The following is a 275,310-nucleotide window of genomic DNA, read 5'->3' as shown; positions in this document are numbered from 1 at the left end:
TCTGAAAGTGATGCAAGAAGATAAATACCTCAAACCAGAAAAATAAAGAAGAACTCATTCATCGTTAGAGGGGCTATGTTGTTTGCTGGAAAGCCTCTTATGGATGCCTGGAGACTTCTTCTGAGCTGGATATACTAAGCACCAGCTACCACCAGTCAAAGTGGCTGCAGTTCACTCACTGGAGGGGAGACATTCAGGCACCTGGATACCTCTGGGGGTCACAGTTCATAATAAAATATTCATTATGTAGTAGTAACATTCATATGCTGCAGTTGGGTATGAATTCCACATTAAACACGGTTTGGTGAATTAACCATCTCATTTAGTGCAATAGGTTTTCATTTATCAAAAACTAAGTGCAGCCATCACCTCGGTCCTTCAGCATAAGATAGTACAATTATACAATAATCATTTCTTAAGGATAGTCCAACTGAGCTTGTATTGACATCTACGAGGTATGCTGCCTTGAAAGAGGTACAAATACATTCAGAGGTGGCATTCTGTATGTGCTGTCAAAATAAAAGTGATACATATTTTGTCTGGACGAACAGCTGCAGTTTTGTACATGCCTTAAGGAGACTGATGTTCCATTCCTAAGGACCCCCTAGAAAAGCGAATTCCTAAATAAAAACCTCATGCACTGAGATCTTTCTGCTATCTGCCACCCAAGACAAAATCTGTGCTCTCATCTCCAGGTCATCAGCCCATATGAACATTCATTCTAGTTAGAAAGTATGCTGTGCTGCTTCAGTGAGACTTTTAAAGGTCATCTTTCATCCCCTGCAATCCTGTGTAAACTGTCACTTCTTCAGAGCCTTGCAAAGTGTGAATTCAAGCATGCAAACCACTAACAGTATAGCAGGAACTTGCACCATCATAATGCAGTCACTCCTTTAAGGTCAGGCAAGTAGTTCACTGCCATACTGTCAGAGATACCAGTCGCTAGCACACTCCCAAATAACGTGTTCATTTCGGCAGAAAATGAAAGAACAATAAAAGAAAAGTCACTTCAATTGTAGGAGTCACCACGTGACTCTTTTGTAAAATTTACATAAATCCAATACCATCAAAGTAGTAAAACACAATAACGCATTTTGAAAATGAGACAGGTAGGGGTCTTTACTCTGTAAGCTGATTATGTGCTGAGGTCAACAGCACATGGTGAAGCCCATAGCACACAGCAGAAGAGAAGCCTTTCCCTCCTTGCACCTCCCTGACACATAATCGCATTCCCCCCATTCCTAGCCACCCGCACCCACACCTGCCAGCTCTGAGCTACCCTTTGTGCAGAGAAATTCCCTGCAGGTTTGGAAAGGGCTGTGGGGAGCTCAGTCAGTAGACAGAGATGCCTCTCTTTGCTGCTGGGGCAAAGGCTGGGTGGGAAACGCCACCCAGCTCTGTGGGAAAAATTAGGGGGCCAAGAAGCCCCGAGGAGGGGGCACAAGACAAGTGTTGCGTACAGTGTAATGGTAGTCACAGTAGTTAATTTTGCTATAGCTTGGTAACAGACACATTTAAATGGTAACAATGCCCTAATACAGTTCTCTATTACCCCTCTCCAAATCTTTAGTTATGATAAGGATTTATTTATTCTCTGCTTGAAAATGTTTACTCAACAAGCAATAATGATTCTGTGCTGCCAACCCTCCGTGTCATTTGTGACACTTCCACAGGAACCATAATTTCCTTTCATGAAAAGGAAGAATGCTGGCAGCAACGCTCAGCAAATGAGATCATCTTTTCTGCAAGGCAAACTGCCTGGGAAAGAAGATTCCCAGCTCATAAATATATTTGAGATTATTTTCTTTCTGAGAAACACCTAAAGTTTTCAATGAAAAGAAATTAACGCAATCAAAGATAAATTTCTACTACAATGTTGCTATATATATGAGCTTTGTGTTAGCAGTATATAGAAGGATATAATCATATATATATATATATATATATATATATATATATATATTATATATTCAGGACTATAGTGTGTATAGTCCTGAAAAAGAAACTCTGGATACTAACTTTACTCTTCCCCCCATAATGATTTTACAGCTCAGTGTTTGAAACCTTCAGAAAGGGCAAAGGAGAGCCAAGTTCAACTCCTTATTCCAAAGTGTATTTGAATTATTTTCATAAACTAAAATAGCTTCAACAGCAGAAGTAAAAAAAAAATCTAACAACAACAAAGAAGTACTCTTGGTCTTCACGGCAACTTTCATGGCCCTTTGCAAACTGCATCAGACTATGGTCAGGCAAGGCAGGGTTCTGGGGAGCTGGAGCCCATCCCTGCTGCCTTACTGGGGCAGGGGTAAGTGGCACTGGGCTGACATGGTGGTCCTGGGCATGTCAGGGAGCCTCAGCAGTGGACAGGGACAGGCCATTAGTAACCTCAAGCCATTAATGTGCTCAGGCCACTGATACACATTTCAAATCTTTTCTGGTTTGGCCATAGGTAAGCATGATTAATAAATGCAGATTGCTCACTGTCTTTACTACCTGGAGACTTTGATGAAGAATTATATATTTTTTTAAATTTTAATGATTTCATTGAAACATCTAGATTGCCAGTAATTGCATTAAGGCCTCATATTAAGATGATCATGCACTCACAGAACAAAACGTACTGAAAAGAACCTCTGAAAATCACCATGTGCCATCTCCTACCCAAAGTAGAGCCAACTTTAAGTTAAATAGGTTGCTTCAAAAAGCCCCCTGGCATGGAGTTTCCTAAGCCTCCTCAGATAGCAGTTGGACTTGCTGACTTTTACCCTTATTCAGGCAAAAACAATCAGTTTATCTGCCTATCAGGTTTTCTTGCGTATCGTATGTTCACGCTTTGTCAGTCAATATCTTGCTGGTACCAAGGAACCTGAAGCTAGGAAAGGTATTTCAAATGTGGTCTCAAACATGAAATGTGAATAATCACTATCTTCAGCTTGATTGATATACTTTTAATAGTGTAGTCCAATAGATGGTTGGTCTTCATCACCACAAGGGTATAAAGCTGCCTTGTGTTCAACTTGCCTGTAGCATGCCTTCCTGCAGAGCTGTTATCCCTATGGATGCATGAGATCACTCCATCACAGGTGCAGGACTTTGTTTATATTCATGATGTCTCTACCAGCCCCATTTCTCTAGCTGTTGAAGTTCCTCCAAGTGACAGCCCAGCCCTCCAGGGTATTAACTGCTCGCTCCAGTCATTTATGAAAGCAAAATCCTACCCCATCAGCTAGATTGTTGAGGAAGATGTTAAAAAACATTATCTCTAGCATCAGCGCTTGAAGGATGCATCTTCAACTTTTAAACTTCTTCAACCATTTAAACTTTTAAGTACCGACCTCTACACTTCAAACCAAACAATCCAGTCAGAATATAATCCTAGCTTCTTAATCTAACCATCCAGTTTACACCTCTTTTGTTTGTCTATCAGAATTTCTAACAAACTAGAACAAAAATCTAGCTAGAATCAAGGTAATCTACAGGCTCTACTCTTATCCATAGAGCCAATCGTCTCACCGCAGAAAGTAATCAGGCTTGTCAGGCACAATAAATCCACACCAGCACTTTCCGTTTACCTTTCTTCTCTTTACGTGACTGGAAAAGTTTTACAAAAACCATTTGGATGTGGTGCTCAGGGACATGATTTAGCAGAGGGTTGTTAGAGTTAGGGTAATATGGTCAGGTTGTGGTTGGACTTGATCTTTAACATCTCTTCCAACCTGAGCAATTCTATGATTCTATGATTCTAACAGGTTGAGGTAAGGCTCACCACCCTTCGGTTTCAGAATCTTTTCTCCTACCACATTTGAAGATGAGCATGACATTTCTCTTTGTCAGCTCATCAAATTGTGTTCACCATGACCTTTGGATGATAAAAGATACCTGGTAATGACATCTGCCAACATCCTCAGCACCTTCAAATGCATTAATCCCATCCAGGCCTATCAATTTCAGCACCTCCATTTAAGTAGTGTCTAACTTGATAGTTCTTTACCATTTGTAATACCTCTTTCTCTCAAGCTTTGCTACTGGACAAAAGGAGCCTGATAAATTTTACCTTGCTAGTAAAAACCAAAGTAAGGAAGATACTGAACCTTTTTGTATCCTTTGGTACAAGACTGCCTATCCCATTCGAGGTCCTCACTGTATACCGAGCTGATACTTCCATATTTGTTTTGGTAGCTTGACACTGCTTCCAGCTTCTAGCCTCTATCCATTTCTTTTCTACGCTTAACCTATCTTTTTTCTTTCTTTCATTCTTCTGATTTAAACAGAATATCCTTGATGTCTAGCCAAGGATATTTGGTGTATATTTGCCCTTCAACCTCTGCATATATTTGCCCTTCAACTTCTCATGAGATTCTTCCTGCTAAAACCCTGAAAAAGCCCATAAAGTCCTAAGTTGTCAGACTACTATTCCCTTTCCTTAATTCCTTCAACATCATTCTATGGTCACTTATAGCCAAGTCTGCTGTCAAGCTTTCTCATTCTGTACCAGCTCTTACATATTCAGAAGGTCAGGTCAGTGGAGCCCTTTCAGTCAGTCTATCTACCTACCTGAACCACAAACTTGTCCCCCATGTACTCCAGAAACCTCATAAATTTCCTGTTCCCTGATGTGATGTCCATCCAGCAGATGTCAGAATGGTTCAGGACTCCATTTGAGAAGCAGGGCCTATGAGACTTCTTCCAATTCTTTAAGGAAGGCTATGCTCACCTTCTCTTCTTGTCTGCGCAATCAGTAGCAGAATCCTATCACTATGTCTGCTTCATGGCTTCCCTTCTGATCCCATAAACTGCTGACAGATTTGTCCTTTCCACAGCAAAGCTCCTTGCATCTGAGCAGCTTTGTTATATAGAGCACAACTCATCATAGCACTCCAGTCAGGGGAACCATCCTACAACACTGTGACTGAAGAAGCAATTTTAATGCATTGTTGCAAACTACCCAAATTATTGACTGCTCAAGTGGTTTTCCTATGAATTTCATCTGCTTTCTAGCTCTGACTCAGTCTCTGATCAGTCTGGTAAACGGGTTTGATAGAACCATGCATGGAGATGGCACTTCTGTGCTTCCCTCTACTTACACTGCTGTTAGGTCACTTTTTAGATTAGCATCTCCTCCTCTAGTTCAGGAAATGGGAGATGTTCTTATGAAGACTGGAATAAATTTTCTTGTTCTATAGCTAATGGAAACCTAACTTCTCTCAGTTGCTCTAAGGTTGTGAAGTAGCATTCAAAAAGATCATCTTAATCCACTATTTGGCAGTGCAAGCTACACACATGGACCAGCCTCCTGCTTATCCTCTTCTTTCACAGACATTCTCTTTCATTCTCATTTCATATTAAATTTCTGGCTGAAGATAAAGCTGAATATTTGGTTCAAGCAGCAGAGCCACCTGATATCTATTTGCAGAAAACAAAACCAATCTATTGACAAATCAAGGACTAGATTTTTTATGTATTCATTTAACACAGTTATTCAAAAGAGTATTTCATAACGTTTTATAAGAATAATACCACACTAATCTGAGAAAATCTCTCATGGCTTTGTCCTAAACAGACTGCTAACTATCACTGCTATTGTATTCTAAACACTTTTAAGAACTATTACATAACCCTTTCCTTCCTCATATCCTACCAATAATAACATTCTGTATCATTCACAGAACATAAATCTAATTTTTTATCTTATATGATATTGCACCTATACTGCCAGTGGGCATCTGCATACAATCTACAGCTTTCAAGTGGCTCCCTCAGTCTAAGTACAAAGGCATATATACATGCCACAGAAAAAAAAAAAGACCTTGTGAATGTTTGTTCCTAGTTGCTAAAGAATACATCATAAATACATATATAATGTAAGGGAAAATGATCTGAAATTCATTATAAGTTAATATATTCAATATATGGAAGAACAGGAAACTGGAACTTAAATTGACACGACTCTGACAATGCTCTGACAAATGCTGTTGCATTTCCCTGCACAGCAAATCCTTCAACTATAAAGTTGAGAATACACTCAGAAAGACTCTTCGAGAGCCTTTTTTTTTTTTGTAAGGCTCAAAGGTAACATGAGTACCAACCCGAGAGGATGAGTTGGGTAGCTGCCATAGTTTAATAAATTAAATAGCTATCGCCACCTACTGGCTATTTTGCAATATAAATATTTTAAAATTTGATTTCGAGCATAGGAAATCAAATACACGTTTTATCCATACAAAAATTATGTACACTACTAACAGAATAATTCACTGGTTTAATCTTTTTCAGTAAGGACATTATACTTGCAGTTTTCACCACTTGACAAGACATGTCAATAAAGCAGTGTCGTATATTCACAAATTCCATATTTGGATAAAATTTAACTATTAATAAATGTAATTATTGTCCCAGTCTGTCTGTACCTGCTTCCTTTTACACATATACAGGATGTCAGATGTAGGAACCTATTTCTGACGTAAAGCACAATGGCTCCTGATCACTGCATGGGTGTAGGTGTTAGAAGTATTACCATATTTAAGCAAGGCTATGGCCATGAACTAAGTGAAGAATACAATAAATATATTGTATCATTTGCATTGTTAACAATCAATGGAATTAACTGCACTCAATGCCTTTCTAATTCTCCAACATCTAAGCAGCATTGAAGAATGACATCATATTCTGAAGAAAATAATTCCATTTTAGGAGCACAGTTAACCACAATTTGCAATAGAATTTTTCAAGATAACCCAAAGCAAAATGAACAAGATGTGTCTCAAGGAATTTTGGTAAATGATAAGGAGAGGATGGTGTTAATTCTGGTCCAGACCACGCTGTGCTAGTGAAAACAAAAGAACAATGGAGAATGAAGAAAATCACATTCATTCACAGCAGCACAAAATTTTTATCTCCTGCTTTGTCAGCTGATTGTTCTACAAAATCTAATGCACATTATTCTACCAATTCAGACAGTAAAGCACTTCTTCTAAGCAAATTATGTAACTTAGTTATTAAAAATTATTAATGCAGTTTGCCTGAATTTGTACTGAAACAGGTCAGAGTTCCTAGGTAACTGGCTGTATAGGTAGAGACAGCAGCCTTTGTCTTCTAAATGATGATGGTTTGCTTTGGGAAACAGGTTTCTTAGCTCAATTTAACCAGAATCACAAGAAGATGTTTGCAAACACCCTCAATTAGAGTCAGTTACACAGCATGGATGTTCTCATTCAGTTGTGAAGTAATTTTGCCTTTTGGCTTACTATGCAATAAAATGAAATCACTCTACTCCAGAAAGAAATTATCCACAGGAGAGTTCAAGATTGAGTAATTTAGGTGTATTGACTTTATGTGTTCAGCCAATTTCCTTACGTTTATGGATTGTTCCTGTGCAGACCAACCCTCTTAAGTTTCACATATGGATATGTCAGGCACAGTGTAGTCAAGAAAATTTACGCATTCAGCAGAAACTCATATTAGATAAATGTCCTGTAAAACTTGGCAGCAACACTCAGCATTTCAAGTGAGACACATACCAGTAAGTAATCTCAAACAAACAGCTATTTCCCTTTCAGAAACAGAAAGCTATTCTGCCCTTCCCTCCCATCACCAAGATTTATTTTGAGGATTCCTACTGAAAACAGAAAGTGTTGTATTAAGAGTGCACTAATGCCATTCTGCAGAGAATGCTTGGAAAAAAAACAGGTGATGTTAGCTTATTTTAGAAATCATCTATAAAAATGTAAAAGCTATCATGACTCCCTAAACAACATTAGGTATTCAACCCTCCCCTGTGAGAAACTACAGAATAGTGAAATACTGCAATACAAAATTACTGTAGCATCACATTTTGTCTCTTTACCGAATAAAGATTACTTTCAGGAACTCATTTGGCCATAGCTCTGCTATAGCATTTAGCTTGGTAAACAAATGTAGCAGCATCCAAAATGTTATTTCTCTGATACCAATATAACTATACTACAGGTTCACGATAGTCTGGCTATAAAATCTTTTTGTTTTATTCTTTTCCTGTGCCCTCCTGCCCTCTGATAACTATGAAAGTTACATGCCATAAGCATTCTGGCAGCTTGAAGAGGTTTAACTCTATGCACAGCATGACAAAACACAGCATAGAATATATGAAGGATGTGGTCTTTTGTTTCAATACAACCACACTGCTAAGAAAGGTGGGCGGAGGGTAACAGTCATTTATCTCTCTGAGAACAAATCTGAGAGCAACCATGGGATGGCGGTCTCGATTCACACAAGTACAGCTTAAACACCAACCTGCAGGAAGACTCGCAGAGACACAAAATAAGCACATCCAGCCACATGGTCTTCATCCAAACGCACAGTTCATTTCTTCAAACGTATATTCACATTCTCTGTGCTCTTCAAATTCTAATTTGTATATTATTTTCTATTTTCATTTGCTAAGTTCTCTCTTGGGCATCAACTTAAAATACAGGATAGAAAAGATACAGTCATATGTATCTTATCAGATAGAGAAACTGAGCTGTAACATTAGCAATGGCAGCAGGCTAAAGGAAGAAAACACTTAGAATCTTGGTGATATCATTGCGATTGCCTTATAGTTCCCAGTACATAAATCCAGTTGTGATGAGTTTAATAAATCATGAGCCAAACAGTCTTCAAGTGTGTCACAGACAACCCGGAGTCTCTAGGCAAAACATGAATCACATCAGCAAGATCATGAACAAACAGCAAACAAATAAAGCACAGTTAAAATATTCCAAATTTCAGGTCTACATTCTAAAATCTTACCAAGTTTCTCAGATTTTTTTTTTTTTTTCCATTAAAGTCCATTCTGTGAAAGAACAGCAGGCATTAGAACACTAAAATTAAATATCTGCAACTGTGTGGGGACAGGCCATCAGTCTTTACAGCATTACAGTAGGTCATACAAACTAAGAAAAAAACTTCATGATACGCTGCCAAATCATTGACCTGAAGGAACATATCTCAGACTTGCTTGATCAGTCCCTGTATCCTAGGGGATATGAAAATGTTTACACTGAGACACATAAAATTAGTTAAGGCTCTAGCAGATTTAAAGTCCAAAGACTTTGGTTATTCTGTATCTTTTCAGTCATTTGGAATTTCCCTCAGCTTTCTCTGAAGATTAATGCAAGTTAAAACAAACACTTTTATTAACTTCTGAGACTGTACTCAGCCTCAGAATTTCCCCAAAGGGGGATTTCCAACACACAGCTCCAGCGTAAAAGCTCAATAAGTTGCAGAACATACTTCTCTAATGGCCACTGGATGCTCTAAGCTGCTAACATTGCATTCAGATTTTCAGAACTGCACCTATGAGAAGAATTCCTACAGAGCAGATGCAGCTAATCTTATCAAAGAACTGGTTTTACTTGTAGCATCCTACAGTTAGAGAATAAAAAACATCAGAAAGGCTGATTTTCCCAGTCATTCCTGCATGCTTCATTTTTACTAAGCCTCCAGTTTCTTCAACAAGCACTTTTTTTTTTTTTTTTTTTTTTTTTTTCCTTATTCACACAAGAAAGTTAAAATACAGGTAAGGAAGTGTGTGAACTTGCAGCTTGTTATCTACCGTATGCTAGAAGTAGCTGTCTGTGTTTTCTACGGTAACGTACATGAGATAGTGCTCTGTAAGAGTTCAAGCAGAGAGATGGTGTAGTGCCTGCTTGCCTGTTAACAACTCAATCTACTGTGCCCTGATATCCGCATGTGAGAAAGTGCTAAAACTTGAGCAAAATCAAGAGAAGTTGGATATGCCTGAGGATAGGAAGGCTCTGTAAAGGAATTGGGATAAGCTAGATCAATGGGCCATATCCAGTTGTATAGCATTCAAGAAGGTGAAATGCCAGGTCTGCACTTGCGCATAGAAGAGCAACAAATGGTGAAGGGGCTAGAAAACAAAACTTACAAGGAGCAACTGAGGGAAAACTGCCTGGCAGAAAAGGGCCTGGGAGTGCTGGTCAACAGCTGGCTGAACATGAGCCAGCAGCGTGCCCAGATAGCTAGTGACATCCTGATTTGTACCAAAAACAATGTGGCCAGCAGTGGGAAGTGACTGTCCTTCTGTACTCTGCACTGGTCAGACCACACCTCCAATCCTGTGTTCAGTTTTTAGTCACTCACTACAGGAAAGACATCAAGCGTGCGCAGAGAAGAGCAACAAGTGGTGAAGGGGCTAGAAAACAAAACTTACAAGGAGCAACTGAGGGAACAGTGTTTGTTTAGTCTAGAGAAGAGGAGGCTTAGGAAAGACCTCATAGCTCTCTGCAATTACCAGACTGCTACAAGGTGGGTGTCAGCCTCCTTTCTCAGGTGACAAGTGATGGGATGCAAAGAAATGGCCTTAGGTTGTGCCAGAGAAGGCTTAGATTGGATACCAGCAAGAATTTCTTCATGGAAAGAGTTAAGCATTGTATCTGTTTAAGAATTATTTTTCTTTATTTTCAATAGCTGTCTTGTACTGAAGGAGTAAAATATAGCTCTGAGTTCTGTAAGAACTTCTTGCCATAGTGACAGCTTTTCTATACCTCTTTACTCTTACTCCAACACTGTATATAATAATTTTAGCATCAAATTTTCATTTGAATCAGTCACCAGTAGCTGCTACCTTTTCACCTGTGAAAAGCACATGCCCAACATCTCAAAGAGTTACTTGTTTTGTAAAGTTGAAGCAGAGAAGAGGCAATGTACCAATACAACATTAGTCACTATTTTGTGTGTAAAACATTTCATGGCTTAACATTTGGTCTCCTCTTTTGGAGGCTCATATCTAAGCCTGAAGTTTGTTCTCCAGACAGTCATGTCGTAGGTTAACTGTGTGCAATATGTACATTGCAATAGATACACATCCCTCACCTTTTTTCAAAGAGCTTTGAAAATGTATGTAGGTCTATTAGACCTAACATAATACAGAAAGACTCTTCCTTTCTCTGTTTTTTAAGATGCTGAATAAGCAACAGAGGAATGTATGCATTATATAGCACTATTTATGTTGCTGTGCTGCTTGTAGAATGATTCCTTGCTTCTCTTCCATCAGAATTGTTTTCCTTTCTGAAGATCTTGGCTTTTAACTTGTAAATCCTGTTAAAGCTTCCATAATTAAAGACAATACATGTTCATATTCTGCTCCAGTATACTTAAGCAAACAGTAGCACAGACCACTATCTGACACTCCATCTCCATGTTAATTGCTACGAGTGAAATGCTTTAACATTTCAAAATCATTATGTAGAAACTTGGAAAAACATAGTTCTTCCAAAAAAATAAGCATTTGCAAAATTTATGGAAGCATATGAAAAATATTCTATTGCAATTCTGACCAAAAGTATAACCTTCAGTAATCATCTTTGCCATTTAAGGCAAATAGTTATACCTCAGTTCAGGTATTATTGTAATAGGTCATTAAACCCTGAAGATGAAAAATTATGAATGTGAAATATGATTAGTGCTTTTCCAGCTACAGTTATTTCTTGCTTTTTTATTAGCACCTTATCAAATAGCAGGGAGACTAGAGAAGATACTAATTTTGCATGTTTTTATTAGACATTCCTTGACCTCTGCATCCTAAGCAGATTGAGAGTCACTCTAGATCAGTCAGTCATCATGTATAGATTTTGTCTTCTCATATTCTTAGCAAGCAAAGAGAGGTAAAGATGAAATCTTTTATTGCTGAGAGTGGAGGTCATCACTTCAATTCTTGATGTCCTATGGCTAATGCTTAAAAAATCTCAGAAAATAAGCAAATGAGTAGACAACAAAGTATTCGTTGGATTCATCAGCCCACAGCAAAACTTCAAGATGAAGGACAAACATTGTGGCACAAAACTCTTTTTCCTGTAGGACACTGAAGACTTAATCAAAAGTTATCTGTTACACTGAGATCTTTAGAAGGAATATTGTGGCCAAAAGCTTCTCAACTTTTCCAACTAGACCAAGTAATCTTAAATTAAAAAAAAAAAAAAAAAAAGACATTACTACAGCAAAATAAAACAACAATCTATGTCATTTGGCAACCATTATAATCAAATGCTACAAAATCGCTGTTAAGTAGGGCCAACACATCAGCCTTGGCAGTACCTTCATTTCAGAAACAAAAAAGCAACATCACAGTCTTTTCTGGCAATGCTCAGCACAACTGCTGAATCCCTGCTCCACTTCCTAATTTATCCCTAGTGAAAGGGAGTGCTGTGTATCCTACTGCCTTTTTAAAATTCATTTTTCATGTGACAGTGGGAGGCTGCTGCCCAGACCTTCGCAGTTCAATACCATAACGAAATGGAAGAAGATTCCCTGATATGATTCCTTGAAGCTTTCTAAAATACAAATGATCACAAGCAAATCGAAGGCTCCTTCTTTATCAAGGAAATAGAAGAGAAAGGAAAGGAGTAAATGAGAAAGTTACAAATAACTTGAGGGAGGGAAAGTTGTCCTGACTTTCAGTGCTACGCAGCCTTGCCAGATGATACAGAGACATACATACTGCTGCGTTCCTGAATGCCTCTTGTATGCATGGGGAATGGGAATAGTTCTGGAAATATTCAGGGAGGCTCAGAACAGCCTAGGCAGGTTCCTGCCTTCTTTCCAGTTATGACAGAGGCTTTCAAAATATGGTCTGTGGAGCACTTATACTGCGTTTGCAAACATAGCTGAGAAGAGTGAGACTAATGTTGGGTGTCTACAGCTGACACTAAGAAACTTCCACTAGTGAAACAAACGGACTCTACAAGCTAATAAAAGACAGGAAGACTGCTCTCTGACAGGGCAACAGAGTTCTTTGGATACAAGATGAAAAAACATCAACAGACCATGGGCTAGGTTTGAAGCATTTTTATTATAAATACACACAGTGATCACCATTATAAGTAAGCCTGAGCAGAATATGAGCAATTCAGCATAAGCTGTTGATTAAGAAAAATCCGACTCGCTTAACTGCAGAAAGAAACTGAAGAGACCATTCTCCCTGTGCTAAAGCTAATATTTGTGAACATGGATTTGGTAGAGGTGAATGAGGCACCTCAATGTCTGGCTGTTGAAAAAGCGTTGGGCCTGGATCCTGAAAAAAACAACGTCAGTGGAGGTGCCATTGCTGTGGGTCATCCTTTGGGTGCTTCAGGATTGCAGATCACAGCTCATCTGGTTCATGAATAAAGGTACATTCATGACATATATCTGCTGGTAGTGAATGCTGTATGTACACTTGCAAAGGAGTTTAAACACTGATACTGTGTGGTTAAAAAATCTTCCAGTCCACTGACTTTGTCATCACCTTTCTCCTTTAGACCATTTTCACAAATTTTGATTGTTTGGGCTCGTTTGGTGTGCTTAGCGCAATTCTGGTCTGAATTTTCCTTTTTTTTTTTTTTTTTTTCCCCTTTCCCCCTTCCATTATCTTCAGGGCAGAGATTCCTGAATGGGATCTCTAGGCAGCCTGGCCTAGTGGTTGGTAGCCCTGCACATGGCAGGGAGGTTGAAGCTAGATGATCATTGTGGTCCTTTTCAACATAGACCATTCTATGATTCTGTGATATCCATTATAGCACTTAACATTTAAGTTTTTCTTTATTCGTCTGCCTCGTAGGAGGAATAATTGTAAGCAAATCTGAATGTAATGGTGCAGATCTATAAATGATCAAGCCTCATTGCTGTACTATTTCCCTACATTATTTCTTATTATCAAATCAGCAGTGTTTCTTTCTTTTCTTTAGTTATTGTTATGGAAGATATATGTATCTGAATAGGACTGTTTTCATTACCAGATGCATAATACCACTCCAAATTCATCATACTATCATAAAAAAAAATCATAATATATAATCAAAAGATATTCTTTGTAAGGGCTTTAGTTCACTATCAAGCAGGAGGAAGAAATATCTCAGTGACTCAATGCAGTCAAAACAGATGAGGACAGAGGGAAAAAAAATATATGGGAGCACAGTTCCTGACTGCAGAAAAAAAGCAGAATATAACTCCTTTTACATTAAATCACAAAGGATCACAGTTTACTACCAAGGAAACTACTAATAAAAGAATACATACTGAATTTAGGTGATAGAAATCTGTATCAGAGCAGTGTACTCACTGACTTACCCACTCTCCAAACAAGGCAATCCTTACAAAGACAAGCAACTTTGTATTTGCTATGGGGTCAGCAAGCACACAGGCAGTAGCCTGTGCTGTATAGAGAACAGGTCTCTTACCCATTCACACTCCAACTCTCTCTGTGCTCACCTCTGCCTCTTACAGCTTTATCTACAAATACAGTTATACCATTGTAACAAAAGAGTACAGTTCAACAACTGCTCTGTGTAAGGCAAAAAGCTTCCGAAGAGGCTGCTCTGTGTTAATGGCTAAAAGGACCCATAGTATGCACAAAGACTTAAAACACAGCTTCAAAAACCTGCTTGATAATGAAAGAAAAACTGAAAATCTGGATACATGATTGGCCTAATTGCACATCAGTTTCATTTTGCCTTATCAGATTATCTTGCACCTGGATGTTTGATGCTGTCAACAATGATTTAAATTGAAGTAGCGCAGCTTCTCTGTTAACATAAACCCTCACATTCCCTGAGATTCTTCATATCAAAGATCGTATCTTTGACTTCTGATCCACAAAGAGACATCAAAAAACATGAACATTATCTTCATAAATAATAAAGTAGTATATGAATCAAACAAATTTTGAGTAAATAAGGAAAACTTCTATATATTCAAGCACAGGATAATAAAAGCAAATACAAATACAATCATTCCTTTTTTATTCCATGAGTCCAACCCAAACCATGAAGATAATTTTCAACTAAGCTGATGCCATGTTCATGCCACAGAAAAAAAAGTTTCATAGTGAGATAATAAAAGGTGCAATTTCCAGTCATTAGATTAAAAACCTGACTAAATTCCATTAATCCACAATGAAAGTTTTCAGTTGCTATGAAAAAAAAATTAAAGCCTCTGCTCTAATCTGGTAACCTAATTATGAAATACTCTGCTTTAATATGCCTAAATTATGTTGCCTCTGGAGACTAGAAAATAAATGTTATAACTGCTCTAAATATGAATTGCTCTTTTCTACTTGCCATGTTTCAATTCTAAAAGCTTGATCTTCACATTAAAAGACCCAGTCAAGGCATCAAAAAATCCTGTCCCTGAGGCTAAAAAGCCATGCAAGAATCCAGGGAGTACAGTACAAATGATAGCATATATATAGTAGGTTTTAATGCTTTATCAGATGGCTATAGCAGATGCCATAAAAAGCGAAGTCAGATACATACAGTAGTATTCAAACAGGACACAGTTGTGATTTGTAGAAAATCCATAGTAGCCTGCTTTAAAATAGATGAATCATGCTAATACTCCAGATTTCAGAGTTCTCAAACAGCTTGATTCAAAGCCTACTGTATACTCACATCATTATTTTACATTGTTTATAATAACAAGTTCTCAGCAGCATAGTCAGAAACTGTGATATTTGACCCACACAAGGACGTGTAAGTACTGCTGACGCTCCTCTTCAAGCAAAGAATTCAAGCAGTGAAGTATCAGATCCATCTTGATTCTCAAAAATGCTATTGGTGTCCTATGACGGATTTTCATTTAAAAAACAAAACAAAACAAAACAAAAAAAAAACCTGATGTGAAGTAGGATATTGATACACCAGCAGAAATGCTTCCTGCTTTTTCATGCATTATCTTTATTAGGGAATTTTGTAAGAAAGATAAAGACCTAAGTGTACACAAGAATACATCATACAATCAATTTTAAAAGATTATTTTGTAATACTATTTTATAAGTGGTTTTAAGGACATCCTCCTTAAGAATACTATCCATAAATACATTCCAAAGCATATTTAATTAGTGAGCAGGTTCAAAGTGCATGGAGTGAAAGAGTTTTTCTATGCTTATGAGTCAAAAATTCCTCATGGGTACTCAAATTGATTCAGGAATTGAGAGCAGAAGATGAACAAAGACCACCCAATAGCTCCTGCCAGCTTCTCCAGTTACTTGTTTGCAGGTCTTTTAATTTGAGTATAGTTACTTCTTTAGGAAAGGCCACAGAAAAAACATGGAAGTCACTAGTGTCTTGATGGCGCATATTAAGCAGGGACTCTGCTCTTTGGCCACCTGACAAGATGAGGGCTAAGGGCACCAGACAAGTCATGAGAGAGGACATCATGCATTTGCAAGAAGACCTCAGAAGTTTGCACTGAAGCTCCCACAGTTTAGGGAGGAGTGCAGCACCAAGTTTGGCTCAGAATCATAGAATCATTAAGGTTGGAAAAAAACCTCTAAAGGTAATCAAGTACAATCATCAACCCATCATACTATGCCCACTATGTCCCTCAGTGCCACATCAATTTGGTTCTCGAACACCTCCAGGGATGGTGACTCCACCACCTCTGGAGCTTGTAACAATTATTCTGAACACAACAGGATTTTGATGTTTTGCTCTCACTGCCTATGATTCTTGTGATAAAATTTCCACAAGGCATTGATGAATTTCAGAATCTGAAGCAATAGTAGTCTCTTAGCCAGGATTGTATTAATCTGGGAGAAAAATGAAATGGATTTCCCACATCCATAGCACAAAGCTCTTTCTACAGTTACCTAGAACTGCTTCCTAAAACACCTGGTACAAAACAAGACCCTTGCACCTTTGCAGAGGCAAAGGGCAAGCAGTGTAAGCTACTCCAGCCACTGAGCTGGAAACATGGAGATCAAGAGAGCCTGAGCAACAGGAGTTTGTACAGTGAAGGCATGCATGGAGCAGGATCTTAGTGAGCCAAGGAGCATAAATATATCTTGTTCAGTGTCAGAGAAAGAGGATAGTTGTTGTTGAAGTCATGTTGCCATGGAAGCACAGGAAAAACCAGAACAAATATCTCTTCCCCTCTTGTATGAGATTGGTTATTCTTTACATGAAGGTATTGGTCAACACAATGCTGTTGTGCTGTATTCATGCAGCAGCACAGTTGTTGGCAGTTCATTTCAGAAATATTCAGAACTAGATGAGGATCTCCTGAGGTCCCTTTCAGCCCATTTTTCTTTGATTTTGTGTTGGAGAATATGTGCTTTCTGATCCCATTCTTTTTTAACTGACACCCAGGAATTTACTTATCCACTTACCGTGCCTACTCAAGGCAACTGTGGGCTAGTGAGCTCAATGGACCTTAAGAACTCCTGAGAACACTCACATTTGCAAAGCCACATACAGAGCTCTTCACTGGTGGAAAGTCACACGTTCACAAAGACACGAAGGAGTTAATAGTTTCTTTCCATCATATATAATGAGAGCACAGAGAGTTGATATAATGAAACTCTATTAACAGCATAGCAGAATGAAGGCTGGGAATTGTTTCAGTGTACTGCAGTGTGAAGACTGCAAGTTTTGCTATAGTGAAATCCAAGAGAGTAAGTTTAGTCTGTGCTTTGTGAGCTGAGGAATGGAAAGCAAAGCAGGGGAGTCCTTACTCTGCTTACTTCTTCAGCTAATACATTTTTGAGTACTTTGAGGTGTATTAGTTTATTCTCCTCTTGGCTGAATTTTTATCCAAGTCTTCTCTGTCCTGCAACATTTTAGACACAGCAATTTTCTACACTGCTTTTGAGGGCAATCCTTTTGTTACAGCCATTTAAAGACTGACAAACAAACCAGCAAAGCCTCTAAGCCCATTTCCATTTGTGCCATGCCTTTCTCTTTCATACATGAGTGCATCCCAAAACTGAGGGAGAAATACATACTGTGTCCCATAATTAGTTTTCTTGATATGGAAAATGTATCCACTACCATATCTAAAAGGTACATTATGCGTATCTTTTTTTTTTTAAATAGCAGAAAGACAGACAGAAAGAAGTTATTGGTATAATGGCTAATAATGGAGTTTAACTATGTACTTCTTTATTCATGACCACAATATACTTGATAAATAGCTACAAATATTAAGTGTATATCCATCTGTAATATCACCATATCATCCAATGCCACACGATTCCCAGCTCAGGCAGAGCCAGAAGTAAGCATTTCTGTGCTAAGCACAGAGACTGGGAAAGAACAGACAGAAAGTTCAACTTCATTAACTCATTTTCCATATTTTTAAAGCCACTATTACACTCAATAGTGTCAATTTTCAGCAAATGACCATTTCATTTAAACTGGAAACAGCTGTATGAAGAGCAGAAAGAGAAAGTGCTTTTTTGAAAGCTGAATTTCACATCACTGTAGATGACAGTAGTTGCTAACACTCATAATTTTCTTCTCTTCAACTGCCCATTATTCTGGATTCTTGCACAAACTTCCTGTCACAATTGTCTCTGAAATGAGCTCACTGTCCAACTGCTGTTCTCGTTTATCTTCTGACTACATGGAAGTGGGCTACAGAATGACAGCACCAGGGGACTCCGCAAGAAGTGACAGAACAAGGACACAGAAGACACAAATCTGAATTTTCCTGTGTTAGTTTTTCCACTTCTCATCATTTTCATGATATTGCTCCACAATCATGTTTGTGAGTGTTAGAGATTCTTGTCAATGACATGACCATTTCAGAACATTACTGGCACATGGAGCACAGAGAATCATACATTTGACCCTCTCAGACTGCCTACTTGGGATCCAAACCACTTCCTACTAATTAAAGAATAGAACCATTAGAGATATCAGTGGGATCAGAGCCAGAGTTAATAGCTGAATAGCAGGAGCACAAAAAGAACCTTTCACGTGATTCTGAAAATATGGAGATCTGTCATTTTAGCATTTCAGTGTTTGAGGTAACAATGACAGCAAGCATGAACAAAAAAGGTAATTATAAACAAGCTACTTACTATCCTACACACATACTTTTCTCTTTCTTCACTTCCAAAACCTTTCATATTTCCTTTTCTTCTTCCAAATTTTCTTCGCAACCTGTTTCTGCTGTTAAAGCAGACTGAAAGAAGGTTGAAGGGAGAAGAGGCTTTATTCTCTCTGTTTCATATTAATTTCAATTTCTTTTAAATAACATTTTTATGGGACGTTTGCCCCACTTATGCCCCCTAGGTGGCAAGTGTCACAAACACGAGAAAAGGGGAAATATGTGAAGTTAAAGATTTTTGAGATTTTGCTTCCAGATCAGGCCACTGCTCTGATACAAATATTAAAATAAATTCTTAATCTAATGAACTACCTAAAAGGGGAAAAAAAAAAAAGTAAATTAAGCAAGCAATGGAATGGAAGTATTCTTTCACAAAGCACCAAGACAAACGGATGTAGAAGAAATTAAACTGACAAAAGATAAGAGGCTTTTCTTTGGGGCCCTAAGGGAGTCTAATTAACTGATTTTCCTGAAATGGGATTGAAGCATCACTCTGATTTTACTGTCACATATTTGGCTAGAAATCAAGAGTTTCAAAAGACTTTAATGGGGAAAAATGTAACATCTGATGATGAAGCAGGCAGACTCACATAAACCATAGGTTCCTTAATTTAAGAAATCCTGAGAACATATTGAGAGTAGACAAGTGATGGACTGCAAAATAGAGTCTGAAGTAAGTACTCATGAAATGCACCAAAAAGAGATTATCAGAAAAACAGCAATTTCCTTTCCATGTTCTAAGAGCTACTATCAATCTGAAAAATGAGCAATAAAGCTCAGAAAATAGGTTACTGGGTTTGCTCTGACCTGCCATGTCTGCTATAGGATTCAGACCATCAGCTTATCAGCATTCTATGTAAGTGCATGAAATCATTACCAGCACATAGGTACTCTAGTCATTTTCTTTTATTGCTTTTCAGCCAAGGTCAAAGAAGAATTTCTGATGAAGGTGCAGTATTCCACATGATGTTATAATTCAGAAAGCAGGCCATAGGCATTCCTTCAGTTATTTGATATTACTTTCTCACTAAAGTTCTTTTCAAAGTTGAATTTTGGTGTGTTACCTTCGATAATATTCTACTTTTTATTACTTGTCATCAAAGCCACCTTCTACACTCAAAAAAGTCCTTCATCTTAATAAATTTACCATATTTACCCCAAAACATGAAGTATTGTCAAATGTACTTTTTTCTAAAAACATGTCAGAAATGGAACTATATGCATTTCTCCTGTTATAATAAGCTTTCTATGGGAATGAGATTTATAAATATTGTACTGTAATTTATAGATCTGGTTAAGTACAAACTCTTTCCAAACCTAAATGAAATGTAAATTTATACATTGAAGTTTTCTAAGAACATTAGGCTTGTGGTGATTAATTCAAAAAACAAGGTATTTCAGAACTATGATGGAGCTACTCTGGTTTTAAGCAACACATCTCAAAGAAGTACGGAAATTAATTTTTCTGTTACGTATCAGAATTTCAACTAGATCTATAAACAAGAAATGATTCTCCTAATTATAATATTTATGAATTGTCATCAGTTTGACTTTAGATGATCATTTTCATCCATTTCCATTCAACATGTTTATGAGGCATTTCTGCTCTCTCAAAGTACACGCTGCATTGGACGCACAAGACAACTACAAAAACAGAAAGCCCCCAACAGCAAAACTTCTTCTGAAAGAATTAAGATTGGATCTGTTAGTATAAGAGCCATATCAGGTAGTTCCCTGCTCCCTTGATTCTCTCTTACATTTCACTTTCCTGTACAGATGTTGTCACACCCTCCAATGTGTGAAACTCTAACTCTGCCATTTCCATAGTCATAATGTAACAGAGGTGGTAAAACCGAGAGAGACAACAATAGGAACTGGATTTAATTTTATTTAATTAGGTGTGGGGTTTTTTCCCCAAGTCAGTGATAAGCATTGCTCACAAGAACTAGCGAATATTCCTTCTTCCAATAAACATAACTCATTCTAACATACAATTTTCAAATAGCTCTATTATTACCACCACAGCTGATAGAATTCCAGCCCTCTATTTGTAACCAAATGTTCATGCTGCTTAAAATTTCTAGTTCTCGGAGCAATAGATCATAGAAATTACATAAAAGAAGATCCCTGGAGACCTACAAAGTCAGAATAACACTCAAGGGCAGAAGTAAGTGCATTTCATACTATTGTCTGTATTCAGCAAAGTAATCACTCTAAGAGAAGAATAAAGAAGAAATATTTTCAGACAGAACTAATACATATTTAGTTTTTGTTTCAGAAAACCAGAGTAGGTTATAGAAATAACTACTCCTATTGGCGTCCTAAAAAAGGAGAAAAAAAAGGAAATCCAGCTCGCTCTTACATCACAGGTCATTCCACAGCAACAACTTCTAAGATAAGGAGGATGCACAATTTACTTAAGAAAAAGAAACAAGCCATTGACTCAGCAGGAGTAAATCAGCAAAGCAGCTCTGACATAGATGGGTGTTATAACACATGGTTTCTTTCAGGCTGATTCTTTTACACACCTGTAGTAATTTTGGTAAACTGTGAAAACTGCACAAAAGCTGAGGAATAAGCTGTGAGTGGTTCTGCTCATAACTATTCTAGATTTTGAAAATTTTGAGTTACCGTCCATCACTGAGTGATATGGTAGAAATCACTGAATGGCTTCACTTCTCATCCTCACATTGTACTCAGGAGACAGTTCCTGGTAACTCGCCCAGAGTTACACCATGTCTTTTTGCAGAGTAGAAACCAAAGACAACTTCTTGCCAATGATCCCCTTAAATAACGGTCAGTTCTTCATTTCCAAGACAATAAAACTGCAGTTTCAAAACCACTTAGCCTTGAGCATTCCTGGACACACTCCTCTGCACCTGGAGCTGGAAGGATGTTTGTTGTTAAAAAAAATACATTCTTTCCAGGCTTTAAATTTCAGGATGATGTGAATAGTGATAAAAGATATGATCGTGTCTGTGAGCAACTGACAACTGCTAACCTTGCATCTGCAAGAGTCGTACTTACAAACATGGATGTGAAGCTGAAACGTGTGCTACACATTCTCACATGTGAAATATTCGATGCTCCATTTGCCCCTCCTCTCTCAAGAATCCAGCCATGGTTAGGCACAATGCAAAGGAAAGAATGGCATGATCACAGATCGCTGCATGAAATTGAATTGACTTTTTTTTCTAGTTTAACTAGTAAAGATCTTTCTAGTCACAGGCAGATTTGCCAGGTCCATTTTTATCTTTGTCTTCTCTGCTTTACAGCATCAGTTCTTCTCAGAATATTGACAATCAAGTGTCATCAGCATCTCAGGATGCCACTGGTGTCCACATTTGTGAACGTGACTCTGAACGGATGGACTGCCAAGGTAGCTGACAAAAACAACTAGAGAAGCAGGAAGCACAAAAGTTAGGGTTTGATAGTTCCTAAATAATAATTTCTGTACCTGCAAGCCCCATGATCTATGAGCTATTCCAAAAGTGCCTAAAGACAAAAAAGAGCAATGTGGAACAGGCTGGGAGAAGACATGCAATACAGTAAAAATGCATGCAGCTTTCAACTTAGAGCATGAATATCAAAGCTATAGTGTCACCATAAACGTATGCCAAAATCAACTAAAATTTACATAGGAGTCATTCCCTTGACTTTAGTGAACTTTGGTTAGGAACAGGCTGCCCAGAGAAGTTGTGGAGTCTCCTCCTTGAAGATCTGCAAGAGTTGCATGGACATGGGCCTGGGCCCCCCTGCTCTGGGTGTCCATGATGGGGCAGGATTTGGACAATACGAACTCAGAGGTCCCTGCCAACCTCAGCCATGCCATCATTCTGTGAACAATCCTTTAAAAAGCATGTAATTCAGCTCTTCAGGTCTGGTGACAATCTGCTGATGCAAAATTAAACATATATATATATATTTTCAGCTTTGTTTTCACACGGAACAGAGTCCCAAACATGGTTGATCTGTAGGACCACCATAATAAGGATTAATAGTAAAATCTTACTCATCTCAACTATTTTGTGCTGTTACTTAAAACTTATTATTAAACTTTATGATGAGATTTCTTTCCATAAATGTATTAACTTTCCTAATCCTGACCTTAAAAACCAACACTAAAATGGAGGTGCATGATAGAAAAATTAATACAGCAACATACTGGCTCTTATGACTAGAACTGCAGCAAAATTTGTCTCCTTACAGTTTCACATAAAGTGGTATATGTTGTAAAGTGCAATCCTTTCTAACAGTTGGTCAGATAACAAATCTCACACCAGTAAGGGACCTTCAAAACTAAGATCTGTTGTTCAGATGAGTAATTTAAAAATATAACCAGCTATTTCCTAAACTATGCAAAAGATTTTATCAAAGTTTGCTAGCTTTATTTTTCCTGGTTATTTTTGGTTGATTTTTTTAAATGCTGAGCTGAATCAAAGAAGCATTTCGCATATTGGCATGGTTTGTAGCTGAAGCATGCTGGCAAGTACAGTGCTGAAAACACATTCTCCATTTTTTAGAGGTACATTTTATGCTGATGGGGACAACAATAGCCAGACTTTTTCCAATAGATTCTAAATGTCATATTTTCCTTTCTAAAAGTGTTGGGTATTACTGACATCTCTAAGAATTTGATTTGAAATTCAAAGACGCTGTTTTTGTACGTAATTTTACACTCTCAGTAGAAATTTATCTTCCGCACTGACTAAGCCTCCAAGCAAACATGGTATTGACTTAATCCCTCATCTTTCCTGGGTGCTAAGCCACAGCTAAATGCCTTAAGTTAACACAAATCTAATAGACCCAAACCTGCATCCGACAACATGTGGAGCCACTCCCAAGTAAAACCAAGTAAAAGGTAGCAAATCTTAGTCATTTATCTCCAGAAAAGCTACTATGAACCACCAGTCTGCTGGCACAATAGAGTAGTACTGGGCTGCCTCTGTACAAGTTCTTCCATTCAGTGTAACTGCTGTGCATCATGTATATAAACTCAATACTTTAAATAAAGAAGGACCTGTTATGTTTCTTTTAACAGTGCATTGAGTATGCAAGTCTCACTAACATTTCAGGTGTACCAAACTAAGACACACATGGAAAGTTACCAAAAATTTCCAATAATTATAAAAAATATTATTTTATTTTTTCAGAACAGAAGAGAAGAAACCTAGATAGAATGGAGACAAAAAAGCATTGGAAGAGGGGAAGAAATGTCTAAAACCCTGTAACAAAGTTAGAGAACAGATTATTGCACAGATGAGGAGAGAGAAACATGTTTTGTTTTCCAATAATAGTCCCATAACAGGAACAATATAGTTTATAAGTTCATGTCAGGAGGACAGTCACAGAGCCAGGTCTGAAAACCTTGCTGCAAGGCCAAATTATTCCCTTGCGCACACACATCTATTTCCCCCTGAGAAGGCAAACAGCAATGTATCAGACTAGGATGTGATCCTTCTCTGTTCTCCAGTCTCGTGATAGTTATTATTGGGTCAACTACAACCAGAACACCCTTTGCTATTTTGTCATTTTTCTACTTACATTTCAGACTAGTGCTGAATTCATACTTTACAATGATAATGTTTCATTTCCCCTAATTTAAAAGGCTGATGTAAATTAACCCCAATTTGGTGAAGCAAGCACAAAGAAATACAAATGCAGAGACACCCTTCACCAGCATAATAATAAAATATTACAAGAAGCATTGCACAAATGCACTGAATTAATCTTTATGCATTTCTATATTCCCAACTCAGTAATACTATGAACACACTCCTTCCTGTCCTTGTGCTTAAGAGGCCAAATGTTACCTTGAGACCTGTATTTTACCGCAGAGACACAGAATTACAGACATTTGCTATTTTAAACCTAGGCTAATGTGTTTGTAATTACCTTGAAACACCGTTTCCTTATAGCTGAGGAATATAGCATTCTCCTGTCCCCTCTGTTTAAAGACTATGTTCACAAGATTTATTAAGAACTCTGGCAAAACCTGATTGCGACAGTTACTCTTCAACAGGAGAGAGAGAACAGGAAAGGAAAGAACATAGCCATATGTCCTATTTCATGTATAGCACGGCACTTTACTTCACATTGGCATTCTCCTCAGACAACTCAGTACGTATAAAATGATTCTGACAACTAACAACTATAACAACTTGGCTCAGATTTGGCTTGAAATGTGTCACTCAACTGATAATACACAGGCACTATGGTCAAACATCCACAATCTGTCCCAACAAAGAGGAGAATATAGGATCCTTATTTTATCATCTGCAGTAATTTCAGCCATACTTTGGACATGCTGCTGCCATGTATCCTAAAGGAAAGGATCAAATCTGAAATACCAACTTATTTGGTTTTGACTGGGGAATATGATTTGAAGATGACTAACAGCTTTGCAGTCTTCATAACTATTATGTTCAACACATCATTTCATTGGCAAATATTAAAATAATCTAGAAAATCTCTCTTCTCATTCATACAGGAAAAGGAATCTCAAGTTTTGATGTAACCTCAGTTTTTGAAATTTATGGACACAATTCACCATTCACTAACTTTAGTACATACTTACTATAAAATACTTTGGATGTTAAAAAGGACAACATTTCTATTCATAAAATCATTGTATTTTTTTTTAATTATAATTTACATCCATAAAGCTAGTTTTTGTTGAAAGCTATCCTCTCAGGCTGTTTTGGAGATACTGTAAGACCAAGTCTTACAACAAATTCTCCCTGCCTTTTTTGAATTGGAACCATTATTTTAGCTCTGTGAAGGGAATGAGAAGAGAGTAAACATTAGTCTACATAGAGTTTAGACAATTAAATAGTTTTTATGTAACCATGTAATCATCAACTCTTGAACCAAAAAACAGACCGTTCATTTCTTAAATTAAGAACTTCTCCACGTGTACTATTTCTGACTTAAGTATAACACAAACACTATCCTTATATTTCTTTTTCCCCCACACAGAAATTTCTGTTTCCTCCACATAGGGAGTAATTTCCTCATGTGGTTTTACCAGCATCATAACAGAAACAATTGGCAGAGCCTGGTTCTAAAACCACAAGAATTCTGAGATTCTGTCCAAGAGCTTTAACAAACCCTTTTTCTAAAATATACATGAGTCTGAATACCCTTTCATTCAGAGCATATACAAGATCCATTTTCACGATCTTAGGATTTTGATTTGTGAACATAACACAATAGCATATGATCAGCTCTGCTGTGGTAGGTAACCCTAGTTTGTAGAAAAGGCTAAAAGGTCTCTGTACCTTGGGGATAGTCTGTTGACATATAAAATACAACAGTTTCCACCCTTTGTTTACTCGGTACAGCCCTGTAACTCTTTCTCAGAGATAATCCACACAGAGATAAGCAATAACATAAGAGCAGGTTTACACCAATTCTGCTAAAAGGTGGAGCACATATTCAATATGTAATGTCCTGATCTAATGGAAAGATCATCTCATTTTGACAATTTTAATGTTATAACTTTGCTGTTATGAAACGTCTCCAATTTTACTAAAGCAACGTTTACTATATAAACTCAATTTGAAAGTGATTGCTTTGTAGTTGTAATAATCCTCTTGGCAGATTTAATGGTAATTTTCAACACTGCTTATTCCTTTTACTGTTAACTTGAGCAGAACATTTAAAAAAAAAAAAGTATGCTTTCAGCTTAGTATCTCTCAAATTTCAAGAGAATTTAGTTACAGATCGTACTTTAACAAAAACCTTAAAAAATGCATTTTGAGAGTGATGTGGAAGGAATTAGACAATAATTCCCCCTTTAGCAATAAAAGGAAAATAGCCTTCCATCTCTTCTCATTCTCACTCACATCTTAGTGACAGTCACTCCAGTGTCTCTCCAAAGTGAAATTAATGAGAAAGACATATCTACTTAAAGTCTATCAAAAACACAAAAGCAAAGTTGGTAAATAGACATCCACCATTTTGCTAGATAAACAGTATGACAAAAATAAAGCTGTAGTGCTAGTTAATTAAGACCTTATGTTTTTCTATACTGTAAGAATCTTCCATGCTGTTATTAGGGAAACAATTTAAGTGTAAAACACAGTTTTCCTTGCACTTCTGGTAGTTTTCCCTGCATCTTTTAGTAACGAAGCTGAAAGTCTCAATTCAAAATAAACAAATGCAGATGTTTCTTTGGCTGGCTGCTTTAATATAAACGCCTTCAAGAAGGAAACTTGAAAATAAATCTCTATGAAGTTGAGACCTGAATCTCTATACAGATCAACATGGATGGGGGATATTCACAAAACAACTATAATGGCCCAATAGAGTGACTCCGTGGACAAGAATTAGCAGGTGAAGATAGAAAATGATTAATGCAAAACTTCTGACAGAGAAACATATGTGAAATCACTCTTCAAAAGTGCATCAAAAAATAGAAGCCTCCCACAAGCCTCAAGAGACTATGGCTAGTATTTAGGACATTTTGAAATCTTGCACCATGAATGCAATCAAATTGGAAAGAGAATATGATTTACCTTCCCCGTTTCTCTGATTTAATGAACATCTAACTCTAAACTCTGGATTTCTTTATGGCCTAGGAGTGAACAGTGCCAAAGTCCCCTCTTTCTCTGAAGACTACAAATACATCCCTGTACTGGGCACATCACACACCAGCAGGCATTCCTGTAAGTCCACTTACACTTGTGAGATCATGTTTGGAGTGGTGCATCCACCTCTGCACACCTCAGTATGAGAAAGACTCTAATACATTGGAACAAGATCAGCTGATCAGGCAGCTGGAGCACATCACACATGTGAAAAGACAGAACTAAGGTTTTTCAGCCTTCATAGGAGGAAATAAAATGAAAGCCTTCTTCATGACGTACAATTATCTGACTGGAAGATGCAGAGAAAGAGTCTTTTTTCCTCAGAGGTACACTGGAATACGGCAAGAGGCAACAGACAGCTTGGATCATGGGAAATTCCAATAAGATCTAAGGAATACATGTATATTTTTCAGTAACGGTTAAATACTGGAACGTGTCCACAGAAGTAGAGGGATATTTATCCTTGGAGAGGTTCAAGAACTGGCAGGGAACTGCACTCAATAACCTTATCAAATTAAAGATGGTTTGAGCAGGGGAGTGGAACAGATAACCTACAGAGATCCCTTCCAAACTAGGATATTTTTATTCAGTCCATGTACCTGTCTAAATACTAATAACATGTGCGCACACACATTTTACAGTAAGAAGTAGTAGTATTCTTCCAGAATAATAGCTGAGGAACATTAACATTATTGCAAATAGCAAGTCTCTGAAGATACACAAAAGTGATATTCAGTTGCTCCCTAGAATCCCCTTTTTATGTATCTTTTCCTTCCTTCCCTCAAAAGAGGTTACTGCAATTGAAAATAATCATTTACTGTCCACATAACTAATCAGTAGGGTGTTACAGGAGGACACGTCATTGATATCTGTTGACTTGCCTCTCATAAAAGGATGAGGCAGGAAAAATAATAACCCAGACCTTCCACACCAGTGGAAAAGACTTCAGTATCTATTGATTTTGAATTCTTCCTTTACTGTGCGTTTAAGACTCCACACCTGGCTGAACGGTATGGTTTGACTATGTGACTTGGCCTATCAGTTACTGATAGAACTTTTCCTCTTCAGTCTATTTGAACTGACACTCTTCTAAGCTGTGGGGTAACCAAAAGATGAGCAATTCCTTTGTTCCAAGTTATTCATTCACATTGATTTTTACATGAATTTTGCTTAAAGCATTTATGCATTGTTCTGTATACTACGTCCTCTTTGAGAGAAATAAATTCAAAAATTAAATCAACTGCTTTTATGTCCTGTGGAGGCTTTACCTAAATTACCAGAAAAAAAGTTTTTCTGCTGCTCAAGTCACTAATGCATCACTGCTGCAGCAAGACCAGACCAAAAGCCTTTGCAAATCATGCTGAGAAATTTCCGCTATGACAGATTAGAGAAAGAAGACAAAAGGCACAGTAACATTAAGACATCAAATGAATGCCAACTTCCAAACTAATCGCTTCATTTTAAAGAATACCACTAGTCAGTGTGAAACAGAGACAGAGATTGGTATCGTCAAGACCAGAAAGTTTGGGTGAAGTTATCCACTGAATGCAACAGACAGCTCCCCAGCTGTCCTTGAGGGGGGTATAAGCAGAACCTGCTAGTGAAAGTCAACACATTATCTCATAAGCAACTTAACACAGAACACAGAGTAGTAGATTATGCTGCCATTCCTACACAGAATATCTACAAATTTCTACCAGGGAGAATCATCCCCAGGGCAGATCTGCATGCAAGCTATGTATCATCACAAAGAGCTGTGTGTTTCCAAAACTATGCCTTCATCTATTTCTTATTTTCCTGTAAAAAGACTCACCTTTGCTTGGTGCTGCCAGTTTCACATCAAATTCTAAGATTATGCAAGAAACAAAATGCTATGGCTGAGTAATTTGTTGAATTTAGAATTCAACGGTAGAATTTATGTTGCTGGCCCGACTATAGAAGCCTTCACATGCTGCAATTGCACCAGAAAATGATAACTTCAAGTTGACTTCATTCCTTTCTGCTAGCTAGTTCCCACACTGATCACCTGCATCTACGTTACACTCAGCACAGCTGACACTCCTTAGTTATCAAACTTCTAAACTGAGCTCTTACAATAAGAGCTTATCATCAGTTTAATTCAGTAGGTTTTGGTTTAATTCTAAACAAATAAAGTACATACAGTTATCAAACAAGAAAAACGGACAAAAGAACATAGGCTTTGTGGTGGGATGGCTGGGATTTCTCCACTTTCTGTTTCCTGTCATTTTTTTCCTCACATGGGACTATTTTATTAATTAGCAGCACACCTGTAAAATAAGTTTCAATTAAATAAGTAGAACCAGCACAAACACACACACTAAAATCCTTACAGATGCTGGCATTTATTCAGTATTATAATCCCCTTTCAGAAAAATGAATGGGACACAAAGTTATACAGTTCATTTTTGAGAGATTTTTCCAAGACCACTCTTGTTCAAGACAGGAGATATAACTTAACTCTCCTAAACAGCTTTCTGGGGAGAAACAGGGCTCTGTACAATGGTTTCTGCTTCCATAAGCACAGTATTAATTCTCTGTACATTATTAACTGCTCAGACTTATACTGTAAAAAAAATACTAATCTTAAGAACAGAAAACTCCATAGACAGAACCAAAATACTTGCAACACTCTAAAGCTCTTGCTTATTCCTTCTCTCCTTGGAGCAAGACGCCAAGCCTATCCTGGACAGCCAGAAGTTCTGTAACTATTCATTTTTCCCCTTCAATTCCTTTCTTGCACTTTCTGCTTACAAAGCCCACAGGATCTGTGCAACATGCCTTGTCACAGGAGCTCCCTGTTATGCCACTGAACAATTCACTGAATGCCTCCCATAAGCCAGATTTTCCTTATAAATAAGCTGCATATAATATTATTTATCATTTAGTTTAACAACACATACTTTTTACTAACAATAGCATTGGAAATAGATGACTGCTGTAAAACATAGGACAGTTTCTGAAGCCTCAGAAGTATACAGACAAGGAAAGGTTCACCAGCTTCTAGTCCAATTTCCACCACCATATCCAGCAAAAAATAATATCAGTTTTTGCAGTTTGCTGATTTATATTAATGATAGAGAACTTAAATTCCAATTTATCAAGCAAACAAGATGACTGATAGGGCTTTCTGGAAACAAGTGGCTTTCCCTTTCAATCTCCTGTCACAAGCCTATCATCAAAATGCTATCTGTGGATTTGTAACTAGTCAGTGTTTCCCAGGGAGTAGTACTAGGCCTTGTTCTGCTCAACACCCTCATTAGTGGCTTAAATGAAGATAAAAGAATGCATTCCCAGCAGCCTAGCTGCAGATACAAATCAGCTAGACTGCCAAGGCTCCCACTATTTATGGCACAGGTAATCAACTAGACTCAGCTGCTGAACCAGGTGTTTTCTATCAGTTCTTTCAGCATCTTGTTTAGACAGTTGTGTTGCTATAAGTTAGCCTTAATTAGAGGTTCTTTTATAAAGGCTGTTGGTTGTTTTGAGGAAGGTTGGGTTGAAGGAGAAAAGGGGGGGGGTGAAGTTTGCTTTTTTTATGTTTTGCTTTTCTATTTTGATATTTTCTATAAGAAAGAAGGAGAGCATGTTTTCAAAATGCATGTTTATTCAGTAATGTAAAAGGAAGCACTGGGTGGTGCTGTAATCTCTTACAGCTAATAGAGTTTTCCTGTCATTGTTCTTTTCAGATGCTCTTAGCTGTGGGATCAGACAAGTAAGCAAAAAAAAGTCTATCTTACACAACTAATATGCTATGCAACTCAATACGTGACAGCAGTATTCTTTTGTGAACCAAGACAGAAAACAAATGTTTCTACGCTGATTATGGCTAAATGTAGATCAAGTCACTAAAAATCCAAAGATATATTCAATTTTTAAGGTTTGATTTTGTGACTGAGTTTACTATTAAGTTTGTTTCACTTCAAACCATTTTTCTCAAACTTTTTCCTTGCCCAGTTTCATTTTGTAGGCAAATACTAGAATTTCTTCACTTTTTCATTTCAAAGTGGAATAAAAAGTTACAATTTCTTGATGTGACAATCATCAAGAAACAATACTGTAGTGCTTATATGTTAGTAAAACAAACTACTACCCATTTCATAAGATATATATAGTATAGTAGAAATTAATAAGTCATTTCAGTTTGCTGCTGCAGAACTGTACTTCTCCTGATCCTATTCCACATCTGTACTGACAAGGCCTGTCAAAGCTATACAATGGAACACTATGTTCTGCAGCTTGCTTCTCTCATGTGCTACCAGCATACAGCAAGATTTTCTCTCTACTTGCCCCTCAATTATGTTTCCTATACCATACCTTTAAATATCATCCACTCTTGTAGTTGAATAATTTTCCTGGTATAAGATTTATTGGTATTCTTTTACTGTATCTATGAAACATTGTACACTATCATAATAATTTCTGCAAACAAATGAATCACTATTTCCTCCAGCAAACACATAAGGCCTACCTACTAAATAAAAAACTCTTTGTTTCTGTATTAGTTCTATATTAGCCTTCTCTGAAAAGTCAAGAGGTCCTGACACCTATGCTATTTTGAATAAACAAAGGGTTTACATGTTTCTCAAATGCTGTATTTGGAAATTCTATCCTAAACATCTATAGGGTCCTTCTACTTGCAAAAGTTTTCTGATTAATGGAATAGCATAAAGCCACAAATAAGATTGTTTTAATTTTCCTCCATATAGTCAGACTGCTTAGCCAGAAAGTGCAATACTGGTGTGTAATGCTATAATGCAATGGAAAGCACAGCAGTGATAGTGGAATAACCAAGTCCTAGATAGCAAGTGAGGATACGCTTAATGGAACAGCTGTGAACACAGAAACAAAGAAATAAATCTGCTTACTCTTGAAAGGCCTCAGATAGGCAGAGATCTCCAGTGAGATAGCTTTCTCTAAACTGCCAGCTCTGGAAAGGTCTGGGAAGGGGTAGAACCAGGATGCACCTGGTCACTCAGTCACATTGCTCTCCTGAGCTGGCCCTGCCCTCCCAACAGGTGCTCAATCACTGGTTCAAGCCATGGCTCAGCATTTCTTCTACATGGTGTATGGCCACAGCACTGAAAAGAGCAAAAAGAACAATTTCATATGTAGAATAAATGGTATGTGTGTGTGTAGATACACAGAACTAAGTACAAATATTTACTTTACAAGTTGCATCGATGCCCTTAACAAATACTTCCATTCCCTGCATAATCTCAAACAATCCTGGAGGTTATAGCAATAATGCTAAACAATATTTAGATTACCCCAATGCTACAATCATCATAATATTAAAAATAAAATCATATTTTTACATTTTTGAAACTCCTGTATGCAGTATTAAACTCTACAATTGTACTTAATCTTATTAATTATTTATTTAAGGATTAAAAATTAAGACATAAGTTTTTTAATTCTTAAAGACAAAAATCTTATTAAAAAAAAAAAAAAAAGTATCTGTTATATCAGTGTAAGCAGTAAGAAGCTTCCATATAGTTAAAATGGCAAAACTTCTAATACATATTTACGTTAGAAAATTAACTGTTTGTTTTATAACAGATGAAAAAGTAGCTTTGCTTGACTTCATTTGACTAAAAGAAACCCACTCTGGTAAGTCACAGAACTCAAAGCAGATCTATGGAAAGGACAGAAGAACGTTGTGCATGTTAAAGAATGAGAGGAATTGTTTTGCAAGCATTGTTTCTGCAGATTTTCTTGCACTTTATACTCTACTACTTCAATAAAATGAAGATTCCATGGCCTACATTTAAATAAAGATTTGAAAATCACGATGCAATACATAAAATACCCCTTAGTATATCATTTAATTTTTTCAATGTTAAAATTGTGCAGCATGTGACATTTGAATGTGCTAAAGGCAGATTCCCCAAATGCATGTGATCACTACTGCCTACAGTAGAATACATTTTTACTCAGAATGATGAGGAGCCAAAATATAACATATGCCCGCAGCTGTATAGCTATGCTTATTTTAGCATTGCCCCAACATACATTTATAAATTATGCAGTTTCACTGCAACTGTGGGTTGAACAAACGTCTCTGGACTGTGTAAACTGGACATAAAGGTTCATATACATTTCTCTTCTCTTGGTAGAGAAATGCAATTTAACCCTAACAAGACGGCTTTGTGTGAGCAGAGTGAAAGCATGCTGTGGTATGGAGTGACCTTCACTGAAGTCAATGAGCATTAAGTAGTGAAAAAGCTTCTGGGATTGGGTACACAACTTTTATCCCAGGGTGATGACTCCATCCATTTGCCAAGGCTCAAATGCTTTGCTGGAAAAGGATTTCAACATAACTGTAAAGGTAACCTAGAAAGTATCTTACCAGATACGACAATAATCAAGAATTAAGTTAAATGATTCTGATAATTCTTTTTTTCTTTTTTTTTTTTTTTGTATAAAGTGAGTAATAGTTTTATTGTAATCCTTTCAACTATTAAACATGCAGCAATGCAGTTTTAGGATTTCTCTCCATGCTCTGGTTCATGTCTTGTAATGTAGTCTATGAAAAATGGCGAGTATTCAGGAGATTGGTTATAATTGAAGTAGGAGTTAAAAATTAATCCCTCAGGAGTGTTATTTAACTACATTTTTCTACAAAATAGATTGAAACCTAGGGTATGGATTTTCCTTGCAAGAAATACTGGTGCTGCTCCAAAAGTAAATCTGAAATTTACTGTGCCTAGTCAAGAATGGTGATGCTTGAAAAGCATGGTGCCCCATAACACCCCACTGTGGCACTGGTTGTAACTGCTGATACAAGGGCTGTGAGTCTGGTTTTGTTGACAGCACTGCTCAGCCCTGCTGACAGCATCATGCAGATTGCTTCTATATCTAGCACCCATTCTGTCTGCATGTATACTTATCCACCTTCACCTGGCTGCTCAGACAAATCAGCCATGGGTGGGAGAGGAAAGCCAAACAGTGTATAAATCCATTTGCATTGGATTACAGAAGGGCTGGATATTAAATGCCTTGCTATGGAGAAGCACTTTCGATTTCAAAATGGAACGATTCCTTCTCAAGAAGAGGGAAATCCATGGCAAGAACAGAAAAATCGAACACATAGTTGAGAACAGCAGATACCAGTGAGGGACAGCATCATAAAACAAAGCATACAGCTGTCTGTTCATTCTTATTATCAGCTAGGATTGTCTACTGTTAATCTGCAATGTTTGCCTTCTTCCAGCTTTTGGAATGGGATCTCCATTTCCTCAAACACAATGGTGTCACAATCCCAATGTTTCTTGTCAAGGGATAAAAATGAAACCAGAGGGGAAGCATCTCAACAGATGAATGGTAAGGCCTGGTAAGGCCTCATCTGGAGTACTGTGTCCATTTCTGGGCTCCCCAGTACAAAAAAGACAGGGATCTCTTGGAAAGAGTCCAGCGGAGGGCCACAAAGATGGTGAAGGGCCTGGAGCATCTCCCCTGTGAAGAAAGGCTAAGTGAACTGGGTCTGTTTAGCCTTGAGAAAAGAAGACTGAGAGGGACTTGATCCAGGTTTATAAATATCTGAGGTGTGGCAGCCATAGCGGTGAGGCCAGTCTCTTTTCAGTGGTACGTGGAGACAGGACAAGGGGAAACGGACATAAGCTGCAGCATAGGAAGTTTCGCACGAATGTGCATAAGAACTTCTTCATGGTGAGGGTGACGGAGCACTGGAACAGGCTGCCCAGGGAGGTTGTGGAGTCTCCTTCTCTGGAGATATTCAAGTCTCGCCTGGACGCCTACCTGTGCGACCTGGTGTAGGGAACCTGCTTTGGCAGGGGGGTTGGTCTCGATGATCTCTAGAGGTCCCTTCCAACCCCTACAATTCTGTGATTCTGTGAATAAATAAAATTTTTTCCTCCACTGAATAAAAACTCTAAAGCAGGCTAGTGCTGGAAATGTTTTTGTTTTGTTTTCATTGTGTTCAGGGATAATTATATCATTCTTTTTCAGCTCAAAAGAAAGATAATCCTCAAGCTCAAAGTCAAAACTTTTCTTTGTCCTAGAATTATCAATCATGATCTGGTAGTATTTTAATGAGACAAATGACCTCTCCTTGTTAAATTTTGTGTTCACACTACTATATTTTTTCACATATCAATAAGTAGAAGTGGGTTTGGGTTCACTTCTGCTTTCCCACAAGCTTTAGAGTTATGCAGCTCTCTGAGATGAAGAGTTTGCCACAATGTATTCTCAGAACAAACCATATACAATTCTTAACCGCTAATGCTATGGGGAGGAGCACCAGTTACTCAAAATGCTTGAGCCTTGCACAGCTGTAATTCCACAAGAATCACAAGAATCACTGTGCTTCTGTGAAATTACTACTCATCAATATAATCTTATTAACTTCCTTTTCCACTGAGGATTTTTTCCTATAACATATATTCCTCAACAGTTCTTGGCCAATGACAAGGAACAGAGCTTTTCCATCTTCCTGAACTTAAACCACACAAAATTGTAGATTAAATGAAAGAACAGCTATGAAACAGGCAGAATGACTGATCACTTACAAACTTCACTTAGAATGATACTATCCATTCATAGGAATGAACTGCTTGGTGCTGGTGCGAACAACAAAAGCCTGAACCCTTGTAAATTAAAACAACAGCTATTCTTCTAACTGAAGCACCCAATGTGACTTGAAGCCTGAAGAGTATGTGAATGAGATATTTCAGAATATTGAGCTTCCAGACAAGCAAATAAGTATCATGGAAAAGCTGCTGAAAGCTTTTTTGAGAGTTTATGGTGAGAAAATAACAATGCTATTCACAAAAAGGCTGGGAGGTCCTCTTTCTCTGACAGTTGCCATGCAAAGATTAAGCATGGAAACTTCTTAATGAGCACTGTAATTGTTTTCTGTTTAATAGAGTAATCAAAAGCAGATGTTTCCAAACCTCCACCTTGAATGAAAAGAGAGGAAGGATGGGTGAGAAATTCTGTAGGACATAAAAGCTGTGGCTTCAGAATCCACTTGTATTTACATTAAGAAAAAGAGAAGCCACAAAATACACCAAAAATATTTTGTAGGAGAGAATTAAGGTATATACTTAGCTTTATATTCTGTATATTAGCAACAGATAGATGTTAAACAGATGTTTGTTGTAAAAATATCCATATTATATTCCCAGATATATATTTAAGAAATAATTGGCTCACATACATAATTTAAAGTAGAGGGAAGTCAGAGGAAAAAGTTCCAAGATAGACTGGTTAAGACCAAGGACATAGATGTCTACATATTACAACAGTGTGAAGCAATGAAAGGTCTCTATCTTACCAATAGAAATAAATAGTTCTCAATTTCAAAAGCCTGGCATTTCTAGCACTGTTGAAAAAAGAAAAGAAAAGAAAAGAAAAGAAAAGAAAAGAAAAAAAAAGAAAAGAAAAGAAAAGAAAAGAAAAGAAAAGAAAAGAAAAGAAAAGAAAAGAAAAGAAAAGAAAAGAAAAGAAAAGAAAAGAAAAGAAAAGAAAAGAAAAGGGGAGGGGAGGGGAGGGGAGGGGAGGGGTAAAGGGCACTGACACATAGTGAGGGAATTCAGAAAATTCATGTGAATAGTAAGAGCATCTCCTCCAGAACTCTTATTTAACATTTCAGTATCTTATCCTACTAGACTCTAGAGTCCTCAATGATTTCTGCATGGTAATCAGTGCAGTAAGAGCAATAAAATTCATGTAAGGTTCTTCCTTTCCAAGTACAATTTTCATCAGGAAATGTTTGCATGTTTTTTATTTTTTTCTATCTCATAATTGATAGACAATGCAGGAAATGTTGGTTATATTACAGTCAGCTTGAAAAGCATCAGCAAATGGCAAAAGAAAGATCCCATAGTATGTTGTAATTGAAATATTACAGTTGCAGTACTCAGGGGCTGAGAAACATCTTTGCAGAAGCCCCTAGAAGCCCAGAAAATTAAGAGGTATAATTTCTTTTGTCTTGCTTAGTCTTATCAAAAGGAGAAAGCATGCAAAGTACCAGTCTGAGAAATGCAGCAAAATAATCTCATAGTCATCTTTTGACCAGATGTTTGGGATGGCCTCAGTGGTATCAGCAAGGAAAAAAAAAAAAAAAAAAAAACAGGAACAAATTACAAGAATTTGATTGTGGAAGTGGGATATTAATATTGTAAGTATAGTGATCAGAAATATAAAATATGTTGATTGATCATTAACAGTGAAAGCTATATCAAGGTTACGTAGACTGATAAGAGAAGCAACCAAAGCAAGATACCAAGTTACTTGTCACCCAGAAAAATTCACAGTGTACTCTTTATTTTCTGAAAGACAGAGTAGAAGTAGACTAAAGGGTTCACTTACAGGCTAACTAGAACTAAAATACAATTTCTACACATGTGGAAATTCACAATATGGTTCATTTAGGAAAAGAGATCAGTAAGGAGTTCTGGGATTTGGGTTTTGTTTTTTTGTTTTGTTTTGTTTTTGTTTTTTTGTTTGTTTGTTTGTTTGTTTCTGTTTTTCAGAAATACAATGATAGATAACTTTCTGAGCACAGAAAAATGAAAGTCTAGAGAACAGGAAGTAGTTTAAGATAGGAGTCACAAAAAGATAAGGGTAGAGAGCCAGGTTAAAAAAACAACTGAGGAGATCCACTGGAAAGATGTTCTTCAAAAAGCAAGTTATTTATTATATATATCAGTACTGTTCATAATGCATAATGCAAAGGCAGTGTGTCGGTCTGCATTTTCTTTTAAAGCAAAACTGCACTTTTAAAGTAAATCTCCTGATTGAGTGTAATTAGAATACTTGGGTTCACACAAGCCTTGTGAAATAGACTCCATGGGTTTTAGCTGAAATGTTAACATGCATCCCAAAAGCACACCTAATGCAACCAAACCAGTGAATAACTTTTGTACCAGAGGAAAGAAAACACTGACTAGACATTTCCATGCACATTTTTATTTTTACTGTCTTCCTTTACTTATCTTACAAAATATTTCTCAGCTTTGACTGAATTCTTCTTCGGATTCTCTTGCATAAGCCATCAAATATGCATATATATATATATATACCCTCCAGTTCAGTCACTACTGCCAAATACCTTTCTAACCCCACTTGGAAATCCTTACTGTGGTATGTACATCTAACATGTGAAATCTCTTACTTAAATGTTTAGAAAAGTATACTACTACCCAATTATGTCATTTCAACAGTACATTGTTATTGTTGTACCAGGCCACCCACCATCTTGAATGCATGATCTTTATTATTATATTATATTTATTATGTTATATTTGAATAACAAAATGCAAAGCACTTCTTCAACACTAAGCTTTTATGTCATCCACTATTTTGACCAGAAATAAAGATTCCCTCATAGAAACCAGAATTAACTAAATGCACTGATCCCTTCTTAGGGTTATCTGAGATTAATGGTGACTGTGCCAATAGATTCATATCCTCTGCTTCACAAAAGTCAGCAGGTGTTGCCCCACTGTGTTGAATTTAACTATCATACAATCACAAGAAATGTTATCAAATTTCAGAATAGCACAAACAGTCCACTATTGAGGATATTTTATAATTTCACCCAGAAAAGAAGGTTGAAGTAGTTCCAACTAAATATTACTAGTGGCAGAGATTTGTTTATACTTGTGCTCTACCTATCTATCAGCTTTTCCTCAAACACACAGTGTCAGTGAAGCAGTATTACCAGGTCTCATAAATCTCTGGAGTTTTTACTGTTTTCCTAAAGCCTCAGATCTTAGTTAAACGATTACAAGAATTTCAGCATTCACGTATTAATTTTTATAATCCAGATAGCCTTCAGCAATACTAAATTAATTATTTCTGAGACTTCAAAGGCAAAACAAAAAATGATTCACAAATTATTTCATAACCATGATTCTAACCCAATTCAGAAATTCCATTCATGACTTTCGTGTTTCTAAAGACACGTGAACAAGAAATGAATGGTTTGCTCTTGTTCTTGTCCATTCAGTTTATTCATTATACTGCACAAGAACTCTGCAATGATTTGATCTCAAGTTACTTGAGAAAACAAACGGAAACAGCAGTAATCTATAAAAATACATAATCAGAATGGCTATTATAGTTTATATATATATATGTATACATATATGACTTCTGTAGCAAGCTCTGGATCTTCAGCTGAGCAGAAGCTGAATGTGGAGGCTGTGGCAGGAGCAAGTGCAAGTGTAGTTAGAGACTTGACGTCTTCTGTGGCAAAGATGCTTATAAATTTTTTAATTATTAAGGCAAAAAGAATTAAAGTGTGAATAGTATTCATAGCCTATTTCATTCTGTTCCCTCTTTTCAGGAATGGATCATGACCTATGATGAGGACTTTTCATACAGCAAAATGCCATGTGACAGTGGATCTTATGAAAGCTCAGAATCTTGCAGACTGCAAAAGCTAAAGAATGCAGACATAGAATCATAAAATCATTGAATCATTAAATGCCTCTAAGTTCATGTAGTCCAATCACCAACCCATCACATGCCTAATAACCATGTCCATTGGGGCCACATCTACACATTTCTTGAACATCTGCAGGGACAGTGACTCCACCACCTCCCTGGGCAGATAGAACAATACATTGTTCTATTTTCTTCTGCAATTATTATTCTAAACATCGTTCCAGTTCATCATTTTATTATCTATCCAAAGTCACTCTTTGTGAAAAAGAAAGATGTTAAGGAGATAATTATAGCTCTCAACAGAATACAGCTAATAACATTCATAACTGAATTTTCTTCTGAGCAATAAAACTTGTCTTGAGTACCAACAGTTCTTGAATGGCAAGTCCAGCATCAAACAATACATTCATATCCATCTGTCGGAATAAATGCGCATAATGAAAACCATGTGTCTTTGAATACAGACATAAGTATTTGGAATGCTGATTTAACTAAAATACAGGAAGGCAAATCTAATGAAGAGAAGTCTGAAGGCACTACAGTGTTTCAGAAAGTCAGCAGAATAGCTGCAAACTGGATTTTCTGCCCAGCAGCCAGAGAAAAAAAATGACTGGGCCATCTTTTACAGAATATAATCAGCATAGCACATATTATTGTTTGGTTGTTGGGTTTAGTGTTTTCTTGTTTGATTGTTTGTTTTTTAATTACAAACATTTTGAATCCTGGGACTAAATTTCCTATCTTTTAGTAGTTCCAGCTTTCTACTGCTCCACTATCTAAGATGATCTAAATTCATTTATGGAGGATATGTGTACTTTCAGGAGCCTGAAGAAATCAGTAGTAGATGACAGTCTGACATACACTCAAAACCAATAGTGGATGGGCAACATGGGAAAATATCATTTTGGATCATTCAGGCACTGAAACAAGTTGCCTAGAGGTTGATGCCTTGTCTCTGGAAACTTTCAAAGAAAGGCTGGATCAAGCCCTGTGCAGCCTAGCTGTGGTGTCCCTGTTCATTGCAGGGGAACTGGACTAAATGATGACCTTTGAAGATCCCTTTCAAGTCCAAGGATTCTATGATTCCATGATTTTAGATGGCAAAGAGTTGTTATCCCAACTTTCTTGATAACCCCATGGTAATGATAATAGAAGAAAAAGGTGGCCAAAGACTTGTGCTTAAAAAACTAAATTCAACATGCTAGCCTACAAATCATGGAGTTATTAAAGTCGGAAAAGACCACTAAGATAATCTAGTCCAACCATCCACCCATCACCACCATGCCCTCTAAAACAAGTCCCTTGGCACCACATCTACCCTTTAATACTCTCCATCAGCATTCCAGGTAATCCCTGGGACAGAAGACAGCTGGCAGCATTGACTGCGTCAACCATCCCAGCTTCACCTGCGGAGGAGTGCTTGTTGACACCCTCAGAACTGAATAGGATAACCCACAGAATGTGACTAGGCTAGAGGAGCTGTTTTGTTTCCCTGCATTTGTCACAATTTCTGGGTGATCCCGGATAAGTCACTCCTTCCACAGCTTTACCTCTGCTGAGGTGTTGCTTTCAGAAGAAACAATTATCCAAACCTCAGGATTTGGAAAATTGTTTTTAGTACTTTTGGAAATTGAGACTGGCATCAATACTTTAGAATCATAGAATCATTAAGTTGGGAAAGATCTCTAATATTATCTAGTCCAACCACCAACCCATTACACCATGCCCACTAATCATGTCCCTCAGTGCCACATCTACTCATTTCTTGAAAACCCCATGGATGGTGACACTACCACCTCCCTGGGCAGCTTGTGCCTCACCACTCTTTCAGAGAATAAAGTTTTCCTACTATCCAAATTGAATGTCCCTTGGGGTAACTTGAGGCCATTCCCTCATCCTATCCCTATTACCTGGGAGAAAAGGCCGACCCCCAGCTCACCACAGCCTCCTTTCATGGAGCCTTAGGGAGTGATAAAGGCTCCCCTGAGCCTCCTGTTATCCAGACTGAACAATCCCATATAGACTGAACAATCCCAATAAGACTTGTGCTGCGGACCCCTCACAGCTTTGTTGCCCTTCTGTAGACACACTCCAGGTCCTCAATGACATAATATTTTGACACAGTATTCTTGACCGTCAGAAAGTTTTTAGCAAGTAGATTAGTGTGAACGTTGCTATCAAAAAAGACATCTCCTCCTGCTGAGTGCTTTTATAGTACAAGGAAAGCATCGAGGGATACTATTAATATGGGGGAAAAAAAATAAAAATAAGTTCTATCTCATCTGAAACCCAGCACCCTGCAAATGCAAGCATTATCCTAAGGAATACACGGGTTGGGAGGTTTTAACCGAGGGCACACGCCCGCAGCTTCGCGCCAGTCCCGGAGCTGATCCCCAACCTCCTCCTTCCCCCGGCTCCGCTCGCCCCGCCCGGGGGTCGCCGCCCGCCCCGTCCTGGACCGTGTGGGCCGCGCCAAAGCGGAGGCGGGCCCGCCCCTCCACGCCAGGTTGATCGGCTCCGGCTCGCCGCCCGCCGCCTTACCGCTAGCAGAGCCTTTGCCCGCCGCGTCTGCCGCCTCACCGGCCGCGGCCGGGCCATGGTGCCGGCGCCCGGGGGAGCCCTGCTCGCCGCCTTCCTCGCCGTCGCGCTGGCCGCCGCGGGCAGGTGAGCAGGGACGGGCGATCGGCCGGTGCGGGGACGGGAGGGGCTCGGCGAGGGTTGCCGGGAGCTGGCGGCCCCGCGGAGGTCGGATCGGGGGCACCGGGCGCAGTGAAGGCACGGTGACACCAAAGCCGTGTCTCTTCCTTCGGGAGAAGTGATAGTTTCAAGACACTCTTGAGGATACTGCTAATTATACCAAGTGTAGAAAGGTGTGAGCTGTTCAAGTCTTTGCTGTGCTTGTGTAAGTAGGTACTTAACAAGGCTGACAGGGCAGGTGTTTGTTGTATTCCGCGGTGACAGGTACGTGCCAGAAATAGAATGGCATTTCGGAGCTGTGTCGGGAGGAGCAGCTGGGGATCAGGGAAAGAGTCTGCACCACAGGGCGGTGGGCATGGAACGGGCTGCCCAGGGCAGTGGGCACGGCCCTGAGTGCAGGAGTTCAACGCTCTCAGACACAGGGTTTGATTTTGGGTGGTGCTGTGTGGAGCCACGGGTTGGATTCAGGGGTCCTTGTGGGTCCCTTCCAACTCGGGATTTGCTATGGTTCTGTGGTTCAGTGAGAAAGGATAAATAAAACTCTACTCCTCATGAAGCCGTTCCAAACTTTCACCTTGCAGTGTAGATAAACCAAATAAAAACCCACAAATACAACAGCGAATGAGCAGCCAGTAAGAGGAGGATTGACAGAAACTACAGCAGCAGTCTTCAAGATGCTGTGTGGCTTCTTTGCTTAGCGTCACGGTTTATAATCAAGCGGAAATGTGCTGTTCTAGCATCTTTGAGGCCAGCAAGTTGTCCACTCTTCAGGAATTCCAAACCTTCTTCTGTAGAAAGTACATTTACTCCATACAGTTCGCATGTTCACATTGATTATTTCTTGAGATGTTGTGTATTTGCATTTCAAACACACTGGAAGATGTAAAACTGCAAAACAAATGCTGTGTCTTCTGTTGTAAGAAAACATAACCTTTTCACACTAAGTTGGAAAATCCTACAGGAAGCCCTGTGTAAGTTTGCTCCATGGCCTGTTTTAGACACGATGGTGCTGTGTGATCACAGAATCACAAAACTGAAGGAGTTGGAAGGGACTTCTGCAGATCATCGAGTCCTGCTAAAGGTTGTTCCTTACAGTAGATCACAAAGGAAAAAGCATCAGATCTTGAGTATCTCCAGAACAGGAAACTTTGCAACCTCTCTGGGCAGATACCTGCATCTTCTACTAAGACTATAATTCCCCTTTTTGTACTGGGAAGAAGGGGAAAGAGAGAGCATTTGAAACATCTTGTTAGAAGTCTTGGATGACAGAAGATTCTAATATAAGAGAACAAAGAAATTACATTCACTCTGAATAGCTAGGAAAAAAGAACAGGAAATAGTAGAAATTAGAATCTGTTTGGAAAAAAAATGAATTATGCTTATTTCTGTTTCTTAGAAGAGTGCCTTTCACATCTGGAGTATTCACTTTCCTGCTTTGAGCATTCCTTTAAGGAATGTGGTGATCACATCAAGACTTATAGGAACTTCTGTGAGCCCAAGCTGAGCTTTTTTTTTTATACTTTGGGAGGGACTCCCAATAAAGCAGAAATGTCATGTGGAGTGCCTGAAACTGACCAAAGGGATTTCAAAGGTAACCATTAAAAGATAATAGGGTGCATTTTAGTTTTACTTAAAAAAAGAAACCGTAGGCAAACTTTTTATTCTAGAAGGAAGTCACCCTGCAAAGAAACTTATAAAAACAAACAAAACAAGCAAACAAAATGTTCTGTCATCTGGCAGAATGTATGATGTGAACTCATAAGAGAGTTTTTAAGAATTTTTTACAAATTCCTAAGTTGTAGGAGAACATCTTTTGGTCCTGAATAAACTTACTGATCAAAATGTTAGGTTTGGTGCTAATTGTTCACTAGCAGCAATATTCGGAATCTCTTAGAAGCAAAATTAAAGAAATGGGTAATATCCTGTCTTTAAAGTTAACTGGAAGCTGCTAATAATATAATAGACTTTTTTCCCCTCAACAGTGGGCAACTATTGTGTGTGCAAGAGCTGGAAAAAAGTATCCTGTAGAGATCTTATGGAAATAGTGCACTAAATCTATTCAGCAGATGTCTTGAAGAAAAAAAAAAAAAGTAAAAGCTCATAAATGTTCCTCTCCACAGAAAATGTTAGTAAAAGACAGAAGATTAATAATGGCTGAAAACAAACAACTCTATTTTAGATCAAACCACAACTGACTGTTATATCAGTCTTTTAAAGACTTGCTCTCTTTTCATCTGCAACTGTTGCTGCCATATAATTTTGTTCAGACAGGGAATAGATCACTCATGAATGCTGGTCAGGAAAATACGACAAGAAACTTCTTCCATTTTTGAGATTTTTACTTCCATCTACTTTAATTGTTATTATTATAATAGCTGCTAATGAGAATTAGAGTCCAACTCAGCTATTAGCCCACTTACTATCATAGAATCATATAATGTTTTGGGTGGGAAGGGACCTTTAAGATCACCTAGTTCCAACCTCCTGCTATAGGCGGGGACACCTCCCACTAGACCAGGTTCCTCAAAACCCCATCCAGCCTGGACTTGAATGCTTCCAGGAAGGGGGCATTCACAACCTCTCTGGGCAACCTGTTCCAGTGTCTCACCACAATATTCAGGATATTAGTCCTACTGTGTCAACTAATCCAGATCAACTGACGTTAGAATCACAGAGTCATGGAATGGCTGGTGTTAGAAGGGACCGCCAAAGGTCATCTGGTCCAACTCCCTGCAGTGAAGAAGGAGCTAGCTCTCTCCAGAGCTGGATCAGGGTGCTCAGAGCCCCATCCAGCCTGACCTTGAATGTCTCCAGGGACCACACATCCACCACCTCTCTGGGAAACCTGTTTCTTCACAACCCTGTTTGCAAGTGAAGACTGAGGCAAAAAAGTTACTGAATACCTCAGCCTTTTCCTTGTCCACTATTACTAGATCAAAGTTGCTGTTAGCCTCTTGATCCGTGGAGCAAGTAAACTTTCTGAACATAGAATCATAGGTTGGAAAAGACTTCCAAGATCATCAAGTCCAACCCAACTCAGACTCACTAACCATGTTCCTCAGTGCCACATCTATGTGTTTCTTGAACACCTCCAGGGACACAATGCTCAATGCTTTGAAGGAAGCTGTCAGATCCTGCCTAAGCTTTTGGAATGTTCAACTGAAGCCAAGCTCTTCTTATCTCCTCTGAAGTTTTCATTTTTGTAGCTTTTATCACCATGCACACCATATGTAATTCACATTTCTTGGACATGAATGTAAAGAATTATACATAATATAACCTGATAAAGCAGCAGTTAAACTTTTCTATCGCTACTGGAATGTCAACTGATAATACCTAAGATTCCCATCTATCTTCTTATAGCTGTGCTCACAGTGATATTCTGCTAGACAAAATGCCTAGCTCCTTTTTTGTCACCTCAACTAACGAGGCCCTAACTGTAAAAGTTCTTATAATCCATCTTCTTATAATCCATCTTGAATGTACTTTGCTAGATGCCGTCTTACTAGAGTCAGCAAAGTCACAGTCACATAATACCAGTTTGCTGCAGTTTTGGCCTTCTGTATGGCTCAGTTTGTCGCTTGCTACCTATTGTCCCAGTGCTGTATGTTACTGAGTTTGAGGACAGAGTACTTCAGCAGAGATGTGGAGACTGATCTTGCCAGATGATCTGCACAATTTGTCTTCATTCACGTATTTTAGCTGCAAGTTATTCAAGCCAGGCATTGTTCTCACACCAAGTGGACAGTGCCAAGCACAGCTATCTCATTTAGACCTCTCAGTGCTCCTTATGAAATCATACAGAAATATCATTTTGGAATGGATCAGATGTCTCTGGTTTGTATTACTTCTCCCAGTGATGTCTGGAAAAGTCTAAGTGACTTTCTCACTACCAGGATCTATTTCTTTCATTTGTACAAAATGCTGAACTCCTGACAGCAATAGCTGAACTGATGAGTGATGTTTTTTTATGGATGGACTAACTTGGCAAAACTGTTTTTGCTCACAGATTTTTGAGGTCTAGGTGATTCAATTTATCTTTCCCACTGCCAAAGGCTGGTTTTAACTTGGTGCTTCTTGCGGAAGTCGGAGCAAGTCAAAGGCCTTGTCCAGGGCAGTATCTAATAAAGTTCAGCTGCGTTCATTTTATTTGCAGTATTATGGAAGATTTCCCAGTTTTAACAAAAGTTTGTACTGAAGTTCTGTGGATATTATATACTTTGTAAAGGCATTTTTATTTATCCAATTCTGAACTGAATTATTAAATAAAAAGTTCCTGAGTGAGTCTGTCTTCCTGTGGAAATGAGCATCTTCTGGAAAGTAATAAGATCCAATTTCCTCCAAGCTTCAGGGATTCAGAGTAAAAGCACTATCCACTTGAATTCAGAGGTGGCTTGGGAATGAAAGCAGAACACTTTTACTATTACAGATAAAGTTCAGGGGAGCTTTCTAGCAGAACATAGTAGTTAACTTGCATACTCACAAGTGATGTAAGCCAGCAGCATTTGGATGAATACAAGGAGAAAGGATTCTTTTCCTGTCAGTATATCTAGAGGCAGAGTGCTGATTTCTAATAGACACCTGTACAGGAGTTGTAGCTCTTCCATACACCTTTTCTCCTGCCTCAAAATGGGGTATATGTAGCCATGTAACCATGGGGATGATCGTAAAGGCTGTGTGGCTTGAAGTGTGTGTATATATTCACTATTTTTAATAGTTTGCATTAATGATGTTTGCAGTAACTCTCCCAGTAAGAGTGCAACCCTTACAGAGAAGCGCAGGGGAATGTGTGTGAAGTTCTACTATCAGGTATTATCACCAGCAATATCATCACTGTGCATTAGACTAAAAAAAATGCAAAAATTCCTGGCTTGTTGCTTTTTTGTTTACTGTGGGCCATGCTGTTGCTATATATTGCCCTCTCAGCACCCCCAAATCACTTGATACAAAACCCTCGCAGAGAAGATATTTACTGTGTCAGAAACAGCACTTTGGACTCTCTGAAGAAAGTACATTCTGAGTTGCTGCCTGGAAAAAGCAACAGAGATAGAGGATTTGGGTTAAAGAAGAGAATTTTATAAGGGGGACATGCGTGTGGTATAGACAAGTTAAGCATCAGCAACTGGGGAGATAAGAAAACTGGGGTCACCGCACCCCTTGCAGCATAGACTAAACCTAGAAGACTTAGGCTGCTGCAAATTTCCATTAGACTTATAATTTTGACAGCTAACATTGCAGCACTTGATCTGCAGAGTAATTTTGAGCAACATTGAAGTACTGAATGACTAAAATGGCTGTATGGCCAGGGAGTTTTGTGTAGCCAGAGCACACAGTACTCTCTGTGCTTCTGTAATCAAGAAGCACATATGCACTGGCAGTGAGCCTGCAGGGCACTGAATTTATGGGGCTGACTGGATGTTTAGGAAAGTGCTTTGCTGTAGAATCAGTAGTTTGTCATCTGGAGCAAAACATCATCATTGATCCTTCTGATGCAAACTGGAATAGCCCTGCTGACTTGACTGAGATTAAAAAGACTCATTCTAGCAGGGGACCTGGGTCTATTTTTTTGCCTTTGCCATGTTTCTCATTAGAAGAGATTTATGTTGTGCAGCTGATTTATTGCAAGTGAGATGCTCCCTTTGCCCCTTTCTCCAACTGAGTGCAATTTCACAGTCTTGTCAAGAAACACTATTAAGTGCTCCAAGGTTTGATGAGAAGAAAATGCCTGACAGTGGATAAAACATTAGAGAAATGCACGAAGAACTATAGGGCAGAATGAACTAAAGTGTATTTGCCTGCTGGAGCTCGTCTTTGTCCTTCCTCATGCAGTTCAAGAGCTCGTGGGCAGCTGGTGACTGTGAGCCAGCCGGGAGTGTGTCGCTACGGTTCTAGGCTGGATTGCTGTTATGGCTGGAAAAAGAACAACAAGGGCCACTGTGAAGGTAATATGAACACTTTATGCTTGTTTCTTCTCCATGGCTGTGTACTTGGTACTAATAAAGGGGATTCACGTAGGGCTCCCAGAAGTCAGAGAAGGAAAGCTTGTGTGGGATTGAAATATAGTAATTATTTGGGAGAGTGAAAAAAATGTGTTTGAGATTTTATCTCCTTAAAAAAGCAGAGCTTTAGGTAAATGGCACCAGGCAGTAAAATATAGATTCAAAAATTCTTAAGTCCAGAAGGGACCATCTGTTCTAACCTTCCGCATGCTCAGACTGAGATATTGGAAACATTCAGTGCCTCTGCTATTACAGCTGTCAAATGAATGCTAAACATGCAACATCTTCTGGTGCTACATATGGACGCGTGAAATCAATTGATGCCCTTTATCTTCAGAAGTATACAGCCTCTGAGAACCAGGAGGTTTAACTTTCTGGAAATATAAATGTAACCTAAGCAGTAGGTGCACCTGACTTGATCTTGGGTAGCAACCAGTGTTCTGATCTGTGGATTGTTGGCTTAATGGAGAGGCAGTGAGTAGACTTTTCTAACCTGTTACAAGTCCCAAGAGGAAGTTGATGTGGACTCTCCTAGCTCTACTTGAGCAAAACACAAAAAAATCATAAAATACGTGTTGGAGGAATCTTTGAACCAGTTTGATGTTATATATCTAGTGATTTTGAACATAGGCTTAAAATTAGTCACTGCTAAAAATCAACGTACTGATATTTTAAAGGGAAAGGTATCCCAAAGTCTCTGCTCTGTATAGCATGTCAGTTGATAAAAAAGTGACAAGTGCACTTATTAATATTACTATATTGTTTAATAGCAGCTTAGATTTGGTGCAAATGAATCAATGGAGGGACAACTGGCAAATGTAACTTTGAGGAGCCAGTGGAGTAAGCTGTTCTGTTTTAAAGCAATAGGTTACTTTCATACTAGAATCCAGATTTCATAAGTTTTTAAGGTGATTCTTTGTCAGATTTCTTTAAAAAACAACAGTGTACTCCTGCATTGCAAATCAAAACATAATGTTGTTCTCTGATTCAGAGTTAAATATTCAGCTGATCTCACATTTGCTTTTCAGGGACAATATCGAAATATGTCTATCCTTCAGAGATAGTGCTTCACTACTTGTGAATGAACCTTTAAATGTAGAGAAGGTGCTTGAATTAAGCAAGATGAATTTTAATTATGGGTTTGAATTACGAATTGTGAATTTTATCTATACAGTAATTTTCATTGTGATTTTACTGTTTCCTATATTTCAGCTTGCAGAGTAATTACAGAAAGTGTCTGGATGCACAACCTGGCGCATACTTGTTTGCTGATTTTTGCTAGAGCTAGTGCTGATTTAAATACATTTGGATTACTTTTCCTGAAGAACACTCATTTTGATCATCATACTGACTTTAGGAAGTCTAGCCTTAAGCCTTACAAAATCCAGCATTTAATTTCTGGCAGATGATGAGAGTTAGAAAATTTTTGCTCTTTAACACATCCAGAGTAAACCCAGCCCTCTCTTATAAACTTGATGAAATTGTAAATATTGGCGTGTGTGGTAAGGACAGGTGTTTGATCATTTGACAGATATGCTCTGGATATTCCACTGTGGGATGGACATGTTCTCAGATATAAGTGAGGAGATCCAAGAGCCACTATGGGGTCCTCTGACTGATTTTCTGACTGCAGGAGACTGCTCCTGCCTCTTGCCTGCTCCAGCAGCCAAATGTAGCAAATGGAACTGCTGGCTAGCAGCTTTCCACAGGTGGCTTCCCAAAATAGGAAATGAGCTGAGTATGTGCAGAGTATGTAAATATGCATCAGAAGTATGGAAGAAAGGAGCACTGGGGAGGGTGCTAAAAGGAGCCCCTTCTTTTCCAGGTGTTTACGAACTGGGAAAATTATTCACTCATGCAAGCTGTGCCAGAATCCCTGTTCTCCAACTGAAATAAAGCACTGATCAGTAGCTATGATGTCCAAACTAGAGGGAGAGGTCTGGAGGATGCTGAATTTCCATAATAAATGTTTGGACAATTAAGCAGAGGAGGAGTTCTCAAATAGAATATTTCTAATTTCTCCTTTTTCTCTCCTTTCTCTGCCTGATCCCCTCAGCTATCTGTGGACATGGCTGCAAGTATGGCGAATGCATGGGACCAAACAAATGCAAATGTTTCCCTGGATTTACAGGAAAAACCTGTAATCAAGGTTTGTGCACATGCGGATATTATTCCAGAAAACACTGGTGATTTTCTGTCCCCCTTTTTTTTTTTTAATAGGGATTGTCACTTTCCAAACTTTTAAAATGAGACCTTTTCTTATTTACATGGCGGGGTTTAGACTACTTTGAGGCTCTTACCTCATGAGGGGTGCTGGAAATGCAAGTTCTAAGCCTCCTTCAGCAAACAGGAGTTTGAACTCATTTCATTTATTTCCTTCAGGCTGGTGACAAGGGCAAACTGTCTCATAGTCAGAGGATTAAGGCATCGAGAGATGATACAGAAAACAAGAAGAAGTGAAAGTCAAATCCAGAAGCCATGCTATTTTCTTAACTAACTTCCTCAGAAAGACGTGCAATTATATGCTAGATGTGTAATTTCTCAATCAAATTTCAGATGATGCATTGGTGACAACTCTGCTTTTTTGTTGTTGTTGAAATATTTGAGACCCGTATATGTGGTCAGATGAAAGGAGTGAATCATTGTGGATGGAGAAGCCAGTCTACTGCACTACTGATGAATGAACATGGAATAAGGACCACAGAAGCAGATGGGGTCTATGCATGCTACCTTCCTAAGCCCTGCAGGCTTTGCAGGTTTTTTATTGATAAATTCTTTCTAAAAACTAACCTAAATTTCCCTCTTTTAATTTTAAACTATCCCCCTTGTCCTGTCACTATCAGAACATGGAAAAAGTCAGCCCCTTCCTGTTTATAAGCTCTTCTCAAGTACTGGAAGGCCACAGTGAGGTCTCCCCGTAGCCTTCTCTTCTCCGGGCTGAACAAACCCATCTCACTCAACCTTTCTTCATAGGAGAGGTGCTCCAGCCTTCTGAGCATCTTCATGGCCCTCTTCTGGACTTGTTCCAAAAGCTTTTCATTCTTCCTGTTTTGGGGGCTCCAAATCTGGACAGAGTACTGCAGATGGGTCCTCACAACGGCGGAGCAGAGGAGTACAATCCTCTTCTGCTCCCTGCTGCCACCTCTCTTTTGTTGCAGTCCAGGACAGTGTTGGCCTTCCAGGCTACAAGAGCACACTAATGGCTCGTGTCCTGCTTTTCACCTATCAGGACCCGACAAGTCCTTCTCTGCAAGGCTACTCTCACTGAGTTCTTGTCCCAGTCTGTATTCCTATTGGGGATTGCCTCAACCCAGCTACAACATCTTGCACTTGGTCATCTTAAACTTCATTAGATTATTGTGTGCATACTTCTCAAGCATGTCCAGGTCCCTCTGGATGGCGTCCCCTCTCTTCTATTGCATCAACTGCACTTGAAGTACTACTGCACTTGCAGTAGGTTTGGAGTCTGAAGCTTTGTGGAAGTAATGTATAGACCTACATGTGCAAATTGCCTGTTATTTCCCTGGGTTGTCCTCCCTTCATGGCCAGGAAATTTTTAGGAAGGTGGAGGCTAGAAATGCCTCGGAGCTGTTTCAGTTGTTGCAGCCTAAAAGGTGTTCGTGTCCCAGTAGCCAGGAATACTCAGAGACACTTAATGTACAGGCAAACATAGCCTTGGTCTGTCCTTACAGCGCAGTGTCTCACTGAGTAAGTTCATCATGAACTTACTAAAATAACAGAGATAGGGACCTCTGTTAGTCTGCCTCTGAGTCTGAGCTAAAATTACCTTATCTCAGTTTCTCTTTTAGAGCCCTGCACACTACCTCTGCTTTACTGTGCATTGTGCAACACAAGTGCAGCTAAGCACTTCCGAAAATGTGTGGTTGAAGTGGAATAACTTCTGTTCCCTTCTGGTTTCTTTGTTACGAGGTCTTGGTTTATTAGCTACCCTAAAGTAGCATAAGAAATCCAATGTTATTTCCAAGCTGATAGGTTGTTATGTTTAAAAAACAATACACTGCTCTTTTTCTTCCTTGATCTAAGCTGTAACAAGTAGTTCTGTGCATATGTAGGTATAACAAAGTTTACGAGCGGTCTGGAGTTCATTTTCTCTGACCTGCAGAGTGCATAGATGTGAGGACAGCTGCTTCTCCTATTAGAACTGGAGCTGCGCAATCTCAGTGCTTGGAGAGTAGCATCTCTATTGAAGTTACACTGTTGGTCATTTGTGCTGTTAAATGCCTGCTGAATGAGCTGTATATGCTGATGTATTCTGCCAGTAAGTTCTGTCTGGTTGCAAACCATGTGTCAAAATATTAGAGACAAAGGTGTCAGTTCACAGAAGTCACAAGCACAGATGTTGTTCCTTTGCTCTAGGACCAGTAGCACTGACAGCACGTAAATTGAAGTTGGTGGGATTCTGGTTTTCTCCCTGTGAAATACAACAAAGGGAGTTTGAAACCAACTTAGCTTCTTGCATAGTCTTTTAAATTGCAGATTGTGAAAAGGTCAGGATGCTTTTATTCTCTGGATTTTGAGAAACTGAGATTTCTTGTACTTGTATTCTTAACATCATGTGATTCTTTTTATGTACTGAGTTTCATCTTGACTTTACATCCCTGCCCTGAAAACCTTGGTGCCAACATGTGCACTCAGGAAAAAAAAAAGGAAATCTTTGTGTCTTTGTTTCACTTTATCTGAAGCCAAGTTACAGTTCTTAATCTAATGTTTTAGCTCTTCTAGTACAGAGGTCATCTGGAGAGCTAAAATCTCCAGTTAGAATCAGAGAAGCCTGAAAGAATAACTCCCAGAAAATACAGCAACTGCATTCTCTCCTGACCCTTTCACCTCTTTCTAATGAGCTGCCAGATGTGGCCAGAGTTTGCATTAGTTTTTCAGGTGTAGAAGTCTATGTGCAGAAGTCTATATGTGATAGTTTTCCAAGCATTCTTCCAGACAGATGGTTTGCTACATTCTCATTTTGCAAGGGGCTGGCTCATTCTCAATCTAGGCTCTTTTACTGTGGGGAATTAAAGGCATTAAGCAATATTATAAGCCTATACACATTAATATATACATATATATATTCAACACTCACTTCATTTCAATGATTTCTGCAGATCTGAATGAATGTGGACTGAAACCACGTCCCTGTGAACACAGATGCATGAATACATATGGCAGCTACAAGTGCTATTGTCTGAACGGGTACATGCTCATGCCAGATGGCACATGTGCAAGTAAGTAATAGAGCTGACAGGGTAGGCACACCAAGATCACCTAATCACATTTGACCCCAGCAAAATTTCATTTTGTGATAAAAGGATTTAGATCATTTAGGATGGGATTTTTGCCTCAGCAATTTTGGTAATGTAAGCAGCTGACAGAGGCTTTCAGTTTGACCAAGTAAATTAGGTTATAACTGTATTTCTGGGATCCAGAGGAATTTTTGTCCTTTTAGAAGTAAAAATATTTGATAGTGCTAGCTCAAATGAAAGACATTACATAAGCTTGGTGCACAGCCTTGCTGTTTCATCTATTGAATGAATGAATGAAGCTATTCCAAGCAGTGCATCAATACTGAGTATAGTTTACTGTGCTGAACTTCATGCCGTTACTCTTCGTTTTAAATTTCTACACGCCCTGAATAATTTATTTTCTGTGAGTGTTGATATGCTTCCCACAGTTGCTGCTGGCTTCTTGCTAACATTTGTCTGCTGTGCTAAGTCTTATCTGAACTGTATTTCTGCCTGTTTTCTTTGTGGCTGAACAAGTATTCTGCATTCTCAGCTAGCCTGATTTTCAGACTTCTTATTTTTCAGTGATACCGTTTTGTTTCTGAAAAATACTTTCTTCTTTCCCCTTAGCAAAACCACTTCATACAGGTAGTTTTGCTTTGAATTTCACTAAACTCAAGGTAGCGCGGGGGCCTTTTTGGAGTCTGCTGGACTGAAGCAGATACATTAGTGAGACAAGAAAGCAAGTTGATCTCAGCAATTGAATAACCTGTTTGAGAGATCTGTCCTCAACCAATGAATCTGGCTGCATCAGGTGTTGCACAGTCGTTCCTGTGGATAAGAGAGACAACCCTAAACTCTGAAAAGATTTGATCTCCAAACTTTGTAGACAGCTATTTACCAGAGTGTCCATCTGGTGAGTTTTTGTCAATCTTGAGATAATTAAAAAAATATGCAGCCTTGGCGAAAGCAGAACTGTAGGGTCCTGCAGGTCTGGGGCAGACAGAAAAGCAAAATCTCCTCATTTCTGTCCTTGTTACGGCAGGAAGACTGAAACTGCAGCAGAAGGTGTCTGGGGCCAGAGCTTTTGGAGGCTTCCCCTTCCCTGCAGTGAATGGTGCATCTTACCAGCAGACAACAGCTGTGGATTCTTTGAGATCTCTAAGAAATGGATATATATTCCTTCTGTTTCTTCCACGATAATTTGTATATCTGCTGACATCATAAACTGAGCTGTTTTCAGCAAGGCCACTGTATTATGGAAAGCTGAACTTCAGAAGCCAGAGGTACTGTCAAAAGCAACCTATCCTTTTAGCCCACTTCCCTTTGAACCCAGAGAGTACTTGATCCTTTTTTATGCCATCCATTCCTCAGGTTCACTACTCTGAGCATGAATGCTCTGTACAGCAACTAGATCCAGATTGTAACTAGCCATTTTTGCTGAATTAGTTTTAAGTCTTAGTTCTGGATGGGTTTCCTGATTTAGGAAACTGTGTTTGTACCGAATTTGTACAGAAATTAAGCCAGTACAAAACACTGAATTTCTCAGCAACGATGGCCAGTTCAGAGTATATATGAAAAAAACTGCCTGAACAGCTGTGAGCCCAGAAGCTTGTATCTCATTTTGGCACATAAACATTATTTTCCAAATAAGAACACTGGAACCCTGACAAATACTGATACAGAATGAAACTAAATTTCAGGGGAAAAAAGTGATTTTTCAATGGACAAGAAGTCTTCATGACTTCAGGAGACAAATATAATTGAGGAGAAAAAGACCTGTGTGTTTATCCATCCTGAGCTTCTTTAATTTAATCTGTCACCTTCCACTTCCAAAGAGATTTTGTATTTTTTTAAAGCAGGCACTATGAGTATGAAATGAAATAATAAACTGTTTATTCAAGTAGAAGTTATTCTTTCTTAACTCTACTTGACTCCCATCTCACTTGATGTTAACTTAAGATTGTACTCTTATGAAATGCTGGTTTAACTCTTTACACAACTAGCTTATTTACTTTTTATTATATTATTATTATTAATTTTTAATTATAATTTTATTTATTATAATTTTATTCAGGCAAACGTTTTGAGCAAATGTTGCTCCTTTTAAATAAAATTCTCCGTGATGTTAATCTCCTTAACAAGAAGAAGTACACCTAGTCTGAGCATTCAGGCTGATCAGGGGAACCATCCCAAGTACTGTGGAACCTGATGTAGAATGGTATTAGAAGTGTTTGGGTTTTGACCACAGGGAACCACTTCCTCATTAGTGCCTAACACAAAGTCATCTGAATTCTGCAGGAATTACTATGCTAAATCATAGCAGTAGTTTGTCTAAGCTAATATTCTGTCTTAACTTGGCAAACAATAGGAGCTTCAAGCAAAAGAGGAAGAAATCAGAATGACCAATTAAAGAAGAATACTTACTAAGTTTCTTTATTGTCACTTAGGAGGTAGGTAACTGTGACAAAAGTATGTCCATGTTTTTTAGTCTTACCTGCTGCTACTATGCACATCTCCATCAATACTAAAATAAAACCCTATTTCAAATATAGTCAATTTTATCACTTATTCACAGAGCCTAAGCAAACCAGCTTAATGAACAAGTTGTATTTTAAAATAAAATTAGTATCTTTTTTCCACTTAAGTGATGTGCCAGTCTGGCAGTTGGTTTTGTCTCAGATTACTTGACTACTCCAGACATCCCAGTTAGAAAGAACCTATATAAAGCTGTGTTTCACTGAATGCAGTAAAAGTGATGTAGTGGAAAAAAATATCTTGGCATACCTCTCCAACTCTTCTAGTAAACACTTCCAAATGCTGCTTCTCTCCCTGGCATCATAGTACTAATGCATGCAGGATATTTTCAGGATTTTAGACTTAATCTCCTTATATACTTACTACATTTGGTCTGCTTTTCTAGCCTCTCATAACACTGTCTCAGACAAGATCTAAACACATTTTTCTGTTTCAAGGCTGATCATTTCCAGTAACTCACACTCCTAGCCAATCTTGGACAAACAAGACTTGTGTACTGACTAGTGCCTCTTTAGATTCAAGTATCTGTTCTGTAAAGGATCAAAATAAACTGCACTTTCAAAGTCCATCAGGCTAAGTAATTTTTAGGTAATTTTAGGAATCAAGGTCTGTACTAAAAGCATGTTAAATGTTAAGAAATAAAAACATTACTGTACTGCATGATAAAAAGCTGAAGTGATGGAAAATGTAAAAAGCCTTTTTTCTAGTTTGAGCAGTTCTGTCTGTATCTAAAAGATAATAGGAAGTCAGAACAGATAATGGAGAAAAAATGAGGAATAAGAGCAGACAGGGAAAGAACAAAATGAAGGGAAGGGGGAATAAAAGATCTATCTCATGAATTGTTAACATGTTAATATATAGACAGCTTGACTAATGATGAATGAGATTTTGTTGTTCTAATTATTTTTCTACACTTGGTCAGATCTAAATTAATAATGAAGTGTGTGTTACCAGCCTAGATTTTTGCTCTTTTTGTTATTTTAAAAACTGTTTTCAGGCTCTAGGACCTGTGCCATTGCGAATTGCCAGTACGGTTGTGAGGAAGTCAAAGAGGAGGTACAGTGTCTTTGTCCATCAACTGGCCTCCATTTGGGACCAAATGGAAGGACATGCATTGGTACGGTTAGAGAGCTCACTCTCAGCTTCTTTTCTTTAGGATCCCCAAAAACTCAAGAGTTTGGGGAAAGAGTAATAAGTATTTATCCGTCCTCACTAGATTTACTAATGCTTCTTGTTACTTACCGTGTGATGCAAAATTTGCATGCTTTTTTAATAATAATTCTTATAATACAATTCTTTGGGCTAGTTCCTTCCACAATAAAGAATTAAATGTTTTGACATATACTGTAGTCATTAAGAGATTCTCTGATTCTCTGGAATTGCTAGGTGCAACGTAGGACATGTATGTACCGGTGACATAATGCGTTACAGGATTTGGGAGTTATGTTTGGATGTTTTTTCCTGTATTGTGATGACCCACAATAGGAACTTCTATATTTTTCTACAGAAAACTCAACATCATTTTACGTAGGAATTTCCTGTGGTAAGGTAGCATTGCTTCGTAGCACTTGGTGCTGTTTAGTGACAACAGTTTTACACTGCTATCTGAAAAGGCAGGACTACAGTATTGCAATCTGGTGCTGAAATGGTAGCCATTTTAATATTGAAACTAAGCGAACGTCAAACCATCAGTGGACATGAAATGAACCCTCCAAAGCACGGATCAGCTCAAGATGGAGAAGAAGAGGCAGTGAAGTGCATGTCAAGGAGCAGCAGTAGCAGGCTTGTTCACTGAAGGGGATAAGCTGAGAGCCCATCAGTAGTGACCCCACCACTAGCAGTGCTATGTCTCCACTGACCAGTTCCTCTCCCACAGCATCTGATCACACTGGCTGACCAGAGCTTATAACAGGGCAAGTGACAAGGTCAGGTGATAAATCAAGTCCAGTGTCTGTCCAAGGAGTCTGGTCAACAGGTGGAATACAAAATGGGAGATAAAGCTGCAACGTACATCCAAGGAGTCCATCCAGGAGATGGATCTGCAGTAAAACTACCAACAGAATAGTCCTGAGGTCCATGCAGGGACAGGACTGGAAATGGGTGTGATTGCAGCACATTTTGGACAGGAGCTCAAGGCCCAGGAGCTGAAATGGGACTCCTCAGACCATGGTTGGGTGGAGATGAGGTTGGTTCAAGTGTGCAAGACCTCTCAGTATGTGCAGAAGCAGGAGCAGCAGACACATTTCCAAAGCTGGAATATTGCTGTTGTTGGTCATCACAAACAAACCTGAAAGGCTATGGAAGCATTTATTTTTCAGATTGGATGCTCTCTGCTAAATTGTTTTAAATTTAGTAGAGGATTGAAAATTGCAGCTGGGAAATGTTTCATTTTCTAGAGTTGCCCAAAATATAAACAAGTTTTTGCAATGAGTTCTATTTAGTACAATGTCTTTAACAACATACCTGATTTCACATTGCAGTATGATATTTCTCTAACAATTATAGAAGTTCTCCACATTATGAATGGGGGCTTGGACAGGAGGAATGACTGTAGCAGCCCCATGTCTGATGCTGCTTACCAATATTTACTGTATTGGTAATCTCCAATGGTATCTCCATGCTAAAAAATGTTTTAAATGTTGAGGAGTTTGATGTGTCAGATATAGAAATGAATTTCAGCTCTAATGGCCAAAACAGTATTATGCTTAACTTTTCAAAAAACAAATTAATGCATCATCCAAGAGGCAGTACTGCATACAAGGACAGTTACTATATGAATTATTCTCCTTAATGTATAGCTATAGTATCAAGTCAAGTATGAATGTCATATAGCATGAGGCTATTTTTTCATTTTTAGGAATTATAGAGTAAGCTCATATGGATATTTTGCTTAATTTCTAAACTGTAAACACTCCAACATGAGAACATTATTTCTCTCTTTCAAGTGAAATGAATTTGTAATTGGAAATATTCAGCTTTGAAGAGTCAGCAAGGCTCTCTGACTACCAGCAAGCAAGTTAATTTTTGTTTGAATTGCTTAAGACCTACTTGAAGGTGAACACTGTTGACATATGTTATTAAATAGAATCAAGAAGATAAGTGGTTCTCTTCCTGAATTATTCAGGCAGTTATTTTTATTCTCTTGTATTGAGTCTATTTGCATTTACCTTGGTTGCCCAAATGGATTTGGAGGAATGCTGGTACATATTGATAGAAGGTAAAACACACAAAAAGGTATATCCTGTGGTTAGAAATAGCATACCCCTTCTTGCTGTACAACTTGTGTTAGGTCACTCTTTTCTATCATGTGTTCTCCGTCTCTAAAATCAGAGAGCAACTTCCTGCTGTATAGCATACTGTATGCAGAAAAGATTTTGAGATACTCTTAATACTTGAGTATTAGTTACAGAAATGTTATAAACAGATAAACGTTTGAAGATCCATGGCTATTTGTCTTAGCTTAATCCTCCTAAGAAGCTGCATTATTCATGAATTAAATTGATAACATTTAATTACAGTGACTATTTAATAACATTCATTTCCTCCCATCCCAAGCTGCCTTATTAGTCCAAAATATCTGCCACTGTTACCTCTTGCTGGGCAGAGCACTTGCAGTCTGCAGTCTCTGCCTTGATTTGGCCCAGCAAGGGGCGGTGCAGAGATTCAGCAGAAAGAGCTGCTGCCCCCACTCCTTGCTGCTCTGTTTCCTGTTTCTGAGGCTCTCAAACTATTCTTTGATGTTTCCTTTCTCAGAGAAATCATGGAATTTCAGGAGTCCCTCCCTCTCCTATTTTGTGACCTTATGCGAAATCATTGACCTCAGTGGAAAGCCCTTACAGTCAGTATTGCTTTTGCCTTGTCAGGTCTCAAATCTTCCATTAAGTTAGTGGACATTTTGCTGTTTCATTCATATTTAGACACGCAAAAGCCATTCTCAAGTGTATTCATTATAGGACTTATTTATTGGACGCTGTGTGATGGCCAAGACCAAACTAGTTCCTGCTTGACCATTTTAATTTCTTTTGGATCTGACCAGCATCCCTGTTCCTGCTCTAGATATTGATGAATGCTCCACTGGCAGAGCTGTCTGCTCTTTCAATCGCAGATGTGTCAACACATTTGGAAGCTACTACTGCAAGTGCCAGCTTGGTTATGAACTGAAATACATCAGTGGTCATTATGACTGTGTAGGTAAGACTTAACCCATGTAATTTATTTCTCCATTTTTATTTTTTTTCATTCCCACATAATGCAACTTTCCCGTCATTGTCTGAAGTATATTGGCCTAGTCTAGAGATGCTACCTTAGAAATGTCACTAAGAATATTTTTTATGACTCTTGGAGCTTTTGTCTCAGTTTTCTCTGTGGCTTTATTAAAAACTTGATCACTGGTACTTGCAAATTACATTGCCTCCTTGTACCAAGTCATCTTTAAGCTCTTGCAAATGATGTATAAAAGGGTGTTGTATGTTAACAACAGTTGACTAACTCCAAGAAAGTGCTAGTTTTGGTACAACTGTAGTTAAAGAGCCCATTTTGTCTTTTTGATTTTCAACTTTTGATGACTAAACAGTCTCACAATCTTTTTCTATTTTATTTTACTTGTGTGTAGTTAATGAGCAATGTGAATCATGACAGTTTACAACAGCAGAAATAGTTGTTTGGATGGATAGTACAGAACCTAAAAAAAAAATAATGTATGAAAATAGTAGGTCTTAATTACTTTTCAGATCTTTTTTGCATGTCTGCATTTCTCACAAACAGAAACAGAGGAAAAATTGTTATCTTGATCTACCCAGCAGTTAAACAAACATCAGAACACTTTTATTTCTGTTTCAGACCATTAGCTAATGGTGAAAGAATGGCAAAGGGTAAGGTTCTGCAGTGGGCCCTGCAGCTGTAATGTTCAAGCAGTTCACTAACTGAGAGCCAGCAAGGGTTAGAACAACAACACATCCAAAAGCAAATTCAAGTTTCTTTTTTTTTTTTTTTTTTTTTTTTTGCTTGAGATTGGTACTTAAAGGTGGAAGGGAGATCTCAAAGTAAGTTTTGGATGCTGGGTACTGGAATTAGAGCTTCGTATTGTAAGTAGCTCCAGTTTTAAAGAGGAAAAAATGCTTACTTTTTTATATAGTATGTATGTATGGGGGAAAGATTGAGAGGTCTCAGTTGTCAGGATTTTATTACTTTATCTGGAAATATGAATCCTGCTCTCAGAAATTCTGTTTTTTTGAGTCAATCTTCCTGCTACTTGTGTCCTACTTGACCTACCTGGAACCTATCAGCTGCTAAAAATGAAGCAATCTGGATAAAATGCTAATGGTTCAAATATTTGTACAATCACTTGACTCCCTCATGTGGGAGAAGTCAGAAACGTGTTTGTGATGTAGCAGTAGTGATAGTGATAAAGGAGAATGAAATCTGTTACTCTTTGAGTTTGTACCTTTTGTTGTCAGCTAAACTTATTTTCTACTGTAAGTATTTTCTACTGAAAGTCTAATTGTACTTTTTTCATGCAGCATCATATGTATGCCTCGAACATTAGAGGCAGAGAGGTGATCTCAAGATCTTGGCCTGTCCACTGTTAGTTTCAGTTTCATTTCTAGAGTGAATGAAAGAGTGGGGAAGACTTGGTGAATTATTTTCATTGACATTACACATTTTGCGATGCATTTTGTTAACAGAATACAGTGCACAACATCCAGTTTGAATCCTGTTTTCATCCAAAAGACAGCAGCATTCTCTTTGCCTCTACTGGGATGCTTTACGTAAGCCTATAGCTGTATGGCTAAAGCTGAAACTAAGCATATTCTCTTAATGTTAATTCTTCTGCCTCTGGACCATCTTAGCACTAGTAACTCTAGTGCTTACAGTACAGCTACAAGCAGGCTATCGTGAAGCTTGATTATCAGCAGAGTTTTCACTAAGGCATTTCTGTCTTTCCCTAGATGTAAATGAATGTGTGACAGCTGCACACAGGTGTAACCTCCATGCAGAGTGCCTCAACACAGAGGGATCCTTCAAATGCAAATGCAATCAGGGCTACCGAGGAAATGGATTTGATTGTGCTGGTGAGTACCATTGGATGCCAGGAACAGTACTATCTTCCTTTTCTGCAATAATTTTTGGTTACAAGGACTTTTCTAGGAAAGACCATGCTGAAAAGTACTATAATATTCACCAAAGCAAACCTCCCCACATAATCATTTATTTATTATATATCATTGTGTAGTTAGTACAAGTATTATTAGCTCAAATGAACTTTGCCTTCCCCATAGTATCACTTGAAATGTCAAATAGAACAGAGAAGAGGATTATTATGAAGAAACATGGAAAATAGCTTTAAACATTTACTATTTTTTTTAATTTTTACAACTAGCCTCTTGGAGGGCAACTAAATTCCTTCCAGAAGAGATTCAAGGTAACTTAGAAAAAAAATGAGAGAAAGGAGAAAAGCCATGACTCCTGTGCTAAATTATTTTCACTTATAATTTCACCTTTGTCTATTGAATATTGAAGACTTTCTTTAAAGATATCATTGTCTGTTTCTAACTGCATGTGACCCTTCAAGAAGAAAGATGGAAAAGGCTGCCCTTTTTGTTGAAATAAATCTTTTTACTTAGTACCTTACTAGAGTTAGCAGAGATTTTACTCACAGAATCATTAGAGGTATTTTCCTCAGGAGATATTCAATATTTCTAAAGCTCTTTTCTATAGAAAATGAAGTCTACATAATATATAAACTTTTTTTTTCCTCTTTTTTTTTCCCCAAGTAATCCATGATCAGATATGTATTATTATTATCCATGAACTCTGATGTCCTGTGAGTCTCTCTATTATTCATGTTCCTACTCTCATCATAATGGTAGTTGAAACCTCCAATATTGCATCAGTGTTGACACTTGCAGCATTTGGAATACGCTTTTTCTGCATGAGAGTTTATTGATCCTAATCCTTTCTGCATTTAATTTTAAATATACTCACTCTGTATTGGCATTGGTTTGAAATCAGTGGTTCCGACTCCAAAGGCATTCATATCCTTTGGCTCTCAGGTTTGACTTATTTTACATTTTTTTTCTATATTTTTATCCTATAAAAATGTATTGGGCATAGATTTCGTTTTTCGATATATTATGAATTTGGCAGTGCTGTGCCAAAACTGTGCATACATACATATGTGTATATATATATATATATATGTATATACTGCATAACTATATGTGTTTATATATGTTTTCTTGTATGGTATACTCCAGGAACTCATTATATTCTTGCAGGTGTAAAAGTTTTAGGTATTTATTCTTCGTGGTTTTGTTACAGTGTCTCTTAGCAGTCATGCCTTGGTGCAACCTTGAAACATAACTTAAGTGTTCCATACTTTTTTTAGAGTTATGCAAATACAATTTTTAAAACCCAAAGTTGGTCTAAGATCTGAGATATCCCAACGAAAAGTAAAATGAACAATAAGCCCAGTGAAGAGGGTTTTATCTGTTACTAGTATCTGAAGTTATTTTAGTACCTATCACTGTAAAATTGGAGCATGTTAACATATGTTAAACACAAAGCAAGCAGTTGCCTTAGCAGGGCTGAAACTGTATTTGGGAAAATAAAAAACCGTGAAGTTTAAGTCCTAAGTTAATTTTCTATTAAGTTTCTACTTCCAGTGAAAAATGTTGACTTTTGATGAGAACTAAATACACAAAAACTTGGCTGGTACTGAAAGGCTTGATTTGGACTCAGCAAAGTTGTTTGGAAGGATTGCCATTCTCAAATTCCAGTTATGTGCCAGTTTGCTTGCTCGACTACATCCCTTGTGATTTACCACTGCAAGTGACTATGAAAGAAAGACACAGCGAGTCTTGAGAGCTGGGTGAAAATCAGGACAAATTGCTAATACACATCTTAACGTGGTTCTGTTAAAACAAAGTACACCATCAATAAATGTTGAGCAAATATATCTCTGGGCAAAAGGGTTTGCATTATTCTGCTTTTTCCTTTTTAATGAGAAGCTGAAATTTTCAAAGGAAAATCTCATTTTACCCTAGTTATTCTTTCCTCAAGCAGAAACAATGCAAGAGGAATGCTTGCTTAAATATGAACAAAGGAAATATTTTGCTTATGGAAAGGCTATCACACAGTTTTTAATGTCTGGCCCTATTAAAAAAATGCTGAAGATGGATAATTTCTTTTTTTCCACTGGCATTTCTACTAAATTGTTCACTCTCTGCACACTTCCTCATGTCCTATTTCTAATTACTGTATTCCATTTGTTGTTTAGAAGAGGAAGAAGCTGTGCATTCGTGAACTTAGAACATGCTAAATAGAAAATAAATGTAATGCAGGAGAGGATAGAGGAATAAGACACAGCAATGAAAAATCAGAGCCATTGGCAGAAGGTCAAAATGCAAGGGACCAACTACAAAGAAGAATACACGTAATAGAGAGAAAAAAGTCAGAGATACACACATGTGAAAAGCAGCAGTGCTAAAAAAAGAGTGGATTCTCAGGTGGTAGTTCCCACACAAACACTGCCTTTCTTTGAGGGAGAAAGTTGATTTTGTATGTTTCAATGGTTGATTTATATTCAAATTGTCAAAAAAAAAAAAAAATTAGCAATGTAGCAGAGGGGAGCAAGATGAGTTTTATTTGGGCAAATATTTATTCAAATAGTGACAGAAACACCAATTAGATATAGCAGTATACACTGAAATGCAAAGTTTTCTCCATGTTATAAGACATTTGTGGAAAATCTTTGGCTTCATTGAAGTCAGAGGAGATTTTGCTGTTGGATTTGATAGACTGAGAACACTGTCCTCACAATGTGGGGGATTGAGGCTGTGGCAGTGACTGCAGCTTCTGCAGCCAATTCCAGCTCCCAGCAGATGTGCCTGGGGTCCTGCTGCAGATAAAAGAAGGGCTTCTCAAATATGCCCTCAGTACTGTATATAATTACTCCCATGGGGTGACAATCCCATTTCCACAAGGAACCATTAATTCTTCATAGCAATTGCCTCAAGTATATAATGATCTGGTTACCATGGCAGCAGCATTAGCGTTTTATAACAAATGAAAAACATTTTAACATATAGCTTAGTTTTCAGACTATAAAATGAGAGGAGCTAAGCACATTGTTTATAATGAAACTTGTATGACAGTATCTCCTCCTGCTACCAAATAACATAAGTGAGGTGATGTAAGATTCATCTTTGTACAGACGGTGGGGGGATTTATGCAATTTATATATCAATATGCCAACTCAGCAGAAAGATGCTGAGACATCAAGCTGCAGTCAGTGCTGCTTGTTTGAATACGACCTGAGGTTGTTCCTTTTATCCATCCAATGTTCAGATAGATGTGAAATGTCGGACATTATTTCTGAACTGTCTCTAGAACACATTTCATTTGAGAATTTATAGAAGTGTAAGTTTTCCAATGCTCCCTAAAAGAGTCCTAGCCATTTCCACATTTGGCCTCTATCTTGCTGCAATCTGTTGCTTTTCTCAGGTTCATATGTTTCCTGATTTCCTATTGTGAATTGAAAAACCACATTTCCCTCACCATATGCTTCAACGTGTGTTCCAGCTTTTATTTAAGAATAGGGTCCCAGAAGGTTCCATAAGCAATTAAGATTCCTGGAGAAACACGAACCTATCTTTAGTTCACTTTACTTATAGGAAGCTGCAAAATAACAGGAAAATGCAAAACTAGCTTAAAGCCTCCATCCTTCAGGCATTGCTCTTAAAATGTTAACAATGGCACTCTTTTTGATGCCCTGCTGCAGACAGAGGTTTCTGTTCTTCATTATGCTTTGCTTTGCTGGATATCTAAATGGCAATACAAAGCCACGACTACTCTCTTTGTCTCTTTTATATTACTCAAGTTCCAGCTTTGCTCACAGGGTAAACTTATATAAGATTTTGTTTTCCTATTAACTTGCCTGTATTGAGAAAAGTTTGGGTTGGCATCATACAATTTCAAAGTTTAAAAAGCCATTTAAAAAGTCATATTACTTGTCAGGTCCTTATGATTCAATTCAGTATAGACTCAAATACTGCTGTCATCCCTTGATGTGTAATACTTAGAAGACCATAATAGTCTAGAATCTCTGTATTAAATTATGTTTTAAAACTTTAAGAGTGTCTTAGGTTTCTCTGAAAGAGATATCTTTCCCTATGAGCTCTAGAACTTTTTAGAGTGAATTCTGAAACTGTTGATTTAATCTGTAATCACATCCACAGACCCTAAATGCTGTAAATGGTTGCCTGTATTGCTCGTCCCCTCTCCCACTTTTATATACAGAAGCTACAGCTACAAAAGAACTTGAAAGGCAGTCTCAAGGCTTATCACTTACTAGGTTTTCAAATCTGTTGATAGGTGCAAGGTGAAAGCAGTGCAGTGTCTGTGCGGGCAAAGTAAGCCATCTCCTGTTGCAGGCCTCCTGCACTCAGAGCCCTGTTCAACATCAATTGCAGTCACAAGGCATGTGTGAGGAAAACAGATTACTGCCTGACCCTCTCCTGTACCATCCCCAGAGCATTTCCCTTCACACAATACAGCACAGAGGCAGGAGGTTGGCATCTGTTCTCCATATTTTTTCCAACTCAGCTTTCACTACTTAGTCATTAGATATACCATTTATCTGTGGTCTTATAGTCCTCCACAGCAATAGATGTTAGAAGATTTATTTCTAGCCCTCAGCCACTATTTGCCTTTTGTTTTCCACCTCTTACTGTAATTCCTTCTGATTCAAAGAAATAAAATACCTTTGGAAGCTATTTTTCATACAGTCTGTATTTATAGACTGTATAGGAACAGGAGGTCTTGGTCTGCATGCTTCCCATCAGAAGGTGCATAAAGAGGAGCTGGGATGAAATGCATTACATTTTTTTTCAGTTTCTAAATTCTCTGTGTAGTCACAGAGATGCATAAATGCGCAAATGTCAGTGAGAAATACCTGTCTATTTATGTAAATGCAGTGGCACAAAGGATCTTGAGATGCTTCTGCCTCAGCTGTGGTATCTCAGCAACCTGCAAGTGCATGGGCTGCAGTGGTTTCTGCAGAACAGACTGAGTTTTAGGTATCCTATCCTTAGTCTGTTTTGTTCTTACTGTAGTTTATGGGTAGACATAAAAAGCCTTAAATCCACACCTCAGGCTATTTAGCTGAATACAGATTAGAAGGATACCCACAATATATCCTGAACTATTCTTGGTGTCTGGTCCCTCATTGTCCAGGGTATAAAATATGAACATGAAGATTTTCTTATTTCCAGCAAACTTGAGCCTGCAAGCATGTGGGGATTATACGCTTTCATCCCTATATTTTGTCACACCTGTCAGTTGATTTTCTACACTGCTTAGTTTTGCACATACAAGAAGATTGGTTTTCTGACATCACAGAGATTATTATGTTAAGCTGGAAGAATTTTTCATTTCGCTGGGAAGACTTCAAAGTAGGAACTAAAAGCAGGTGTTCAGGTTGCCAAGCAGTCAGCCCGGCGTGAAAACTTCCATAGCATGTTTATCAACAGCCTGCAGCTTCTTGTTACTGATTGTCAAGAGGAAATTTGTTTGGAATGAGTTCTTCCTGATAATTTTCATTGCTGCATTCTGAGGTTAGACTCAGAAAACCACAGCAGTTAAACTGCATATAACCTTGAGAATATCATCCTCCAGAGTAAAGGTTCGCTTAGTGGAGTATTATTAGAGTTAACTTGCAAGTGTCTGACAAGCAAGGCTATGAGTTTTATTCAAAGGACAAGAAAAACAAAATTTTCAGGTTTTGTTTATTTCATGTTTTATTGACAATCATTTATTTTATGCCTCCAACTGCAATTTCAGAGAATCTCAGAAAATCTGAACAATCCAGTGAATTAACCAAGAGTCTAATTGTACTGGGATACTAAGTAGAAAATGTAGCTGCATTTCCTTTAAATAAAATCTGACCAATTCACTTTTATTGGGATTATCCAGGAATTAATATAAATTCTAGGATTTTTCCTCTTTTCCTACTAGGCTGCAGCTTTGTTTCATTAAGTGGTGTTTTCTCTTCTGTTCGTCTTTGCTTATGTGAAAAGAAACAAACAGAAAAAAGTATCGGTGAATCATAGAATATCCCAAGCTGGAAGAGATCCACAGTGATCATTGAATTCATCTCCTGGCTCCACATAGGACCACCCGAAAGGAGCCCTTTGCACTGCTTCTGGGTTTCATCACTGCTGGTTCTGGCTCCCTGCATCGATGGAATTATACCTTCAAATGGGTTTTTGTTAAAAATAGTCCCTCATTCAAGCATCCCAACATAGTTTGATGATCGTAGAGAGAATAACTGGATTTGAAAAGAAACAAAACACTTTTGTCTTGATATGCAGTATATTGAGAAGAAAAGCATAATGTGAAAATCATGGCAGCTAAATAAATAAATATCCTCTTATCACCAAGTGTTTTGAAGTTTTCTGTCTGGGTGTAGAGGATATTTGACCTCATTATGCCGTATTGTGGAACAGAAATGGGGAAAACCCACACATTCAGATTTATGTCTTTTATTTTACAGATTTGAACAATCTTTGTTGACTTTTACTCCACTCTAAGTTTTTCAGTTCTCACCTATGTGTTTCTGAACAGGATCAGAAGTTGCAAGATGCTACAAGGCTGGATATTCTTTTAGTATTTGTCAGTCAAGAGGAATAATAAACAGTAAAAATCTTAGGAAATTGTGTATCTACGTTCTAGCCCAACTTGCAGTTTCAAGATAGTAATTCGGAATTCTTGGATGCTTCTCTGAAGTTTTAGTGCTTTATCCTTTCGAACTAAATGAAATGTGATGTATCATCTTGTTATATCTCCCCTCAAAATATGCTTTATTTCAGTGTTTTTCAGCCTGTCGTGAAAGGGTGCTAGGGCAGAGGAGTTCACAGAAGATATCTAAGAAAAATTCTCACTGCTAGTAGGCTGACATTTGTTTTGTAGGGAATCACATCTGTGGACAATTTTTAGTAGTCCACCAAATGATGAGTTTTTTTTTTCCTCCAAGCTCTTGTATATATACAACTATTGAATATAAGGAGCTGTGTGGCCTGTGTTACACAAGAGGCCAAGGATGTTGTAAGAGAGACTTTTGTGTTTTCACTGTAACTCACGGTAAATTCTTTACTATGAGAGCGGTGAGGTGCTAGCGCAGCTGCCCAGGGGAGCTGTGGATGCTCCATCCCTGGAGGCACTCAAGGCCAGGTTGGATGGGGCTATGAGCAACCCAGTCTAATGGATCATGGAAGCTGGAACTAAATGGTCTTTGAAGCTCTTTTCCAGCCCATACCATTTGGTGCTTCTACGATTCTGAATCAGAGAGCTGTCTGTACAACAGAGGTAAATGCATACATAGTACAGTACAGAGGTGAACTTAAATGTCATGGTAGAGAATTCAGCTGTAGGAGTGTCTGGGAATTATCAAGGACTATGTGGTGCCATTTATAAAGGTGTTTGCTGAATGATTCATTAGGTGAATATTTACTACTTTCTTCTGGTTTCTAGCTATCCCTGAAAAATCAGTGAAGGAAATTCCAAGGATCCCTGGAACAGCTAAGGACACAATTAAGAAACTTCTTGCACATAAAAACAGCGTGGCAAAGCATAAAGCAATCAAGAATGTGATCCCAGAAGCAGCCATGATGCCAGCTTCTAAAACTCACTTGCAGTCACTGGACTATGAAGGCGGTTTTGATCTTGGTGGGAGTTACACTGTGGGAGAGAAAAGAACTGAAGTTACCATAGAAGATGAAGTCGATGAGACAGATGAGGAAGACAAGGAAGATTATGAGAATCAGATTGACCATGAGCAAAGCCTTAGAGGAGATGTCTTCTGTAAGTTTCTCAATTTTTATGCTTGTTTTAATTTAAGTATGTATGTGAACAAATAGTCACCAGAAATTATAACTGCTCTATCCTAATTTACTTGTAGAAACTGAAAATCAATCTCATAGACCTACTGTGGGATTGAAGCTAGTGAATCTCCCTTTTAGAGAAAACTGTCTGCAGTCAGTGTTGATAGAAAAGAGTGTGTCATCCTGGTAGGCACTCTTCCAGCTGTTGGAATCATAGAATCACAAGGTTGAAAAGGACCTACACAGCAGCTTACATATAGCTTTTCCCCATTTTCTTCACAGAAGCTCCAACAAAACAGGATATTTTGCTGTTTCATTATGCTTAAGACAAGAACTAGTTTTGATTTGTGATAGACATATTCATCACTCAAATAGTGTGTATTATTCGTAGGAAAAAAACACATTTTGGTGTCTTTGTGTTTCAAATAATATAAAACATACAATAGGTGCCATTGTTTTTTTGTGTCATTCCACTATAAAAATAATGTTGTGAATCACAGAGGATTTTTATCTCTTTTGTTTAGATGTGAGAGTTTATCTGAATGGGCTCTCTCACTCTTAAAACATTTGATGGTATTTGAGCGTGCATCTCACGTATCTCTTAATATCTGACATTAGTCATTTATCAGGAAGATTGACGTATTTTCTCAGTTGGATTTCATATGTTTCCTTTTAATGGCTATCTTGTATAATATTCTCCTTATGATAGAAGGAGAATATTTTGTTACCACAAAGCCAGCCAAAATTTGGTGCAGGAATACAGGTGAAATATGTATCCTTGGAAATACTCATAATTTGATTGATGGGCCTCAGATAATCTGATCAGCAGATCAACCTATATAATTCTACGATTTTTTCTGTTCTTTCAATATAGCATTTCAGTGTAGTACCAAAAATAGTGCTATCTAGTGTGATTAGACCTGCATCCTAATCTCCAGGCTGTATTCAATCTCCATGTTTTGTGAAAGGTTTCTGGCTGATGATGCCATGACTCCAAATCTGATGATCCTATATCCAGGACACCACTCTTGCTCTGGCCAGCCACTCCAGATACAACCTATCTCTTTACCCAGCCTTCCACTCTTGACAAGCTTACACAGCTTTCTGTCCAGCTTCTAAGGATCCCTTCATAAATAATTTCCCTGAAAAAGGTAGCAGGGGCAGAAGATGAAGTCAAGTTGGGGCTGAAGTTTTCACTGGATGGCAATTTACCCTTGAACCAGCCTCATCAACACTGGTACTGCCAAATACATGTGAGAGTCTCAGACAAAAGAATTAGGTGACTTACCTCCATTGTCTCACAAGGAGCAATAAAGCCCGGGTCTTAACTAAATTAACTAAATATGAATAAGTAATATTGCTATAAGTTACTGATACTTTTATTCAGAACTTGGTGCCATAAAGGACTGTGGGCTATTTCATTTCCTCAGGCAACACAGCCTGATGAAAATATCATAAAGTCAGCCCTCGTATCTCTTTCTGCCTTTCTGTGATACATGGATTGGTGGGCGGAGGAAAGTAACTCAGACATAACATGCTTGGAAAGTCCAGGAAAAATTGCCAGATATTGAAAATCTGAATATGGTTTGATATTTTTTTCTAAGTATTTTTGGAATACTCACTGCCACACTGTGTGGAGTGGATTCAATTCCAAGTTGCCAATGTCACCGAAGGCACATCAGGAAAATCCTTTGTCCACAGCAAAATCAAAGTCAAAATAATACGCAAGAGAGTTCTGTCATGATGTTTGGTGAGGTTCCTTCTTGAGGACTTTTTCAACCAAGCCAAGATATTTGAAACAGTTTTTTCTATGAAATAGTCGTTACAATTGACAGCGGTGGCTGTTACTGTGATTGCTCGAAAATATTAAACATTGTGATTTATCTGATTTTGTTCCTCTATTCTCTTCGTTCTAGTCATATTTGGCTGGAATTTGACATTAGAAATATAAGGGATTTTTTTGCTGAACCTGCTGATGAGATCTTGTTATTCTGCCAGGGAGCTCTGGAAGGAGGTCGATGTGCTTCTTCATACAGGGACACTGTTGTGTCCTAGAAGTAGTTTCATTAAGTATATGAACTTTGTTTTACTTACGGCTTTCTGTTTTGATCCCAACTATGTGCATGACTTAACGTGTTGTTCCATTTACATTTTTCTTTCAAGTTGGGCTGTGCTTATTAACTGTTTCCTTCCCTTTTAAATTTCCTTGAGCCTCTTGATCCTCATTACTGCACTAACGGACGATTCATCCACTTAACTGATCGAACATTTGGCTTTAAAATGACTTTCATTGTTAATGTTATTGAATGATCTCTGGAGTATGAGATTATCTCAAATTTACAGCTGGTAATTTTACGCATCCTTTTTTCTTCCTCCTCTGCTGATGTCTATTCAGCAACAATTCCCTTACTACCACATTAAGTTCCTCTGCGTAATCCCCTAAAGTACTCATTCTGTATCTGCCTTTTGTATTATTAATACCTGTATTGTTTGTCTTCCAGGAAAAGGAGTCAATTAGGAAAAATTGATAGATCACATTTTTCAGAGATCCTAATTATTATTTTTAAATGTATGCTCTAATTTATCACAGTACCTTTACTACATCAGAAATATATGGGCAGCCACAGAAAACTGCGGTAGAGAAAAATGGAATTAATATATGAAGATCTAAATTATTAAAATAGGCCACGTAAAATAGGTTGTTTATGAAAACTACTCATCACAGTTTTTTTAAAAAATGCAGTAGTTAAAGATAGCAAAAATAAAGCCCTAACACTGAAGAAATGTCAAAATTATTGTTAGTTGTGAAAGCTTACTTTTTCTTCTTATCTTCTTATACTTCGTGATACATTCTTTAGTGGATTTTAATGAGTGTTTTCCCTGGGGTCTTTGCCTTGTTCAGTGTGAAGGAAGTATCTGTTGCAGTGCGAGGGGTGGTTCAGTATACATAGCTGTTTGTTATTGAGCACAGCAATTGCAGATGCACAGAAAATGAGGCAGGAACTGCAGGGAAGGGGGGAAAAAATTGTCACTTCAGGTTCTGAGTTGTGTTTGTTCCTTTCCTTATTTTTCTGTGTGATATGGGATCCTAAGGTCTGATTTCCAGAAATGATAAACACCCTCAACTACAGCTATTAGCTCAGTAGGAACTGCTTTTATACAGTGATATAAAATGCAATGGGCATTGAAATGTCAAGTCCCAGTTACCATATCCTGGATATGCACACCGTGATGTGTGAACAAAACAACTACTGGACTCACTAAAAGTCACATGAAAATTAGTACATTAATATTTGTAAAGCCCAAACATATAATCTAGCCAGCTGTGTTAACTACCAAGCTCCTTCCTTTGATAGCACCAAGAACAGTAAGGTTTTGGCTTCCTTGTATATTCAGCAATAATATAAGTGGGCTGCTTTCCTGATGCATTCTAGACTCTTAATTCTGAACAAGAGAACTCTCAGTTAATCAAGATGTTTGCTTTTAATATCATTCTTTTCTGATAATTAGACCACTGTGTGAGCAAATACTGCTCAGGCTGCAGCTCAGTCCAAACTACAGATAAAAGACTCCAAAGATGTCAGGCATCTGGCAGATGTAATTCTTTCAGAGGAGGATGGGTAGCAGAAATGTAGCATATTCCTTTCAGTCTGACAGTGATCTAAGATGTATCCAGGAAACCACTCTACATTTTACTATCTCTTATATTCTGATAGATTTCTTTTACAGTGCCCGCTCTAGTTTTGGGGGTGGAATTGGTTTTAGAGTTGTTTTTTTACAGTTTTTGTTTGTTTGTTTACAGTTTTCATTGAGGTCTGCCCATCAGAGAGCAGTGTCAGATTGACAGCAAAAACCTTTTTTTCTGAGAGTTCCTGCATGCTGCAGTTTTAAACACTTTGGGATTGTATGTGTGAGAATTACTGACAGTGAGTCGCTTCTCCCAGATATAGTGCTATTTCTGTATGTAGACAAATTAGACTACTTAGGCAAAAACAAGCATAGGCATTTTCCAGGGATTGGAAAAATCTAGACAGTCATAACAAGGAACAAAAATACACCACAGACCCCACAATTAATGCCTTAAGATGTGTGGGTGCCTGTATTCTGCTATTCATCTGTTCTTCCAATACTGTTGTCTCAGGAAGAGCTCATTCTGATGCCGCTGGTGATTTATAAGAAATACGGATCCACTAACAGGAATACAAAAAGAAATCAAAGCTTTAAGGATAGCACATGATTACTGCAGACAACTAGAAAATAACTTTCAAGCTATAAACCAAATTTTTTCAGACAAAATGCTACTTCCAGGAATAAAATAGTACTCCACAGATCTATTCTACTCATTGGTTTGTGGGTTTTTTGTTTTTGTTTTAACTTTGGGTCCTGTAGTATTGTATCTTTTTCAGATGTGCTCCTGCAGACTTCCTGTTGCGTTTGTGATCTCTTTATCCCTTATTTAACTTATAGACTGACTTGAGAATCTATATAAATGATACTTTGCAGGTGGACCTGTGCTCACTCCAAGCAATCCGAGTGCAAGCCAGCTCCAAACAAGAAGCCGTGTAGTCCAAGTTGGTGAACTGGTAAATTGGTCGTGGTTGGTTACATAGGTACCTCTGAAGACTAGGGTATTAGTTCTCTTTGTCACTAATTTCTACCTATAAGATAAGCACATCTTATCTCATAAGAGTATACTGATGGCACCAGCCCTTAAGAATGTGTAGTACCCTGAAGCAAAGAATTTTATATATAACTGCAGATAATATAACAGCTAGTGCTGCGGATACATAGGTTTGTGGATGCCAATACTGCAGAAATAAGGGGTGAACTCTGCTGTACCAGAAGTGGGCCTTATGTGAGCTTTTGTTGGAGACTGTATTCTTAGGGATGAAGATTTTAAGACTTTCGAGGAAGGCTTGTATTTCTGCAAGCACCAATGGATAGCAAAAGAGATGAAAAGAACAAGCCTGATTCCTGCCTAATACTTAGGAGGAAACAGACTTTGGATTCTGGTTATGTCCAGTGATGGCTCTATGTCAAATGTAGGCACCTTCCAAGAAATAAAGATTCTTGGAAGCCTTTCTGTAAGCTGAAGCATAGAGTTTCTCATAATTCACTAGTGATATCTTCCAGTAAGTGGAGAACCTGGCTGTAATGTCTGACACTGAAAGCAAAAAATAGATTTGGATACAAAATTTGACCTTTTTATGTACATGATGGTTATTCATTGGAAGCATTTGCAGCATAGCTACACCTGCATGTGTATCCCTCAAGTATAATTCAGTAACTCTGTAAATAAATCTTCCTGGCAGCTGCTGTCTTCTATTAAATTTCTCCACACTTTCAAGAACTTTACACATTTTAATAGCTTTCTTCATTTTGGCAAGAGTTTTTGTAGCCTGAGCCTCTTTCACAAAATACGAGGCCAAGTTTATGGCATGATATTAAATGTAACAACTAAACTCTATGTGCCTGTTCCTAGAAGTGTATATGTAGACATAGATTAATTTGGCGAAAGATATATTAGTCCTTGCCTTAAGTAAGAATATTATCTAGGTGATGTAAGCAATGTTCTGGGTGAGGAGGAGAAAGCTGCAAGGGCAACAAGAGGGAACAAGCTCCTGGCAGTTCATCAGAAAGCTTGTAAGATCGCAGGAGTCTCCTTTCTTGGCTCAGATGGCCCCTTTGGAACAGCCTCCAGGGCCTCTTCATTGCTGTGTGTTTTGTCTGTTGTACATAAAGAACAATTTTTTGACAGTTTTGAAGGAGAAGAAAAGTTAAGAAATGGCATATTCTTTATAGTACTAGGAGACTCTGGTTTGCAGCGGGTTGTAAACATGTTCTTAATATTGAGCATGTGCTTACAACTTCAAGCATGTTGGAGCATTCTGATGAGAATCTGTAGGTAAGTGGAACTCGTGGAACAAACTGGATTCTGAACTCTTGTCTGAGAAAAAAACCACAGGCATACATATGAAGTGCATGACTTTTAAAATACTTGGCATCTGCAGCTTCCTGAAGGCATGACTAATATGGCACTGAGTAGGGAAATGTAATTTTGATTTCCGTAGCTCCTATCACCTGGCACTGCTGAGAAAACCTGAGCTTTTCTTGGTGCTGCTGTCCACGTTGTGTGTCTGAAAAGTGCTCTTCCATTTGCTGGGCTTTTGTAAGCACTTTTTGTAAGCAGTAATCCAAAGGATCCTCCCTCTCTCTAAAATGGAGCATTTTAGCTCTTTCTTTTTCATAGGTATATATGTATATATTGAAGGTATCTGCATATGCATTTGCAAAGGATAGAGTCCTCTGCCAGTGAAAGCATGTCTGGCCATCACCTTGTTTGTGATTAGTTAATTACACAGACACCACACAAAGAATTTGAGACCATTGGCTTTTCTAGTGTGCACTTCTCTAGTTGCCACTTAGAATAATACAAAAGAAGCTTCACCACAGAACTTCAAAAGTACTTAGTCCCCCAGCTGACAGTCCATGGAAAATAAGAGTTTGCAAGCTTTGTAGTTTATCAGACCTAAGACGTTTTGCCTTCCTCTCTCAGGCTGTTGCTAAAAAATAGCACTTCTTGCATAAGTACTTCCTTTAGGCCAATACTATAGGGAATGCACCTGACATTTATTACTGCTTCACTAACTCTTCCAGTTTGGCACAGGACAAGTCAACTATTTTTTTTACAAAAGAGCTTTCTACAGTGTTTCTGCCAAGCCTGATGATTGAAACGTCAGGCTGTGTTTGCCAGCTGTGGCAAGGAGGGTGAAGAAGAGCAGAGCGATTGCCGTGCCTTTCCTTCCCAACAGGAAGAGCTGATGAACCCTGCGTGTGCCTGCATGAGCTGATGAGGGCCTGCATATGCCTCAGGAGAAAGTACAGCTTCAGAAAAATAATCTCCTGGAGCTCCCATTACAGCAGCACAGATAGCACAGAGTGGGCCTCTGATTCCCCAGATTTATGGCTTTTACAAAGCCTCCCACATTATCCATTTTTTGAGTTTCCTGTTTGCTGCCAAGCGGTCACATCATTGTCTTCATCATTTCTTGCAGTTCAAGTACTTCAACTGGTAGCTGAAATGTTGTAAGCAAGAGAACAGATCATCACGCTGAAGAAGGAGCACATGCAAAGTTGTTTGACTTTGTGAACCTTGCAGCTGAATTGCCTACATCTTAGAAGGCACAGTGCTGAGGGAATTAGCGATTTGAATGAAGTTTTACTGTTCAGAGTTAGTATCTAGCCAGGGTTAGGAAAGTAAGTTTGATGGAAAATTGAAAAACACATACATTGACTTACTTAAATGAATGATTGTAATTGGTATAGAGGAATAAAGTTCTGCTTTCTGTTCCTGTTATGATTTGGCCCTTGACAAGTTGTTTTCACCAGTTCCCCAGAGTAAAGAAGCAGCAGCCTTTGGCCCTCTCCTGACACAAAGAAAAGTTTCGATGACAAGACAAGAGCATGAAGGTAGATTCTTTTTATTCTGTAATATTTATTTTATCACATACTGTGTGTTTTATTGAGAATCTGTATCAGCCTTAGCTGAACTAGTTGAAGGTCTTTAAAATACAACGAAAGCTTAGTGGGATGGTATATGGCCAAATCATTTTGCCAGTTCCAGTGTGAGAACCTGGTTTTGTGTTCTTTCCAAAACATATGTTAGCTCCTTCCTCACATGGAAATTTAATTTGCAAGTGAAGCTCACATATTTTTTTCAGGAAAAAATGAACTCATATTGGTCATCTATAAAATTAAACCATGTTAGAGAAATGTTGCATAGCACGCAACCATATCCCAGTGCCCTTCAGCCATTTTTATTGGGTCTTGTCCTGATTTCAGTTTCCCTTGAAAATGACTGAATAAATATTTATCCTTTAACAGCCTGTCTATAAATTCATGATAGCTCCCAGTTCATCATTAAGTTCTGTGAATATTAGAGTAAGATGATTGGGTTTTTTTCACATTAAAAACTGTTGTAAAATCAGTTGTCAGCATACAAGGTTCAAAACCAGTCAATTTATGCATACAAGTTAAACTTTGGCCATGATCTAGGAAACCACTTCATACGTTTCCAAACAGAAAACTGCACTGCCTTCTGGTAACTATGACAGATTGCAGTGTGTCTCAGGTCAAAGCAGAGCGTGTGAGCAGATCACTTTCACCCTCTCTCCTGTGGGAAACAGTTTCTCTGTGATGCAACAACTTGATTTTAAGTTGTGCAGCCTTTATTAGATAGGCAAAGATAGCAAGAAGCTAAAAAATGGCTTTGGAGAATCATGAGAGCCAAGGAAAAAAGCAGAATCCAAGAGGGGAAACGTTGACCTAATGCACTTGTAGGACAATAGCATTCTTCCGTGGAGTTAACAGCTAGGTGAGCAGGGCATGAAACGTTGGGATTCACTGTATCTGAGATTCATTTTAGGACAAGGTTGGTTTCAATTGAAAGCAATGGGGAAGTGCTTCCCAGACTTTAAAGAAAAAGCACATATGATGGTTGACATCCAGTGTGAGATAATGTTTTTTCTTCTCCAGTTCAGAGAGCAGTAGGTTTGGAAACAAGACTTGGATTTATATAAAAATGCTCTTTAAATGCTGTTTACCACACTTCTCTGTCTCATGATAAAATCCATGCAAAGAACCAGTAGGAGTTCTTCTTTCTAGGGAAATTCAGGTGGCTGACGTATTAATCTGATCTGTCATGCTAACATTGCATGGTTCTTACTTTTTTGTTTATGCATAATTATATTTGCATGTTCATTTACACAGTCATGCAGGCTGTGGTATGCTCTGGATGACACTTTTTTTTTTGCAGTGTGCTCTAAAGGTCGACATATTTGGGTTGCTCCCAGCTCCATATAGTATGGTATTCAGTGTGAAGCAACAGATTCCTCTCACAGGAAGCCAGCTTCTATTTTTTAATGGCAAGAACTAAAGCTTGAGCATCTCAGCTGATGCAGCTACACTGCACATATGGACAAGAATGGAGCTTGAGAATATGCAGGCCTCAAACTATTCATGATGTTCAAATTAAAAACCAACATCTCAAACTCCACCTGGAAATTAGCAGGCGTGCAGTGTACAGAAGTCATAGCATATAAAATCATGTGCACATGGGAAACTGGCAGTAAAAAGACAATAGGTTTTGCTGTGAGTTAAGGAAAGAATTGCTAAATAAATTCGAATGTTTTGCTTCTTTTGCAAATTAATCTAGGTCAACGCTGTCTGAATTGAAATTGGGGATAATTTTAGAATGATCTATATACACTTACAAGTAGGTGAATAAAGAGCAAATTGTTTGTATCAGTACTTAAGATGTAACGCTTCTCTTATCTGTGTGTCTCTATTGCCAATTTTTTTTCTAGTTGACTGCAGTTTCAGTCGAGGAGTCTGCGACTGGAAACAAGATACTAATGATGACTTTGACTGGAATCCTGCTGATCGAGACAGAGGTATTTATTTAAATATCTATCCCTTATCTCAGCTGTGATGTCTTATTCTCTCCAAAAAAAGGGGAAAGTGGAGTAGAAAATAGAATCAAGAATTAATTAAGGAAGCAGAGAAGGCTGAGAGTGGAAGTTGCTTTTCCAGCGGCAATTGCTACTTAGCAGTATATTTCAGTACAAATGAATCAAAAGATGAGAAGAAGGATTTGAATATAACTGTTAAGAATTGCAAGCTGCAAAACAATTGAAACCTTATTAGTTACACATTGTGTCTCTCCAAGGCTGGTAGGATATTTAATCACATCTACCAATTAGATGGATGCAGGAATGTTGTCACTCACATGGTTTAGACATAGCACTGTGTTAACTGTGCCTGGCCTTCTACAATGGAGTGGTGATGTCATCTACCTGGACTCCTGCTTGGCCTTTGACACAGTCCCTGACAACATTCCTACCAATAAATTGAAGGGATATAAGTTTGATAGATTGGCTGTTAGATGGACAAAGAATTGGCTGGATGCCTGTGTCTGAAGAGTTACAGTCAGCACTTCAGTGTCCAAATGGAAACCTGTAACAAGTTGTTCAGCCTGAAGAAGAGAAGGCTCTGGGGAGACTTCATCGCAGCCCTTCAGTACTTAGAAGGAGGAATGAAAAAAAGATGGGCTTCTTATCAGGGAGTATAGTGATAGGACACAATAGTGATAGGACAAGACACAATGAATTTAAACTAAAATATTTAGATTGGATATGAGAAAGAAATTTTTCATGATGAGTTGGTGAGGCACTGGCACAGGCGGCCCAGAGAAGCTGTGGATGCCCCATCCACAGCTGATCTAGTAAAAGGTATCTTTCCCATGGTATGGAGGTTGGAACTAGGTGATCTTTGATGGTCTCTTCCAACCCAAACCATTCTGTGATTCTAAGATCTTCCCTTGTGTGGAAACATTGCAGATGTTACAGTAGAACCAGTGGATAACGTAGACCACTTGTTCCAGTTCCAGCATACACATTCTCTCTCTCTTCTTTCAGAATCTTTCCATCTCAGTCTTTCTTTGCTAATCCTTCCTCTCCTGCTCCTTATATTTCCTTTTCCCAGTACCTTTCTCTTTCCTGCAGCTTTCAGGAAGCCCTTACCATGTCCTTACTTCATTTTCACAACCAAAGGTCTGCTGATTATGTCTATTTATGGACCCAATTCTTTTATCTCTTTATCCCTTTGTGTGTCATCTCTCATTTTGTTGTTCCTCCAGGGTTTAAGGAATACATTGTTGGTTCGTTTATGAGTTTATCATCACTGCAGAGGAGAGTGCAGAGCATATTGAGCTAGCTCAAGTGCTGGAAATGGTCTGGCCAGAGAGGCACAGCACCATGTTTCAGGCTATTGCATTTGAAAAACTGAGATGATTTTGCCTTTGAAATATACAGAAAATTGCAATGCAAGGAAGAATGACTGTAATTGCCAGTGAAATATGAACTCATCTCCTTTCTAAAGTGATCTGACTTCCAATACTGAAAGCTTATTCCTTGAAAATTAGACTTCCTGCTGCTTTTCTCCAGTCTGATTTTAAATTATTCGAGTAACGGAGCTTCTCCTTATTTTCTTAGCAAAATTGCTTTCAGTTTGCTAATAAATAGTACAGGTCCATTAAAGTTTCATTTTCCATTTTTTGTTACAAGGTGATGGATACTACATGGCTGTTCCAGCCTTTGTAGGTCACAAGAAGGATATGGGCCGCTTAAAACTTCTCCTGACCGACCTCAAACCAAAGAGCACCTACTGCTTGATTTTCAGTTATCGGCTCGCTGGCGAAAGAGTGGGAAAACTTCGAGTGTTCGTGGCCAACAGAAGAACTGCTCCTGTCTGGGAGCAGGACAAGGGAAAAGATGAAAGGTGGCGAACTGGAAAAGTGGAAATATTGCAGGGTACTGAAACAACTAACAGTGTAAGTCTAACGCAATTTGTAACCTAACTACTGTACCAACACAACAGGGTTTTTCCTAGTCCTCAAGTGTTCCACCAGCTCTTTTACAGGCATTGTATGCTTGCAACTGAAAGGCTGTTTTGAAGTGGAGGAGTATAGATTTTAGAAGGCTGAGAAGTTGTATGATTGTAATTTCATAACTGAATTACTCCAGTTCGCTAGGACACCGATGCCAAATAATCCCATCATTTTGTAAGAACTTCATCAGATCTCTAATTATCACAAACTGTCAGAATCTCTGTTTATTATTTCATGCAACAGAAGGCATAAGTATATGCTTGGAAAAATGAAAATTATCTCTGTTTCATAGAAAATGATGCTCTCAAGCCATACTCACATAAATTATTAGTGCAAAAAGAGACATCATTTATGACCAAGGTTGGGCAGTCACTGTAGGTGCAGGGTGTGTTTCGCCAGCAGAGAACACTGTGCCCTGATACTTCTCTGAAAATTGCCTCAATAAAGGCTTCAGCAAGTTTCTTCTTGAAATTCTAAAGCCTGATTTTCATTTATATGACTGAATATTTTCAGTGCAGGGCAAAGGGTTATATGTACAATTGAATACTGGAAGCATAAAGGAAATTGAAGTCCTTTTTGAAGTTTTTTGCACTGACAGAAAGACATGGAGGAAGTCTTACGTAAATAAGAGTCAGTCTATAAAGTAAACCCCAGACACTCTATTGATAAAAATGAATCTACTATGTGTGTGTAGTACTGCAATTATAATTAATAGCCTACTACATATACTGATAGAAATAGATGTATTTACCAGATATATAACCTGATACTAAGGGTCCAAATGGATGGAAAATGAACAATTGTAATGTCTCCAAGAAAAGGAGGGCAATAACATCACATAAAGTAATAATGCCACATTATTATAATGGGATTTCACTCAATTTGCATTTTCTTTGTACAATGAAAATAAGCAATCTTATTAAATGAATCCATTTGGTATTGTAAATCTGTACAGAGGCTTATCAGTCTAGTTCAAATAATATATAAAAATTCTAAAAGCTGCAGGGATTTGAGTCATTAAGTCTTTCCTGAATTATAACTAAACATTCCTCAGATATAGCATTAACACTATTTAACTTTAAGAGTCACTAAATGGTTGGATAAACTACATTTTCACTGTTAATACATCTCTTTTCTTGTGACAGATCACCTTTGAATCAGAACGTGGGAAGGGCAAAACTGGAGAAATTGGAGTGGACAATGTTATACTAGTTCCTGGTCTATGCCCAGAAGACACTTGAGAATGGATATTTTGAGTATTCTGGATTTAGCTCTATTTTCAATACTTACCTTGCTAGTCGTGTATTTTTAATCTTTTCATTGTAAAAAAATGAAAACATAAATTTAAAAACTGTACCTTGAACTTAGTGCAGCAATGCAAACGGGAACTGACATGTGCAAGATGCAGAGCACACTTTTTTATGAGTTAGATCTAATACATGCTTTGAATATAGCACTACTATATTTTAACATTCAAGGTTAGGGCTTCTGAGGCATTAAAATATTTACTAGCTTTTTTACAAATTCTGTACGCTTTCATTTCTTAAAGCTCTTTTCAAGGCTATTCTTAAGTTGACTATTGCATTTCTACTTCACAAGAACACAAAGCAGTATTTAAGAGGATGCTACTACTTCTAGTGATGTAATTTTAATTTCCTACTTAATATGTAGATATTAAATTTATTAAAAAAAATAAGAAGAATGACGAGGTTTTTTTCCTGTCTTCGCGGAGCTAAATTTTAAGTGGAGTCATATCTTTGAGGAATATTTTAATTGCTAATAAAATATGCAAAATATCCTCTTTGTCATTAGTGTCTTTAAGTCACACAAATCACTGTTTAGAAATGATCCACTTTTTTTTTTCATAAGCTTTAATATGCATCACATACAGATGATGTTATCAACTGGTACTGAAAAAAGCAAAGAAACCTCACCCTGTGTACTGACCTTCAAGAGCAGACAAGTTCCTGCTGGGTTACAGACCTTCTTTACTGCACAGAGGCATGAAACAACCGTTTTCATTTTCCAGCAGACAGGATGGTTTAGTGGCCTCACAGTAAGGCTCATTATTACACAATCAAGAAATATATATCTTTTTTGCAAGTCCCTTCATGTTCTTCAGACTTCAGCAACATGGATAGAGGCTGCCCGCCGTCCCCAGGAATGAAGAAGGAAGCAGACTCTTCTTCCACAGAGTAGAAGCTGATATCTTGCCACTCTCTGCCACACATGCCTATGCACATATATACATATATACATATACAGATGTAAGGAGGGTCTGGAATCCAGGTTCCGCTTGTTCTGAAAAGAAGCTGAATGACTGAAGCGTGGACAAAAGACCGTTTTCTCCCTTGTGATCTCTTCTGAGAATACGTGACATCCGTACTTCAAGCATACCAGGATGCCTGAAACTGAGAAGATTAAAGGCCTCTTTTATTAAAATCAAATTCTGTGTCTAGCTGCCTAGGTGAATTAGGCACTAATGCCCCCTTCTTGCACAGGATGCAAGCATATAGCAGTTCCTGAAAACCTCAGTATCTGAAACAATTTTCTTGGAAACTGACAAAGTTAAAATGGCCCATGTGGGATCGCCCAACTGCATGTTGGCATCAAAAGAGCATGGCCAGCATGTCGAGGGAGGTGATCCTCCCCCCTCTACTCTGCACTGGTGAGGCCACATTTACGCTACTGTGCTCAGTTCTGGTCACCCCAATTAAGTTAAAAGACAGGGACCTCCTAGAAGGAGTCCAGCAGAGGACGACCGCAGGGATGACTGGGGGCCTCCCATGTGAGGAAAGGCTGAGTAACCGCGCTCTGTTCAGCCTGGGGAAAAGGACACTGAGAGGGGATCTGGTAAATATTTATAAACATCTAAAGGAAGGTGGGAGGCAAATGGGTGAGGCCAGGCTCTTCTCGATGGTGTGCAGCAATAGCACACACTATAGGAGTAACGGCCTAAAACTTGTACATAGGAAGTTTTGTACTAACATGCAGAAGAACTTGTTTATGGTAAGGGTGATGGAGCACTGGAACAGGTTGCCCGGAGAGGCTGTAGGGTCTCCTTCTCTGGAGACATTATTCAAAATCTGCCTGGAAGTGTTCATGTGTGACCTAATCTAGGAGTTCCTGCTAAGGCAGGGGATTGGACTAGATGAGCTTTAAAGGTTCCTTCCAATCCCTGTCATTCAGTGATTCTGTGATTCTGTTGTTGGTATAGAGAAGAGACAGCAGCTATAAAAATGACTATAAAAAAATACTCTTCACATCTTAGCCAGGATTCTGGCATTTATTTTTTTTTTTAATAAATAATACAATTTCTTTTTAGCTCATTTCTCTCCTCTCCTCTCCTCCCAGTTTAAATTTCTCTTTTTCATTCCCTTTTTCCTTCCATCCCCATTCCCTCCCCTTTCCCTTTTCCCTTCCTTTCCTTTTCCTTTTTCCTTTCTTTCCCTTCCCTTTCCTTTCCTTCCCTTTCCTTCTCTTTTCCTTTTTCCTTCCCCTTGCCTTCCCTCTTAGCCCTTACTCCTTCCCCTTCTCCTTTTTTATCCTTCTCCTCCTTCTCCTCCTCCTTCTCCTTCTCCTCCTTTCCTTCTCCTTCTCCTTCTCCTTCCCTTTTCCTTTTCCTCCTCTCCTCCTTCTCTTCCTCTCCTCCCTTACTCCTTCTCCTTCTCCTTTCTCTTCTCCTTCTCTTCTCTCTTCTCCTTCTCCTCCTTCTCTTTCTCCTCCTTCTCCTTCTCCTTCTCCTTCTCCTTCTCCTTCTCCTTCTCCTTCTCCTTCTCCTCCTTCTCCTTTTCCTCCTTCTCCTTCTTCTCCTTCTCCTTCTCCTTCTCCTTCTCCTCCTCCTCCTTCTCTTTCTCCTCCTTCTCCTTCTCCTTCTCTTTCTTCTCCTTCTCCTTCTCTTTCTTCTCCTTCTCCTCCTTCTCTTTCTCCTCCTTCTCCTTCTCTTTCTCCTCCTTCTCCTTCTCCTTCTCCTCCTTCTCTTTCTCCTCCTTCTCTTTTTCCTCCTTCTCCTTCTCCTTCTCTTTCTTCTCCTTCTCCTCCTTCTCTTTCTCCTCCTTCTCCTTCTCTTTCTTCTCCTTCCCCTTCTTCTCTTTCTCCTCCTTCTCCTTCTCCTTCTCCTTCTCCTTCTCCTTCTCCTTCTCCTTCTCCTTCTCCTTCTCCTTCTCCTTCTCCTTCTCCTCCTTCTCCTTTTCCTCCTTCTCCTTCTTCTCCTTCTCCTTCTCCTCCTTCTCCTTCTCCTTCTCTTTCTCCTCCTTCTCCTTCTCATCTCTTCACTTCTTTCTTCTATCAGCTCCACCGCTGAAGACAAAACTCTCTTATTCTCTTCCACATCTCACTAGAAAAAGGAGAGTCTCAGTTTGTGACTGAGGAAAAAGAAAAGCTGCTTCCTGGATCTCTCTGGCAGAGGCAAGCTACAACTGTGACCTCAGCAACAGCAAAGGCAGGAGTGCCAGTACCTGTCTGTGGGCTCAAGCCGCCGGGAGAAGTTGTCAATCACAAATTCCTTGTGACAGCGGGTGAGGATGGCCACCGCCTGGCACAGGAAGGGCATGAACGTGCTCTGCTGCGGGCACGACGTGCAGCTGCGCAGGATGTAGAGGATCGGTGGCACCTGAAAGAAGAAGGGAAGAAAGAACGACTTGCTGCATCCTGGACTCTGCAGGGCCTAACCATGGCCAGTCAGCGCATGAGCACTGCCTGCTCCCTTGACATGCTGCCAATGCCTAAGCCTAAATTTCAAACCAGCCACCCTGTTCAAGCCCTGACCCTGTGCTCAGGCTGTGCTTCTTTAGCACAAGAGGCAAACGGCACAAGGCACAGTGCAACAGCCAGGAAAAAAAACAAGACAGGTGGAAGAAAGTCTCTTACGTTCCAACAGATGTCCTTCCTGATCATCTGCAGAAAGGTGGTCATCCACTTCCCAGCAGCACGCACGCGCACTCCTGTGGCTGTCCGGATGGTCTCCTTGATGGCCATCATGAAGTCGACGGTGCGTTCCATGGGGAAGTTTCTGCACACGATCTGCAGAGAAATGAGAAGCAGGAGAGATCCCATCACTGCTCTGCGGCAGCTCTTCAAAACAGAAAGCAGTCTTGAGGGCATTCTTAGTTCAGTGGCTTGCTGGTCATCCAGGCGGCAATCACAACGCTCCTGCTGTCTGTACCCTGCTAGTTATATGGAAGGCGGTTGAGCCTTCTCTCAGCTTCTGCATCCATGGTGTTTGCTTACATGCAAAGCCTACCTCCCAGCAGCCACAGTCAGTCTCACACACGCACACACACACACACACACACAAATGCACATCATGGCGTCAGCTCCTTGCACTGGGTGCCTGAAGGCCAGACATAGCTCAGAGCCTCCTGCTACTCGCTGAGAAAAGAGGACTCAGGGTGACAGCTCATTTTGGAAATAGTGTGAAAGACTGGGAGCAGTATAGGGTCGTGCAGAAGCCTACGCACAAAGATCCCACCACCCCTTTTTGGGCCCACTTACTCTTGCCATTTTGGATGTGGTCTGGAGCTGAGAGACGACGCTGCAAGCATACAGTCCCTCACACAGGCTCCCAAGGTCTCTTGTCTCAATGACTCTGTTGGCTGCTTTGTCTGGAAAGAGAACAAGGAGAAAAGGGAAGTCATACTTCTGGAAATGGAACTGCTTTCCACGGGGGAGAGACAGAGGACAAGGTGGGGACAAGAAGAGAGCTGTGCACGGTGCCTCTCCCTCCTGTAAACAGGGCCCAGGCCATGAAGCTCTGGTAGTACTATGGAGGAGGGCAGAGGGCTGGAGCACACCTGCTCTACTCACCTTGGATTCGGAGAAGGGAGTTCAGACAGGTGACAGCCAACTGGCGGGATGCAGGCATGGGGTCGCACGTCAGAGGTGCCAGCAATCCCACCAAGGAGCCAAAGTGCTCGCAGGCATCTCCTCTCTGCAGGGGTGAGAGGCAGGAACAAAGCTGTAGACAGCCCCAACTCTGCCTAGCTTCTTCTGCCTGTGCCTTCCCCATGCCATGACACAGCATGCACAGCTGGGCAGAGCTTGCCTTCCAGCTCAGAGGCACTGGGGAGGGAGCAGGGGGCATGTGGTGGGGCTCTTTACTCACTTGAAGCTCTTCACAAACAGACAGAAGCTGGGAGCAGGTCTGCAGGGCCCTCTTGCGCTCCCACACGTTCTTCGATATCAATGATCTCCGCAGGACCTGGGGTAGAGCATCTGTCTCAATGAGGATGTCTTTTCTTTCCCTTCCTGCCACCCCTCTCCCTGTCCCTCCTTTCCCAGCACTTTCCCTCAAAGTCTGCCCTGCTGCTCCGTGTGGCCTTCCGCCTCCCTGAGCACCGGCACTGCTGCTCCCACTCTCTGCAGTCACTCCTGCCTCCTAACCCAGGAGCTTTTCCTCGGCTGTGGCCTGCCAGGGAGTGGCTCGTGCCTTTCCCCCTACAGGGCCCATTTCTCTGCTCATTTCTAAGCTCACAGTGAGCTGGCACGTCAGCAGGAGATTTCTCCCCCTCTGATTGTCCTCTCAGTCCCCAGATCTCTGCCCCCACTGTTGACAGGCACCATGCTTTCTCCCTTGCCCCACACATACTCACATGGACTATGTTCTGAAAGAAGCTGCCGGTGGGCTCTGTCTCCAGCAGGACTGCCATGAGCCGGCCCAGAGCTTTCAGTGATGTTTGCTGAAGCTGAAAGCAGAAGAGGGGAGTGAGGTATAGCATAGGCCTGCCAGAGCATAGGTTGTGTGTGCTGAGGTAGGGTTTGACCAAGAGGTGGCCGGGAAAGTTACAGCAGGTTACCTGCAGGTACTGAGCTGCTTGCTGTGACTTCCTGATCTTCAGCATCATCTCTGCTGAAGGGTGTGTCACAATGTTTTTGCAGCACAGGACCAACATCTCATCCATGTCCTTGCTTTCGAAAGAGGGCTTCAGCTTGCTGACAGGAGGAAAAAAGCAAGAGAAATCAGAAAGGGCTCTCCAGACTGGTTCAGACAACATGTGAGTTTCTCCTAATCAACAGCTACAAAGCCAATACTCCCAGCTCATGCTGCTGAGCACTGTCTTCAGTTCCAGCAGCGCCCACCTCCTCCCTGGCAGCAGTGAACCACCTCCTGCTCTCCCTTCTCTTCCCTGCCAGGGAACAGGAGCACCAGGCCCTTTCTCCCTGCCCAGAATCTCAGCTTTGCTGGGCACAACAGCCCAGCCGTCTCTCCTGGAGATGCGGCTCCTCATCCCCTCCCTCCTCCAGACCTTCAGGAGCTACCCAAAATGGGGACCACCATCCTGCCTTGCAACCTCAGTCCTTACCTCAACTGCTCCAGGGCCAGAACCACCTTGAGAGGCACTGGGGAGACAGGGATGCCCGAGTAATACTTCTTCAGCAGGTCCTGCAAGTCCCAGAGAGACACTGTCAAGGTGGGCAGGGGGCACACGAGAGCTGTTCCACCCAGCCCTGAGACAGACACAACTGCCACACACTGACCCATCACTCCCATGTTTCCCATGGAAGCACTGCAGGATGCAGCAGCTCCACAGCTGGTGCACCTAGCCTGCTGCCCAGCCGCTGCCTGCCAGTACCCAAGGTTCCCACCAGCTGGAGACGTGTGGCTGATGGAGACCTGTATGGCCCCACGGAAGCAAGCCTCGTGGCACAGCTCAGAACTCCTCTGCAGACAGCCCTCTCTCTAGGCACTCACCATCAGGATCTCCAGAAGCTTTCCCTTCAAGGAGGGGTTAAAGCACGTGGAATCACCCACACCTTGGAAGGCAGAGCTGAAGTCGGTGATGCTCTGCACCAGCGCGAGGTTGTTCTGCAAGTCCTGAGGCCCAAGAGAGAAGAACAGTCTTTGAACTGTGGGAAGGGACAAGGGCTGCAAGGGGGACACGTGGGGGCAACGCTAAGGGAAGGGCTTGAATCTTCATCTGGGTACAAAGCATTCCCTGAGGGACCTTTGGAAAGGGAAGGCCCATCTCAGCATCCCTCCATGTGGAGGGGCTGCAGCTGGGCGCTCAGACACCCTGGCACGCTTTGAGCTCTCACCCGGCAGCTGCAGCTGTAGAGCATCAGGATGTTGCCCACGATGTCTCCCTCCAGGTGGGCGAGCAGCTGTTCCTTGGAGGCACGCAGTGCCAAGCTGCCATGGGCAAGCATGAGAGCGCTGCGTGTGGCATGAGCTCTCGTGCTGTCCAGCTCCATCTGTGTGGGAAGAAATGCCTTGAGACACTCGCGATGCACCTGGGCTCCCAAGGCAGGAGCTGCAGTGAAAATAAGGCAGAAGAATGCCAAGATGGAAACCCGTAACGCTTTACCTTCTTGCGCCTGGAAATCCTTGCATTGCGGCCTTTGCACAGCCTGGACACAAACATGGTGAGCATGGCCAGGACTGTTTGGAAGTTGCTCTCAGCAGCATGGCTGAGAAGAGAGATGATTCCCTGCACAAAAGAACAAGGGGCAGTTGGCACAGGCCTGAACCTACAGGTCCTCTCCTGAGGAAAATGGCAGCAGTGAGGAGATGGAAAGGCCCGGAGCAGGGCCAGGAGAAGCCCTCTGCCCCAGGGACAGAGCGAGGATGCTCGCAGGAGCTGGAGGAGAGGAGAGCTCACCTGGGCCTCACATGGCTCCTCTGCGTTTGTTTCCTCCAGGTGCTGCAGCAGCTTCTCCTGGATGTGGAGGACTCTCTTACAGGCTCCCAGCACTGTCCCCAGAGCCTTGTACAGGAAAGACTGCATGGGAAGGGAAGGGAAGGAAAGGAAGAAGCTGAGATGTGGCAGCAGCCTGACCTGCCAGTGAAGGGTCTGGTGGGAAGGACCCACGCTCCCTGGGAGTCTCTGAGAGCAGCTTCAGTGCTGAGCTTTAGCCATCCCTAAGCAGATTGCAGGGAAAGGCCCTCTGGGGGGCACAGACTGGGGAAGCAGCATCAGCATCCCATGTGGGCAGAGCACCAGCCGCAGCCCAGCCCCAGTTGGGCACCTGCAGCTATACTGCTGGGTAGAGCCGGGGTAACTCACCTTTTCTCCAGAGCTGCAGGCAGAGCTGCTCAGCCACCGGCTCAGCTCGCAGCTCAGGGCCTCGGTCCAGGCCTCATCCTCTGTGGTGTCCACTGACGCCCTCAGGAACTGTTGGAGAACAGGAGAAGACAATGTTCCCTTGCCCTTTGCCTCTTCCCTCACTCCCAAGTTGCTGCAGCCTTCTGGGGAGAGGTGCCTGGAAGAACAGTCCCTCTCCCAGCTCCCCCAGCATTCCCTCCATTAAAGCCTCCTGCCGTTCTTCTCCTAAGACCCCCCTTGGCCTTGGCACAGAGTGGAAGAGGCAGCGCCACAAAGGCGTGCGGCCGCTCCGCAGCAGCGTTTGAGAGGCTGTTCCTGTCCCACAGTGGCTCATATGGGAGCGGGGCTACTTGGGGCAGGCAAGCACTTCTCTGCACCGCGCCTCCCAGCAATGCTGTACCTTTAGCAGACGGCGCTCAAACTCTGCAGAGTCCAGGAAGTTCTCCCCTTTCCCTGCACAGCAATAGGAAGAAAAAGACCCTTACTTGGGGTCAAGCCACAGAAGAAGAACTGGCTTGGCCTGGGCACTTGACATTGCCAAGCTGGGACCCACACCCCCTCCACAATGACCTGTCCCTCCCCACAAACACTGTCCCCGCAGGAACGCAGAACTAACAGCTCATAAATTGCTGTCTGAGGGCACGTGAAGGGCCCATCCGTGTCCTGGAATGGGCAGTTCCCCAGGGAGGAAAGGTCCCCGGGCCTCAGCGCTGTCTCCCTGGAATGGGAACAGCAGCAGAGCAAGCACTGGGCTGCAGGAAATGCTTTCCCTCTGCCACACTGCAGAGATGCATTTTCGCTTCCCCCCTTTCCCTGCCTCTGCCTCTCGCTCCCCACTAGCGCTTTACCTTCAAGACACTGCAGCAGCAGGGGGATCTCAGTAGCCCACATGGCCCCCAGAGCTCTGTGGAACCTGCTGTGCAGGTTTTGCATCAGCAGTAAGGCAGCAGCTTGGAGTTTGCTGCCTGCAACAGGGCTGCCTGCCACCACCTGAAGGAGAGCAAGGAGAAGCAGGGTCACTTCTGCAGCAAGAGCAGCAGCTTCTCCCCAGGATGGAAGCAGCTTGGCTCTGCCCTGGCAGTCAAGGAGCAGCCAACAGCTTTGCCCATGGCCATGCTGCTTCCTCCTCGGGGCTCGTGGCACCGGCCTCTGGAGCATCTACTCACCAATAGGCGCACCAGCAGTGTCTGGGGAGTCAGCAGTGGGCCTGCGAGGAGAAAAAAGTGCTGAGTAAGACTCCAAGACACTCCGTGCCCAGCCACACGCACCTCCGCTGTCCCTTCTGGGTGCTACCACAGATCAGCAGAGCTCACAGGGGGACTTTCTGCTCCTACCTTGAAACATGGAGCTGACAAAGTGGGGATCCAGATCTTCGATCCGCCGTCCTGTCAGATCCTCTCTCTCAGACAGGGCTTGGACACAGCGGGAGACCGGGATCAGCATGCCAGTGTACTGGGCTGGCACCACGAACAACAGCAGCCGCGGCCACAGGAGCTGTAGGGAACGAGGCAGTTGAGCATGTCAGCATTCCTGCCTCTGCTCAGAGATGAAAAGGACTGTGAATTTCCCTGAGTCTTGTGTGCTTCAGAGCACGTTGGTGGAGAGAACTGGGGTGTTGGAATGAGACAAGGAATAGGTGGTGCGAAGGCAAGGAGGAGCAGCAGGGCAGAATGTGACTTACTTTGGACATCCCTCTCACAGAGACATCCAGTGACCCCAGGATGTCCATGCACAGCTCCTGGAGAGCTCCTTCTTCCTGGGCTTCCTGGACGGAAAGGTTTCCAGCTGCCTGCACAATAGTGGTGTGGAAACACTGGTTACGCTCAGTTCTCAGGAGCCTCTCAGGAGGCTCAGGTGTGGCCCCAGCGGTGCTTCTGTGCCACCCTCTGAGCAGCACAGGTCTTCCAAAAGAAGATGCTGCCCACTGTCCTTACCCTTCTTCCTGCGGTGCGGCTGAATTCATTGAAGATGTGCCCCACCACATCCCAAGCTGAGCAGCTCCGGGCGTTAGCATTCAACAGATCATTAATGAAATGCAGAACGGCCCTCCTCACCTGCCAAAGAACAATTGTGAGTGTGATTTTCCTGGTCGGAAGGCAAAGGGAAGCCACCTGCTTGTTGGGGCAGCCTTTTGGGCATGAACAGAGACAAGAGCAGAGGAGAAGCTTTGGCTTCTGAGGGGAGGGCCAGGCCTTAGCACCAGACTGTGCACTTTCCATGCACAGCACAGGGACCTGCCCACTCTACCCTGCCTGCTCTCCCCACAGGAACCAACATGACCGTGTGGTCAATGCCCCAGCACCTTCCTGGTCACCTCAGCCCTGCCTGTGTTGGCAGCAGCATCATCACCCTGACAACGCTTTCCTTTCCCAAACCAGCTCACCCGAATCCTGGAGTCGCTGCACAGATGCTGCACAGCCTCCACAACCTGGGGCAGCTTCTCTGTCATCATGGGCTCTGCAAGAGATGCACAGAAGCATGAGTGGAAGCACAACCGAGATGGCAAAAGGGATCCCTGAAATCCCAACCTGTGGTACTGACCATCAGAGCAAACCAGAGCACCAAGCAGATCCAGGGCTGCCACACATCCAGCCTCCCAGTCATCGCCCAGCTGTGACTGCAGAAACAGGATCATTTCATCTGGGCAGATTCGGGCTGCAGGGAGGAAATCCCACACTGTATTAGCAGGTAACTCAAGCCCATTCCTCAGATTTATGAGAGAGGTTTTGGCCAGGGCACCGCCAAGCATTCCAAAGCTTCTCTCCTTACCCTGCAGCATGATGCAGTGGGTCAGCTGTGCACGATCAGCCTCGCTGTGCTGCTTGCTGTCGTCATAGAGCTGTGGGAACAAGGTCCATTTGAGAAAATCACATCAGTACTGAGGACGGAAAAGACACTGTGCTGCCTGCTCTTGTCTCCCTGGGCACTCTCAGGAAGAAGGCAGACAGACAAAACCCAGCCCACCCTGTAGCATCCCCGGGGGTACACGCACAGCTCTGGAGCAGCCTCAGGCATGCAGGAGCTAAGGCTGAGCTGCCTTAGTCAGGGGCTCAGAGCTTTGCAGTCCTCCTGAGACTTAGCCAAAAGGGAAACTGCTGTGGGCACAAGGATAGGCCCCCTTTACCTGGTAGAATACGGCACTGGTGATGTCCTGAAACTCGTCCTTGGGGATGACAGAATCAATGCCCTCTAAGGCCTCCAGGAAGAGAGTGAGGCTCTGCAAGAGACCAGGAGAGGCAGAAAGGGGTGAAGCCACATCTAGCCACTTGGGAGTGGAGAAACTGTTTCCCAATGGTTTGTCCACTGGGAGAAGCTCCCACACAGGTGTGCTTGTTTGTCTTCCACTTCCCAGCTGCACCAAGAGAATCTCGCTGCTCTCAACCAAGCTCTGTTTGGGCATCGTTTGCAGGCATTTCCCACCCAGCAGCCCTCTTCTCCCCCATCAGATGCAACTGGATGTTGTCCCCCCGTTCTTAACACAGAGCTCCTCAGGCACTCAGCGCCCCATGGTGGTGGTGGTGGTGAAACCTCCTATCCCCAGGAGATGAGCCCCAGTGACTCTTGGCTCCCTCCTGGCTCCTGTCTGGGTCATTTCTTCTTTGACTGAAGAGCTCAGGAAGCCTCAGACCCCCCTTGAATACCTGTTCCTTCTTTCTCCAAGGGCTCCCCACCTCCTCCCTGCATCCCCCTGACCCCTCGTGGCACTTGCATGGGCCCCATGTCCACCCTGAGCCCTGCACAACGTCTCACCTTGGCCACCCTGCAGGTGTCTTGGATCTCCTGACATGGGTGCACGAGCCAGAGGAGCTGCTCCCAGACGTGCTCTCGGTGCAGCTCCTCTTGCAGGAGAACATCCAACATGGCAGCCACGGCTCCGAGGACGGCCTGTTTGTCCTGGAAAGGGATGGCAGAGGCCCAGCATCAAAGACTGAAGGTCTGCCTTTCCTACAGAGAGGGCTTTCTCTTTCCCTTCTCTTTCCGCATACTCCCACACTCAGCAGGAGATGGACTTGCTCTGGAGGGCAGGCAGGTTTTCCCCACACCCTCATCCCCAGCTCTTCCTGCCACAATGCTGTGACACGCAGCTGCTTCCCGGCACAGAGCCAGTTTGGGACCCTTTGCAGAGCCAGCCCACTCCCTCTCATCACCCCTTGGCTCTCAGCCTGCTGGGCACAGACAGAGCTGCCGACATGGGTGCCCCTGCTGCCATCCTGGGCTGGGAATGCAGCAATGCTCACCTCCTCCTCCTGGCAGTCCTGCCAGTTCCTCAGCATAGAGAAGAGCAGCTCGTGAAGATTCTCAATGATTTGCTCTTTCTCCATGGCAGGCCAAGGGCATTGGGTTCCAGAGGACAAGTTAATCTTCACTCTGACCAACCACTGTTTCACAACTGAAAAAAACAAAATAATAAGAAAATAATAATAATTTTTTTTAAAAAAGAGAGTGAGAGAAAAGAGAGCCTGTGAGAGTCTGCAGCAGGGCGAGGTGCAAGGGCTGTCCTGAGGCCCCCTGCTCTGGGGCCGGCACTCACCAGCACAAGCGATCCGCAGGATCTGGCCGCTCCTCACCTGGCCAACCACACTGCGCAGGCCGGCCAGCGTCAGCCACACAAAGGGGATGCACTGTGGAGCTGCAGAGAGGAAGGAAAGGGCCACAGTCAGAGTCCCGGCAGTGAGGGAGGAGAGGCTTCAGCCCTGCATCCCCCAGCTCAACGCAGATCACGCGTGGAGGGGAGAGACCCCTTTCCCGGTTGTTACAGATGTAGGGCACTCTACCATAAGTGCTGAAGAGTTTGCTCAGGGTGATGAGCACATACTCCTTGGACATCTCCCCCACGGCCTTCAGGTGGCTCTGGAGCTCGGCCATCACCAAAGTGAAGTGCGTCCGAGCCAGAGCCACCAGGACATTGCTGGCAGCTGTCCTCACATTGCTGGTCACGCCCTGAAAAAGAGTCTCTGGTGACACGCGGCACAGGAGATTGCCTGAGGCCCTTGGAAGGGCTAAGCCACCACCATCCACCAGCAGAACACCAGCGTGGGCAGGCGGCTCCTTTTGCCTTTGGCAGTGACCCCTCACCTGGGCTGCCGTCAGGTCCTGGGACACCTCTGCCAGCAGCCGGTTCACCACTCCGCACGGCGGGCGGCTGTCATCTTCCCACAGGGCGCTCTCCAGCTCATAGTAGGCCTGCGCTCGGTCACCCTGGGGACAAGGATCAGTCACGCTCGCTTTGCCCTCTGCCACCCATCGCTGTGTGGATGTGCTGCTGGGGCCTGGCACCCACGGGACCGTGGCACTGGGCCAGGAGGGCAAGGATTGATGGTTGGATGTCCCCAACTCACCTCCCGATCTTGCAGGCACTGCAGCAGCAAAATCACGGCGCAGGTAGGGACAGGGCTTGACACCCTGCTTCTCTCCCTGCGACGCGTACGCCTGGGCATGCAGCCCACACAAGCAAAGAGACCTGGAAGGAAAGAGCAGAGCAGCTGCTGCTGGTGTTGCTTGGAGCCAGGGCCGAGCATCTGGCCAGCTCTGGGAGGAACGCTCCTCCAGCCCCACAGCACGGGCCTGCATGTGGTTGGCGGGGACAGGGGAGGGAGCTTTCCCTTTGCTGCGGTACTGGGGAAACCATGGTGGGCAGCTGCACTCAGCAGAGCAAGGACAGTGCTGCTGGCACATCCTAAACAGACACTGGAAGCACACATGTGCTCGGGCAGCGTCACGGTGTCCAGAGAGGTGGAGGGACCTCACCTCGAAGGGCTCTCAGACGCTCCATCACAGCAGGATATCTCCAGACAGACACAACGCTCTCTCTGGGTTCACTTCCTGCGGGTCCCACAAGCGGACTGAGCCACCGCTCCCACCGCTGCCACAAGGGTGTATGAGGTACCACTGTGACATCACACTGCAGTGTCACCTCACAGAGAATGATGCGCCCCGCGCTGGGGACCAGGCAGCATGCAGGGCAACCTTGCAGGCCACAAAAAGCAGCACGTTTTTTTGTGATGCAATCGGCTCTGGGGTTCCAGTTCCATGCTGACGCAGGGAATCACCTCAGCGGGTGAGGGAGAGCCCCTGCCAGGGAGCAGCTGCTGGGCACCGTTGCCCGGCATTGTCTTAGTGACTGGGGACTCCATGCCGGGAGGCACTGAGGCCCCCATCTGCTGCCCAGACAACCTCTCCAGAGAGCTTTGCTGTCTTCTGAGGGCACGTGTCAGAGATGTTAAGGAGACTCCCCTGCATCTGATCAAACAAGAACATCACCATCTGCTTGTTTTCATTCAAGTAGGGTCATGGGAGGCTGCCACGAGGAAATGGCAGAATGTCAAAAAGGGACTTTGCATCCCTTGGAAAGATGCTAAAGGGATGGGAGCACCAGGAGTGTTCTCCTCTGTCCTTCTGACTGGAGGCTGGGACCCAAAAGGAAGGAAGAGAATAGAGGTGATAAATTACTGGCTGATTACTGGGACGGTGTTGGGGTTGAGGTTTTGTGTACCTTGATCTTGGACAGGAGTGTGGGCATGAGATGGAATGCAACTGAGCAGTTGGGGCCGAAGTGTTCTGGGGAGCAAGCTGGCTGGATTGATTAAACCAGATTTGATGGAGGAAGGGGATGCAGTTCCTTGTGAAATGAGGAAAATAAGTTAGGTTAGAAGTGATATGCCTTCATCATCAGGTGCTGAATTGGCAGCTAAGGATCTGGCCTTTCTAAGCCAGGTTTTCGCTGCTGATAACAGATGCTTTTCTACAGACCTAGAGAGTTAGTATGGACAGCAAGTCTTGTTTCTCCAAATAACATTGTTAGCTATCCCATCTCTGGAATGCAAGGCAGCAGGCTGGGCAGTAAACCAGAAATTAACAAAGAAGCAGCGGATTGGTGGATGGAGCTGATGCTGACAAGAGGACCGGCCAGAGCCAGGCAAGCGTCCTCCCACTTGACCCAGGTCAAAGAGTACACAGCTAGGAAGACGACAGCCCTCATCAGAAAGACCATCAGATGACCAGCAAGAAATGCCATGCATGCATAAAAGAACTGAGTCTCAGGGCGGGGAAAAATGTCGATCGTTCTGGGGACTCGCTGTAACAACCTTTTCTTGGACATCCAATGCATATGTGAGCAGCTTGCTCTTTAAGCATGTGCCTTTCTTGACCTCCAGTAAGCAGGCTAGGAGAGAATACCCCCCTGCATCTAGCATAGGAGCGCAGCACTGAGTAAATATGCCTGCTTTATGACTGCTCTGTGGTTATAGTTTCATTCCCCATGTCACTTGTGACAAAGAAGGGCCTGGGAATGCTCTCAGTAAACTATGGAGAGAAAACTCCAGTTGTCCAGTAGGATCTTGTGAGGACTCCTCAGAGAAGACAACATTGCCAAGAGCCTGGCTTAAACCTTCCCACATCCCTCTGGAGAATCCTGCACCCTCTGCTTCCCTACAGTGCCTGTATAGCAATGCACGCCATGTAGGGAATAAACAGGGAGAACTAGGGATCTGTGTGTGCTTACAGGGGTGTGATGTCATTGCAATCACACATGAGACATGGTGGGACCCGAATCTGTTCATTCTGGGGAAAGGAGGGCTGACGTGGGATCACATAAATGTTCATGAATATTCTGGAGGTCCTGGTGGATGAGAATCCGGATATGAGCCAGCAGTGTGCTCTTGCAGCCCAGAAGGCCAACTGTGTTCTGGGCTGCATTAAAAAAGAGGTGGCCAGCAAGGAAAGAGAGGTGATAGTCCTCCTCTAATTAGCTCTTGCGAGGTCCCACCTGCAGTACTGCATCCAGGCCTGGGGCCCTCAGTACAGGAATGATGCAGAGCTCTTGTATCGGGCTCAGAGGAGGGCCATTAAGATGGTCAGAAGGCTGGAACACCTCTCCTATGAGGAAAGGTTGAGGAAATTGGGATTGTATAGCTGGAGAAGAGAAGGCTCTGAGAAGACCTCATTGTGGCCTTCCAGTACTTGAAGGGAGCATATAAACAGGAGGAGGGGGAACAACTTTTTACATGGGTTGATAGTGATAGGACAAGAGGGGGGATGGTTTTCAACTAAGACAAGGGAGATTTAGGTTATATATTAGAAGGAAGTTTTTCACTCAGAGGGTGGTGACACACCAGAACAGGTTGCCCAGAGATGTTGTGGATGCCCCATCCCTGGGAGGCATTCAAGGTCGGGCTGGTTGTGGCTGCTCTGGGCAGCCTGGTCTCTTGGTTGGCGACTCTGGCCAAAGCAGGGGGCTTGAAGCTGTATGATCTTTGAGATCCTTTTCAACCTGGGCCATTCTATGATTGCATGATCTTGAGGGAGGTGGGAGGCCAATGGATGAGGCCAGGCTCTTCTTGATGGTGTTTAGCGATAGCACAAGGAGTATAGGCTTAAAACTTGCTGTACTAACATGCAGAAGAACCTCTTTATGGTAAGGGTGATGGAACACTGTGGAACAGGTTGCCCAGAGAGGTTGTGGAGTCTTCTCCTATGGAGCTAGATGCCTACCTGTGCAACTTATTGTAGAGTACCTGCTTTACCAGGGGGTTGGACATAATGATCTCTTGAGGTCCCTAGGTCCCTTCCAATCCCTGTGGTTCTGTGTAATTGTGTGTTGTGCTATGATCTCTGCTACAGACTGTCATGGTTTCATGATTTTTCGTTATCAGTATTCCACATCATAACATCATGCAATGCACTGGGGGTTTGACTGCTGATGCTCAAGTTCTGGGTGCCTGTCCGGAGGAGAAGAAGAGCTACATTTCTCCAGGGGGCTTTGCGGTCAGCGAGGAGATATAACTCCTGGCAAGGTCACCTGATGCTCTCTTCTTTGCCTGCGCTGCTTTGCTTGCGCTTCTCTGCCTGCGCTTCTCTGCCTGCGCTTCTCTGGCTGCACTTCTCATCTCAGGATTGTGGTGAGGCCGATCCACCTTAAATTTCACACACTCTCTCTCTCTTTCTCCTTATAAAATTAAATTAGTTTGTTTCACCTCAGATTGTTGCCACTGTTTTCAATTATTCCGGGGTCCCCTATTTTCCTTTTCCGGGGGCGCGGATCCGCGGATCCCTCCGCCCTTCTAGTCACGGAACCGGGCCGAACCAGCCCGTAAACTGCTGACACAGACATACTGAAAATGGTCAGTAAAAATGTGAACAGCAAAGTGACAGATTTTACCTTCATTGCTCAAGAAAGTCAAACCTAAAGCTGTCTTCAAAGCAACTTGTGATACTGAGTGCTACAAAGTAGGATGGGAAAATAAATTGTGGGTGACTGCAAAGTAGCCAACTAGTAATAAATATTCATCACTACATCCACATAGTCAGGGTTCTAAACTAGCTGTTACCTCTAAGGACAATGATCTGAGAATAACTGCATTTTCCTGTGAAATTCTTACTTGCACTGAAAAATGCAATAAGTATGCAAATGCTCCATCTCCACATCCAGCTCCCATACATTTTTCATAGAAACATAGAATTATTTGAGTTGGAAGGGACCTTTAAAGGTCATCTTGTCCAACTCCCCTGCAATGAACAGGAATTACAGCTCGATCAGGTTGCTCAGAGGCCTGTTCAGCTACTTCCCATTCTGATATTGCTGTCCACCAAATCCTGAAGTGGTAAACATAGGATTACTCTGTAGTTGATTTACTTGCTGATTCCCTATCCATGGTCATCACAATTGGGAGCTCCCTTCTTTAACTTCCATTACCATTTCAAGACTACTGTACAAGTCAGTGACCCATGGGCTCACAAAACAATTTTTTGATCAAACAGCATCAGAATGGTTAGCAGTGAATGTATAGCAGAAAAAAAAAAGGCAACTATTAATTTCAAGTTCAGTACCCTGAGCCAATACTTACCTTAACATCTAAGTGATATGTAAGTCACCTAGATTGCTTTCTGAGACCTCACTGCCTCTGTAAGAAATTTCTTCATAGATCATCCCAGTAATTAAATTTTATGTCTTCCTGGCAGTATGGCATCCCCACTGTGTATTGGTTCTCCTGCTGTCAAAGAGAATGGGAATAGATGGGAAATATCCCTCATTAATGTAACACAGTTCGGTGTATGTGCATCAACCCCATTCTAAGTTCTGCACCTTCCCTCACTACAGAAAATCCTCAGAGTACAGGACTGTGCCTTCAAACAGGAGCAGCTCCTCTAAGACATACATGATTTCCATCACTGGCACAAAATACACAGAAGAGATGACTGCAACCTTGAACTCAGGAATACAGTGGAGTATATTATTGGGCCTGCTTTTACTGCTCTCTGACCAGATTTTTACTATAAGACTTGGTATCCTAATCAATCAATTAAATTACTAAATAAGCCATTTTGAAAGTATTATGTTCTGCTTTTCATGCTATCCCAGCTGCATTCTATACAAGATGGAAATGATTTTGAGAGCTTTACATTGAGATAGATATAATTGCATACTTCTACTCAAATTGCATGCAAAGTTAAAAGTATTCTTTTTTATTTACATTTCCCTGTCAGGAGACACGTACCTCATCTGGCTAGTATCTGTTGTATTTGAGAGATAGATACAATTGCAAAAATTTCATAGAATCATAGAATCATAGAATCATAGAATGGCCTGGGTTGAAAAGGACCACAATGATCATCTAATTTCAACCCCCTTGCTATATGCAGGGTTGCCAGCCAACAGACCAGGCTGCCCAGAGCAGCCACAACCAGCCCGACCTTGAATGCCTCCAGGGATGGGGCATCCACAACATCTCTGGGCAACCTGTTCCGGTGTATCACCACCCTCTGAGTGAAAAACTTCCTTCTAATATATAACCTAAATCTCCTTTGTCTTAGTTGAAAACCATCCCCCCTCTTGTCCTATCACTATCAACCCATGTAAAAAGTTGTTCCCCCTCCTCCTGTTTATATGCTCCCTTCAAGTACTGGAAGGCCACAGTGAGGTCTTCTCAGAGCCTTCTCATCTCCAGCTATACAATCCCAATTTCCTCAACCTTTCCTCATAGGAGAGGTGTTCCAGCCTTCTGACCATCTTAATGGCCCTCCTCTGAGCCCGATACAAGAGCTCTGCATCATTCCTGTACTGAAGGCCCCAGGCCTGGATGCAGTACTGCAGGTGGGACCTCGCAAGAGCTAAGTAGAGGAGGACTATCACCTCTCTTTCCTTGCTGGCCACCCCTTTTTTAATGCAGCCCAGAACACAGTTGGCCTTCTGGGCTGCAAGAGCACACTGCTGGCTCATATCCGGCTTCTCATAACATAACATCTCCTGCCAGTGCCAGACTGAGGGATCAATATATTGGCCATTCAGGATACACATGGAAACTCAAGCAGTTGGAAACAAACCTTTAAAACCACGGCAGAATATTCTGATAGAAGCCCTCCACACAACCAGCTTTACCAGTTGCAGACTAGTTGCAGCACTGGTCTCTGTGCTTTCTGCTGTTGGCCTGTTACTCAAGGAACATTGTTTCCATAACAGCAGCCCATCTTGGGCGGGAAGTCCTTCTTAATTGCTCAGAGCCATAACTAATCATCCTTGGCTTTCTAGATTTCCAAGAATAATGTGATCTAATTCTTCCTAGGGAGGAAATGCTCTAATAAGATTTTAGCGTCTGTTCCATAATTCTGAACAAATCAATTTATTCAGCTATGATAAGGAAGAGTGTCTGAACTTTTGCCACCTCCCATTTGGCTTTTACAGTCATATTATCAGAGAGATTTAATACAAAAGTACACTGCAGCCAATTCAACGCTTTGCAAACCTACAGAAAATGCTGTAAGAGGTATTAATAATAATAGTGAAGATTATAATTCTCTATGTGATTAATGTTATCTTTTGTATCAGTGTTTGTAATTCTGCCATTTCTTGATTTTCAGTCAGGAAGCAAGGGCACTTTTTTACCATTTATCACAACTTTGGTGCTTAAGCTTTCTGCTGAAAATATGGAGACAAATTCTGTTCTCAGCCATGTTTGTGTAGCTTGTATAGCTGTTCTCAGCTATGTTTTGTACTCTTCTGATTTCACTACAAACACTTTGATCTACTCTGTTGTTACCAAGAGCAGAACTTGAGTTTGCCTCCCCCACTAGAAGCGCTTTTACCAAGTGACCACTTGCCAGTTCTCTTTTAGGTCTTCAGGAAGGATACAATCTCCCCAATTCCACTTCATTGGAAACAGCTGCTCCCATTACCTGGATGCAAGATTTCAGAAAGTTCAAACCACAGCTTCAGTGCTTGTGTCTAGGGATTTTACAGGAAATGCCTGTCCACCAGTCCTTCTGCCAGAACACATATTGTCTGAGCTGTTCTGAAGAGGCAATTGTTACAATTCCAAGAACAGGAAATAATAAGGACAGAATAAAGCATATCCTTTGGAAAACAAATTGAAGAAAGAAGCTTTAAAGAAATTCATACATATTTTCCTTCAAATAATTTCACTATAAATTTTTTGTGAATGGGATTACATCCATGCAAAATTTCACTGTAATGACTTATCAATACACTACATCTTCAAAACTGTTAGAAGGAAGATTTTCATTTCATTAAAAGGAACTGCATTGTTCTATGATTCTGTTATTGTTCTGTTTTCAGGAACTGCAAACTCATAAATGTACATCTAAATTAATAAAGTAATCATTGTGGCAGTTTTCCAGGTTTCTTGTTTGATGGCATGGATTAACCATTCACTAATTATCTAACCAACATTTTTCCAACTATTTCTGTGGATATTTAACAATTTATCAGCTGGTAGAGTATCTCACGTTGCTGACTAGAAGTCTATTCTTTTTAGAGAAGTTGATACTAAGCACAACCAACATTGAAATCTCAAGGAAAGCAAGCTGTTACGGTAGCGCTGATTTTATCCTGGAAAACCCTGCAAAAATACAAATATATGTATATATACCATTACACAAGTATATGAATATAACAAGTGTATCATGTTTATCTTTTGGTTTACTTCAGGAGTAACTGAGAAAGCTTTATTACAGAATCACAGAATTGTAGGGCCTAGAATGGACCTCTAGAGATCCAACCCCCCTGCCAAAGCAGGCTCCCTAGACCAGGTTGCACAGGTAGGCGTGGGTCTTGAACATCTCCAGAGAAGGAGAATCCACAACCTCTCTTGGCAACCTGATCCAGTGCTCTGTCACCCTTACTGTGAAGATGATTTTATGCACATTTGCATAGAACTTCCTATGCTTCAGTTTGTGGCCATTTCCCCTTGTCCTATCACCACATACTGCTGAAAAGAGTCTGGCCTAATCCCTTTGCTTCCTTCACCTTAGGTATTCATAGACATTGATCCGATCCCCTCTCAGTCTTCTTTTCTCAAGGCTGAACAGACCCAGGTGACTCAGCCTTTCCTCATAAGAGAGGTGCTCCAGGCCCTATTGTCTCTGGAACAACAATTCATTAGAGCAAAGATGGTTTAATGGAGAAGGCTGTGAGTGAGGAACCTGCCTCAAATAATGGCTTCCTTTGTTCTGATCTCCATTCCTGGGAAGACTCATCACAAGGGGCAAGTCATGCTCCTTGAGTCTTCCCTGCCGAAGTAAGTCTGTGCCAGTTCTGAAAAGCCATGCTATCTGTCTCCTCTTCTGTAAAGCTTTGGACTCGTTGGGATAGGCTTTGTCCCAGATTTTGTTGCTGCGTGAGCCACAAAAACAATGCAAAAAAGGAAGTCTGACCTCAACTGCGTAACCAGCTGAGTGAAATACATGCAACAGCATTCCATCCCTTAAGTACTTATAAAAAGTGTGCCTGTAAGCGTCCTTGGTACGAGGTAGGAACTTTCTTGTCAGCAGAGGGCAGCGCAGGCCACGTCAGTGAATAGAACCAAGAGCGTTTACGTAAAAATCATACGAGTTTTCGCTGTAATTGAGAATAAACCCCATCATTACATCTGTAAGTGTGCCAGAAATACGCATCTTTCCCATAATCACTGTGAATTCTCTGCGTACAATGCATGCAAAAGAGGAAAGCCCACGGCCTGGCCAGCCCCGGATCCCGCCGGCAGCAGGCCGCGCTGCCCGCAGCGGATCGCCGCTTGCAGACATGGCGAAACACAGCGTTGCCCGGGAGGCGGGGAGGGCTGCGCCGCGTTGAGGCCCAGCGCGGAGGTAACGGGGTACGGGGTCCGTAGTGCTGCGTATTCCCCAGCGGCACAGCTCTCTGCTTGCCGGTGTTGCCCAGAAGTGAGGCTGAAGGAGGCGGTGGGACCCGGGCCCGGGCCCGGGCCAGGGCCAGAGCCAGGGCCGGAGCCAGGGCCGGGGGGGGAGGGTTAATTGTATTAACTCTGATTTATTAATGTGGCTGTGCATTGAAGATGGATTCCTCTAAAATTCATAAGTCTTGGGGGGGGGGGGAGTAGAAGGCAGTTTCTGCTGAGAAGGGGCAGGAAGAGCTCTGATTTTTGCTTTCATTTCAAAGCCCTGGAATATGATTTATTGCAGAAATCTTTGAAATCTGTTCTCCCACTTTAGAAGAGATGAATAAATGTTTTTGGGTTTCAAGGCCAGCTATGAAAATTCTCCAATTTCCTCTTAGGCTTTGAGTTTAAAATGACATTTGATCTCGTGTGTGTGTGTGTGTGTATGTATATGGAATTTAGGTTGCTCAAGGCAAGAAATCTGGTTGTTTTTTCAGGACTGTGCTATGCACCATCTCAGCTATAACACTGACCATGTTTTTTTTTTGAGGAAAATTTGTTTCACTGTTAGGAACACTTGGCTGTTTCTGATTTTTGCCTTGCCTATAATCTGGGTTTTCTTCCAACTGCATAGAATTCTTTGAGGAAAAATCATCTGCATCTCAGGTAGGGACAAAGGAGAAGATTGATGCTGTGCCTGCTCTGCCTTTCCAAGATATTCTCTATACTTTCTTGGATGCATTTTTATTTTGTCTTGGTTTATCAGAGGAAGTTGGCTGCACTAAAGAAAGGTAGACTATGGTTTTGAATCTGTGGAGATGTATGGCTGAAGCAAGGCACTTACCCCAAATGATTTTGGAGAGGGTGGGTTTTTTCCCAAGGGTTAGCTCCTTAGTTTTTGAACAGAGAGTGGAGATTTAGGTTAGATATTAAGAGGAAGTCTTTCACTCAGAGGGTGGTGACGCACTGGAACAGGTTGCCCAGAGATGTTGTGGATGCCCCATCCCTGGAGACGTTCAAGGCCAGGCTGGATGTGGCTCTGGGCAGCCTGGTCTGTTGGTTGGCAACCCTGCACATAGCAAGGGGGTTGAAATTAGGTGATCACTGTGGTCCTTTTCAATCCAGGCCATTCTATGATTCTGTGATGATTCTATGATTACTTAGCAGAAAATCTCTCACACTGTTTTTTTTGTTTGTTTTTCCCCATGCGGTGGTTTTCATTTTTAAAAACTTCTGATTCAGCATGATGTTTTAGGATGACTGTGTTTCAAACCTGAGGTAGCCTGCTTTTTTTGTTTGTTTGTTTTCCCCTTAAGAGCAGACTGACTTGTTAGATCTCTATTGATCACCATTGCTAATTCTTGTATGCACAGTGACTCATTACCAATGTTTGTTCAGTAACATTTGCATTAAGTCAAGTAGGAAAGCAGTAAAATTCTGATTTTTTTAAATGTCAGATGAAAAAACTGTGTGGCACAAAGACTGGATGAGGGATTATAGCCTTCCCTCCAGTCTGTGACCAGGCGCCTGTGGGGATACAGGATGGTTTTTTGTTCTTTTTGTTTGTTTGTTTTTGGGAGGTTTATTTTCCAAATTTTATGCAAATAGGTGCTCTAAAAATGTAAAATTTCCTAAAGGCCATAGGGAAATTGTTTCCTCCCTTGGGCTGGATTTTCTCATTATGCACTTATTTCACAAGTCTGCATGGGTTTGCTGTACTACAGCTCCCTCAAGTGGTAAAATATTTTCCCATTTAAAACTGCAGCTAACAACGTGAAACACTTCAGAACCCTTCAGAATGTGGTGGAGTCACCGTCCCTGGAGGTGTTCAAGAAACGTTTAGATGTTGTACTGAGGGACATGGTTTAGTTGAGAAATATTGGTGGTAGGTGGACTAGATGATCTTGAAGGTCTTTTCCAGCCTTGATGATTCTATGATTCTGTTGTTCTGTGACTGTGGTCTTCATTTAGCGGCTGAGCTGCCAAGACAGCTTTGGCAGGACACTTCATAATATCACAGAATCACAGAATGGTTTGGTTTGGAAGGGACCTTTAAGATCATCTAGTTCCAGCCTCCTGCTGTAGGCAGGGACATCTCCTGCTAGTCCAAGTTGCTCAAAGCCCCATCCAGCCTGGCCTTGAAACACATCTGGGGAGGGGGCATCCGCCACCTCTTTGGCACACCCCAGAGAGGTGTTTAAGTTTTGTTGTGTGAGCTTCAGAACTAGGGAGAATGATGGATATTTGACTGCCAAGAGTCGTTTTAACTTCTGTTTTCCTATTTGCCAAGTAACTTGTTTCAAACAGTGCTTTTGCATGTCTGACAGCAGAAAACAACAACCCCTTGAAGTGTGCAGGTTATCTGTCTGTTGCCTAGCTTAGAACAGGCTTGCAGAATTCCATCTACAAAGTAACAAAGCATTCATGTGCCTGGGAGAGGAACATAGGCTGCGGATTTTTGATCTTGCCATTATGCTGCAAAACATTAAAACCCTGTTATAAAGCAGAACATCAGTGTTCAAGGAATAGGAGTGTGAGTAAGAAAGAACTCAGGCTTACTCTGCTTTGGTTCAGTGTGAAGTTTGGCTAGAAAATGCCCTCCAGTGTTACCACTGCATCAGTAATTCTTTGTTTCTCTTTCTAAGAACATGGAAAACATGCAATAGTCTGAGGGAATTTTCTCATGTGTTGGTTCTAGAAATGTTCCTTGACATACTGACTTAATATGAAATGCTATGCAGGATTCCCTGTGTTAAGCACTCTGCCTCAACCTTTGAAGGAAGCTAGAAGTTATAAAATGTGCTGGCTTAGTGCTTGTTCTCAACATCAGTCTTGAGGATTAAAATCCAGTTGCCACTTGATTTACAGAGCAGCAGTGCATAAACAATGTTTTTTAGTTCTCATCATACTGCCTTTTAATATGGAAGCTGAGATGAAATTTATGATTGTCTAGGTAGTGGAGTACTTTATGGGTATGTATCACTTTTCAGCTTGAAGTATTTTAAGGTCCTTTGAAAACCAGATACAAACAGCAAACCAGTGTCATTCCAAAAATGCTTTTCCCTCAGAAACCTCCTTCTCATTTGTCATGGATGAAGGCATATTTATTACTTTTATTTGGTTGTTTCTCTGCTAGATGTTTCTTGTGTTTCTGCTTGCAGCCGATGAATATCCCACTCCACTGATGTTAGTTACAGATTTCAATTCTGTTCTTGTCATGTGTTTTGATGTGTTTTTTTTCCTCTTCCATAGCTTTGCTGAGTAGGAAGGTCACCCAGTTCTCCTTGCTGTTTGTCATACGAGCTGAGGAAAGCACTTCCTTGGAAGTGATTGTTTGGACATAAATGTGAGTAGTTTAATAGCTAACTGAATTTCCAAAATTAGTTTTAAACTTTCAAATTTTCATGCCCACATTCTGTTATCCATTTTTGTTTAACTGCTACCATAACCTTTACTTGAATTTGCTATTGGATAAACTTGAAAAAGTAAATGCACGACAATGGAGATCTTAGAATTTCTAGGAACTTAATCACTGCATTAGTGTGGGAAAAGTCCTAAGGTAGAATGTATATATTATATTTAATACAGTCCAAGACAGACTACTAGAAGGCTAAAAAGAATACAAAAACACCTTTGTCACAAAGGATAAGTGTATGCATGGATGAATTATCACCAAAGCACTGTATGGGGGAATTTCTTTGTATGTCCGTAGTCATGAATACACTGAGTGGGAGATAGGAAAGTTCTGTAGTTTATATATGGCAGGCTCCTATCCATGTGGCTTTTCCTCACTGTACATACATGCCAGTGCACTAAAATTGAAATAAATAAACCAAAATAAAATGTATGTAGTTTATGCTGCATACTAAATGTTGAAAATACACAAGGCTGTCTTGCATTTGGGTAAGTAAATTTTGCTGTATGCGTAACATAATACATAATGTGTATAGATAGTTGCAAGCACTGAAGAAAATTACATTGGAAGTGGCATGCATTAGAAGGAGCAGAGCTGAATCTGAGGCATGGGGCAGTTGTACTGTTTGAGCATTTAACAGTGTCCTTGCCTCTGCCCTAGACTGCATGAAAAGCAGTATATACCAGCAGATCATCATCTTCTAATGTCAGCTGCTGAATGTTTGAGAGATGGGAAGCTGTCCTGCTGTAACCATGGTCACCCTGCTTAAGAAAACATCTCTCTCCACTCTTACAGACTCTGTGGTTGGATACCAGGACAAATGAGGAAGGATTCAACTCTATGTGCTTTTCATTATGGCAGTTTAACAAATATATTTGAAAAAGTGTATCTCTGTTTTTTCTCTGTTTCTGAAACTACTTTAGTAAAATAATTTCTGTTATAGACAACATTGAGCTCTCACAAAACTTCAAAGTGTTAGGCAAGAATGAACTGTTTAAAGACAAGTGAAGTGAAAGCAGACAGCATTTGCTATGGAGGTCAGGCTGGTCTGTAGTCTGTGCTTGTAGAAACATAATGAAAGTCGATGCTCACTTTCTTGTCTTTCTCCTTTTCTTTTGAGCTCCAAGGCCCTACCTAATGTTTAGACTTATTTCTGGCATGCACAGTACAACTGAAAGCTGCAAAATGTGCAAATTATCCAGCTGTCTCTCTTCCCTCTCTTCTTCTCCCCTTCTTGGGAGATTTCATCATGGAAATAGTGATGGTGCAAGAAATGTACTTGAGTTCCTTCAAACACACTGTGTGAATTCCCACACTGTGACTGTGTGTAGCTGGCTTCAGTTTCTAAGTGCAAGTGACTTTTTATAGGGTCAGGATGTATGCAACTTCAGCCAACACATTTTTGTCAGGTACAGAAGACTAAATCATATGAAAAGAGAACACATGGTCACAACGCACCTTTTAGTGTGTCTACACGTTTAATTCTGTTCAGCACCAGGAGAATAATGTTAGTAATGTTTGTGTATAGCAGTGCACTAGGCATCTTTTTGAAAGCGCTTTTCAATAATCAGAAGGAAATCTCATTCAAGCCCTAAAACCCTGCTTTCTGAAATTTCTTTTTCTCTTTCCATTTAACGCCAGTCAGAATATATGGAAGCGTGCTTTAATAATGCTGTTGCTGTAAGACAATACATGTATCAGCACTAGGATACATGTGATGTGTCTTTAACTTTTAAGAATTTGCAAAAGTAGCAATTAGGTGTTTGCACATGTCACTGTTTTTAAATCAGTTTCTAGGTGTTACTGTTTTTGAGCGGTCTTGATGATCAAACTGTAACATAATAACAGAGCTAGAAAGGGAAAGAGCAATGATATGGACATGTTATAAAAGTTTACCAGTCTGATGTGCCTCTCTGTTAGCAGCTGTGAAGAGATGATTTTGAAAGAGAGAGAACGCATGGTCTCTTGCATTAGAAGTGAAAGGTTTCAGTATTGCTGGTGATCATGGGTCATGTAGGAGCCAGAGTGTGATTTGGGGCTTAAGATCCATTAAGTTACATTAGTATCACTTGCTTAATAGTACTGCAGAGTAGTTCTTAACCTTAGCTTTATAGCTTCTAATAAAATATGTTCAGCTATTTCCTGTTCATTAGTTGTACAGATTACTCATATTAGGTTGTGGTGATACTTAAAAGCTCATCAGAACACCTGAAAATTTTGATATCTTCAATAAGTTCTTGAAAAAAAATCATTTAGGTATTTTTTGTTAGACTCCATTCCTACATTTACTTGGTAGTTTTATTCTTTTGAAATAAGAAAAGCTTGAGGAAAAAGTCTGAAATGAAGAATCAGTCCTCATATATCTCATCTGTCTGTAATAGAAGTTAACCTTAATTGGAACTTGCATGTTTTATTAAAATCAAGACAACAGATAGAACAGATAATCAAACATCTCAATACTTAGAACAATTTATGAAAAAGATCTTGCCAAATTAGGGTGTAGTTACTGTGATGTCTGTTTAAAAAAAAAAAAAAGTGTGATTTTTTTTCTGATATTCTGTATTACTGCAACTTGCATGTTTATTTGTAGTCAGATGCTTGGAAATAGTGAAAAGTGGGAAAAGATGTTGAAAGATTCACAGAAGTTGAGACTTAGAGTCTTTTTTTTTTTTTTTTTTTTTTTCCTGAGAAAGATTATTTTGCACATTTTGGAAAGATGGCAGCAGAATCTTGCTTGGTTTGAGGTAAATTTTCATGTTGCAATTTGTAACTTTCAGATTAAATAAGTTGCAGTGTTTACTTCTACAAATCTGCCCTTGGATACTATCAGGAAGGTAGTACAGAATGTATTCAGCAGTGAGGACATTGTGTTATTCAAATAGTTATTGCAGCGGAAGGATGAGATTTTTAATACATTCATAATTTGTGCAATGGAAAAACAAACATTCTCCAAAAACAGCATTTTTAGGAAATTGAATCTGTTGACACTAATCCTGTAAAAACTCTGATATTTTGCTGCCTTATGAGTGAGGAGGGGATGATATGTTGCTTATAAAGTTTCCCTTTAAATGTTTTGGAAAAAGTATAAACTGATAGCAGATTTTATACATCAATGAGTGTTTATCTGTTGCTTTCACTGAAAAACACTGAATTTCAGAACTCCTTGGTAGTCCAATGGTATGAGTGCTAATGCATTAAGCACCACAAAATCTACCTGTACTCTCAGCTGACAGAATGGCTTTGTAGTTACTTATCTCTTGTAGCAGCTGGGACTTTCCGTGGGTACTTCTGCTTTGCTGTATGTGCATAGAAAAACAATTCTTATTCAACATTTTTATTGTGCTGGCAGTGTCTTTCTTGGTGCGATTTTTGGTAAATTACTGTTTTTTCCTTAAAAATTAGTTTCACGCCCTAATTTTGAATAGTTAACTCTGCCTCAGCAGAAGTTCTTTCTGCCAGCAGAAAGAAGGGCTTGCTTGAGTTAGACTAGTTAGACTCCTTGCTTGAGTTAGACTAGTATGCCCACTTACACTTTCTCAGAATCTGGCTTCCTTGGTTCTGTGTTTGTTCTGCTAATTCCACTATAAACCATTTCAAGGAAAGGTTGACGAAACCAGTGGTATATGCAAATAAGATAGTGTAAAAGAACATACAAGATAAAAACAGACTTGTGATAATATAAAGAAAATGATGTAATAGGTGTCATAATTGCAGAAAACATTTTGTGTTTTTTTTCTTATTTCAGGTTTAAAAATGTCTGACCAGAAAAATATTATATACAGAATCCATTGTATTGAAAAGCTACTCTCTGAGAACAATTTCCAAGATATTGAGGATCATTTTAGAGAGCTTGAAGAAGTCAGTATGACTGTAGAATATCTTCAGGGGACTGAAGTTGTCAAGGTTGTATACAGAGTACTAAAGAGCTGCCCTTCAGCAGAGCTGAAAAAGAAAGCAAAGCAGCTGTTATCAAGATGGAAAGCACTTTACAAGAATAACCATCTTCAGTCAGTGCAAGTCAAGAAGTCACTTTCTGTATGTGTGAGTGAGAAAACTGAACATCTTGAGATTCCTGGAGAGCAGTTGCTGTCTGAAGGACCTTGTCAGCAGGTAGTATTAGATGCTCTCCCTTGTAAAATTTTGGTCCCACCACAAACCATTAAAAAAGTGGTAAGTAACAATGCAGAAGGCAGCATAGATCAGCTTTCTGCTTTTGAGGAAGGATGCATTAATAATGAAGGTTGTAAACCTCTTGTTAATGAAGCAGGCTTGCAGCAGGATCACATGAGAGCTCTGAGGTGTAAATGCACAGATCTTCTTTATAAAGCTTTGACTGGTTCTGCCAAGGACAAAGAAGAAACTGATAAATGGCTAGAGCTGTCTAAAGAAATTGAAGAACATGTTTTTGCTCTTCATTCTAAAAATGACAGAAAGTATAAAAATTGTATCAGAAGTAAAATCTCTAACCTGAAGAACCCTAAAAGTTGCAACTTAAAACATAACCTTTTTTCAGGGACTTTGAGTCCAAAGGCTTTTGCTGAGATGACAGTGATGGAAATGGCCAGTGATGAACTGAAACAGCTCAGGGCCCTGTACACAGAGTCCTCTATTCAAGAACATCAGCTTCCACAAGTTATTAATGGCACACAGACAAGCAAAATAAAGTGTAGGCGCTGTGAAAAATTTGATTGCACTGTCACTATGATTGCCAGAGGAACTCTCTTTCTTCCAGGCTGGGTGCGAAACACAAATCCAGATGAACAAATGTTGACCTTTGTTATTTGTAATGAATGTGGAGAACAATGGTATCACAGCAGATGGATTTGTTTGTGATGCTCACTCACTTTAAGAAGTCACTAAAAACACAGATAAGAGAAGATGTCTCTTGAAACTGTATAGTGTGAAACAGTAGACACAAATAAAAATTGCAAAAGCACTTTTTAAAATTGCTAAGTTATTTTTGAAGATCTACTGAAAGTGTTTTTTTGTTTGTTTGTTTTTTAAGTGGTATGGCTATGTGTTTAAAAAAAAAAAAAGGTCCTGTTTAGCAAACAATTTTTTTGTATGACAAGAACACCCATCTAGATGATGAAGGGAAGCCATTTGATGACATCTTTTTCATTTTCATTGGAGCTTTCAAAACTGTTTCTCACAGAATGCTTCTGAACAAAATGCCCAGCATACAGTGAAATAAAAAACATAAAGTGATGTGTGGGATGGGCCCAAAGGGTTATAGTAAATGGAGTTACATCAGGATAGTAGCTGCTCACTAGTGGAGTTCCTCAGGGCTCCATTTTAAATTGTGTTCTCTTTAATGTTTTCATAAATTATTTGTATGTAGAACTAGGAGGTGTTTTGAGCAAGTCTGCTGATGATACTAAACTGGGAAGAGCTGCTGACTCCGTTGAGGGTGAAGAGGCCTTGCAGAGAGATCTTGACAAATTAGATGGCTGGGCAATCACCAAGCAGAGCAAGTGCTGGATTCTGCACCTGGGAAAGTTTCTGCATCTGGGAAAGTTCAGACTGCTGAACTAGAGGCTGGAAAGCAGCCCCATGGAAAGGGATCTAGAAGGTTCAGGTTTATGGCAAGTTGAACATGAGCCAGCAGTGTGCCCTGGCAGACCAAAGGGCCAACCATACCCGGGGTGCACCAGGCCTGGCACTGCTGGGCAAGGGGAGGGGTTGTCCCGCTCTGTGCTGCCTCACCTCCTGCACTGGGTGCGGGTTTGGGTGCTACAATGTAAGAAGGAAATGAAACTGTTAGAGAGCGTCCAAAGGAGGGCAATGAAGCTGGTGTACGGTCTGAAGGGTAAGTTGTATGAGGTGCGATTGAGGTCTCTTGGTTGGCTCAGTGCAGAGCAGAGGAGCTGAGGAGAGGCCTGATGGCAGCTGCAGCTCCTCACAGGGAGCAGAGGGGCAGTGCTGAGCTCTGCTCTGTGTGACAGCGACAGGGCCCGAGGGAACGGCATGGAGCTGTGTCAGGGGAGGGGCAGCTGGGGGTCAGGGAAAGGGGCTGCACCACAGGGTGGTGGGCATGGAACAGGCTGTCTGGGGTTTTGTGAAACTCAGTAATCATTAATAGAATTTCTGTTCCTGCTAGAAAAGCTGGAGTCCTTTGCTTTATCAAGGAGTTACTTGTTCTGCTTAAACTGCTATAACACAGATAGCTGCTAGGTTCTTGATACTACCTTAAAGCCAGGCACAAAATAATTCTGCTTCTGAACTAGATTGCAATCTGGATCAAGACAGAGGCCTGGAAGTACAGGTGGAAAAGAAAAGAAAACACTGGGAGGCAGGGAGAATGAGGAAAGCCTGCTGTAATTATGTTATATAAATATATAGGAAACAAGGCCTTGTTCCAGCGTTGGTGGAAAAATCTTGTCTAGTTTCAGTTTCACACCTAGCTCATTTTGATAAATGTGTGAAAATCTAGCATTTAGCAATTGGAGAAACTGAATGTGAAATCACAAGTTATTTTATTACTTTCTTGATCATCTCACACCATCAGTTATTTTCACCTAACACAGTTCATTACCACTTCATTTTTTCCATCTGTGATTGTATCCACTCCTCATGACTGAAAAGATTTAGTACAAACAGGTGTCCGTGGTGTCATGTGCTGCTACATATCAGTACTCTGCAGACATGCAAGTGCCAAATGTGAGTGGCAATCATGCAGACAATCATTCAGGCGAGTCATGCAGACTTTGCTCTTATTTGAAAAGGTGCGGTCTCAGTTTCACTATGCAAAGTACTGTTCCAGGCTGCAGTCTGTCAATAGGTTATGTTGTCTCTACCTGGACTGTGTAACTGCACAAGCTTAAAATGTTTGCCTGGATAAGATTATGTGTTTCGGCTCAAATTGGCACTGAAGAGTCAACCTGCAACCAGACATTGTGTGCACCAGCATGAGGGTAGAGATTACTGGAGTACAGGGAATGTCAGAATCCCAAAACAAGAAGAAAAAGGAAGCTTTGAAAAGTGAAATTTATTTATGTTATTGAGATCTTCTAGGTTTGTTCCCCATAGCAAAAAAATCTCTCAACTTCTTGAACCGGGGACTATTGCTTTTTCCCGATTGTTAGGTATATCCATGATGTTCCTCCACAAAGGGGCATGGCATTAGTGGGAGTCCAATCAGACAAATAAATGCAGAATAAGGCTGAAGCATGTGCGCTTTTTTTGTTGTTATTTTTTTTAATCATTATTTTTATTTTTTTATTTGTTTTCCCTGAAATACTGTTAAGTACAGCTACTTCCTTTATCTTATGAGTAGTAGCAATGAAGTATTAAATACAGATTGCCCTCAAAGTTTAAGTAACATGTACCTTCAAGACTTCTGTCTCTCAAGAAGTCTGGAGCTAAATTAACAATGAAATTCACACATTTTTCTGAGAGGTATTCTCCTAATTGGAGTTGATGAATGGGAGTTAATAGCTGCGTTCATGACAGCACACCTCATTCCTGGAGATCCCCTGCAGTTAACTTTGTCCTGCTGAGGGCCTTCGGTTTTTCCCTCAACCATTTTCCTGTAGCACATTGCTCTACTGCCATTTGTTGCTTAGAACTCTTCCTTCCTTTCCAAAACAAAAAGGAAACAGTGCACTTCTGTTGTTTATTTCATTTCAGTCTGCTATGGTACATACAAAAGAAAAGGTTGTTTTTTTTGTTTGTTTTTTTCTGCTAGCAAAAAAGGTTAGCTACTCATTGATAACTGTTGATAAGGAACAAATATGTTAAATTATGATCCTTCGGGGAGATAAGGATTGCTTTGATACTTGCTAGGGGGAGATGGCTTGCCACAGTGTGGTATTAGCGGACAATAAAGGCAGCTGACTTCATATCCCCTTATTTTTGCTGCTGTGATTCAGACAGGAGGTGACACAGTCATGTTTTATTGAGGCAAGGTCATCACTTGCTAGGATGGGACAAAGTCTCCTTGCCAGTTACGGATGGTAAAAAGCGTCATTCATGGGCTGCGCTGCACGAGGGCTTTGCTGATGCAGAACACTCCCTTGAATGAAAACCCCCACTGTCCTCTGCTTGCCATTCTGCTGTTGATAAAATGTGGCATAAAACCAACCCTCATTCTGCTCATGAGGCCGGCAGTGCACGGTGCATGGATAAAGACCTTAAGAAGAAGGCCCACAGCATCCTGCCAAGGCAGGCCCAGCCAGTTGTGTCAGCCAACCCACGGGGACAGGCCATGCCAAAGCCAAGCCAGGGCTGTGGGTCTGATGTAGGAGCCAGGCCTGTGGTGCCATTATGGAGTGGTGTTTCCACCTGGGTCTGAAATCAGAGCCATTTCAGTGTGAACTGGCCACACAAATCTCAGATGGTCATTTCCTTCAACCTGCTGCTGAGGTGTGACAGGCCTATCTTCTTTGAATGGCCTGAACACCAGCAGTGCTCCTTGGGTACCTGAGATTTACTACATTCCTTCATATTTCTATGAAAAAAGAATAAAGCTACACCTCACCATGAGAGCATAAGAATTTTGTTCCTAACTCAAATTTTAAAACTTCTTCAAACAGATCCAAATGCCTGAGAACCAGCATTCTCTCCAGAAAAAATACAGGTTGTAGCTGCATCCCTGGAAGATAAAAACTATTTCCTCCACATCCAAAAGCTGTGTTTTTTTGTTTGTTTGTTTGTTTGTTGTTTGTTTTGTTTTCCTTTTAAAATCACAAAATAATGACCAGAACTTATATCCTAGAATAGTCGTTTCAAGATGCCATTTTCTGCCCACCCAGCGCTTCCTTGTGGTTTACTTCAGTCCTGGATGAAAGCAAATCCCGGGAAACAAGTCCTTAAACATTTTCAAAGTCCAGCTTTGTTATATAAGAATGCCTGTAGTGTCATCACATTTGCCTTTAGCCTGGGTGCTGCTGTCAGTGGGAGGCATTTCCCTCTGATAACACGGAGATCTTGTTTTCCAATCCTTTGTACATCTGATCCAAACACCAGATGACTGTGCAAGCGGCAGATCCAGTCTGATTGCCTCATCCTTGTGATCGAAAGCATGTGACAGCTGCTGGAGCAAAGTGATGTTTCAAAGGGTCATCCCTTAAGCGTATAATCACCCATTCCTCTTGATGATGCGGGAACCTCTTTAAATGCATTTAAATACATTTCTGCTCATTTCGCGATTTGTCCCATCCTTGTAACACGTTTTAAGAGCGTAAAAAATACTCTACCACCGGTTTCTTCGCATTTCTTTCCCGCAGTCGTGTTCGCAAACAGCCACGCGGGCTTCATCCCGAGCGGCCCCAGGGACAGGTGCCTCCCTGCACACCGCCCCGCGGCAGCGCCCACCCCTTCTAACGGGGCTCAGCGCTGCGGATAGCCCCACCTCCCCGCCCCGCCCACGTGAGCGGGGACCCTCCAAGGGCGGGGTCGCACCCACCCTCCCCTCCCCTGTCGGGGGCAGAGCCAAGTGGGGATCACGTGACCTGCCCGCCCCCCCCGCCTGCTCCGCCATGTTGTTTCTCCCTTCCCTCAGCGCCCGGCGGCGGCGCAGCTGGGCCTCGGCGCTGGCGGCGGCTCCTATTCGCGGGCAGGTTAGCGGCTGTCTGGCGGGCGCAGAGGGACTCCGTATATCTGGGGGGAAGGCACGACGGGGCTGGTGTCCGCGCGCGGGGTTCGCTGTGCGGAGGGATCCGCGATCCTGCCCCGGCAGTCTTGGGGTGCAGGGGGTCTCGCCGTTCCCCTTCTACCCGTCCGGCTACGGCTGTGCGCTGGTGAGTCCCGGGCGGGGGGCGGCGGACGGCGGGCTGTGCGCTGTGCCCGGCGGCGTTGGGTGAGGGCCCGGCTCGGTGGGGGCCGGGTGGCGTGAGTGGGATCCCGTGACTGCGGGCGCCTCGCCTGGGATGCGGCCCAGCGGAGCTGCGCGTTCCGCACCGACACGGCCGATGTTATCATCGGTCTCACATTTATCAGCGTGCGACGGTTGCGTGTAATGGGTTTCTAGGGGGATTTTCTTGTGTGCCTGCTTTGTTTTGGTAGCAGCTTATGAAGTAGTTAGCTGTAATGGCAGACTGCGGGAAGAGTTGTTCAGCGTGGGTGTAAAACCCCTTTCTGTCATTTTTTATTTCTAAGGAAACCTAGTACGGCTACCCTAAGGGTCATCTAGGGGTGTTAGAGCTCCGTGGTCTTTAAGGTCCCTTCTAACCTGAACCATTCTTTTGGTTCTATGGGACTAAAAGTTTACTTATTTCTTTTAAGTTATTGTTCTCGTTGGTGCCCCCCAGCACAAGCAGTCTGGGTTGGTATTTTGCAGCCCGCTTACTCCCTTATGGATGGGCTTTGCTCACATGTTGGGAAGAGCGTGAACTCACAGTGTAGCCTGGGCTGACAGGAGCAGCTATTGCTAAGAATCTCTGGAGGAAAAGGGAGACTCTTGTACTGGAGAGAGGAGCACAGATGAGCAGCAGTAGTTACCTGCTTGGTAAGTTACTCACAGAGAGGGAGCAGTAACAGAATTGGGTTGCAAGGAGAGAGTCAGTTAATGTGATCTCATGAATTCCTGGAGATGCTGGACCAACTTACTCCTAAGGTTGCTTTATAGTTGGCTGAAAGTCAGTGATATTATTATGATTGGTACTTAAACTAGGAGATGCTTACTTGTGAGCTTCTGAGAATTTTTTTTTTTCCTTTTTCTGAATTTAATCAGAGTTGTCGAGTTTGGTCGTTCTGCCTGGAAGTGAGGAATTAGGTGGAAGGTGAAGGCTGGTTCTATATGGTTCTATTTCTCCTGACAAGTTTTTCTGATCCACTTTGCAGTTAGATGTAAGTTATAGTAACTAAAGCACTTCTGGCAGTAGGCCTGGGATGATTGCATGATCCAAGGGTTGTGCATGCTGAAGGATTCCTGCTCTTGGCTGCTGCCTCTTCCTTTGTCTTGTGTCATCTCAGGCAACTGCTGAACTGCACAGGAGTTACAAGTAAACTTACAAAGAAACCAAAGAAACACGGAAAACAACTTTTGGGGCATGCAAATGAGTAGCAACAGCTTAATGTCAATCCATTTTGCATTTTGTTCAAATTAGGAATAATCTTCAGTGTTATTCTGATGTTAGATAAACTGTGTCCAGGCTGCTGATGACTAAAGACAGTTTTTGGATAACTTGTCATCAAGTTATCCGACAGAAAACTTAAGCTGCCATCACACTGCAGTAGTGTGGTGGAATGTAGTGGATGAAGGAAGGGTGATTGGGATCTCAGCAGGTCAGGCCGTCTGACTGGAGGGCTGCCTGTTTTACAGAGAATTGGGCTGCTGTCGACTGCCCCACTGTAAAGGGTATTTCTGAGCCACAGCTTTTACATGGGTGTTTTTTGGAGGGGAAGGTCAGTTTGAAGACTGTTGTGGTCAAAACTGCAGTGCATTAAGAAGTGCACAGCTTGGAGGATCTTGACTTAATCTCTGTTCCTCTCTGAATTTTAAAGCAAAATATTTCCAGGTGAGGCAGGCTTGTGGCCCATTACTCCCTGGAAAACTGTTCTTATGTTGCTTTATTGCCTGGAGTGTGAATAAAGCAGTACCGTTTAAGTACTTGGACAAGGATTCTTTAGCTAAATGAAGGAAAACGGAGTAAATTTGTTTCTTGCTTTCTTTTCAGCTTTCTGGAAACTTGCATATCTGCAGTAGGTGATAAAACTGCTGTAGTGTTGGAGGGTTAAGACAAAGAGCAAGTGTTAACCCAGTTTTCAACACTTTATTCTTGACCCTACCCATGACCTTGCAGCTTTGTAAGTTTTTGTGATTTTCTTTTTTATTTTCCAGATGTTTTGCAAAGAAGCAATTTGTCAGTATTTAATGAGCCATTGTATCTAAAGCAGGAGACGGGTTTTCTTTCTATGTTAATGTGATAAATATTGTCAAACACTTTAAGAAAAAAAAATGGTGGATGGAGGAATAAGTGTACATTGTTACTGCAAGGCAGGTATTTTTGTCTGACAACATATTGAAGTGTTCTCTTTTTAAACCAGTAATCCTTGCTGGTTTAATGAAAGAAGATGGCTTAGAAAAGGTGATTCTGAATGGTCTTCAGAGCTGAAATGGGTACGTTGTGTATGTGTAAAGCTGAGGTTAAGAGATTATGAAACACTGTCAGTGTGACTGTTACATCAGTTAGGAAGGTGCTAATTTGCCTGTCAGTAACTGAGACAGCGTTTGGCCTTAGATGTTTATCAAAGACTTTTCTTCTCTCGGAAGACTTGGCTGAAAGTCTCTGAAGCTCTAAATAAGCATGATCAGGTAGAAGAAACTTGAGTGCTGTTGGCCAAAATTTTACTTTAGCATTTAAATTCCTTCAGTTTTTGGCATTATTTGGTATATACAAATCCTTCTCAATCAATTAACCTAGGATAGTCTTTTTATTATAAAAGTAAGCTTCGGTGTTGCTGTTAAGATTTTCTAGATACAAACCAATGACTTTTCTTTGAGCGTTGCCTCCACACCAAAGTGCTCAAAGAGGTAATTACACTCAAAAATAAAAGGCAGATAAGAAGTTGTTACCATGGAATTAAGTAAATCAAGATAAAACACCATTGCTTTCTCTAATACACATAAGCTCTGCAGGGCTAGAAATTGAGGACTTTTTGTAAAGCAAACAGCTTTCGTTTTATGAAATAGCCTGTAATGTTCTATCTTGCCAGCGTTTGGACTGCCAGTGAAAATGTTTCAGATGTGTAATTCAGTTTAACAGGGGGATTCTAGGAGGGAAATAACTAAATTACTTCTAAAAGAAGTGACATTTAGTAGAAATGGTTCCCTGCTTTAACATTTATCAGTAATGAAGTCAGTAGTCTAAGAGCTTGTGACCTTATGAATTGGAGGAGGAAATTCAGAAATGGTTACCAGAATGCATTACAGTAGGGCTGTTTTTAATTTGTTTGTTTTGGACTTCTTGTTTGGCACCAAGTATTGAAATAAGATGGAAAAATAGGGGACAGATCTGTTTGTAGACTGGTCTATGTACCAGGCTGAGACTGCTTTTACATTACGATAATTGTGTAGCACAGTAAGTTGAAATTACTGGAACAAATATCTATTTGTAATTCTGTGGTGTCTTGCAGTTCCTGATGTTGGTTAAAATAATCAGATGCACATTGGAAACGAAGTTATTTGTTTTATTTTCAGATGCTGAACGATGATTTAAACTGAACGGCTAAGGTAAGAAATCTTCAGGAATATCATATCAAATACTGACTCCTTCCAAAAACATTGTCAAAGATGTATTGCTCATGTAAGTTCAAAGTACATAATAGGAGAAATAACATTAATTCTCCACAGCTCTGGAGGATTGTGTTGTTTTTTGTTGGAGTGTTAAGGCTTGTTACTTGGGGAAAAAAAAAAAAACAAAAAACAACAGGACAATTTAAAGCTATTTGAGAAATCTTACGTTGTTTAAGATCTTCAAGTGGAAGAAGTGCAGCAGCCTGCTGTACTGAAAACTGCCATCCAGCTCCTGCAAATGCTTTAAATTGTGTAGTCAGTCAGTAGGGTTACATAGTAGTCCCTAACAGTGTATACAGTCTTTGAAAGAAAATTGCTTTTTAATGCCTTTAACGATGTTTCTTTGGAGATTCAAGTGCTCTTGTAATCCCAAATGCCTGAGAAGGTATCTTTTTGTTGCTGTTCAGACTAAAAAGTTTGCAGAAACACTGTTAGAGGTGCTTGCTTGTTGGTTCTGGGGAAGCTATTTCTTTAGCCTCAGTGCAGAAGTAGCAGTATATTAATTGTGAAGTGTGCCCTTCACTGAAGTGGAAAAATGGGGAAACATTCAGTACCCTCTGTTCTCACGAATGCATTATTTATTAAGAACTTGTTACTGTATAATAGAGTAGTTCAAATAACTTATTTGTTAGGTAATAGTAGGAATCAGGGAGATTAAGGAACACCTGTGGCATTTTAAAGCTTTCAGTGTGAGCCTGGAACTTACCTGCTGGTAGTCGTGTGACTCCAAGAAGGCTTGTTTGTAACATGCTGTATGTTCGTACCTCGAGCTGTAGTGATTATCCCATAGCTCTATGAAAGGTAACTGAACCATTCTTTTGTAATTCTTAAGCAGTTTTAATATTGTGATACAAACCTGTAAAATGCAAAGGATTTATAAATACTGTTTTTCATTATGCAGTGTAAAAATAAATTTCCTCCGGACAGATTTTTAATAGAAGCAGTTACTCCTCCTTATATTTGGAAGTTCCTTGCATTGAGGTTTCAGCTGCTCTCAAAACTCTAAAGTATTTGTTATGTTCTACTGTAGATTGTTATACATTCAAAGATGGAGAGCTAAGGATGAAAAAATTCCTGACATTTCTTGTTTCTAACGCAGGCCTTGATTCTAAGGCAGCACGCAGTCATATGACTTTATACCAGCTTGTATCGGGTATTAATTCCATAATTGTGTTTTGTGGGTGATGTATATGCCAGCAACGCTAATTACAACTAGCAAGACCACATTCCTTCCTTCAGAGGAGGAGGCAGACCAGGCTACTTGTGACCTCCTTGCATTTTAAATAGATGCTATTTTCACAAAAGCCTGTTTTGGCTGAGTTTCTTTAAGTTCTTAAGAGTATCAGGTTGGTACAGAAATGGCAGTTCTCCACATACCAAAACCTATGTTTGGGCTCCTTGAACTGAAACTTTACCTGCAAGCAATTAAAATAATTTTTAATAGCATTAGGTGACATTAATGTAATGGAGGGTGAACCATGGGCTGGCACAAAATGCAGGTGATGTAACTGCCTCAAATAAATGAATAAAGCCCTTAAACACTAAAATATCACAGTAAAAGATAAAAGCTTAATTGGTGTCACTAATTCATGATCCCTATGCTGGCAGCCACTCTTTGCTAGCACTGCCAAGGTGTTTGACAGTTTTACCATGGAAAGTCTGCACAAACTAACTGAACTGGCATTGTAGACTTGTCCTGAGCAGCTGACATCTGGAGTACCACTTGAATTAGCAGCAATGAGTTTGCTTTTGTAAACAGTTGTAATAGAAGTATTCCATTTGCTGCAGCTGCTTTATAAGGAGGGAAATAATGAATGTTAGTGCATGAATGCTGTGATGAAGGCTAGTCATAGGACTTCACAAATGCTGTAATTTGGCTTAATTCGTTCTGTAGACTACAGCATTCACTGTGAATCGGTTGCAAATTTATTATTGATTGCAAAAGTCATGCTGAAATCTGTGGAATAGATGACAGTTAAACAAGTTGTATTCTTAAGTGGGTGTTGTTATTATGAGTACCTACACTTAGTCTATATTGCATAGCCATCCTGTCTTTGCATGAAGCTTGATGTTGGTGGACTTTTAACACTAAGTACATACAAAACTTTCTGCTCACTACTTCCCTTCTTAACAGTTTTCTTAACCTTTTACAGGTCTGGGAAACAAGGAAGATCTATTCTCTTAACAATGGCAGCAAAATCATCACTCCTTAAAGTAATACTGCTAGGAGATGGTGGTGTTGGGAAGAGTTCCCTTATGAATAGATACGTCACCAACAAGTTTGATGCACAGCTTTTTCATACGATAGGTGTGGAATTCTTAAACAAAGATTTGGAAGTGGATGGACACTTTGTCACTCTGCAGATCTGGGACACAGCAGGTCAGGAACGTTTTAGGAGCCTGCGGACTCCTTTCTACAGAGGTTCTGACTGTTGCCTGCTTACCTTCAGCGTGGATGACTCTCAAAGCTTCCAAAACTTAAGCAACTGGAAGAAAGAGTTCATTTATTATGCAGATGTCAAGGAGCCCGAAAGCTTTCCATTTGTGATATTGGGTAACAAAGTTGATATAAATGAGAGGCAGGTGTCTACGGAAGAAGCCCAAGACTGGTGCAGGAATAATGGCAACCATCCCTATTTTGAAACCAGTGCAAAAGATGCCACTAATGTTGCAGCAGCCTTTGAAGAAGCTGTTAGAAGAGTTCTAGCCTCTGAAGATAGATCGGATCATTTTATTCAAACGGATACAGTAAACCTTCATCGGAAACCGAAACCTAGTTCATCTTGTTGTTGACTTTTTTCTTTTTTGCCAAATTACTTTCAACTAGCTTACTCTGTAAGAGGATGGGAAAGATGTAGATAAAATAACAAATGGGTTCTGCTCTAATACTGAAGTTGTAATACTCTGCTGCTTTCCTGGAGGAGCAAAACAGATTTCCATTCACAAGTGACCCATTATTTAATTAGTGACACTTCGTATCAGGAAGGTGTCAAGTAAAAATCTTAATGTAAGAATGTAATTTGCCAACTCTAAATGATAAATACTTTGAATATAATTAAAACTTGAAGTTCTAGAAGCACTACTTCGTGGAAACTGTTCTGGAATTCAGATACAAAGAAACTTTTATATGTATATATATTTTTATGAAATTAGCATTCCATTTTGTTTCACTAGAACTCAGTTTCTTAACAATGCTAGATACTAAACTTTAGTCTCACTGCATTCCTTTTGATTTGTGTGGTACTTCATCTCTAATGCATTTACTACAAGTTAACATAAATTCAAGTTTTCTGTAATTGCTATAATTTGTGTAGGTTTTTAAGTAGGAAATAAATTTCCTACATATTTAATGTTCATCTTCCTTTTGTTTACTATTCTAATGCCATATGAATTTTTCCAGCAGTTCAATGCAAAATGTGATTTATTTTTTTAATACATGTCTTCCCATTATGTCCCGTTCTGGCATGTTTCTGATTGATAGGATAAAAAAAAAATCTGGATAAACAAAGTATTTTTCATAACTGAAAATGGTTACATGTACTTTATTTGGTCAGCTTTAGTAACTCTTGGTAACTTGCCATAATGTGGATCTCTTCAAGAAAGCTTTTAGTATACAGCCTTAAAGTTCTGACCTTATTGTTCTTGTTCACCTGAGCTATGAATGTGTTTGTGATCTCTGTACTGTGAAACTAAGGATTTGCAATACATAGGGAACTCAGGAAGCTCTTGACTTAGCAGGTAGTGACAGCTTTCCAGTCTAGTACGAGTAGATACCTATAACTAATGTTTGAGCCAAATTTGATGCTTATTTAATATGCCATCGTAGGGTAGAGACTTAAACTTTGGTATTACTGTACTCATTAACTGACAGTGAACAGAAACAAGTTCCATGTTCAATGGATAATCTTTCTGCAGTGTTGCAGATGAAGCCACAGGATGTGTATTTGAAGCTCTCCACTGCTGTCCCATGGTAGAATACTTGTATGAGAAGTTCTTGAAAGCTGGCTCTCAGAGTACTCAATATCCTTTTAATAGCAAACTTGATAATGCACTATTGCTTCAATGTGTAACCTGACTACAAGCATGCCTGTTAGTGTACACATTGTAGACCTCAGAAGGAAATCAAAGGCCTACAGGACGGGCCGTGTTTTTCACTAAATTATGCAGACTCTGCTTTCTGTACTGCAATCTTTTTGTTGTAATAGAGAAGCTTTTCTAGATAGTACAGTAACAGCAAGAGTCTTCTCTTAACGTGTTTGCTTTGTACCAGATGTTATTTAGAAGTAAAGCTTGCAAAACAAACTTCTTGTTGCTCTTATATGCTTTTCTCAATGTTTTCTTGTTTGAACCTGTTCATAACCATGTTTACTCCACAGGTCTGCTGCTCCTGCTGCAAGGTGATATTTTGACAAATTCTGCATTCCAAGTCTCCTTCATTCTTAGTGTCCTGTACATACAGTGACAGAGTTGTGTTTTAAGTTTCAGTCACTGAACTGCTAAATACAGGCTGACCTGCTGCTTCTGTGATATTTAGATTTATAGTAAGTGAAGGAAAGATGTGAGGAAAGAAAGAAGGTAAGCTAGATTGAACCTTAATTTCCTTGAACCTTAACTTTTGCAGAAGTGAGACTGAAATAAAACAGTAGATGAAATTACCATTTGAGTATTATAATTAAAACTTTAATAATAATATCTATAAAAGGAAATAAGGATGAAAACCAGGTGTAGCAGTTTTTCTTGTGCTTAATAGCCAATTTCTATTTTCTCCTGTTTCTCCTATCATTTCTATGTAATGCCATGATTAGCCAGCCTCCTTATGAGAAGCAGGTTTAATAAATTAAACGCCATTTGACACAGTAGGCATAGTGTGCCATGAGAACTGCTCTACCGTAACTCTGCACTAATTACAAAAGTGATAAAGGAAGTTTACGTGCTGTAGTGAATAAGACTGCAGCCTGTGTAGAAGTTGGCTTTGGTGTGAGAGAGACTGCCAAGAACTTGGAACTGGCAGCTGTATGACAAGCAGATATGGATTGTACCAAAATAAACATCTTCATCTTAGCAACAAATACACATTTCTGTGAAGGCTTATTATTTCATTATGAAGGTGGGCAGTTGTGGTACATGTTTCAATTCACTGACTCATTTCAGATTAAGTAGTAGGGGATCCTGTTAGTAACATTTTGGCTAGTGTGTAAGTAGGAATGCTTTGCTTCAAGTGTGTTTGTTCATTTCATGTATGTATCTAAAAAAAAAATTACATGAGATTACATGATGCTGTCAAAATGCTGTTCAGTGCAGGTGCTATTAAACAGTACTGCCAAGACAAGCATTCCCACCTTCACTTAATGTCCTGCTAGTAGCCTTGCCCCACTCATCTGCTCTTCTCTTAAAATCATGTAAAGTACAGTCAACAGGCATCCATGCTGCATTAGTCCACCTTTTATTTAAGGTAAATATCACAATCCCTCTAGTACAGCGTTGCTTTTCACAGGGAATATCTTACAGTGATGCTTCAACATTATGTATAGATTACAAAGAAGTAATAACTGGTTATACGTGAACTGCCTACATATGTGGTCCCTTTAGCATACAAACTACACAGAATGTATTTATTTAGAATAGGGTGCCACTTCCTTTGGAAACTGCTTATCAGACATGTTCTGCAGAAAGAAACAGATTTCATAAAAGATTGTGAAACCAGCCAAAATATCAGATATGTATATGCTGAATGACTCCTTTAAAAATCAGTAGTTAAAAATGAAGTTTTGCAAAAAAAAAAAAAAAAAACCACCAAATTTTACAATGAGATTGTAGCCAAAAGGGCCTAGCAAAGTCCTTCTAAAACCTTACTTGAGGTTCAAAGATCCCAGTAGAAATAAATACATTTTCAAAAGGAGAACTTCAGCACATGCAGAGATAACAAAAAGATGTGGGTTTAAACACCTAAATTTAATTGTTGGGTTTGTTTTTTTTTCCATGTGTGAATTAGATTTGAAGTCACTGCAAACAGCTGTTGTGATCTGCTCTGTGCATTTCATTCATGCAACACTGCAGCTCTAAGCACCTGTTGTGCTAAACATGAGACATTTACAACCTTAAGCTTAAAAAACAAACCTTGGAAGTTTTTTTTTTTTAAAGTAAAACTTGCCAAAATGCTGAAGACAAAGCTTTGCATTTTTTTTTTATTATTTATACATCTATTATGTTAAAGTTATATATTAAACTTATTTAATACTATGAAGAGTACAGGTAACCTGCAGAGTACATTCTCTAGCAAAAGACTAAGTAGAAAAGTTCACAACAGATTTATCCACTGAGGCCAAAAATAAAAAAAAATACCCTTTTGCTTATTTAATAAATCAACTCACAAGAGATGCCTTCAGTGTTTAGATCAGATGTCCTCTCACCCTCTGTAAGAGACGTTTTGCACACGCACTGACATACCTTGCTTTGTACCTATTCAGCCCAGACACTGTGACACTCATTTTTTTGTAAGACATAAACTCCTTAATGTACATTTTTTAACCAGAAAATCTGGCTGTTTTATCTGTATCAATAAGAGAAGAAAAGCTGCTTCAGCACCCAATTTGTCAGTCTCCAGGAAGATGGATTTCCAACATGCTGAGAACTAGCCAGAACTACAGATCAAATCAGGGAACCGTGGAAAAGGACTCACTCAGGAAAGTTATTTATTCAGCTCAAAAGGTGCTTCTTCCCAAGAAACTGCACTTTCCTTTCAAAGGCACTGGATCGAATTGGTGAATTGAGTTCATAAAATGGGTTCATTGCAAACTGTGGAAAGAAGAAAATCTCATCAACAAGCACAATGCCCAGAAATAGGAAATGTTCTTTAAATGACTACTATTAGCTTTCAGCCTATTTAGTGGCATTGAAAAGTGTGGGAAGTCCTCCTAGGAAGTCACTGACTTTGAAGGCTGTTGCATTCTCCCCCATTCACGTGCACAACCATCTCTTAGTAAGAGCTAACAACAAATGCATCGTGGCCCTGCATGTGGCAGGGGGGTTGGAGATTCATGATCCTTGAAGTCCCTTCCACCCCTAGCCATTCCGTGATTCTCATGGAAACCTGCTGTAGAAATTGGCATCCTTTGAATCCCTGTAAGAATCTCAGATGATGTCAGTGTTTGCAACTGCCCCATCTAGTGGCGATCCAGCCGGGCTGTGACAACACGCGCTGCTACTTGTTCTGAAGAGAGAAGTGCTTTGAGCAGACTGCTGTGTAACAGTCCTTTGCTTTCATTATCACCACTAATAACACAACACTGCCCAAAATGACTGGACTGAAATGGAAAAGAAATCCTGGAGGAGCACAATCTATAGCAAACTAGAAAAATCTATTATACTGTACAGAAAATGCAGCCTTCATGTCACACGTTATCAACTCTGCCTGATGTGGTGTACAGTCAACAAATATACAGTTGGAAGAGTAGCATGGTTAGGATGGTACTTTACAGGTGTTATAGTTGGAAAGATTATTGTGGTGGAAAAGACACAATCAAGAAGAAATGCTCACTCATATCCAAGGATCTAGGCTCGCAGTGGAAAACTCCAAAAAGGAGAGATCTCCAGAAAGATCCTTCCCCAGTGGTAGTCAGCCTTTAAATGGGGTGTAGGAGGGGTGGAGCCTGGCTCCGGTCTGGTTCCAGTCACACAGGTGAATTGCTTTCACCTATGCTCCCACGGCTGACCCAGTCCTTGCCTCAGGTGATCCATCAGTGGTTCAGGCCACAACTCCACAGTTCCCACACGTGTGGACAGTAGGGAAACTCTTCCCCTCACAAAGGTACCCCCTAACAAAACATATTAATATAGCACATTGAGAGGTACTGCTGTGAAACTAAGAAGTGGGAGCTTACCTTTATATACAAGTCATATACATCATTAAAGAAGTTCTTAATTCCATCTTCTTGCCTTACGTCATGAAGCATTATAAATCTCATATGTAAAATAATTAAGGAAAATTTAACTTTCCCAATGAAAGCATATCCCAAAATAAGCACTTACACCTAATTCTGCATATACCTAAATATTTAGCTGTACACTAACTAGAAATAAACATGCATGTTTAAAGAATTAAGTGAAGCAATGATATTTAGAAAGCATTATTTGAAATTCCCATATGTGAAAAAAGAATCACCTTTCTTTGGAAGATTATTATTTTTAAAGCTAGAAAATTTGTAACATCAGTGATATACTCAGAATCTTTTCCATATATCCCTGAAATTAAAATGTTACTTGCTATGCATAACAAATGTTTCACAATACATTCTCTTTGGGACCATCTGCACAGATCAAGCCATGACACTATATTTTCAATATGTGCACAACTGACATCAAGTAATTTTCTCTCTCCTCTTCTTTTAACATTACCAAAGGAATGTAAGCAGAGAATCATACAGGCCTGCTCAGAGCCCCTCGAATAAGTCTGCTTTCATTCCTTTTTCCTCTACTCCTTATGAACTTTGCATTTCATTCAGGTCTTCCAAAAAGAAAAATCAATCTCCAGCTAGTTCCAATTTTAAATAACTGCTGTGCCCCCAACTCACTTCATCCTTCATCTCCACTTCGAGCTGGAAACTCCAACAATAATAACGGTGAACAGCCAGAGAAATCCATTTCAAAGTCATTCCAACTGATTTATCACTATCTGACAAAAGGCTCAGTAAATATCCAGAAAGAGAAGAGGAAAGGATATGTCCAGCCGTGACAAAAGCAGAAACAAACCATTCATTAAACTTGTCCACAGTCTTCAGATACATGTTGTTAGAAAGCCACATGTTCTCATCTACTAGGTCAAGAGCAGCGTGGGCGATGAACTGGTTGAGATGGCGATGATCATCCTAACACATTTCCAGAAGACAGAGGATAAGTAATTCAGTGAAGGGAGTTAAGTATAAACAATCATTTTGCTCAACCTGGTAAACAACTAGTATTCAAGTTACATAAAGTTCTATATACCCTTCTTTGCTGCCATGTGTGCCATGCTGTAAAGAAATGAGACCAGTACATATTGTTATAACACTTGGATTCAAGGGAAAGAAAAGAGCATAAGAAAATGGTCATCATAAAGATAGTCTTGAGAGCAGCAAAACCTATAAAGCTTGCACTTTTAGCTCATGGATGAATTCACCTGTGGATTCTTACCTTTACCAGTGCAAAATCTCTCCCTACAAACTTATTCCACAATAGAGGTCCTGGCGAAAGTCTTTTTCTCTGCTCCAGTCACCTATTCTTGAGAAATTTCCCCCAAATTACCATGTTTTGGACCACACCTTGTCAAATTTGTCTGAAATTAAGCAGTCAGCTACTACAGCCTCACCAGTTCCACATCAAGCAAGAAACTGAGTAGCAAAGCTTAAGGAGCTAAAGCTTGCACAGGGCTATACATACAACCATTTGCTTCAGGAGCATGTGCATGCTCTTACATAGTGTGTCTCAGGAATGGGAGCAAAGGTTACCAAAACACATCAATATACCAGTATCTACTTGTTCCTCAGTGCACATCAAGTTTAGATCCTCTCTTGGGGGAAAATTTAGGAAAATTTAGTCCCGCAAGCTGAGGCAGACAAGACTCTTATTCAAGTTGTGGTATTTCTGTCAGCAGCAAGTAGCAAATTATTTTTCCACTATATGCCTACTATTTTAGTCTGTTGGCCCACAACAGCAGACGTGGAAGATGATGGCATGGCAGTAGGGGCTGAATCTCCCCACCAAATTACATTTTGTTGCTGTGCAACAGATGGCAGCAAGGGAGTAGTCTGACACAATGGCATCTGACATGGAAGTGTGTATGAAGGAAAAGAGTGTCAGTGAACTCCTCCATATAGGAAAAAGAGCGCACCCACTGACCTTCACTGATGCTTGCTGAACGTTTCTGGAGACCAAACAGTGGATGTGAGCTCAGAGAAAAGTAGGTGGTGAGTTTTAGCAGTAGTGACAGCAGGTCACCTCCCTTGGTGCCGACTGTTACATGCACGGCACGCAGGCTCTTATTGCTGGCAAAAATGCACAGCTAATGATGATGAGTGTGTTGAAAAAGACTGTTCTGTAGCTGAGAACTTGCACTATCAAACAGTGTTATTGTGCTCTTTGTACAGGTTGTAGTTTCCATGGAAATAAACAGAAGGCATTACCTTAGGAGTGGCCTACGTATATTTGTTCACAGGGCATCATCGATTACTTAAGGAAATCATATTTTATGAAGAACAAATACAATCCAGGAAATAAATATTGGAAGACCTAAATACCCCAGAATTCTACTCCCTGTCACAAAAAGAAAGCATTCAATATGAGGTAATAATACTTTCTACAACACGTTGGCTGTGTTTCTAACAGTGTGAGAGCATACAGCAGGGGTTATCACAGGACACACCAGGGGTTATCGCACCTTGGACTCCGCTTTTCCAGGAGGCAGGAATTCCATCTCAAACACGGGGTTGTCATGATGGCCAACTATCACGAAGTAGAAGCTTCCCGACATTCTTCAAGGCAGCGCGCCTGAGGAGAAAAGACAGAGAGAGATAGGCGGTGGGAGAGATAACACTGGCGGGGGGGGGGAAATGGATCCAGACGCCACATAATAGAGAACGGCAGGGTGAGCCGCCCGCCGGGAGCACAGAGCGCGGTGTGGCACCTCGGCCTCACAGGACCCCTTCCTATGGGGATGCGGACACCGCAGGGCGGACAGTCGCAGCCCTTCCTCCCGCCTCTCGTATCGCGTCCGGCGCCTCACCCCGCGCCGCAACGTCAAGCAGCGGCCTCCCGGAAGCGCTGCGCGCTGCCCGCCCCATCCGGTGACGCCGCGCTCGGGCCGGTCGGGAGCCGCCGCACTGTGCCGCGGGGCGGGATGGCTGAGGGAGACAGGGAGGCTCTGTCGCAGGATGAGCTCCGGAAAAGGCTCTATCAGACCTTTAAGAACCGAGGCGTGCTGGACACGCTCAAGGTGTGTGTGGTTTGGCGGCGGGCGCTGCCCGTGATTCGCCGTAACGGAGAAAGCGGTGACGTTCTGCGCTGAGTAAATCCCAGAATGATAGAATGTCCCGAATTGGACGGGACCCGTAAGGATCATCTCCGGCCTTTCCCCTTCTCCCCGGACACGGTGGTGTTGCTATGGCCTAATTGAGACCAGCGCTTTTCTTGGTGCCAGGAGCAGGTGTTTGGTAAACAGAAGCGGTGCCCTCTGTGGGTTAGTCTCAGGGTGTTGATCAGCAGGGTTAACTACTGTAAGTAAGCACTAATGAGTTATTCTCCTGTTGATTTTTTTTTTCTTTTTTTTCCTTTCCAGTTCTGCTTATAGTGGGTCAGGCTGCTTCCACATCATCTCCTCCTTCAGGAGAATGTCATAGAACGTGGTGGTGTCCAAGAGCGATGCTTTGTTCTGCTTGTAGGCTAGATTTGTTATTTGTAGATTTGTTATTCTGGCTCTTACTCGTGTGCTGGAGGTATCCTTCAGTCTAAATAGCTCCTGCTCCTCTTTAGGAGCCTTTAGACAGTAGTTGTGCCTTTCCTTCAGCATTCAGCTTCACAGTGCTGAGCAAGTCAGGGTGCAGCAGATACATTGCCTGCATCAGTCGCCTATCAGCATGAAATCTTTCCCCAGTTCTTAAAGCAAGCCTGTCGCAATTGCATTGAGCTTTCCAAATAAAGCTTAGAGCACTATTAATTCTAGCCTGTTTCTTTGGAAGGCTGCGTGCATCTTGTTTTGAGGCATGTTACAACTGTAGTAAGTAGGTTGGTGGCCCTGCCTGCAGCAGGAGGGTTGAAGCTTGATGATCCTTGAGGTCTCTTCCAACCCAAGCCATTCTATGATTATAGTGCTGGTCATTGTTGGAAGGATGTCTGCTTTTCCCAAGCATCCCATGTGTATAGCAGAATGTATACAATGCCTTAAATGTTGATATCTTGTCTTTCACAAGGCCTCATTTTTGCTGTGCTCACGCATCTGATCATATTGCTTATGATGTACTGATCTTGATGTAGTTTTATTTCCAGCTTTATGTCACCAGGATTTTTTTTAGCTCCTATTTTTATGTCAAATTCAGTACAGTTAAAAAATAATCAAGATCTGTATTTCAAGAATGCAGTTGATAAAGCCAAGAATCTCGTATTCAGGACAGCTTATTTTCTCCGTCGGTGATTTCCATAGCAAGCTTTCAATGCTCAGACCATCTTCCATATCTTGTTTGACTTAACTCATAGCGATGTGCTATCTAAGTCTATTTTCCTGCTTTAATTTTCCTTGCCTAGGAGATTATTCATCCTTTAAAAATTTTGTAGCTTTTCTGAGGTGAAGAGTTAATATAGTTGAGTTTCTGACTGATTCCTGCAGATACACTTGCATCTTCCAAAGACAACGCTCCCAGCTTTCCCTTGATCTCTTCTGACTGCCTCTGTGGGTCAGAGGCAGGGTGGATCTGAACCTACAGGAGTGCTGAGTTCTTATCAATGAGTAGCAACACAACTGATGTTTGTCTTGCTTCCTCTCAGCAGGGATAGGGATTTAGCCCTGTTTTCCACTCCAGTTTGTCACACAGTGTACAGCAAATTGCTTGTCCCTGTTGTTTTGGGGACACCCTAATCTCTGTTGAAGTTAGCTGAAATGAAACAAGTTCAGAAATTAGGAGAAATGATTTTTTATCACCTCCTTTCATTTTTCTCTGTTGTCAACTTCATTTACACAGCCATGCTAAAATATCATCAGGGCAGTCTGATGTGATCTAGCAGTTGTTTCACTGAGCATTTCATATTTTATCCCATTTTTGTTCATATAGTTTCTTTAATCAGTCAACTTCAAAAATGTTGTCGCTGTTGCATAGTTGCTGTTGGGATGGAATCAGCAACTTCTTCACATAGGATTCTCTAGAGGACTAGTGAGCTTTCCAAGTACACCTGAAGCTGAAGAATGTCAGACAGGCTTTGTTTAAGAAAATAATAAGAGAACAAGAAAGCAGTGATCTGAAATTAAAACTGAGGGTACTGGAGTGGAGCTTATATGTGTTCTTTGACTGAGTACTTCTCAGTCCTACACCTGTTATGTCTTAAGGGAAAGCCTTAGTTCTCCTGAGCACTTGAGTGTTTCGAAGAAGAGCACTCCTCTAAGCTCTGCCAGCATTAGGCTGCCCGCTTCTGGTATGTAGGTAGTAATGTAACATGTAGAAGTAAAGTGAAAGCCTGCTAATTTTTGATAAACAAAAACTCTTGTTATAATCTCAGGTTACCTGTTACTAAATGTTTTCCTTGTGTCAGACGCAGCTCCGAAAACAGCTCATCCATGAACTTATGCATCCCATTTTAAGTGGAGAGCTTCAACCACAGACTGTTCCAAGTGATGACTGTTCGCTTTTGATCACAGCTTCCAACAGTTTGGTGGCAGACCATCTGCAGAGATGTGGCTATGAGTATTCACTTTCTGTTTTCTTTCCAGAAAGTGGCTTAGAGAAGAAGAAGGTAAGTTTGGTAATCCATTTCCTTTAAGACTTCTGTACGAGCTTTACTTTCTGGGGAGTTGTTATATTCCAGCAGAATTGACAGACTCCCTGTTAGGGATCATCTCTATAAAAAACTTAAATATTATGAAAACTTTAAGCTCACAGTAGGCTAAATACACTGAATTGGAAAGGCATACCCTCTTAGCCACATGCTTGCTTCACCCATAGCCACGGTTTGTCATGACAATTCACATGGGTGTGTTGCAGACCACTTGAGGAACTGACTCTTATTAAAGCTATCCTTATTTTTGGCCATTCAGTTTTCCTGAAAGTGTGGTTCATGATCAGTTTCTGTTTCTAGTTACGAGTTATGGCTGAAAAGTGCAGTCTTTGTCCTTTATTTGTTTGTCCTCTGTGAGTAAATGATAATATGGTGATTTTTTTTTCTAATCGAAAATTAATTTCTTGAGTTGGTGAGCAGTTAGTTGTTGTTTGGATTAGTGAGCTCATCTCATTAATATGGTAAATTAAGAGAAGAGGCAGGGGAGGGTAGCAAGAGCATGCATCCTGGTTTGGGAGGAAACAAAATCCTCTCTTCACAGTTTCAGTTTGTCATAGAACTATGCACTGACTGCCATATAGCTTTGGTAGCGGTACTTCAATAGTAAGCTTCTGAAAATGATTTTGCAAGGTGATAATTAGAGCTTTCTCAAATGGAAAACATTTGATAACTGTAAAATGATGGCTGTTGCATTGTTTAAGTATTTAACCTTTTCTACTTTCTCTTTTTTTATTTTTCTGAAAGCTGTTGTCTGTCCAAGATCTTCTTCAACTATTGAGGATCAGTCCAAAATCCAGTTTGTACAAATCACTGGTAAAGTTGTTTTGATTCTGAAAGTAAGCTAAACTTACAATTGTGATGATGTAGACTGGCTAAAATGCTATCTTCTTTCTTACAGACTTTGGGAACTCAGAAGGAGAAGAAAGGTAAAAGATATTTATATATGATGCAAACAATGGTAGTTGTGTCACCTTCATTTTTATTGAGATGCTAGAAATAGAAACTCGAATTTCTTGAGCATATGTTGGTCTGGACTACTGTAGATTTGATAAGGTTTTGAAATTTGTACTACATAAGGTATTAAATGTAATGATCTTTGGATGTTTTTCATTCCAATGTTGACGAGCTTCACAACCATTAACTTGCATGTACTTCAAACTTCAGTTAGTGATTTAATGCTTTCCTTTTTTTTTTTTTTTTTTTAAATGTAAGAAATCATTCTTACATTAATGATGAAATGTAGCTAGACAAAATAGCCAGGAGTATCTTGGTCTTCAGAAACCACTGTTCCCTAATGTCATTGTAATTACAGTACTAATATTCTGCTCCATCAAATGACCATAGGGGTCAGAGAGACAAAGAGAAACAGAAGAAAGAAAAAGAATGAAATAGAATAGAATACACTTTTAATAAAAAATACTTCTAGTAAAAATCAATAGTTTACTAGCATTGATTTTTATTCAGTATTCACTGTGTTCTTTCAATAAATTGAGTTGTTTTTATTTGTGTAGTGAAAATGACTTTATTAGTTACAGGCTTGGAAATTAAATTATGATATGAACTTAGAAGTAACTAATCTGTTGGATCTTGAAAGGTTTTCTTATGCGGATTTTGATGGGACTTACAGAGCATCATTTAAGTAAAGAATGTCATGACAGAGAAACTCAGACAATCTCCATACCTCCTTACAGAGAATCTCTTGGTAAGTGCAGCCTTTGCAAGTAAGTGTCCCCAAACAGTTGCATGTTGGTAAATGATATGGATGGTTTACATTCATCCCTTATCCAAATGCAACCTAAAGTAACAATGAATAGAGGTTAATATGTTCTGGAAAACGTAATTGTAACTGCATGCATTGCTTTTCTGTGTGGTAGTGTTTCAGTTTTTTTAGGTGCAGATTGGGAGTTCTTGAATTACAATACACACACAGTATTAATACAAAAATGTAGAAGTTACATGCAAAAGAAAACTCTTGTCCTCTTAGTAGGGAGGATGAATGACTAGATACGCAATAAATAGTGCCTGAACAGCTGAGGCTGTCCTGTTGTGTGATGTAGAGCTGATAAATGCCATTTCGATGCTACCACTGACACAGGACTTTCTATGATGGCGATGTTTATGTTCACACAAACCCACAGTGCCATACAGTTTTTGGTGGGATAAGCATGATGACTAATTCATTTTTAAATTATGATGGTCATGTTGCTTTTTTCTTTTTTTATAGCTGAGAAACTTCAGCTCATCGATGAGCAGTTTGCTGATTCCTATCCTCAGCATCATAAATATGAACCTTTAGAAGGCAAACTTCATGAATATAGGAAAGAAATAGAGAAGCAACTTCAAGCAGAGATGTCTCAAAAGGTATCACTCTGGCAACTGAATTTCAGGGAAAAATTTGTGAATATTGACACCTTATAGACCTTTAATATTTAAGAAAACTTGAAGAAAAATGGCTGATCATGCATAACTACAAATACAAAAAGCAAAGGGTATAGGGTAGGGTTAGGGTTAGGGTAGGGTTAGGGTTAGGGTTAGGTTAATTCATCAGTTACCAATTCTTAGTTTAATGATACTGCATGTGTATATTCCCATTTATCCTTTTGCTTCTTTTTTTAAATAATAAATCTGCAGAATGTTAAGGTCTTTATCCTGATGTTAATTTGGTAACACAATTTTTCTTATTTTGCTTTTACATTGGTACATTTTGTTTGCTCTTTGACTACTTTGTTTTATTGGAAAATGTTTATGTTTCATAGTAAACTATTTGTTTCTCTTCCCAGGTTCAACTTTGAAGCTTAAATTTCAGTATAATGCAAGGCATGAGTTGTTGCTATGTACTTTGACATAAATTAAATTTTTAATATTGATTAGAATTTATATAGCATTTCAAATGTTGCACAGAAACAAAATCATAACGTGAATTATTCCATGTTTTTTCCTTCCTGTAATTAAAGACACAGCTCTTTTGGAGTATTTTACTTCACTCTGTGAATATAAAAAGCCTGTCAGTAGTTCATACATCTGAAAAATGGAGCAGAGAATATACTGCAATTCATTGTATGGTTTTGGGTTGGTTTTTTTTTCAGATCAATAGCTTATTTCAATAGAAAAATGTGTGAATGTATTCACTGATCAATTAAAATTTTTAGGCACAGTTTAAAAGGCACTCATCTGCATATAAAGTGTTTGAGGAAACCAATTTATTCATATTTATTAAGATAGAGAAGTAGAAGGATGGAGAGTTAAAACTGAAGTCTGTGCATTTTATCTTCGTTTTTCCTTTAATTTTCACTCCCTAGTAGGCAATGTATTTTTGGTACGTAAAACATGTTAATTTGGGCATTAAGTTTGTCTCTGTTTAAGTAAAGCAGAAGATGGGAGACTAAAGCAGATAAAAATCACTTCTCAATTCAGTTAACTTTAAGATTCTTTAGCGATGTGTAGTGAACTGCTGTAGGACATTTCTAACCCACTTTGTGTATATACAAGTGAGACCGCTGTCTCACTGCATTCACAAATCCATCTCCATAGGACTGACCTCCTTTCCTTCTGATATGCTTACTTTCTATCTTCAAATTTTGAAGAATTGCATGAGGAGAGACAGATTGACATTGTTGTTTTTGAAGGGGTTCTGTTTAACCTTCTTTTCTTCCTTTATGTAAAAGCTACAACATTTTAAAGAAGTTGAAATAGCCAAGATTAAAATGGAGGAGAAAGCACAGACCCAGAAAGAAATCTCTGAGCTGCGGTATGAGTTAGAAAAGACACATCAAGCAAAGGCTGAAGCCTTGGTTTCCCGTGAAAAGAATGCTATTGAAAGGCTTCAGAAACAACAAGAGGTGAAATTCCAAATACTTGTTCTTAATCTAGTACAAAGTGACTGTGAGTCAATTAAACTGTTCTTTTATCTGTGGCAGGTTTATCTTCAGTTCTTACTCAGCTTATTAGTGAAAAGTTGGAATTTACTTTTGTCCTCATAAATAGAGGAACCTGTTCAGTAAATACAAGGATGAGTATGGTTAAATATTTAAGTAAATTTGGCTGGAAAATGAGCAGTTCTGCAAGCTACGGTTGAGTTATAATAAATACTTTTTAATCTGTTTTAATAACTTCACTGAATTCAGACCACTGAGATTTTGTTAGGAGTTGATACAACTGTTTGCTCTTCTATCTCCAAAACACAGCTTTTAGTTCTACTACAGATTCTTTCAGTTGCTTAGAAGAACTCTGAACTAAAAGGGATACATAGTCCACATGGTACAGATATGCAGATAGATGTCATTATATGTAGAAGAGTTTCAGTAGCCATTGCCTTTGCTGTAAGCATTTCCTCTTTTAATGATGGATACTGTGAAGAGAAACTAATGGTATTATTTTGTGATTCAGATAGAAGCAAAGGAAGTATATGCTCAGAGACAAAGTCTACTGAAAGATATTGAAGTCATGAGGACCAGAGAGGCAGAACTGAAGCAAAGAATTGAGTCATTTGAAATGTAAGTTGCTGAAGAGCATTTTCAATTCTAAATGTTGTTGGTCTTCTGGAAAGCATACTCCAAGATGTTACTGCTTCTGCAAAGCTGAAATAGATTTTTATATATCCCATAATTTGTGTTGGCATTTTGAACATTGTTGTGTACTACCTCAGTTGGCTGGGACACTTGATACAAAGAGAAGCCTTTTTTTTTTTTTTTTTTTTTCCATTCCTTTCATTCAGCCAAAACACTGCAGCATCACTTTGGAGGCAAGGAACCATATATTTGCTTTGAAGGCCTTGAATTAAACAGTAATGATTTTGAAGGTCTTAAATTAAAAAAGTAAGCAATCAACGCAGTATGTAACAGTCTTAACAGTTGCGATGCATGTATATGATGTTTTGCTTTTTTGGACTTGTTTTTTTCCACTACTAAGAACGTTGTCTTTCAGTTTTCCTTGGTCAAACTGGGAAATAACTAAACTGTCTTCTGCCAGGTTTTAAATACTACCTAAGTTTATTACTCTGTCATCTCTTTTATATGGCAAAATGAGTGTCCCACAGAAACGTGTCTTTTTTTTTTTTTTTAACAATCCAGCAGAGGGTGCTGATAGTGTTGGGCATGATGCTCGATTTCTTTTGAAGGCTTTCTGGTGTGGAAAGCTGAGCTAGGGTTACCCTGGGAGAGCTGCATAGTTGATTGGTACTGGATTTTAATTAGGTCAATTTATTTTCTGTCAGACCTTCTTGTTCTTAATGAGTTAGAATGACATGTTCTAATCGTAACTTTAAATTGCTAAGGTGTTCTAAGCAAGCACATCAACCTTTAATGGCTCTGAATGTTAAGGAAAAAAAAAATTAAAAGCTCTGGAGTTTTGTCTTTGTAATTGGTCATTGTATATTTATTAATATTTCAGCACTCAGAAGCTTCAGGAAGAGAAAAATAAAACTATTGATGATGCACTTCGACGTCGAGAAGTTGCTGTGAAGAACATAGAGGAGACTTATGACCAAAAGCTTAAGACTGAACTCTTAAAGTAATTTTTTCTTTTCTCTCTAATAGAACGTGTGTTAATTCTTAAGAAAATAGAATTTAAAAAATTATAGGATTTCTTTTGAGAAACGTAACAAAGTAAGGACTTAAAAGTTTCCACTCACTCTTGTTTTAATTGCCTAGAATTATTTACATTTTTGCTTCGCTAGCAAGATGTTCTGTCAGATTCAGAAAATGCTTTCTATGGAAAATAATTCTCTTTTGATTATAGGCTACATTATTTTTGTAGATTAAATCCTGTGTTCTTTATATGGGAAAGAGATGTGAGATAAGTTGTATGTTTAGACAAGAGGATGTAAAGCATTAGTAACTTCCTTTGACCATGATTAAAAGAACTGGCCCTTTTATGGACACAGAAAAGTCATGGAGGTTAAAGTACAGTTAAAGAAAGGTTAGAGGTTTCTTGGGAAAAGAGTGAGAGACACACCAGCCCACACAGGCAGGTTAGTTCCTAGCTTAATATCTCCTTGTTTTGGGGATCTCTATTGTAGGTCACCCTCTCTTACTGACTCTATTCTGCTTCAGCATGATTTCAAAGAATTTGCTTAGAAATGCTCTTTGAAATGCTCATCTGTGACCACATTTGAGATTTTGCAATGAGTATATCTCACTGTTACTGCCTTCCTTTGAGTGCTTTGGTCACTTGGTTTCTTGATGCTTCAGTGCAGCATATGCTTTCAGTATGTTACTGCTCATGCTTATATTATGGCATGAAACAGTCATCCAGTTAGAAAGGTAAACCGAATGACTGATGCACTCTAACTTATTTTTGCAAGCCAACTGTTTGTATCAGCTGCCACGCAGTAAGTATTATCTGTGTTGGTGTATCTTAGCTTAAATTGCAGAGGAAAGAGCAGGTTTTGATGAGAATGATGTCTCAGCTGGAACTGAGTAGATACCAGGGTTTTGTTAGTGAGGAACAAAATGCAGACCTAACTGACCCACCTTGGTACCTTGTTTTAACCAGTTAGTCAGTAACAGCTAGTTACAAGAAATATTTGTAACACTCCTGGAGATTTCCATAACATTGAACAGTAAAGATGGATGACTGCTGGGATGTAAATACCTGGGCAGTGCTCAATGTCTAACTGGTTTGTGGTGGCATGCAGAGAAGCCAAGGGGACATTACTGTCCTGTACCATCCAACACCTTCATCCATTATCTGGATGATGACTCTGTGTGCTCTCAGCAACTTTGAACATGAGGCTTAATTAAGGGGAATGGCTGCCACAACAAATGGCAGTGTTTTGATGCAGGTGGACTTTGGTAAACTTGGGGATTTTGCCAACACAAACCTTAGGATTTTAACAAAGCTTAGTACACGGGGCAGAGAATCGTTCTGCAGTGGCACAAGTGGGGAGAAAGAATGGACTGAGCAACAGCCTTTCTGGAAAGGACATGGAAGTTCCAATGAAAGTCAGGCTGATGGGATCCACCAGCATGCTCTGGCAAATAGGGCCAACAGCACAATGAGTCACATTAGCAGCAGCGTGGACAACAGGCTGAGGGGTTGTTTTTCCCCTAAGGTACTGGTGTAGGCTGCACTCTGAATATCATGCCAAGTTTTGGGCCCCTCAGTTCAACAGAGTTGTGGAGAAGCTGGAAAAAGTCTAGTAGAGGTCTGTGGAGGCAGAGGGAACACAGTTTGTTAATCTGTTGTAGGCCAGGCTTGATAATCTGGTAGCATCTTGAAGCTGCTTGGAGTTTTCAATCTTTTTGCTTCTAGATACCAGCTTGAATTAAAAGAAGAATATATAGCCAGAACCAATAAAGTTACTGAAGATGAGAAAAAAAATAAAGGTAACCATCTCTCTTTGATTAATACAGCTGCCGTTGAGAGCATTTACCAACAGGTATCAAAGCAGCAGTTACTGAACAGTGACAGTGTTCAGTAACAGAGGTGTAACTGCCAGAAAAGCCACCAACTCAGCCTTTGAAAATCGTGTAGCGAGATCCAGTGGCAGGTCAGCAACTCCTTGCAGTTTAAAATGCAGTGGGAACCAGGAGCTGGTGCTTCACACGGAGGCTGAAAGCTTGCTTTTTCAGTTTCCCAGCTCTTTCTGAAGTTGTCCCAGCTCTTTCTGAAGTTGTCCCAGCTCACTCATTCTCTAATTGAACTCTGGTACAGCCTGATTGAATCGTTGCCAGCTTCTAAATTTATTGTGTGCAAGATGTTTAACCAAAGCTTGAGAAGAGAGCTGAGACAGATAGCATGTTTAGACTTCTAAGTTGGGGTCATGTGAAAGAGATGATATATCATGTGCATATGAATTTGATTTACTTAATTCTAAAATAGTTTTACATATGCATTGTATACACTCATGCAGTGATTTACATAATTTTGAAGGCGTATGTATACATACATGACAGTTATTATAAATTTTTGAATTAAATTGAATGTTGGACTTAGCAAGTTAAATTTTTTTGCTGATACAGTCTTTAATGTAATTGTCTATTAATCTAATTCAGCATTTGTAATCCTCCCTGCAGAGAAGGCTATGCTTTTGCGTGAAGAAGCTGTTGCTGTTAACTCCAAAAAGGAGGAACTCAAGCAAGCTGTGTCACGCACAAAAGAACTTGAGGTGATGTTAAATGTAAATTTAGAGAAACTGTATTCTAATAACTGCATGTGAGCTACATTTAAAAAAAAAAAATAAATAAGTGAAATAGAAACCAGCTTATAGTATAACAGTTTTTCTTTAGAAACATCTTCATCAACTTCTAAATTGTTCTTTATCTGCAGCTGGATTTGGAGTCAGTGAAGGCTCAGGTTCTGTTGGTAAATAAACAGAATCAGTTGTTGACAGAAAAACTGAAAGAGGTATCGGACTATCCTTTGCTAAAGGAGGAGAAACTGGAGCTCCAAGTGCAGAATAAACTACTTAGGCAACAGCTGGATGAGACTCGCACTGAGAACCAGCATCTTCGAGACAGTCAGTGTGAATGATTTAATCCTTTTCTTGTTTATGTTTCCCTTTCTGTTTTTCTTTAGAAATACATTTTCGTTGAAAGACATTCTTTGTATTATGTGTACTGTTAGTTGGCACTAGCCCTCCAACTGATGAATCTAAGTCCCTGACATTATATTTTTTTCAATATATCTGTGTAGTAGAAATCCTGAACTAAGTGATATCTATAATAACATGAATATCCCTTCCACCTCTTGAAAAGCATAATATTTCCAATAATAGCACTAATATGGTTAATAATGGTAAAAATAATATTACATCTTGAAGGGTGAGCCTGTGTGGAACCAGGATTTGGACTCCTGGAGTGGGTCCTCTCCAACTCAGAACGTTCTTTGATTTTTGTGTCTGTAGTTGTAAAGTGCTGATTATTTTTAATGTGCATCTGAAATTACTAGAAAGTAGAGATGTATACACCAGTTAGGTGGGGTTATGTATTTTCCTTCTATAGTAGGACGATGTGTGTAGTTCTTAAGCAACATGTGAACAGTCCTTTGTAAAAGAAAGAAAAAATCTTATGTACTTGCTTCAAACGAGGCCTAATTTTAGAAGACTTTGCTATGTCCTTGAAAACAAACGAGCTTTAAATTTCAAAGAGATATCTTATAGAGAAGTGAACAATTACTCTATGTTAAACTGTCTGATGTTTCTCTTTTGTGGAAGAACTGTCCCAGCCTTCAGCAGAGCACCTGGCCTGCCAAGCAGAGCTGAGGAAGGTGGAACATTCCAGGAGACTGGTGATGGATGAGTTTGAAAGTCATAAGCAGTTTTCAGAAAAGCAGCTCCAAAGTGAGGTTAATGATTCTTTCTTCTTTTTGTCATCCTGTTAACAATTATCTGTCTACCTGTGCAGGTTGCTCTGCAGGTAGTTAGGGGAATGCTTTGCACTTTGCTGGTTTTTATGACTTACAGAAACAAGAAAGCAACAACAAACTTCAGCCAACCAAACAACCCGAGTAAGTCTTTTCAAGCCATTAAGTTGTCAGTGCTGACTTTCACAGGTTTTGCTGGACCTGAAGAACACTTAGAAAGAAATGAGCATTCAAACTGTTCAGATTATTCTACTTTTAAGAATTACTCTCTCTTTTTTCCTCTGGATCTGCTTTAGGTTGAGCGTTCTGCCCTGTTAAAGGCCCAGTTGTTGGACTCTGAAGCTACTGTCAGGAAGTTAAATGTGCAGGTTGAAGATCTGAAACTACAGTTGAAACAAACACAGGCAGGTTTGTGTCTTGTTCTAAAGAAGTCCTTTGTGAAGTTTGCTTACCTAATCAATGTAAGAACTTCCAGATTCTGAGAAAATCCTTCAGTTAAAATATTGCCGTGGAGTGTGTTTCAAGTTTAAAATTAAGATCAGTTTAAAAGCCTTACAACTGCACTTTCAGAAAATAAACACATAGGAGGAAGAGAAAAATGTTCTTCTTGGAACACTTACGTTCTTTTTATTGTCTCTGTTTCAACTCAAGATAAAGACATTAATGTCTGGTGATAACATAATCACCTTTGTTTTTTCACAGTGAATTGTGTTTTAATGCATTTTGGTTCAGGAATGTTCATAGTAAGAATATTTGTATTTCATCGCTCACAATTTAAATCTAACTTTTAAATAGTTGTTGCCAAAACTAATAACTTAAGCACCTCGCACAGACATTAGGAAGGCAAATACATTTTGTAAGGCAATTCAGTCTGCTGAAGAAATGTAATTCTAAAGATGCCTGTCAAGTTGCTGCTATCAAGCATGATAACTTTCATTTTCGGTACACGTGTAAATAAATTAAAAACCTAGAATCAAATTCTACAGTGATTATACATTGCATAGAATATGTTGCATCATAGTTCAGTACGTGCAATGCTTTCTATTATAAACTAGAATAATATGTATGTTTTCATATATGGTATAACTACCAGTACTGTTTGTAATCTGACATTCATTAGTGTCAAAATAACAAATGTATTTTAATTTAATGAAGAAATTCTGCTTGGAATTCTATTTTCCAGCATCTTAATAATTTTACTGAAGAACCTTTTAGATAGAATAAAAAAAATGTGGTAATTTTGCTTAGAAAGATGGGTCTTCAGGGGATACTGAAACAAGCAGGCAAAGCAGGAAGCTGACAGTTCTGAAAATATAAATGTAACAGATATTTTTGAGGAATACTTTTTATGTTTTTATTATTTTAATAATCCATTTGTATGTGTTGGGTTACTTTTTCCTAATTTCTTTTTGATCTAAATAGAGGCAGACTTTTAACCTAACTTGTGTCCTGCACCCTGTTATAATGTGATTGGATATACTGCATCCAAAGGGGTGACATTTTATTTCCTTTTCTAAACCCAGTTGAATTAATGACAACAAAAAAACTGTTTAATTAGAATATGTTTATAAGATAGAGTTCTACATGGAGGAATTACATCTGAAGGTAATTAAATTGATAATTTGCAGCTATGCAAAAAAATACATTCAAAACCAGTACATTGAATTCTCGAAATTTGAATAAATCCATTTTAAAATTATTTTGACGAAAGAAAGTGCCATGTGTTATTACTTCTGATGAGTTATGGGTCTCTCTCTTTGTCTTAACTGTCACTCACATTCTTGATCTGGAAGCTCTGGAAAATGAAGTGTATCGGAATCCCAAGCCTTCGCTCGTTGATCGCTCTGTCATTGACCTCGTTGATGATAGGATTGTACCTCCTGATATTTATACAGATAGCATATTCCTGAAGAATCCCATTGTGAGTGATGTCGTCAAGGGAAGTGCTGTGGCAAGAGCTGGCTGTCACCAGCAGTTACAGACACGTAGTGCTTCTCCAGATTCTGATCTGGAGTGCATGGCGCAAACCTGGGCTAGAATAAAAGAACTAGAAAAAGAGGCAGAGTATTTGGAAGAAGCCTACAGAAACTACCAGCATAGGATAATACAGGATACAGCTGCAAGCAGAACACCAAGAAAGATGCAGTCCCCTTTACTTCTCCAGTGTGCTGTTAGTAGAGTCCCCTTGACTACGCAGTGTGAACTTTTGGAGGATAATCCTGATTCCCAGCATTCTCCTCTGAGCAGTCCAAGAGGAGAAAAATACATTGGAAGACACGGGCAGCCTGATGCCTTTAAAAATCCTTCAACACCACCACACAAAGGAGTGCCTCCTTCTAAATGCCGTTCTTCTACTCCTGTTTACAAATTGGAAAGAGTTCTCAATAACAAGAACCGTTCAGATGGTAAGTTACAATCATTATTATGGGATCTGATTGGAGTTCCTCTTGCATGACTCAGAAAGATTTAGCACTGGTTGTCTTTCATTTATCAGTTTATTTTCTAAGCAGCAGGACAGTCATAGCTGCCCCTTAGCAGGGGTCACCTGCTCCAGCCCCTACCCCAGCTGGACACCCAGAGCAGAGTGCCATCCCCACATGCAGGTGGCTTTTGGAGATCTCCAGGGAGGAGACTGCAGCCTCTGAGCAGCCTGGGTTAGTGCTCCATCACCTGCAAAGCACAGAAGTGCTGCCCGGTGTCAGAGAAAGTCAGAGACAGAATGTGCTAGCTGTTAGGAATATCCATTCTTTATGGAAACATGGAGGAAATACATGGAGGGAGGTTGCGTGCACTGCTCTTAGTTCAGGTAGTTTTAAAGATAAGGCTATTTCATCTCATTCACAACACGTGTAATCCAATTACATGCAGAGATTGTTTCAAAAGTTGCTATTCAGTATAACTACTTTGGAAACTAGTAGAAGTGGTTAATGGTGATTAATCTTCCATCTGTATTCTTATCTTTTCATGTAGTTCTTGCAGTTTCACATGCACAGCAGAAGCTGCATCATCTGGCTTCCATCAGATTCTCTTTTCCAACCTGAAAGGTGTGGATTTGCTTTTATTCTATTGGCTGTGGCATTGTCATCCGTATTCCTGAGCAGTTGTGAGGGAGAAAGGATTAGTGCTTGCTCTTGAGTTTGGAATATTGTAATTTGCTATTAGTGCCTAAGAATTGTTCAGTAACTTTTTTTTAAGTACTCAGAAGAGCGAGTGAAATAGAATACAATTGAAGATTTTGAAGAAAACATGTTCTTCTGTTTCAAATCTGCAGTACATCTGCTTCTTGAATCATGCAATTCTTGTCGCTCTATATCAAAATGGATTCGATAGAATGAAAAAAATACTAACAAAAATACTAAGGACAGCTTCTGTATAAAAGAAACACGAGAAGGGCAGCTAAGTTTGGAAAAGTGTTGGCTGAGGTGAGCTAGTGGAAAATATGGAGAGCACTGAGTGATGTGGAAGGGGCAGAAAGGGACTGATTGATCATTGCTTCACAGACCACAGAATCCTACGATGTTTAAAGAAAACAGAAGGAAGTACTTCTTCATATCATGAATAATTTGTGGAATTTATTGCTTCTGTGGCAACAGAACTAAATGGGAAAATAAAACATCCCTATTTGGAGGGCCTGGAAGCTGGTGGTGGCAGGGGTTTGTGGCCAGAGGCGAGATATCCCTGTTCTCATTTTCCTGTTTCCAAACATTTAATAACAGACGCTCTTGGAAATATGCTGCATCTGAACTATTGTGGCTCTCCTTGTTTTTAAACTCCTCCGGCAGTTTAAAAAGAAAAAATATGTGGTTTCTTCAGTACATTCCTGAATTCTTCAGATAAACTTCATCAGGTCTTGCCACCTCCAACTTTGCTAAGTATATTAACTATTTTCTCTCTCTCTCCCTCTCTCTCTCCCCCCTCATTTATTTATTTATTTGTTTGTCTGTTGAGCTACTGTCTGCTTGCAGAATTAACAGCATCCCATTTGTCACAGTGTTGTGAAGGTTGAAGCAAATAAATGACTATTTTTTATTTCTTTTATCATGGAGGGGTGGACCTGTCTTCTATTGTTACTTACTTATCTGTTAAAGCACTACTGCATGACAAAAGCATGAGTTCCTGGAGTGTGTTTTGAAATAGATTTTTGTTTCAGAAAGCAGGAGAATGAGTAGAGAAGTAGAGATTTTTAGATGAAATTTTCATTTTCAAGAAGAAATAAATAGTGGGACAATGGATTTAGAAGAAGAAAGCCTTTTTTAAAAAGCTAAGGAAACTGGTGACAAAGTGTGTTGTGAAGATGCTGAAAGAAAAGATGAGCTGCAAGTTATTTGGCAATTTGGACAACAGACTATTCAAATTAGAAAGAGAGACATTTATAGTGAGACATCAGTGCAGATTGATCCTGTAGCTCTTAAGTATCAGGAAGTGCAAAAAGTAACACAAAGGATACATGAGTGCAAATAAATATGAAAGTCATAGGGGCCCTGGAGCATGCCCAGAGAAGGACAACAAAGCTGTGAGGGGTCTGGAGCACAGGTCTTATGGGGAGCAACTATCCCCAGGAATCTGGGGATTGTTCTGTCTGGAAAAGAGGCTCAGGGGAGACCTCATTGCTGTACAACTGCCTGAAAGAAGGCTGTGGTGAGGTGGAAATTGGCCTCTTCTCCCAGGTAATAGCGATAAGATGGGAGGTGATGGCCTCAAGTTCCACCAGGGGAGGTTCAGATCAGATGTTAGGAAAAAAATTTCTTCTCAGAAAGAGTGGTGGGACAGTGTTACAGGCTGCCCAGGGAGGTGGTGGAGTCACCGTCCCTGGAGGTGTTTAAGAACTGTGTAGGTGTGGCACTGAGGAACGTGGTTAGTGGATGGTATTGGTGGTAGGTGGACAGTTGGAATAGATAATCTGAGTGGTCTTTTCCAACATTAATGATTCTTTACTTTTATAATTCTACCATTTGCAAGCTTCATTAAAAGCCTTTTTAAGGCATTGTTAGTTTTTTTGCCTTGGTTTCCATGGAAGCTCAAGGCTTCTCCTGTTATACAGTCTGTGGCATCCTTCCCTGATAACAACCCTTGGTAAGGGGATAAGATCTTCAAAATTTTTCTTCTTTCCTTTATCATCCATTTTCATTAATCTGTAGAAAATGAATGCTCCTCTTTGTTTCCTAATGAAGAATAGCCTTTGAGAGACGTCAAGCATTCTCTTTTTCTGGTCTAGTATGCACATAGCTAGCTTAAAATACAGATCAGCCACGTCTTCACTTGATGCCCAGTATGGGAGAAATTCTTAGGTATTTGGCACAAAGGTTGGATTTTGTGAGGAACAGGAAAGTATTATGGGGAGCTGTTAATCATAGGCCTCGTGAGCAGAAAATTTATGATAGCAAAGTATTGTAGAGGAGAATTCAACTACAAGGGGAAAAAAAAATTAGAAACAGGACTTGGGTAGCTGTAGACATGAGAAAATGATTTCTTTAAAGGCAGCACTGCTTAAAAGTAATTTAAAAAATTGAAATGTTGTTTGTTTGTAAGAGGAAGGAGAAGGGGCAGGCAGGGAGGGTGCTTTTGTGTCACCAGCAGATCTGAAGTGCCAAACTCTGTTTTCCAGACAAACTTGCTCTGTTTTTGTCAAATCCTACACTGCTGGAAAGAAACAGTACGAGAAAATTCATATTGCTTACAGAATTGGATGTTAGCAGCCCTGCAGTGGTAGTGCATGCACATTGCAGTTATACATGGTTTGTGGAAACCAGGCTTATCTGGCAAGTCGAAGGATGAATAAATGATTAATACAATTTGTGTTTTGTTTTTTTCTTATTGTGCAGGCGCCAGTGACTCGTACCTTGCCTCTTCCCAGCAGAGTGTTGATCAGGTGTTTTCTCCTATTTCAAAGCCACGCATTCTTTCACGTTCTGAGTCTCTTTCTTCCTCACCATCCAGTCATGGAGAGAAAATTAGGTAATTTCATTTACAAAGCAACATTTTAACCTGCTTTTTAAGGAGAAAAAAACCCACAAAACTTCATGGTGGTAGCTGCTTTTACAATTCAAACAAACCATGAATTTTATCTCATAACTTTTCTAAAGGTGTGTAACATTTCCATCCTTAGAATATCCTCTCCCTTTCACGTTTTCCATTTAAAACTTTTCATGTATCGGTGTTCTGATGAACTTTTGAATGCTTCGGATGCTGTTCTTTAAAACAAAGTGTGGTGTGGGTCATCATGTTTCAAAAACGCTGCAGGATGTAAATCTATAGTGTCAGTTAGGCCTTCTGTTTGATTTTATTTCCTTACACAGTAAGCCACTTTCAGGCAGCTGAATAGAAGATTCATTGCTAATAAATTATGGGAAACAAGTTGATGTAAATGTAATTCTAGCAGTTTGCTCTCATGAGCTTTCATGGGATTTGACAGATGTGACTCTTTAGTGGGCTTCTGCATCATCCGTGTAAGTATGAACCTGATAAGACTAACAGTAATTTCTGCTGATGTTGTCGACTAACATGAAAACAAACCTCATTTCATAAGACAGTTGACTCTTTAGAGTCTTCTTCTGTAACTAGTGCTTACAAGTGCCTCCACTTTCCAAGACTGAAAATCTTGATTCTTCAGTAAAAGCTCAACTGTTTAGTATCTGATGTGTCGTTTCCTAGGAAAAGACACTTGAATCAGTGTCTTGCTTGCCATCGTTCCAGACTTTATTGCTGTAGAAAGATGGTTGTGCTAGGGCAGCTCTAGTGGTCATTCGTAGGGCTCTTATTTTCTTGCTTAATATGCATTTAGTGTAGAGACAGTCTCTCCTGTAGTTAGAATTTCGGAAGAGCCTTTATGTTTTTGGCCTGGAAAAGAAGCTATTGAAATTTTTGGGGGCTGTGAGATTAATTCTGACGTTGGTGTTTGCCTTCCCGTGGCTCTCCTTTGTCTGGTCATTCACATTTTCTCCAGCGTGCATCAGGTTTGCTGTACTGCTGTGACAGAACTTAGAAAGGGGATGTTGAGTGGTAACTTACATGTTAGGGTTTTATGGGAAAATGCTCCAATGCTGTGAGGAAACGTACTTCTTTGAAGGGCGTTGGAGAGTTTGAACTACAAAAAGAATCCACTGTGGGAACAGTAAGCAGTATGACCGAGTTGTGTTACAGAGAATAGGCGGTGGGTGGTGGCTGCTTTCTTGGGTTCCTTGTGACAGATGAGGGATGTGTGGTCCCAATAGCTTTCTCGGACTTCCTGCTTTCCCAAGACATCTTTAAAGGGAAAATGTTGTTTTGTATAGGATTTTGGAGGGTTTTTGTGCATTGGGCTATTTTCTGTCGCTTTAAGTATTTGAGAAGTGCCATGTGTGGGCTTCTCCACTTACTCCCATTATAGGCAAAAGCCACATTACTGATGTCTACTGTGGGATTAGTTTTATGACCTGCAGATTTTAAGTGATGATGGGAACCTAAGTGAAAAGAAAAGATGCTGTTATAACACCAGTAAACCATTAAGTTTGACTTCTGTCAGTGGGGAAGAACAACTGCTTCTCTGATCAGGACCTTGTTTATTTATATTTCAAAATATGAGCAGTATGAAAGAAACCAGTAAATACAGACAGGAAGACTGGGGTTATAAGGCAGACGAATAATCTGACCGTTCCTTTTTCATATATGGCTGAAGCTGACTGAGGCTTGATAGTGGTTTTAGGCTTAAAGTAATTTTATGCACTAACAAAGTAGTTAAGATGGTGTTGGTTGCTTTTTGTTTGTAGCTTAATGGTCATTTTGAGCTTAACTCTTGCGATTTATTTGGTGTAAATGGGGCAGCCTACCAGCTTGTACTGAATATGTCTCACTATAGGGATATGGTTTTTTCGTTCTCTGCTTTTAGCCCTATGGAAGGCCTGAACTGCTTAGAAATTCTAAGCACAAACGTATTTATGGAAGGGTGAAAAGCAACAGCTGGTGTGTAGTAAGCTCCTTTATACAGCACCGCTGATGAATTGGTGACCTGCACTACTTTTGCTATTCAGATTCTGGTCAGTTTAGCAGAAAGGTCACGTGGGAGATCCCGTTCTTTCACATCATCTTTCTGATTAGATAAACGGGGATTTAGAATGAGGGCACTAACCCCATTTCTTATTGAATTTTCACCCCTGCGTATATGTTTTGCCAGACACATAATCCTAATACATTTCAAACACATCTGTTAAAATGACATCGAAGTGGGAATTAGTTGAACACAGAGCCAAAAGGAGGCAATTTTTGTTTTTGTTTTTGTTTTGAATTTCAATTGACTGCGTGTCACATTGTTGCATTTCTATTGTTTCAGTCCAATGCCTTTATGTCATGTGTAGGTCTTGGGGAAAGGCTGTGGGGGCAGTGCCTTGTAGCAGAGGGCTGTCATTCAGTAGAAGTTAGAGAAGTGTATTTACTACCATAACTTTGGAGGCAGAAATCTGCAGCGTTTTGTTTGCATGAGTTTTTACGTATGGTTAAATGGGTTGCTGTGCGTGTAAGTAAACCTGTATTTAAACCTCAAACTGCTTTTTGCTTAAAAGTTGTATTTTCAGTTATTTACCTTCTTCCTCCTTCTTTCAGACTTCAGAATCAACGGATAGATAACCGAGATTTGAGTGATAGTCCCAAACCAGAGAAACTAGTATATGAGGACCTTGAAGAGCACGTTTCTCCTCTTGAATGTAAGTTTTAGTGCAATTTTAGACAGTTTATTTAACACCGTAGGGCTTGAGAGTTGCAAGACAACTGTCTTGACAGTTTAAAACTGTAACTGGAAAGGAGAAATTCCAGCTCATGCTGGAAATAAGGAACAAGAAACTGGCTCAGGTGATGAGTTCTTTTTCTTCTTACTTGCATCTTTAGAAGAGGGTGCGGAGTAATAAATAGATGCTAAATTCTAGTTGGTTTTGAAATTTGGGAACGTTCTTGTTCAGAACTCTTGCATAACCTTGTTCTGACTAGTGCGTGTCAGTCTAACACTTGCTTCAGAATGCTTTAAAATTGTGAGGGTTTTTGCTTGTTGGTTTGTTTTAAGGAAAGCATGCTAAGTTTGTAAGCAAACCTGAGGCCTTATTGTATTTGCTGCGTAAAACAAAATCACAAGGAGTGTTTTTCATTGACAATATTGGAGCAGTATTACCATGTTGTGTTCTGCAGATACTTTTCTGGAGCTATTACTGCTCTTGTTGAGTTTTCCTTCAGTAACTGAGGCTTAGGTTATGAGTTAGAAGTTAATTTTGAAGTATATATGAATGTGCAAGGAACTTTTGAAATTGTTTTGGCATTAGTCAGCATCTTAGAGTGTGTTTGGAACATGGTTAAGTTTCTGAAACACAATTTGTATCTTTTTATTTATTTGTTTGTTTAAATTTTTTTATCAACTTTGCTGGCAGAGGGAATTCTGTCACTGTGTTGTGTTTCATGTTGTGTGCTGCAGGAATGTTTTTTTTATGCACTGAAGTCAGTTGTAGAAAATTTCATGCGTAAGCAAGGTATGGTAGAAAAAAGAGAATAATAAAAGTTAATGTTCTTTATTGCCATTTATGTATGAAGACAGAAATAGAAGCACAGTTATGGGCTTAATTTCCTAGTTTCTCAGCATTTGAAGAACCTATTAATGGTGGGCCTGAGCAGCTTCATCTCCTATGGAAACATGAGTTTAATTTAAGTAAAATTATCAGTGAGAAGGATGTGAATAGTATGTTTTAACACCTTCCTCATTTCCAAAATTCATCTATGTCTATAAAGTCTTGAGACTGACAGATGTCATTGAATCACACATCATTCACGAACTGATAGTGAAGAGCTGGTTGTTATATGGAAGACAGAGAACAACTGAGTTTCAAGAAAATATGCTTCACTGGTGTGTTTTCTCAAGTTGCTTTCACATTAGAGATTTTTAAGAACACATTTCAATTTTACGTGTGTCACATATGTGAGTGGACTGGCATTTTCTTTGCAGCTGGGCCTGAGTACCTGCTGTGCCCATATAACTTATTACCACTGTATCATTCATTGGCACATGGTAGTCAGTAGGAATGATATTATGAATTTGCCTATATCAGTGATTTCTAAATTAACAGTACTTTAGTTGAGTCAGACTGCCTGAATTCGCTTGATCTAGAAGGGAAATCAGAGTGGCTAAAAAACTGGGGACAGTAATCGGGAGAAACTAAAGGGAAGAATGTAAAATCCAAGTAAACATAGTACATAAGATATGAGAGGGGAAGAAAGGAAGTTGGTTAGAGTACAAAGGAAAAATCAATGGAGTGAAGGAGATACCACAGAGTATGGGGCCCCCGACACAAGGAGCTGTTGGAGTGGGTCCAGAGGAGGGCCATGAAGATGATCAGAGGGCTGGAGCATCTCTCCTGTGAGGACAGGCTGAGAGAGCTGGGGCTCTTCAGCCTGAAGAAGAAAACGCTCCTAGGGAACTTTAAAGTGGCCTTCCAGTACCTGAAGGGGCTTACAGGAAAGCTGGGAAGGGACTTTTTTGAAGAGTGTGTAAGAGGCAGGATGAAGGGAAGTGGTTTTAAACTGGAAGAGGATAGATTCTGACTACATGTTAGGAAGAAGCTCTTTACCATGAGGGTGGTGAGACACTGGAACAGGTTGCCCAGAGAGGTTGTGAATGCCCCATCCCTGGAGGAATTCAAGGCCAGGCTGGATGGGGCTGTGAGCAACCTGGTCTAGTGGGAGGTGTCCCTGCCTATAGCAGGAGGTTGGAACTAGGTGATCTTAAAGGTCCCTTCAGCCCAAACCGTTCTATGATTCTATGGTTTTAAGGTGACAGAAGAGAATGTGGAAAGCCTCGTAGCCATACTTTGAGTGAGCTTGTCATGGTTTTATGATTTCTGGTTATCGATATTCCACATCACAACATCATGTAGTGCACTGGGAGTTAAACTGTTAATGCTCCAGTTCTGGGCACCTGTCCAGAAGAGAAGAAGAACTACACACCTCAGGGGGCTTTGCGGATAGAGAGGAGATATAACCCTTGGCAAGGTCACCTGATGTGTTCTTCGTCTGCTCTCCTCCCTGCTGCTCAACCATACTGCACATCTCACCTCAGTGTTATGGGGAGGCCTATCCACCATTTGGACACTCTCGCTGTATTTGAGACGGAGCTTTAGCAAGAACTGGTTGGGTGTTGGCTGCAATTACTTTTAGTTACTTGCTAGTCTTAAGGATGTAATGCATCTCTTTCTGTCCATCCTTACAGAAAGGAATGAATACGTATGAGGAAGTTTGTATTTTTTTTCACTGCACACTAACCGTGGTTCATACTGTACTGTTTTGTCTGTTTTTCCTGCTTATGCAGTCAACAGACTTCTAGAAATTAGAAATAGAAATTAGATGTTAATATTTAACCAGAACCTGTTTGTGATAGGATTCTTTTTTATCTATTTCAACATTGCAAATACCCTGAAACATAGTGATGCTTCACAGGGGAATAATTTTGCTGTTGAAAACCTTATAATTTAAACCTGAAGAGAGGAGGAAGAGAAATAATAAAGGAAAACATTTTGTTTTGAGTGTAATAATTCATTATTATGGTCTTATGTAAAACAGACGGAATTGAGTTGCCTCGGCAAAGCTGATAGCACCTCTTGTTGCTTGTGTAAAAAGCTGAAAATATTCTCACCCATACCAGAGAGGTTGTGGATGCCCTGTCCCTGGAGGTGCTCAAGGCCAGGTTGGATGGGGCCCTGGGCAGCCTGGTTTAGCATTAAATGTAGAGGTTGGAAGCCCTGCCTGTGGCAGGGGGGTTGGAGCTTCATGATCCTTGAGGTCCTTTCCAGCCGAAGCCATTCTATGATACCAGTGCTAGGCTGGCACTTCAGCATAACTTTTCTGTGATGCATTCGTCTAAAATTCCTGTGCAATAATTTTAATTGAAGAGATTCAGATCACGCTGAGAGAGAGAGACTGCTCAGTTTGGATGTGTTGTCATCATACAAAAGACTTCAGTATTTACTGCAGCGTCGAAAAATGTTTGAAACCTCGATAATATCTGAAAGATGGAACATTTATATTCTCTGGCCTTGAGCCAAAACGTAAGGATATACGTGAGGTATCTGTACTGCGTTACATGAAATGTTTGGAAAAATGGTTCTGTGTATTTTGGGTTGGCTGCCCACTACAAGTGGCAACGTTTTGCAGTCTCCTGTAATGCTGGGATAATAGCAGTTTGTGCATTTTGCAAAAATTATGAAGATGGAATTGAGTACAATAGGGGGAAGTACAGCAGTTGCCTTTTTTTTTTTTTTATTCAGAGCCATTTTTCACACGTGAAAGTATAATGCAGAGTATTTGAGTTAACATTATCCATCCTGTGCCCTGAAGAAGGCAAGGATCCTAATAAAATATGCGATAAAGTAATTAAAAGTTGTTTTATGTTCTTGAAGTGGATGAGTTAAGTTTGGATATGTAATTTTTCTGCGATCCGTGTCACGATTATGTAAAGAAACGAAAACATTTTGGTTTTCTATTATATATTTATTCATGATTCTGTTTTGGCTTCATAAACAGATGCGTTCCAATAGCTAATTTAAAAACTAACAATTCGGTAATTAAATAAGCAAGCACAGCCTGTGATAATTCTTCATCCTCAGGGACATGGTCAAGTTGGAAGGAAAATGCTCAATTAGTGCTTATATTTATGAGCTCTAACGCAGCCATTCCCACACTTTGTGTCCATTCCTTTGCTCCGCTATTGTGATTGCAGAATAATGAAGCCATTGTTTGCATTTCTTCTCCAGATCAGGGGGACATTCCAGAGCAGTGTGAAAGTGATGTCTTGCATCCATCTGGGGACACTGTCAATGGAAACCATGTCACAGCCACTGTGCGAGCAACAGCCACTTCTCCGCAGGACTTGAGTGAGTTCTCAGCTCAGAAACAAAAGTGAATGCCCCTTTTAGATGTCAACTGCGCAAAACAAAAAGCTAAATATTGAACGTTCTGTAGGTCTGGGTGCTGAAGTGATTGAAAACTTATCCCAAAAGCGTTATGCAGTAAAGAAGAAGGAATGTTTTCTTTTGCTTTACTCCACGAAGATGACTTTTGTTGCCCTAATTTTGGTTAAACGTGTTTTTAATTAAAAGATTTTTATACTGTCTCCTCCCCTCCCTTCTTTCTCCAACTTTTCCAGAGAGGATTTTAATTTTTCTTTTCACCTTTTTTTGGAATGATTATATAATATTGTCTCTGTTCTTGGGTATTTTCTGTACTGTATGTGTGGTCTATTCCTTTTTTTCCTCTTGAACTCCGTTCACAAACTGCATTATCACAATGCTGATTTAATTCTTTGGGTGGATGGAGGTGATTTCAGTGCAGCATATGCAGCTTTTCTAATTGTGCTGGATAGCAACACTGTAATTATTTTTATTTAGATAAGAGCTTGCTAGCTTCTAACGTTGCCCAGTTTTTGGTTTGCCCATCAAATTGCCATCTGAATGCTGTTCCACTTATGTGGCTTTTCAATATACTGGTCACATAGGCAGTCCGTCCTGCAGTAATGTTAAGAGATTTTTAAAGTACTTTGCTTTATAAAGAATTAGATCCAACCACATTGCTGAGAGGGAAAGGGTATAGCATGGGCTGTAAGGTAAGAGATTTAATGAGAAAGTTCAAGATTGGAATGAGAATTGCAGAGAGACATTTGTCAGCTCTGCAGCCCCCACTCGGGCTCTCCCGTTCAATTCTTGGGCAGTCATACATCAGGCTGAAATGTATTGAAGTGGAAAAAAACGCTGCCAGATAGATAACTGTGGTGTACGTATTGAAAAAAAAAAAAGAAAAAAAAGGAAAGAAAATCCAGTTGTTTTTCATTTACCCTTAATGCTATCCAGGAACCTGTAACTTACCTGAGTGCTACTGTAGTAGATTACAGAAGTATATATAAATCATATCAGAGAGGTTGAAATAATTTTTCGCAGCTGTGTTGGATCAAAGAGAGACTGAAGAACAAAATACAGAAGACAAACACTGGGAAGAGGAGAAGAAGGCCGGAGAAGAAAGGAGAGAGGGAGAACAACAGGGAACAGGGGAAAGGGAGCAAAATGAAACGGAAGAGCTGAAGAACGAGACGGTGATTAAATATTTTAATTTCTGACAGTAATGGGGCTTTGTACTGCCATATTATTTTAGATGTTAAAATAGATGTTGGTTAGAAATAGATTTTATTCTTTTTAGACGAAAGTAGTAGAGACAAAGTTCTTTAATGCATTTGTATGTCTAACCTAACCAAAGGATCTTGCTAGAATCGTAGAATCATAGTATGGCCTGGGTTGAAAAGGACCACAATGATCATCTAGTTTCAACCCCTCTGCTATGTGCAGGGTCGCCGACCACCAGACCGGGCTGCCCAGAGCCACATCCAGCCTCGATCATCCAAGCTAGAGCTTGTTATGTCAAGTAACTTTTCCACTGGAAATGGATGCTTTTTATTCCATTCTTCATGTTAATGATTCATGTTCATACAGTTTCATATTGAGAATGCAAGTGTCACCAGATGACAAGCAATACATTTGTCATCTATCTGATCTGCACTTGCTGCTGTATGACATCACCAGAACGTCTGAATGTCCATCTTTTCATTAGCCTTTATCAGGGTAACTACCCTAACTAGGATGTCTATGGGGAAGCAGAGGTTATAAGGAGACTGTATGGAGTTTAAATCCTTTTGAACTGATGAGCACATACTGAAATAGCGTTCTGGCCCTTTGGGTACTGTATATTGTTTCTTTTTTTTGTTCCCCCCTGCCTTTCTTCTTCCTCTTCCCACTCTTAAGACCTCAGTTAATTCAGTGAATTACACAGCCTCTCAGTGTCAGCTCATCTTCTTCAGTCAACATGCAGTTGTCCACCTCAGCCATGCACTTCAGCCATAGAGAGAAGGACCTCAGTCCTCAAAGCATTTGAGGCATCCAGACAGAGAGGGTTTTCTTGAATTTGACATTTCAGCTTGAACTGCATGTAGCAGATGTAATGCTGTTTACACTGGCACGTTTCACTAAGTTAAGCCCTGCAAGTGTTTAGGTGTAAAGGTAATTTTTGACCTGATCAGTATTTAATTTTGATTTTTTTTTTTTTTGTCTTAAAGTTGATCCAGGACTCGATGAAAATAGATGAAGAAGATAAGGGAGAAAAATGTGAAAGCAATAATTCTGGCGTTGAAGAAGTTGTAAAGGATTCTACTCCAAACCCATTAGAAAAATACATGAAAATAATTCAGCAGAGGAGGGAGCAGGAACTGGCACATGAGGTGATTATTCTTAAAAGGGGGATCTCAAAGTATTTATATATATATATGTGTGTGTGTGTGTGTGTGTGTATATATTTTAGGTATCAGTGTATTAGCATAAATATGCCCTCAATTTTTAAAATCCTGTGTTTAAATATGGTATTTTGAAATCCTAATTAAAATGCAGCAGTTTGGATCTATAAAGGTCAGTTTGCGTTCCACTACCACAGCTGACCATATTGACAGCTCGAGGATGGAAGGTTTAGATTGGATGTCAGGGGGAATTTCTTCGCAGAAAGAGTGGTGAGGTGCTGGAACAGGCTGCTCAGGGAGACTGTGGATGCCCCATCCCTGGAAGTGTTCAAGGCCAGGTTGGATGGGGCCCTGGGCAGCCTGGTCTAATGCCAGATCCAGAGGTTGGAGGCCCTGCCTGTGGAATTTGGCTGGAATTTGATGATCCTTGGGTTCCCTTCCCACCCAAGCCATTCTATGAATCTGTGACAGAATTCAGCCTGGCAGAAAGAGAAATGTGGCCTGATAGAACAAGAACTTGGGTAAACACAGCTTCGATGACAAACTGCTGCACACTTCAGTCACTATCCCAGACTGTTTTTCCAAAGCTCCGTTATTCTGCATGCAGTCGTTCATTGGCAAAAATGAGCTGGCTCTTCCAAGTGATTTTTATTTTCAAGTTAGGTGCCCTAAAGAGCAGAAGCAATTATTACTCGCTTAAATCTTGATTTAAGAATCAGTTACAAAAAGTGTGTTTTCCTTTGGCTGCCAGGATTCAAAAAAGGAAGAAATACAGGACGTGTCGCTCATAGAGGGAATCACATCTAGCGAGAAGGATGACAGGTAAGGATCACACATTTCTTCTAACGACTTCTGTTAATAAATACAGCGTGAAGTAGCGCTAAGAAGAAATCTGCCTCTCAAAAAGCAAAATAAAAAGCAATAAGCTAGTAATAAAAAATAAAAATATTGGAATAACTGAGCATCCTCCCAATTTTCATACAGGTAAGTTGTGAAATTAGAGTCTAGGAACCTACATTCCATGATCTGTTTCAATAGCTGTTGCAATTAAAACTTCTATCTGCAACTGAGCAGCGTCTCAGTTTCTTTACATAAAACTGAAGCCTGAGGGATTTTTCTTGGGTAATGACCCGATGAAAGTGTGTCCGTGCTGTACCTGGCAGGCAGTCTGTTATTTGCATTGCCTCCAGCTTTGATTTATTGGAAGCATCGTGGACTTCTGACAAACTGGTTCACACGCTATTTCAGAGAGGTTTCTGACAGCCTGTGCATGTCCTACATTTCCTGTGGGTTACCTCTAGAGATCAATAAAGAAAGATACGTTGCCTTTAGTTCTTATATAGGGGATAAATATCTCCATGATAGGGGAAAAATATCTCTATCAATCCAATATTTTGATTTATTCGAAGATGTACAAGTGAAAATGTTTCTAAGGAAAAAGTAGAGTGCATTAAAAAATTACCTATATATATATATATATGATTCAGTATGATCTGTCTCTTTGAAGTGCTATTTTACATACTAGCCCTTATGCTGGTTCTCCTGAATTACACCTGGATGGTGTTCTTTTCAGTGGGTGAGCACTACAGAAGGATGAGATGGGAGTGCCAATGGATAGGGGAGGTGGCCCACACTCAGTGCTAAAGGCTTTCTTACTCAGTTCACAGGAACAGCACAGATGGACATCAACTAAAGTGGTGATTATGTGCAGGCTCTTAAATTGTGTTGAATTTTTAACTTCCACTTTAAAACAAACATATATTTAAAATAAGAAGCTACTTAAGACTCATACCATATTTTCCTCCCCTTCTGTCCCGCATACAGTGCTGCAGGCATTTCTCATGGAGACGATGATGACAACTTCTGGTGAACAACAGCAATTGTTTGGGTTTTTGTTTTTAACTACAATAAAAATGTTTTTAAAACATCTTTCTGGCTGCAAAGGAAGTCATAAGAAGCCCTAGGCCCAGGAATTGCAAGCTGTGCAATTATAAATGAATAAAGCTGATACTGAAGTCCCACTGCTTCAGTCACTGCACTCCAAGAGTCCCGATGCATTACTGATGTGGGTGGAAGAGGAAGCACTGTAAATTGGTGTGTCCAGGTGAATGGCCTTGGTCTTGAGTCCCTCGAGTCTTCTACAGCTTTTGAGGTGTTTCCTGCCCTCCCCCCCCCTTCCTCACCACTTACCAACTGCAGGACAGTGAGATAAGCAAACTTTTTGTTACGCATACACACTGTTGTATGTTTTAGAGGCATCTGGTGGAGACCCTTGGCTTGTATGACAGAACCACGTACATCAACTTCCTTGTTACTGCTGCAGCAGCAGAAGTGAACACTTCTAAAACCTTATCTCATGTCTCACTTTGTTGATATTCACCAGCCCAGAATGGAGAGATTCAGATAAAAATGCTATTTGACTCATCTTTATTTAAGCTTTGCATTTTGTAGGTAGAGAATAGGCAAGATTGTTAGACTTTATTTACAGTATAAAATACAGTATTTTTATCAATGGAGTAATTCTGGGTGGCAGCATATAGTACAACTTGCAGTGTGCTGAGGCTGCTGCTCCTCCCCTACCTTAGAAGAACGTGAAGCCCAGTTTGACAAAACATAGGGGCAAAACCTGAAGGTCTGCCTTGGATTCATGTGGATTCCCATAAACGAGACAAACTTGACTTTTTAAAATGGAGATTAAAAAACATTTCCAGGCTAGACTAACTTTATATGCTGCCAAATTTACAAAAAGAGCTTCATTTTGTCTGCTGTCAGGAAGGGGATGGGTAGTGTTTGTTGCTTTATGCTGACCTGGAACAACTACCAGTACTCCATGCAAGGAAGACTTGCTGACTTACCACTCTGAAGCACACACCTACAGGGCAGCCTCCTGCTATACATTACCAAATGGATAACAGTGAACAGAATGTGCTTCACTTCAGATAGAGATAATAAAACAGATGCACTGGTATAGAGTAGCTACGGGTCTGTTTAAAATAAGCATACCACGAGTGTTGTCTATTATCTACAAATATTTATTTTAACACTTGGATGTAACTACAGGAAGCCCTTGGCACTGATAGAAAATATTGATTCACTGTTAGGTTACAAAAATTTATACATAGCAAAATTTAATGCTCTTTACATAAAAATATTAGACTACTTAAACAAAACTTCAAAAACTCCCAGTAATAGCTACACTGAATTAGAAAAGAATTAGGCTTTAAGACACTGCCTCCATTATTACCCTTATGCAAACACTGGGCTAGAACATCACCTGCATTGCCGTAGAAATGTCTCCTTCATGCAACAGGTAAGAACATACACTAGGCTATTTGTCATATTTGCTCTACACCGACCAACTCTGACCCTCTTTTAAACTGTAAAATCAGACTTCAATATTTAACAAAAAAGAAATTATATATGCAGTTAACACCCCCTCCCAAAATGCCTCTTTTAATTCTGACTTCAGGAAATTTTGTGCTTCCTTTGACTTATACTCAGCAAGCAGTCAAAACTATCAAACCACACGTCAGCATAACATGGGTGTGACTCAAATACTCTTTTTTTTCCCCCCAAACGAATGATGCATTTTACTTTTCCCCCAACATTTATATATATATATATATATATCATATAGAACAAACACCAAATATACCATCACTAATACTCAAGATATCACTGAAAGCTTCTGAAATAAAACATATTAATTAGAAGGCAGACTTCTATGGGAAATGACTTTAAGATGGCACCAGTTTGTGTCGTCGTTTTCTGAACACCACGTTTTCTTAATGTGCTAATTAACTGGTAAAAAGGAAAACACATAAGCACTGACTATAAATTTGCTAAGCACCAAGATAGAGAAAGGTGGACATCCTGTGTTCTGTTTTATGGCTGTCGTCGTTACTGTTTGTGTCAAACTCTGCAAACTTTCTCATCTGCTCATTTGGAATAGTCACATCAGCGTCATTTTAATAAGGTAACACTTTTCACTTACAATGTAGGATAATGGTCTCCTGCCACTATATAAATGCTAAGACATTTATAGAAAATAAATATTAAGGCAAAGCTGACATTTATTTTCAAAGAAGGGGATCATTATCCAGATCCAAGCGTCTACATTCCATTAAATAGTTAATAAAAAGATTAACACTTGGGACAGCTGCGCAACACTCGGGTAAGCACAGGGGAGTGACTGCTGCATCGTAAAAAAAGTGTGGCACAAAAGTAGATGGCTGTTCCTGTGGCCCGTGTAAAGAGTGTTCAGAGTGCCCTATTACAACTTAGGAAATGCTGCAACAGCTGTGCTTTCAAATGAGCACACACTGCTGTCAGAAATCTCATCCAGCCGCAGATTCGTTTGGTGTATAAACCGAGATCCTAAGAGATCTTACACGTGCCTGTGTCTAAGGGCTGCACAAATCCCTACTGCTTGCTGGTTTGGAGCACCCGCCACAGTTTTGTGCAGGACTTCATACTGCATGTCAAATAGTAAATATCAAAAGTCTCGAAGAATAATTTGGTCACTCATTGTGAAGTGTTGCCTTTTAAAATGCCTGGAATAAAACCTCCATTCTCTGTGTGAAAGGATGGAAGATTACCCATGGGAAGATTTCCCTACGAACGTGTTCCAGGAGCTTGAACGTGAAGCTTTTACACTTCTCTATAATTTTGTTTGGTAGACACACATCTTACTGCAGAGCAGCTATTTGTTGATTTGTCAGAGCTACAGAATTCTTCTGCTGAATTACTGTGGCAACCATTTATGTGTAAGAATTGAGTTGCTCTTTTGACCGAGACTGGATATCCTGAAGCTCCTGCTCTTCTTTTGCTTTGATATCTTGGTAGGCCTGCATTTTGCTTGCATCCTTTAAGTAGGCCCAGTTAGAAGACAGTATCATGAGGAAGTGGATCTGGAAGAGAAGGGTGAGCATGATGGCTAGTGAGCATGGCAAGAGGCAAAGCAAGCTGCTAGTTAGATTAATAGACGCTCTTTACAATAACAACCAAAAAAAAAGTTACTCTACGTTAATAAGCATTCTGTTATTAAAACAAGCACAGAGGCTATTTTCAAAGGTCTCTAGAATTCTGCATGCTAATTTCGAGGTTGGTTATTCACAACTTAGAGAAAGTTAGTATCACGGTAATTAAATGAGCTACAGGGTTGTACGGATCAATTAAAATGCAGAATGGGGGGAAGTGAGAAAAATAAACGTTTGTTTGTACGTGGCAATTTAGAACATCTGCAATCTGGAGGTGCTCAGAAAAACTGCTTCCTAAGGTGGCGGTGCTTATGTATACTCAAGCCTAGATCCTGGTAATTCTTTTCCCCCAACAAGCAGATGAGAACTCCACCCTCCCCCCTCGAAGAAGTCTGAAATTGTAAACGGTTTTATTTAGGTGAACAAGGCTACAGTAACACATGGAAAAGTTAAACAACAAAACACCAGTCCAAAACTAAGCAAAAGCATGCAAGCTCTGGGTTAAGAAGTCTTAATCGTGTATCGTTACAACTACATTTTAAACTCCCACAGTCTAAGTTCAGGTCTTCAGGTGAAAACTCTTACATGTAGCAACTGTTTTGTTTTTTTTAAATTGTGGGGACTTTTTCTAGTTTGTGAGTTCATCTCTTTCCAATTTCTTTTCTCCACGCTTCATGCAAAAAAAATCTACATCTGAAAAACACTGATTCACTTCTCCTTTATTCCCCCCAACAGTGTAAAAAATGTCTCTATGCTCTATGCATGGTTTTGCTTCCTGTGCAGTCATACTTACATTTTTTGAGATCTGGCTACTGAGAAATCAGTTACTAAAGTGCAAGCCACAAATAACAAACTATTTATATGTTATTTCTTACTAGCTTGGGGCCCAAAACCAGAATGTGATTGTTTGACGCCGAGCTAATACAGGATGCATTGCCTTCCAGAGGGAGTGATTTGGCAATTGTTTGGAAATGAAGTAAAAGAAAATAATCAACTTAATCATCTATGCACCAGAAATACAGCCAAGTAATTCATAGTACTGGAGCTTCTCATTTCTGCCAAAAGAGACTGGCACTGCTTTATTACTCTTTTTATTCCGTATCGTGTATATTCAGCATGCTCGAGGTTTTTGTAGTTGTCATTCACAGTGAAGAGTAAATGAGTAATTCTGTTCCAGAATATTTGTTTTAGAGAAGAGTGTTGGAAAGCAAAATGGAGCCGTCAAATGAAAACATCCCATCTTCAAAAGAAAATTTGTGAACAGTCCCACAGTAACTGAATCCTCTCAACATGACAGAATAGCCAGATCTCATCCACATCATAGTTCATATACAAGAAGTCATTTTATTAATCTGATAAACTAAATGAGGCTTATTGAAGCTATTTACAATTACTGTAACAAAATTCAGAAAGCTAGACTTTTAGCCTAGGGTGTCAGTGGTATTTTTCAAGCTACGCAATGCAGCTCTTTACTGGGCTTATACAATTTAGAATTTAGTGCAGCAATCTTCCCGACTCTTAAACTTCAAAACAGCATAGTTATATGTAGTAGCCATCATGTAGATCAGCTGGTGGAAGAGAACAAAATACAGGAGAGTAAGACACAACAAGGTGACGGCTCAAGCCTACTTGGGCAACTGTCGATACTTTTACAACAGATGCTATTTAGAGCTTCTTCCAGGGTGAAGATGCAAGATAAATTACTCGCCATTTATCCCTTGAGTAGAAACTACATACAGACCTAAGGCTGTTTTGCCAAAGGACAGGGACTCTTACACCTGGACTTGGCACTGCAGGGTTGGACTGGTCAAACTGCCTGGGTCCAGACATAAGAACGGCATTCAAGCTACTAATCTCATAAACTACAAGAATGAAAAGAAATGGTGGACATAAGAATACCAATAGTGGGTAAAAGTGGGATTTTAAAAGGACATGTGAAGAAGTTTTCTTCCTAAGCATAGGGTGGGTGGGTTAAAATGACTTCCTAAAGCAGAAGTAACTTGTAATGACCGAAGCGGAGCAGCAAATAACCAGATGATTACAGCTTGTCCTCCTTTCTGTGTAGGGTCACTATTTTAAAGATGCATAAAATTTGGTCTTAAAGCATCTTAAGCCTGAAAGGAACACATTTTACACTAAAAAAAGTAAAAAATTCTACCCACCAATGCTATGACAGTGGCACCAGCTCCAGCACAAGCCACAATGAACAGGTGGTAAGACATGTAGAACTAGAGAGAAAAATACGTTAAAACACTTTAATTAAAGTAACTGAGGATGGTATAAAACACATTTCAGCTATTGTAAATAATAAAAAATATGCTGTCTTCATAGCAAAGAGTTCAAAGCTTTAAAAAACTAGAACGTTCAGAAAACTCATTTTTTGGATGCACAGAGACAGAGCACTTTCAATATTCTGTTTAAATCAGTCTCTTTATACTACTAGTATTAGTTTCCTCAAGAAACTGCCATCAGTTTCTAGCTACGACCCTGTGCCTCACTCAGCAACCTGGAGGCAGAAGGCACACACAGGGCGTCTGCATACCTCATTCGTGTTGCAGATGTTCTCCAGGATCGGACCGCAGGCTTTGCCAGGTACAGCGTTCCATGGGATAATACCTGAAATAGTACAGCAAAAGAAATCACTAATTTTAGGAATTGGTACACACTTTCTGTTCCTTTCTCATCTTATCCTCCCACTCGCCAGTTGCGTTCCCATTTTGGGCATCCACACATTGACCAGCACAGCTTTGAATTGGCAGGAGGAATTAACTCGCTCAAACTACGCCTTCTCTTTCTACCAAGGCTTCCTGCCAAGCTGTGTTCTCAGATGTGGCTTTCCCATATGGCAGCCAAATGGTCGGCTTCTGCACTTCAGGTCCAGTATGAGACTGGAGCTGCCTGCTCTCTGACTGGGGACCGAAGGGGATCAGCTGCACTTAGAGACACCTGGCACCATTCAGGACAGCAGTGCCTTACAAGGTTGAGTTCTACTCCACCAAGTAGGTAAAAAAGCAGTAAGTGAGAGCTGCTACAAGGTCTGGTGTGCCATACCCTCACATACTCCTAATTACTTCTCTTATGTGACTGAAAATCAAAAAAGTCAACAGGATCTTATGAGTTTAAAATAATCTAAACTTTTAGACCCATTACAGATGTAAAGCTTAAACAGAAGCCATGGCTCAAAAAAGGAAAACATGGCTTTGCCTCTCCATTGTAACCTATATTTCAAACTCAGCTGGTTGGAATTAGGTCACTGATACTATCTCAGGACAGTATGGCTTTTGGAAAGAAAAACTTCACAGGATTTACTTTAAAGCCACTTTGCTGCAACTGCAATATACAGTTGAAGACCTCCAGTTATGGCTGCCCCCAGAGCAGAAGGAGCAAGGAAGCACAAGCAGCCAGTTCTGTGAGTAATTAGAAATCAGTATAAATTCAGTAATGTTTGAGGCAGACTGTTCACTGCTGGTTTTTGCTTTTCAGAGAATCATAGAATCATTAAGGCTGAAAAAGGCCACTAGGGTCATCTAGTCCAACCACTAACCCATCACACCATGCCCACTAACCACATCCCTCCCTCCACGTGTTCCTTGAACAAATGCAGGGATGGTGACACCACCACCTCCCTGGCAGCCTGTGCCACTGCCTCACTGCTCTTTCTGAGAAGAAATATTTCCTAATATCAAACCTGAACCTCCCCTGGCACAACTTGAGGCCATTTCCTCTTGTTCTGTCTGAAAGTAACTGAAAGTAATAGTTAAGGCACAATTCAGGCATTACGTAAAACAGCCTTCTGATAAGAAAAAATATATACAAATAGGTTCAAGAAAACCTCAAGAATCTGGTTATCTCTCAGCTCTGCCTCTAAGCAGTTTATTTTGAGGCCGATCTATTTTTACACCTAATATTATAGTATTGGAAACTGCTACAGAATCATTTTAGATAAATGACTTGCCAGTTCAGTTGAACTGATTGCATCTGGAAAGAGATCAATGTAATCTGAATTAATTAGAAAAGCAATAGCACATCCAGGGACGCAAGATGCTTTTGCATTTGGTTCGTTTGATAAAGCTGAAACAAAACTACTGAAGACAGACCAAGGAGAGAGGATAAAGCATTTAATCAGGATTTGAGTAAGTACCGTATTGCCTGATATCCACACAGATCTGGTCTCCTGGAACCGTCATGTTTATCTGAAGAGATTTGATGACTTCGCAAGTTGACCATATGTTATAGAACATAAAGACAGGCACAGCAGAGAAGCCAAAGACCCCGAGCCAGGCCACTCCAAGCACATAGGTGAGGAAAACAAACTGGGCAGAGAAAAGACAAGCACTTCACATTTGCTCTTTGAAAAGAATACTTGAATTTTCCTTAAAAGTTCTTCGATACAGTCTTTAAACATACTTTCAGAAATTAAGTAATGAGGTATTTAACTTCCATTAACATACTCTCGTATTTCCATGCATATGAACAACCTCAGCTTAAAAATACTTTGCTGCTCTCAGTGCTACTGAGAAAGTAATTCAGGCATTTCTTTTCTCATCAGGCTGCTAGAACAAACAGCAAGGCCTCCTGAACCAGCAACCTATTCATTTCTCAAGAGGCTCAGTGAAGCAGGGATGCTGGTTGTAGGCTAAAACTGACAGAATGCCAACAGGAGTCAGCATAAAGATTTTTTTTTTGTCAGCTGTAATATACCAGCACTTCCATGCAACTTGCAAATCACAACAATAGAGTGAATCAATGTTTGCAGAGCTCTTCTCTGCTCCCTGATTTACTGAAATCAATTACGAATGTAACAAATGAGAACACCTGTTTTTGAAAACACACTATGTTCATTATAAATCAGAAAGCTGGAATTGATCTAATACACATTGCCAAGAAGAAAATTACTTACTTCACTTCAGAGAAGATCATGGAATTTCCCACTGAAATTTGATGGTTTGTGTTCTCTTTTTTTAAAAAAAAGAAATTACCTGCATTTTCCTTGGTGAGATTACCAGGTATAGCACTCACTGCTTTGGAAATCTCCAGCTTCCTCCTCCCACCGGACCTCCTCTCTCTTCCCTCTTCTTCCAAGTTAAGTTTTATGGTGAGGTACTACTCAGAGCTCTGGCATCAGCTCCTAGCTCACCCCTCCTTGAGAAAGTTTGGAATCAACTTGCAAAGCGGGGAAACTTTTTTTACACCTTGTATACACTTTCTTACTGTTATTTAACTCTAGGTAGACTGGGAAGGCTTTACTTTGCAGCAGAACACTGATGCTGTACTCCTATGTGAAACCTGTGTGCCAGTGCAACAAGAATGGGAAAAGCTCTGATGGGGGGAATTGTCTCAGCCTGGCCCCAAACTGAACAAATCCTGCAGTGGAGGAAGTCTGCATCCTCAGAGGTGTGTCCAGCCACACCGAGGAAGGCTGGAGATCTTACAGCAGTGGTTCAGCGTTTGGTTAGGTTTGTAGGGAAAAAAGGTGACACATGGGCAGCTGGAAGTACCTGTAAAACTAAGACAAACACCCCAAAAAACAAACAACTTGTCTTGAATTTATATACCACTGAACTGAAATACTCCACTTTTTGCCAAATGCTGGAAGATCTCTCACTGGCCTTCAGTATCAACCAAGTGGATCAGCTTAAAGGATTTCTGTAACTATGCTATGAATAAAAAGTGGGCTTGCATGTGTGTATTTGAAATGTCGGTGAGAAGGAGAACACAAAGCCTTCAACTCCTACAATAGCTATGAAAAAGCACAATCGATCTCACGTGTAATAGAGATAAACTGTTGGAAACAGTTACTGTGTGTTACCACAGCCAGGAGATCAGTCAAGTCAGAAGTCTGTCTCCTGTAATAATCCTATGCGACTTGGAGGGGACTGCCCCCAGCGTAGTGATGTCAAATTGGCAGAAAAACCACTGGATGCCCAAAAGCTGCTGCATGCACCCAGCTGCAGCCACCAGACTGCAAAAATATTATTTCTGCTCGCAAACCTTGTGATTTTCTGCGCGTCACACTGGTATTTGTGTATGCAGCTAACAATCATGTGCTTGCAACTACCCAACTGCAGAAGCAATTATCCACAGTAATGGAATGCACATATGTCTACGTTTCCACTGTATTTTGCATCTTTGGAAAATGCTGTTTTAGACATAATTTTGCTCCACAGCGAAGATACTTTCCAAGAATAAGAACGAGAGAATAGCTGCTTAACTGGGAAATGATCAGATGCCTTATTTTTATTAGCTCTCGAAAAATTCAATAAGCATCCAACAGCACAGCAGAAAATTGTTAACCTTCATGAAAATAAACACACATCTTCTTTGTATTTAGCCGGCTGAAAGGACATATTTTTTAAGTACAGGATATAGGCTGTATATTAAAATGCAACAGTCACATCAAAAGCCTATGCTCTTCTCACCCACACTTTCCCATGGGCGATCTGTCACACTGCTTATCTTCCTCCAGAACTATGAGCTTTGAATTCAGATTTTCAGCAATAGCTTTGAAATCCTCTCTCAGAAACACAGTTATGTTGCTGTTCTTGCAGAGTGCGCCCTAGGGGGCAACGTGGGTGAGAATCTGAAGTTTTATTTTTAGTTAAACTTTGTTTAAAATGTTGTGCTAATACAGAAGAATATTGAAGAGAAGAATGGCTTGAAACTTTAAGGCTCTAAGTGTTTCAGCTTTGCAAAAAAGACTCATTATTATGCCTGTATCCCTTCTGCCATCTGCAAAAGCAAGATGGAAATATTTGATTCAAGTGCTGTGACGTTGTGAAGCTTCATTCATTGCTGTTTGTTTGAAGGATCCAGACATCCTCATGTAGAATAGACTGAGGAAGTCAGAGGCACTGCAGTCTGCTACTTAAATAGCTCTGCAAACCACAGCCCTTTTACAGTTTGCCCTTACCATTGTTAGCGCCGTGTTCGAAAGTGCAGCATTAATTCTGTCTCATATTGAGCGCTTCAAAATCAGTTGCCTCCACGAGTTTTGAACAGTGAGTTCAGCTTTAGCAGGGGGAGGCCTTGGAAGCACCCCAAAAGTCAACATAGAGTTTGGATTTGACCGAACATCCCTGAAGCTCAAAGAAGAATGAGCAGCAGGGATTGGCTCTGCTCACCCATAAGGAGTTAAAGGCAGCAACAAGACACTATGGTTCAAAAAAACACAGGAGTCAAACTGAGCCTGATGGGTTTTTGCAAGGAATGGCAGCTGTTCCCACTTCCAGCACTACTCACCATTCCACTGATGCAGCGGCCACAGGCTGTTGTTTTGAACTCTCCATGCAGCTCCTTCACAGCACTTGTTGTATAAAAGCCTTCTGCCAAAAGGATTATTCCATACAAGAAGAAAAACGATGCAATGCCATAAATTACATACTGCATTAGCTGTATTCTAAAACAGAAAAGAAAAAAAGACACAATTATATTTCAATCCTATTAAAACAAAGCAAATTCTCCTAATCGTAACAGGTATGAGACAATTCCTTTTTCAGAAACACAGCTCAGGGCTCTTTGATGCATTTTAAACGAGTGGGCTGCAGGTGGATGCTACACTGACTGCCCCACTGCCACAGGCATACCCTGCTGATGTTCATAAGTCCTGTGTCTGCTCGAGCATCTCCTGTTTGTGCTGTGGTTCCTGCGCTGAGTGCTGTTAGTCATAAGTGGAGGCTTCCATTTCATGCCTCCACCACAGAGCTGTGCTTTCCTGTGATTGATCCTGACACTGGACTTGGGGAATGTCTGATAGCTCCAGCATAGGGAGAGTGCACTGGGGCAGAAAAGGATCTGATCCACTGGCTGAACTACCAGGCTCTGTGCTGGTTCCCTGGGCTTGGGGGAAAGAAGTAGTCCCTGAAGTTCACCACTTCCACCTGTAAAATCCAATTAATGTGTGTTTGCAGATGTCTGTACATTCAGTGACACTTGTTTGCAGTGAGTGCTCTTGAGCCACAGCCCAGGAAGGTACTTCCAAGCAAGCAAACCACTTCAGCATCTTAAGTCACACTTAAGCTCCCCTAAATGCAGGTAGATGTTAAAAAAGTGAAAGAAATATTTAGACAACCCTTCCATTTGAGATACTCTAGAAATGTGCAGAGGAAGGCTACAAGGCACATGCCTTGGATCTTATCTGAGGAGGTTCTTCATTCCCTACAAATCTACTGTCAGCAGTGACACCCTTAAGTGTTTTTATTTTGGCTGCAACAGTTAACAGAAAGAATCATCTACAATATCAGCAATCTCATCACAGATTCAGCAAACATGCTGACTGGTTTGAAGGACCAGAACGGCAGATCTCCTATACAACATTTCTTCTGGTCTCAAAAATCACACTTGATCATAGAATAACAGAATCATAGAATGCTTTGGGTTGGATGGGACCTTCAAGGTCACCTAGTTCCAACCTCTGCTATAGGCAGGGACACCTCCCACTAGACCGGGTTGCTCAAAGCCCCATCCAGCCTGGCCTTGAACACCTAGAGGGAGTGGGTATCCACAGCCTCTGTGGGCAACCTTTTCCAGTGTCTTACCACTCTCACTGTAAAGAATTATCATTAGCACTAACTTCTCCACAACTTATATTCTTTAAAAATATATATATAAATGTTTGTTAGGATGAAGATTTTTAATGAAGCTATTTGCAGAACAGAAAGATTAATTTTATAGACCCATACTGCTTTTAATTTTTTTTAATGGTATATATATATATGTCTTTCCTCAGATTTTTTTTCAGTTCTTACTACTCTCCCTAAACTGGCTGCCAGCACAGATATGCGTCTCTGAGGAACACCTGCATGATTTAGCTTCATTTGAAGAAAACTGATTACCACAATTTACATAGTTAAGCATTACCCAGACAGAACGTAAACCTCTTGCATCAAAACAGGATATTGATCATTTAAAATTACATGTGGGAAGTGAACTAGCATTTATGTTTATTTTCCAAACTGATTCAAAATAACAGGATAAATCCATTGCGCCTGTGCTGTAAAGCATAAAGAAATTAACTCATTTGAGGGACAACAGAATTCATTTCACTGTCACTAACAGTCTAGAAGACTATGGATGTTACTAAAAATTAGCAATATGAAACCTGGCTAAAAATCAATTCCACAAATGGTGGCCCACTAGTATATTTTTCATTGAATGTACATCTCTTGACCTAAAATTCTTTGCCCTTTTCTGTCACTTCATCTCTCCAGCATTTCTTGTTTGCCTTCAACAGAGCTGGAGCTCTTTGGTAAGAGTCTCACAACCCCCAGCTGCTGAGGCTGCCTTGACAAGAAATCTTGTCAACAACTCTCCAAAATGCAAAGCTTGTGCCTGCTGTGGCTACTTTTGCAATTTCATTTGCAAATTCTAAGAACAGCTGCTCATTGTTTCTCTCTAAATTTTTATGCTAATGGCAGCATCCCTGCGCTTCACACAACAGAGAACCCAGTGTCTAGCAGCAGGGGGGGCATGCAGTCATAGAGGATCCTGAATTTGGGCACTGGCAGGAAGAGAAGTCCCAAAAGATTGCTGTAGTGCTCTCAGAGGATGGGAAGAGGTGAGCTGTGGCAGTCTTGGGCTCAGTACCTGCAGATTTGTGGTCTGTGTCCACATGAGCTAAAAGGGAGGCTATTACCAAGAAGAAGCCTCTCCCCCAAAAATGGAGAATTAAGTGCACTGGACTGAACTGTAATACAAAAGTCTTCAATTGCTGTCCTAAAAACTGGGTATTACGGTAGATGAGCAAAATCTTCTCAGCACAGGGTATATATAATGCCTAGATGGTGCTGGGAAGAGCAGCATGGATTCAAACCACCAATCCATATACTCAGGTTCTCAGTGTTAAAAGCAACTGGATATTTGCTTCAGTGGGGCTGGTTACAGAGCCAAGATTGTTCCCCCATTGTAATGATCACCCTAGCGAATAAGAACCAATAGCCTCGTGATTCCAACACATTTATTTGTGAAATCTAATTCAAGTGTAGGATCTTATCTTCCGTGTACACAAAGCTGCTTCTTCACTCTGGGCACATCATTGCCTTCTGATGGCTGACAGAAGCTGGGTGCTACTCTGAAGCAGTAGGTATAATGCATGTATTTTAGGGGTCTTTGAAATTGATGTAATTAATATAAATGGGTTAAAGCAGGATACACATGCTGCTTTTTTGTGTGTAAACACTAAAAAACACCAAATAACACCCGAAGATGTTGGACAAACAAACATACCAATGCTTGGGGATGGAGATCGAGATGCGAATCCATCTCTACCTGCTCAGCAGGAGGGTGTTAGGATGAACAACAGGTCTTCCACAGACAATGGCAATGGGAGGCATACTTACACTTCACTCAGCAAAGCATGGTCACTGGCAGTCGTGGAGAAGTGCTGCTCAAGGATGGACACGGTGCCCGTTAGCGCCACATGGCCGCAGCCACAGAACAAGGCGACCCCCGAGAAGCAGAGAATGGTTGCCACCAGTGAAGCATATGGCACTCCTCCTAGGCACTTAATGCAACATTCAAAGCAACCTAAGCAGAAGAGAGAAAGCAAAAGAAATGTTATGAGCAAAAAGGAAAAGAATATTCAGTCTCTGCTTGGTAAAAAGCCACGGAGAATAAAAAGCCGAGACACTGTCACTGCACTAAGCAAAAATCTATAGATGGTGCAAGAAAGCATCATCAACACTGACCTACAGATATGTCAAAGTGAGCTCAAGGCCCAGAAAGTGGGCCGAGTACTCCCAGTTTTACAGGATCAAGAGGAGATCAATGAGACAGCCTGTGAAATGGAAAAGGAAAAAGAAACACTTGTCTGAAGTGGACCACTGTGCTCCAGCTGCTGACAAGAGCTCACCACACTTCACCACTACTGGTATTAAAGACACGAGCACCAGGTGTCCTGGCACTGCTCAGAAAGCTGGAGAAGCACACAAGCCAGTGAAGCCTTTTGGAGAAATGAAGGATGTGTGGAACCCATGGCGGTCTGCAAAACCTAACTACTCTGCACTCTGCCATGGCTCCTGAGTAACTTTGTCTAAATCCATATACGGATACAGATCTATCAACAGAAAAAAATTAGTGGGCGACAAAGGGTAGCCATTTTTATTGAGTGGTGAGATGGAGCAGAATTACACAGACAATACATTTCGAGCTTTATAGGATGCACTGGATTCACAGTGATCCCTGACTACAGTCCGCAGTAGCATAATCATAGTTTTAATGAAATTTATTGCCTAAGCAGTCTGAGTTAAGAAAACGACCCCCCAGAACTGCTGCTGGCAAACACTGCAATAAGGTCGCAGCAGTTGAATTACCAGGCTCCTCCCGACCGCGCTGCCTGAAAGTCCATCTGCTTGCAAAGCTGGGAAATGTAAATCGGAAACAAACACAGCTTTTAACTGCGTTATAATGGTAATGGCAATCCATACCAATTCATTACTTCAGGGTGACGGCATTAAGCTGTCTCCATTAACGTACATTTCATACAACTGCGCAAAGCACAGCCATTAGGACACCGTTCGATGCCGTGCCTGGCGTAGCCAGATCCTGCTGGACAGCACAACATGAAGAAATGATGTGCAGGTATGGGACTGCTGAACCTACATGTCCCAGTGTCCTCAGAATCCTACACCATGTCACAAGCATAAAAGTCTCCACTTTGAGTGCCACTAGCAAGTGCCTAAGTCAAGCTACAGAAGCTACCACCAGGGAAACAACCTATGAAATGCCACTTTGCTAACTACGGGTGAGGTGTAGTTGCATGGGAGCAAGCCTGGGAAGCATTTGTAGCTGAGTCCATAGCTGAAAGCCGCACAGTGGGAGCTGCCTCCAGGACAGAAGTGCAGCAACAGCCACAGACATGGCAGTGGGGCACTCAGAGACGAGGCACAGCAAGCAGACACAGATGAGCACTATCACAGAAAATCATCTCTGGTATTCATCTTGTCAGAGATGTCCAGGGTTGAGCTCAGACAGCAGACCTTGCAGAGCGAACCTCAGCTGTTGTGCCTGGGGATGTGCCTGATGGCAGTCCCCAAGCCACATGTCAGGCATAAGGACAGTTCTACACGTCAGGCTGGCTCACCTCCCTCCGCACTTGCCTCCACATCAGACCCAAATCTCCAAGAGTTAATTCTGGAAACTGCTGCACCTGGCTTGGGATCAGCATTAAAGGCCTGCCCAGGCCTAATGGCACAGCAAGTCAGCAGAGCGTGTCCGGCAACGCAGGGCCGCAGCCTGGCACAAAATGGCCTCCCAGGTCCTACTGTGAAGGAGCAGGCAGCCAAACACCTGCTTGCTGGTTGGTGGGCAGGAGGTCAATCACATCAACGATCAACTCATGGAAGGATCTCATCAGAAATGGGAAATAAAAGCAGCTAGAAGCAAAGCCAAGAGACTCTTGAGCAAACTGATGGTGGCAATCCCCCTCTCTCTTCCAAGTCACTAGCAGCAGCACACAGCACCTTTGTGGCTGTACTCTGTTGTCTCACCCCAACAGCTCAAGTATGAAGGCACACCACAATATTTGGGTGGTCTTCATTGTATCAGGTCAGACCACGGGTCCAGAAAACCCTATGAAGTCTGTAAGGTGATGCAGAGGAAGCTGCCCAGATGTGGAACTGCAGGAATCACTCACACCAAGCCTCAAAGAGAGGCAGATGGGCTTCAGCTTACAGGGGTATTGCATGCAGCCAGCTTCTAAGTGAACAAAAGCAGCCCAAAACAGCCCCTTTTCCATGAAACAGAATCCATGTAGTTGTTGGGCAGCCAAATCAACACCAGAGCTTCTGCACAGCCTCTTGCTGGAAACTAAATTCATTCCCCACCTGGACAACAGAGTTGGTTTTATATATTTATACATAGAGAGATAGATAGATAGATCTCCCCTAAAACAAAGGAAGCTTTCAAAACCAGCTAAAATCAAATGTTTATCAAGCACTAAGACAGTCTTATCCAGATGCCCAGACTAGCACTGAAGCAAGACAGGATTTTTTCCCAAAAAGAAAGCTTCCTAGGCAACCTGCTTTACGATCACTCTCTGCAACCCCAAGCCAGCAAGTACCCACTACCATATGACTCAAACCCACAATGTCTGCCTATTTCACAACCACTTTTACAAATTAGCTTGATAACACACTGATGACAAAAGCAGGCTGAAGGCCTGTAAACTAAAGCTGATCAAAATAAGAAGTTTTAGTAGAAAATTTGAACTAATTTTTTTTTTTTTAATTCTCACATGGCTGACACACTGAAGTTTTCAGCTGCACATCTACTTCTATCACAGCAGAGTAAAAAATTTAAATATGAAACTGTGTAGCACAAGTACCCATCGTTGCATCTCCCCTTTCAATGGCCATTTTGTGCAAGGCATCACTAGAACCTTTTGTGCAACTCAGCAGAATAAAAACATTTTTTGTCCCCAGGCTGGTGAGCAGCAGTTGCCATGGAGGCAGGTTAATAACAGCCCAATGATTTGCCCAGGGCTGCCTGTGATCTTGGCTACAGATTTAACACACTCTCAGAAGGAGGCCAGCTAAAACAAGGACTGAGATTATTCTCTAGGGAATGAATGCTATTAAACACACACGCACACACACACAAATATTCTCGCTAAAGGACTAAAATAAAGAGAAAGGAAAAAAGACAGGAACCAGCTATTCTTTTAATCTCCTGGAAACTATCAGTCACAGGAAATTGGTAAAGGATGAACCTACATATGTACACAAATCAGCAATTGGTTGCTTAATGTATGAAGAATAATTATATAATCTACCCAGCAGTGTACGGGCTGTTGCATATATGCAGGGGCTTAGCTATTCAATTTCCCGTGTCAAACGGCAATTGTGTTGCTAAACCTTCTTTGGTACTTTAAGTACAGCTTTAAGATTTAAACTCAGAAAAGCAAGGTAATGCAGAATTAATGGAAAGAGGTCTTAAAAAAAAAAAAAAAAAAGCAGCAATTCTCAGACTCTGACTTATCCGACTAAGGTCAAGATGGACTGGAACGACAATGTCTGTGCTAAGAAAATGACAAAATGCAATACACTGGGATCAGTTGGGTGTCATGGGTAGTCCTAGGGCTTTCTCTAGAGTTAACACAGCAGCTCTGGACGCCAGGCTTGAAAAGTTGAGACAGGTGCACATTCACAGAGCCATCACTCAAAGCAAAGCATGGGAAGCATGATGTAAAGAGTGTCCACAATACCTCCTAGACAGAAACCCAGCCAGTAAGGACTGACTAAAAGAAGGGGAAAAAAAAGGAAAAAAAAGAAAAAAAAAAAGAAAACCTGAAACGTAGTTGGAAAAGCTTCCCATTTCAGGCAATTAAACCTCAGTGCTGCAATGGCCCCTTTCTGAGTCGGCTCCCACTCTTTTTCCTTAGAAGTTCAATTCCTTTTCACATAAATCTGTCTTTGTTTTTTTAAAGATGAAGCACTAGTTTTTTTTCCTCGTTGCTTACACCCTGCAATTGCATAATGCATTTTTTGAAATCCTGAGACATGGTACATCTGTCTAGTTTACACATGGAAGAAGTGACATGGCCTCTTCCACCCCAGAAGAGTCATCTCTGCTGCATTCAGCACAGGCCTCAGGAGGTAAGCACTGAGGAACTGCTTTCACAATAAGAGAGTTGTAGGAAACCCTAGGGAAGAAAAAGCACCAGATAACATCTTAAATGCAGTCACTGCTTGTAAATTAGGTTCATCATTACGCATCTACATGAGCCCTATGTTGGGAGCACTACTCTCAATTAACATAAGAGGAGAACTCAATACTTTACATTCATCTCCTCTTTCCCCAGCACTGAGGATTACCTAATGCCAAACATACATAATTACCATTGGAGCCTTAAACTGCCATGTATCTTTGTCAGAAAATTAACTGTAAGTCAATGAAAACAAATGCCAGTTTTACTTTCTGACACCTGCTTCATTTTTTAAAATCTCCATTCCAAACAGCTTGTGCATGGTAGGATGTACATTTTTGTACCTTACAGCATGATTGACAGCTACGGGGGAAGCAGCGAGGGATGTGGGAATATGCCAGTACCTCTGAAGAAAAACCAGCATTTGCCTCCCTCTTCTCTGTGTGAGAATAAGACAGTATCTAGCAGTGAGATAACTTCCAGTTCTCACAGCTGTCACCCACACTAACTGCCAAGGGTCAGCAGCAGCAGTACAATAAGATATTTAGTCTTACAAGGGGGGTAAGTTTAAAGCATGTGACAAATTTCCCTCCAAGCGTTGACAGGGGCACTCAAATAAAAAGTCTTTGTATTAAATCACTTGAAAGTCTCATTTAAAGCTCTATTCTTACCTGTTACTGCTCTTAAATATTGCTGGTTTACAAAATATAACACAGAAAGCTAAAACTTATGTTATAAATGATGAGAAATGCTCACTTGCCACTGTTACGGATCAAGAACATCAAACAGACTAAAGCGGTAAGTTCAAGTAGAACACATCTTGTGCTTTCCTCCCACAGACTTCTTAAACCTCTTAAACAGAGAATTTCAAGTTCAGCCTTTCTTACTTTTCTCCTTTTGTTCTCCTCCAATCAGAAGAGCTGTGAATTCAGTTTCTACTGAAAGACTGATCTTCACAGGAGCCAGAAAACTTCATGCAAGGATATGTCAGCCTAGCTAGATCAAGCTGTAAATTAATATATTAATATGTTTTCCTAAGCAACGTGAATGGTATCAGCAATGAAGATGGCATGACCTTTGTAGACCATAGCCATCAGGGCTGTCACAGAAGGTCAGACCTGAAATCCAGCAATACCACCATTCCATGCCTTATGGTGGCTAGTGGGAGATGTTCCTAGCTGCCAGCACAGTGAGATTTGGATGGTCTGATCCATCCAGTCAGCCTCAGCCTGATCTCTGCTAGTAAGGAGTTACTCAAAGGACTGAAGAACCAGGTTTAAGTATCCCTTTATAAGGGTTACCAGCCTTATTTGCAACTTCTTTGGATATTCTGATACACGTGAGCTTCTTTGTTTCTACACTGTTACAGTCACACAGCCCGTTCCCCACTTCTGAGGAGGTACTTGCTGTTACTGCCCTAAGCGTGCCATCCTTAGAACTCCATTAGATGCTTCCTGCTGTTGTGCAGCAGAGAACTAAAAATCGTTGCACTTGCCTCCTGTGCTGGAATTGGTGCAGAGAACCGACCAAGAACAAGCATTTCAGAGCCTGAAAGTACCAGCACCAAGCCCCTTTTTTAAATCCATGAAGCACTAGGTATCTATGAGTAAGAATACTAAGCTGTTCCTGAATATTCCAACAACTTTTTTTTTTTTTTTTTTTTTTAAACACGATTAACAACAACAAAAATCCTTGTACAGTTTATCAGGCTGATTTGTTTTTTTCTTTTCACTAAATAAAACAGTCATATTGGAAAAAAAGAAAAAAAAGAAAAAAAAAGGCCTCTTCGCAATGCAAGACCTACATGCAATAGCATGTAGAAAGATGCTGTTAAATGACAGAGAAAATACTCTAAAAACAGAAATCAGTAAACATAACCCCTTTTCCAACAAATCTCATATCCAAACTGTCACTTACAGGGAAAAAAAATAAGCACTCCCACTGCAGGAAGCAGCAGGTTAAATTCTAAGACCTGTTTAGTGCCAGGACAGACACACTGAATGGTCTTTTTACAGACCTACAGATCTACAGATCTAATTTATCTTCTTTAAATTTATTGAAATACATACACTTGCCATTTATTCCATTCCCATCCTTCTGCAAGGCTCATTAAGTTCACAGGTGTTCTGAAGGCATCATTTTCAGACAGCACAATCTATAAAATATGAATCACTACTTCCACACTCACTGCAAGCAACCTCCCCTGGTGGTTTGCTATGTGACAGTGAGGAGCTAGACCTGCACAAGAAGGACACTGCCACCCCGTGAGACTGTAGCATCAGAGAACTGCTCTTGCCCAGCTTTATTCCCTTGCACAAAGGTCTGGCAAAACATTGTCAATTTTAATTCATGTCTTCTCTGTTTTACTTTGGGTCCATGAAACAATGCAAATAACACCAGAAGAAATACATTTGATTTATGCTATGGAAAAGGCCTTACTTCCAACTGGTACAAAAGGGACCCCTTGAGGACGGTTATTTTTTAGCTGGAAGCTACTACCGGAGAAGAAAATTAAGTAGATGCTTTAAAAAGAGACTTCTCACATAAGGAACAGCTCAAGCAGTACTGATAAAAGCTTTGGCATTATTCTTCCTGCAGACTCGTTCTAATATTCTACTATGCAAAGCAGCCCCTTGGGACTCTCACACAGCCTGAGCATGTGGAAAGGCTCATTGATACACAGAGCTCAAAGAGCAAACATATTGCATGAGCAAGGGCAGCCTCTGGTCCAAGCTGTGCTGTAACTCTCAGTTGACAGACCATCAACTCACTGCTTAAGATGCCTGAAGACATTCTTCCTCAACCTCACTCTGACCTTCCTCCCCTCAATTCACCTATTCTTGCCTTCTCAGAGAAACAATCAACAGGGATTGCAAGGATTTCTGCCTCAGAAGCTGGTAGATCAGGTGATTATTGTGCACAAGCTCAAGCTAAAGAGGTGAAACAGATGAGCAGAGTGCCAGAGATACTCAAAGGCCTGGACATCCACACATGCTCACTGGGAGAGGCTCAAAAGCACCTAAGCACTTCAGTCAAAAGGGTCTCTTCAGAGGCTCTGTGAAATATTCTTTAATGATATCAGGGTTTCCCTGAGCAAACTCCCCTCCAACCCATCTGGAACTTGGAAAACACAATTTCTAAAGCTGACTTGATTTAATCAAGGGCAAGTATCTTACCTGGGAGACAGGAGTTGTGGATCTTAGCTCCACCCTTCTGGCAGTCACAACTGACTTCACTCTCCACCAGCCGTCAGCACATGACTTTTGCCACATTGGATTTCAGCCACTACTACCAACTGCTTCCCCAGATGCCTCCTCCCCAGCTACAAAGAAGCAAACAGAAATACAGCCTCTCCCTATATACGGTTAAAGGGCCAAAAACAGTGTGCAGGAGGCATTCTGCCAAGTGAGTCTAAGATTTGGTAGATAATTTCTCCATTTCAGAGAAGCCTGGGGATGCCAAGATCTTCTGTAGAGGTTCATCCAAAATGGAACGAGAGAAGTTACAAGAAACCTGAATCACTACTAAAGAAGTCCTCTGCCCTGCAACAGTCACCATGTAAGTATTTCCCCAGCTGATGTTCAACCACTCCATTTTCAAAATTTCAGCTTGCTTCAGTAAGGGTGCAAGCTGAGAGAACATAAGGAAAAAAAAAGATTCTCAAAAAGCAAACAACGCCCACTTCCCCTGTAATGCCTACAGCTCAGCTTACATTAAGCAGCCAGTGCTAAGTATCTCTTTCTAGAGACAGAAATGCTTCCTGGAGAAAAAAGATTGTTTTAGGCATTTTGAAAGGCTCATTGAGTTTGCAGGTGCTCTGAGGATGCCCTGGTTCAAGCACTGCAGCAAATCTCACATTGATTCTACCGTTATTACTCAAGTACTCGATGAAAGCTTAAAGTGGCAGAAAAGAGATCATGTTGTACATGAAGACCCTCTGACCACAGCAGATACCACGGGGATGCCTGAGAGGGGCTCTCTTAGTGATGTCTGCACTGACATTAACAGGTCAGGTGAGATAGGAACAACCCACACTGCACAGAAACTCAAAAAATAAGGTGAGTTGTCAAAGCAGCTTGAGCTTTTATCTCAGCACTCCAGCCAATGTCACGCAGCAGCAGAGAGCTGCATACCAGTGCTGAAGGGAGGTGTGTTACAGCAGGTGTGTTGTGATTAAAGCCACATTTTTCCTGCAGTCTAAGGGAAAGACTAATATTTTCACTGTGGCTCATTCATGACTGGCAAGTTGGACTTGCTCAAGACCTACTCAGAACAGTCTTGCTGCTGCCTAGAAACCTTTTAATTTATTTAAGTGCAGACTTATAGCACCTTTCTTTGAACTGGCCTCTCTGTTGCGTGGTTTGGTTTCTATCAGTAAGAACCCTTTCTTCTTCAGCCCTTCCATGACAAGGCATCACATTTACCTACATGTTACTATACAAAGCTTCCCAAGTCAGCTTGCAAAGGGTTCTGCTGTCTAAATAAGGGTTTCTATTCCCATTTAGGTGCCAGACTCCCAGCTGCCATGACAGAAGGCTGTGAGTCTCCTCTGCGTCCGGCTCATCTGTGCCAGCACATACGGACATGTCTCAGCGCTGGGGACAGCTGACAGGGCACAAGGCCCTGATAATCAGGCACCTGGCCTGTTCCCTCCATGCTCTTCACAGACCAGGAAAGCAGCATTCATAATCTGTCACTCCTCCCTAAACCTTTTATTCTTGTACAAAGGATCCCACATATACAGATCTGAAGTTTTGACATGTCTACAGCCAGCTGCGAGTCTGTGACTGGATCACTTATCATAAAATAGGGCCAAAATGAATATTGATACCGAAGATGGGAGACAGAGGTCATGATTTACTACCTAAGTACTTGCAAAAGAAAAAAAAAAAAAAAAGACATTCTGAAATACATCAACATATGAATCCTAAAGAACAAATGGATATGAACATATAATGGAGGCAAATTGGTGAATGTTTCTCTGCAATTGCAGTTAAAGACTATGATATGGAGGCAGACATCTCCAGAAAACAGCCTGTCATGCAGGCTTCAGTCACTCCGCTCCATGAAAAGAAGAGGATTGCTGGATGCAGATACTTGCAAATGCTCTCTCTGGGCATTTATGCCCTTAGCTTTGTAAACCCGTGGTCAGGCTGGAATTTTCCAATACCGTTAGTCCTGTGCTTGACTTCAGGCGCCTTTCTGAGTTTCTCAAGTTTCTCAAAACAAAGCTTTAGGAAAATAAAAAATGTTTTTAAGGATTTCATTGAAAGCATGTGGAATCAGAAAACAATTTTTAAAACTTCAGCTTCTGTCTTTAAAAATCTGATACACACTACATAAATCTTTTAAAGTCTGACATATACACTATTTCTAGCAAGGGAAAAATGCAGAGAAAACCACAGAATATTGTCTAAGAAGCATATTGCAGGAAACCAATAAATCAGATGTGCTGTCACTGGTTTAATGTCAATCAGCGCATTTGTGGCTGACCATTTGGATAGATTCATCTGCATCCAAAAACCATACTACACCATCTCATCATTAAACAGTTTCAAAACAGTTCTGAAACAGGCAGCACATTTAACAGGGAGGTATCCTTCAAGCACATTACTGTCTTTCAAGCATTAACAACCAAAATTGAATGTACATCAAGTATTTATATGAAAGAACTAAACTCCTTACAGGCTTAACAAAGAAAACAAAAACACAGAACATTTCTCTGGCATTGTTAGGAGTATTGCAAAGCATTAGGTTCATGCTACCATTTCTGAACTCTCCATTCCAGTTTCACCCCGCCCTTTATTTACCTTGAATCCCCAAAGGACTAACATTGCCTCTCAATGCTGGCACATGATGGTACCGGTGTGGCCTTGAACTCCTGTACATCCAGTGGTACCTGCCAATTTCCATTTCTGGTCTGGTGATCACTGCCAATTTTAGGTGGTAAAAAGTCAGTGTCACCAAAGTGTGTAGTTCAGTACTTTCAGTCATTTAACTTAAAAAATACGAGCCCATTAAAACACGTTTCTAATTACATCACTGAAATAACATAACTTTACCAAAACAAGGAAAGGACTGGGAGGAGGGGAGACAATCAACAGGGAAATGCTCATACAAATATTAAGAAGGGCTGAAGAGTTGAAACCCATGATCGGATTTGAATTGAACGCCCAGGAAAGGCCCCTCTATTACAGCTGCCAGTCATCTGCCCCCCACCCTTGCTGCTCCCCCTCCTTGTTCACAGCATGGGGCTCTGCTCCGGGAAGACACAGTCATGGAGAACCACATTATCCATTTTGTAAAATATTCCAAATCTGACAAAGAAAACAATTACTACAGGGCAAAACCATGAGCTTACTCATTACCTTCTTACATAAAGTAAGTTGTGGGCTTTATTTCACGCAGGCTCTGATCGTTTCCAAAAATCCAGACCAAATAGGTTAAAAGAGGTTTGTTCTAAGGGTCTGCCTTTGAGGTTAGAGGTACACTCAGAAAGGACACTGCATGCACCAAAACGCAACCAATGCATGTTCACCAGCGAAGCTTTGCTGCTGCTGAACACTGAGGAGCCCAAGGGCAAAATGGCGCCGGACCACTCGCAAATCGACATTTCCCGCTCGCCTCCCTCACAGTACTGCTGGGCTGTCAGGGCAGTGCGGCCCAGCCATTCATTAACACACTCTGCAGTCCCACTCAGCCACAGCTGAATGAAAAAATAACTGTCATCCCTCGCCAAAATAAACCTGACTGTACAGCATTTCAGCTGTAACGGCGAGGTTACACTGGTAGGAAGTAGTGTATTGTGAACTAGGTCCAAGGCAAGTCTCTGGTGTGTGTGGGACTGGGAGGGCCCTAGTCCTTCCCTCAGGCTGCTTCGCTACTTGTGTGCTGACAAGTTTGGCATGGCTGCATTTGCATGCATCAGAAGAGAAACATCTTAGCCTCAAATCCAAGTGGTGGATCTAGAGGTTTGCAAGATGAATTTACTCATCTTATGAACCAGTAAGAGCTGGTGAATCAGCTCTAGCACTAAAAAAGCCTTTGGGATTAAATCAATGTCTCTTAAAGGAGACATTGTGGTTTGCTGCTGGTCCCCTCTGTGCAACTCACGCACAAAACATGGAGTAGGAACCAGACAGTGCGTCTTCCCCAAAAAGCACTGTTCACTGAACTCACAGAATTTCCCCTGTACTCAGCATTGGTGAGATCTCACCTCAAGTACTGTGTTCAGTTTTGGGCACCTCAGTACAGAAAGGACATGGAGGTGCTGGAATGGGTCCAAAGAAGGGCAACAAAGCTTGTGAAGGGCTTGGAGAATACACCTTACAAGGAGAGACTGAAGGAACTGGGGCTGTTTAGTCTGGGGAAAAGGAGTCTGAGGGGAGACCTTATTGCTCTCTTCCAATATCTGAAAGGTGCTTACAGCAAGAGAGGGGCTGGTCTCTTCTCACTGGTGATGGGTGACAGGATGAGGGGAAATGGCCTCAAGTTGCACCAGGATAAGTTTAGGTTGGATATCAGGAAACACTTCTTCACAGAAAGGGTTGTTAAGCACTGGAATAGGCTCCCTAGGGAGGTGGTTGAGTCACCATCCCTGGATGTGTTTAAAAACCATTTGGATGTGGTGCTCAGGGACGTGATTTAGCAGAGGGTTGTTACTTAGGGTAGTATGGTTAGGTTGCAGTTGGACTTGATGATCTTTAAGGTCCTTTCCAACCTGAGCCATTCTATGATTCTAATATCCCAAGTCTGCTCCACCTTGTATGGCTTATCTTTACTTTTAGGAAAGACAAATGCCACGTTTTATGAATACAATCAAATTCAGAATGTCTTCAAGCTAGCATTCCAAAATGACAGTGCATGCTCAGGGAAACTTCTGTCATGGTATCAACTCCTCCTACTTACAATGGAACATTCTTGTTCATGTGATCACAAAAACTATAATAATCAAATTTGATACAAACTGGAAAACAACAGCACTGCTTGCTGGAACTTCAAACTCTCTGTCCGCCCTTGCCCCCCGCCCCGTTCCCTGTATCATTTTAAGATGGCTATTTAGAAAAAACTTCTCCAGAAGAGTGATCCAGCACTGGAACTGGCTGCCTGGGGAGGTGGTGTTCACCGTCCCTAATGGTCATCATCCTGGAAGTGTTCAAGAGATGTATAGATGTGGCACTGAGGGACATCATTTAGTATACAATATTTGTGGTAGCTGGATGGCTGGAGTAGATTATCTTACAGGTCCAACCTTAACAATTATATGATTCTATGATTAGCTACTTATTGGACATCAGTAACAGATTACAATTTAAAAATAAATAAATAAATATATTGGAAAACTTCCAAAAGGAAAAAAATATCTTCAACTGCTTTGCAGCAGCATTTAGACCAAATCCTTGGAAAAAGAAGGGCCTCATCATAGTAGGCCGAAGCCCACAGTTTGAGACTTCTCCTGCAGCAGCTACAAAAACCACTTGCTGAAAGCAGCCGATGCCAATGCAGGCACTGCTTGCTGTGGGACTGGTATAAAACCCTGATGCACGGAGCTATCACATAAACTTTGCAGCATCATTCCTATAAAAGAGAATATTCCGTGAGGGTTTTTTTTAATTAGTCATTTCTAATTTTACAAGAGCAGGACTCCTTTCATAGAGCAGTGGGTTAAATTGCATGCAAAATCTCAGTGTTTCCACTGTTCTCTGAAGAGTCACTCAGCATCTGGCCACGTGGTGGCCTCTGCTGCACACCTGGAATGATTCCCTAAATCAGACAGAATCTTCTAGTGATGTCTCTGAGCTCCACACAGGCCCATTTATGCAAAATTACTACCAGGTCAGATGCCGCAAAGGCTTCAGCGGTGTACAACTACTGTACACAGTATGGAAGAAATGGACTTTAGTACTGCACCTCCAAAGTTCCAGAAATGACAGGGTTTTATTTATTTATTTATTTAGTTAGTTAGTTTGTTTAGGAATGAACTACACAAGTGGCATCTCTGGGTCCAGGTGGTAATGCTGTCCATGCACAGCCAGGCCCACTGAAACAATCTCCCGTGGAGCTGGCTCTCAGAGATAGCTGCTGGTTCTGCATGGAATAAGACCAACAGTGTTGGTGGTGTGTCACATAGCACATACTCACTGACGGCAACTGGGTGTTCAGCATTCATATTGGATGAATCATCTCACATGCTTGCAGCAGAATTCCTGGTGGCCAGTGTGTTTGATGTACAGCTTTAGAGGAAACAAATAGTTTGTACTTTCACCTGCAGCAGCTGATGAAGCACCATACAGTCCATGGGAGTGAAGGGAGAGTTGTCACTGGGGCATTATGGTCTGACAGCCTGGTGATAAACACTGAGTCAGCAGCAGGGCTGGCCAGAAAATGGGGAAAGGCTGGAGAAACTGAATAGGGATCTCCGCTCCAACCTCTGCTCCCTTCTCCTGCTGCAATCTATTGTCCACAGATATCACCATCTGGGTTTCTTCCCTTGTTACCATATACCACAATACATATATCTAGTTCTTCTGCTTCCATGAGGTCATTCAGGCAAATATGACTACAGCCTCTGAGCATTTTTCAGCCCCCTCCTATTTAGAAACCAAATCCTATTCATTAAAACCTAAATCACTAAGCCTGCCAAATTATTATCCCCAGAATATGTGTCCCAGATTCTCCCCAGACTGGACCTCTCTTCCTGCAGCTATATCTTCAGGGACTTACACTAAACAGTTATTATTTTCTGAGGATCTGAAGGATTCTGAATAAACTATTTCAAATAGGAAAAAATATGCAGAGTGCTAAAAATCTTTAAATGGTTTGACAGCTCTGAAAGCACTATGTGAGACTCACATTAGGGAATACCTTTGAAAACTTTGGCTAGTCACCATAACATGTAAAAGAGATTTTTTTTTTTTTTTTTCAATTTTGTAGTGAAAGATACATCTATTGGTGATGCATCAAAATGCTGTAAGTTCGCTGATTAAAAAGAACTTCACATAAACATGCACATTGATATAGTTCTTTCCTTAAGTCACACTTCAGCGTCTCTGCTCATACTGCCTCACACAGCTGCACAGTTGTGTTTAAGAGAAGTATTTTCTCTATATTTTTGGCTAGCTTATATTTGTCTAGTTAAATACTGGAAACAGCTTTGTTTCCAAAGTGAAAATAATAATCGAAGCTCACAGCCATGGCTGTGCACAAGGTCGCCTTTCATCAATAGTTTCATCCTAGGGAACAGCCAATTAAAATAAACCTTTGGCACAGCTGTTCAGGTTGGCTTTCATTATTCCTCAGTACAGCATATGCAATCTGAACATCATATGCATCCATACAAGGAAATCATTTCCTAGTATAATGGCTTTCTTCCATATGCAATTGGTAAATTCAGCATGGCTACCACAGTCTTTTTTGTTTGGTTGGTTCTGGTGTGCATATGTGTATACATATTGTTTTGGAATTCTGCAGCTTAGTAATACTTTTCTTAGTTGAATGAAAAGGGAAACTTCTTGTCTCTGTTGATGTGTATCAGGATCTATATTCTTCATTGCTGATGTAGAACGGCATTTCGTTTTTCTTATTTATTCCACCTCAGTAAATCTGCCTGCTCAGTCCTCACGTTTTGATTTAATTTAATGCCTGCAAGATAAGCCCTGTCATTTGTAATAATTTGTAAACCTTCATCTTTAAAATGCATCCAATCTGTCCTGCAGCCCTGTAAAGTATCTGCTAAACATTTTGTTTGAGCTTGCTCATGGTGTTCTCTGATAAGGGCTGCTGATATGCAATGCAAAGCTGACTTCTTATCTCCATCACCATGGATGTTGCTCCATTTCCAATCAAAAAACTGGGGCAGCAGCCACTCATCTGGGTGCAGAGAAACAAATGTCTGATAAGCGCTGAATCCAACAGCTGGGCAGCATCACTGCCTGAATCAGGCAGGGGACTCACAAAAATAACAATTAAAATATAAAAATGGAATTCCCATACAATTTAGAACAACTTCAGAAATGTAAATAAGACTTTTTTTGTTTATCAGTTGACATATTCATGAAGAACATCAGTTTGTGTAAATCATCTCGACTATACTGAAATATAAAACAGAAAGCCATCCAGTTTGTGACAGGGGTGGGTAGCACAACCAGTAACTATGGAACCCCATTCTTCAACGTGGCTGTGTTAAATGCTTGAACTCAAGGCAGACCTGGCTGTTCCTCAGTTTCTGGGTGGTTTTGCTCCCCAGCATGCCCTTTCAGAGTAAAGAGAGCCCTTTATGCAGACAGCCTGCAGTCCCATCCCTGGTTCCTCAAATTATTTATTCTGTATAACTGCAGTACATCATTAATGATGCCCCCACATTAAAAGTCAGAGCCTGGAAAGCTGTTATTTAAAACTGTGGAAGCAGAGAAAGCCTTAGATGAAAGAATACTTGTGCTAATACCTACCTGCAGATTCCTTCTCCAGAATTTGGCAGTGCAAAGCACAGTGCATGTGAATCTGAATATCCAGCACGAAATACTCAGGATCTTCTATTGTTCAGTATCAGCAATAATAACATTCCTCAAACCCCTATGACTTTAGTTTATTTCATCTCCTTGGACTTTGCATTTCATTTCTGGAAGGAAGAGTTAAAATAATCTGCGATAGCTCTTTGAGTGCTTCAACCTGGCATAGTTGCCTTGCAACCAGTAGATCTAGGACATTCCATATAGGACAGCCATTGCAGTAACTTCAGGTGTGATCTAAAAGGAAAAAGGTCTTGCAAACTGGCAAGCATTTTGGCCATAAAAATTCAAGACAAGAAATCTGGACAGTAAATGAATGCTGTTTTTGAATGATTCAGCTGCACGCTCAGAGAAAGCTGCGACATTTTCCAGGACATCTTCCATTTTACAATGAGAAGAAGCTCATTCCCACCATGAGAGCTGCAGGTAGAAGAGCCCTTTTGCAGAAGTCTGCCACGGCACATAGGCACCTGATGCTGAGCCCATCTGAAAACCTTACTGCATCTCAGCATGCTGGAATATCTGACCCCAAAAGCCCAACAAATCTCACCTCTCTATCAGCATTTCATGGGGACCTCAGCTACTTTGCTACTGAAAGTGGAATTGAGTGTTTCAGCTTTCAGCATTTAATTCCCTGCAAAAAATAGTTGGAAGTTAACTGAATGGGAAAAAAAAAAAGAGTATAATGTGAGAGACCGTGTGTTAGTTTCAAAGATTAAGGAACTGTCAGAAGCAAAGCCTGGAAGCGTTACATAAATACACCTATGTAACATAACAAAGTATGAAATTATCACAGAAAAGCCAGGAAACGGTGATAAAATTAAGAGAGGAAGTTCCCCAGCTTGCATCCGATGAAAACAGCAGATCAACCATATTGACTTGGTAACAGATTTACTGTTCTGCGTGCTGTGCTTTCACTCTTGCCAAATCAAAGGCAAACTATCAACTCATCCTGAACACACATTTTGTTTTGCACAGCTGCTAATGCATACAGAAATTTTGTTTGGTGTTTACTGTCACGAGTTCTAACCGTTTAAAAAGAAACTCATCAATCAGCAGAGAAGAAATCAATGCACTTCTCGAAAATAATCTATGAGCTCAAGGTGGGTTTACAGCCAAGGTATTTAGGACATTAATTACTCAAAAACTACTGTGAGGTGGGTTTCTGCCTACATACACTAATGGCTTTCAGAGTTTAATCTCTCATCAGTGGAACTCCTTTGGTGAAATCCCTAAGGGATTATGTAGTACTGTCTAATCACTTGACAAATTTCATTTACTTGAAACTGAAGCTAGGTTTGAATTATACAAAGTGTGTAGGAGGAATCAAATTCAAAGCAGGAAAACAGAATCTGGACAGGACCAGATTTATCACGATGCTCATATCTGAATTGTTTAACAATAAATGAAACAGTTTCCCCAGAGAAACATATCAGTTGTGTATCTGCTGTATATGCCCATGAGAAACTCAAATTGCTTACAAATGACATACAACATAGCAAGAACCAGGAAAAAAAAAAAAAAAAAAAGTGGAAATGTTAATAATTTTGTATCATCTAACAAAAAGAGACAAAAACTTATTGCTCTGATTTGTACAGCAGGCTGCCACACTACAAACATGATTATTTGGCATAAATTACATGCTGCAGAAACACGTAGATGGATCTGTGCTCTGAAGTTGAGCCCTACGACCCAAAGGCATCACCTGTACCGCCGGGTGAGCGGAGCCCCACTCCTGTGCACTGCCACCTCCCTGCTGCAGAATGGCCACTGCTGGTTCCCCACTAAATAGCTATTCTCAGTGGCTGAACACATCCTGAAGGCTAATGCTGTGAAAGACGTGGCATTATTCTCTGTTATCAATGCACAGGCAGATCTCTACATAAACAAAATCTACCACAGAAGACACCACAGAAAAAGAAAAGGAACTTAAAATGACACGTAGCCCTCAGCAGCAAGCTAGCAACAAGAATGTTGCGTGATGCTGTAATCCCCTGTGTGTTCCATAACCGAGGTACCCTTTGCCAAGCTCCGCTACATGGCTGGTCCCAGGGAAACACTGTGTTACGGCTCTGAGAAGGACACCCAACAAACACACAGCCCCACGCTATCTCCACAACCCAAATTCACCAAAACCTATTGAGTACGCAGCAGCGAGACTTCTTTCGCAAAAAAATCCCTTTTGCTCCATTTAGGAAAGGCTCAGAGCCACCGCATACACAGACAGACAGACAGACAGTCAGACACTCCATCCATCCCTGCACAGAGCAAACGGTGGCAGCGCGGGCTGTTTCACAGCCCTGCTCAAAAGTGACCCAACTGGCCCCATCCCCTCTCAGTGCCCTCAGAAAACAGATTTAAACAGGCTATTGTTCGATCCCCGGGTACCTTTTTTCTCTTGGCTTTGTTCCGCGTTTTCCTCTGCTGCAGTTTCCATGGCTGGCTTCATACCATCCACCAAAAATGCCGCCCCCCGCCCCCCGGCACAGGCGCTTTCCCCTCGCCTCCTTTCCCGCTCCCTATTGACGGCAGCGAAGATGAAGCGCCTCTGTTCTCCCTCCCGCGGATCACAGCCCCTTCCACATCGCCCAGGCTCTTGTCAGCTTCGATCTCGCACCACTCACTGGCCCGCCCGGCGCCGTGCCAGTCGCCGCTCCACCGTACGTCACCACCGGCCCCAGCTATAAGAGAACCCCCGATACCCCTTCCCCACTGTGAGCCGCGGCGAGGGCAGAGGGGGTGAGGAAGAAGGGAGACCCCGGACAGCGTCTGCAAGGGGTGCCCAGGTCGGTGAGCAGCCTTGGGGCTCACTTTCCCGTGGGAGCCGGCCGCCACGCCGTGCATTTTGATTCATCCCACACACCCCCTGCTCTCGCAAAGAATGGGTCAGCAACGAGGGTTTGCCTCCCTGGCTGAGTCCTGCTCACAGAGGGCAAAAGCACATGTGAGTGAGGGATAAGAGTCAGAGCTCCTATGTGTATAAGGAAAATCTATATTCTGACTCAAGAGCAGAATGGATAAAAGAAAACATGAAAAAGACCCAGCAGGCTTGCATGACCTAAGATCTGTGAGCAATACCGTAAAGGATAAAATGTTTAAGGAAACACAGCTGGGGTTTTAAAAGAATGTCTGCTGTTTAAGACCTAAAGCCAAGCATGAAAATCATAGGAGCATAGAATGGCTTGTGTTGGAAGGGTCTACCCAAGCCCCAACCCTTGCCATGGGCAGGGCTGCCCCCCACCAGCTCAGGCTGCCCATGGCCCCATCCAACCTGGCCTTGACCGCCTCCAGGGATGGGGAACCACAGCTTCTCTGAGCAGCTGTGCCAGTGCCTCACCAACCTCTGGGTAAAGGATTTCTGTATAACATCTAACTTAAATCTCCCCTCTTGTCCTATCACCATCTGTCTGTGTAAGTCAGTCTCCCTCCTGCTTATAAGTCTCCTGAAACTCTATGAGGCCATAACGATATCTCCCCAGAGCCTTCCCTTCTTTAGGCTGAACACGTGCAGCTCCCTCAGCATTTCTTCACAGAAGATGTGCTCCAGGCCTCTGATCATCTTTGTGGCCTTCCTCTGGACCCACTCCAACTTCTCGTTTAGTGAACAGATCACTGCCAACAAGCCCAAATTTGATCATTCCCCTACTCCTCTACCTCCAGCAAAGCCAAGAAGTGGAATCAGCACTCCTCAGGCCCATGCAAGTATTATTTAACTTCCAAAACCCAAACCAACATATTCAAGACACTGTACTAAAGCTAATTACCTTGTTCATCACCCTGCTTGTCTCTGGCCTAACAGCATGTCCTGCTGCACAGCACAGCCATGCCCAAGCAAACCCCTTGTTGCAGGCAGGGCAGTGAAGCATCCAAGGAGTAATTTGCTTTGTAATCTGGTGGGTTTAGGTGGTTCACAGCCTCTGCAGCTCATTTGCGGGCTGCGAAGACACTGGGCAGATTCAGCAAATGCTGAAGATGTAAAACCTACAAGCTGCATGTTCCATATAACAGATTCAACCAGGAGAGTGGGAAGAGGGAAGCAGTCCAAAAATTTTTAGCTGCAATTCAGCCTTTTCTGACTGAAGTTCCTACACCCACAATTTTGCTGTGCATTTTTATTTCTATAGATGTTGAGTGACAAGCAGAACAAGCCTCAGACCCAGCCTTGAGAGAAAGTTCCCTTCTTTCAGAAGAAACCAGCACACAATTATCCTTCCTTACCACTGTCACCACAGCAGCAGCTGAGCAGCAATCCCCAAAACAAAGTAATGAGCACAGTGTGTCCCAACCCCGCCAACAAGAGGTCACATGCTTCTCACTTATCTTAAGTAGCATAGAACCAGGACTTGACAACTATCAAGCATTTGCCTAAAAACCTAAATGAAGAGTCTGGGATCAAAGCTTTTATCTCAGCAGAACTCCTTATAAGCAGGATGAATTATTTTGTAGAGGAAGTTTCCTCAGGAACCCACGTGCTGGGCTCCTGCAGGTAACCAAATAAGCAGTATCAGCAGAAAAACCTCACCCCAGGTGCAAAGCTTAATTTTCCAGTCTTCTGTAATGCACACATACCAGTCCACACACATTACAGTCCCTGTCCCAGTACAACCATGTAAAGCTCCTTCATGAAAGCAGCTGAAAGGGAAAACCACATGTGATATCTTTGGCAAGTTGCTTGAACCGTTACTAAAAGTTTTTCAAATTCTGTAGCCAAAAAGGAAAGAACTTCATTAGACTTGGGATAACAGTTATGTAAACCTTTTATAAAGAGTGTTTTTATTCCATTTAGCATCACTAAGATAGAAAATACACAACAAACACAGCCTTACTTGCTGAAAATCATACCAACTTCAGCCATTGGTCAAACCAGTAGACTGTTTCTGACATTGAAATTCCCTTTTTGGAATCATTCAGTCCATCCATCTGCTCTCAGATGTAACAGTCTAAAGGTCATTAAGAAGGTGAGATATAGACTGTCACATATGCGAAGGCTCAAACCTTGCTTCTGACTACTCCACATTACAAAAAGCCTGCTCAAAAACTAATCCAAGTGACAGAATTTTAATACACTTAGCAGTATAAACACACAGAAAATACAAACATCACCTAAATCTTCCTTTCCTTAAACAAAAAATGTTTGGCAGGACTTTCAAATCTGCCTTTGAAGGAAACCTGCTAACAATCTCCTTTTCTCTGTCAGTGAGACCTACACCTTCAAACAACTATACGCTTTCCTGCTGGCAAGCAGATTTTGTTGGGCAGGCTCAAGACTTCAGAGCAGATGTTTTATAAATACAAAACTCTAAAAGGCAAGGACTCTATTTTCCCCTACTTTCTCCCATGATAACCTCTTCCCCTAACAAGCAATGCAGAAGTAAGTGCACAATACCAAAACTAACTTCACAACAGCTCGAACAGAAGACTTCAGAAGTCATCAGTCTAGTCTGTTCAGAAGCATTAATTCTTCAAAATCATCCTCTAAAAGCTTTAGGAGATGCCTGAGTGTAACGCTCTCTCCCACTGCTGACTGCTTTCCTGGTTGCTGGATCACACCATGGGTTTAAGGACTTATCATCTTAAGCCACTTCTTCATCTTCCAGCTCGTCTGATAACAAAGCAGATACAAAGCATACACTACTCAGTGCAAACATGGGTACGAATCTCACGCATCAAATCTTAATTTGAGCCAGCAAATTGTTTCCGCCATCACTCCACCTCTTCATCAGATATGTCCTTTCCATCTGATCAGACTGGGAAACATCAAGTCTATGTCTACGACAATATGGCAAAAGATAATGCCTCAGAGATAGAAATGACAAAAAATTATTTAAAGACTGATACTTAGCAAAAACCTGCTGTACCAACCAGGCTGATTTAGATCGCCAGTGATCAGAAAGGTGGCTCATTACATTTCAAGAGTTCAGCCCCACGTTCCACTAGCAGATCAAAATAAAAATGCCAATGAGAAGGGTAGACCAAGAAGGGGTTCTGCTGCTAAAGCACATGGTTGTGGGGAACATCATTGAGACTCGGGGAAAATAATAGAGAATCCTGGCAGACATAACCCCAGGAAGAACTGCAGACCAAGTGACATTTACTGCAAAATAGCACTAAAGAGGTTTTACTTCATTTCATCTAGTTAAAAAGAAAACAGAAAACACGTAATCACTTTGCTCAGTCAAGTAAAGCAGTACCCATCTCACAAGTTTAAAATTCTGTTCAAAATCCAATTCCATTCAGATGGCAATTCTTTTGAACACCTATCTTTAATGTCACTGAATCTACGTAGTTTACATTCCTGAAGGCCAAGGAACTCTATCATAAGCTACTGAAAATTCTTTAGAAAGTTTAAGATGAGCACATTTTTGCCATTTCTACAGAGACTTTACAGAGCTGTAACAGTGTTCCCATATAGTTCAAGAACAATTCGAGATCATTCTATGAGATCTGAGACTCCAAAGGTAAAATTCAAAGCCTGTCCCTCAGACAAGACTGACGTATTCCAAACAACTTATTTTAAAGGTAACTTGTAGCATACATGTTTTATAAAGCATAGAAGAACATTCAAGAGAAGGAGCAACCACGCAAGCAGTGACTTGGTGCATCTCAGTGTAACTACTTATGTTCAGATCTACTTTTTTTTCAAAGGGAAAATTATTTGAAGTTGAAGGAGAGAAGATTTAGGTTGGATATCAGGGGAAGTTCTTTATCATGAGAGTGGTGAGATGGTGGACAGACTGCCTAGAGAGGTTGTGGATGTCCTGTTTTTGGAAGAGTTCAGGGGCAGGTTGGATGGGGCCCAGGGCAGTCTGATCTAATATTAGACATGGAGGTCGGCAGCCCTGCCTGCGGCAGGGGGGCGGTTGGAGCTTTCGTGATCCTTGAGATCCCTTCCAACCCAAGTCATTCTATGATTCTTTGATTTTGCCTTAACCTTGGTTATGCAAAAGCAATCAAATTTTCCACGTGGATAAAATTAGAGCATGACAACAGGCTTGTAGTTGTACAGTAATTGTGTACCCAGCAAGTACTTAAAAAGAAATAATCTGGGATCCATTCTTCAGCCATATTAGATTACTAGGAAAACAAAATCCTAATTAATGATCTCATGAACAAATAACAGTGAAAAAAACCCTGCACTTTTACCACAGCATAAAATACAGACTACTAAAAAATATGAGTTCGCACTGCAGTTAGGAATTGCAGTCTTGGATTTCTGGACAAGGGCAAAACCAAATGCTTAAGCCTGAAGAGTTATCTTTTCAAGCAAAGGGAATTGCTGAGTTCACAGATGTAGGTGGTCCAGGAGGGTGAGCAGAGCTTAGCAGTATGAAGGTGCCAGTCCTGCAACCTCTTTCCCCCGGCCACATGAAAACCACAGTGATTGCTGCCAAGCAAAACAACTGGCAGCAGGCCCACAAAGTTGATGTTTTGTTGTTGGGTTTCATACATTTCTCTGGCTGGCCTGCTAGCATCCAGCTGGATCGCGGCTTCGGTCCACTGCAGTTTTCACCACTGGAGAGAATCATAGGCAGTAAACAGCCCGAATTTGGAACACAGACAGATGGCTTTATTTGTAACAAAAAGAAAAAAATAAACCATACAGATTGAATAGGTAGTCCTATATAGCTTTTCCAGTATCTAAGGCTTGGACAGCTCTCAAGTCTCAAAAAATGATCAAGTGGCAGAGATGTGAAAGCTACCAAAAGATAAAATCCCAAGAGCCATAATCAAGATTAAAATAAAAGCAAGAGTAGATGACATTCTCAACCAGATGGAAAGTCCATTTCCGCTCATGAAAGGCATGCAACAGAAGTAAATAATTTTGTTAAAAAGCTACATATTATTTCTTTAGCCAAAGTAAAGGCTTAAAAATTCTTTTTTTTTTTTTTTGGGGGGGGGGGGTAGGGGAGATGGGGTGTGTTGGGGGAGAATAAGAACTGGAGGCATTATCTGAAAACAGAATGGGAAAGAAAATTCATAGCCCTGATAGACAGAACACAAGAATATCAACCACACTGAAAACTTTTGAGAAAAAGCAGTAAAAATTTAAACAGACTACATTTGAAATCAACCTGGAAGTAACATCACATCCTGCACTACTCTGGTGTAAGGAAGCAGTACCAAGGCGAAGTCAGAACCATGCCGACAAATTGGAACCATTTAAACAGCAGTTGAAGGAGCTCACAAACAAAGAAATGGAAACGAAATGAAAATATTAAGTGAAAGTAGTAGACATACACAGAGCATAAATAAATATAAAGAAGAGAAAACCTACTTTAACATAATAAAAAGATGATGCAGTTGAAAGGGAAAACTGACTGAATTTCAGGCAAACTTCCTGGTATCAAATGAGCCTCTAAGGGAAGGAATGAAATCTTCTCTCCCCTGGGATTTCTAAAACCAGTAGACAGAAAATGTAATGGATATCCTGAAGAGATGAGAGACTGTTTGCTATAACAGATATTCAAACTGTATTACAGGCTGAGCAAGAATCACCTCATAGCCACTTACATCCCTTGTCGACTGAAAACAAGTGCAGTCACATCCTCACACTTACACATTGACAAGGCTCAGCAGACACCACCTGGGTATGACAAAGACTGTGAAAAAAACAAAAGCAAAGACAACCCAGTATCTCCTCCAGTAGCAGCTGTCACTCAGCAAGCAGCACACAGAGCACCAGCCCTGACAGTTGTCATCATCTTCTCCAGCTCAACAATTTCATGGCAGTACACAGTTTCCTACAAATGTAATGTGTGGCAGGATACAAATCCTTTAAATTTATAATTAGCAAAAACAGGGCTTGAGTTATCCAATCATCTACACATTTGCCATTTGCACAGCAGCAATATCCTTACATACATGACTAATATATAAAGCCTTCCAATAGTGCTTCAAACAGTTCTCCATCATTTAAAGGCCTAGGTTCTTAATTTCGGCACACGCTCCACCTTTTTTTTGTGCTGTCACTTTCATGACAGAGGAGATTCTCAGCTGTCATTCTTGCTTCTCCATCCCTTTGCCGTGAGCCATGATTTCATAAGCAGGAATGCTGCAGTGCAGAGGGAAACTGATAATGCTCGCATTCTTTGTCTTCTCTCCCTTAATTCTGTACCTTGAAGACAGCCCAACGTACTTTGCTTTTACTATGAATCATCTCCTCCAATACTACTAGCAAATTCTGCTGCCATCACAGAAAACTTAAACAAATTCCTTAATTCTTGGACATACTGAAATAGCATCCTAGGTGCTTTTGTCACACTTGCTTAGCATATCTACATCAGTGCCTCCACTGCTTGTAGAAGAGCTACTTCCACTATAATTGTGTGAGGCAGCACAAGTGTCACTACAATGCACTCCTGCCTACATGGCTGCTTATTCTCAAAACATGTGAAAGTTTGAGACAGGATCCATACTGAGAGAATTTTTCTCTCATTATCTATAAATAAATCTAAACTTTGCTGAGTTCAGTCTTGACAAAAAACTTACTCTTCCGCAGCACAAAGTTAGATTCAATCAGATAATCCTGTGTTAAATTCACATCCAGTTCTGATTTTGAAAACTGCCCTCCCACTCTTCGCATAGACCTGAGCATCCCACCTACAATCTCTCATCTATTCAGTGCTCGTTTTGTTCTTCAGTCCTGGCCTCAGTCCAGCCTTTTCAAAAAGCGTGGAAAAAGCAGGGAAGTATAAAGAAACACAAAACCCACCTGCTCCCCAAGAAGAAACCAGAGGCACTCATTATAAAAGGTACCCCATGTTGAAGGGGCTTGGGGAGAGACAGGGATGAAGATGTCTCCTGAATTTCCTGAGGGATATTGTGCACGAACCCTATGTACGTGTATATGTTGAAAGCTTACATGTGAGTACACATGTACACAAGGAAAACATATATATGATTATGCATATTTATAGTGAGCAGAAAACCTCATCAGCATAACTGAATCATAACATAGACTAAAAACTGATTTAGACAGTCATGCCATACTGCTGAGCATCATCACACTTCTCCAGTCTCTTCCAGTTAAAGGCTTCAGACCACTGATGGATGTCCCTCGTCCCCCATTGCACTGCCTTGCTTTTGTTGCTTCAGAAAGAGGGAGAGAAGCAGAGGGGACTGAGTAATCCCAAATCTGTCTGGAGTTGACAGAGAGCTGAAGCAAGCAGTGAGGGCACTGTGACTGAGCTCTTCACCTCAGCATATCAGGCTAAGCCTGGTCCTACTAACACTGGTCTAAGTTGCTCAATTCTTCAAGACTCACTCATGGATTGTGCGGCAGTTGTGTGACAACATATTAGGAAAGCCCATCTGATCCAGCAGTCAGTCATAATGTTGACATAAAAGAGAGCATTAAAATAATGACTGGTACAAGATATTGAAATTCAGTGTCTAAAGTTTCAGTGCTCTGTAAATCACCATTACTGTAGCTATGCCACCGCTACTAAATACTCCTATTCCAGTGTAATTAAACTGTACTTTGGGAAAGATCCTGGTCTGGTTACGTTTGCAGCCATGGACAGCCTGTTGAATTGCAAATATATTTTCTGTTCACATACAAGACACTAGTCATGAAACCCTCAGTTAAGACACCAACTAAAGGGCTCCCAATTAACGCCCATATTCTTTGCAAGTGCAGATATCCTCATTAGGAAAGCGGCAGGATGTTAACAAGTTCCACTTCAAGGGCACCCAATTAACTCGTCTGCTAAATATGTGCCAGGCAACTCCAACCAGCCCAGACTTCCCAGTTCCCTCTTTCTAGCAGCACCAACTGGGAGCCTGGTCATGTACAAAGGAAGGCCTCTTTCTGTGCTCCACAATGCCTTGGTGGCTGCTGGTGGGCAACAAACAGCAGCCCCTCAAGTGTTTAACAGGCCTCTCGCCGATGCACACAGAAAGTTAAGTACGTATCCAGGGAGCTCAGCGTAATTAAAAAAACCCACCCTTCACTTTATGAACAGCAAAGGACTTAACCTGCCAACAAGGAGCATGTTTGGGGCTCTGTCTGGATCATGTCACGCCTTCATTTTGCTGAATCGCAGTGGTGGGTGATCCTGCATACAAAGCAAGCTCCAAGACAAAAGCGCTATAGGGTGAGCTAAGGACAAAGTAGCAGCTTTCAGCCAAATTCCCAGAGAGGCTGTCAAGCAAAACCCCTTCGCCAAGGCAGGATTATTCCCTACTGTATACATTTCCAACACTTTGTCTCGCCTGCAGCCATCCTGCAGCCCTGACCTGAAAAGCTCACCCCAAAGGAGCTCTGCTTGGTGGCTTGGCCAGCCAGCGGTGGCCTTACACAGCCATACTCCCTCTGTGGCCCACAGAGAAGCAGCTTCTCCAAAATCAGTCAGAGCTGGATCCCTGCCTCCCAGTCCTTCTGTTCCACTGCATCAGGCCCTTCCAAAAGCCACCCAGACTTTCTTCCAAGTGATCCTAACCTGACATTAACATCCTTGTTTTCCAGTTTCTTTCCAAACATGACATTCACTTGTTTTAAACAGCTCAAAGCTATCACTTCCACAGGTTGTCACACATCAGAATGACACTAATTCAGCATCTAGCATTCTTGACCTGTTTCTAGCATCATTTCCAACTCACTTTACTTTCCTTCTCTAGGCTTCAGCACATCTGTAAAACAGTCTCTCTGCACTTAGTGCTTCTGAAGTGTAAATACTAAGTATCATCATCATATGCCTGCTTTGGAGACCTCTGTGTTCATGATACAAAACGTCACTTGAGTATTTTTGCTCTCAACAGTACTACAGAGACATTGTGTGTCTCTCTGTCACCACTTCTGTTTCCTTAAGTACCATCATCTTCCCCACTGCTCTGCACCATTCGGAGAAGTAAAGGATGAGAGCATAGGCAAATGGAGATGTGATGGATATACTGAAAAGAATATAAGTATACATTAAAAGATGGAGAAAGGCACAAGACAGAAACAACACAGGCAAGCCTAGGAATAAGATGCAATCACTGTTCTATAGGATGAGAAACTGTATCAAAAAATGTGCTATGAGAAGTGTGTGTTGACCATCCTGCAGGTGACTGAAGGGAGGTTGCTCGACATGGGGCAGTGGTCTCCTCACTGCAGGTCACAGACTTGCCCACAGCCTGCTAAAAAAGACCTCCACTTCTTAGACCTAACCAAAATCATCTAGTCCCATCTACATGTTCACAAGTAGTACAGGTAAGAAACCGAAGACCAATCACTGCATTAAAAGTATTTCCGAGGGAATAATTCCAGCCACGGTCCTCAGCAATATTTAAACTAATTGTGTCTTTGATTGTAGTAGATACTTCTACTGCAAATGAAACATCACCAAATTGCAAATGCAATCAAAAGCCCATTTTCTTAGTTTAACTCAACATTAATACATGGCAGGTTTGTAGAGCCAAACCAACAGCTAGAGCTAAAATCTCATTGCCATTTCAAACCGTCTCCAAGCAAATATCATAGCAACATCACCAGAACCTCAAGATCATTTAATCCTAAGTTCTCTACAATAAACCAACACCAACGCCTGTCAGAAAGAAAACAGAAAATGTAGTCTTTCTGGGTAAAGTGAGCATGCCCCCAGCTCTGGACGAACAGGGTCAGACTCCTGAACCAAAATGTGAGACTCAAAGCTCTCGTAACAACTTGAAGGAGGAGGAAAAAGGAAAGGCTAGGCTTTCACATACATCATGAAGTGTTTTAAATGAGCAATGCCCGTACGTTTTCCACATAGGCCAAACAGTGATGGATGCATTTCTCTTCACGCGAGCAGGCTGCCGAGGCGAGGCTGCCCGGCAGGGTAGAGCAGGAGAGGGCAGGGGGCAGCCGGCGCCCATGGGAACCTGCCCGGCCCCCGGGCTGCGGGCCTTCACGGGTGACTGGGCTCGTCAGCCCCATTCAGCCCCGCACACAATGAGGCACGGCCGCGCGCCCGCAGCGCAGGCCTCCCCTGGCCCCCCTGCTTTTATCGTCTTTCATATCTCTGTGATGACACGGCTGAAAGGGCTTCTAATGGGAAATGTGCTTCGAATTAGCATATTTCCCTCTCCGTACAATGGAGGCATTAAGCTGCTGCGTTTTGAAAGTCTAAACAAAAGCAGCCCAGGCTGTTTTTAGCAACGCTGTTTGAAGTTCTATCCCCTCCTCCTTTCCTGGTTTGCAAGCACAAATTTAACAAATTTCCACTCTTTCTGAAAAGAAGGAACTGCAGAGGATAAAATCTTTCAAATAATTATATATCAATATTCTTCAATGAAAAAAAAAAGAAAGAAAGAAAGAAAGAAAGAAAAAAGGTCACTCCTTGAGCACTGCAAAGAGCAACATCTTCTCCATGCAGTGTTTTCACCAAAGCATGCGCTGGAGGTATCCTCCAGGAGGTCTGCCTGGCTGCTCCAAGTGCTGCAGCAGACCCTGCTGTCAAGGATCTCGAGGCCAACAAACACAAGCACAGCCCAGCATAAAGCCACATGGGCTTCTGCACCTACAGTCCAATTCCCCCTGTAGCACAGCATGCTGCTGAAAATACCAGTTTTCAATGAGAAATTTAACTGCTACAATCTAGAGGGAAACAAAGCCACCCCACATCCTGGGATTATCCTTTGGCTCAATGTGAGGTTTACAGACAGCAGACCTGAATTGCAAAACACACACCCCTTTACAAACTGGCTTCAAACTAGAAAATCAGTACTCATCTACAGGAAGAAGCAGGGCAGGGAGAAGAAGATGAAAATGACACTAATTCAGCACAGTGCAAAGTACTCGGGTATCAAAACATCTTTGGGAGACAACTTCCAAGAGAAGAGATTCACTTCAGCTCCCTGTTTTGAGCTGTAATTGCTCATTAGTACAGCTGGGCAAATAGGCAGCCAGTCAGTGGCTTTTTCGGTAGAGAAGAGGTATGGTTGCCTTCCTCCTCTCCTATGTTAAACAGAATGTTCTCTAGGAGGAAGACATAAAATTACAGATTACATGGATTTCTTTTTTCCCTAAGATTTCCAAGGTATTTATGTAATCTTCTATATATGGCACAGCTAAGAACAAGAATCACGCTCCCTAACAACATGAGATTACAGCAGAAAAGCAGAATGCCACTGTGCAGCTTGCAAGTGAGGTGGATCTGAAAATTGTTCAGTAAAATGAGCCTGCTAAGCCTGAGATGCAGCCTTTAGAAAAGGCCTCATAGAAGAAATGTCTGCTTGGTTCATACCCTTATCCTGTCCCTTGCTGAGGATCAGGATCCATCTGCACTCCTTGCTTCCTGCAGTGGCAATACTCAAGACATGCTCCAGATGAGCAGCTTTTTCTCAGGGATACATGTGCCAAGGGGACCCACAGCACCATACTCCCTCCAGTTTGGTACTAACAATGGCTTTTGAAAGCCCCCCACTGCCTGATAGGAGCAGTTCCTACCAGTTCCATTTCTTAATTCCAGAAGAAACAAACAGCTTTTGCATTATCTCTAGTAGATGCATGTTCGCTTTAAACAATGTTTGCTGCGCTCAAGGGCACAAACGACTGGATTGAGACTTTCTGATCTAAGAGGTAACAGAAACCTAGCTGCAGACCTCTTTATTTGGCACTATTTCTCCACTGCCACCTGTGAATTGCCTCTAAGTGCTGGAAAAACATTTTTCTGCAACTTGGCATCAAAATGGCGGACAGGACGGCCTCAGTTTGCCACAGAAAGGCCTCATATCAAAGCAAAAGGAGGAAGGATTTATGACAGCTTTTAGAGGCCTTTATCCAGTCATTAACAGATGCATTATAGTGGTAAAGCAATCTATGCTGGAAAATTAATGGGTTTTCTCACTCATACGAAGACAAGCAGATCTTTAGTTTGTAAGCACTTTTTTGGAATGGATCCTCTCAAAAGTGTTGTTCAATCAACTGCTGTGATAGCTTGGCACAGAATTAAATAAAAGAGATTTCAGCTCTGTTTACAAATGGATGTTCTTGCACTAAAACAATTATTGTAGGTCACAAAAAGGTAGCATGAGAAGTACCTGCTAAGAAGTCCAGTGAACTCAGAAACAAGATTTTAGGCTTCTTAGGGATAGGGTGTATTAACTGAAACCTTAGGTAGAACAGTATCTTATCTTGGAATTCAGATCAAGAAAAGAAAAGATTGAGGAAAAAAAAGCATCCAATGATATGAAGACATTAAATCTCACATGCAGAATTTATCTTCAAATTATTGGAGAAGAAAATGCAGAGAAGTGAAAGGAGTCATAACGGGGTAAAACAGTACATTTTGTATTGCAAATGCTTCAAAGGGACTTGACCACAATACCACAATCCTTTACCAACCAAGGATATATTCTCAAATTCCAGTTTTACTTCATACTCACTAGATTCAGGCACACGATAAATATACCGCACATGCTGCCATCTGCTGTGGCATGCTGGCACCGGACAGCACCCTACAAACAATGGCACCACTCTTCCTTTCAGAAAGCCCCAGAAAGAGTGCTCTGTATTCTCATGTGATGGGATGGGTTTTTACAGGTCAGATCACTACAGGCTATTGAACCCTGATATCACTGCCACCAAAGGTTCCCTTGCTTTTTCTCAGACTTCAACAGGTATGATATCTAAGCTAAAATAAAACCATGCTCACTGCATTCACTTCGGCATCATGAGTCACTATCTTGCAAAAGTATCTTCTCACCTCCACACTGAGTAAGTGCTATTAACTTCTCCAGTATCCCACCTACTGTTATTTTCTTCTATGCAAGTGAACAACATCCAAGTATCTCAGAATATGCTTCACGCTTCAGCTTGCAGTGAGAAGAGAAAGCCATAGAAAATGTTCAGGACATGATATGCCTGCTCCTCTAAGCAGAAATAGTTTCTGGTCTTCTATATTAATCTCATATAAAAGCAACCTCCCTAACTACTGGCAATCAAAAAAAGATTGATTTGCCACAAAGTGAGATGAGTCCCTCATGTCTTTCTTCCCTTCCTTCTAACTTAGCATAGTAAAATTGACTTCCTAAATTGTTACTATTTTTTACTGCCTTCTAAACACTTCCCTGACTGGGGGAATCTACTGAAGGTATCAAGTTAAGACAGAGGTGATCTTAAGTCTTTTCAGGATACGGTAAAAATTCGCTAGTCTGTAATTTCTGTTCTGAATGCAAGAGCCCGACTACTCAGCCAGATACATACTTGTATCTCAAAGCATCCTGGACTCTCAAGGCTATTCAGGGACAGAGAGGTCCCAGATGCAGAAGCTGATCCCAAACTGGCGAGGGGAGAAATATTCTGTACCCTACTGTAGGGTGCCTTCCTCATAGAAATGTAACTCTGAGGTTTAAGAACTCCAGAAACATTCAAGTGCCTGCATCTTCAAAGCACACAAACCATTCTCTCTCTAAAAAACTTACTCTATTTCCTATCTATGACATAACCATAATGTCACATTACCATGCATGCTGATTAAATTTCAATCTAACTTCCAAGTATTTCAAAGAAAAATGGTTCTGGAATTCCTACGTACAGACACACACACACAAAAAACCATTAACCCAAGATAATAACAACCAAACAAGATGCCCTTCAGAACTGAAGTCAATTGTAATTCTCCCACAGTTTTGAAGAATCTGGTGTAATGTTGGACATGCTAGTCCATAATGGTAGTTGTTGTTCAAGACTTCTCCTGAGGACCCAAAATACATATTACCAATACATTTAGTGTCCCCACTTTTCATCTCTACAAGCTGAATTGCCATTATGGATATCCTGTGCAAGTAAGAAGGGACCCTTGGAAGGTAGCACATTGGAAGGTAAGCAGATAAACAGAACTGCTACAGAGAGAGAAAAGAAAAAGCAGTTATTTTATTTCCATCTGAAAATTTTTGTAATTTCTTCCACCCAACTTGTCATTTTCTTTTTGAAAAGCCTTTGGTTCTCAGTGCAGGTGTAAATCCTAAATTTAGAGATGTGGGGGAAGAAGTTCTATACCTCAACAGTAGGCACTGGAGAAGGAATTTCTACCTCCGTCTCTCCTTTGGACCACATTTCAGCCTGAATTTTAAACTTTTATTGCCATCTAGAATAGATTATACACATCTAAGTGATGGAGATTATAAAGGAAAGCATGTTTTAGCTCAGAAACATACCACTGCAACACAGTGCTGCAAAATGAAGTACATAAACCAAATAGACTGTCTTTTTGTGTTTGCTGAGATACTTCACAAATATAAAAGAGGTGTATCTTTAATTCAAAAACCAGGCCAGAATGTTTCCTTTCAGAGGCAATGAAACTACTTTATTGATATTTGACGGTGTGTACCTAGATTTCTGAATGGACTGTTTAAACTACAGAGGTCAGGTGATATAACGAATCTTTAAACATACCAAATTACTTGTGTAATCCACCTTACACATACTGCATTTTCAGGAGCACAAAAACCATGTTCGGGTTATTCCCGAGGAATATTTCAGTGATATTTCACTCGGTTTTTAACTAAAATGTTTCTTTCTTTTACATATTGATCTTAAAACTTTATGAAAGTCTAAGTTTTTCATCCCAGTTAGATTTCAACCCAATACATCAGATGTGGGGGCAGTCACCAGTACTCAATGGCACAGACTAGTGATTCATAAAAACAATGAAGGTGCTTCACTTCTCTCTTGGCAAGGAGGACCTCTTCAGCATTTCTCTCTAACAAAACTATCAACCAGGCACTGGAGTGAGCAACACAGGTTACATTTCTACCTTATACCAAGCTTTTACCAAGTTTCTTAATAGATTTTGTATTGTTTTCTATGTTTATGTTCTGCAACAGCAGAAGCACAAACCAACTTTCAGCTAGAACAGCAGCATCTCTTATCTCACCAGTTTCTTTTGTAACATTCCTTTTTGGAGGAAGATTTACAGAGGCACAACAAAATACAGTTTTAAAAGTGAAATGGTTAAGAATGATAGTGCAATTTAGGAAGCAGGGATAGGTATTCTGGGATGAGCATAGGGAGCTGCTAAGCTGTGTAGGGATGGGGTCAGGAAAGCCAAGGCCCACCTAGAACTGAACTTGGCAAGGGGTGCCAAGAAGAGTAAGACCTCTAGAAGAAGGTCAACCAGAAAAATTAAGTCCAAGAAGGTATAGATCCCCCTAGTGAGTAACACAGGCAGGCTAGTAACAGCGGACAAGGAAAAGGCTGAAGTACTCAACATCATTTTTGTCTCAGTCTTAACTGACAACTGCTTTTCACGTACTCCACAAAAAGATGGATCAGAAGGAGGGACTAAGAAAGCAATGACCCTCCCACTGTGAGGACCAGGTTCATGACAGCCTGAGGAATCTGAAGATCCACAGATTCATGGGTTCTGATAAGATGCACCCCAGAGTCCTGAGGGAATTGGCTGATGTAGTCACCAAGCCACTCTTGATGATATTTGAAAAGTCATGGTAGTGAGGTGAAGTCCCTGGTGACTGGAAAAAAAGGCACTGTCTCATTTATTTTTAAGAAGGGTAGCAAAAACAACCCAGGAACTAATGACCTGTCAGCCTCTCCTTTGTGCTGGGGAAGATCACGGAACAGATCCTTCTGGAAGCTATGCTAAATGGAACAAAGAGAGGTGATGCAAGACAACCAGCATGGCTTCACCAAGGGCAGGTCCTGTCTGACCAAACTAGTGGCCTTCTTTGATGACATAACTACATCTGTGGACTAGGGAAGAGTCACTGATGTCATCTATCTGGACTTCAGAAGGGCCTTTGACACGATTCACACAACATCCTTCTCTCCTAATTAGAAGGATAAAGATTTGATGGGTAGACCATTAGGTGGACAAGGAACTGGTTGTGAGATCATACCCAGACAGCGCTTATCAGTGGCTCAATGTCCAGTTGGAGATCAGTGGCAAGTGACATCCCTCAGGGATAAGTAGTGGAACAGATGCACTTTAGTATCTTCAGCAACAATGTTGACTGTGGGATCGAGTGCGCTCTCAGCAAGTCTGCGGATAACAACAAGCTGTGTGGTGAGGTTAACACACCTGAGGGATGGGATGCCATCCAGAGAGACCAAGACAAGCTCAAGCAGTGGGCCCCGGTGAACCTCATGAGCTTCAACAAAGCCAAGTGCAAGGTCTTGCCCTGGGTCACAGCAACCTCCACTATCAATACAAGCTGAGGGATATAAGGATGGAGCATAGCTCTGCTGAAAAGAACTTGTGGGTACTGGTGGATGGCAGATTGGACATGAGCCAGCACTGTGCTCTCACTGCCCAGAACGCCAACCGTATTCTGGGCTGCATCAGAGGAAGCATGGCCAGCAGGTCGAAGGAGGTGACCCTGCCCCTCTCTGTGCTGATAAGATCTCACCTTGATGTCTCTGCATCCAGATGTGGAGTCCCTAGTACAGGAGAGACTAGGTCCTGTTGAGGTGTGTTCAGAGGAGAGACACAAAAATGATTCAAGGGATGGAACTCCTCCCCTGTGAAGACAGGCTGAAAGTGAGACTGTTCAGCCTGGAGATGGCTCCGGGGAGACCTGATAGTGGCGTTTTAGTATCTAAAGCAGGGGAGCTATAAGAAAAAAGAGGACAGACTTGTTAGCAGGGTCTGTTGTGATAAGACAAGGCGAAATGGTTTCAAACTAAAAGACAGGAGATTTAGATGGCATATAAGGAAGAAGTTTTTCTACAATAAGAGTGGTGAGGCACTGTCCCTGTTCCTGGAGACATCCAAGGTCAGGCTGGATGGGGCTCAGAGCACCTGATCTAGCTGCAGGTATCATCTCTGTCCACTGCATGGGAGTTGGACTAGATGGCCCTTAAAAGGTCCCTTCCAAATCAAACCTCTCTATAAGTCTATGAAATACTCACGCAGCAGGTACAGCTAGAGTCTATGATATTACATTTGAACACTGGTAATTACCAAATACTTACTCATTAGTGTCTTTCTGGGAGTCTGCTTAAGTTTTGTGGGTTGTTTTTTGCCTTCAAAATACCAAAGATTTGCTATTATATTATGTGCCCTAAATTGTGTGTCTCTATGACAAGTTCTACTGACAGTCGTATTTTTCCCACTCAGATTTTCACATAGTTTGAATGCACACAGTATGAGAATCCTCTGCCTCCACCTTCCCTGCACCATATTACACAGTGTCCATTTGTTTCAGATAATAAAAAGTGTTAGTGGATTCTGAAGCCACTAAAAAAAAGGTAACCAGCATATGGGAGTGGTGGGAAATTTCATCTACCATGGGAAATGATTCTCAGCTTCAGAGATAAGTGATTAACAGGAGATAAGCTTTAAATATTATAACTGTAGGATAAGTTGGAATTTTCTTTCAAGTTATACAGAAGAACTGGGGCCACTGCCCTTGCAGAAAACTGCAAGAAACCTGATGGTTTTTTTTTTTATTGGCTTTTTTTTTTTTTTTTTTTTAAATAGGCAGATGGCCCAAGCTTCACATATAGACCTACCCACACAAAACATAGGTGCTGGTATGTTATACGTAGGTAGAAGGATTTTTCTCAACACTTTCCAGGCAACTAGTACATCCAAGAGATGAAATGGCAGGATAAGAGAGGAAAAAAAAAAAAGGAAAAAGAAGAGCAAAGCACAGTATACAGAAGACATGTTAACAGCACTCTAGTCCAGAGTATACAAAACCATAACTTTCTGAGCAGATGGTGTATGCAAAAGATACCTCAACGTGGGAAATCAGGTTACCATACTGATTACTATTTCTGAACAATAAATTAGTGATTAAAGTGAGCATGAGATGGTGAGCAATGAAGCAGTTTTGGGGAGTGGCCAAGCTCTGACAGACTTCATTCACTTCCCATACAAAACTCCAAGCCCTGCAAGCCAGCAGTCATACTCAATCCATAGCAGGTTTCTACCCATAATGGGATTACCTCAGGCACCAAAACTGGAGTCTTTTCCACCAAAGTGCCATCTACTAGCAGTTTTCTCTTGCCAATGACCTTCCTCTCCCAAAGGCCACAGCCTGCCCTGTGCCTTGTCTGCCTTTCTTTTGCCTCCCTCCCAGATAGTTCCTCCTGCTTCCAGCCACTACTTAATGTTCCAGGAAACCTTGCTCTCCCAAGAAGAAGAGTGCTTCTGTGCATAATCCCCAGACAGCAGCTGTGACCCCGGCACCCAGAAAGGGGATCATTGTGCTAAGCCACAGCACTAGGGCTGAACTTCCCTTCTCCCCCTATCCATGCAGGGCACGCTGGAAGTGGGCTGACAGCTTATGCACACACGCTGCCAGCAACTGTGGGGACCTTGTCCCTTCTCCCTCCTTGCAGGCAGCCCTCCAAATCCCCATGCTCACATACTTTATTTTATTATTTTTATTCTGTGTTTCAAAGGACTGAACTTACCCCCTGCCAACAGAAGGAGCACTTGTTTTGTCATTCAGTCCTCAAGGCTATGACAGTATCTGTGAAAATTCACTTCGTCCATTTTTAATATGCAGAAATTCAAAACAGCTGTGCTTTCTCATAGTCCTTTTGTGTAAGTGTGGCTCAAAGGCAATATTAAATTTAAAGCAGCTAAGGCTAGGATCTGAACTGCCTGAAAAATGCCTTTTTATCTATTTATTTATTACACTTTTCACTAGTAGACACAATCTTACCAGCAGTGAAGCAACAGGTGTTAGGCAGAAGAATGTGAACAGCGTGATCCTTTGTGGCAGGTTTATCAGCCTTTTAGCACATTCAGCTTTTATTATTCTGACACAAGATAACCTTGCATAACAGCACAGAACGTACTAATTTACAGAATAATGACATGGATGTCAACTCCAGGATACCACACAAACTTGTTTCAGACAGTGGCTACTGTCCATACTCCTAGAAAGGTATATGCTGTGCCAATACTTTCAAAAGCATCCAAGTGGAATTCAATATATTTAGAGAAGCTAAATTACACCGAAAAGGTTAACAAACGTGCTTCAACACAAAAGCAAAGGATTAAACCCACAACAATACTAAGACAACTAAAAACTCTCCAATTCTTGCTGCAATATATGAGAAAAGCCCACTTGTGCAGTACATGTGGAATACAGAGCTGGCTGCAGATCACCTGTTTACGAGGGTGGATAGTGACAGGACAAGGGGAATGGTTTTAAACTGAGACGGGACGTTTAGGTTAGATATTAGGAGGAAGTTTTTCACTCAGAGGGTGGTGACACACTGGAACAGGTTGCCCAAGGAGGTTGTGGATGCCCCATCCCTGGAGGCATTCAAGGCCAGGCTGGATGTGGCTCTGGGCAGCCTGGTCTGGTGGTTGGCAACCTGCACATAGCAGGGGGGTTGAAATTCAATGATCGTTGCGGTCCTTTTCAACCTAGGCCATTCTATGATGATTCGATGATGATGATGATTCACCACAAGTAACAACAAACTTTCCTATGCTCTCATGAAAATGTCTTTAGAGCATATAAATGCCTGTTTGGAGAGACAGCAAAGACATGTTTTGTGAGGTTGAACAGTACTTGTTCACTGTCTCCTTCCTCAGGTAACATGTCTTCCTCCTGTGCAAAAGAGCAATAAGAGACCCTCACCCAGGAGCTGACCACCATCAGTGTAAGACTAGGTTCAAAAAGAATATCAGAAAGACAAAACTGTCTGAAATGGCAAAAATGACAAACCGCCAGGACTATTACTATGTTTTTCCAGACTTACGCTTCATTCCAGAGGACAAATACAAAACACCCAAGGACAAATTAGGTGTGGCTTTTTGTTTAGCTCCATTAAAGCTACAAAATCTTGGGCATTATGTCCTCATCAAAATAATCACAGAATCACAGAATTGTAGGGGTTGGAAGGAACCTCTAGAGATCATGAAGTCCAATCCCCCCTGCAAAGCAGGCTCCCTACAGAAGGCTGTACGGGTAGGTGTCCAGATGGGTCTCGAATATCTCCAGAGAAGGAGAATCCACAACCTCCCAGGGCAGCCTGTTTCAGTGTTCCATCACCCACGCCATGATGAAGTTCCTGCACATATTGGTGGGGAAATTCCAATGCTCCAGTTTATGGCTGCATCCCCCTGTGCTGTCCCCACAGACCACTGAAAAGAGGTTGTCCATATCTCTTTGACTCCCACACTTAAGATATTTATAAGCATTAGTAAGATCAGCTCTCAGTCTTCTTTTCTCAAGGCTGAACAGACCCAGGTCACTTAGCCTTTCCTCATAGGGGAGATGCTCCAGGCTCTTCATCATGTTTGTGGCCCTCTGCTGGATACTTTTCAGAAGATCCCTGTCTTTTTTGTTCTGGGGAGCCCAGAACTGGATACAATACAACTCTGCTGAAAGGTATCAACAAGTCATAGAATATCCTCAGTTGGAAGGGACCCAAAAGGGTCATCAAGTCCAACTCCAGGATCCATACACATCCAAAATCAGAAGCTATGTCTGAGATCGCTGTCTAGATGCTCCTTGAACTCCGGCACTGGGGGCCATGCCCTCTGCTCTGGGCAGCCCGTTCCATGCCCACAGACCCTTTCCCTGACCCCCAGCTGCCCCTCCCCTGACACAGCTCCATGCCATTCCCTCGGGCCCTGTCGCTGTCACACAGACCAGAGCTCAGCGCTGCCCCTCCGCTCCCTGTGAGGAGCTGCAGCCGCCATCAGCTCCTCTGCTCTGCACTGAAGGAAGCAAGGCACGTCAGCCATTCCTCATACACTTTGTCCTCCAGACCCTTCATCATCTCCAGAGTCCTCCTTTGGACGCACTCTAATAGTTTCATATCCTTGTACTGGCACCCAAACTCGCACCCAGTGCAGGAGGTGAGGCCACACAGTGCAGAGCAGAGTGGGACAACCCCTCCCTTCACCCAGCACTGCTGGGCCTGGTGCATCTAGGATATGGTTGGCTCTTCAGGGTGACAGAGCACAATGCTGACTCACATTCAACTTACTGTCAGACAGAATCCTAGAACCCTTTCTGTGATGCTGCTTTCCAGCCTCTTGTCCTCCAGTCTGTACATACGTCCAGGGCTATCCCACTCCAGGTATATCCAGCACTTACTTTCATTAAACTTTATGCAGTTGGTCATTGCCCATCCCTTAAATTTGACTAGATCTCTCTGCAAGGCCTCTCTACTCTCAAGTCAACAGCCCCTCCCAATTTAGGTCACCATTCACCTTACTGCAGTGGATTACAGCAAAACTGTGTTTTGCTCTGGTCTTTCCAAGTGTCTCTCATTCATTCCTAGGACTACTTTTGATATTGAAGTCCTCATGCAAAAAGAAAAACAAGCAAGAAGTACTCACAATGTTTTCTCAAAGGCTAAGACAAATAGAATTCCAGAAGAGATACTATGCTGAGCTACTATCTTCCCATCTTACATAGAGGTACATGCATGTACACATTCCCACTGAGTTTGGCATGTAACTTTAGGAGTGGATCTTTAAGGATAAACACTTGTTTATACACTGTTTGCCCCATCAATGCTGCACACAAAGGCTGGTCTCAGCACTCAAGCCTTAACACAGACTTCTATAGATCAGGTGCCTCCAAGCAATGGGCAGCTCCATCTCAGAGAGACAAAATGCTTCTAGCAGAAATGGCCGAAAATGTTCACATACCATTAAATCTATCTGTAGTATCATCAGACAACATCAGCACTAAATCAGACAGCTTCAGGTGGCTGGCACTGAGGCTGCCTTTCTCATCATGTGCTCTGCAGTAAGTAGATCTGAGACAGATCCAGAAGCACTGCAGATGCTGTTTGCCCGGCTTCATGTCTACACAAGTGAACATATGGGCCTCCTAGCACAAGGCCAGATTATGAAGTCATTAATTACACACAACTTCAGCCTGTTCAAAGTATCTGGTACAAAAATCTGTGCCCTAGTAGGAAGATCATAACTCAGTAGAAACCTTTTTGAAGTTTTTCACTAGATGAGGAAGAGTTAAGTAGTTTGCCTGTAACAGAATAAATTTCTGTTTTCTGTAAATGCAGGTATAGCAGCATAAATATACCCAGACTTCCCATTGGGTTTTATCTCACTGTCTCTGGTCAGCAAATTGCCTCACGATAGCAGAAAATGGGCTCCATCTGGAAAGCAGTAGGTAAAGACATTCTCCAAAAGCACCATCACAGACCAGCAATGCGTTAGAATGTCAGCAATTCAGTCATGCTGGCAGATATCAGAGAACCATTCGCCAAACTCAAAGGAAGTGCAGCACCACAGAAGTGATCATCTCATATGCAGACATGCCTCATGCAACTACATATGAAAGTGTACTTAGTGAATCGTGGAGTCTGTTTTTAAATGAACAACCAGAAGGAGGATGAATTAAAGCTATAGTCTTAGAAAAGTCAGTATGGAAAGTACGTGGTCAGATTTTGTCTTCCTCACTTTCTCATATAGCAGCACTAAAGAGCATAAGGCACAGAGCCTCAGTTTAGGATTCTGCGCTTGTAAATGGAGTGCACAAGCACCTTACCTGGGGGTTCTTCATCAAGATACATGCAAAAGAAGAGAAAGTTGCTTTCTCCTTCCTCAGAGCACCATGCAGAAGTTTGTAGAACACTACCGTTTGCAGAAAATTGTAGCAAATTTATTGAGAATTTTGTAAGGCCAGGTGAGCTGTAAAATGACAGTATTTAAAGGAGAAATACCTGACCTACAGGCAGTTTGAAGTTAGCAGGCAAGAAGACCTTCCACGTGAAATGTGGGGAATCTTCAGTAAGGCAGAGCAGGAGCTTTACAGAAAGATATGAGAACTTAACAGCAACAACAACAACAATAACAACAACAACAAAAGAATTTCAGGGACAGCATCCAATTCAATTACTCTTCTTTGACGATACCAAACTATTCCTGAATTACTGTTAAAGTACTTCTTGAGCTCTCTTAGTAGTTCTTGATTAAACATCAGTTATAGAACAAAAAGGCCCCCTACAAGAGTAGCTCTTTAAAATACAGTGATGGCTAGAGGTGCTTTTCTGTGGAAGCAGATGGGCAGTAAGTTATCTCCCTTAGAAGCAAGCTGGCTCATCAAGTTTCCCCTTGAGCCCGATAATGTTTGCATATGCTTATTTTTAGCTGAGCAAATAAATTTATTTATAAGTGCACTGAACCCCTCTTTCATGTCAACCCTGTCAGCTTTACTGAATTGTTTTGTTAGAGATACCAGTCTTTCACAGAGCTAAATAGTCTTGAATTACATATATCTACAGATTATTATGAGAGGAAATTAATTCCAAATGCACTGTTGTGTTAATTGCAATAGTTTCTTTTTTAAAATTGAATTCCAGCAAATTTAAGTATTACCAGAAATGTTGTATCTTAAACATCTATGGTATACAGATAATGCTGTTCTTATGTAATATATTCATTCTTTCTCAATTCCTAATAACTGATTCATTATGATTTACACTATTTTAATATAATTCTTGGGAATTGCTGACAGATTGCTGCTGCTAATCATAGGTATTTTCTTCATGTCTCTCTCCAGATGAGGTCAAGCAGGCCCAAGGCAGCACTCGGTGGTCTATGCACAATTTAGCATTCTTTATTAAAACTTATTTTTATATCCACAGACAGTACCAAGATCTCTAGAAACACAAGAGTTGAAGATCTAACGTCTTTACTATTTCTCTATCCCTTTCTCAAAAAATAGTTGTAACGAGTGATGACGTTGGGTTTGTAATGAAGAATCCCTGAACCTGGCTGATACTCACATGGAAGGCTTTGAAGGAAGTACTGGCACCAGGAGAACTCAGTCTGCTCTAATAAGCTGGAGACAAATCACTGAACTGTTCCAACATCTGCATTTTAACACTATGTTCAACTGTTTCAGGAGGCCAGGGTGTTACAAGACAGGTAGGGGAACAAGAGTGACAGCAACCTCAGAAGATTAACTTTTTGTCAGTTGAGATGGAGCAAATATACCATATAGAGTCTTGTACTCCCCAAACACATAGGACGCATGCTTAGATAATACTGCACAGAAGAAACTGAAGATAAAATAATTTCAGTTTCCCTTTCAACTTCTTCATGGTCACATATTTCACATAAAAGAAGCAGAGTTCTCAGGAGATTGGTTTTGGGGAAAGGGGACACCTGTGTCAACACATGGCCAGCACTCATTTGGCTGTGAAGGAGAATGTCATTCAGATCTGACATCTGTGAAAGGGTAGTAGTGCTGAACTGGTACAGTCCAAGCAAAGAACAGAAAAGCTTACCAAGACAGCAGGAAAACAAAACACACTGATTTCCTGTATCTAACCTAATTCAGTAACTTGATGAATCCAGAGGAAGTTACTTACAAGCAGTAACATATACAGCTTCAAATAAATCAGAACTATCAATAGAACATATTAAATAATTTAGCAAGCCTCTCCTAAAAGCTTCCAAAGAGTGGAAATTAACTGCATTTGGAAAGCAAACAAAATCTAACCCTTCTCTTCCTTTTATGCTGGTTACTAACCTATATTTTTGTTCTGCATTTTCTTGCATTTCCTCTGATGTCCAAACAAATGCTCTGCTAAAACAGATTATAAAGTGCATCATCCATTCCTGCAGTGAGAAGACTACGAAGCAAGCCCACATACCCTTCCACTGCCAAAACCACTTAGACTTTTTGGCAATCTAGGATACATTCTTTATGTTAACTGGCAGCTACTGTCTGACAGCTGTTTAGCAGCCTATCTGAAAAAAAAACCTGATGGCCTCACTCCAGTTCCTGACAGACTTATTCCAGATCACAAAGCTTTCAGATTATTATAGCCCACAAGACTTCACCCAGTTAGTCCTGTGTCTCACCGTCTTCTACTTTTGCTACAGAGCTATATAATTTCTTCCAGAAAAAGACAACCAATTTGACGTCTTTAAAGATTTCACCAGATGGGGAACCTACCAAATTAATTCTTTAGTTCTTTCGTAAATTAATCATCAGTGTAATAAAGAATATTACTAAATGCTAGCATGTATTTCAAATTCAACTTCCCAACAGCAAATTTTGTTATGCCACTGCCTTCTGAATCAAATCTGTCCACTCTCAGAAGTATGTATTAGCCTAACAACATCTTAACCTTCTCTAGGAACAATGCAACAGCTCATTCTCTCACAGCTTTTCTAGACCTGCTGTTCTCCTTGAAACTATTTTCAACCCATCTCTCTCAAACAGTTCTGAATTTTCAGCACTCTGTAACCATGAATCAGCTGAGTTCCGTTACAGAGTACACTACACTGCAAGCTCGTGTTTCATTATCCATTACAAATCATACGTGCTTTTCAAATAGCAGTTCTTCTCCTCTTGAACTGTAATCTATACTTGATTTCTAGACAGTCTCTTCTTCAGCTGTATAAATACTTTATCTTCATCTCTTCTGCCTGGTTGAATTAATTAGAAAAGATAATACTCCTCTCTCATCTCCCCCCAGAAAAAATATCTACTTGAAGCTCATTGGATTTTTATCAAGCCATTTTATGTTGTGCAATAAACTGTATAATTTACTCTCAGTAGCATTTCTTTACAGCTTAAATGCTGCTACCAAGACTTTTCAAATGAATTTCTATCTCTTTATTAGGAAATAAGAATGTTACCCTTAATTAGACACCTTGGACTATGCAGCCTAAGTACTCCAGGGAATGCTTATGTTAAGTAATTACTTTGGCATGTCTAGGAGTGACTGGAGGAAGGAAAATACCCAGGTATTGTTTTGTGAATCACAGCTACAAAACCGTTCAATTAGATCAATTGTGGATCAGTTTTAAATGGCTTCTAAGCTTTGCACATTACAGAAGATAAGTCTCAACGCTACTTGGCTAAGTCCTTCCCAGAAAAAAAGAAATGATCCTCAAAAAGTATCTCAAGACACACTATCTTGCAGTGAATACTGCCTAACACAGTATGAGATCTATATTCTTCCTCAATGCACTTGAAAAAAATAATCACTTAAAAAAAAAATAAGCATAAGCAGACCAATGAGCGTAATGTTGCAGGAAACCAAGCTCTCTTACCTATTCTCCTTCCAGTCTGGACCATACAACTAATTACTGCAGAATCTCTTTGGCATTGATGGCCCAGAATTTCCATGCATCTGCAACAGAATAGCACTGGCGGGTATACACTGAGAACTAAGATATCTCAAGATACACATTTAATGAATTCTTTCAAACAGCAAGGGAGAAAAACCTAGAATAGAGATCACAACCTTTTCTGGAAGGCACGATTTTTCCTGCTGAAACACTTAACAATTAGTTCATTCCATGGAATCTTCCCTTTCTCATCTGTTGGGTTGGGGAGCATCTACAATATGGTGCCTTTTTGGTCATCTTAAGTATCTCTGGCAAAGGGCAATCACTATCCTTTCCAACAAATGGAAAGCAAATCAGAAGGCTTACGGAGGATTAAAACTGGATATCTCTGCTACTTTATATGTTTATTTAAAGCCATGTGAAAATTCAACATTTAAAAATATTTTTATGTAAGTACTTACTTGAAAAAAGACCTAGAGTTCTGCTGAGAGGAGACAGGTGTTTGAAATTACAGCTATTTGCTTTTCTCAGCATTCAGGAAGTACTGAGATTCTTCAGGGAGACTGGATTTTTTTAAACCAATTCTGGCAAAGAGTACATAACCGAGGAAACTAAAGCAGTTCAATATTTTAAATTCACTATTTTCAATCACCAATGTATTCTCATGCACATTATTAAAATCAGTCCTGGGTGTACCTCTTCACAGCTACTTAGAATATGACAGTCCTCAGTTGCCAAAGAGCAACATACACATAATGTGCCTCATTTCAAGATGTCAGGATAACACATCTTGCATCAACTTTCATTACTACCAAACCACTACATTTCTGATCTCTATACCAAGATTTCCCCTCTACATTTCTTTTCAGCAGCCAGCAATCATACAAAAAGTACAATCATAGAATAACATACAATGCCAAATATATGGCATACATAGTGTAAAGTAAACTCACAGAATCATAGAATAACTTAGGTTGGAAGAGATCAATGGTAGCTCCTAATCCAGTGCCCTGGCCAAAGCAGGGCCAAACACACTGAATGATTATTTATTACTTTGTCCAGTTCAAATATGAGCATTTACAAAGATTGAATGTCCATAGCCTCTCTGAGCAACCTGTTCCACTCTCACATGGAAAAAGGATTTCCTTGGAGCTCACCAGAAATTCCCATATTCCAGTTTGAATACTGTGGCTTCTCAACACCATGCACCTTTAAGAAGAACTTGGCTTCTCCAAAAACTTCTCATAAATGGTTGAAGACTACCGAACATGAAAAAATAAAAATATTCTCAAGTATTTCCATCATTTTGTAGGTTTTAGCCTAATACAAAACCGATACAATCAAAGCATTTTGCAATTTCACAGAACTATTATGAAAAAGCTGAAAATATTTGTTAAAAAAAATCACTTCGAGAGGATGCTTCAGTCAGAGCCCTGTTAAAGACCTTATTCTGTGCATTCACAGATTTGAAAAGAAAACTGACTACTCAGTATTGAAGAAAAAGCAGACGAGAGGGAGGAAAATTTCCTTTGCTAGTGCCAAAATCTTCAACTCTTTCAAAAAAAGTAAATCACATCCTGTAGTTCTAAAAGCTGCTGCAAGAATCAACACACTATTTTTTCTTCCAGGAAGAAGAAAGTTAGTTTCCCATCAGGCGATCACGGTTAAAACAATTCATCTGCATTGTGATTAAATGAAACTTTTAAAAATGTACTCAAAAGCTACATTCATGCCTGTAAGGAAGAATGATCTCCCTCATAATGAACTCTGAGGCTGGCAGCCAGTGTGCAGAGGTTTTATAATGACCAGTTTTGGCTTCGGAGTAGCTGGTAGCTTCATTTCGCATGTAGTGTAGCAGATTTGGGAACCCGCTGAGACACTGAAGAACTGGACTTAAAAGTCTGTAATCGAGGCTGGAAAATGTTTTCTTTGTATATAATATACTATGAACCTCAAACTTAGTATTTATTTCAATTTTTTATATTCAGATAAGCACTAGAACTAGATAACTTCAGGCAATCTTGAGTGCTAGATTTTAACTAAGTGTGACACAAGAAGAAAGCTTTTTACATAACGAAAAGGAGTTAGATCAAGGAACAGACAACACTCCTGAATGCAGATTGCCTACTAAAATCCTAAGCCATGTAAGTGCCAAAAGATGCTCAACTTGCACTGGAGCCAAAGGTTATCTGTGTAGGAAAGCTGAGGAAGAGCTAAGACCACAAGTTTGTAGGCTGGCATGGCTCTGCTGCAGAACAGATCCACTATGCAAGGTGCACAACAAGGTTCTTCCATGGTCCATCATCACACACAACCATATCCTGCTGAAATGGTAAGATGTGGAGGAGTATGAGGCTAATAGCTGCAGTTCCACAGAAGAAGTACAGAAGAGACATGGACCTGATGGAGTATATTCAGACGAGGGCCACAAAAATGATCCAAGAGGTGGAATAGCTCTCCTATGAGGACAGGCTGAGAGAGCTGGGGCTGTTCGGCCTGGAGAAAAGAAGGCTCAAAGGTGACCTGAGAGTGACCTTTCAATATCTAAAGGGGTGCTACAGGAAAGAAGCAGAGAGATTTTAGCAGAGTCTGTGGTGATAGAAGAAGGGGAAATGGCTGCAAGCTGAAAGAGGGTAGATTTAGGTTGGATATAAGGAAAATATTTTTTACAGTGAAAGTGGTGAACAGGTTGCCCAGAGATGTGGTTGATGCCACATCCCAGGAGACTTTCAAGGCAAGGCTTGACCAGGCTCTGGGCAACCTGATCTAGATGTGGATGTCCCTGTTCACTTCAGAGGAGTTGGACTTTAAAGATCCCTTCCAACTCAAACGACTCTTTGATTCTATGATTCTTCCACTCTGGCCTAGCCAAAGAACTGGGACAGCTTTAGGTGTCTGGCTGGATTTCAGAACTTCGAGCTATTGGCAGTAAGTTTCTGCAGAAGGTAAGACACATGTCTATAGGCTAGCAATCAAGTTGGGACACAAAAGCATGCTACAAAAATAGTTAAATGTTAAGAGTTCAATCTCCAGTAGTGTTTTTCCTACAAATGGAAGCACAAACGCTGGCAAAGCTGGTAAAGCAGTCTGCCACTGAAAGATCTCTGAACCATATCTCTGTCCCTTTCCTTGCAACTTAAAACCCCAAAATAACATGACTGTTTGGATAAAGCACTGAACAGCACCATCCTTGTATGAATTGTGTGAAGAGTTCCAGTAAGTGCATCTAATGATTACCATCGAATCTGAAACTTAGTCGGGTCACCAGTGCTGACAACAGCATTCATGAAAGAAGAAACATTCATGCTTCAAAGCTAATGGTGTTTGTGATCTTGGTTCAAGAATTCACTGACTCAAGTCCTCCCCTGAACACAGCAACAAAAAAATGCTTGAGGTCTTCTTTCTTCTTTTCTGACTTTCTCTCCATACTGAGTTCTTTTCACTCCAGTCTGTCTTTAGAGCCCAGCAACAATCAATGGACACCTGAAAACCGGCCGGATGATGCTCTGCCCAGCTACTGAAACCTAACTAGGTAGGAGTTTATTGTGGTAGTCAAACCCTGACCGCTAAGGTAGGGCTAAAAATGGAAGAAAAGCAAACAGAATACACAGAAAAATGTTGGCCCTTCAGAAGTCATTAATGAAGAAGAATTTGATGTGCTCTCTACATAAGAAATACTCTTAAACTGGTATCTGGTAGTGCCTGGCAAGCTTACTCAAATCCACACTTCCCAGAATGACACTCTGGATATCTAGAACAGAATAAATACTGTCATTTTGTCAGTACAGATAAGTTAAATTAAGCAGGATAATTCAAGGGGAATAAGGAGAGAGGGAATATAAATAAAAACAAGCTGTACTACAAATGCTATGACAGCTTAAACTAACTAAAAACTCTCTTTGAGAGACCTCTTAAAAATATACCTGTTCAATTAATTAACATGGCATTCTATTAATTCAAAAATAAATAAATAAATATTTGCTTGTGTTCTAATAGTCAGCATTTATTTTTTGTGGGACTTTTGCCTAGAAAAAAATATAGTCAAGCAAACAACATTAAAAAAAGTAAAGCAGAGAGGAGACAACTGCAAGAATTCACAATGACCTGGACATTTTTCATATATTTTTCTCTAGTCCAAGTTATTGCCAGAAGTGTGATGGTAGGACAGGAAGATGTGCCCATACTAGGCTCTCTCTAGCCGTCGTTACTAACTACAGGCTATGTCACAAGGAAACAGATGCAAGGACAAGTTGTACGAATTCAAGTACTTTGGCATTTCATCTAAAACAAAGGAAAAATGCCAATTTCATTAGAGCTCCCATGAAACTGAACCTATTTATAGAATCAGAGTATGGTTTGGGCTGGAAGGGACCTTTAAAGATCATCTGGAAGATATAAAGTTAAGGAATACTTGAGCAGTCCGGACATTCATAATTCCACAGGCCCTGCTGGGATGCACCTATGAGTGCTGAGGGAGCTGAGAGATATCACTGTGAGGCCACCTTCTACAATTTTTGGTTAATCATAGCAAGAGAAGGTGGTATCCAAAGATTAAAGGAAAGCAAATGTCACTTGCCTTCAAGAAGAGCAAGATGGAGGACATGAGGAATTAGTGAGGGCACACCTCAGTACTGGATACAATTTGGGTTCCCTCAATATGAAAAAGATCTGGTTATTCTCGATGGAGCACAGTGGAGAGCCTCCAAGATTATTAAGGGACTGAAGCATCTCTCCTATGAGGTGCCGACTTGTCTGAGACTGCTTAACCTAGTAAAAAGAAGGCTTGGGGACGCTCTCAATAATGTATATAAATACATTGAAGGGGGAATGTAATGGAGACAGAGCTAGGTTCTTTTACTGGTGCTCAGAGATATGGCAAGAGGCAACAGTGCACAAACTGGAACACAAGATGTTCATTCTGAACACCAGGAAGGACTTTTGTACTGTGTGGATGATGGAGCTCTGGCACAGGCTACAGAGAGAAGCTATGGAATCTCCTTGAAGATCTTCAAATGCCACTTGGATGTAGGCATGGCACCCTGCTCTGGGTATCCTTACTTGAGTACAGCTTGGAACAGGTGGTCCCAGAGGTCCCTGCCAGCTTCAGGCATTCTATAAGTCTGTGATCTAGTTCTGATTCTCCTGCCATAGACAAGGACACATGCCTGGGGCCCCATCTAACCTGCCTCAAACACCTCCAGGGATTGGGCACCCACAGTTTCTCTGGGCAGCCTGTGCCAGTGCCTCACCACCCTCGTAGTAAGGAATTACTGTAATAAATATGGCTTGACACCCTTTAGGCTAGCCTGCACATTCTCTACTGTTGTATCCAGCAACAGCACTTCAGGCACGCAGACCTTTTCCTCCGTTGTCCCCTATCTGCATCTGTGTTGCTATTGCTTGCAGCACTTTAATAGAGACAAGCAAAATGTAGGCCGTTTTCTTTACTGCATTATTCCAATCTATTTTCTGGCTGCAGCAGTAAATGTACTTCAAACACATAAGCACTGTAAAAGCCCTAAGATTGAACTGATGAACTCAAGACTGTGATTCTGTATTAGCACAAAGTACACTACACAATTACAATGACTACAAATATTTTATGAAGACTTATTGGCAAACCTCTGCTGGGCTTATAATCCCTAGCACTATTTCCTGTTCTCTTATTAAAGGAAGATAACCTTTTGGCAATTGTTTTTATAAGATTGCTGTAATGGCTCACAATAAAGACCTTAATTAGTGAAAGATTAAGGATTTATAAAGAAAGTGAGAACTGTGAAGAACGCATTTTACTGTCATTTTATATAATAGTTTATAAAACTAAATAAATCTTATATTTTAAAGGAACATGATAAATTAATTTAGCAAAACGTAATATGGCTATTGCAAAAACACTTTCTATCCAGCTGCAAATAGCTGGACAACAGCATACACATATCTGACTTTCCCTTGGGTTCCTTGTGGCTTTCTTATTGGAAATGGTAGAAATTGTGATATACACAGACTTCTAATGAAATGTTGTAATGGGGTTCTTTGTGTGACTGGGACACTGCATAACTGCATGCTTCATTTTACTCAGAAAAGAAGTCTGAGGAATTTTAATTAAACACAGTGCAAGCACTGCAACACACAGTATGTCAAAAGTAATCTTAAACATCTTGTCTTAGGTTAAGATAACTGTCATCTTAAAAAGCTATTGGTTTCTAGCTTTGGTTAACAGGAACCTAAAGCCCCGTAGCATGCAGGAAACTGCAAGGCACAGAAATAGAAGGATGAAGCATGAAGACAAGGATAGGCAACAACTACTGGGGGCCTGTAGGTGCTCGTAGTTGCCACAGCAACACAAGAGAGGCTGCGGGAGGCAGGAGAAAGCAAGGAAATATCCAGGACTGCATTGCTCACTCTCTCCCATCCTGCAGCTCTTTCACACTGCAAAATGTTGGTAGTTCTGAGACATCTAAAACTCCAGTGGAAAGACCTCAAATAAATATGCAGATAGACCAAAAAAATGTCCACCACATGTTAAGTAGATTTTGCATTACCTTGACTTTTGTAAATACTAGCACTTAGGTCTATTTCTAGATACTTCTACCCACAGAAAGCAAAACATATTCTTTGGAAGCAGGAAATTCAAAAGTTTGCCTAGGCCAGCAGTTCAGCCTGCATTCCAGGTTAGGAAGCATTAACCCTAGGATTAAGCAGAAAGAAACAGAAGAACCACCTTGACTACTTGGACGTACGGAAAATTTTGAGGAGGAAAACACACTTCAAGACAAGAGAGAAAAGCCAGAAGAGCAAAAGGTTAACTAGTCCCCAGTCAGGAGATGACTTGCATGAGAACTCTCCACAGCCACTGGCTATCTGCAAGGCTGGCAAAGAGAAGGACATCAGCCTGAGAAGGGAAAGCACCAAAATTCTGGGAAGTGAAGTCAGAAATATGCAGCTGAGATCTGTTTTTATTTATTTAGGTACTGAATTGGCAGGATGCAAAAGCAGAAGAAATGATTATAAACCCTTAGGACATTTGGATCAGGCATATCCACAGGTCTCATCAGTGTTTCATTTCAGCACTGGTTTATGCAACATTCGGTCGCAAATAAAAATAGCATCATATTCACTATGCATCACCTTTCTGGTGTGCATGAATTCATCCCAGATGCACGTACGTGTGACAGCAGACGCAGACCAATGTCCCTGTATGGGTCCCACCAAGAAGATACCACATTCCTGAGCAGCTCTGCCACCAGACACCCACAGGGGAGCTGGGAACTCTCCAGCGAGCAGCTGAGCCAAGCACAGCAAACATCCGGGTCCTGATATTTGGCGGCACGCAGGGTTTACATCTGTCTCTGCCCAAAGGGAATAAGTATTAAATAGAAGTATTTTCTCCAGATGTAAAACTGGTTTCAAAAGCCAAGTGGAACCCGGAAACATAGCTCTTTTCTTGGCCTGGCCTCAGAGCCTAATGTGAGCCACTCACAGCAAATCTGCGCTGTGTCAGTGAAAGTCTGAACGTGGAGCTTTTTGCTCCTCTCTGCAGTAATGGGCTCGAGAGGTCTGTATTGATGATTCTTACAATGCTTGGATGTGTAAAAAGAAACAAGAAAACCAGGTTTTAGGACAATTATAGAAGGTAGTGTAATAATCTTCACCTCATTCCTTCTTCCACAGAGTCATCAGGTCTCTGAGGTGAGGTAATGAACTCATAATGCAACACAGAAGCCTTACAACAATGAGCATTTCAAATAGCACACTTGAAGGATCCATGTGAACCTAACGAGGTTCAGCATAGCAAAGTACAAGGTTTTGCACTTGGATTACAGTAATCCCAAATATGCATACAGACTGGGAGAACGCCTTGAGATCAGCCCTGCTGAGAAGGATCTGGGGGTTCTCATGGATGAAAAACTTAACGTGAGCCAGCAGAGTGCTTTTGCAGCTCAGAAGCCAATGGTATCCTGGGCTCCATCAGAAAAAGGGCGGCCAGCAAGGACAGGGAGGTGACTGTCCTTTACTCCGCACTCATGTGGCCCCATCTGGAGTACTGCACCCAAGTCTGGGGCCCCCAGTACATGAAAGATGTGGTGCTGTTAGAGAGGGTCAAGAAGAGAGCCATGAAGATGATGAGAGGGATGGAAGCACCCCCCCCTGTGAAGACAGGCTGAGGGAGCTGGGCTTCTTCAGCCTGGAGAATAGAAGGCTGAGAGTGGATCTCATTGCAGCCTTCCAGTATTTAAAAGAGGGCTATTAAAAGAAGGGGAATCAACTTTTTATAAGGGTAGATAGCAACAGGACAAGGGGGAATGGTTTTAAGCTCAAGGAGAGAAGGTTTGTATTGGACATCAGAGGAAGATCTTTACCAAGAGAATGGTGAGATGCTGGTACAGGCTGCCCAGAGAGGCAGTGGATGCCCCACCCCTGGAGGTATTCAAGACCAGGTTGTATGGGGACCTGGGCAGCCTGGTCTAGTACCAGATCTTGAGGTTGGTAGTCCTGCCTGTGGCAGGGGGGTTGGAGATTCATGATTCTTGAGGTCCCTTCCAACCCAAGCCATTTTATGATTCTGTGGATAAAATCCCAGTCCAGGTGAGCTCTGCAAGGTTACCGATGGCTCATTTTGCCCATCTGAAAGAAACTTGAAGCTCTACCAAGATTTTGACCTATGAACAGTTGAACAGATCCCATTCATCTCTGCATGCTGTTCATCAATAAGGAGGGGCAGTCACAAGAAGGAGAGTACAGCACATGTGTGCAGATAATCTTCATTCAGATGCTTTCTTCTAATTAGATGTGTTTTTGTGTTCATTGGAGAACTGTCCAGGAAACAGGTCACAGATAAGTGTGAGTATCAGTAACCACAAGAACAACACACTTTAGAAATAAAGGATAAACATTTTGAGGCCATGTTGTGGCAAATGCAAATGTATGCATATATGGAAAACTAATTTTGTTCAGAGAATCAGAAGCTCATCAGAAGCAGTAAATAATACCAACTCAGAGTATAGCTAGACCAAGTGTTTCCCAGTTCTCCTTCCCTCTCCGTCCAGTCAATTCACTGATAGGCACCCCAGTTCAAAGGGCTCTCTCTTCTTTTTAATGGATAGTTAAACATTGCCCTTGAATTACACACACAAAAACTCTTTTCCAACCCAGAGGCATAGCACTCTCAGCACATGACATCAACATCCTTGGTCTGCATGTGGCGCTCAGTACATCAGATGGCTAACATATGGCCCCAACATGAGAATGCAGTAATACAGAAATGACTCGCACCATCTCCTACGCACCTAAGGAATTTGTAAATGGGGGTCCCATGCCTGCCCTCCTCTGACAGGAATTTTGAGACATAACTACAGTAGGTTGCACAGAGACGGTTTCACAAGACCCTGCTTGCCTAATTGGAAATAGGAGTGTATTTTTCTTAGCAACTGACATCTCATGAGACTGGTTGCTTTCTTGAGTACAAGGCATGTGTGCAGGGAAATACAAGGTCTGTCGTATGACCTTTGTGTCTTTTATAATCATTCTGGGAAGAAAAAAAAAAAAAGCATCAGCCCATGGCACACCAGGCGTCCTCTTTCTGACTAGAATGCAACATTTCTTTTATTTTCTTTCAACAAATGAAAAACATTTCCAAGCAAATATTAGCATAATAATGCTAAGAATGCTCCAAAAGTAATGCCTCCTATTTTATTACATTGGCCCACAACATCAGAGACAGATGTTGGTGGTATGACAGCAGAGATTGAACCTTCTAGCCAATTTCTCATTAAATTTCGTTGCCGTGAAACAGATGGCACTGAGGGGCAGTTTGACAACATGGCGTTTGACATGGAAACACAGATGAAGTAAGGGTGTGTCACTGATATCCTTCATATGGAAAAAAATGCACCCACTGATATTCATCGACACTTGCTGAACATTCCTGGAGACCAAACAGTGGATGTGAGCACAGTGAGGCAGTGGATAGTGCATTTCAGCAGTGGTTGCACTGACATAGAAGACAAGTCATGTTCTGGATGGCCATGCAGATTTTTACTAGCACGGCATGCAGTCTCTTGTTCATTGCTGGCAAAAAACGTGTAGCTGATGGTGGAGACTGTGTTGAAATGGTGTTTTGAAGCTAAGAATTTGCTCCATCAAATAGTGTTACTGTGCTCTTTGCATCTGTTGTAGTATCTATGGAAATAAATAGGAAGCATTGCTTTCAGAGAGACCTATGTATATTTCAGTGTCTTTGTCACTTGTATCCTAAGTCTTTGATGAAGTAAAGCAATGGCAAGTAAGCCTATGTCACTACTAAACTCATTTACATTTACTGTGGTCCTAAATCACTTAAGTGCTTCTAGAAAATCTCACCCCAAATTTTCATCTGGCCTTTTAGGCAATCAGTCACCAAGACAAGCTATCACAAGCATGCACGTCTATCTCAGACCCTCTCAGCAATGCCAAGACCAAACTTGACAGAAAACTTATGGAGAGGGGGAACTCAGGCTGACAAGTACCACAAAGTCAGACTGCCTAAGACGTAATTGAGTATTACTCACATTTGCTCTTGTCCCCACTGTTCCTTGCCTGTTCCCTAAGACCAATTGATGCTGCAATGTCTTCACCAGTGCAGATTGCTCAGTTGAGAGCTGTAAACCTACCCATAGGTAAATGTGGAGTGAAAGGTCTTCACATCCAAATGATGCCTGAGCGCACAAAACTATGTGCACCCAAACACTGTGGCATGGTTGCAGAGGACATTTGGTTGTTGTAAACATAAGGAAGACTGTTCACCATTCACCCATGCAGTCATCAAGTGAAGAGAGGAGGAGGTGAGCTATCTTCACTTTCCTTACATTAAACTTAGCACTTCTATACTGCAGCAAGTCGGTACAGGACACGGAACGTTACCATGTGCAAATGCTGCTCACACTGTTGAGTAATACCGCTATTTTAAACCTTCTGCTGCTAAGCAACGCTGACAATCTAGTTAGAACATTTTGGAAATATCGTATGCTTCAGCTCTTCCCCCTCTACCCATACAAAAGCTGTTCCTGCACTCGACATCAATCCAGAAGCTATTCAAAAATGAGGGTTCAGTGTTTGCAGTAGCAGTCCCTTAAGGGATACTCAAATCTAGCAACCTGAGTCATATGTAGGTACCCCAAAGGCACTGCTCTTGGGAAGGCTCAACAGTCAGCTGCTTGGTTGGACACTCACAGCCATCAAATAAGCAAGCTTTCAGCCCACTGAAACTCAGGCATCTAAAACAACAGAGGCTTGGATGGCCTCCCAGTTCCATGTTTACCTGAGCTGTCCAAAACAAGGCTAAGTTTATTCTAATAAGAACCAGGAGGCTAGTTAAACCAACACTGCAACTAAAGGAGTAATTACCAATTGCTAATGTGAAAAACTTCTAATCCTTGTGGAGCTATAGGACAGAAGACAGCAAGGGGAAAGCACAGCACAACACTGAAGAAGCCAGACGAGATAAGGGAGAACTTTATTATAACTCATCTTGCTACACTGAGGGACACTTACTGTAAGCACTTCTTCTATTTGTCTGTACTTCAGTAGGAGGCACAAAACCAAGCTTGGAAGGCTCTGCTACCAGGGCTGCTGGCAGTCCTGTTAAAGCTGTCTCACCTTGTACAGAGCTCTCACACTCCACTCTTTAGGAAGCACTGGGCGCAGTGTGGCCCTTATTAACTTACTTCCTGCTGGGTAGACCATCTCACAAGGTTTGTCTGTGCTCATGATACAACCTTACTAAGAAACATTCTATTTTGGCAGAACAAACTTTTCATAAGCTTACTCCTCTCACTGTTAGTCCAATTTATTTGGGCGTAATTAATTTTGCTACAGACATTAGTGAGGTTACAAGTATTCATTCCACTCCAAGCATTAATTTTATAGCATCTTTCACTTCATCACATATTTACTCATCTATTAACTTCCATGGATGATTTCATTGCTAATAGTTTCTACTAACACCCTTCCAGACATTTGTGATATCAGCACTGATGCTGTAGGTTGCTAAAAAGACTTGCCTTCCTCCTCCTCCTGCTGTCTAAAATTAAAATGATGTGACCAGGACAGTGTGCTTCACACAATCCTATATTTCTTTGAAAGACAGCACAGGTCTAGACCCAATTTCCACCCAAAGAGTGAGTCACAGAAGAAAGGCAAGGCAAACCTCCTGAACAAGCACACTACAGCCCCCTGCAGCAAGAATGCCACAAGATAGATGTAGGAGCCAAATTTGGGTATTATAAAGTTACTGTTACATAAGATGCATTGAAAGAAAAGCTCATCTTTCAGTTGACTGATTTTTACTGGAACAGACCCAAATAATTTGGTAAGAAAAAAAACATAGTGCCGTGTGATTACACCGTGGCTGCAAAAGGTATTTAAGATGGATGTCTCTTAGAGCCATTCGCTGACTGTGACAGAAAAAAAAAAAAAAAAAAAAAAAAAAAGGTGCAGCAGCTCACTCTCTGTAATTAAGAGAGCCTTGCAATCCTTATCCTATTACAAGTCTCCCGGACCTACCATATGATCTTGATGATCAACTCTTGTGGAAGACATCATTGCCCAAACACAGTGGACTTCAGTCTGTGGTATTTGAAATCCCTCTTCAGCTATCAAAAGGCAACACTCTTCCCTCTTTTCATCACGACTCACAGAAAAACAAGAGACTATAGCATGACTAATGAGTCCCTGAATTCCCATCTGCCAACACAAGTCAGTCACTATTTCACCCGCTTGCACCCAATTGCTAAGCACTGCTCCTGATCTGCCTCAAAATGGGATCACTGAGAACCACAGCACACGCCACGCTATAAAAATGTTCCTGACAAGGCGCTGGGCACCTCTTGCTTGCTTATGCTGTTACACAAAAGGGTATTTTCAATAGCTTTTCTTTTGTTCCACAGTCAAGTTTCACTGGCTCCAAATCACAGGAAAATCACAAGAGTTCATTTTTATTTCCAAGTCCAGTATCAAGGTTTATTTTTGACAACTCTTGGAGTACAAGACAGGCAGAGATCATTACCTAGTATGCAACTTAATGATTTCCTTGCAAATTTTCTGCCCTCGTTAGAAGTTTATTGTAAATACGGTCTGCTGAGGCACTTTCTTGAAAAAATTTTAGGAGAATGAAGGAATGAAGTAGGCTATAAAGCACTAAGTAATGTCTTGTCCAAATTCACCAGGAAATTGCCAAGTCTTCCCTGAAGAGTTCCCCGTTGTGGTCTGTCCTTAGCAGTGTCTAAAATTTACTAAAAGAAAAAGAGGGGAATAATAAAAAAAAAAAAGCTGTACCTTCTAAGTCAGGAAAAATCCCAGACAATGTGCCCAAAAGATCAAGCAATCTGAAATATAACTAACAGAAGTTACATTGTGGTCTTTTTTCCCCACAGATTTACATGACCCATCATCCTCTCCCCATCAAAGCAAACAAAGAGGCTTTTTAAAATTGATAATTTCACATAAGGTGCAGATGGCGAGCATATAGTCAGGACTGACACACTGTGTATGACTTACCTTTTCAAAGCCCAAAAATAAATATTGACAAACCTACATTTGAGAAAGTTACACAGCCACACAGCTCTGCATGATCGATGAGTGATTTCAATCTACAGAGAATAAATGAGGACAAAGCCAATTTTAGTGAAAGCAGGCATTCCTGTAGACTCAAGCTAAACGACCGCAGAACAGCTATGGCCCAAGAATGTAGCAGCCATTGTGACAGGCGGCACGTTCTTTCTGAAGCATTTCCTGCTGAATTTAAATGTCAGGATAAAAAATTGAGCAATTAATTTAGACGTGCTTAAAGCAATATACTTTCAAGGTCCAAACTATTGAAGGAGAGAGAGACAGTGCAACCAAGGGAGCTCTTTCTCCTCTGTCTGTTTCAGCTGTCATTCAACAACTCAGTCTGCAAGCTCAGTAAGTCAAAGGGATCCTCACTGCCTCCCCAACCTTTTCTTCAGTCCACCAACAGTGGGTCTGCTAAATCTGAAGGCAAACTCTGCTACAACTTGGCAGACAGGAAAAAATAGAGCACCGACACCAGATAACTAAAGGTAGCATGGAGGGGCGATCACAGCCATTTTGATGCAAGTTTACTCCATCTTGTGTAATGAAGAAACACAAGCTGACCTGCCCAGTGTACCTTGCCGGTAAGGGTACTGGTATTTTGCCGAGACGTGACCATATATTGTAAGCTGTCACTATCAGCAAAAGCATTTCTGCATTAGCACCTATGAGGCCCAATTAGGGAGAATGCTCCTGCTGTGCTAGGCATGTCAGAAATGAGGAGAGCAGGCTGCTATAATCCCAGACTCAATTCTCCGGTATATTAGACAAGTTGCAGGAGCTAAACAAAAGAAACAGATGGGAGGGAAATCCTTTTAACTAAAAGGGTAAAGTAATAGTAAAATTAGGACATGCTTTATTTGAGGATTCAGTCAAATGTTGGAGATCCTGGGCAGCCTGTTATTATCAAGGCAGATGCACTATGGAAAGGCTTGACAAGGATAAGCATCACCTCCCCAGACAGGGAAGTTCTTTCCACAGGCATGTGGCAGCACAGCAAAGAACCTAAGAGCGCATGCAAAACACGATGAAAGTCAACAGAGTTGTTTGAGGAAGCTTCTACATCAAGATCAGGTCTTTGGCAGAATACTTTGCATGTGCAAACACACAGCTAAAAAAAAAAAAAAAAAAAGGAAAAATATTTAATCCTTTTCTATGCTTTTGGGTATGTACTGTGTAGTAATCCTTCAGTGTCAGGTTATCTCAGAGCTGGAGAAAGCTGGCATCCTACTATCGTGCATCATTACCAAATCTCACTAGTACATGCATAGAACAGCGCAACCAGGAAAGGAGCTGTTCTTGCTTGCAAGAATGCAAAAAAAAAAAAAAAAAAAAAAAAGTGGCTTAAACAAGTAGCAACTGCTCAGCAATGTCACAACTGCTCAGCAATGTCACAGCCGAAGTCACTGGGCACACACCAGTCATACTGTCACAAAGGCACAAAGGACGGCAGAAGGACAATGGCGGTCATTCATTTTTCAAAATGACGTGTTGCACCAAGACTTTCGGGCAGCGCTTCTCTCAACAGAAAACATGATCGCGTGCCTATCCTCCCCTTCTCACTTTATTTTCCAAAGAGGAAAAAGAACAAATGTTAAGTGGCATCACCTCTCCTCTACTCCTCTAAAAACTCTTCCAGAGCACCTAGTTATAGAGGAGGAAGCCTGGCCTATCAATTGCTGATGCATCATAACCAAAGCTGTCACAGAGAAAGAAAATATTCCTCCTATGATGTTGGGAACAATTTGTTTCCATGGCAGCACAGACAGTGATGAGCAGCTCTGGTAAATAGCTTGAGAATTATTAGGAGCACAACATGGATCAGGTGATTTACATGCAACATAAATAGTGCAGGAGGTGACAAGAGTATGAAATAGCCTTTGAAGTAGGAGAATTACACAGACAGTCACCAGATCTAGACCTCTGTCTTTTCCTTTTATCCCTCTGCAGTCAAGAGAAAACTGTCAGTGCAGATGGATAAACAGTGCTGCGAGAGATACAATAGCGTCTCTGAATCATAATCCCAAAGTGGGACTGTAACAGCCAACACCTGTACTAAAACAGCAGTAATTTTAACAATTTTTTAAAGCGAGGTGTAAACTTTGTTTAATCTCCACTTTGCTACGCGCTGCCAGCTGTTGCTTGAAGAAGTGTGACAGATATTGTACTACGCTGTTCATGGAAGGAAGTTGTACACGTAAAAACAGCATCCACCCCAAACTCCTTTTCAAAAATAAGCTTTATCCATCCTCAATTTTGAACAAACTGGCACAGACATTCAAGGTCACACAGACTGCAGATGAGAACCTAACTCAGACTCCCCATCATCTGTCGTAAGTGCAGGACCTTCCTCCCTTCCTCCACCCATTTGGCCATCAATACTCTGAATTATCAGAGGATTCTACCTTAATATTGTTGCCTCAGCTCTTCATAATCTTGAATTACAATTCTGGTTCCCCAACTAATGAAACTACACAGTGACCACCAAATGCAACAGTTTCTTAAACAGCACACTAGCCCCCCTCACCCCCGCAAAAAAAACAAACCCAAAAAACAAGCAAGCCACCACTATAACATACAAAGAACTGCACAACAGCTAAAAGCTTCTACACTGTGATAGAACATTAAGCTCCCTGAGAAGGTCTTCTACATGGATTAGCATCCTTTTGTTTATTATTAAAACTGAAGATGGCTGTCAGGCATATTTGGAGAATATTGCAAAGGCCGTTATGACATTGTAACCCTGAAGGCACCTTAAAGACTGAGTAGCATCACAGCTATGCCAGGGCTAATCCACTTAAAAAAAAAAAAAAAAAAAAATCAAGATAAAATTCCTAGCTTGACATTCTAGGAACATGCTGAGGAAGTTCTATAAAGTCTATCACTGAACACTATGAAGAGCCATAAAGTTTTCAACAGAAAATATATCCAGTCTCCAGCGTGGATTATACCCATACATATCGATTACATATTTGCATCAAAAGAGCATTTCTTCTGTATGCAGAAATATAATATTCTGCTTGTCCCCTTCGCCTTCCTGTTTGGGGAATAATCTTTTGCAGCCATCAAGCAGTCTTGAAATAATAATGTGGGAAGATAAGCACTATGAAGGGGCATCCATCCCCAAGGAATGGAACAAAACACGTCCGTGTATATACAGAGAGAAAAGCTTTGACTTTTCTATACTTTTTTTTTCTTCCCACTTACAGAAGTAATATATATAGCTTGATGCTTGTGGGAACATGGGAACAAGAATTTCACGTCGCTTAAAAATACAAGTAATGATGCCCAGCTGTGTCAGAATAATAGCCATCCAGTCTAGTATTCTGACTGAGTATGACAAAAGCAGATGCTGCGAGTCTGGCAATTTTTATTTTTTGCAGTCATTTCTCCTGATACTCCCTGAGGGTAGAGAATTGCTATGTTAAAGAAGGTAGTGGGTACTTGGAACTTAATACTGACATTTTCCCTGAAATTGTGAAACCTTTTCTACCTGTAAATTATAGCCTTCCAAAAGTAACCCTCACAGTGGCAGACGCCGCAGAGCTTTATTAATAGCAGCATGCAGATATAGCAGCGACATGAAAAAGGCCCAAAACAAGACACAGGCAGGTCTCTTCAACTCATTAACATACATAATTAGATTTTCTTCTTTATTATCTGCATATTCCAAAGTCTTCTTTTAAGTTAGTTCAATTTCCATTTGTTTATTTAGGAGTAACTCAGAGCTGAATTCTATTTAAAAAAAAAAATCACCAAAGCCAAGCCAACAGCCACCATGGATCCTGGGAGAAAACGTTAATGATTCCCACCATCCTTTCAAAGAACAGAAAAGCCCTTTTCAGGAAAGAACCTTTCTACGTGTCACTGAGCCATTTCAATCTATTATTTTTCTAATTGTCCCTTATGAACTCATGCTCTCAGATTATGTTTTATCACTTGCACAGTTCCACAAGGAAAACCAAATAGCTGTCCATCAGATCCACATAGATTTGTAAGAATTTAGCAGTAGAAAAGTACTGGAAGGGACTGAACTGCTGCCACCACTATATCACAGAGAGGCCGACTCAGTCACCTGAGTTCAGTACGCTGTGAAGCAGCTGCTATCACTGTGCTCGGCCTCAGACAAGATCCAGTAACAAAACCCATCCCTTATTCTCTTAAACTCATTCACATGAGATTGTTTTTTTTTACGTAAAAAAGCCACATATTAAATTCCCACCATTGCAGCCCATGGAAAGGGTTGCCCACACAGCAAGCAAACTATTCAAAAGCTTCTCTCTGAGCCAGTTTGGTTTGCTGTCTAGCCAGGAAATGCTTCTGCCTCCTTCTGCTCAAAGGACATCAGTGTTATTCAAGTTTAGGGAGAGCAGCCATTATTCTGGCTGAAAGCAACAAAACGTCATCCTTTGAGTACATCAACTGCAGGAAAGCTCTGGGATGAGAACAAAAGCCTACGGCAAAAACAAGTACATAAAGGGAATAGTTACCCTTAGATCTACGAAGAAAGATTTTGCTTCGAACTGGATCCTAGTTAAAGGGGTATATAAGTACGCTCATACCTTTTCTAAGCTAGATTTGGAAGCACATTATAATAGTGCTGTCAAACCAAGATAAGCAAGCAACATACAACACTAGCTTCTCAGAAACCTCTCCTGGTGTCAAGTGCTTGCTGAGTTTTAGTGTACCTAACAAGCCCATGGAAACCAGACCTCAAATATTTAGACCTCAGACACTGAAGCTGAAGGATCACTTGAAAGTGTCAGGGAAAGCTCTCTGGATATTGTTAGGCCAGTGATACCCTCAAGGTTGCAATGGGTTGAATTAAATCGAAGCACATCGGTTGAGAGGCCAGTCCCTTCACACTTGTCTCAATGATCCGCACTGCCAGGGCATGCCTGGCATCAACTGCCTTTTCCAAAGCCTCTCCAATGACTTCCCTGCTGCTACCTTCCCTCCTTAGCTGCAGAGAAAGCCTGGAAGGGCCAGCCTCCTCAGCTATGCATCTAAAGTTAGCTGGTAACATAGAAACGCATTCTCACTACCCACATCTCCAGATGTCAAGTTCATTTAAATACATTTAGCCACATTCAAAAGCTATGTGTTGCCAGCAAAACAAGCATATGAATTTGTGCCTGTGAGAACTTCATTTGACAAATCCAGATCAAATCATGTAAATGATAAACAGGTTAGATAGTGGAAATAATCATGTATTTAGTCTTGGCTGTTATTTGTGAATATACAGCTTTTAGTAAGCAAAAAGCGTTAGCACAGAGACCTACAAAATGAAGCACTGCCAAAAAGATCAGCTGCTAGTAGCAACACTGCCATCTCATGATTTTACTTCAAGTTTCATGGCATTCAGTGCTTTTCTCAGTGCTTCAGCAATTCAGCTATTAAAACTCAGATGCAAGTTCTTCAAAAGAAAACAAAAACAAACTTCCTAGCTCTCATATATTCCAAAGAAAAAAAAAACAAAATCTGAGAATGTAACCTATAATAATTAACAAACAGGCAAAATGAGGAATCTAAAGCAGAAAATTTAAAAACAAATGATGTGATTTTGGATCACAGCTTTCCAAAAGCCTGAACATCCAAACTGGACCATTATCCTCATGAGGTAGGTATGTGTAGCTGGAAACTCAACAGATGTCCTCAGTGATTTGTTTGAGGTTTTACTCAATGCTTTACCAGCTCCAGAGATGAACTTTGGGGATCAGAAAGAAAAAAAAAATAAACAGAAGAGCCCACATCTTTTTTACACTGTAACAACTGCCGGGAGGGAACGACGCGTCCCAGACTTCTGTTAAATTTCTACTTCCTAGCAAAAACTAAACACACTGAAAGGACAAGCCACCCACAGACCCTCCTGACCCCTCTGGCAATTTACTGGCAAAAAAAAAAAAAAGTTTCATAAATTTTGTTGTTCAAGACAACTGTTTCTCAGCTGAAAATAATGGAAGCACAGACTACAACTTGATTCATGGCCATACCATCTTACACTCCCACCTGCAGCACCATCTTACACTCCCACCTGCAGCTTCTTCATGCTCTCCCTAGCATACAAACCCAGATTCTCACCCAGCAAGAATGCAGTACTTACTCAACAGCTCAAGATGTATCCCTGTTTTACCCATTTTACTTAGTTCAAGGCAGCTGAAAGGCTTCCTAGCATGTCCAACTTGAGCTATTTCAGAAGGGCTGGAGGAGGTTAAGCCAGTCAGCAGATAAAGCACTTCTCTACTCCCAACCTGAAGCATCTGGCCTCGCCAACCAGCAGGCCAGACCCCAGTCAGGAGCTACTTGAGGTCATGGGTATTTGCAGGGTAGGCTCTTGCACTGCACCCACCACCACCATGTGCAGTAGCACAAAGCTCATGAGACCTGCACCGAGTGTGGGGGCTCCAGAAGAGTTTCTCACAGGTCACATCTACTCAGGAAGCCACAGAATTGCTCTAACAGAATAATGCAAGTGACTTTGAGAGTTCTGCTCTTGATTTCAAGACTTGATTCCAAGTGCAGCTCAAAACAGTGAATGTTCTTGAAGAAATTTTTCCCATAAACCTCACTCACGACAGACACATTTTCTGGCCAGTTATGTTTCTGAGAAGAGTAAACTCAAAAGATCTGATTGCTTTCCCTGGCACAGGAGTACCAGTAGACGCCACCACAAACCCAACTGAGCTGGTTTTTAAAACGTGTTTGTGTTCCACTCATATCAAGAAGAAAAGAGACTGAGATTAGGGTTTAACTTCATGTGGACCAGTATTTCAACGCGGCATGAAAGTTGGCCTCGCTACAAACAGCTGCTTGAAGCTCTTCATGCATTATTCACAATTTTGTTTTTCATTCCCATCTTCAGTTTGAAGTTCATTATAACAAGGAAGGAGGAGTCAACTATACAACATTTCCTGCACATCATGGAAAGTGCTATGGCATTTAGCAAGGAGAAATCCCAGTGAATCTTTACCAAGAGAAGCTGGGCTTAAATTATCACCTCTATAAACTCTTGTGATTCACATTAAAGCCTCATCTACTGATTTTGAAGTCTGTTTCTGCAACGAGAAATCAGAATGGGCTATTTTTCCTCTCCATTTTCTCCTTAGTTAAGTGAGGAGCTGGTCATCAACTATGTGTTTCTGTAGGCCAGCATTTGTGGATAGGAGATATACTCAAATAGTTGTATTTTTGGCTGATGCTCTTGAATGGACACTCTAAGCTACTAAAAAAACAACAACAAAAAAAACAACCAATCAACCAACCATAGAAATGCCAACCAAATAAAAAAAGAAGGCCCGCATTTCAAAGCAGCTGAAAAAGTAGTACAAATGTGGTGATCTGGTCCTTGTTATTACACAAGCACTGCAGAAATATCACAAGTTCAAGTTCTGCAACAGTCTTTCGGCTCTCACTTTTTTTCTGCCTACTTGCACTTCAATCTTGCGAAATGGGGGAGTATTTACAGATGAGCAATATGCTTGTGAGTTAACCTAGACTATTTTACCACAACACCTGAAGACTCATCCTTTTTTCTTAACATTTTCCATAAATATTCCTTACATAACCTGCCCCTACACATCGTGTAATGTTTCTATTGAGGAGATCTCAAATAAAATAATCCCAATCCCAAACAGTGCTAACTGTAGCACTCAAGGTCACTGCCTACTGTCTCTGATGTAGACATCAAGTCTACAGAAGAGTCCCACTACAGTTCACAGGCTGTTTTTCCAGGAGTCTCAGTTTTATGGTAGAATGTACAAGCAGACTGTAGAGTTCAACTTATTAATATAATTCAAAAAAAACAAACAAACATAAAACCACAAATCTTCAACAGTGGCTCTCCAACACTGCACCTGGATCTTGCATGGAGGTAGTTAGTAGAACCAACAGTCCCTCTTAACTCAAAACAGTAGAAAAACATCTTTTTTGTCCTTTCCACTCTACCAAAATGAGAACAGCAGCCTGCAAACGAGGCCAGAGTACAATCCCTCACTCTGGTTTAAGCAAGAGGGATATGTCACCATAAATTCTGAGGAAAATGATCCAGGGGGGATCAGGAGATGCTGAGGCCCAGCCTGGCTGTGTATCAGAGATCCATGAAACACAGCAGTCACAAAGCAAGAGCACCTTTCCAGTTCACCAGCAGGACCTAGTAGGCAAGTATAAATCAATAATTGTAACTAATGACTGCTACCTGATATTTCTAAGTCATTCTTCAGTGTCTAGTTATGTGTTACTGAGTGTTTCAGATTAATTGAGCATTATAAATTAAAGCTACAAAAATCACAGAGTGATAAAAAGGAACAAGTCATACACATTCTTTCTCTCAACTGCTTTCCTTACTGCTCAGCTGCTGAGCACATCCATGGCTTCACATATATTTTTATTTTTATACTCAGACCTCCATCTGTCATTAGACCAACAGTCTCTAAAGAAAGGAAGTGTGACAAAGATTTTGAACACATGAAAGGTTTCTGCAAGTAGGAGGAGAGCATATCATCCTCCATATTTACCAGGGACAGACAGTACAGCTGGCTTAAACTTATGATAAAAAGTAGTTTAGACTATTTATTAAGAAACTGGGAGGAGCAGATGCTTGAAGGAAGAGGAATAATGGGAAAAACTAAGAGACTTAGCTATAAAGGAGAATCACCCACCACCCAGAGATGCCCAAAGTTTCTGTTGTTGGAGGCTTTTCAGACTATGTGAGAAATGTATCCTGAGAATTGCATGGATACTGCACAGAGCTGGAGAAGAACCAACTTGGTGATACGTCAGCATGCTTTCCTACGACATCATGATTACCAGATTGAATTCACTTTCTTTCAGAGACTTCTCACTAACAGCCACATGGTACCTATTAAAGATCTTCAGCAGATACTACTTAGAGGAACTGCACTCACTGGAGGTGAATGCCAATCAACAGCTTCTTAGAGAAAATGGTTTAAAGGGAGGCACAGAGGCTCCAACTTCTAAAAGTTCACCACTGCCTGGTCTCATGACTTTGAGCTACTCCCCTGACAATGCCTCCAGTGTTTCAAAGCAACACAATGACCCATCAGAGACCATTTTACAGGCTTTTAGGAAATGGGAACATTGCAGTTTCCTTTTAAAGCCAAGGACTGTGAGGGAATAAAATTTATTTCACTAACTTCAGGTATCCATTTATCTTTTACTGGATGATTGACGACCAGAAAAAAAATCCTAAATCATTTCGTATTTTGCTGTTCAGTTATGAAGATCAATATTTTGGAAGTATAACAACTATTTCTCCAGGTCAGAACAAGAAAGTTGATCGTGCCATTTTTTAATTTTTTTTTTTTTTATGGACTAAAGGACTGTAGAACTAAGCTGTTTTCTTCCCTCCTTCTACTCATATATATATTTATCCTTTGAAATGAAATTTTGTGGAAGTCTCTTTTCTTTGTTTAACTAAGTAAGTAGTTAAATAAATGGTCTCGTAATGCTCCGGATAACGCATAACAGCTTTTCTCCACAGATTTTTGGCAGTTGTGTCCTAAAGGTTGTCACAGAAAGCAACAGAAAATTTAAACATAATACTAGCAATTTTTGGAAGTCTTTTATAGTTCATTAGTGACCAGACCTTTCCACTATCTCCTAAGGCTTATGCAATTCCTTCCACTGACTGGTATTGGCTGCACTCCAACACAACTATACTTAATGTAACTATTCAACATATGTATTAGCTCTGTTTGGCCATATGCTTTCTAGAAGAAAATTTTCCATTGAGGAAAAGTCTAGTTATGAAACTACAATTCAATAACCTTAACTACATTAGTGGTTATAATTCAATGACAAATTGCCCCAAAAATACCAGATGTATTTTAAGACTCATGTTTACAAGGAGTTAAAATCCAGTATCAAAGGTCCAGAATATTCAGTCGCTCTCTTCGGTGTCAGAAAACACTTAAATGAGCGTCTAAGGAAACACTGGAAATCTGTACTGCTTTTAATCCATTGATTTAGAATTTTAATTTCAAACATCTTATATGTGCCTGTAAAAGAATTTATGTTGTGTACTTGCATTCATTTACGGAAGCAATCATAGAGTTGGCAAATCCTAGGGTTACATGCAGAACCTTCACTGAGTGCAGAGGACTGCGATACATCCACAGCTCTCTGGTCTCCCTCCTTCTTAGAAAGCTAATGTGTTTAAAGAGAGATAAAGGCTGCACTGAGAAGTAAGCATTGACAACTGTGATATAAGGGAGTATGGTCCTGAAATTACCATAGATCCTCAGTACAAGAATGTAGAAAAAAAAAAATATGACTGAGTGGTGATAACTTCTCAGCTCCCAACCATATTTCTTGACTCTTGAACAGCACTGTAATAGTCATTCTGTCAGAGTATTTTTGCTTTGTTTCTAATGGAAACACAGAACAGTCACCGATTATTCAAAGCAACAAAAACTAAAATTTTCTTAGCTTAAACAGATTGTTTTTTCAAGCTGGAGAAAGTGCATAATTAACTGTCCGCTCTATTTATACTGGCTTCACTGTGCAGTGATCTGATCCTTCAACAAAGATCATAACAGATGAATCAAGTAATTGATTAACATACAGTACAGGGAAACTATTAAAATTCCATCAACTCTCTAAAATAAATGTTTGCTATTTCAAGGTGAAAAGGGAAAATTGTCTTGCGTTGACTGATGCCACTTCTATCTCCTGGGATGAATGAGCCTCTAAAGTTACTTGGACTTCCTATTATGTTGAGCATAAGTACAAGCAACCATGAATCCTCATAAAACGGTCTGACTCATTAAATGATGCTTAAGCAGCACACATACTAAATTTTCCACCGATTAAATATTCAGAAGATGTTGGGCATCAACAAAAATGTAACAGGCTGTAAGACTAAATGATCAGGGTGGAAGGGCAGACAAACTGGTATTAAATCAGAGTTGAAACTTGACTTCACTGTAAAATCTTCAGCTCCAAAGAGGATATTGTAAAAAGTGACTCATGACACTGCATGGCCAGAAACAGCTCCTAACAGCTATAGGAACACATTCCCACTGATACTTAATATCTATTTCAAATATGACTTGGATCTTTTTAACAAAGAAAATTGTGACAGATGAGTCAGTCCAGCCATTAAGCTGGGCAATAGTTTGAAAGACCAGTTGTCTGACAAGAACTTCTCAAGTAACTCAGATAACAAGCATATAAAATCTTTGTCATACCAGATATTTATTTCCCATAGTTATATAACTAAATTTCTTTGGAAAGAAGAAAGGGAGGACACAAGACCACACACCCCATAAAGATGTGGTATAAACTGTGCAAATTAAGTCTATCATAAAATAATTTCATTTGGAAGGAATATCTGGGGGTGAACTAGCTTCTTTCCAGCTGGTCAGCCCCTAACATGTACTGATGTGCGTAGTTATTCCTCCCCAAGAGTAGGGCTGCACACTTGCTCATGTTGAACCTCATCAGGTTCCTCTCTGCCCAACTCCCCAGGCTGCACAGGTCTCACTGAATGGCAGCACAGCTTTCTGGTGTGTCAGTCACTCCTCCCAGCTTCGTACCAAGCTTGCTGAGGGTGCACTCTACCCCAACATTCAGGTCACCGATGAAGATGTTGAACAAGACTGAAACCAGCACAGACCCTTCAGGAACACCACTAGTTACAGGCCTCCAACTAATCACAAACCTCTGAGCTCTGCCTGTCAGACAGTTCTCAATCCACCTCACCAACCTATCTCATACTTTCTAAGCTTCACTTGACAAGAACCAACACCCTTGATGAAAGTCTTCTACCACAACAAAACAAAACAAACCACAATTGCACTGTAAGAATACTTAAGGTACATCAAGATAGCATCTAGATAAAAATCACACTTCCTGGGCAATAAAACTATAGGACTTTTAATGATGAGCTATAACAGAATCCTAGCAAGTTTAATAGGAATTTCTATAAAATATTCCAGCAAACCTACTGTATTTCATCTGAAGAAAGAGGGATTACGTACTAGGTAAGCACTGTGACCATACAGAAAAGTATGGTTATTTATTTATTTTTAATTAATGTGCCCACATTTAAGTATTTTCATGGTCTTCCAAGAAGGAAAGTCATGGACTTCCAAGAAGGAAAACTGTGTTCTGACCGATTTGTAAGAGTGGTTGTCTCCTGCAAGCAGAAATATAACAGTTCAAGCTCTGAATAAGGTCCATAAAGTAATCTGAGAAATAGCATTCTGCCTACCTCACAATAAATAAAGTTACTTTCCACATTAGAGTAGCACTCTTTCAGCTCAAAACAACAAATAAATTATTTGATAAGCACTTCTCATCGCAAAAGCTACCTCCCCATCAGGAGGTTGCAGGAAGTGTGAGGCTTCCAACTGATCTACATCAAATGAAAAATCACACAACAGTCATTTATGGCTTTTTTTTTTTTTTTTTTTTTTTTAAGAATGTGGGTGATTTATTTAGAAAATGCATTTTAATCTCTTTCAGTTAGCAGTAAAGACAGAAAATACATAAGCTTTTATAATGCTAAAGATATAACAGTGAATGCACTCGCGAGGAAAAATGCTTGCACAACAGCAATAACTTTTACAAATAACAAGGAGTTTGCCAACAGATTACACTGCAGTGACAGATGACCAATAAATAAATAAATAAGAGCTACATAGCTTTCTTCATAGAGAACCTGATCAATTTTGCTCATGGAGGCACAAAGCAAGCGTGCCAGTGTTTCCACTCCAAAAGTCCATCTTCCAAATGGTACTATCAAAAGTGGTTTGGTGGCTTCCACTGTGCTGGAACTGAAAGAGCTATTTTTCAAAGCCATTTTAGAAAACAGAATGAAATGGAGATGGTTTTTAGAGGAGACTACAGATTAATGGCAGCAAGCTCCCCTTCTGCATCCCAAATGAAGAGTAGTAATACTACCATGCAACAATTCAGGTGAGGTAGCAAGTAGCAAGTCAACATCAGACACACTTCCCATTATCACTCTAACAGTTCTGCATTAAGTTTTAATTGGTCCTGGAAATATCACTTATTTTGTGCACACTGTCCCAAGAACTGCTAACGCTGCAAATTGATGATTACAAGTAAACAACTTGCATTAGATGTGTCTAGCAACAAGGCAGGCAGGAAATAACTGAAGACAGGTGGAAAAAGAGCATTCTCAACCAGCCAAATGTAAAACGAATTAGGAAAAAAGTCTGACAACGCACCCTAAAAAGACATTTTCCATCTCAACAAAAAAGATGTGTGCATGCATACATTTCCACAATACAGGCAACTATCAATGGTCAAATTATTTGCTCAAATTCTGAGAAAAAAATGTTAACTAATGTTGAAAATGGTTTAAAATAAATGAATATGGGTTGATCATTATTAAAGGAAAATGAAGTTCTCTGATACCCTACATTTAAAAAGTTCCAATAGTAAAAGGGGTCCAGCCTTATGATCTTCACTCACAGGTGGTGGAAGATGCAAGGACACTAATGATGACAGCTAACCAGTCAAAAAAATGTAACTGTAGAGAAAAGGAGCATCATCAATTTCTCCTTTGCTGGACGCTTCGAAAAAAATATAAAAATATCTGATATTGTAAAGGAAAATGAGTACTGTAAATGTATTATCATGAGTTGTGAAAACTGAGCTTTGCAAAATCCAAGAATCTCTGAGATCCATGCCAGATTAGCAACTATCTTCTCACACATTTCCTCTGGAAGTTGGGCTTATTAATTAAATCACATTCAAGTGCAATTCTGTAGAAAATGATCTAATTTTGCTTGCCCATAATCAATTCCTGGTTCTCCCTGCTAGTGGAAGTCCCACTTTCTAGTTTGGAGTAGCTGTATTTTGGAGTACTGAAATGGACTGCAAAAACATTGTTCAAATACACAAGTCACAAGTTGCTGATACTTACCTGCAAAAGCTTGATTTTTCGCTTTTCTCAATTCCTACCACTACCAAAATGTAGGCAATTTTGTAGCACACATTTATACTCCAGTTTATTGCTTTAATTATATGGTCTGTATCTTTAGTTTTGGTAATGATTATATATCTAGCAAGCAGATGCAAAGACTAACATGCAATTTGTAGTACGTTAGTGTCTGGACAAGTGGGTAAGAAGGAGAAGAAACACACCAGGATGCAGAACCTTCCCATAAATCACTTTCACAAAGTAGTCACAAAGAAAGCATTTATCTTAAGCTGAGTAATTTAGTTTAGCTCTGGTCTGCTTTCCAGCTGAAATTTAAACTCTAACACCGAAAGGAATGTACTAAACCTGTTCCAGAACGACCAGATGTGCACAATCAACCACCATTCACACCACTCTGATGAACAGCTGCAGCCAAGTTTTGACAAAGGCAACACTGCAGTTTAGCACTGACAGGCAACATCATCTGAATTACAACCAAAATATGTGCTCTGCTTAAAAAAAAAAGAAAAAGAAACAAAACCAAACAAACCATAAAACAAAAAACACTAGGGAGATGTCAGGAATACCTTCAATATCAAGGGAACACTAATACTAAGCTGCATAGGCAAAAAGACTGCCATCTTCTTCCAAAAACATACAGGGACCAAACAGCTGAGGTGCACCTATTCAACAGAGCCCTCAAAATCAGTATTGCAATTCAAATCCCAAGAGTACTCTGACACTATCTCGCCACAATCTCCCCTCACCATACCTGGACCCACACTGCAGTTTAAGTCTCAGAGCACAGAATTTGTGCTCCAGGAGCATGTCTAATGCACTCCCACTACATACATACATTCAGCTTTCAAGCTCTGATGGCAGAGAATTCGAAGCAGCCCTCTGCTCCCCAGAAACACACTCAGCAAAGATACTAGGACCTTATTAACCCTACAAACCTCACCCTATCGAGCTGCACTACTTACTCATGTAGGACATGCCCACACAAGGCTACGCCATTTGGTTGCACAGAACCACTGCAGACTAAGACTTGGTGCAGGAGAGAAGTGGGTGGAATGGCACAAATGTACCACAAAATTACATTTTAAAAGAAATAAATAAATAAATGAAAGACCTCCTTGAGTATTCTTCAAAAGTAAACCTGCTACTGAGCTTTGAAAACCTACACTGAAGCTTACACTGATACACCAACTTCATGATTACGTATAGCACATACACAAGTAGTTTATGCCTACTGTCAAGATTTTAAGAAAGACAAATCAGATTAGCAGCAGTCACTAGGTAAGCACTCAGAATTAGAGGCTACTGAAATGGCTTTTTTTGTTTCAACCACTGCAGGAAAATACAGGTTTCAATATCTCCCTCATTCTAGTCTATTTACTTGCCCAGACATTTAGATCTGGAAAAAAACACCATCTTGGCCATCTTCTTTACAGCTCAGTCCAAGAAGTCCTTCCTAGAACTCCCCTGCACACGACAGCCACAGGACTTTTGTGGCATGTCCTTCCAAGAACAGCACATGGAGTGCACTAGACAACCAGAGTACAAGCCATGCAACCCCACCGGCCCAGCCCCACAGCAGGCACTAGGCAGGAGGACTCGAGGAGGTGCTAAAGACTGCACAACATGGCAACAGAAAACAGAGAGGTGAGGTGAGGCCAGGCCCTGGTGCCTATAGCCCACCTGCAGAAAGGAACATGTCAATGACCATGCTAAGAATGGCAAAGCACCAGCTCCCATGCTTCACGACCTTCTCATCAGGACTTGCATCAATCCAAATGTAGACTTGGCAGCATGTGGGAGATCATATGCAGGTTTAAAATACAACACAAGTGTAGTCAAGAGTGATCAGATGCCACTATTTCTACTTACTAGCTACACATATGCTTCAATTTTTAAGGCAAGTTTGACAAAGTATTATTTAACCTTGGTTTAGTCAAATATCAAAAAGTAAAGGTGGTGGCATGCATTAGAAGGATGTTCTCTTAGTTCAAAACAAGTCTGACTTTGAATTGATTCATTGTTTAAAAATATCCATCCATCGCCTTATAATAAATTAAGAACCTCAAATTATGCATCTTCTTAAAATAGAGATGCAAATCACATGTCTAACATAACCGCGTGCGAATGTAGCCCAAAGGCTATATTTTCTATAGCTCAGTCAACATGTTGTAAGCAGTTACTGGAGAGCCAACTGAGAAATAAATTTGCAAAGCAATTGCAACTGGCAGACTTGTTAATGCTGAAGTCTCAGTATCCACAGAACATGCACTTCTCCCTATGAAGACAGAAAGGAAGGTCACATCAAAGCGGCCTCAGTCTGAGCCCATGAACTGAGCAGCCCCACACAGTTGGAACTTGATAGATGCCCTCCCAGTGCACGCACTTCAGACTGCAATTCATTCAGATGAAACTGTACTATGTGCTACAGGACTGCTCTGAGATTTGAACCAAAGCACAGTGTGTGAAGATCAAAAATAAAACACAAACACAGAAATGCATGCAATCTGCTATGTCCATTTACTTCACTATGGATTTCCCTTCATGCTTTAAATTTAAAGTGTTTGGGCTTATCTTCTTCTCTGATACATTTCCACTGCAAAATAGTTTTGCCTGCAGTTCAGGAGAATTACAATAATTCCCTCCAGTTTTTCCCCTCTCATTTGCCAGCTTTGTGTAGTGACTCAAGCTACTACCAGCAGGGCACAGCTGGAGAGAACATGGGGGCTTCTCTGGATTTGCCTCTCTTATTAAAGAATTAGCTTATTTGCACACTTATTCACAACCCTTACTCTTAGGAATGCAGTACCGGGTGCAGCCACTGCTAGCCAGTTAATTTTAGGAATATACCTCCATCTATATCAGAGCTCTTGCTCTGTAGACAGACTGAAACAATGCCTCGCATGACGCATCGCAGATGGAACACTTATCAGATGAGCTGCTGCACCTTAATGGTGATTCACAATCAATCACAGTTTGACCTATCCACAAAGAGGGTGGCCAGGGGATCTTTACCTGCTGACTCATCAATATGACAATCTTAACCAACAGCAGGCAGTAGGACGGCACTTTCCTTCACAGGTTATTGCTCTCAGGTCAGAAGATATATTTTCACAGATCTCTGTTTAAAGGAAAGTAATCCTTTCAGCGTGACACTCGCATTAATCCTTTGACAAATTTGAAAAAGAAAGAAAGAAGAAAGCAGTGCAATCATTAACATTTAATAGAAAACAGTCATAACGTGCACCTTAGAATATGTCAAAGCTATTGAGCATGGTAGCTAAGTAAAATAATCTATCTTCTTTCACTGCAGTATGTCACCAATTGCGCTCAAGCACACAAAAAAGAAGGAAGTGTTAGTGACAAACATTCACCTACTCATGCAGAGGTTCAAAGTTGTGGTAAATGAGCATTCAAACAGTCTGCTGCAAATAGAGCCACATTCCCCACAAAAGTAGCATTTCACCTACATTAGGCATAATTTAAGGAGAGAGGAAAAAAAAAAGATTTATGCAGATGTAATCGGACACTCAGGAGTGTGACTAACTTGAAAATTATGTCCAGATCTTTCGACAAATTTGACAGCTGTTCTGGAATAAATCTTTTCTCCTCTTTTCAAGCTTTCTTTCTTCCCCTTTTTTGCTCTAACAGATGCTTTTATTGTGTTTTGGTTTTTTTGTTTCTCCTCCTCTCTTCAGTTACTGAGCTGGGGGGAGGGAGGGAGGAAGCGTAGGGTGCTAATGCACAAAGCGGTACTTGTTAAAAACTGAACATATCCAGGCAACTCGCCAGATTTAATTCCAAAGATCCTGCTTGTGATTCTATGCTAAAATGGAATATAGCATTGTTCTGTTCGTAGGACACTGTGTCTTCTATGGAAGAAGGGTTAAAAACAAAAGGACAAAAACCAGCTTGACACTCCCCCCTGCTCCAAATGCATACTTCATTCCAGAAAATGCCATATTCATAGGCCTCCAGCCTTGTTAGAAATAAATCAAGCAGCAAAAAAACAGAATTACCTCTCTAACATCATGAGAAAACATCACTGAAGTTCATTGTGGACGCTGTAAGAGCCAAAATAGGGTCACATTCAGCTGCTTTTATCAGACCTGCTGCATTCAGTGTTTGGATTTGGACTTTGCTGCAGTGAAAACCATTCATTAAAAAAGGATATCAGGATCTGGCCTGAAAACATTCTGTCCTTGAAAAACATAAAATATTGACAAACTCTTTTTGTCTGGACTCATTTCTTTACTGTGCGGGTGACAGAGCCCTGGAACAGGCTGCCCAGAGAGGCAGTGGAGTCTCCTCTGGAGATATTCAGAACCCCCATGGATGCCTTTCTGTGCGACCTGTTCTAGGGAACCTGCATTAGCAGGGGGTGGGACCCAATGACCTCCCCTTCAATTCTGTGACTACCTCTTATTTTTCATAAAACGACCATTACTTGTGGCTAGAAAAGAGACTACTCAGGTGAGAAATTTCTCATATACATAGTTCAGCTGCTCTGAAACTAAGATTGAGATTATTTCATGACATGAGAAGGAAGAGAGATTACTTGTTCTTAAAACCTTAACAAGTAACAGTCACACACACCTTCTATCCCACAATTTTCCACTTAGTCTGATATAGGCAAACAGATATTAAACAACACCTAGGAAAATAAGCAATGGGAGCAAATACTAAATTGTGAAATGAGCACAACAGAACTTTAAATTCCAGATGATTTATGCTTTGTTTAGCATTAGATACACAACAGATCATGCATATACTGATGTACAAAGTAAAAATAATTCAGCTATACATGCATGCTGCATGTGGTGACCTATCAATACTGCACTGATTTGGTCCAAAACATAAATTTGATTATGCTTCCCATTTAGACCCCTTTTCCTTTTTGACTCACATGCAAGAAGTGGTTATTTTCCCACAACTTCCCACTTTTCCCACATACAGCCTTTCCCATCTCTACTGCCATCCCCTTGCTCATTGTCCTCCCCCTCTCCCCTTCTGCAGAGCTCCCAGAGCCCCCAGTTGCACAGGGATTAGCACCTCACGATGGTTTACAGCAGATGTTCCTCTTCCCCATTCCAGATGTGAGGTCTCTGCTGTCACTTGAATTACCACTAACAGGGCACAGCTAACTTCACTTGCAGAGCACAAGGAAGAATTCATTTTCAACATGTGTAGGCAAAGCAAGAAGGGATTGCACGTCTCAGGGCCAAAGAAGGTTGAAGAGCTTCTCCATTTAAGACCCTTCAAGCACATACACTCTAGGAAATGCAATTAGTCTTCCCAAAACCCTAAACACTGTCAGCCAGATCTTTCTCAGTCACGTAACAGAGGCAGAGGTCCCTCCATCACTTAGATTAAGGTGCAACTCAGCCAACCCACATAATTACAGAAAGCAATAATGGGCAGGCTTGCAGCCAAGACATATTTCTTCTTCATATGAAGCACCAGATGAATTTGAAACAGTAACATGAGTTTTTTTTAGCTTTGCCCCCTCCCCCCAAGGGTTGGTTTTTGTGGTGTCTTTTTTCTTTTCCTTTTTCTTTTTTTTTTTTTTCTTTTTTGAATGATGAAAAAACTATGAAGTTTAATATTTAGACAAACTTACATGGAAACATAGACTGAAAAGGTAATGTGTCAGGCTCTTTCCTCAGCCACAGCCTGCTTCTTCTTCCAACTTTCAGCTTTATGGTTGCAAGAGGAGAAGCTAAAGGGATAGGATTTATGAGTCGTTTCAGACACTACATTTTGTGAGTGTTTCCACACAGTAACTGAAAATACTAAGAACAAACACGAATTAAGCCTGCAACACTAAGTCGTATTTTTTCCACAGAGAAAACTCTTCAGCATCACCTTCCATTCAGGCACCACAGCATTCTAAGATAATAAAGATCCTTTAAGTATTCTGAATACATGAGCAAACAAAAAGAATTGAGCCAGAAGAATTCAACCCATTTGGTCAAAGCCGCAAAATCAAAAAAAAAGGTACAGATATGATTAAAAGTTCATGTAAATCGCAGGACATTTGCCACTACGACATATTGCCTTAATGAATTGCTCCATATTCTGCCAACTCAATATGCCTGTTCCTGTAAAAATGCACTTGGGAAATTCTCAAGAACATTTTCATTAGACTGCACTTTCTGTGGTCAATAGCACAATGTTACCTCTGGCTAAAATACACAAAATTTGGATTAAAAAGCAAGACCAACTGAAGGGGTTTTACAGTAACCCTTCAAATTCTTCAACTGCTATACATGATTTCTGTTCTTCAACAATCAATGCAACATCCACTTACTTTTTCCACTGTGTTTTAGGACACCTTGCTCTTGACAATTTCAGCTGCTAGGAAATCTCGCATGTCTTCTGACTCTAACAAATTACGCTGTCCTACTCAGTCTTACATACAATTAATGTTCTTATGTTCCAAATTCTCATAGAGAGTTGGTTGCCACGGTAATTTTTTGGTAATTCAAGAGTTAAGAGAACTGTTGTGTATAGTTTATTGGGGTTTTTTTTCCCTCTTTTTGGGGGGACATTAAGTTCTACCTTCTCAAGCACTTTTTAAAACACTGTTTTGCAACAAAACATTTCTTTCCCAACCTTTCCCAACAAAACAAACCACTCCTTCTTCAGTAACTCTACTGCTCTCTTCTTAAAACAATTTAAGTTGTGTAACTTTGATAAGATGGTGTATTCAGAAGTACTTTTTATGCTGCTGACATAGCACGAGTTGCTTGCAGATTGCTCACTGAAGAATCTGCTGCAATGACGGGAGGCTGAGCAGAGTCAGCCCTTTCACGAGCTTCTGACCCAATGTGTTACGCAGAAGAAACACTCAGCAGGAGTGAGCAACCATTTCCCATAAACTGTTTTTGTTGTTTCCTAACACTCCCTTTAATCAGAGCATGTGAATTTCTTTGCATCATCATTATGACAGTGATTGAAGAACCTACTACCCACCATGAGCCACCTTCCTTCCACAGAAAAGCAAGGGTTTCACCCTAACCGCCTAATGTGCAGGTCCAGTAGTTGCCAGCTCTAGAGATGGATCTTATCTTGAATTACAGAGACACGTGCAGAGCGGAGCTTAAGCCTTCTCTGCCTTCCTATCCAAACTGCAGCAGATATCAGCAAATACCAGAAAGAAAGGGCTGGAAGGTCAGAGAATTTTAAGCAGCACACCACAACAACGTATCACCTCTGCAGGAGAGCAGTGCCCAGCAAAGTACTCAACCAGCTACACGGAATTTCAGTCATCAACCCAGGTTAGAGAATTTCTCAGTCAGCCATAGCATTTGTTACTGATTGCATTTCCATTTTAGGTTGATTTCCTTTTAAAAGCTAAGCATCCTTTCTGAAACAGTAGCAAACTCTAAAATAACCCATTTTCCTATATAGTTTTCTAGAATGTCTACTTTCAAAGAGGACTATAGACCATAGGATCAGAGTGAGCCTCATCTCTGATAAGTGAGATGCAAACCCATGAAGCAGTCTCTGCTCCCAGCTTTTCACATCCTAAGCACAAAAGAACATCCGCCAAATATAACGTTCATATTTTAAGAAAATATATATGTATATTTATATATTTTTTAGAGGATAGATGTGCAGCAGAAGAATATTTCTGACCACTCAGGTACACAGCAAAAATATGTCTCCAAGAAAACAGAAGAATCACAGAATGGCCTGGGTTGAAAAGGACCTCAAAGATAATCTATTTTCAACTCCCCTGCAGCAGGTCGCCAATCACTGGATCAGGCTGCCCAGAGCCACATCCAGCCTGGCCTTGAATGCTTCCAGGGATGGGGCAAAAGAAAGTTGCTTACTTCTCTCTTCTCAAAGGAGATGTTTCATATTAAAAAAACTCCTTCTTTTAAAGAAACTCGGTAATCACTGTAAAGCAACGCTGCTGTGTTTACAGCATCGCTTTGTTTTAAAAAGACACAATTTCTGCCACCTAGCTGTTAGACATAGGCTTTTGTTCACCTGAACCTACAGGAGGCTCAGCATTTTAGAGATGAAACTTTATTCACAGTATAACGCAGTTTTGAAATTATGTGTGAAAGCATGATTTCATACTGCTAAGTGCCCGTGCAAGGGGAGCTTCCTACTAAGACAAATCACCTAGGAAGGCTGCAGTTAAAGCAATTATTAGCACTTTGTTACTGAAAAATTAACAGGCATTTGGGGTTTTCTTTGGATTTTCATGGAAGACTGAAAAACACAACTCAGAAAAGCACTGCCTCCATATTCCCAGCAGTCTTGGGGATCAATTTATCACCTGGGAACAAGTCGTCATCTGGAAGAAGCACTGTTTTCAATTAAGCATAAGCAAGTTTAATGTACTTTGCAACCATGAAACCATATATACTTGCAACTATGGAAGAACATCATTTATATCACAGACCCCACCACAGAACAAATCTTTACTTATTAGAGTGAATTTGATTGCTAAATGGAAAACAGTGGTAATGAGAGCATTGCAAATAGGAAGTTTAATGTTGCACTGGAAAAAAAAAAAAAAGTTTCAGCATAAAGTTTCTCTGCATGTTTGCCTCTTCCTAGAAGCCAGTCATCGTGCTTTCATGTGTCATTTCTACACAAAAGTTTAATTGTTTGTATCTAAGTTGCAGTGTTATGCCATTTCCATGAGAGCTATCCCTGCCATGGGAGTGATCTTCAATCACAATTTCCAAGATAGTTTTTGTAGCATGAAATATAATTTGTAGATTTTCCTATTTGATCATGTACAGTAGCTTTTGATTACAGTAGTATGTATTTCTGTAGTTGCTTACCAGAATGATAAAAGCTAAGGAAATATTTCACTTTATCTTTTCTGGACTGTGGCAGTCAAACTGAAAATACTGCAAGCCATGCTTTATGAACCATTCCAAACCACTTTCCCCCATTCTGACACATAATACGACTTTTCCTATCTGTTAAAACAAGCATTTGGAATGGTAATAGTAATACTGATGCAAAGTGCCATATCAGTAAAATCCTACATACTGCACACGTGTATTTTCCTAAGGTTTTTTTTAAACACTAGCATGAACATACATATCCCAGTCTTTTATGGAGTCAGGCTACTACATGTGCTATGGTTAATTAGTACACGAGACTCCTTGGTGTATCTGGGTACAAACTCACTTATTACCACGTTTCTGAACTGGGATAAATCTTTCTATCAGCAAGCCTGTGCCACCAACAAATTGTACACCAAAACATACTGTGAGAATTAGTTATTGAAATAAAAAAGCATTTGGTTTCACGTTTTGGCCTTCTTTTTCATATAGGCACTTGAGGATTCCATTTGCACTCGTTGCCTCTCTGCAACTTGCTGTGTAATCGGGGAAGGAAGAGGTCAGCATGGAACACGATGGAAAGACAATCAGTTTGAGATTCAGAGCCAAGGTACCTTCTCCAGAGCTATCCCTGCTGTTTTTAAAAGTACTCGTGCTTGGAAGTTTCAGGAGAGCGTTACCCACTAAAGGAACATTTTGTAGACGTCGACTCTCTAAAAACAATTAATGCTTTAATTTTTTAAGCTCTTTACATACAACAAAGCAAACCAAGTTAACTCTCCTGTTCTTTGAAACATTGAGGCAACATCACCTGGCTCGAGGTCCTCCTATTTCTAATGGAAGACAGTGCCTGCACTGAACTGCTTCAGAGCTTAAAAAAAGAAAACTGCAAATTTTTGGATATTAGGCTCCTTTAAGGCAGCCATCAATAAGCATCTAGGAAATGGTGACTTTCTTGCTTTAAATACACCATTGACTCAGCCTGCTTTAGATAAAGAGTTGAATAAACTACTCGTGTTAATTGGAAGAAGTTCAGCTGAATAACCTTTAAATTAAAGATGCCTGCATCTGATGTTCACTGAGGCTCTTTTATTGAAATGGACTTTTTCTTTTCTTTCTTAAATGAAAATTGCCTGCATGGAGGTTATTGTCAAAAAAAAAAAAAAATCTATATCAAGGCAAATTGAAATGTATCAGAATAGCCCAATTAACACACTGCCTATGGTGTACAGTATGCAAGCCATTTAGCGTTGAGAATCCACAGCCTCCAGCATTTCTGCCATCACATTAATTACATTTACTAGGGGCTGAGCAGGTGGCAGCAGTAAGATTTGAAAAGACAATTCCTTAATGTGAAGGAGTATAACACCTACAGAAGCTGTACAAAGGAAAAAGAGATCTATGCAATTATTTCCCAAGCACTGTAAATTAATTGCATGTCTAATTTTAGGCACAGGGCTTTCCTGGATCCTTACACCTTGTCTTAAAAAGACTGCAGGAGACAGGAAAGGAAACTCTCCACTCCTTCCAAAGGGAGTAGGTAGGGCTGCACTGGCAGCTGGTGGGAGCAGGCCTCGGTGGTGGGTGGTGAGGATAGAGACCCCCACGTGCTTCCAGGATTGGACAAATGCCATGCACGGTCCAGTCAAACACACATTTTTATTTCATAGAATCATTAAGGTTGGAAAGAACTCTAAGATCATCTAGCTCAACCATCAATCTATCACCACCATACAGCTAAATCACATCACTACGTCAAGCCACGTTGTTATGGCTTTGAGGAAGGAAAACAGTGCTCGTATGCAGAGCGCAGCGTTGATTAACAAGCGCTAACTTTTGGCTGAACAGGACCCAGTTCAGCCCCTTGGGCCTATCTGACCCACTAACCACTGCTTCCTAACTATTCTGCTATGGCAAAGTCTGACTGAAAAATGCAGAGCTTGCAAAGCAGAAGTAGATGACGCTTACGTCAGTTTTGCAAGGATTTCCTTAACAACATTATTGTGAAACGCCCTGCTTCCCCCACCCTCAAATTTATTGGTTTTAGATTAAACGTTTGTAACAAGGACGTAGCAACTAACGGAGCCTCTTTAGTGACTGAACAGGGAATACGTGGAAGTACCGGATAGACCTAGTGCATCGCTCAAACGCCAGCAGTTATTTTATAGCAATTTCTCATTTCTCTAAAGGGAAAAGGCAGGGAAGAAGTGCAGGGTACTTGGAAAATGGAAAAAAAATGCTGAATCTCTGTGATGTTAGAAGAAAATGCTTTTCTTCCAGATACATCTGTCCACGTAAGCATCTCCTTCCAAAAAGATGATTCCCATTTCTTTCCCAGAGGTTTGTTTCAGATACGCTCCCCTAAAACACAAGTATTTCACATGTGCTTGAAGCTTGAGCAGATTTTGTGCTTTCCTATGGACCTGTAACAGCAAACCCTATACCAAAGATAAAAGCGTAAAAAGCAGAGGCAGATGATTTGGAACAGAGTATTCTTTCCAAAGCAAATGCTAAGGAGCCAATATCACCTAGGAAAAACAGCATGCCTTGCCTCTTACAGGCTGCCACTGAGGCCTGATGCTGGCCTGAAGACCTAAAGCAAGCAGGAAAAACTGTAACTTTTCAAGATCAAAACAACAACAACAGAAAACAAACATGGAAGAGTGAAAACTTAAAATAAGTGCCAGCCACTAAGTGGTCAGAAACCAAACAGTAAACAAGTCTTCAAAATAATAGCGGGTCTTGTGACTTTTTGAGCATTCAAGGACTACAACAGACAATGGCTGGATAGGAGTTAGAACAGACACTGAAGATTTTGTGGTGCCTAAGAACAATACACCCACAGCCCTCCGGAAGGATGCTAATCAGCCTCCAGCACAGAAAGCAAGGAGACAAGAGGGGAGACCCTCTCTAAAGATGTGAAACATCTCTTGGGTAGTAGAGGTTAACGGCATCTTTCAAAAAACCTACTCTTGAAAAGGGAGAAAGGACAGGCATGCTTAGAGATTATCAACACTCCATCATTTCACAGGACTTACTGACCTCTAAAATAACTTAGGAACAGAAAAAAAAAAACCACGCAGAACAAAACAACCAAACAAAACAACAACAACAAACAACAAAAACAAAAACAGCTTGGTCTAAACCACAACATCTATGTACAACTCACACATTTGCATTCACTTCCAATGGCTTCCAAAATGGGGGAATATCCAATACAAGTCTTGAAACTAAGGACTGGTTTCATTTCACTGCAGAGACAGCTCCCTCAGAGGAAAAGAAGTCAGTCATGCTACAATGCATTTTTTTTTTTCCCCAATGAAAGAGCGTTTCAATTTCTTAGCAGAGAAAGACCTTTCTAACGTAAGTATTCTGCTTATCTGGATTAATGAAAACAACAAAAAGTTTCCTACTGTTTTTTGTGTTTCTGACGACATCAACTTCTTAACCACTATGAAAACAAACAATGGTGGAAAAAGACAACTACCTAATCCAGTACCAGATGGCACACCTATGTAGGGCATAGCACAAGGCAGGGCCATTGGGGCAGCTGGGCCACTGTCCTGGAGATGAATCTGAAAAACCACTTTGGCAGCTTTCAGTAGGACCTGCCAGAAAAATGCTTTGGAAAACACACAGTATAGCTCCAGCGTGATGGATGTTGACACATCCTGCTAGTTGTGGCCTAATAACAAGACAACCTTCTCTAAGACACTTCTTTTTCAACACCTTTACTGCAGTTTTTTGATGAAAACTCACGTTCAAGCTTCCATGGTTTAAGATTAAAACTGTCTCATTCTCCTGCTTTTTCCTGAAGTTCCTACCTATGTATACAGAAAGCAATTTCCTCAAAGCCCAAAGAACTTTAATGCGATAACTCCTACAAGTCCTATTTTGTTATGTAAGCATTTTAGATGACACGCCATAGCATTCCCTTTCACACCTCATTTTTTGCACCCACAGCCCTATCTCTTTAGAGTCAGCTCCCACGAGGCAGTGGCAGCCATCAGTGAGTTCAGCAGCTTGTATCACTGCTCTGACAGCATCCCACCACAGTGCATGGTACAGGTTGGCCAAGCCCCTTCTTTCTCTACAGAAACGATTTGGCCTCAGTCAGGTGCTACCAGGTGATACCTAGGGGATAGTACTGAAGAGAAGGGAAAGATTTTACAAAGTAAAATACTGCTAGAGTCAATAACCATGCCCTAATTCAAACCAGGCTCTTCTAAATCCGTTCAGGTTAATTTTAATTACTGTACAGCTCTTTCTGGGCATAAGCCAAAGGGGTTCACAGCTGAAAGGCAGTAATCACTTAGGAGACAGGAAGCTGCTGTGCTGATTCGGTGAGCATCATGACCTGAATTAATTAGTATGTAGTGCTGCACATTTACTTAAATCATCTCCAGCTTCTGCAGTCCTGATCTCACACTGATGGTTGCCACAGCTGTGAGGGAGAGAAAGGGCAGTGGTAAAACCTCCCCTTGAACCGAGGGAAGTTTAGCATTATTGGTATTATTATTACCATAAAAGGAAAGAAGCTATGCAGCCTAGGCAGAAGACCACAGACATTCACACTGAGTAACTCTTGCCCCATTGAGTATATAGTAGTTGTGACTGACTTCAATGCAAAGCCACCTCATCATGGAGCTTATTATAAGTGTGGGGTATGTCATGAGTATACACAAACTCAAGGAGGATCGCTTTATCTAGTGCTACTGTTAAGCCTTTCATTGCATCTGGGCAATAATAAGACATAAAGCAGACACTAGGAGAAGAAAATCTAGCCTTATTTCACACTCAATCCGGAAAGGATATACAGAAGGACCATCCTCCAAACCCCAGATGCTCTATACATCTTATATGTTGTTGAGCCCCAAGAGCCCCTGATCACACACACCAGGGATGCCGACAGTGGGTACATAACTGAAGATGGCTGCTCTCCTCTTTTCCTTCATGTTCTGTATATCATTAACTTCAGCGCTTAAGAGAAACACAGTACATTTATTTTGGCAGGTCATAGTCAAGGAAAAAGGAGGTTTTGAAGATAAAAAGAGCAAAAGCTCCTTAAAAATCTTGATGACCTAGGGGAAGGATTTAAAATGAATAGCCAGCATCTCCTGGCAGGAAGCACCAGCACAGCGTGCCCTGGAATGCAGGCTGCTGTCAGCAGGGTGCTCCCCCCAGCTGTCCTCTGCAGGAGAGACAGAGGTGCACAGTAGCTGTCCTGCCTAAAGGCTTTAAGCATCACAGCTTTGGCTTCCACCAGAAGAGGAAAGACTCTGATGGAAGTCCACTTGTGACTACAGAAGTCATGTGAGAGCCCACGAACCAAATTCTGAACATCCTCAGACTCCATGTAGCAGTTAGGATCAATTCAGATTTGGGATACTGCTGTAATGTCAGAAAGTTATCCCAATGCCAAGAAAACACTACCAACGTGGAAAATAAATCATTTTTCTCCTATGCTTAAACTCGACTGAGAAGAAAACTCTCCATAAAGAATATAACAGTCTGATGCAAATGCTAAGCACAAGTGTTGGAGCAATGAAGCATATGTAGTGAAAAGCTTGACATATTTTCTGAGCAAGGCAACAGAAAACACTTCATTTACAAGGTACATGCCCTAACAGAAGGGACATTTCACACGTACAGAAGAAGGCAGACTACTGACCATGTGGAAAGTGGGCACAGCAGTCACGCTTTTCCTTATGAAAGCAAAAAGGCATGTTTTCCTCCTACTATTCTTACCATCCTCTTCCCTAAAAAAAACAAAGAGTTAAGGATCAAATATTTTCATGAGGATGACAGTAGATGAGAACTTAAGCAGGCATTATTGGATTTTCTGAATTTCCAAACCTGCGTTATATCAGAGGAAGGAATACTTCAGGATTTCACATGGTGGCTGCTAACAACGCCTCCCCTCCTGCATGTCCTTATGAAGCCCATGGTAGGAGCTCCACAAGGAGTTCTGCACAGGGACTCATTTAGCACACCAGAGCAAAAAGGAGCAGAGATACTACATTTCCAAGCAGCTGCTGTGTGGTCTTTTTAATTATTATTATTTATTTGGTTGTTGTTTGCTTCTTTTAAAAACAGAAACTCAGGGTTTATTTCCATTCTCATCCTTTAGTTAAATTGTGAAATCGTGGAATCATAGAATTCTTTGAGTTGGAAAGGACCTTTAAAGGTCATCTAGTCCAACTCCCTCATTTTCAACCATGTTGAAAAAGAAGAAATATTCCCAGTTCTCAAATTCTTTTGAACAGAATTCTTTCTAAGGAGTGAGGCAGACTTCAGCTGACTTCCATTAATGGAGGGTCCTTCTACACATGAGAAACAGCAATCTTACTAATTTTACTAATAAACTATCAAAAAAAAAAAAAAAAAAAGTTCTGTCAACCAGAAGCATTTTGTCAGAGGGAGAAACAAACAGGGCTGAATACGGTAGTACATTCCTCATTTCTTTTCTTTGTATGTTCTTATAACAACAGAAAAGATTCAGCATATTCAGTAATTAACATATTTATACACAGGCTTTAACAACAGCTGGGGCATCCCCATTAGCTTTGGCAACCACACTTAATATTCCATGTGTACCATGACCTCCAGTTACCGTGGCAAGAGAAACACAGGCCCTTAATGGCCCTCCAGGAAATCCCTTCATTTTGATTTGAGAGAGCATCTTCTGACATTCTGTTTATTTAAAAACTGTTTCTCCAACCTTCCCACTGTTTTCTTTCTCCAACAGGGGTACACCGCATGCTTTGAAGCAGATGACAGCTAGCTGCTATCACAGAGAGATGTCACCCACAGAAAGCACATCTGCACGTGCCAAGCGCATCGCCCGCCTGGGCCACAGCAGCTCTCACCTACTGCTCGTGGCACGTGTGTGCGAACACAGCAAGTGCCTTGGCCATCAGTCCACTGAGAGAGCATTCAGTGGAGGATCGAGTGTCGACACAAAATCGTCCAAAAGGCAGGAGGAGACTGATCAGATAAAACCTGCCACTATGTGAGGGAAAACAAGGAGGAAAACAAGACCATGGAATTACTACACGCAAGGGAGTACGCTCACTCACATTGCAACTACGGGATCGGTATGAGCCAGAAGGAGAAATAAACAAAACCAGTGGTCTCCAGGAAAGGAGCATTTAAGAGCACCTATAAAAAAAGCAGGGATAATAGGGACTGAGAAGAGCTTACCCACAGACGCGCACCCTGCATACAAATCTCAAAAGAGAAGCATATCAGGAGGGAAGGACAGGGCTTGGCCATGAGGTCCAATGCTTTCTCCTCTCTGTGAGAAACAGCCTAGCCCACGCCAGGGAGCTGATTTAACGGGAACACACGTGACTGTTTGCAAGAAAACTGCCATGGGAAGCTCCAGAAAATCCAGAAATAAAAGTTTCACAAGAAAAAAAATATATATGTTTTAATGAAATCTACAGGCTATTTGAAGTTAAAATCATTCCAGTCTTGATGAAAGCTGGTACCTCATTAGAGCTTTCTTTTATTTCCACCCACTCCTCAAATAGTTACCTTCAGTCTGTCACGGCTGCTCTAAATTATTAGCACTTTCAAGAGACTTTTCTGCTTCCTGATTCTTTTCAGCCCCTCCTAGAGAAATAAGAGGAATCCAATATGTGGTAGATTACCACACTGACTTCTCAAATGTGGTGCTGCAAGCATATTAATGGCAGATAGGACCAAAAAACCTCATAGCGGAATTTGAGGAGGAAGTTAAATAGCAAATATCTATTATAGGCTTTCTATAGCTCAAATTCGAGGAGAAAAACAGGTATTTTTCAAAGTGTTTAAAAATAATTTAAAGGGGGAACTAAAAATAACAGGCTATAAAAACAAAATTACTTACCCGGCTATTTTTCATGCCAAGTCATTACAGTTTCTAGATGCTAGCTGAAACGTGGAATTTTCATCATACAATTACTGTGCATGAGAAATTGCCATTTTAATTTCAGTCTGGAATGGGTAGCCCTGGCCAAATCAGTCAAGCAAAGCCCTCTCATTGTACTTGCTTACATCAAATTCTGGTTTAATGGAACATTTATCAGCTTTAGCACCTAGTAACTTCATTGGCTGGGGAGCAGGCAATAACAGATTATGCAATAGGTTTTGTTATATTCCCCTGGTGCGGTATGAGAAATATCTCAGAGATTTCCAGAATCCTGGCTTTTGCACCAGCCCCCGTCACAGAGCAGGAGCAGATGTTGTAGGAAGTGTTGTTGTTTGGGCCACCTTACAAATCGTGGGCTCTTGACAGATGTGCTGGAGCAGCTCCCTGTGCCTGCACCATGAGTTCTCAGCTTCATGTACTCCCACTAGTCAACTCTTACTCCCAAAGTTTTGGCTTCTTTTTGTAATGCATGTCTAAGCAGCTCAAGAAAACCATTTGATTTCCCATGAGGGAAGTTCTATGTGGCAAACTTATTTTCAGCTGTGTTACTAGCAAATACAACAACACTTCTTACACTTTAGTTTGGGGAAGAGCATGACATTTATGTCAACGCAGTTTGGGCAATATAAGCATTAGTCTATATGTAAACAGATATCAATTGAAGTCTCTGAAAAGTACTTAAAAAGAAAAACAACCAACAAAACAAAAAAAAACCAACCATGGCCTTTTAATATAAAGCACTGAAGATCCAGGCCACTGTTCTAGTTCATAGTTGCATGGTATTTGTAGGCATGATGCGATTCAGGACTTTCCTGCACTAAATCCCAAGTGAAGTTCCTAGAACCTACGACTTAAACAGCTGTAAAAAGACATCTTAACTTGAACAAAGTACTATCTTCAGTTGCAAAACCATAGAATCATGGAATCTTTGGGTAGGAAGGGACCTCACAGCCCACCCAGCCCCAACCCCTGCTGTGGGCAGGGCTGCCCTCTACCAGCTCAGGCTGCCCAGGGTCCCATCCAACCTGGCCTTGAGTGCCTCCAGGGGTGGGGCACCACAGTTCTTACCACCCTCCGAATAAAGAAATTTCTTCCTCCTCCTCCACCTAACCAAAATCTCCCCTCTTTTAGTTTAAAGCCATTTCCCCTCGTCCTGTCACTATCTGCCTGTGTAAAAACTCAGACTCCCTCCTGTTTATAAGCCCTCTTCAATTGCTGGAAGGCCACAATGAGGTCTCCCCAGAGCCTTCTCTCCTCCAGGCTCAACATGCCCAGTTCCTTCAACCTTTCTTTCAAAGAGAGGTGTTCCAGCCCTCTGATCATCTTCATGACCTCTTCTGGACCCACTCCAAGAGCTCTGCATCCTTCTGGTGCTGTAGGCCACATGCCTGAATGCAGTATTCCAGGTGGGGCCTCACAAAGGCAGAGCGAAGGGGGACAATTCCCTCCCTCTCCCGGATGCCACCCTTCTTACGATGGAATCCCGGATACAGTTGGCCTCCCAAGCCTGAAGCACACACTCCTGGCTCACATCAAGCTTTTAGTCCACCAAAAAAATAATTGTAGTGCACCAGAAAGCAAAACACACATAAACCTAGAGAATTTAAAAATCTCAGTTCAAAATCTCTCTTGAAAAGAAGCCAAGTTTCAAGATCACCAGGCCACCCTTGGCAGCTTTGTTCCCACTCGCTCTGCAGTTTATCTTGTGCACACTCCCTATATGATAGGATTAGAAGCCTCAAAGAATTTTTTGGTGTGCAAGCTGACAAAAATATGTACATTACAAGGTAGAGTAAAAAATATATCGGAGAGCTCAAGTTAGCTCCCACTTGCTGGCAGGATGAAGAAGGCAGATTCTTCCTTGATTAGCCATCAGCAGCGGGCTGCACAGCTCCAGCCCAGCAAACACTGATAAGCTCAAATACATGTTTCCAATATTAACAAAACCAGTATGCTACTCAAAACGTAATCCTCCTCTGGCCACACTCCCATCATTTACTCTGTTTCACAGATCTCCCTGAACACCAGACCAGTCGTAATCTTAACACCAGGTGTACTCCTTAAACGGCAGCACCCAAACCAGCAGCAGAAAGGAAATGACTATTCTATGCTCTCATTCAAACGCTAAAACAAACTAACAAACAACAAGAAAAAAACCACCACATAAAATTATGAGAGCCATATCTTAAACTGGATATTCAAATCAGTTTGAACCTTCAAGAAGTTCATCATCCACATCCCCACTACCTGTGAATCATAGTCCTTTTTGAAATTCTTCCACCCCAGGCCAAAAAAACCAACCCAACAAACACAAAGCAAAAACACATTCCTGAAAGCCACTTTCTTTACATATTCCTGCAGGCTAAAACTTCCAAGCACCATGTGCATTCAAGGATCAAAGAGTAAAACAAACACACACAAATGGTGCACATCGAAGAATCGTTCTGCATCACTCAATGGCTCTGACTCAAGCACACCTTTCTATTAATGAAACATAACCTCCATTCACATTTTGAAATTGCTGCTAGACAAATAGCTCAAAAAAAAAAAAAAAAAAGAAGAACAAAAGATCTTGAATTCTCAAAGTTCTCTGCACAGCTTGCAAATGTTTCCCAGGCCACAACTCTAGTGCAACTTTTTGAGTCTAAAACCAAGAGAAAAGCAACATGGAGGAGACAGGAGACTGCCAAAGCATTAAAACATGGCATAGAAAGCAGTAGAGCAGCGAGCACTAAGCAGTGCACACGATGCGAGCTGTTATAATGAGCAGTCAATCTCTCCTCACTGCCATTTCTTTTTGCTGTGCTTACATGGGATGGTAATGGGACACGCTGAAGGGCACAGCTTAGCCAAGGCCACCCCACCACTAGTCCACATCTAATTGCAGAAGAAGGGCAAGAAGTAGTCCAGGAGACTAGCATCCAGCCCAGGCACTGTCACCAGGAGTCAGCTCCCTCAAGGCCACACTGCATTGCCTATAACCTGGGTGATACCACTGTACCACTCCATGGCTCTTTGGGTTGTCCTTCACCCTCTCAGGATATTTATGTTGCATTCTTCCCACTGCCAGTTTCTGGATCCGTACAGAGTGCAGCAGGCTCACCTGTGACCCATGTACCTGTTACAACATCTCAGTTGCCCCTGGCTGTCAGAGACAGCCTTTCCTCAGGCTTGCCTGCCACAACTCAAAGCCAAGCTCACCTGCTCCAGCTCTCATCTCTCCAGATTGCACAGGGCAAGGAAGTGTGCCGTGACATCAAGCACAGTGGGTGCAAGGCATACTGAGAACAGGGCTTCTCTGTGTTCATCTTCAATTCATTTTAACTTAGTCTGAAATAGATTTAGGTTAACTCCTGGTTTTGAGAGTAATGACTCTGGTAGCAACAATCCTGAAAAACAATAGCTGCTGGACAAATACCATATAAAAAAAATGATGCTTGCAACACCACAACTACTGGCAGAAAAGCACAAGAGTCAACCTGAGAAAAGATACATGGTTGGAGAGAAATAATGCAATGCTTTAAATGCTGGATGTGACACATAGGTTTCAGCTGGTTGAAGAAGGTCTAGAGATACGCTGAAGGCAACGGATAATCAAAGCACTCCCACTGCTCAGCTCTCCAGGGGGTGAAATCCTTAACCAGGAGTGTATTTTGGAAATGTAACATTTCCAGATCCACCTGATGTATCATTATCCACAGAGGGGACAGCAGATGTCCTATATCACTGAACCACGCACTTAGAAAAAGAGCAAGAGAGAACCTTTAAATAGGGTGAAACCTCAAATTATTTAGGACACTGGGAAACAGCTGAAATGCACAACATTTTCTTCTCCATTTCCTTCTCAGACAGGAAAGTTTATTTACATCAAGAAGGCAAATTTAAGCACTTTTCCGTAGCCTTAAATAGGACTCATGGAGACAGGGAAAGGATGGCAGTATAAAATTTTACACTTCTCCAGTTAAATATATTTTAAGAAGTGCAAGATTTAATAGAATACAGACTACGAGACCTTATAATTGAAATCTAGCCACCCTTAATGACCAATACTAATCAGATTTTACTATTACCAGGACACACAAAAGACTTCAGCTCCTGCCTGGACAAAGTGAATAGTTGACAGAAAGAACGAGGGCTGATTTTCTCTCAGGATTTGCCCCCAGCTGTTTATAATAAGAAAGCTTAGCTTGTAGAATATCCAAACCTCCTGTGAAGACACTTTACAGCAAGGTGAGAACTTAGTTCCACACGTGGAAAGAGCATGTAAGGTGCTCATGAAGTTGACAGGGATGGTCCACATGGGGCATGGGCCACTGCTGGGATAGGGGAGCATCACTCCAAGCTGCTGGAGCCCTGGGACTCCACGGCTGGTGGCTGTCACAGAGCAGTCATGGGCACAGCATCCAAGGAGAGGCACACAAGGCAGGCATCGCTCCACCTCTGTTTGCAGCAGTTTGGTGGAGAAGAAAGAAGAAAAGTTATAAAACTATAGGATTACAGTCTTTCATGTACTGCTTTTCAAGGCTTTAGAACAAAGCTGTTTTGTAGTTTTTGTTCATTTTGTAAAGCATTGCCCACACCTCCAGGTGAGGCATTGCAATATCAAGGCAGCTGTTGGAGCACGGATGCACAAAGCACCACGGTGGTTAGTAATGACAACCCTAGAGTCAATGTGCACCATAAACATCAGTAACTACAACAAGCCCAACTTTTCCAAAGCACTGAGCCCAATGCACTCCATGGCAGCAACTCCAAAAAGGAAAAGAAATCAGTCACGGCAGGCCAGCCTAACACAAAAGTTTTGCACAAGTAAGGACAATTCAAAGGGTCCTAATTAGAAACAGCCAAACACATCCTCGTGATTGAGACAGGAGGCTGCACACCAGCCCTGGTCCCACAGCCCCGGCTGTGGTGAGGTTGTTATGCAACACACCAACAGCGCACTGCATTCACCATGGACCAGTTTGCTGCTACAAAGGCTCCATTGCTGTGAGCTCTGTTTGCAACATCCCATCCGAGGATGTCCCCGCACCCGGTGGGTCACAGCACAGCCACCCATGGGCTCAGTGCTGCTAAGCCAAGAAGCTGGCAGGCGCAGGTCCTTGGGCCACTGTCACCAGCAAGGAGTTCAATATGTGCTTCTTTCTTTCCAGTCCTCTTTTATCAGCTGTTCCATGAAGGACAACACACCCATTGGGACACAACCTGTACACTGCCTGCACACCAAAAGCCCATGACTCGTGAGGCTGTGTTGGGGTTCTTCTGAGTTTTCAGCACAGTAATACAGACTGGCTTCTTCAAGATGAACCACCTTTGAAGACCTGGAGCAGCTTTTCGGTTTTGAAACCTGAGCCAGTTACTGCACAGACAAGGCTATCTAACAAAATGCATACTCTCACACCTCAAATACGATGCTGTGATCCAAAGAAGGCTTCTCTTTCACTAACAACACACTGCAAAACTCTTCTCCCCCTCTCCTCTCCTCCCCTCCCATCCCCATCCTGAGATCCCTCTGACATCAATCCACAGCAGCAAAGCAAAAGCCTATGTTAAGAGAAGGACAACAGATGCGGGAGTGAGTGGCTGTAACAGCACAGCTTCATTTAATATCAATTTCAGAAGTTTACACAGTGGAAACAGCCTAACAGACTACGGAATGCACACACAAAACCCAAGCTTGTCAGAACATACAGATAATTCAGCTGCTTGCTGTACCACAGCTGAGCAGCGAGAAGAATCAGTGCCGTAACACATATCTAAAGGGTGTTGGAAACTTCGGCAGAGCTCAGTAACGGGGCCACAGTGCCGCAGGAGCCAGAGCCCAAACTGGTTAATAAGCCGTTAGAAACTAAGGAATGAGGTGATGCGAATTAATTTAACTAAGTAGCAACCGTAGAATTCTGTCAGCTTCCCTTGGCTGGGCAATTAAATTCTCTTTTATTCCTTCTCGCTTAATTAAAACCGGAGGCAGCTCCACAGAGGCGCGCTGTTACACAGGGACGCGCTGAGCGCTGCGCACCGCGCGGGCACCGCGGCGCTTCCCGCCCGCCCAACTTCCCCGCGGTCCGATTCATTCCGTGCGCTGCCGCTCGGGGGGAGACCGAGGACAGCCGGGCGGGCTGCAGCGCCCGCACTCAGCCCCTCCCGCATGCCCGAAGAAGCCTCCAAACCCCCGCCCGACCCCGAGCTTCTCCTCCTCCAAGCGGGGCTGAGCCGGGGACGGCACCGCTTCCCAGGACCCCAAGGGCGCTGAGGCCGGCGAGCCCCCCTCACCTGCCCCCTCCTCCAGCCCGGCTCGCTTACCCATGGCTGGCTCCGGTCTCCCGAGCCGTGCGGGGCGCTGCGGGGAGCAGGCGGGCGATCGCCTTGCCGGGCTGGGCTGAGCGGGAGGCGCGACGGAGAGCAGCGGCCGCAGCTCGCACACTGCTCCGCTCGCCTCGGGCAGCTGCGGCGCGGCCGGAGGGGCGGAGACGGCCCCGCCCGGGGGCCCGGCCCGGCGCGGCGCGGCTCGGCCCGGGGCAGGGAGGCGGAGCGCCGCCCCGCGACTGCGCCGGGCAGTGCTGCTACAACCGCGCTCTGGCCGCACGAGTGGGGGTCTTGATTCCTCTGGGGGAAATAGGAGGGCAGCCCCAAGAACCAACGGGGTGGGCTGGAAGTGTCTGCGTGCGCACGGAACCCTTCCACGGCCAGATGCAATGGACACAGAAGTCGTCCTGTCACCCAGTTCTGCCCCATGCTAACAGGTGTGAGGCAGAGCAGCAAGGTCAGAGCTCCTCCCAGCCATGCTGATGTTCTGGGTTTGGCCACCATATTCCACCATTAAATTCAGAGGAGGTTCAGGTTGGATATCAGGAAACGTTTCTTCTCATAAAGAGCAGTGAGGCAGTGGCACAGGCTCCACAGGAGGTGGTGGAGTCACTGTCCCTGGAGGTGTTCAAGGACTGTGTAGATGTGGCACTGAGGGACGTGATTAGTGGGCACGGTGTGCTGGGTTGGTGGTTGGACTAGATGATCTTACTGGTCTTTTCTAACGTTAATGATTCTATGATTCTGTGATCTGTTGAATAAGCACCCTTGTCATGTCCTCTTCATTGTACTCTGCACAGCTGTGCCAAAGGTAGGCCTGTACTTGAAATCATTGAATCATAGAATGGTTTGAGTTGGAAGGGACCCTTAGAGGTTCAGGATGGGGCATCCACCATCTCTTTGGGCAACTTGTTCCAGTGCCTTACAACCCTTACTGTAAAAAAAGCTTTTCCTTTTGTCTGATCTAAATCTTCCCTCTTTTAGTTTGGAACCGTTTTCCCTTGTCCTATCACAACAGACTCTACTAAAAAGTCTGTCCTTTCTTACAGCTCCTCTGAATGTCTCCACAAAACTTCAAACTCTTCTCCCAGCAGAAGTAAGCCATTTTATAGAGAGAGGAAAATATCATACCCAAGCTTGTCACTGGCAAGCTGTTTCCAGTGTTCATGGGATCTGAAGGAGATGAGCTACACAGCCTTGAATAAGGAGATCATGATGGAAATGACACTGAGTTGCACTAAATAGCACGGAAGTCATTGAATCATTAAGGTTGGAAAATGCATGTAGTCCAACCACCAACTCATCCCCACCATGCCCATTATGTCCTTCAGTGCCACATCCACACATTTCTTGCACACTGCAGGGACAAAATCCAGAAGGAGCTGAAGGCAAGTGGTAACAGCACCCTGCTGTGTTCAGTTTAGTATCAGGAGCAGCTGATTCTGGTTCTGGCTGTGCTTGTGTTCGTTCATGTCCTGCAGAAAGCCAAGAGCCATCTTGCATCCCAGAAGCTGACCAACATGGGCAATGCCAGCTGCTGAGTATGTGGGCTTGCTGCAAAGCAGGGGGGAAGAAGCATTCCTATAAGATGTGCTAAGGAGAGAGGCCTGCTTTCCTTGATGAGCCATCCCCAGGACTGCTGTTCGTTTTCCCTCCAGGGCACAGCAGAGAGCAGCTGTCCAAATACTGGCCACAGCTCTGCAGTCAGTGGGGTTTTCCACTTGCAGATCCCAAGACCGGGGGGCAGAGGGATGTACGGGGCTGGGGTCAGGGCTTGCAGCTCCTCGACCTAAAGGAAGGGACAGCACTCAGCTAGGCTAGAAAGACAGGACCACAGAGGCAGGAACACTTGGCTTCTGCAGGAGAGCACATCAGAACTGTGATGCCTACAGAAATAGCTACTGGTTACATGGACTGTGCTCCACACCCTCACACTTTTATCCAGTGCTTAGAGGAAAAGAGAGACAGGCAGAGGTGTGCAACTTCTCAGTGAGCCTTGGTGGCCAAACAACTCCTCCATGGGAAGTTATTCTGGAAGCCAGTTTAATCCCACACTCCAGGCACCAAGGGGTAACAGCAGGACCTGGTTCTGTTGCAAGCTAAAACTGTAAAGGGCAGGGTGAAGGCTGCAATTCTGTGCTGATTGATGTAATTTATTGCCTATGCTGGGTGCTTGAAACCTTTTCCATAGCCTGGGTAACAAACCGCAAACATTTCTGTGTTTGCTGACAGTGGACTCACTGGTTACTTGTAAATATTTCTTCTGACTACAGCACCAGTGCTGCCAGTGGGCAACAGTCATTTCCAATTTCCAGAGGGTTGGAGTATATAGGGAGCCTCTCTTATGCTTGATTTTACAAAACCGCAGCAAATCTCCAAAACCATGTAAAACCAGAGGCTTACGAGCCAGCCTCCCTTTTAATGCTATCACCAGTGTATTTTGGGTTTAAGGGAAGCAGAAGTGCTAACATCGGATTTTAGTTCTCTGTGTTCTCTGTGGCCTTCCTCTATGGATTTGGCATTCCTCTCTGTCCTGAGCTCCTGAGATTCCCTCGCAGCCAAGGCCTGCTGGGGCCCTTCTCTCCCATGTGATCTCCTGCTCACAGTGGCGCTACAGAAGCCATGGATGTTAAAGAGAAATTAGATGACAATTGAATCTCTTCATACTGTCATCTGCGTGCAATGGAGCAGTGACCTTTCCATGCTTTGAACTCAGCATCTCAGTGTAGATTAAGGAGAATGACTCACGCTCTCCTGTGTCCTTTGTACCTTTTATGTTAAGTTGATCTGCTTTAGACTCCCACTGCTGCTACCAAAGCCCCTTCTCAGTGCTCGCTACACAGAGCTGCTTTTGGAACGTTCATATAGCAAAATGCTGAGCAAAATGGTTCAGATCATTGGCCTTGTGTAGTTTGGGGAAAAAGAGGGAAAAGGAAAGATGAAAAGCGAGAAGTGGTTTGGTAGTTCAGCTAGCATGCAGAAATTAACATTCATGTACAATAGCATATGGAACAGATATTCTTCAAAATCAAAACTGTTTCTTATTACCAAGTAGGTCACATTTACAGCAACCATTCCTCAATATGTAAATATCAGCAGTGATTACTTTAGAATAGATATAATTATATATTCAACAGAATGCATAATTTTTCCCAATGAACCGCTGTTAATTTTGTCTGAAAATTAGTGATTACCACTTTGGTGTTAATTACAGAGCGCTAAATACATCCTTCATGTTAAAAGATAGACTTCTCTGTTTCATACAGCCCAAGTCGATTGTGAAATAGCTAGTGTCACTTAGTGATTTTAAAGAAAATAAATAGAAGGTATTGTAAATGAAGGATAATGCTTTGATCAGGACTTGTGGCAGCTCAGGAGTCACCTTTCACTTAACGGCTCTGCATGCTGGGCCTTACTTGCTGTGTATTTTGCTCTTATGTGCATGGGTGTTCTGTGGCACAGGCTGCCCGGGGAGGTGGTGGAGCCACCGTCCCTGGAGGTGCTCAGGAACCGTGTGGATGTGGCACTGAGGGACGTGATTAGCGGGCATGGTGTGATGGGTTGGTGGTTGGACTAGATGATCTTAAAGGGCTTTTCCAGCTTTAGTTGATTCTATGATTCTGTGAGAGATCTGAGTTTAGAGAGAGCAGCAGAAAGAGGACAGAAGAATCAGCCACAGTATTTCTTATTCTGAATGCACACACTTGCTTCTATACCTTCACCTCTCTGCACTTTTTAGCTGGTAGGGAGCCATGAAGGAGGTAATGTGAGGTCTGAAAGTGGGTGGAAGGTCTCAGTAAAGCATTACACGGAGTGGGAAGCTTGGGAGTGAAAAGATCTCTGAAGACTGAAGTCTGTTATACAGAACAAACACAAGCTGGTATGAATTTCCTCCAAAGTGGAGCCCACCTGCTTTCATCCTCCCTTTATGAATCTGTGAAATGTGAATGGAAAACCTTGACAACCCCTCCTCCAAAAGAGGAGACAAAAATCCAGCCTCCTCACAGTAGAACGATCCCAGTAAAGGCATCCTTCCACAGGCTTCATTTTAAAACGTTTGGGTTCAGAAATGCATTTGAGTTTGGCCAAAGATGTCAGGTTTGATCTAACAGGCTTGGGTGTAAACATTTACTGGAGTGCTTTGTCACATTATTGCTGTGTTGTGAAGTAAGGATCCTGTGGGCTGGAGAGGCCGCTCTGCTGTCGTTAGGAGGAGCTGACTCAGATGTATGAATTATCCAACACTTTGATTAGTACCAGAGGGGAGATCTGAACGTGGAATAGTTTGCAAATGGAGAAACCAGACGGGGGCAATATGCATACCCACAGAACGTCAGTATTCAACTTCAGAGCAACTTCTGTGTGAGCATACATGTGCTCATTGCAATATCCTGGAAATAATTGCATACATATGTACAACAGCCACACCCTCCAGCAGTATCAATAGACTTAACCCAAGTTTTATGTTGAGTCGCAAATTAACAGAATAGACTTTATTTCAGGAGCGTTGAACACATGGCTGCCATCCAACAACTTCAGCATGGCACCCATCCAAGAAATCGCTCTAAGGCAGCCTAATCAGGACAGGACTCCTGGCAAAAGCACATTTTGAGACAAGGCTCTCTCTCTTTTTCCAAAGTAGAAAACTCCTTTGATGGCACTTACAGGGAGAGAGCATTTAAGAACATTCTCAGGTGTCTTTTTGTTTTTTTCAAACTGACTCAAGGAGCACGGAAGGAAAATTGCAGGACTCATTTTAACACTTCTCCTGAATCCAGTTGGACAGTGAAGGTTGAGTAACAGCCAGCTGATTTCATTCTAGTTCTTTTTCTTTTTCTTTTCACTTTTGTCAGTAGGGAAAAGCTCATAACTTATTACAGAAGGTTTTAATTCTTCTCTGTAAACATCAGTGGTGCCTTAAACCTAAACGGTGTCAGAAAGCTGAGTTAAATTTGCTCATAGTGGGCTACCCAGCTTTAGTTTTTCACTATTATACATTTCAAAATGCTGGTTTGGGTTTTGGTAATTGTTTTGGTTTTTGTTTTTACCCACTGTTTTATTGCTTCTGTACTTCTGTTCTTGCATTGCACAGTC

At 41.0% G+C, this 275,310-nt stretch overlaps 7 protein-coding genes across 27 annotated transcripts; 4 read left to right on the top strand and 3 right to left on the bottom strand.

Moving 5' to 3' along the window:
* Window positions 1-42,330: 42,330 nt before the first annotated feature.
* EGFL6 (EGF like domain multiple 6) lies at window positions 42,331-83,450 on the top strand. 5 transcript variants are annotated; one of them, XM_085212068.1, is made up of 13 exons: window positions 42,331-42,536; window positions 48,399-48,511; window positions 50,625-50,717; window positions 53,689-53,808; window positions 57,341-57,460; window positions 60,400-60,534; window positions 62,292-62,414; window positions 69,874-70,203; window positions 74,727-74,806; window positions 77,600-77,693; window positions 79,589-79,675; window positions 81,347-81,612; window positions 82,815-83,449. In XM_085212068.1, exons 1-13 carry the CDS (start codon window positions 42,469-42,471, stop codon window positions 82,908-82,910), a joined length of 1,725 nt encoding a protein of 574 aa, XP_085068194.1. In that variant the 5' UTR covers window positions 42,331-42,468; the 3' UTR covers window positions 82,911-83,449. The 5 variants fall into 5 exon arrangements, with proteins under 5 accessions (XP_085068194.1, XP_085068209.1, XP_085068201.1 ...); XM_085212075.1 differs by lacking the exon at window positions 57,341-57,460 and having other exon boundaries at window positions 42,332-42,536; XM_085212070.1 differs by lacking the exon at window positions 74,727-74,806 and having other exon boundaries at window positions 42,335-42,536; window positions 77,613-77,693; window positions 82,815-83,448.
* Window positions 83,451-83,560: 110 nt separating this feature from the next.
* On the bottom strand, window positions 83,561-96,483 carry LOC146545599 (maestro heat-like repeat-containing protein family member 2B). The gene is made up of 31 exons (XM_085216862.1): window positions 96,459-96,483; window positions 96,050-96,171; window positions 95,787-95,909; window positions 95,486-95,651; window positions 95,242-95,340; window positions 94,949-95,100; window positions 94,461-94,604; window positions 93,835-93,927; window positions 93,480-93,549; window positions 93,252-93,365; window positions 93,094-93,167; window positions 92,645-92,764; window positions 92,392-92,499; window positions 92,045-92,204; window positions 91,877-91,917; window positions 91,559-91,700; window positions 91,111-91,163; window positions 90,672-90,779; window positions 90,267-90,386; window positions 89,973-90,095; window positions 89,704-89,859; window positions 89,360-89,482; window positions 88,971-89,050; window positions 88,464-88,599; window positions 88,260-88,352; window positions 87,773-87,868; window positions 87,475-87,598; window positions 87,163-87,272; window positions 86,539-86,691; window positions 86,127-86,281; window positions 83,561-84,080 (listed from the first exon to the last, which is right to left on the bottom strand). Exons 1-31 carry the CDS (start codon window positions 96,481-96,483, stop codon window positions 83,903-83,905), a joined length of 3,561 nt encoding a protein of 1,186 aa, XP_085072988.1. The 3' UTR covers window positions 83,561-83,902.
* Window positions 96,484-104,464: 7,981 nt separating this feature from the next.
* Window positions 104,465-113,197, top strand: TCEANC (transcription elongation factor A N-terminal and central domain containing). 4 transcript variants are annotated; one of them, XM_010726430.4, is made up of 3 exons: window positions 104,465-104,592; window positions 108,089-108,182; window positions 111,997-113,197. In XM_010726430.4, exon 3 carries the CDS (start codon window positions 112,005-112,007, stop codon window positions 113,082-113,084), a length of 1,080 nt encoding a protein of 359 aa, XP_010724732.1. In that variant the 5' UTR covers window positions 104,465-104,592; window positions 108,089-108,182; window positions 111,997-112,004; the 3' UTR covers window positions 113,085-113,197. The 4 variants fall into 4 exon arrangements, with proteins under 4 accessions (XP_010724732.1, XP_010724729.1, XP_010724739.1 ...); XM_010726427.4 differs by lacking the exon at window positions 104,465-104,592 and adding an exon at window positions 104,602-104,807; XM_010726437.4 differs by lacking the exon at window positions 104,465-104,592 and adding an exon at window positions 104,602-104,882.
* A 4,495-nt stretch (window positions 113,198-117,692) lies between these two features.
* Window positions 117,693-125,790, top strand: RAB9A (RAB9A, member RAS oncogene family). 4 transcript variants are annotated; one of them, XM_085212013.1, is made up of 4 exons: window positions 117,698-117,991; window positions 119,870-119,999; window positions 121,393-121,425; window positions 123,642-125,790. In XM_085212013.1, exon 4 carries the CDS (start codon window positions 123,676-123,678, stop codon window positions 124,279-124,281), a length of 606 nt encoding a protein of 201 aa, XP_085068139.1. In that variant the 5' UTR covers window positions 117,698-117,991; window positions 119,870-119,999; window positions 121,393-121,425; window positions 123,642-123,675; the 3' UTR covers window positions 124,282-125,790. The 4 variants fall into 4 exon arrangements, with proteins under 4 accessions (XP_085068165.1, XP_085068139.1, XP_085068154.1 ...); XM_085212028.1 differs by having other exon boundaries at window positions 121,329-121,425; XM_085212039.1 differs by lacking the exon at window positions 119,870-119,999 and having other exon boundaries at window positions 117,693-117,811.
* Window positions 125,791-126,912: 1,122 nt separating this feature from the next.
* On the bottom strand, window positions 126,913-132,369 carry TRAPPC2 (trafficking protein particle complex subunit 2). Of its 3 annotated transcripts, none has more exons than XM_085212060.1 (5): window positions 132,245-132,369; window positions 131,900-132,009; window positions 130,210-130,352; window positions 129,369-129,456; window positions 126,913-128,283 (listed from the first exon to the last, which is right to left on the bottom strand). In XM_085212060.1, the coding sequence occupies exons 2-5, from the start codon at window positions 131,990-131,992 to the stop codon at window positions 128,185-128,187; spliced, it is 423 nt and encodes a 140-aa protein (XP_085068186.1). In that variant the 5' UTR covers window positions 131,993-132,009; window positions 132,245-132,369; the 3' UTR covers window positions 126,913-128,184. The 3 variants fall into 3 exon arrangements, with proteins under 3 accessions (XP_085068186.1, XP_085068175.1, XP_085068181.1); XM_085212049.1 differs by having other exon boundaries at window positions 132,146-132,303; XM_085212055.1 differs by having other exon boundaries at window positions 131,900-132,010; window positions 132,229-132,261.
* Window positions 132,316-161,506, top strand: OFD1 (OFD1 centriole and centriolar satellite protein). Of its 4 annotated transcripts, XM_085211942.1 has the most exons (25): window positions 132,359-132,456; window positions 132,817-132,899; window positions 133,518-133,542; window positions 134,484-134,505; window positions 134,758-134,958; window positions 135,745-135,813; window positions 135,899-135,926; window positions 136,595-136,702; window positions 137,225-137,361; window positions 138,666-138,839; window positions 139,387-139,493; window positions 140,389-140,508; window positions 142,252-142,325; window positions 143,016-143,107; window positions 143,269-143,458; window positions 144,155-144,285; window positions 144,600-144,711; window positions 146,097-146,708; window positions 150,126-150,258; window positions 152,878-152,978; window positions 157,059-157,178; window positions 158,238-158,389; window positions 159,404-159,565; window positions 160,329-160,399; window positions 161,402-161,506. In XM_085211942.1, the coding sequence occupies exons 1-25, from the start codon at window positions 132,359-132,361 to the stop codon at window positions 161,445-161,447; spliced, it is 3,168 nt and encodes a 1,055-aa protein (XP_085068068.1). In that variant the 3' UTR covers window positions 161,448-161,506. The 4 variants fall into 4 exon arrangements, with proteins under 4 accessions (XP_085068044.1, XP_085068049.1, XP_085068068.1 ...); XM_085211918.1 differs by lacking the exons at window positions 132,817-132,899; window positions 133,518-133,542; window positions 134,484-134,505 and having other exon boundaries at window positions 132,316-132,454; XM_085211923.1 differs by lacking the exons at window positions 132,817-132,899; window positions 133,518-133,542; window positions 134,484-134,505 and having other exon boundaries at window positions 132,325-132,454; window positions 134,764-134,958.
* A 1,082-nt stretch (window positions 161,507-162,588) lies between these two features.
* Window positions 162,589-270,382, bottom strand: GPM6B (glycoprotein M6B). 6 transcript variants are annotated; one of them, XM_085211983.1, is made up of 8 exons: window positions 270,214-270,382; window positions 185,005-185,124; window positions 174,891-175,077; window positions 171,796-171,952; window positions 168,698-168,869; window positions 167,099-167,172; window positions 166,719-166,784; window positions 162,589-164,487 (listed from the first exon to the last, which is right to left on the bottom strand). In XM_085211983.1, exons 1-8 carry the CDS (start codon window positions 270,215-270,217, stop codon window positions 164,338-164,340), a joined length of 930 nt encoding a protein of 309 aa, XP_085068109.1. In that variant the 5' UTR covers window positions 270,218-270,382; the 3' UTR covers window positions 162,589-164,337. The 6 variants fall into 6 exon arrangements, with proteins under 6 accessions (XP_085068109.1, XP_010724695.1, XP_085068128.1 ...); XM_010726393.4 differs by lacking the exon at window positions 270,214-270,382 and adding an exon at window positions 190,642-190,702; XM_085211991.1 differs by lacking the exons at window positions 162,589-164,487; window positions 270,214-270,382 and adding exons at window positions 164,950-166,124; window positions 190,642-190,702.
* Window positions 270,383-275,310: the final 4,928 nt, after the last annotated feature.

Source organism: Meleagris gallopavo, chromosome 1 (genome assembly GCF_905368555.1).
Source record: "Meleagris gallopavo chromosome 1, MGAL_WU_HG_1.1, whole genome shotgun sequence".
NCBI classification, from domain to species: domain Eukaryota; kingdom Metazoa; phylum Chordata; class Aves; order Galliformes; family Phasianidae; genus Meleagris; species Meleagris gallopavo.
This window is presented reverse-complemented; position numbering and strand designations above follow the sequence as displayed.

What these genes read in the sequence shown, in the direction of transcription:
- EGFL6 (XM_085212068.1), top strand. Translation starts at nt 42,469, where the DNA reads ATGGTGCCGGCGCCCGGGGGAGCCCTGCTCGCCGCCTTCCTCGCCGTC. An exon ending in TAGTCCAAGTTGGTGAACTG is followed by an intron (nt 74,807 to 77,599) that starts GTAAATTGGTCG and finishes GCCCTTGACAAG; the next exon opens with TTGTTTTCACCAGTTCCCCA. An exon ending in GACAAGACAAGAGCATGAAG is followed by an intron (nt 77,694 to 79,588) that starts GTAGATTCTTTT and finishes TTTTTTTTCTAG; the next exon opens with TTGACTGCAGTTTCAGTCGA.
- LOC146545599 (XM_085216862.1), bottom strand. Translation starts at nt 96,483, where the DNA reads ATGGAGCGTCTGAGAGCCCTTCGAG. An exon ending in AGGACCTGACGGCAGCCCAG is followed by an intron (nt 95,652 to 95,786) that starts GTGAGGGGTCAC and finishes ACTCTTTTTCAG; the next exon opens with GGCGTGACCAGCAATGTGAG. An exon ending in AGGACTGCCAGGAGGAGGAG is followed by an intron (nt 94,605 to 94,948) that starts GTGAGCATTGCT and finishes ATCCCTTTCCAG; the next exon opens with GACAAACAGGCCGTCCTCGG.
- TCEANC (XM_010726430.4), top strand. Translation starts at nt 112,005, where the DNA reads ATGTCTGACCAGAAAAATATTATATACAGAATCCATTGTATTGAAAAG.
- RAB9A (XM_085212039.1), top strand. Translation starts at nt 123,676, where the DNA reads ATGGCAGCAAAATCATCACTCCTTAAAGTAATACTGCTAGGAGATGGT.
- TRAPPC2 (XM_085212060.1), bottom strand. Translation starts at nt 131,992, where the DNA reads ATGTCGGGAAGCTTCTACTTCGTGATAGTTGGCCATCATGACAACCCC. An exon ending in CTGGAAAAGCGGAGTCCAAG is followed by an intron (nt 130,353 to 131,899) that starts GTGCGATAACCC and finishes GAAATGTGTTAG; the next exon opens with GATGATCATCGCCATCTCAA. An exon ending in TCTGCTTTTGTCACGGCTGG is followed by an intron (nt 129,457 to 130,209) that starts ACATATCCTTTC and finishes CTTAATTATTTT; the next exon opens with ACATATGAGATTTATAATGC.
- OFD1 (XM_085211942.1), top strand. Translation starts at nt 132,359, where the DNA reads ATGGCTGAGGGAGACAGGGAGGCTCTGTCGCAGGATGAGCTCCGGAAA. An exon ending in GTGGCTTAGAGAAGAAGAAG is followed by an intron (nt 134,959 to 135,744) that starts GTAAGTTTGGTA and finishes TTTTTCTGAAAG; the next exon opens with CTGTTGTCTGTCCAAGATCT. An exon ending in GAACCAGCATCTTCGAGACA is followed by an intron (nt 143,459 to 144,154) that starts GTCAGTGTGAAT and finishes CTTTTGTGGAAG; the next exon opens with AACTGTCCCAGCCTTCAGCA.
- GPM6B (XM_010726393.4), bottom strand. Translation starts at nt 190,687, where the DNA reads ATGCACTGTGCTTTGCACTGCCAAATTCTGGAGAAGGAATCTGCAG. An exon ending in TCTGGAGAAGGAATCTGCAG is followed by an intron (nt 185,125 to 190,641) that starts GTAGGTATTAGC and finishes TAAAATTGGCAG; the next exon opens with TGATCACCAGACCAGAAATG. An exon ending in TGTGGATATCAGGCAATACG is followed by an intron (nt 167,173 to 168,697) that starts GTACTTACTCAA and finishes GTACTATTTCAG; the next exon opens with GTATTATCCCATGGAACGCT.